At 47.7% G+C, this 233,878-nt stretch overlaps 2 protein-coding genes across 5 annotated transcripts; both read left to right on the top strand.

The window, feature by feature from the left end:
* Positions 1-37,758: 37,758 nt before the first annotated feature.
* Positions 37,759-57,269, top strand: LOC127571035 (protein rapunzel-like). Its single transcript, XM_052017030.1, has 2 exons — positions 37,759-37,878; positions 53,004-57,269. Exon 2 carries the CDS (start codon positions 53,045-53,047, stop codon positions 54,209-54,211), a length of 1,167 nt encoding a protein of 388 aa, XP_051872990.1. The 5' UTR covers positions 37,759-37,878; positions 53,004-53,044; the 3' UTR covers positions 54,212-57,269.
* LOC127571031 (plectin-like) lies at positions 38,259-171,943 on the top strand. 4 transcript variants are annotated; one of them, XM_052017022.1, is made up of 3 exons: positions 138,300-138,508; positions 165,489-169,337; positions 170,568-171,943. In XM_052017022.1, exons 2-3 carry the CDS (start codon positions 165,561-165,563, stop codon positions 171,933-171,935), a joined length of 5,145 nt encoding a protein of 1,714 aa, XP_051872982.1. In that variant the 5' UTR covers positions 138,300-138,508; positions 165,489-165,560; the 3' UTR covers positions 171,936-171,943. The 4 variants fall into 4 exon arrangements, with proteins under 4 accessions (XP_051872981.1, XP_051872982.1, XP_051872977.1 ...); XM_052017021.1 differs by lacking the exon at positions 138,300-138,508 and adding an exon at positions 38,259-38,341 and having other exon boundaries at positions 165,489-171,943; XM_052017017.1 differs by having other exon boundaries at positions 165,489-171,943.
* Positions 171,944-233,878: the final 61,935 nt, after the last annotated feature.

Below are 233,878 nucleotides of genomic sequence, written 5' to 3'. Positions count from 1 at the left end.
GGGTAGCCTCTACTGCTCCCCTGGGCAGAGAATTCCACAGATTCACTACTGTCTGGGAAAAGCAGTTTCTCCATCCCAAATCTGTTGCCTCAAATCTTTACGCTATGTCCCCTAGTTCTAATCTCACCTTCCAGTGGAAACAACCTTCCTGCCTCTATTTTATCTATCCCTTTCATAATTTTATGTTTCTGTAAGATCCCCTTTCATTCTTCTGAATTCCAGTGAGTCTAATCCCAGGCGACTCGATCTCTCCTCATGGGCTAACCCCCTCATCTCCGGAATCAACCTGGTAAACCTCCTCTGCACCACCTCCAAAGCCAATATATCTTTTCTCAAGTGAGGAGACCAGAACTGCACACAGTACTCCAGGTGCGGCCTCACCAGTACCCTGTACAATTGCAACATAACCTCCCTGGTCTTAAATTCAATCCCTCTAGCAATGGAGGCCAACATTCCATTTGTCTTCTTGATATCAGAACCAGGTTTATTATCACTGACATATGTCGTGAAATTTGTTGCTTTGTGGCAGCAGCACAGTGCAAGATGTAATAACATAAAAATTATTACAAATCACAAAAATAAATAAATGATGCCAAAGAGGAATCCAAGGTAATGTTCATAGACCATTCAGAAATCTGATGGTGACGGAGAAGAAGCTATTCCTGAAACATTAAGTGTTGCTTTTCAGGCTCCTGTACCTCCTCCCTAATGATAACCTGTTGCACCTGCAAACCAACCTTTTGCGATTCATGCACAAGCACCCCTAAATCCCTCTGCACAACTGCATGCTTCAGTCTTTCACCATTTAAATAATCTGAATAATATCACCAACAATTTGTCCTGGTTCAATCATGTAGATGTTCTGGCCAAGAAAAAGCACACCAGCACCTCTTATTTCCTCCGAAGGCTAAGGAAATTTGACGTGTCTCCAATGTCCCTCACCAATTTATATAGATGCACCTTAGAAACATCCAGATGCATCACATCTTGGTATGGTAACTGCTCTGCCTAAGACTGCAAGAAATTGCAGGGAGTTGTGAACACAGCCCAGTGTGTTGCGCAAACTAGCCTCTCCTCCATCTGCACCCCGCTGCTTTGGGAAAGCAGCCAGCATAGTCAAAGACCCCTCCTACCCCAATCATTCTGTCTTCTGCCTTCCATTGGGCAGAAAATACAAAAGCTTGAGAACACGAAACACAAGGTTCAAGGACAACTTATCTCCCACTGTTATAAGGCTCCTGAACAGACCTCTTATCTGATAAAGATGAACCCTTGATCTCAATCTAGTTCATCATTGACCCCGCACCTTACTCGTCTATCTACACTGCTCTTTAACTGTAACACTATATTCTGCATTCCGTTCCCGTTTTCCTTTTGTACAACAATGTACTTATGGATGGAATGATCTGTCTCGATGGCATGCAAACACCCTTCAGCCCAACTCGTCCATGCTAACCAAGGTGCCTTCCTAAGCTAGTCCCATTTGCCTACCTTTGGCCCATCTTTCTAAACTTCCCTATCCATGTACCCATCCAAATATCTTTAAAAAGTTGTAATTGTAACCTCCACCACTTCCTCTGGCAGCTCATTCCATATACCTACCAACCTCTGTGTAAAGAATGCCCCTTGGGTCCCCGTTAAATTGCTCCCATCTCACCTTAAACCTATATCCTCTAATTTTAAACAACCCAACCCCAGGAAAAAGACTGACCATTCACCTTACCTATGCCTCTCATGATTTTACTTATTTCAATAAATTCATCCATCAGCCTTCTGCACTCCAGGGAAAAATCCCAAGCCGATGCAGTCTCTCAAGCCCTCCAATCCCAGTCATTCGGGAGGGATGTGCTGTTACATAAGCTCATCGGGGAGGAATGTGCTATTGGGGCCATTAGGGCCCATTTCTGTGATGTAGGATTCTATGATTCTTTGATCAAACTTTCAATATCCTTCGTTGAGCAAGGTTTCCTAAGTGTACCTCATTTGCCTCTTACTGACTCTGAACTCTTGCTATTTTGCTTTTAAACCCCTTCCTGCAGCTGCTTCCAATCAACCATTCCCAAGTACTGTCACAGAGTCACAGAACAATGCAACCAGGATACAGGCCCTACAGCCCAACCAGTCCATGCTGACCACTGCACCTACCAAACTGGTCCCAATTTCATGCTTTGGGCTCACATTCCTCCAAGCCCTACCCCTCCATGTACCTATCCAAATGCTTCTTAAATGAGACTATTGTCCCTGCCTTAACCACTTCTTCTGGCAGACCATTCCATATACTCACCGTCCTCTGCATGAAAGCGTTGCCCCTCAGGGCTCTTCTAAATCTTTCCCCCCCTCACCCTAAACCTACGCCCCCTAGTTTTGGACTCCCCTACCCTGGGGCAAAGACTGTTACCATCCACCTTATTCATGCCTCATAACACAGTAGTGTCACGGCAGGCACGGTAGCGTAGCGGTTAGCATAACGCTTTACAGCGCCAGCGACCCGGATTCAAATCCGGCCACTGTCGGTAAGGAGTTTGTATGTTCTCCCTGTGTCTGAGTGGGTTTCCTCTGGGTGCTCCGGTTTCCTCCCACATTCCAAAGGCGTATGGGTTAGGAAGTTGTGGGCATGCTGTGTTGGCGCCGGAAGCATGGCGACACTTGCAGGCTGCCCCCAGAACACTACGCAAAAAGATGTATTTCACTGTGTGTTTCAATGTACATGTGACTAATAAAGATATCTTATTTTAGACACCTCTATGAGGCCACCCCTCGTTCTTCTAGGTTCCAAGGAATAAAGACCTAGCCTGGCCAACCTCTCTATAACTCAGGCCTTCTAGTCATGGCATCCTTGTAAATCTTCTCTGCATTCTTTCCAGTTTAACCATATCTTTCTTATAACAGGGTGACCAAAACTGTACACGGTACTCCAAGTGCAGCCTCACCAATGACTTATACAACTGCAATATAATATCCCAACTCCAATACTCAACCCCCTCACTGATGAATGCCAGCAGGCTAAATGCCTTTTTCACCACCCTGTCTATCTGTGACACTGCTTTCAACAAACTATGCACTTCTACTCCTAGGTCTCTCTGTTCCATTACACTCCCTAATGCCCTTCCATTTATAGTACATGCTTTACTAGAATATGCATATCCTGTAAAGTTTATTATGGAGTATAAGTGATCATATATTCTTGCTATCCATGACATAGGAGCAGAATAAGGCCATTTTGCCCACTGAGTCTGCTCCGCCATTCGATCATGGTTGATTTATTTTTCCCTCTCAACCCCATTCTCTTCCCTTCTCCCCATAACCTTTGATGCCCTTACTAATCAAGAACCAATCAATCTCTGCTTTAAATATACCCAATGACTTGGCTCCACAGCCATCTGTGGCAATGAATTCCACAGATTCACCACCCTCTGGCTAAAGAAATTCCTCCTCATATCAGTTCTAAAGGGACGTCCTTTTATTCTGTGGCTGTGCCCTCTGGTCCTAGACTCTCCCACTAATGGAAACATCCTCTCCACATCCACTCTATCCAGGCCTTTAAATATTCAGTAGGTTTCAATGAGGTCCCCCCCCTTATCCTTCTAAACTCAGGCAAGTAAAATTGTAGAGACATCAAACCCTCCTCATACAGTAACCCTTTGATCCCCAGGATCATTCTCATAAACCTCCTCTGGGCCCTTTCCAATGCTAGCACATCGTTAGGGGCAGGCACGGTAGTGTAGCGGTTAGCCTAACGCTTCACAGTACCAGTGACCCGGGTTCAATTCCGGCTACTGTCCATAAGGAATTTGTACGTTCTCCCCGTGTCTGTGTGGGTTTCCTCCGGGTGCTCCGGTTTCCTCCCGCATTCCAAAGACGTACAGGTTAAGAAGTTGTGGGCGTCCTATGTTGGCACTGGAAGCGTGGCGACACTTGCAGGCTGCCCCCAGAACACTACGCAAAAGATGCATTTCACTGTGTGTTTCAACGTACATGTGACTAATAAGGAAATCTTATCCTTCCTTAGATATGGGGCCCAAAACTGCTCACAATACTGCAAGTATGGTCTGACCAACGCCTTATAAAGCCTCAGCATTACATCCTTGCTTTTATATTCTTGTCTTCTCAAAATGAATGCTAACATTGCATTTGCCTTCCTTACTACCAACTCAACCTGCAAGTTAACCTTTAGGGAATCCTGCGCTAGGACTCCCAAGTCCCTTTGCATCTCCGATTTCTGAATTTTCTCCCTGTTTAGAAAATAGTCTACACCTTTATTCCTTCTACCAAAGTGCATGACCATACACATCTCGACGGGCCAGATGCTCCTATTTCTTATGTTTTTATGTAATAGGGTTGTATTAGTGGGAGATTTTAATTTCCCCGGCATTGACTGGGCCACCCAGAGTGTTTAGTGCCTGGACAGGGTGGAATTTTTGAAATATGTCACAGAGTCATAGAGTACTACAGCACAGAAACAGGCCTTCACCCATGTAGTCCATGCCGATCTGATGTTCTGCGTAGTCCCATCTACCTGCACCCAGACCATATCCCTCCAAACCCCTCCCATCCATGTACCTATCCAAACTTGTCTTATATGTTACTATTGAACCCGCATCTACCACTTCTGCTGGCAGCTCGTTCCACACTTGCACCACCCTCTGAGTGATATATTTCATCTTTCACCCTGACCATACACACCTCTACGCTGTAAGATCCCCTCTCATCCTTCTGAATTCCAGTGAGTATAGTCCCAGGGTGACTCAATCTCTCCTCAGGCTAACCCCCTCATCTCTGGAATCAACCTGGTGAACCTCCTCTGCACCACCTCCAAAGCCAGTTCATCTTTTCTCAAGTAAGGAGACCAGAACTGCATGCAGTACTCCAGGTGCAGCCTCACCAGTACCCTGTACAGTTGCAGCATAACCTCCCTGCTCTTAAATTCAATCCCTCTAGCAATGAAGGCCAACATTCCATTTGCCTTCTTGATAATCTGCTGCACTTACAAACCAACCTTTTGCGATTCATGCACAAGCACTCCCCCAAGTCCCTCTGCACAACAGCATGCTACAATCTTTCACCATTTAAATAATAATCTGATCTTCTATTTTTCCTTCCAAAGTGAATGACCTCGCATTTACCAACATTGTGCTCATCTGCCAGACCCTTGCCCACTCACTTAACCTATCTATATCTCTCTACTGAATCTCTGCATCCTCTGCACAATTTGCTTTTCCACTTAATTTAGTGTCATCAGCAAACTTAGATACGCTACACTCAGTCCCCTCTTCCAAATCATTAATGTATATCGTGAACAGTTGCAGACCCAGCACCGACCCCTGCAGCACCCCACTCACCACTGATTGCCAACCAGAGAAACACCCATTTATCCCAACTCTCTGCCTTGTATTGGTTAACCAATCCTCTATCCATGCTAATGCATTACCACCAACTCCATACATCCTTATCTTACGGATGTCTTTTGTGCAACACCTTATAGAATGCCTTCTGGAAATCGAAGTATACAACATCCACCCGTTCCCCTCTATCCACTCTGCTCACTATATCCTCAAAAAACTCCAGTAAGCTTGTCAAACAGGACTTGCTCTTCCTGAACCCATGCTGTGTCTGCCTGATGGAACCACTTCTATTCAGATGTCTTGCTATTTCTTCCTTAATGGTAGCTTCAAGCATTTTCCCAACTACAGACGTTAAGCTAACTGGCCTATAGTTACCTGCCTTTTGCCTACATCCTTTAAACAGTGGCGTGACATTCGCTGTCTTCCAATCTGCCAGAACCCACCCAGAGTCCAGAGAATTTTGGTAAATTATCACAAACGCCTCTACTCTAACTTCCACCATTTCTTTCAGTACCCTGGGATGCATCCCATCTGTTTCAGGGGACTTGTCTACCTTTAGGCCCACTAGGTTGCTCATCACTACTTCTTCAGAGACAGTGATTGTATCGAGGTCCTCACCTCCCATCGCATCCATGTTACATGTGTCCTCCACCATGAAGACCGACACAAAATAGTCCTTCAAGGCCTCAGCCATTTCCACATTACCCAATATTAATTTCCTCTTCTCATCTTCCAAGGGACCTACATTCACTTTAGCCACTCTTTTCCACTTTATATAGTTATGAAAACTTTTATTATGTTTTTATATTTTGTGCTAGTTTACTTTCATAATCTATCTTTCCTTGTTGCTTGCTTAGTCGTTCTTTGTTGTTTTTTAAAGTTTTCCCAATCTTCCAGTTTCCCACCACTCTTGGCGACTTTGTATGCATGAGCTTTCAGCTTGATGCCTTCTCTTATTTCCTTAAGTTATTCAAGGCTGGCTCTCCCCACCCTTACCGTTCTTGCTTTTAACTGGAACATACTTTGTTGAGCACTGTGAAAAATCTTTGATAGTCTTCCACTGTTCCTCAACTGTCCTACCATGTAGCCTGTGTTTCCAGTCTGCGCTAGACAACTCCTCCTTCATCCCGTGTAACCTTCCTTGTTTAAGGCATAATACACTAGTTTTAGATAAAACTAATGCACCATCTATTTTGTATGAGGAATTCAATCATGCTATTTTCACTCTTTCCAAGAGGATCCCTAACTACAAGATCATTAATTTTACCTATGTCATTGTACAGGACCAGATCTAAAGATAGATTTTCCCTTGTAGGTTCATTAACATGCTGTTCAAGAAAGCTATCATGGATGCATTCTATGAAGTCCTCAACATTGGTATTGGTTTATTATTGTCACTTGTACTGAGATACAGTGAAAAGCTTGTCTTACAAACCAATCATACAGGTCAATTCATTACACAGTGCAGTTACATTGAGTTAGTACCGAGTGCATTGATGTAATACAGGTAAAAACAATAGTACAGAGTAAAGTGTCACAGCTACAGAGAAAGTGCAGTTCAATAAGGTGCAAGGTCACAACAAGGTAGATTGTGTGGTCATAGTCCATTTCATTGTATAAAGGAACCATTCAATAGTCTTATCACAGTGGGGTAGAAGCTGTCCTCAGGTGGTCTGTGTCCTCAGGCTCCTGTGTCTTCTACCCAATGGAAGAGGAGAGAAGTGAGAATGTCCCGTGTGGGTGGGGTCTTTGATTATGCTGGCTGCTACACCAAGACAACGAGAGGTAAAGACAGAGTCCAAGGAGGGGAGGCTGGTGTTCATGATGCGATGGGTTGTGTCCACAACTCTCTGCAGTTTCTTGCGGTCCTGAGCAGAGCTGTTGCCGTACCAAGCCATGATACATCCAGATAGGATGCTTTCTATGGTGCATCAGTAAAAGTTGGTGAGAGTCAAAGGGGACAAACCAAATTTCTTTATCCTGGTGAGGCTAAGAAGACCTTAAAGGCGCTGGTGAGCTTTCTTGGCCATGGCATCTACGTGACTTGACCAAGACAGGCTGTTGGTGATGTTCATTCCCAGGAACTTGAAGCTGCCATTCCTCTTGACCTCAGCACCATTGATGTAGACAGGTGCATGTACACCGCCCCCTTTCCTGAAGTCAATGACCAGTTCTTTTGTTTTGTTGACATTGAGGGAAAGGTTTTTGTCATGACACCATTCCACTAAGCTCTCTATCTCCTTCCTGTACTCCAACTCATCGTTGTTTGAGATACGGCCTACAACGGTGGTATGATCTGCAAACTTGTAGATGGAGTAGGAGCAGAATCTGGCCATGCAGTCATGAGTGTATAGGGAGTAGAGTAGAGGACTGAGGATGCAGCCTTGTGGGGCACCAGTGTTGAGAATAATCGTGCCAGAGGTATTGCTGCCTATCCTCACTGATTGCGGTCTGTTTGTTAGAAAGTCAAGGATCCAGTTACAGAGGGAGGAGTTGAGTCCTAGGTCTCGGAGTTTGGTGACAAGCCTGCTTGGAATTATTGCATTGAAGGCAGAGCTGTAGTCAATAAACAATAGTCTAACGTATGTGTCTTTACTGTCCAGATGCTCCAGAGCTGAGTGTAGGGCCAGGGAGATGGCATCCGCTGTAGACCTGTTTCACCAATAGGCAAATTGCAATGGGTCCAGGTTGTCTGGGAGGCTGGAGTTGATACGTGCCATGACCAACTTCTCAAAGCACTTCATGATGGTGGATGTCAGAGCCACTGGTCGGTAGTCATTGAGGCTTGTTACCTTGCTTTTCTTTGGTACTGGGATGATAGTGGTCTTCTTAAAACAGGAGGGAACCTGAGATTGAAGCAGGGAGAGGTTGAATATCTCTGCCAGCTGATCAGCACAAGATCTGAGCATGCGGCCGGGGACACCTGAGCCAGATGCTTTCCTCGTGTTCACTCTCCGGAAGACTGATCTTACATCCTCCACTGTGATCACAGGTTCAGCTGCATTGGAGGCTGTCAGGGTGGATGGTGACAATCCACTTCCCTTCTGTTCAAAACGTGCATAGAATGCGTTAAGTCCATCAGGAAGGGATGTGCTGTTGTTAGCTATGCAGCCCAACTTCATCTTGTAGCCTGTTATGGCACGTAAGCCCTGCCATAGCTGACAGCTGGTCAGAGACTCTATTTTGAGTTGGTATTGCCTCTTGGCATCCCTGATAGCTTTCTGAAGGTCATACCTCGATTTCATGTACAGATCAGGATCACCAGATTTGTGTGCAGCAGTCCTCTCCTTCAGTAGGGGGTGGATCTCCCAGTTCATCCATGGTTTCCTGTTTGGGAACACCCATATTGTCTTCTTTGGTACACAGCCCTTCACACACTTGCTGATAAAGTCTGTGTTGGTAGTGGCATTCTCATCAAAGCTGGCAGCTGAGTGTTTGAACGTGGACCAGACCACTGTCTCAAAGCAATCACGTAGGAGCTCATCTGCTTCCTCAGACTAGCGCTGCACGAATCTACATACCGGATCTTCCCGTTTCAGTTTCTGTTTGTATGCAGGGAGAAGGAGCACAGCCTGGTGGTCTGATTTCCCAAAGTGAGGACAAGGGGTGGCTCAGAAGGCATCTTTATTGGTTGTATAGCAGTGGTCAAGGGTGTTGGCGCCTCTGGTGGAGCAGGAGATGTGCTGATAGTAACACACTCGAGGTTGGCCTGATTGAAATCCCCTGCGATGATGAAGAGGGCCGCAGGGTATCCTGTTTCAAGGTTGTTGATCACGGAGCATAAATCATTGAGTGCAGGCTTCATGTCCTTCTGTGGTGGGATGTAGACTGCCAGCAGGATAGCTGAAGCGAACTCCCTTGGCAGATAGAATGGTTGACACTTCACCGTTAGATATTCCAGGCTGGGTGAGCAGGACTGCCTCGACCAACTTGATTCGCCCAATCCACGTGGAAGTTGCCCATGACAACTGCCGTTCCATTCTCACGTGCATCAAATATTTCTTGGTTTATTGCCTGTGCCACTTTTATTATTTGGTGGCCTATAGACAACTCCCACCAGTAATTGTTTTTCCCTTTACTGTTCCTAATCTCTACCCAGATTGACTCGACATTCTGTTCCTTAGATCTTATATTGTCTTTCACTATTGCCTTGATCTCATCCTTACTTAAGAGCACTACCCCATTTCCCTTACCTTCCTGCCTATTCATAGAACCATACAGCACAAAACAGGCCCTTCGGGCCACCATGTTGTGCCATCCATCAAACCACCCTCACACTATCTAACCCTTTCCTCCCGCGTATCCCTCTATCTCACATTCCTCCATGTGCCTATTCAACAAACACTTGAACCTGTCCAATGTATCTGCCTCCACCACCACCCCAGGCAGTGCATTCCATCCACCAACCACACTCTGGGTGAAAAACCTCCCCCTGACATGTCCCCTGAACCTCCTACCCATAACCTTAAAGCCATGCCCTCTCGTCTTGAGCATTGGTGCCTTGGAAAGGAGGCGCTGGCTGTCTACTCTATCTATTCCTCTCAATATTTTATATACCTCTATCATGTCTCCTCCCATCCTCCTCCTTTCCAGTGAATAAAGCCCTAGCACCTTAAGCCTGTGCTCATATTCCATACTCTCTAATCCAGGCAGCATCCTGGTAAATCTCCTCTGCACCCTCTTCAACACCTCCACATCCTTCCTATAATGCGGCGACCAAAACTGAACACGGTACTCTAAGTGTGGTCTAACTAGAGTTTTGTAAAGCTGCATCATCACTTCGTGGCTCTTAAACTCAATCCCACGATTTATGAAAGCTGACATCCCATAGGCCTTCTTAACTGCTCTATCCACCTATGAGGCAACTTTCAGTGAACTGTGAATTTGAACCGCTATATCCCTCTGCTCCTCTACACTGCCAAGTACCTTGCCATTTACCTTGTACTCTGCCCTGGAGTTTGTCCTTCCAAAGTATAGCACCTCACACTTCTCCGGATTGAACTCCATCTGCCACTTGCCAGCCCAGCTCTGCATCCTATCAATATCCCTCTGTAAATTCCAACAGCCCTCCACACTATCCACAACACCGCTGATCTTAGTGTCGTCCGCAAACTTACTAACCCAGCCTTCCATCCCCTCATCTAAGTTGTCTATAAATATCACAAGAAGTAGAGGTCCCAGAACCGATCCCTGCGGGACACCACTAGTCACTGCCCTCCAATCTGAGGGCACTGCCTCCACCACAACCCTCTGTCTTCTACAGGCAAGCCAATTCCTAATCCACACAGCCAAGCTTCCCTGGATCCCTTGGCCTCTGACCTTCTGAAGAAGCCTACCATGAGGAACCTTATCAAACACCTTACTAAAATCCATATAGACCACATCCACTGCACAACCCTCATCAATCTTCCTCGTCACCTCCTCAAAGAACTCTATCAGGCTTGTGAGGCAAGATCTTCCCTTCACAAAGCCGTGCTGGCTGTCCCTAATCAGTCCATGATTTTCCAGGTGTTCATAGATCCTATCCCTTAGAATCCTTTCTAACAGCTTACCCACCACAGATGTAAGGCTCACCAGTCTGTAATTCCCTGGACTATCCCTACTACCTTTTTTGAACAAAGGGACAACATTCACCACCCTCCAATCCTCTGGCACCATCCCTGTGGACAACGAGGACTCAAAGATCCTTACCAGCGGTTCAACAATCTCCTCCCTCGCCTCTCGAAGCAGGCTGGGGAAAATCCCGTCAGGACCCAGAGATTTATCTGTCTTGGTATTATTTAACAACCTCAACACATACTCTCTCTTGATACCTACAATCTCGAGAACATTACCCTTACCAGCATTCCCTTCCATATCATCAAGACCCCTCTCCTCGGTGAATACCAAAGAGAAGTATTCATTGAGAACTTCTCCCACTTCTGCCACCTCCAGGCACATTCTCCCACCTTTGTCTTTAATCGGACCTACCTTTACCCCAGCCATCCTCCTACCCTTCACGTACATGAAAAAAGCCTTGGGATTTTCCTTAACCCTACTAGCCAACGCCTTTTCATGTCCCCTTCTAGCTCTCCTCAGCCCTTTCTTAAGTTCCTTACTCGCTACTCTATATTCCTCACGGGCCCTGTCTGAACCTTGCTGCTTATACCTTATGTATGCTACCACCTTCTCCCTAACTAGTCGTTCTACCTCTCTCGTCACCCATGGTTCCTTCACCCTGCCATTCCTTCTCTGCCTCACTGGGACATATTTCTCCCTAACATACTGCATGAGATCCCTGAACATCGACCACATCTCCATGGTACATTTTCCTTCAAAAAGGACATCCCACTTTACACTCCCAAGTTCTCTCCTTATAGCCTCATAGTTCACCCTTCCCCAATTAAATATCTTCTTGTCCTCTCTGCACCTGTCCCTGTCCATGACAATTTTAAAGGTTATGGAGCAATGGTCACTGTCCCCCAAATGCTCACCCACCAATAGATCCTTCACCTGTCCCAGTTCATTTCCTAAAACTAGATCTAGCATGGCATTCCCTCTAGTCGGCCTGTCGACATACTGCGTCAGGAATCCCTCCTGGACACATTTAACAAATTCCGTCCCATCTAAACCTTTGGCACGAAGCAGGTTCCAGTCTATATTTGGGAAGTTGAAGTCTCCCATTATAACAACCCTGTTATTTTAGCTTCTCTCTAAACACGGCCTGCCAATCTGCTCCTCTATATCTCTACTGCTACCAGGGGGCCTATAGAATACTCCTAGTAGAGTAACTGCTCCTTTCTTGTTCCTTACTTCCACCCATACGGACTCTAGAGATGATCCTTCTACAACATCCATCCTTTCCACAGCCGTAACAGTGTCCCTGACCAGCATCGCCACCCCCCCTCCTCTTCTCCCCCCTTCCCTATCCCTCTTAAAACACCAAAAACCAGGAATATTCAATATCCACTCCTGCCCTGACGTCAGCCACATCTCAGTAATAGCCACAATATCATAGTCCCCCATACTTATCCAAGCCCTCAGTTCATCTCCCTTATTCCTGACATTTCTTTCATTTAAGTAAACACACTTCAGTCCATCTACCTTACTACTTTTATAGCCTGTATTCTGCTTCTCCTTCCCCAAAGCCTCTCTACCTGTTTGATCTAACTTTTCCCCATCCCTTTCTTCCTCTGACCTACTCCTCCAGTTCTCTTCCCCCTCACAAACTAGTTTAAACCCTCCTGAACCACCCTAGCAAACTTAGCTGCAAGGATATTGGCCCCCTTCTGGTTCGGGTGTAACCCATCCTCTCTCTACAGGTCCCACCTTCCCAAGAAGAGATCCCAATGATCCAGAAATCTAAAACCCTCCCTCCAGCACCAACTTCTCAGCCACGCATTTATCTGCCACTTCCTCCTGTTCCTGCCTTCACTATCGCATGGCACCAGCAGCAATCCCGAGATTGCTACCCTTGAGATCCTGTTCCTCAGTCTTCTGCCTAGCTCCCTGAACTCGCTCTTCAGGACCTCATCCCCCTTCCTACCTATGTCGTTGGTGCCAACATGGACCACAACTTCTGGCTGCTCTCCCTCCCGCTCAAGAATCCTGTGGACCCGATCAGTGACATCCCGGACCCTGGCACCTGGGAGGCAACATACCATCCGGGATTCATGCTCACTGCCACAGAACCTCCTATCTGTTTCCCTGACTATCGAGTCTCCTATCACTACCACATGTCTCTTTCCCACCCTTCCTTTCTGAGCAGCAGTACCAGTCCCAGTGCCAGAGGCCTGGTCACTGCAGCTAGGCCCCTGCAGGTCATCCCCCTCAACAGCCTCCAAGGCGGAACACCTGTTACTGAGGAGAACAGCCTCCGGGGTTCCCTGCTCTGTCTGCCTGCCTGACTTCTTCTTCCTCTTCCCTCCCCTGACAGTCACCATTCTATGTGCATCCTGAACCTCAGATGTACCTGCTCTAAGGGGGGTGACTGCCTCCTGATGGACCGTGTCTACATAACTCTCTCATCCTTATGCTGCGCAGTGTTTGTAGCTGCGACTCCAGCTCATCAACTCTGAGCCAAAGTTCCTCCAGCCTCAAGCACTTACTGCAGATGTGGCCATCATGGACCGCAGCAAGGTCCATGAGTTCCCACATCAAACAGCTGCAGCATATGACCATGTCCTCCATGTGACGACCTTGTTTTTTACCGCCTAGTTAATCCCACCTACAAATCTATAATAGACAACAGGTGAACCTTAACTTTACCTACTTACCAACTACTTATCCTCCTTGCCCCTTCATGCCGAAGCCCCTTGAGCCAAAGCCCGACCACTCTGCTGCCTCTCACTCAGCTGCCTGCTCCGACGCTGCCCGCTCGATAGGCTGTTTGCTGTGCAGTCCAGCTCCCACTCAACTAGTTGGAAAAAACTTTTAAAACACTTACTAAAGAAAGTTATAAAAATCTAACCCTTACACTTAAAACCCTAACAAAAACTAACCTTTACACTTGAAACCCTAAATAAAAGTGACAAACAGAAAAAATTTAGCTGCTCCGAAGTCCTCCGAACCGAAGCCCTCGAGTCCTCCGAAGAATTTTTCTCTCTGCTTTTTTAAGCTGCCTGTGCCGCGCCTGTGCAGTCCAGCCCCCACTTGACTAGTTAGAAAAAACTTTTAAAACACTTACTAAAGAAAGTTATAAAAATCTAACCCTTACACTTAAAACCCTAACAAAAACTAACCCTTACACTTAAAACCCTAATAAAAGTGATAAACAGAAAAAACTTAGCTGCTCCGAAGTCCTCCGAACCGAAGCCCTCGAGTCCTCCGAAGATTTTTTTCTCTCTCCTCTTTTAAGCTGCCCGCCCCACGCCTGCGCAGTCCAGCCCCCACTCGACTAGTTAGAAAAAACTTTTAAAACACTTACTAAAGAAAGTTACTATCCTCCTGTATTACCTGATATCCTTGGATATTTAATTCCCACTCATCTCCGCCCTGCAACCACGTTTCTGTAATGGCCACTAAATTATACCCCTTTGTACTGATTTGTGCCACAAGTTCACTAACCTTGTTTCGAATACTATGGGCATTCTTAACTATGAGCAATTTCCCTACATCTGCTCCTCAAGTTCCCACTGACTACTGGGGGGTCTACAACACAGTCCCACTAGTCCCTCCCTTCTTGTTTCTAAGTTCTATCCATATGGTCTCACTGGATAATCCCCCAAGAATACCATCTCTAAGCACTGCTGTTACATCCTTCCTTATTAAAAAGGCAACATCCCCTCCTCACTTACCTGTACCTGTAACATCTGTAACCTGGAACAGTGAGCTGCCAGTCCTGCCCTTCTCAGCCATGGTGATAACATCCCAGTCCCCAGAGCCAATCCACAATCCAGAGTTCGTCCACCTTACCTGTTAAAGCTTGTGCACTGAAATAAATGCAGTTTAACTGAGTATTCTTTTCCCTCCCTATCTTAATTACTAAATTTGCTTTCCCATGACTTGCTCCTGCTCAGAGTCCCAACCCCTTGCCAATCTAGTTTCAAACCTCTCGTGTAGCACCAACAAATATCCCTGCAAGGATATTGGTCCCTCTCCGGTTCAAGTGCAACCTGTTTTACACAAGTGGAATCTTCCTGCCCACAGTTTAGGGCCATATCTCAAGGACCATGTCTACCTCGAAATCTACCGAAGTATGGTCACTGTTCCCAAAGGGTTCCTCCAGACACCAATCACATGCCTATTGTCATTCCCTCTGATAAGGTCAAGTACAGCCCCTTTCCTTCTGGGTCTCTCTACATAATGCTTCAGAAAACCCTCTTGAATGCATTTTATGAATTCTTCTGGATCTAAGGTTCTGTGTTCTAAGCCCTTTGCACTAAAGCAATCCCATACAGTATTGGAAAAGTTAAAAACATCTGCTGCAGCACAAATAAACATATGAATTTGGAGCAGGAGTAGGCAACACTGTCCCTCGAGCCTGTGCTGCCATTTAATAAGATCACAGGTGATCTGAATGTCTCCTCAACTCAACGTTCCCATCAACTTGCGGTCAGCTTCACCCCATGTATTAATCTGCTTCTGCCTTAGAACTATTCACAGACTCAGTTTAGGGGCAATGAGAGAAGGACAATAGATGCAGATACTGCCAATGGTGTTTATATCTGTAACTGGATTGCAGAAGAGAACTGGTACTGGTGTGATAGGATGATCTTCTCTGCTGAAAGACTCAGTTATTTCCAAAACATGGATAATCTTATTCAATGGCAGCAAATGACTTGAGGAGCTAAATTATCCTCTGCTGCTTCTGTCTTCCTCTGATACAAGAGCTAGGAGTTGACTGTGGACTTGAGGAAGGGGAAGTCAGGAGAACACACACCAGTCTTCATTGAGCAGTCAGCAGTGGAAGGGATGAGCAGCTTCAAGTTCCTGAGTGTCAACATCTCAGAGGATCGATCTTGGGCCCAACACATTGATGCAATCATGAAGAAGGCACGCCAGCGGCTCTACTTCATTAGGAGTTTGAGGAGATTTGGTCCATCACCAAAGACTTGCAAATCTCTACAGACGTAAGGTGGAGAGCATTCTGACCAGTTGCATCACTGCCTGGTATGGTGGCTTCAATGTGCAGGATCAAAAGAGGCTGCAGAGGGTTGTAGACTCAGCCAGCACCATCATGGGCACAGCCCTCCCCGTCATCGAGGACATCTTCAAGAGGCAGTACCTTAAGAAGGCAGCATCCATCATTAAGGACCTTCACCACCTGGGACATGCCCTCTTCACTTTACTACCATCAGGGAGGAGGTACAGGAGCCTGAAGACCTACACTCAACTTTTCAGGAACAGCGTCTTCCCTTCTGACATCAGATTTCTGAACGGTCCATGAACCCATGAACACTACCTCATTATTCCCTTTTTGCACTAATTCATTTTTGTAACATAGTCATTTCTTGCACTGTACTGCTGCCACAAAACAACAAATTTCACAACATATGTCGGTGATAATAAACCTGATTCTGAATTCTGATTCTATATCTGTTCGATGTGCAATGCCCTTATCCTTCCAACAGATGGTGATACTGCCTCAGCCTGCTGTAGTATTCAGTGTTGGTCCCATGAGGTTTTGAGGCCGTGCATTGGGAGGACACAGAGTGGCAGAAGGAGTAGTTCCCCTCACAAACTACCAACCCACCTGCTGTCCCATTAGTACCATTTGCCCTATCAATGCAGGTCTGTGGTTCTCATATTGGCCTCATTAACCACATCAGAACCAGAGCGGAAGTAAGTCTTCCTTGATGTCAAGAGACTGGCCAAGAAGGTGTGGAGACTAACTGATTGGCCTAAAACAAGTGCATCCAAACCATGGCCTAAGGAGACCATTGGTTTGGTATGCCGACAGCCTTGTGCAGGATAGAATAAGCCCCTCTATCTGCATTCTCTTGCATTGTGGAGATTTAAGTGTAGTGAGCTCAGGAGAGGGCCAAGCCTAGTTGGAGTGAGTAAATAAGGGGCCCCTATACCCTTAGTTTAATCTGAACCTGTCCAGGTGGGGTAAAACTGGTCAAGGCTCTCAATGTCCTTTTTATTGTACCTACAAATAGTATCCTCCCTATACGCTTACAAAACATGGACCATTTCAAAGCACTGGAGGGATGTCACCAATACTGTCCACACAAAATCATCCAAATCCACTGGCAAGATAAGCAAACCAGCTCTCCAGGCTAACACCACTTGTATTGATTAATTATATTCAGCCAGCTCTGATGGACAAGTCACATGGTATCATAAAGGGGAGGCACGGCAGTGTAACAGTTAGCGTAACGCTGTTACAGCGCCAGCGACCCAGGTTCAATACCGGCCACTATAAGGAGTTTGTACGTTCTCCCTGTGTCTGCGTGGGTTTCCTCCAGGTGCTCCAGTTTCCTACTGTATTCCAAAGACGTACAGGTTAGGAAGTTGTGGGCATGTTATGTTGGCGGCAGAAGCGTGGCGACACTTTCCGGCTGCCCCCAGAACACTATGCAAAAGATGTATTTCACTCTGTTTCGATGTACATGTGACTAATAAAAATATCTTATACCTTAAAGTCAAACAACATGGAAACAGACCACTCGGCCCACCAAGTCCACGTAGATTGGGAGGCACCAATCCTTATTAACAATATCTCCCAGCACTTAGCCCATCACCTTCTGTACATAGGCGATTCAAGTGCTTGTCTAGACACCTCTTAACTGCTGTCAGTGACTCTGCTTCTACCACTCTCTCCAGCAGTGTGTTCCAGGTTTCCTGGGTGGAAAAGGTGCCCTTCCATTCCTCTCTGAATTCCTTCTGCCTTACCCTAAATCTACGCCCTCTAGTTTTATAGAATTCAAAAAGCACACAAACACCTCTATTTCCTTAGAAGCCTCAGAGGGTCCCCAATGACCCTCACCAATTTTTACAGATGCACTACAGAAAGCATCCTGTCTGGATGCATCACATCTTGGTATGGCAACTACTTTACCCAAGATCACAAGAAACTGCAGAGTTGTGAATGCAGCCATTCTATTACAAGAATGCCAGGGCATTTTTGAGATAAAGAAGAAGGCAGAACATAGAGCACTACAGCACAATACAGGCCCTTTGGCCCACAATGTTGTGCTGACTTTTAAACCTCGCCTAAGACTATCTAACACCTTCCTTCCACATATCCCTCTATTTTAAATTCCTCCATATGCCTATCTAGTAATCTCTTGAATTCGACCAATGTACCTGCCTCCACCACCGCCCCAGGCAGCGCATTCCATGCCCCAACCACTCTCTGGGTAAAAAACCTTCCTCTGATATCTCCATTGATCTTCCCACCAATTATTTTAAGCCATGCTCTCTTGTATTGAGCATTGGTGCCCTGGGAAAGAGGCACTGGCTGTCTATCTATTCTTCTTAATATTTTGTACAACTCTATCATGTCTCCTCTCATCCTCCTTCTCTCCAAAGAGTAAAGACCTGGCTCCCTTAGTCTCTCCTCATAATGCATATTCTCTAAACCAGGCAGCATCCTGGTAAATCTCCTCTGCACCCTTTCCAATGCTTCCACATCCTTCCTATAATGAGGTGACCAGAACTGGACACAGTACTCTAGGTGTGGTCTAATCAGGGTTTTATAGATCTGCATCATTACCTCGCAGCTCTTGAACTCAATCCCTCGATTTATGAAAGCTAACACCCCATAAGCTTTCTTAACTACCCTATCCACCTGTGAGGCAACTTTCAGTAATCTGTGGATATGAACCCCCAGATCCCTCTGCTCCTCCACATGACCCAGAATCCTGCCATTAACTTTGTACTCTGCCTTGGAGTTTGTCCTTCCAAAGTGTACCACCTCACACTTCTCCAGATTGAACTCCATCTGCCACTTCTCAGCCCAGCTCTGCATCCTATCAATATCCCTCTGCAATTTTCGACAATCCTCTAGACTATCCACAATACCACCAACCTTTGTGTCATCTGCAAACTTGCCAACCCACCCTTCTACCCCCTCAACCAAGTCATTAATAAAAATCACGAAAAGCAGAGGTCCCAGAACTGATCCTTGTGGGACACTGCCAGTCACAGCCCTCCAATCTGAATGCACTCCCTCCACCACAACCCTCTGCTTTCTGCAGGCAAGCCAATTCTGAATCGACACGGCCAAGCTTTCCTGGATCCCATGCCCTCTGACCTTCTGAAGAAGCCTTCAATGCAGAACCTTGTCAAATGCCTTACTAAAATCCATGTAGACCACATCTACTGCACTACCCTCATCAATCTGCCTGATCACCTCCTCAAAGAATCCAATCAGGCTTGTGAGACATGATCTGCCCTTCATAAAGCCATGCTGGCTGTCCCTGTTCAGACCATGATTCTCTAAATGCCCATAGATCCTATCTCTAAGAATCCTTTCCAACAGCTTTCCCACCACAGACGTAAGGCTCACCGGTCTGTAATTCCTGGACTATCCCTACTACCTTTTTTGAATAAGGGGACAACATTTGCCACCCTCCAATCCTCCGGTACCATTCCTGTGTATAACAAGGACTCAGAGATCCTAGCCAAAGGCTCAGCAATCTCCTCCCTTGCCTTGAGCAGCAGCCTGGGGAATATTCCATCAAGCCCCATGAACTTACTGGATCTGTCCTAATATTTTCTAACAGCTCCAACACATCCTCTCTCTTGATAGCAACATGCTCTAGAACATTAACCTTACCAACACTGTCCTCAGAGTCATGAAGGCCCCTCTCTTTAGTAAATATTGAAGAGAAGTATTCATTGAGAACCTCACCCACTTCCACAGCTTCCAGGCACATCTTCCCACCTTTGTCTTTAATCGGTCCTACTTTTACTCCCGTCATCCTTCTGTTCTTCACATAAGTGAAAAATGCCTTGAGATTTTCCTCATGTCCTCTTCTTGCTCTCCTCAGCCCCTTCTTAAGTTCCTTCCTTGCTATGCTATAGTCCTCAAGAGACCTATCTGATCCTTGCTGCCTAAACCTTATGTATGCTGCCTTGTTCTTCCTAACTAGATGTTCCACCTCTCTCGTCAACCGTGGTTCCTTCACCCTGCCATTCTTTTCCTACCTCACCGGGACAAATTGATCCCTAACATCCTGCAAGAGATCCGTGCACAACAATCACATCTCCATAGTACATTTCCCTTCAAAAATTTCATCCCAATTCACACTTGCAAGTTCTAGACTTATAGCCTCATAATTTGTCCTTCCCCAATTAAATATTTTCCTGTCCTCTTTGCTCCTATCCTTGTCCATGACAATGCTAAAGTTTAGGGAACGGTGGTCACTGTCCCCTAAATGCTCACCCACTCAAAGATCTGTCACCTGACCCAGTTCATTACTTAATACTAGATCTAATATGGCATTCCCTCTAGTTGGCCTGTCAACATACTGTGACAGGAATCCGTCCTGGACACATTTAAAAAACTCTGCCCCGTCTAAACCTTGTGGCTATCTAAGAGTCTCTTAAATGTCCCGAATGTATCTGCCTTCACAACCTCTGTCAGCAGTGTGTTCCATGCACCCATGACTTATACCTTAAAATTATGCCCTTTTGTGTTAGCCATTTTCACCCTGGGAAAAGGTTTCTGACTGTCCGCTTGATCTATGCCTCTTATCATCTTGTACAACTCTATCAAGTCACCTCTAATCCTCCTTCTTTCCAAAGAGAAAAACCCTATCTCACACATGCTATCCTAATAAGACATGCTCTCCAATTCAGGTAGCATCCTGGTAAATCTCCTCTGCACCCTCTCTAAAGCTTCCACATCCTTCCTATAATGAGGTGACCAGAAATGAACACAATACTCCCAAGTGTGGTCTAACCAGAGTTCTATAGAGCTGCAACATTACCTCGTGGCTCTTGAGCTCAATACCTGAACTAATGAAGGCCAACACACCATACACCTTCTTAACAACCCTATCGACCTGTGCGGCAACATTGAGGGATCTATGGACGTGGACTCCAAGATCTCTCTGTTCCTCCACACTGCTCAGAGTCCTGCCATTAACCTTGTATTCTGCCTTCAAATTCGATCTTCCAAAGTGTATCACTTCACACTCCATCTGCCACTTCTCAGCCCAGGTCTGCATCCTATCAATGTCCTGTTGTAATCTACAGCAACCTTCTACACTATCCACAACGCCACCAACCTTCGTGTCATTAGCAAACTTACTAACCCACCCTTCCACATCCTTATTTATAAAAATCACAAAGAGCAGGGGTCCCAGAACAGATCACTGTGGAACATCATTGGTTACTGACCTCTGGGCACCACCCTCTGTCTTCTATGGGCAGGCCAATTCCGAATCTACACAGCCAAGTTTCCATGGATCCCATGCCCCCTGACATTCTGAATGAACCTTCCATGAGGAACCTTATCAAATGCCTCACTAAATTCTATGTACACCACACCCACTGCTCTACCTTCATCAATGTGCTTTGTCACATCCTCAAAGAATTCAATCAGGCTCGTGAAGTACGACCTGCCCCTCACAAAGCCATGCTGACTGTCCCTCATCAGTCTATTCTCTAAATGCCCATAAAGCCTGTCTCTAAGAATCTTCTCCAGTAATTTGCCCATCACTTAAGTAAGACTCAGTGGTCTGTAATCGCCATGGTTATCCCTACTCCCTTTCTTGAACAAAGGAACATTTGCCACTCTCCAATCACCTGGCACTGCTCCTGTCGCCAGTGAGGATGCAAAGATCATTGCCAAGGATGTAGCAATCTAGAAACATAGAAAAACTGTTTCTAGATTGCTGAGAATTTCTAGATTGCTCTTCCCTCGCTTCCCGTAATAACCTTGGATATATCCCGTACTGCCCTGGTGACTTATCTATCTGAATGTTTTCCAATAGTTCCAGCACTTCTTCCTTCCTCATGTCAACATGCCCTAGCATATCAGCCTGTTGTACGCCATCCTCACAAACATCAAGTTCTCTCTCTGGTCAATACCGAAGCAAGGTATTCATTAAGGACCTCCCCTACCTCTTCCAGCTCCAGGCACATGTTTCTTATTTTATCCCTGATTGGTCCTACCCTCATTCCAGTCATCCTCCTATTCTTGTAGAATGCCTTCATCCTACTTGCCAAGACCTTCTCATGCCCCCTTCTAGCTCTCCTAAGTCCATTCTTAAGCTCCCTCCTGGCTACCTTGTAACTCTCCAGAGCCCTGTCTGATCCATGCTTTCTAAACCTTAGGTAACCTTCTTTCTTCCTCTTGACAAGATATCCTACATCTCTTGTCAACCACGGTTCTTTCACTTTACCATCCTTACCCTGCCTCAATGGGACAAACCTATCCAGAACCCCATGCAAGTACTCCCTAAAGAACCTCCACATTTCCGCTGTGCACTTCCCCAAGAACATCTGTTCCCAATTTACACTCCCAAGTTCCTACCTAATAGCATCATAATTCCCCCTCCCCCAGTTAAATACTTTCCCATATCGTCTGCTCCTATCCCTCCCCAAGGCTATGGTAGAAGTCAAGGAGTTATGGTCACTATCTCCAAAATGCTCTCCCACCAAGGGATCTGAAACCTGATGAGGCTCATTGCTCAGTACCAGGTCCAGAATGGCCTCTCCTCTGGTCGCCCTGTCCACATAATGTGTCAGGAATCCTTCCTGGACACACCTAACAAACTCTGCCCCATCTATCCCCTTTACACTAAGGAGGTGCCAATCAATATTAGGGAAATTGAAATCACCCATGTCAACAAACCTGTTATTTTTGAACCTCTCCAAAATCTGCCTTCCAATCTGCTCCTCATTTTCTCTGCTGCTACTGGGGGGGGTCTGTAGAATACGCCCAGTAGAGTGATCGCTCCCTTCCTGTTTCTGACTTCCACCCACACTGAATCAGTAGACGATCACTCCAGGACGTCCACCCTTTCTACAGCTGCGACACTGTCCCTGATCAGCAAAGCCACTCCCCACCTCTTTTACATCCGTCCCTGTCCCTTTTGAAACACCTAAACCCCGGAATATCCAGCAGCCATTCCTGCCCTTGTGACAACCAAGTCTCAGTAATGGCCACCCCGTTGTAGTTCCATGTACTTATCCATGCTCTAAGTTCATCACCCTTGTTCCTGATACTTCTCGCATTAAAGCAGACACACTTCACCCCATCCAACTGACTGCAATTTTGCCCTTTCAACTGCCTATCCTTCTTCACAGTCTTTCTACACTCTGCATCTACTTGTACACTAAATGCTCCAACCTCTGACCTATCACTCTGGTCCCATCCCCCTGCCAAACTAGTTTAAACCCTCCCCAATAGTTCTAGCAAACCTGCCCGCAAGAATATTGGTCCTCCTCCAGTTCAGGTGTAACCCGTCCCTTTTGTACAGGTCGTAGAAGACAAAGGGTGGTGTTTGAACGGACTTATTCGGGCTGGAAGCCTGTGAGTAGTTGTGTACCACAGTACTGGGACCCTGGTCTTGCATACCGATCATACAGGTCAATTCATTACACAGTGCAGTTACCTTGAGTTAGTACAGAATGCATTGATGTAGTACAGGTAAAAACAATAACAGTACAGAGTAAAGTGTCACAGCTACAGAGAAATTGCAGTGCAATAAGGTGCAAGGTCACAACAAGGCAGATCGTGAGGTCATAGTCCATTTCATTGTACAAGGGAGCCGTTCAATAGTCTTATCACAGTGGGGCCGTCCTTAAGTCTGGTGGTACGTGCCCTCAGGCTCCTGTATCTTTTCCCTGATGGAAGAGGAGAGAAGAGAGATTGTCCTGGGTGGGTAGGGGTCTTTGATTTTGCTGGCTGCTTCACCAAGAGGTAAAGACAGAGTCCAAGGAAGGGAAGCTAGTGTCCGTGATGTGCTGGGCTGTGTCCACAACTCTCTGCAGTTTCTTACGGTCCTGGGCAGAGCAGTTGCCGTACCAAGCCGTGATACATCAAGATAGGATGCTTTCTATGGTGCATCGGTAAAAGTTGGTGAGAGTCAAAGGGGACAAACCAAATGTCTTTAGCCTCCTGAGGAACTGGTGAGCTTTCTTGGCCATGGCATCTACGTGATTTGACCAGGACAGGCTGTTGGTGATGTTCACTCCCAGGAACTTGAAGCTCTCATTCCTCTCGACCTCAGCACTATTGATGTAGACAGGTGCATGTACACCGCCCCCTTTCTGAAGTCAATGACCGGTTCTTTGGTTTTGTTGACATTGAGGGAAAGGTTGTTGTCATGACACCATTCCACTAAGCTCTCTATCTCCTTCTTGTACTCCGACTCATCATTGTTTGAGATATGACCTGCAACAGTGGTGTCATCTGCAAACGTAGGTGGAGTTAGAGCAGAATCTGGCCACACAGTCATGAGTGTATAGGGGAGTAGAGTAGAGGACTGAGGACGCAGCCTTGTGGGGCACCAGTGTTGAGAATAATCGTGTCGGAGGTAGTGCTGCCTATCCTCACTGATTGCGGTCTGTTGGTTAGAAAGTCAAGGATCCAGTTACAGAGGGAGGTGTTGAGTCCTAGGTCTCGGAGTTTGGTGACAAGCTTGCTTGGAATTATTGTATTGAAGGCAGAGCTGTAGTCAATAAACAATAGTCTAACGTATGTGTCTTTACTGTCCAGATGCTCCAGAGCTGAGTGTAGGGCCAGGGAGATGGCATCCGCTGTAGACCTGTTTCGGTGATAGGCGAATTGCAATAGGTCCAGGTTGTCTGGGAGGCTGGAGTTGATGCATGCCATGACCAACCTCTCAAAGCACTTCATGATGGTGGATGTCAGAGCCACTGGTCAGTAGTCATTGAGGCATGTTACCTTGCTATTCTTCGGTACCGGGATGATAGTGGCCTGCTTGAAACAGGTGGGAACCTGAGATTAAAGCAGGGAGAGGTTAAATATGTCAGTAAATACTTCTGCCAGCTGATCAGCACAAGATCTGAGCACACGGCCAGGGACACCATCTGGGCCAGATGCTTTCTTCGTGTTCACTCTCCGGAAGACTGATCTTATATCCTCCACTGTGATCACAGGTTCAGCTGCATTGGAGGCTGTCAGGGTGGATGGTGACAATCCACTTCCCTTCTGTTCAAAACGTGCATAGAATGCGTTAAGTTCATCAGGAAGGGATGTGCTGTTGTTAGCCATGCAGCCCAACTTCATCTTGTAGCCTGTTATGGCACGTAAGCCCTGCCATAACTGACGGCTGGTCAGGGACTCTATTTTGAGTCGGTATTGCCTCTTGGCATCTCTGATAGCTTTCTGAAGGTCATACCTCGATTTCATGTACAGATCAGGATCACCAGATTTGTGTGCAGCAGTCCTCTCCTTCAGTAGGGAGTGGATCTCCCAGTTCATCCATGGTTTCCTGTTTTTGAACACCCGTATTGCCTTCTTTGGTACACAGTCAGCCACACACTTGCTGGTAAAGTCTGTGATGGTGGTGGCATACTCATCAAGGCTGGCAGCTGAGTGTTTGAACATGGACCAGACCACTGTCTCAAGGCAATCACGAAGGAGCTCTTCTGCTTCCACAGACGAGCACTGCACAACTCTCCGTACCGGATCTTCCCGTTTCAGTTTCTGTTTGTACGCACGGAGATGGAGCACAGCCTGGTGGTCTGACTTCCCAAAGTGAGGACGAGGGGTGGCTCAGAAGGCATCTTGATTGGTTGTATAGCAGTGGTCAAGGGTGTTGGCGCCCCTGGTGGAGCAGGAGATGTGCTGATAGTATTTTGGTAATACACTCTGAAGGTTGGCCTGATTGAAGTCCCTTGCGATGATGAAGAGAGCATCAGGGTATCCTGTCTCAAGGTTGTTGACCACAGAGTATAGCTCATTGAGTGCAGGCTTCATGTCTGTCTGTGGTGGGATGTAGACTGCCATCAGGATAGCTGGTGAACTCCCTTGGCAGATAGAATGGTCGACACTTCACTGTTAGATATTCCAGGCTGAGTGAGCAGGAGCCCACCAGGACCGTCATGTCCGAGCACCACAAGTTGTTGATTAAGAAGCAGACCCCTCCACCTTTAACTTTGCCTGAGGATGCTGTATGGTCCATTCGATGAATTGAGAAGCCCTCAGGTTGAATAGCACAGTCAGGTGAGGCAGGTGTGAGCCCCGTTTCAGTGAGACATAGTACACAACAGTCCCTCAGTTCTCTTAGGTCGGTCAGCCTTGCCCTTAGTTCGTCAACTTTGTTCTCAATGGACTGGACATTAGCTAGTAGTATGCTAGGGAGGGGAGTCTTGTAACCATGTTGTTTCAGCCTCGCCTGCAGCCCAGCCCTCTTGCCATGTTTCTGAGATACGCAACGGCGACTCTTCATTCTTGAAGTGGAGCCACCAGGTAAGTTATTGTTTAGGGTCAGCCCTGTAAGACCTGGAGTGGATTCCCCTGGATTGGATGGTAAGTATCTTCTCCTTGCTAGGCCTTTAAAGACTTTTGGACATGCGTTCAAAGTGAGAGCGGAAAAGTTTAAAAGAGGTGTGTGGGGCACATTTCGTTTTGCACAGTGGTAGGTATCTGGAATGGGCTGTTGGGAGAGCAGTGAAATCAGATACGATAGTGGCATTTAAGAGGCTGTTAGATGGACACACGAATATGCAGCGATGGTGGGATGTGGGTCATGTGTAGACAGAAGAGAATTAGTTTAATTCAGCATCGTGTTTGGCGCAGACATTGTGGGCCGAAGGGCCTGTTCCTGTGCTGTCCTGTGTTCTGTGGAGTGTTACAACACAGAAACAGGTCCTTCAGCCCAACTCATCCATGTCGACCAGGGTGTCCACCTAAGCCAGTCCCATTTGCCCGCATTTGGCCCATATCCCTTTAAACCTTTCTTATCCACGTACCTGTCTCAGTGTCTTTTAAATGTTGTTATTGTAAATTTGTAAATGTTGTTACTGTAAATGTTGTATTTCTCCCAGTTTTCCCTCCTTTTGCCCACTGCCATTCAGACTTTTGCTTCAGATGCTCATTCAATGGTGAATCTCAATCCTTCCTGGAAGTGGAAGAGGCCGCTCACCTGCTCCGAGTGCGGGAAAGGGTTCACTCAGTTAACTAACCTGGTGATACACCAGCGTCTTCACACCGGGGAGAGGCCATTCACCTGCTCCGCCTGTGGAAAAGCATTCACTTATCCTTCCCAACTGTTGAGACACCAGCAGGTCCACACGGGGGAAGAGGCCGTTCACCTACCCCCAGTGCGGGAAGGGCTTCACTCAGTTATCGTCTGATGCACTGGTCAACCCACAGCTGGGAGAGGCCGTTCACCTGTTCCGAGCGTGGAAAAGGCTTCAGCCACTCCTCCTCCCTGCTGAGACACCAGTCCACTCACATTGGGGAGAGCCATTCATCTGCTCCAAGTGCGGGAAAAAGTTTGGTGATTCTTCTCAACTGCTGAGGCACCAGTGGACTCACACTGGATAGAGACTCGTTGCCCCCGTTGGGCATTGGAAGGGATTCGTGAATCGTCCAGACTGCCAGTGAAGGGGGAGAAAGGTTAAATGTGCCGTCTGTGGAATATTGAAAGGTCACCGCTGCTGAGACACCAGCTCTACATTTGATTCCGTGGGCATGGTGGTGTAGCGGTTAGTGTAACGCTATTACAGCGCCAGAGACCTGGGTTCAATTCTGGCTGCTGCCTGTAAGGAGTTTGTACGTTCTCCCCCTGTCTGCGTGGGTTTCCTCCCGCATTCCGAAGACGTATGCATTAGGAGGTTGTAGGCATGCTATGTTTTAAGAGATATCTTTAAAAGTCACATGTACATCGAAACACACAGTGAAATGCATCTTTTGCGTAGAGTGTTCTGGGGGCAGCCCGCAAGTGTCGCCACGCTTCCGGCGCCAACATAGGACGCCCATAACTTCCTAACCCGTACGTCTTTGGAATGTGGGAGGAAACCCGAGCACCCAGAGGAAACCCACGCAGACACGGGGAGAACGCAGGTGCCGGAAGTGTGTTGACACTTGCGGGCTGCCCCCAGAACACTCTACAAAAGATGCATTTCACTGTGTGTTTCGATGTACATGTGACTAATAAAGAAACCTTGCCTGACCTTACCACACCCATAAATTTCCCCTCGAGTTGCTATTGTCTCCATTCATATTGCTACTCATTAACTAGTTTTATTAATTCACGTTAAGTCTCTCCCATAGATTCCAATATCTGCACCACCATCTTTATTAAATACAGAGAGCAGCGCAGGAACAGGCGTTCTGGCCCATGATGTTGTACTAAACTAATGACCTCACGATCTACCTTGTTGTGACCTTGCACCTTATTGCACTGCACTTTCTCTGTAGCTGTGACACTTCACTCTGTACTGTTATTGTTTTTACCTGTACTACCTCAATGCACTCTGTACTGACCCAATATAACTGCACTATGTAATGAATTAACCTGTATGATCGGTATGCCAGACAAGTGTTTCACTGTACCTCGGTACAAGTGACATTAATAAACCAATGCCAATAAACTAATCCCTTCTGCCAGCATACCCTCCATTACCCCTCCATTGACTGCACATTCATGTGCCTGTTTAAGAGTCTCTTAAACGCCTCTATGGTATCTGCCTCCACCCCACCCCGGCAGTGTTCCAGGCACCCACCGCTCTCTGCAATATTCCAGTTGAACCTTAACCAGAGTTTTATAAAGCTATAACATAACTTCTTGACTCTTGAACTCAGTGCCTCAACTAATAAAGGCAAGTATACCATGAGCCTTCTTTACCATCCTATCAACTTGTGTGGCCACTATCAGGGAGCTATAGACTTGGAGCCTCTGTAAGATCCCTCTGTACATCCACGTTGTTAAGATTCTGCCATTAAGAGTGTACTGTCCCTTTGGGTGTGATCTCCCAAAGTGCAACGCTTCACATTTGGCCGGATTAAACTCCACGTGCCATTTCTCCGCCCATCTCCGCAACTGATCTATATCCCGCTGCATCCTTTGGCAAATGTCTACACCATCCACAACGCCACCAATCTGTGTGTCATCAGCAAACTGACCCTCCCATCCATGCTTTCATCCAAATCAGTTATTGATATCCCCCCCCCCCCAGCAGTAAACCTGTTCCTAGGAGGATCGGCACAGGGGAACCAGTTGTGACCACCTCAGTAAAACTCTCATGTACGATGGTCTCAGTACCCCAGATGATCCCAAGTACATCCAGCACCAGCTCTTTAATGTGGCAGGTCAGGAGCTGCAGCTGGACACACTTCCCACACGTGAAGTCATCAAGGATTCTGGAAGTTTCCCCAATCTCCTACATCCTGCAGGAGGAGCACACCGCTGCCCTAACTTCCTTTCCAGCTGCACTAATCAGAAGAATAATTTTAAGAAATCATTCCTCTGCTCAGCTTCCTCGCCCAAGCCTCTCGAGCCAAAACCTGGGCACTCTGACGTCAGACACAACACTTACAGCTCAGACTCGGCTGCCCTCAGACGCAACACTTACAGCTCAGACTCGGCCGCCCTCAGACACAACACTTACAGCTCAGACACGGCCGCTCTCACACACAGCCACCCTCAAACGCAGCTGCTCCAAAATAATATTTCCTATATTAGGCCTGTATTCTGCAATGCCTTTCCTATCCAAGGACCTGTACAAACACCTCTAAATATTGCAGTTATACCTGCCTCTACCACCTCCTCTGGCAGCTTGTCCACACACCCACCACCCTGTGTGAAAAGATTGCTCCTCAGATCCCCTTTAAATTTCTCCCTTCTCATCTTAAACCTATACCCTCTACTTTCTATCTTACTTATGACCCTCATGATCTTATAAACCTCCATAATGTTAACCTCAGCCTATGTCCCAGTGAGAACAAACACAGACGATCCAATCGCTCCTTGTAACTATGGTGGACAGAACTGTAAACATTACTCCATCTGGCTGAACCAATGTTTAATACAGCTGCTCTGATAGTCAATGGATCAGCCTATGAAGGTAAGCATACTGAATGTTTTCTTCACAACCCTAGCCACCGGTGTTGATATTTCCAGGGAACTATGAATTTGGACCACTCGGCCTCTATGGACCCTGCCATTTACTGTATGTGCCCTGATAATATTTAACATCCCATAATACATTACCTCACATCTGACAAGATTAGTCTGCATCTGTCACTACTCTGCCCAACTTTCCAGCTGATCCAAGTCCCTCTGTATCCTCAGACAACCTTCTACCCTCTCTATGACTCTACCAATTTTCATGTTATCAGCAAACTTACTAACTGTACCCTCTACATTCTCATCCAACTCTTTCATGTGTACTAAACGAGAGGTCCCAGCACCTATCCCTGTGGTACACCACTAGTCACAGACTTCCAATCAGAAGATCAGCCCTCCACCTTCCACCCTCTGAATCCTATCACCAAACCAATTTTGGATTCAGTTTGCCAACACACCTCAGATCTGCTTTAACTTTCTGGACGTTGTCCGAAGCCTTGCTATGTATACCACGTCTATTGCCCTGCTTTAATCAATGTTTAGTGTCCTCAATCAGAAATACGAGATAAGATCTCCCCTACACAAAGCTGTGCTGACTCCCCCTAACCTGTCCAAGTGAAGATAAACCCTGCCCCCCAGAGTCTTCTCCAACAACCACGGATGGAAGGCCTACCAGCCTGTGGTTCAATACTTCTTCCGACTGCCCTTCTTGGATAAGAGAAGAAGATGAGCTCCAGTCTTCTGGTATGACTCATCACATACCCGAGACCAGGGAGACCACACTTGGACAGTGTCTCATCGCACCCTCCCAGGACAGGGACTGCATAGGTTCAACCTGGGGACGTGGAGTGGCATCTGAGGATTGCAACATGATGGATGTGTCTTATCTGATGCTTTACATTACCATCTTATTCGGTGAGTACCTCTCCTTTTCACGCCTAACATTGTTATGAGGCTACATGTGCAGTGAAGTATTCCTAAACCAGGAATGCAGAGGTAAGGTGTAACAAGTCAAAGACCTGAAGTCTAGTTCCACCCTGGCAATGTGGAACTTTGACTCAGTTAAGAATTGGGACTTTTTATAAACAGCCCTCAGTTATGATAACCACAAAACTACTGGAGCAGACAAAACTAACTGCTGGACAGACTCAGCAAGTCGGGCAGCATCTGTGGAGGCGTTTCAGGTCGAGACCCTGCATCAGGACTGGGACTGCAGAGGGGAGATAACTAGCAGAAAGGGAGGGGGGGAAGGGGAGGGGTGAGGCAGGTGCTGGCAAGCGATAGGGGGATCCAGGTGAGGAGGGGTTGATGGGCAGGGGGAGCCAGGTGGGGGTGGGGTGAAAGAAACTGGGTCCCGGGGACTAGGCCCTGGGGATGAATTTGGAAAGAAGTGGGTGCATGAGACCTCCTGGGTAGACCAGGAGGGGAGAGAAAAAGGGACAGTGAAGGGATGTGGGTTACCTGTAACTGAAGAATTCAGTGTTCATGCTGTCAGGGGGTAGACTGCCCAGGGGGAATATGAGGGGCTGTTCCTCTGCATTGCATTGGACCTCACCCTGGCAGTGGAGGAGGCCGACGACAGACAGGCTGGTGTGGGAATGGGGAGGGGAGTTAAAGTGGCTGCAACCGGGAGCTCCAGATGGTCACAGCGGACAGAGCGAAGGTGCTCGGCAATGCAGTCACCCAGTCTGTGGCCGGTCTCACCGATGCAGAGGAAGCGACATGGGGAGCAGTGGACAAGGTCAGAGGAGATGCAGGTGTATGCCTGCCTCACCTGGGAGGGCTGTCTGGGTCCTGGGATAATGGTGAGGGAGGAGGTGTAGGGACAGGGGTTACACCTCCTACGGTTCCAGGGGAAAGTGCCTGGGAAGTGGTGGGTGGTGCGGAGTAGGGGGGAGGGAATGAGCGAACCAGGGAATCAGAGAGAGTGTGGTCTCTGCAGAAAGCAGGAAGGGGTGGGGAGGGGACGATGTGACCGGAGATGGGATCACATTACAGCTGGCACAGATGACGGAGGATGAGGGGTTGGACGGGGAGGCTGGTGGGGTGCGAGGTGAGGACCAAGGGAACTCCTCCTGTTCTGGGGGAGGCGAGGTGAGAGCAGAAGTGCAGGAAATGGAGGAGATGCCGGTGAGGGTTCCATCAACCACAGTAGAGGGGAAGCACTGTCTTCTGAAAAAAGAGATCACAGATGTCCTGGAGCAGAAGGCCTCATCTCAAGCACAGACGCAGAGGAGGCAGAGAGACTCAGCAAAAAGGACGGCGTCTTTACGAGGTGCAGTCAAGGTAGTTGTTGGGAGTCGGTGGATAATCTCTGGAGATGGAGACAGAGAGATCAGGAAAGGGGAGAGAGGTGTCGGAGATGGACCAAGTGAATTTGAGGGTGGGGTGGAAAAAGCAAATGTTGACAAAGCTGACAAGCTCCACACAGGTGTAGTCATCAGTGTGGTGGAGAAAGAGTTGGGGAGCGGGGCAGGAGTGGGATTGGAACATGGACTCTTCGGTGCAGCTGACAAAAAGACTGGCACAACTGGGGCCTGTGCAATTTGTAGGAAGTGAGGGGAACCAAAAGAGAAGTTGTTCAGGGTGAGCAGAGGTTCTGGCAGGTGGAGGAGGGTGTTAGCAGAGGGGAACTGGTTGGGTCTGTGTTCTAGAAAGAACCGGAAGGATGCAGGGCCATCCTGATGTGCAGGGAATGGACATGCGTGGTGAAGATGAGGGCGAGGCCTGCCTGTTCTCCCACCCACCTCACAGCTCAAGCCCCAACACCACTTAGGAGCCTCGCTCTTCCTCTGCAAACCCACCGGGTCCCCTCCCCCTACTGTTCCCACCTGCCCACCATCCCTCCCTCATCTGCCTCCAGCCATCACCTTGTCAGATCTACACCTGCAGCCCTCTGTTGTCTCCACAGTCACCTCCCAGCCACCCCTCCCTCCCTGGCTCCATCAGGCCATCCACACTCCTCACCTGGGTCCCCCTATCGCTTGCCAGCACCTGCCTCACCCCTCCCCCTCTCCTTTATACTGGCCATGTCCCCTCCACTCAACCATCCCTCTGCCTCCACAGATGCTGCCTGACCCTCTGAGTTCTTTCAGCACTTTGGTTTTTGCTCCAAAGTCCAGCACTTGCAGCCTCTTGTGTCACCACAACATTACGGGGTTGACAGAAATACTCATCTGGTTCAATGATCTCCTTCAGGGGAGAAAGTACACACAACTCCCAACCCAGCGAGAAACGGGGCAGGAGGCCATTCAGCTCCCCGAGCCTGCTATGCCATTCATCTGGACTGGGGGAGAGGGGGACCATCTACCCCAGCCCCATTTCCCATCGCCCTTGGTTCCCACCATACCCAGAAATCTGTCCATCCCTGTTTTGAATGAATCGGTGAACGAGTCTCTACAGCTCTCCAGGGTAGAGAGTTCCACAGGTTACCACACTCGGCAGGAGGGAAATTCTCCTCATCTCAATCCGAAATGGCTCAACACTTCTTGGGAGACTGTCACCTCTGGTTCTAGGCCCCTTGGCCAGGGGAACACTCTCCCGGTATCCATACGTTTAGGCCCTGTAACAATTTGGTAGGTTTCAATGAGATCTGTTATTTGGGAAGCGAGGGAAGAGATTGCTGTGCCTTTGGTGATGATCTTTGCTTCCTCACTGGTAACAGAAGTAGTGCCAGATGATTGGATGGTGGCAAATGTTGTTCCTTTGTTTAAGAACGGGAGTAGGGATAACCCTGGGAATTACAGACCAATGAGTCTTACTTCAGTGGTGGGCAAATTACTGGAGAAGATTCTTAGAGACAAGATTTATGGGCATTTAGGGAAGCATAGGCTGGTTAGGGACAGTCAGCATGGCTTTGTGAGGGGCAGGTCGTGTCTCACGAACTGATTGAATTCTTTGAGGATGTGACAAAGCACATTGATGAAGGTCAAGCAGTGGATGTGATTTACATGGATTTTGGTATGACGTTTGATAAGGTTCTTCGTGGAAGGCTCATTCAGAGAGTCCGGAGGCATGGCATCCAGGGAAACTTGGCTGTGTGGTTTCAGAATTGGCTCGCCCATAGAAGACAGAGGGTGGTGGTAGATGGAGTGTATTCTGCATGGAGGTCGGTGACCAGTGGTGTTTCCCAGGGACCCCTGCTCTTTGTGATTTTTATAAATGACTTGGATGAGGATGTGAAAGGGTGGGTTAGTACGTTTAGAGATGACACAAAGTTGGTGGTGTTGTGGATAGTGTAGAAGGTTGCTGTAGATTACAACAGGACATTGATAGAATGCAGACCTGGGCTGAGAAGTGGCAGATGGAGTTCAACCTGGAAAAGTGTGATGTGATACACTTTGGAAGATCGAATTTGAAGGCAGAGTACAAGGTTAATGGCAGGACTCTGAGCAGTGTAGAGGAACAGAGAGAACATGGCGTCCACGTCCATAGATCTCTGAAGGTTGCCGTGCAGGTCGATAGGGTTGTTAAGAAGGCGTATGGTGTGTTGGCCTTCATTAGTTGGGGTATTGAGTTCAAGAGCCGCGAGGTGATGTTGAAGCTCTACAAAACTCTGGTTAGACCACACTTGGAGTATTGTGTTCAGTTCTGGTTGCCTCATCATAGGAAAGATGTGGAAGCTTTAGAGAGGGTATAGAGGAGATTTACCAGGAAGCTGCCCGGATTCATCAGGTTATCGGTTGGGCCTTCAATATGTTCACTTTCGATGACTTTAATCCAGCAAGAGTGAGTTCCGAGAACCAGTTCACAAACAAGTGGTCACAGGAACAGTCTTGCAGAACAGCAGCCTCCACTTCTTCCACCACCTGGTGAGGACAAAGACATTTGTTTTGTCGTCTAGTCCGCTGTCCCTGACCTGTTCCAGCTCGCTGTTCTGCAGAGTTTTAACTTCTTCAGGCCAACAGGGAACATCAACAATGTTTTTGGGGCATTTAGACACATCAACAGGCAGGGAATGGAGGGATACAGACCGTGAGCAGGCAAGCTCTCGCTGCTTCAATCTCAGGTTCCCATCTGTTTCAAGAAGACCACTATCATCCCAGTACCAAAGAAAAGCAAGGTAACATGCCTTAATGACTACCAACCAGTGGCTCTGACATCCACACCATGAAGTGCTTTGAGAGGCTGGTCATGGCACACATCAAGTCCAGCCTCCCAGACAATCTCGACCCACTGCAATTCACCTATCGCTGAAACAAGTTTACAGTGGACGTCATCTCCCTGTCCCTACACTCAGCTCTGGAGCATCTGGACAGTAAAGACACCTACGCTAGACTATTGTTTATTGACTACAGCTCTGCCTTCAATACTATAATTCCAAAAAAACTCATCACCAAACTCCGGGACTTGGGACTCAACACCTCCCTCTGTAACTGGATCCTTGACTTCCTGATCAACAGACCGCAATCAGTGACGATAGGCAGCAACACCTCCAGCACGATTATTCTCAACACAGGTGTCCCACAAGGCTGCGTCCTCAGGCCCCTACTCTACTCCCTACATACTCATGACTGTGTGGTCAGATTCTCTAACTCCATCTACAAGTTTACAGATGATACCACCGTAGTAGTCCTTATCTCATATGGTATTGGTATTGATTTATTATTGACACGTACTGAGGTACAGTGAAAAGCTTGTCTTACAAACTGATCGTACAGGTCAATTCATTACACGGTGCAGTTACATTGAGTTAGTACAGAGTGCATTGAGGTAGTACAGGTAAGAAACAATAACAGTACAGAGTAAAGTGTCACAGCTACAGAGAAAGTGCAGTGCAATAAGGTGCAAGGTCACAACAAGGTAGATCGTGAGGTCATAGTCCATCTCACTGTATAAGGGAACCATTCAATAATCTTATCACATATATAATAATGAGTCATATAACAATGAGTCAGGGTGCAGGAAGGAGATAGAGAGCTCAGTGACATGTTGTCATGACAACAACCTTTCCCTCAATGTCAGCAAAACAAAAGAGCTGGTCATTGACTTCAGGAAAGGGAGCGGTGTACATGCACCTGTCTACATCAACAGTGCCAAGGTCGAGAGGGTTGAGAGCTTCAAGTTCCCAGGAGTGAACATCACCAGTAGCAGGTCCTGGTCCAACTACGTAGACCCCATGACCAAGAAAGCTCACCAGCGCCTCTACTTCCTCAGGAGGCTAAAGAAATTTGGCATGTCCCCTTTGACTCTCACCAATTTTTATTGATGCACCATAGAAACCATCCTATCTGGATGCATCACGGATTGGTGTGGCAACTGCTGTGCCCAGGACTGCAAGAAACTGCAGAGAGTTGTGTGCACAGCCCAGCACATCACGGAAACCAGCCTCCCCTCCATGGACTGTCTATACCTCTCGCTGCCTTGGTGAAGCAGGCAGCACAATCAAAGACCCCACCCACCCAGGTCTTTCTCTCTTCTCCCCTCCCCCATCAGGCAGAAGATACAGGAGCTTGAGGACACGTACCACCAGGCTCAAGGACAGCTCCTATCCCACAGTGATAAGACTATTGAACGTTTCCCTCATACGATGACATGAACTGTTGACCTCACAATCTACCTTGTTCTGACCTTGCACCTTATTGTCTACCTTCACTGCACATCCCTGTAGCTGCGACACTTTACTCTATACTCTGTTATTGTTTTTACCTGTACTACATCAATGCACTCTGTACTAACTCAATGTAAATGCACTGTGTAATGAATTGACCTGTACGATCGGTATGCAAGACAAGTTTTTCACTGTACCACGGTACAACTGACAATAATAAACCAATGACAATATCAATACCAAAAAGGGATTGGTTTCGATTGGCATCATGGTCAACACAGACATGATGGGCTCAAGGGCCGTTCCTGTGCTGTTCTATGTTCTGTTTTGCAGGACCGTATCATAAATTTTACCTGTGTCGGTCAGACCAACGTGAACTCTGGCTGTTTAAACCCCACCCACTCCTCCTTCAGAAACTTCGCCAACTGTTCTGTGCCAAACACGACCTTGGATCCACGTCCAGGGCCCTTAGTCCTGGATTCCCCCGTGAGATGAAGCATCCATTCTTGGAGTCAAGTCATGGAAGCAGGGAGTTCAGGGAAGAGAACAGTGATGTCCTGACATGCATTGACAGTACGAAGGAGGAGGCCTTGAGGTGCATTAAGGTGGAAAATCCCTGAAGACTGAACAGGTGGATCCTCGAATGACATGGGAAGCCGAGGAAGAAATTACTGGGGCCCTGGCACAGATTTTAACCATGGGGCAGGTCCCAGAAGACTGGAGGGGTATAATGTTGTGTCTTTATATAAGAGGGGCTGCAAGAACAAGCCAGGAACTACGGGACAGCGAGCTGAACATCAGTGGTGGGAATGTTACTGGAGGAAATTCTGATGGACAGGGTTTATTTGCATTTGGAAAAGAAAGGACTGACGAGGGATAGTCAGCATGGCTTTGTGTATGGGAAATCACATCCCACGTTCTGTGAAGAGGTGACCAAGAGAAATGACAATGGCAGAGCAGTAGATGTTGTCCATGTGGACTGGTCTGGTCTGGAAGCTTGGAACACATGAGGTCCAGGGTGAGCTCGGCAGTTAGATGTAAAATTGGCTTAGGTGTAGGAGGCAAAGGGCAGTCGCGAGGGAAGTAGTGGAGGCCTGTGACCAGTCATGCTCCCCAGGATGGGTGCTGTGTGACCAGTGGTGTTCCCCAGGGTCAGTACTGGGCCCACTGTGGTGACCAGTCGTGCTCCTCAGGGTGGGTGCTGTGTGACCAGTGGTGTGCTGCAGGATGGGTTGGGGTGGGATTGTTGGGGATAGGCTGGGTTGGGATTGGTGGGGATGGGCTGGGGTGGGATTGGTGGGGATGGGCTGGGGTGGGATTGGTGCAAGGCTTTGGTGAGGCCCGGCTGGCTGAGTGTTGAGGCCAACGATGTGTTGGTGAGGGTTAAATTTCTGCATTCCTTGGCAGGGTTGGACCGGTGGCTGCGGCACCGCCTCCTCACCAAAGTTCACTGGAACACAAGCTGCTGATAGCAGTTGTTCCATCGTCAGGGCGTGGATTGTCCCCAGAAAAGGCACCTGTTTCATGGGGAGGGAGAGAGTGGCACTCGGAACGCAGTCAGGTACAGTCCCAGCTCACCCTCAGCACAGCCCGTCCAACACTCGGCTGGCGCTCAGCTCCTCCCTCGGTCTCTGATCCAAGCACTGCTTGCCTCTGGCTGCTGTAAATGTGTCTCGAGAATACAATGCCCAAGTGTTTCAGTCTGCTGGGGAGTTGCTGGGAATGGGAGAACTCTGGTTGGGAAAGTGAGGGTCTGGGGAGGGAGGGAGGGGGGAGTGGTATTAATCCGGGATAAAGTCTGTGGGGAGGGAGGGATGGAGGGAGGGAGAAGGGGGATTTGAAACAAAAACAGGAAATGCTGGAACCACTCAGCTGGTTGAACAGGATCTGCGTAGAGGGAGGGAGTTTACGTCTCAGGTCTCCAAATCTCAGAACAGAGAGTGAGATTTGAAGACAGCAGACGCTGGAACCTGGAGCAACAAACGAACTGCTGGAGGAACTCAGCGGGTCGAGCAGCATCTGTGGTAGGAGAGGAGTTGTTGTTTCACAGGAGGGTGTGATTTGACTGGTGGTCAGCAGTGAAGGGGAGATGGGACCAGATTGTGTGGGATGGTGCAGGGAGTGTGGGACCCCAGGATGGAGATGAGACAGTGGCTAATCTTTCACCGCACCACTGCTTGGCTGCACAAACCCAATTTCCCGAGGTCCCCTTAATATGTAAAAATCTCTAACAGTAAGGTGGAGCATCCGAGTGGCTTCTTCTGATTCTTGTTGGCTTGGTGTAGAATTGGAATTGGTTTATTGTCACATGTACCATGGCACAGTGAAGAGCTTTGTGTTGCATGCCATCCCGACAGATCATTCCAAACATCAGTACATCAAGGTAATACAAAGGGAAAAGCAACAATAGAATGTATAATTATATATTGTGTTACAGTGCGGAGAAGGTGCAGTGCAGGTAGACAAATACTGTTCAAGGGGTTTGATGAGATAGATCGACAGACCAAGAGTCCATGTTATTGTACAAGAGGACTGTTCATGTGTCTTATAACAGCGGGATAGAAGCTGTCCTTGACCCTGGTGATATGTGCTTTCAGGCTTTTGTATCTCCTGCCGGACAGGAGGGGGGAGAATAGAGAATGTCCGAGGTGGGTGGCATCCTTGATTATGCTGGCTGCTTTACCGAGGCAGCGATAAGTATAGACAGAGTCCATGGAGGGGAAGCTGGTTTCCGTGATGTGCTGAGCTGTGTCCACAACTCTCTGCAGTTTCTTGCGGTCCCGGGCAAAGCAGTTGCCATCCCAAGTCATGGTGCATCCAGATAGGATGCTTTCTATGGTGCATCGATAAAAGTTGGTGAGTGTCAACAAGGAAATGCCGAATTTTTTTAGCCTCCTGAGTAAGTAGAGGCACTGATGCCCTTCCGCACCATTGATGTAAACAGGAGTGTGTGTACCACCCACTTCCTGAAGTCAATGACCAGATCTTTTATTTTGCTGACATTGAGGGAAAGGTTGTTGTCATGACACCATGTCACTGAGCTCACTATCTCCTTTTTGCCTCCAACACATTGTTATTTGAAATCCGGCCCACTACATAGAAACAGAGAAACATAGAAAAACTACAGCACAATTTGGGCCCTTTGGCCCACAAAGCTGTGCTGAACATGTCCCTACCCTAGAAATTACTAGGCTTACCCATAGCCCTCTATTTTACTCAGCTCCATGTACCTATCTAACAGTCTCTTGAAAGACCCTCTTGTATCAGTCTCCACCACCACTTCCGGCAGCCCATTCCATGCATTCACCACTCTCTGAGTAAAAAACTTACCCCTGACATCTCCTGTGTACCTGCTCCCCAGCACCTTAAACCTATGTCCTCTTGTGGCCACCATTTCAGCCCTGGGGAAAAGCCTCTGACTATCTACCTGATCAATACCTCTCATCTTATACACCTCTATCAGGTTCCCCCTTATCCTTTGTCTCTCCAAGGAGAAAAAGACGAGTTCCTTCAGCCTGCTTTCATAAGGCATGGTCCACATTCCAGGCAACATCCTTGTAAATCTCCTCTGCACCCTTTCTATGGCTTCAATATCCTTCCTGTAGTGAGGTGACCAGAACTGAGCACAGTACTCCAAGCGGGGTCTGACCAGGGTCCTATATAGCTGCAACAATACCTCTCAGCTCCTAAATTCAATTCCACGACTGATGAAGGACAATACACCATATGCCTTCTTAACCACAGAGTCAACCTGCGCAGCCGCTTTGAGCGTCCTATGGACTTGAACCCCAAGATTCCTCTAATCCTCCACACTGCCAAGAGTCCTACCATTAATACTATATTCTGCCATCATATTTGACCTACCAAAATGAACCATTTCACACGAATCTGGGTTGAACTGCATCTGCCACTTCTGAGCCCAACTTTTCATCCTATCTATGTCCCTCTGTAACCTCTGACAGCCCTCTGTACTATCCACAACACATCCAACCTTTGTGTCATCGCAAACTTACTAACTCATCCCTTCACTTCCTCATCCAGGTCATTTATAAAAATCACAAAGAATAAGGGTCCCAGAACAGATCCGTATCAGATGTAGGACGTATCTCAAACAGTGATGAATCGGAGTACAGGAGATAGAGAGCTTAGTGGAATGGTGTCATGACAACAACCTTTCCCTCAATGTCAACAAAACAAGAGCTGGTCATTGACTTCAGAAAAGGGGGCGGTGTACATATACCTGTCTACATCAATGGTGCTGAGGTCGATGGGTTGACAGCTTCAAGTTCCTGGGAGTGAACATCACCAACAACCTGTCCTGGACAAACCACGTGGATGCCATGGCCAAGAAAGCTCACCAGCGCCTCTACTTCCTCAGGAGGCTAAAGCAATTTGGTTTGTCCCCTTTGACTCTCACCAACTTTTACCAATGCACCATAGAAAGCATCCTATCAGGATGTATCACGGCTTGATATAGTAACTGCTCTGCTCAAGATTGCAAGAAGTTGCAGAGAGTTGTGGACACAGCCCAGCGCATTACGGACACCAGTTTCCCCTCCTTGGACTCTGTCTTTACTTCTTGTCTTGGTGTAGCAGCCAGCATAATCAAAGACCCCACCCACCTGGGACATCCTCTCTTCTCTCTTCTTCCATCGGGTAGGAGATACAGGAGCCTGAGGGCACGTACCACCAGACTTAAGGACAGCTTCTACCCCACAGTGATAAGACTATTGAACAGTTCCCTTATACAATGAGATAGACTATGACCTATGACCTCACAGTCTACCTTGTTGTGACCTTGCACCTTATTGCACTGCACTTTCTCTGTAACTGTGACACTTTACTCTGTACTGTTATTGTTTTTACCTGTATTACATCAATGCACTCTGTACTAACTTGATGTAACTGCACTGTGTAATGAATTGACCTGTAAGATCGGTTTGCAAGACAAGTTTTTCACTGTACCTCGGTACAAGTCATAATAATAAACCAATACCAATACCAATCCCTGAGGCAGACCACTGGTCACCGACCTCCATGCAGAATATGACCCTTCAACAACCATTCTTTGCCTTCTGTGGTGTCCCCTTGGATCCCATGCCTCCTTACGTTCTCAATAAGCCTTGCATGGGGTACCTTATCAAATGCCTTGCTGAAATCCATATACACTACATCTACTGCTCTTCCTTCATCGATATGTTTAGTCACAGCCTCAAAAAATTCAATCAGGCTCGTAAGGCAGGACGTGCCCTTCACAAAGCCATGCTGACTATTCCTAATCATAGTATACCTCTCCAAATGTTAATTAATTCTGTCCCTCAGGATCTTCTCCATCAACTTACCAACCACTGAGGTAAGACTCACTGGTCTATGATTTCCTGGGCTCTCTCTACTCCCTTTCTTGAAAAAGGGAACAACATCCGCAACCCTCCAATCTTCTGGAACCTCTCCCGTCTCCATCAACGACGCAAAGATCATCGTCAGAGGCAATATTGAGCATTGCTGCCCTGGGAAAGAGGCGCTGTGTCTACTCTATCTATTCCTCTTAATATTTTGTATACCTCTATCATGTCTCCCCTCATCCTCCTTCTCTCCAACGAGAAGAGCCCCAGCTCTCTTAGTCTCTCCTCATAATCCATACTCTCCAAACCAGACAGCATCCTGGTAAATCTCCTCTGCACCCTTTCCAACGCTTCCACATCCTTCCTATAACAAGGCGACCAGAACTGGACTCAGTACTCCAAGAGTGGTCTAACCAGAGTTTTCTAGAGCTGTATCATTACCTCACAGCTCTTAAACTCGATCCCCTGATTTATGAAAGCTAGCATCCTATAAGCTTTCTTAACTACCCTGTCCACCTGTGAGGCAACTTTTAGTGATCAGATGATTACAGCTGCAGAAAGGTGGATAATGTAGAAGGATCCTCTCTAGTGTCAGTATAGGCGGAAGTTAGGAACAAGAAAGGAGCAGTTAATCCACTGGGAGTATTCTATAGGCTGCCCGGTAGCAGCCAGGATGCTGAGGAGTGGATCAGGAGACACATTTTGGAAAGGTGCAAAAATAACAAGGTTGTTACCATGGGAGACTTCAATTTCCCAAATATTGATTGGCACTTGCTTAATACCAATGGTCTGGACAGGGCAGAGTTTGTTAAGTGTGTCCAGGATTGATTCCTCTCACAGTATGTTGACAGGTTGACTACAGGGAATGCCATATTAGATCTAGTATTAGGTAATGAACCGGGTCAGGTGATAGACCTCTCACTTAGGGGACAGTGACCACTCTCCCTAATCTTTAGTATTATCATGGACAAAGAAAAGAGGACAGGAAACTATTTAATTGGGGAAGGGTAAATTATGAGGCCATAAGGCTAGAACTTGCGACTGTGAATTAGGATGACATTTTTGAAGGTAAATGTACTATAGAGATGTGGACAATGTTCAGGGATCTCTTGCAGATTGTTAGGGATAAATTTATCCCAGTGAGGCAGAGAAAGAATGGCAGGGTGAAGGAACCATGGTTGACAAGAGAGGTGGAACATCTAGTTAGGAGGAAGAAGGCAGCATACATGGTTCAGCAAGGATCAGATAGGTCTCTTCAGTAATATAGAGTGGCAAGGAAGGAACAAGAAGGGGCTGAGGAGAGCAAGAAGGGGACATGAAAAGGCCTTGGCGAGCAGGGTTAAGGAAAACCCCAAGGCATTTTTCACTTATGTGACGAGCAGAAGGATGATGGGAGTATAGGAAGGACCAATTAGGGACAAAGGTGGGAGGATGTGCCTGGAAGCTGTGGAAGTGGGTGAGGTTCTCAATGAATACTTCTCTTCAGTATTCACCAAGGAGAGGGGCCTTGATGATGCTGAGGACAGTGTTGGTAAGGTTAATGTTCTAGAGCATGTTGCTGTAAAGAGAGAGGATGTGTTGGAGCTGTTAGAAAATATTAGGACAGATAAGTCCCCGGGGCCTGATGGAATATTCCCCAGGCTGCTCTGCGATGCGAGGGAGGAGATTGCTGAGGTTTTGGCTAGGATCTTCGAGTCCACGTTGTCAATGGGGATGGTACGGAAGATTGGAGGGTGGCAAATGTTGTCCCCTTATTCAAAAAAGGTAGTAGGGATAGTCCAAGGAATTACAGACTAGTGAGCCTTACGTCTGTGGTGGATAAGCTGTTGGAAAGGATTCTTAGAGATAGGATCTATGGGCATTTAAACAATCATGGTCTGATCAGGGAGAGCCAGCATGGCTTTGTGGAGGGCAGATCAAGTCTCACAAGCCTGATAGTGTTCTTTGAGGACATGACCAGACAGATTGATGAGGGTAGTGCAGTAGATGTGGTCTACATGGATTTTAGTAAGGCATTTGACAAGGTTCCACATGGTAGGCTTCTTCAGAAGATCAGAGGGCATGGAATCCAGGCAAGCTTGGCCATGTGGATTCAGAATTGGCTTGCCTGTAGAAAGCAGAGGGTTGTGGTGGAGGGAGTGCATTCAGATTGGAGGGCTGTGACTAGCAGTGTCCCACAAGGATCGGTACTGGGACCTCTGCTTTTCGTGATTTTTATCAATGATTTGGATGAGGGGGTAGGTTGGCAAGTTTGCAGGTGACACAAAGGTTGGTGGTGTTGTGGATAGTGTAGAGGATTGTTGAAGAATGCAGAGGGACATTGATAGGATGCAGAGCTAGGCTGAGAAGTGGCAGATTGAGTTCAATCCAGAGAAGTGTGAGGTGGTACACTTTGGAAGGACAAACTCCAAGGCAGAGTACAAAGTTAATGGAAGGATTCTTAGTAGTGTGGAGGAGCAGAGGGATCTGGGGGTCCATATCCACAGATCCCTGAAAGTTGCCTCGCAGGTGGATAGGGTAGTTAAGAAAGCTTATGGGATGTTAGCATTCATAAGTTGTGGGATCAAGTTTAAGAGCCGCGAGGTAATGATGCACCTCGACAAAACTCTGGTTAAACCACACTTAGAGTACTGTCTCCAGTTCTGGTCACCTCATTATAGGAAGGATGTGGAAGCATTGGAAAGGGTGCAGAGGAGATTTATCAGGATGCTGTTTGGTTTAGAGAGTATGCATTATGAGGAGAGACTAAGGGAGCTAGGGCTTTGGAGAGAAGGAGGATGAGAAGAGACATGATAGAGGTGTACAAAATATTAAGAGGAATAGATAGACAGCCAGCGCCTCTTTCCCAGGGCACCAATGCTCAATACAAGAGGGCATGGCTTTAATGTAATGGGTGGGAAGTTCAAGGGAGATATCAGAGGAGGGTTTTTTACCCAGAGAGTGGTTGTGTCATGGAATGCGCTGCCTGGGGTGGTGGTGGAGGCAGGTACATTGGTCAAATTCGAGATTGCTAGATAAGCGTATGAAGGAATTTATAATAGAGGGATATGTGGGAGAAAGGGGTTAGATAGTCTTAAGCGAGGTTTAAAGGTCAGCACAAGATTGTGGGCCAAAGGGCCTGTACTGTGCTGTACTGTTCTATGATTCTATGAACTTGGAAAGTACCTTACTCCACTTGGGTTCTTTTCAGGGATCCTGCTAAATAGTGGCCATCCAGTAGTTCCTCCCCAACTTGGAAGGGGTTAGGACACTAAGAGGCTCCCATCCTCGTCACCAGTTGTTGTGGAAAAGTATTAAATTACACGGACTCGGAAGGCATCTGCTTCATAAATCTTTATTGCAGCATGATATCATGGAGAGCTCAGACTCCTAAAAGTGGAGTTCTGCAGCTCTGCCCCACCAAGAGATTACAACCTTCATTTATCTTACAAGCGTACGTGACTAAGAGCATCCAAGCACAAATAGCAGAAGTGAATAGCAGAAGTGAGCAATCATGGCTTCAGTCTAGCACTTTTAAGGAACGAAGTACAATTATATCGCCACATCTTGCTGGGATGTGACAGACAGGACACAAAAGCCTGAGGCAAATTTCATCACCTAAAACCTTAGTTATCAGCAGAACAAAAGGTCACCCTCTAGCTCCCCTCCTGCAGAAATTCGAGAACATTCTCAATTTTCTTTCACGTGTCTCCCACAATAGGTTAGGACTTTATTCCCTGGAGTGCAGGAGAAATCTTCTGACCTCTCTCTGGGGAAAAAGTTGTCCCTTAGGTTCCTGTTAAATCTCTCCCCTCGCACCTTAAACTATGCCCTCTAGTTCTTGATTCCCAACTCTGGGAAAAAACTATGTGCTGTGTGTATCTATGCCCCTCATGATTTTAGTCATGGGATTGAATTTAAGAGCTGCAAGGTAATGTTGCAGCTCTATAGAACTCTGGTTAGACCACACTTGGAGTATTGTGTTCAGTTCTGGCCACCTCATTATAGGAAGGATGTGGAAGCTTTAGAGAGGGTGCATAGGAGATTTACCAGGATGCTGCCTGGATTGGAGAGCATGTCTTATGAGGATAGGTTGAGCGAGCTGGGGCTTTTCTCTTTGGAGAGGAGGATGAGTGGAGACATGACTGAGGTGTATAAAATATTAAGAGCAATAGATAGAGTGGACAGCCAGCGCCTCTTTCCCAGGGCACCAATGCTCAATACAAGAGGGCATGGCTTTAAAGTAGTGAGTGTGAAGTTCAAGGGAGATATCAGAGGGAGGTTTTTTACTCAGAGAGTAGTTGGGGCATGGAATGTGCTGTCTGTGGTAGTGGTGGAGGCAGGTACATTGGTCAAATTCAAGACATTACTAGATAAGCATATGGAATTTAAAATAGAGGGATATGTGAGAGGAAGGAGTTAGGTAGACGGGTGAGGTTTAAAGGTTGGCACAACATTGTGGGCTGAAGGGCCTGTATTGTGCTGTATTGTTCTATGTTCTAAGAAGAAAAAGGCCAAGTAGGTAAAGCTTCAGAAGTTAGGTTCAGACAGAGCACGTGAGGACTATAGAAGTGCTAGAAATGAACTCTAGAAAGGGATTAGGAAAGACAGGAGGGGCCATGAAAAGTCATTTGCAAGTAGGATTAAGGAGAATCCAAGGGCATTGTATACCTACGTCAGGAATAAGAGGATGACGAGGGAGAGGGTAGGACCATTTAACCATAGAACCATAGAAAACTACAGCACAGAAAACAGGCCATTTGGCCCTTCTAGTCTGTGCCAAAACATTATTGGGCTAGTCCCATTTACCTGCCCCAGCCCATACCCCTCCAGACCTCTCTCGTCCATGTATCTATCCAATTTAGTCTTAAAAGTTAAGAGCGAGCCCACATTTACCACATCAGATGGCAGCCCGTTCCACACTCCCACCACTCTTTGAGTGAAGAAGTTCCCTCTAATGTTCCCCCTAAACCTTTCCCCTTTCACCCTAAAGCCATGTCCTCTTGTACATATCTCTCCGAATCTAGGTGGAAAGAGCCTACTTGCATTAAGTCTGTCTATGCCCCTCATCATTTTATAAACCTCTATCATATCTCCCCTCATTCTTCTCTGCTCCAAGGAATAAAGTCCTAACATGCTCAGTCTTTCCCTGTAACTCAACTCCTGAAGACCCGGCAACATTCTTGTAAATCTCCTCTGCACTCTTTCAATCTTTACTGACATCCTTCCTGTAGTTCGGCGACCAGAATTGCACACAATATTCTAAATTTGGTCTCACCAATGACTTATACAACCTCACCAAAACATTCCATCTCCTATACTCAATACTTTGATTTATAAATGCCAGGATGCCAAAAGCAACCCTGTCTACCTGTGACATCACTTTCAAGGAATTATGTATCTGAACTCCCAGATCCCTTTGTTCCTCCGCACTCCTCAGTGCCCTACCATTTCCTGTGTGTGTCCTCCCTTGATTTGTCCTTCCAAAATGCAACACCTCACACTTGTCTGCATTAAATTCCATCTGCCATTTTCTGGACCATTTTTCCATTTGGTCCAGATCCCCCTGCAAGCTTTGAAAGCCCTCCTCACTGTCCACTACACCTCCAATCTTAGTGTCATCCGCAAATTTACTAATCCAATTTACCACATTATCTTCTAGATCATTGATATATACAACAAACAACGATGGCCCCAACACAGATCCCTGAGGCACACCACTAGTCACAGGCCTCCAATCTGAGAAACAACCATCCACAACCACTCTCTGTCTTCTCCCACTCAGCCAATTTTGGATCCAGTTTACAACCTTTCCATGGATACCTATACCTATTGACTGAACCTTCTGAACTAATCTTCCATGTGGGACCTTGTCAAAGGCCTTACTAAAGTCTATGTAGGACTTAAGGATAAAGAAGGGAAACTGCTTGGATGCAGAGGACGTGGGTGAGGTTCTGAATGAGTATTTCTCTTCAATATTTACCCAGGAAAGGGACATGCAGAAAGCAGAAATTGGAACTGAGGGTGGAAACATGTTAGGGCATTTAGAGGTCAAGGAGGAGGTAGTGTTCGATCTCCTGAACAGTATTAAGATGGATAATTCCCCGGATCCTGGTGGGATATACCCCAGGTTTTGAGGGAGGCGAGAGAGGAAATTGTTGGGGCCTTGACCAGTATCTTTGTGTCCTCTTTGACCACGGGCGAGGTCCCAGAGGACTGGCGAGTGGCTAATGTAGTTCCTTTATTTCACATAGAACATAGAACATGACAGCACAGTACAGGCCCTTCGGCCCACAATGTTGTGCTGACATTTTATCCTGCTCTAAGATCTATCTAACCCTTTCCTCCCACATAGCCCCCTATTTTTCTATCATTCATTTGTCTATCTAAGAGTCTCTTAAATGTCCCTAATGTATCTGCTCCCACAACCTCTGCCAGCAGTGCATTCCATACACGCACCGCTCTCTGTGTAAAAAAACTTACCCCTGACATCCCCCTTATACCTTCCTCCAATCACCTTAAAATTAAGTCCCCTCGTGTTAGACATTGTCATGCTGGGAAAAAGTCTCTGACTGTCCACTCGATCTATGCCTCTTATCATCTTGTACACTTCTATCAAGTCACCTCTCATCTTGCTTCTCTCCAAAGAGAAAAACACTAGCTCGTTCAACCTATCCTCATAAGACATGCTCTCCAATCCAGACAACATCCTGGTAAATCTCCTCTGCACCCTCTCTAAAGCTTCCACATCCTTCCTATGATGAGGCGACCAGAACTGAACACAGTACTCAGAGTGTGGTCTACCAGAGTTCTATAGAATTGCAACATCATCTCGCAGCTCTTGAACTCAATACCCCGACTAATGAACTCAATACCACTCCATAAGCCTTCTTAACAACCCTATCGACCTGCATGGCAACCTTGAGGGATCTATGGACGTGGACCTCAAGATCCCTCTGTTCCTCCACACTGCTAAGAGTCCTGCCATTAACCTTGTATTCTGCCTTTGAATTAGATCTCCTGAAGTGTATTACTTCACACTTTTCCAGGTTAAACTCCAGCTGCCACTTTTCAGCCCAGCTCTGCTTTCTATCAATATCCTGTTGTAATCTACAGCAACCTTCTACACTATCCACAGCACCACCAACCTTTGTATCATCAGCAAACTTACTAACCCACCCTTCTACATCCTCATCCAAGTCCTTTATAAAAATCACAAAGAGCAGGGGTCCCAGAACAGATCTCTGCGGAACACCACTGGTCACCGACCTCCAGGCAGAATACTCTCCATCTACCACCACCCTCTGTCTTCTATGGGCAAGGCAATTCTGAATCCACACAGCCAAGTTTCCCTGGATCCCATGCCTCCTGACTTTCTGAATAAGCCTTCCATGAGGAACCTTACTAAAATCCATGTACACCACATCCACTGCTCAACCTTCATCAATGTGCTTTGTCACATCCTCAAAGAATTCAATCAGGCTTGTGAGGCATGACCTGCCCCTCACAAAGCCATGTTCACTGTCCCTAAATCAGCCTAGGCTTCTCTAAATGTCCATAAATCCTGTCTCTAAGAATCTTCTCCAGTAATTTGCCCACCACTGAAGTAAGACTCACTGGTCTGTAATTCCCAGGGTTATCCCTACTCCCTTCCTTAAACAAAGGAACAACATTTGCCACCCTCCAATCATCTGGCACTACTCCTGTGGCCAATGAGGACTCAAAGATCATTGCCAAAGGTGCAGCAATCTCTTCCCTTGCTTCCCGTAATAACCTTGGATATATCTCGTCCGGCCGCGGAGATATATCTATCCAAATGTTTTTCAATGGTTCCAGCACTTCCTCCTTCCTCACATTGATACGCCCTGGCATATCAGCCTGTCATACGCCATCCTCACAAACGTCAAGGTCTCTCTCTCTCTCTCTCTCTCTCTCTCTCTCTCTCTCTCTCTCTCTCTCTCTCGAAAATACTGAAGTGAAGTATTCATTAAGGACCTCCCCTACCTCTTCCGACTCCAGGCACGTTTCCTTTTTTATCCCTGATCGGTCCTACCCTCACTCTAGTCATCCTCCTATTCTTCACATACACATAGAACACCTTGGGGTTTTCCTTGTTCCTACTCACCAAGGCCTTCTTATGCCCCCTTCTAGCTCTTCTAAGTCCATTCTTAAGCTCCCTCCTGGCTACCTTGTAACTCTCCAGAGCCCTGTCTGATCCATGCTTTCTTAACCTTAGGTAAGCTTCTTCCTGCCTCTTGACAAGCTATCCTACATCTCTTGTCAATCACAGTTCCTTCACTCTACCATCCTTACCCTGCCTCAATGGGACAAACTTATCCAGAGCTCCATGCAAGTACTCCCTAAAGAACCTCCACATTTCCGCTGTGCACTTCCCCAAGAACATCTGTTCCCAATTTACATTTCAAGTTCCTGGCTAATAGCATCATAATTCCCTCTCCCCCAGTTAAATACTTCCCCATATCGTCTGCTCCTATCCCTCTCCAAGGTTATGGTAAACGTCAAGGAGACCTTGAAAAAGGAACAAGGGAAAATCCAGGGAACTATAGACCAGTGAGTCTCACGTCAGCTGCAGGGAAATTGCTGGAGAAAATTCTTAAAGATAAGATATATGAGCATCTGGGATCCAATGGCTTGATTAGAGAAAGCTGGCATGGCTTTGTGCGGGGCAAGTCGCGTCTTACTAACCTGGTTGAGTTTTATAACAGGGTGACGAGAGAGACTGATGAAGGTAGAGCTGTGGATGTTATCTATATGGACTTCAGTAAGGCATTTGACAAAGTCCCACATCATCGGTTAATCAAGAAAGTTCAGATGCATGGGGTCAGTGGAGAATTGGCTGTGTGGATCCAGAACTGGCTTGCCTGTAGAAGACAAATGGTGGTGGTTGAAAGGACTTATTCAGGCTGGAGGCCTGTGAATAGTGGTGTTCTGCAGTACTGGGACCTCTGCTTTTGTGATGTACACAGATGACCTGGATGAGTATGTTGATGGGTGGGTTAGTAAGTTTGCAGACGATACCAAGATTGGTGTAGTTGTGAATAGTGTAGAAGACTGGTGACGGATACAGTGTGATATAGATCAGTTGCAGATATGGGCAGGGAAATGGCAGATGGAGTTTAACCCGGATAAATGTGAGGTGCTGCACCTTAGTAGGACTAATGTCAAGAGGCAGTACACTCTTAAGGGCAAGACCCTTAACAGTGTTGAAGAGCAGAGAGACCTTGGGGTGCAAATCCATGACTCATTGAAAGTGGCTACACAGATAGACAGGGTGGTTAAGAAGGCTTATGAAATGCTTGCATTTACTAATTGAGGTATTGAGTATAGGAGTCAAGAAGTTCTGATACATCTCTATAGAACTCTGGTTAGGCCACATTTAGAGTATTGCGTGCAATTCTGGTCACCTCACTATAGGAAGGATGTTGAGGCTTTAGAGAGGGTGCAGAGGAGGTTTACCAGGATGCTGCCTGGATTAGAGGGCATGTGCTATCTTGGACAAACTTGGGCTCTTTTCTCTGGAGTGGCAGAGGCTGAGGGGTGATCTGTTGGAAGTGTATAAAATTATGAAGGGCATAGATAGGGTGGGCAAGCAATATCTTTTTCCCACTAGTGGGGTGCCACAGGGCTCGGTGCTGGGACCGCAGCTGTTTACGATCTATGTTGATGATTTAGATGAAGGCATTGTGAATAACATTAGCAAGTTTGCTGATGATACAAAGTTGGGTGGCAGTGCGACATGTGTAGAGGAAGTTAGGAGAATTCAAGGTGATTTGGATAGGTTGGGTAAGTGGGCAGATACTTGGCAGATGAAGTTTAATGTGGATAAGTGTGAGGTTATCCACTTTGGGAGCAGGAACAGGAAGGCAGATTATTATCTGAATGGTGTGGAGTTAGGTAAGGGGGAAATACAAAGGGATCTTGGAGTCCTTGTTCATCAGTCACTGAAAGTGAATGAGCAAGTGCAGCAGGCAGTGATGAAGGCTAATGGAATGTTGGCCTGTATTACAAGGGGAATTGAGTACAAAAGCAAAGAGATTCTTTTGCATTTGTGCAGGGCCCTGGTGAGACCACTCCTGGAGTATTGTGTACAGTTTTGGTCTCCAGGGTTAAGGAAGGATATCCTGGCTATAGAGGGCGTGCAGCGTAGGTTTACAAGGTTAATTCCGGGGATGTCGGGACTGTCTTATGCTGAGAGGTTGGAGAGACTGGGATTGTACACGCTGGAATTGAGAAGATTGAGAGGGGATCTGATTGAAACATACAGGATTATTAAGGGATTGGACAAGATAGAGACAGGAAATATGTTCCAGATGTTGGGGAAGTCCAGGACCAGGGGGCATGATTTAAGAATAAGGGCTAGGCCATTTAGGACAGAGGTGAGGAAAAACTTCTTCTCCCAGAGGGTTGTGAATTTGCGGAATGCACTGCCTCAGAGGGCAGTGGAGGCCAATTCTCTGGGCACTTTCAAGAAGGAGCTAGATAGGTTTCTTATCGATAGGGGAATCAACAGATATGGGGACAAGGCAGGAACAGGATATTGATTGTTGAGGATCAGCCATGATCTCAAAATGGCGGTGCAGACTTGAAGGGCCAAATGGTCTACTTCTGCTCCTATTGTCTATTGTCTATTATTGAACGATCCAATACCAGAGGGCATGCATTTAAGGTGAGAGGGGGTAGGTGCAGAACAGATGTGAGGGGTATGTTTTTTACTGAGAGAGTGGTGGATGCCTGGAATGCGTTGCCTGATAGGGTGGTGGAGGCAAGTTCATTGGGGGCTTTTAAGAGAGTCTTGGATGGGCACATGAATGAGAGGAAAATAGAGGGATATGGACATTCTGTGGGTAGGAGGGAATAGCTATGTCAGCACAACATTGTGGGCCGAAGGGCCCGTTCTGTGCTGTACTGTTCTATGGATGGAGTCTGCACCTTTGTTACCCAACAGTTTGTTAAAAGCAGCAAAAAAAACAACAGCTGGAGAAAGTCAGCGGGTCGAGCAGCATCTGTGGAGGCAGAGGGGTGGTGGAGGTTTCGAGAGGAGACACTTCATCAGGACGGAGAGTGTCGAGGGGGTGGAGGGGAGATGGCCGGTAGAAAGGGTGTGGTGGTGAGGCAAGGGCTGGGAGGTTGTGGATGGAACCAGGTGATGGGGGAGATGATGGACAGCTGGAGCCAGGTGGGTAGAGACAGGTAAGGCTGCTTGACCTGCTGACTTCCTCCAGCTGTTCGTGTTCTGCAGATGTTTGGAACTTCCTTCACTGAAAAACTGGAAATATCCGCAGTCAGCACCAACCGTCCCAGGCAACTTGTGGGCATTTCAATAAAAGCCTGCCTTTCTGTTTAGATTCCCGAGAAGTGACCACAGTGCCCGAGAGGTGACCGACCATGTCGCAAACTGCCGAAGATGCCCTGGAGCTGTCCAAATCCGCTGTGGAGGCCGCACAGGCAGCGGTGGACATCATTGAATCAGCGGAGAAGTTTGCCTCCGCACTCGGGGTGTTGGGCCCCATCATTGGGGTGGCCGCAGCCATTGTTAAACTCGCCCTGGGCAATGTGGACAGCCCGGAGCTGGCCTTCATGAAGGAGCAGTTCCAGATCGTCAGGAACCAGCTGGATGTCATCTCGGGGCAGATTTCGGAAGTCCTGCGGGAGATCGAGAGAAGCACGATGGACAACCAGTACTTCCCCATTGAGGAAAACATCAAGAACCAGTTCAGAAAGTACATCAACATCCTTGACGCAGCGCCGGAGTTCCGACAGAAGGAGAAGGAAGAGTTCCTCAAACACTTCAACGCGACCAAGGGAGACCAGAACCTCCATACTCTCTATGATGGGGTGATGGGGAACACCGGCGCCTTTGGCAAATCCATCCTGGACACCGCCATGAACTGTGACCAGAGGAACCGGCGCCTGATGGAGGGGATCTGCGCCCGACTGAAGAACCTCTTCTGTATCGGTCTGATCGCCCTTCTGGGACACGCTGGCATCACTGGGAACGATGTAAAGGCGCTGGAGGCGGAATGGAACCAGAAACTGGCTGAAATCGAGGGCAAAATGAAATCCATGGTCGATCGGTGCATCCATGAGTTTGCGGAGCAGGCGGAGATAGATGTGAAGAAATGGATAGAGCAGAAGGGCGGGAGAGATAACAGGGAATGCTCGTCGTACGTCCGGGATAAATTGGGAAAGAAATATGATTGGGTCAGTTGGTCGGTGCGGGTCTATGATCCCGTCCACAGGTATGAAAATCACTGCGTCTGTGGCCCTAACCGCTTTCACTTCTTCAGGCTCAATAATGTTAATATTGTTGTCTCCTACACCACCGACCCAAAGCCAGTTGACGAGAGCCGCCTCAACCATTTAATGAACGGGAAGGACGGCTGGAAAGATCCACTAAAGGTGGCGGAACATATCTCCCAGAACCTCTCCGGTGGGCATGTTGTCCACACAGTGAGACGGTACAAAGGTCTGTGGGGCGCCTGGAACTTCCCCGATGGATGTCATTACTGGAAGAACTACAGTGGTGTCACCCTGTGCGTCCACCCAGTATAAACTCCCACTGTCCCGGGACACTCCTTGTAACCCCCCCCCCCCCCCACCACTGACCCCACGGAGCCCCCAGTATCACCAACACCCTCCGGTACCTCCCCACCCCTCTTCCCCCTTCACCATTCGGCCCTGGGGCCCGATCCCCGGAGCCAGGACACCCCTGACTCTGGTCCCGGAGACGCTTCCTTTCTGCGCTGCCGCCAACGCTGTGAAACCCCGGGTTAGTCGGCCTGACGCTGCCGCCTCCCCGCGCCCACCCTGGACCGAATGTACCCCCCGTGTCACTCTATAAGGCTCGGGCTGTGCAGTCCTCAGCTCCCCCACCCCACCCTCTCTGTGCCCTCAGCATCAGACCCACCCCGCCTGGGTCCGGGGGTCTCCGCTCACGGTGAGGCGAACGCTCCCACCTTCACTGTCAGTGAGGAGGGGAGAGCGGATACAGCTCCCAAATCCGGCCCGAGGACAGGGCTCCCCCGGAAACCCGCACACCTCTCCCCTACATGTTGTCACAGGGGAGGTCAGAGCACAGTCCGAGCCCACGGCGACGGGGCTGATGAAGGCGGGCTGGCCCGTGTCTGCCACAGCCGGCTACTGACGGACAGATCAAGGTCCTGTCCACAGCTTCTCTCCCCAGATATTCACCCTGTTCCCACCAACGCATCTCCAAAGCCCCACATCCCGAGGGGGTGCGGGGTTTAACGCTGTGGTGCGGGAGGAGGGAGGAACACTCCGCAGACCCACACTGGAGAAGCGGGGACAGGCTGTAAGTCTGTCAGGCCGGGGACCACCTTCCCCGCCAGAGGGGGATTCACTTGTTGTTTGTTTCCGCCGGAATCTGATCTCTGCCGCTTGCTCAGTCTGTAACCACGGAACAGCCACAATCGGATATCCTGCAAGCTTTGCGAGTAATTGGTGTGGTTGCTGGGTTTTGATTAAAATGCTTGCTTGGGACTGTGGGAACGAAGCTGGTTGTTCGTGTGCTCGGGAATGTGCTGAATAAACGTATGAAAGGCTCAACGTCTGGTAACTGTTCCTCACACGCTGATGCCGGTCATGAACACCATGGGGACGACCAGGCATCGAGGCTGCATCGTTGTTATCCACAGTCATCGAGGCAGAGAACATGGAACAGTACAGCAGAGGCCCTTCGACCCGCCATAATTAAACTAAGAACACCCAACTGAACGAATCCTTTCTGCCTGCACATGGCCCCGACCCTTCCATTCTCTGAATGTTCATGTGCCTAACATCCTCAAACCCCTCCATAGTATCTGCCTCCACCCCCACCCCAGGTACCCACCGCTCTCTGTGTAAAAACCTGCCCCACACATCTTCTTTGAACTTTCCCCCCTCACCTTAAATACATGTCACCGAAAACAGTTATCAGGATTTACAGAGGGTCCTTGATCAGCTGGGTCAGTGGGCTGAGAAATGGTAAATGGAGTTTAATTCAAATAAGTGTGAGGTGTTGCATTTTAGGAAGGCAAATGAGGGTAGGACATTCACAGTGAACGGTAGGGCCCCTGGGAGTGTTATAGAACAGAGGGACCTAGGAGTACAGGTACATGGTTCCATGAGGGTGGTGTCACAGGTAGACAGGGTGGTGAAGAAGGTATTTGGCTCGCTGGCCTTCACCAGTCAGGCACTGAGTACAGGAGTTGGGATGTTATGTTGCAGATGTACAAGAGGTTGGTGAGGCTGCAGTTGGAATATTGTGTTTAGTTTTGGTCACCCTGCAATAGCAAAGATGCCATTAAGCAGGAGAGCGTGCAGAGGAGATTGATGAGGATGTTACAGGGACTCAGTGGACTGGGTTATGGAGAGAGGGTGAGCAGGTTGGGACTTTATTCATTGGAGCGTAGGAGAACGAGGGGTGGTCTTATAGAGGTACATAGAAGAGTACAGCACAGTACGGGCCCTTCGGCCCACTATGTTGTGCCGACCTATGTAAACCAACTCCACAATCAACCTAACCCACCTACACAGCCCATAACCTTCCATTTGTCTGACATCCATGTGCCTATATAAGAGTCTTTTAAATGTCCCTGTTGTATTAGCCTCTACCACCACCCTTGGCAGTGTGTTCCAGGAACCCATCACTCTTTGTGTGTATATTAAGAAGAACCTACCTCTGACATTGCCCCTAAACTTTCCTCCACTCACCTTAAATTGATATCCTCTGGTATTGGCCATTGCTGCCCTGGGGAAAAGGTGCTGGCTGTTCACTATCTATGCTCCTCATAATCTTACACACGTCTGTCAAGTCACCTCTCATCCTCCTCTCCAAAGAGAAAAGCCCCAGTTCACTCAACCTATCCTCATAAGACATGCTCTCCAATCCAGGCAGCATCCTGGTAAATCTCCTCTGCACCCTCTCTAAAGCTTCTACATCCTTCCTATAATGAGGTGACCAGAACTGAACACAATACCCCAAGTGTGGTCTAACCAGAGTTCTATAGAGCTGCAACATTACCTTGAAGCTCTTAAATTCGATCCCATGACTAAAATCATGCAGGGCATAGATACACACAGCACATAGTTTTTTCCCAAAGTTGGGAATCAAGAACTAGAGGGCATAGTTTAAGCTGCGAGGGGAGAGATTTAATAGGAACCTAAGGGACAACTTTTTCCCCAGAGAGAGGTCAGAAGATCTCCCCTCAGTCTCCTGCACTCCAGGAAATAAAGTCCTAACCTATTGTGGGAGAAACGTGAAAGAAAATTGAGAATGTTCTCGAATTTCTGCAGGAGGGGAGCTAGAGGGTAACCTTTTGTTCTGCTGATAACTAAGGATTTAGGTGATGAAATTTGCCTCAGGCTTCTGTGTCCTGTCTGTCACATCCCAGCAGGATGTGGCGATATAATTGTACTCTGTTCCTTAAAAGTGCTAGACTGAAGCCATGATTGCTCACTTCTGCTATTTGTGCTTGGATGCTCTTAGTCACGTACGCTTGTAAGATAAATGAAGGTTGTAATCTCTTGGTGGGGCAGAGCTGCAGAACTCCACTTTTAGGAGTCTGAGCTCTCCATGATATCATGCTACAATAAAGATTTATGAAGCAGATGCCTTCCGAGTCCGTGTAATTTAATACTTTTCCACAACAATTGGCGACGAGGATGGGATCCTCTTGTGTCCTAACACCTTCCAAGTTGGTGAGGAACTACTGGACGGCCACTATTTAGCAGGATCCCTGAAAAGAACCCAAGCGAAGAAAGGTACTTTCCAAGTTCATAGAATCAAAGAACATAGAACAGTACAGCACAGTACAGGCCCTTCGGCCCACAATCTTGTGCTGACCTTTAAACCTCGCTTAAGACTATCTAACCCCTTTCTCCCACATATCCCTCTATTATAAATTCCTCCATATGCTTATCTAGCAATCTCGAATTTGACCAATGTACCTGCCTCCACCACCACCCCAGGCAGCGCATTCCATGACACAACCACTCTCTGGGTAAAAAACCCTCCTCTGATATCTCCCTTGAACTTCCCACCCATTACTTTAAAGCCATGCCCTCTTGTATTGAGCATTGGTGCCCTGGGAAAGAGGTGCTGGCTGTCTATCTATTCCTCTTAATATTTTGTACACCTCTATCATGTCTCTTCTCATCCTCCTTCTCTCCAAAGCCCTAGCTCCCTTAGTCTCTCCTCATAATGCATACTCTCTAAACCAGACAGCATCCTGGTAAATCTCCTCTGCACCCTTTCCAATGCTTCCACATCCTTCCTATAATGAGGTGACCAGAACTCTGTGGTTTAACCAGAGTTTTGTCAAGCTGCATCATTACCTCGCGGCTCTTAAACTTGATCCCACAACTTATCGAAGCTAACATCCCATAAGCTTTCTTAACTACCCTATCCACCTGCGAGGCAACTTTCAGGGATCTGTGGATATGGACCCCCAGATCCCTCTGCTCCTCCACACTACCAAGAATCCTTCCATTAACTTTGTACTCAGCCTTGGAGTTTGTCCTTTCAAAGTGTACCACCTCACACTTCTCTGGATTGAACTCAATCTCCCACTTCTCAGCCCAGCTCTGCATCCTGTCAATGTCCCTCTGCAATCTTCAACAATCCTCTACACTATCCACAACACCAGCAACCTTTGTGTCATCTGCAAACTTGCCAACCCACCCTTCTACCCCCTCATCCAAGTCATTGATAAAAATCACGAAAAGCAGAGGTCCCAGTACCGATCCTTGTGGGACACTGCTAGTCACAGCCCTCCAATCTGAATGCACTCCCTCCACCACAACCCTCTGCTTTCTACAGGCAAGCCAATTCTGAATCCACATGGCCAAGCTTGCCTGGATCCCATGCCCTCTGATCTTCTGAAGAAGCCTACCATGTGGAACCTTGTCAAATGCCTTACTAAAATCCATGTAGACCACATCTACTACACTACCCTCATCAATCTGTCTGGTCATGTCCTCAAAGAACACTATCAGGCTTGTGAGACATGTTCTTCCCTTCACAAAGCCATGCTGGCTCTCCCTGATCAGACCATGATTCTCTAAATGCCCATAGATCCTATCTCTAAGAATCCTTTCCAACAGCTTGCCCAGCACAGACATAACGCTCAGTGGTCTATAATTCCCTGGACTATCTGTACTACCTTTTTTGAATAAGGGGACAACATTTGCCACCCTCCAATCCTCCGGTACCATTTCAGTGGACAACAAGGACTCAAAGATCCAAGCCAAAGGCTCAGTAATTTCCTCCCTTGCCTCGCAGAGCAGCCTGGGGAATATTCCATCAGGCCCCGGGGACTTACTGTATCTGTCCTAATATTTTCTAACAGCTCCAACACATCCTCTCTCTTGATATCTACATACTCTAAAACATTAACTTTAACAACACTGTCCTCAGCATCATCAAGGCCCCTCTCCTTGGTGAATACTGAAGAGAAGTATTCATTGAGGACCTCACCCACTTCCACAGCTTCCAGGCACATCTTTCCACCTTTATCCCTAATTGGTCCTACCTTTACTCCCGTCGTCATCCTGCTCTTCACATAATTGAAAAATGCCTTCGGCTTTTCCTTAACCCTACTCGCCAGGGCATTTTCATGTCCCCTTCTTGCTCTCCTCAGCCCTTCTTAAGTTCCTTCCTTGCCACCCTATATTCCTCATGAGCCCTATCTGATCCTTGCTGCTTACACCTTATATATGCTGCCTTCTTCCTCCTAACTAGATGTTCCACCTCCCTTGTCACCCACGGTTCCTTCACCCTGCCATTCCTTCTCTGCCTCACCGGGACAAATTTATCCCTAACATCTGTTACGTACCAGCAACAATAGAAACACAACAAGCCAGGTTTCCACGTTAAAATCTATTTATTAATAACCACTTGTAATAGTAAGAGAAAATAAAATGTTAGATGTTAGATATTGATCATACTAAACCAAAGTGTGTGTGTGGCTAGTTACCAAACCACCCAGTTTAGGAATAGTTCTCAAAGTTTTATGATGGCAAACCAGTTCAGTTCAGAAAGTCATGAAGTAGAATGATGAGCAAAGGCTTCTGAAAACCACAGTAGAATGTAGAGAAAATAGAGAGAAGGAGTTTACGAAATCCACAAGTTCCACGATGGAACAATACGAAACCTCAGTCACCGAACATCTCCATTGCTTTGATCCGAAGTATCTGCCACACTGAGGGCACTCAATACGTGGCTGCCCACTGATATACCTGCTTTCCAGTACAGGTTAACGACAAAGTGGGCTCCACAGATTGCTCCAAATATCCATACATGGATTTTAAAGTGACAGTCGCAATGATTGTTCTTCACCCATAGATACAGCGACCGGCAGTCAGTGCTACCAACTCTCACGTCTTTCCTTCTCTCTCTCTCTCTCTCTCTAACATCTTGTCTCTGTCTCTGTCTCTGTCTCTCTCTCTCTCTCTCTTGCTCTCTGACTGTCTGTGCAATTGCCAGGGCATTCCAGTTATAGTCATTTTTTTTCACTCTCAGTAGTCAGATACAGCACGCACATTACCATTCAGGCATCTTAAAGGGACACTCATCAAGTAGCAACCTGGGCTCAGAATACACCCTGCAAGAGATCCCTGAACAACGACCACATCCCCATAGTACATTTCCCTTCAAAAATGTCATCCCAATTCACACTCTCAAGTTCTAGCCTTATAGCCTCATAATTTGCCCTTCCCCAATTAAATATCTTCCTGTCCTCTTGGCTCCTATCCCTGTCCATGACAATGCTAAAGGTTAGGGAGCAGTGGTCACTGTCCCCCAAATGCTCACCCACTGTGGGATCTGTCACCTGACCCAGTTCATTACCTAATACTAGATCAAATATGGCTTTCCCTCTAGTCAGCCTGTCAACATACTGTGACAGGAATCCGTCCTGGACACACTTAACAAACTTTGCCCCATCTAAACCTTTAGTACTAAGCAGGTGCCAATCAATCCTTGGGAAGTTGAAGTCTCCCGTGATAACAACCCTGTTATTTTTACACCTTTCCAAAACCTGCCTCCCGATCTGCTCCTCAGTATCCCTGCTGCTACCGGGCGGCCTATAGAATACTCCCAGTAGAGTAACTGCTCCTTTCTTGTTCCTAACTTCCACCCCTACTGACTCTAGAGAGGATCCTACTACATTATCCACCTGTTCTGCAGCTGTAATAGTGTCCCTGACCAGTAACGCCACCCCTCCTCCTCTCCTCCCCCCCTCCCCATCCCTTTTAAAACACTGAAAACCAGGAATATTCAGTATCCATTCCTGACCTGGTGACAGCCAAGTCTCTGCAAGAGCCACAATATCATAGTTCCATGTATTTATCCAAGCTCTCAGTTCATCACCCTTATTCCTGATACTTCTTGCATTTAAGTAAATGCACTTTAGCCCATCCACATTACTACTTTTATAGCCTGTCCTCTGCTTCTCCTTCCTCAAAGCCTCTCTATATGTTAGATCTGACTTTACTCCATGCACTTCTTCCACTGACCTACCCCTCCAGTTCCCATCCCCTTGCAAACTAGGTAAGCCCTCCTGAACCACACTAGCAAACCTGCCTGCAAGGATATTGGTCCCCCTCGAGTTCTGGTGTAACCCATCCAATCTGTACAGGTCCCACCTTCCCCAGAAGAGATCCCAATGATCCAAAAATCTAAAACCCTCCCTCCTGCACCAACTCCTCAGCAACTCATTCATCTGCCACCTCCTCCTATTCCTACCTTCACTATCACATGGCACTAGCAGCAATCCTGAGGTTGCTACCCTTGATGTCCTGTTCTTCAGCCTTCTGCCTAGCTCCCTAAACTCACTTTTCAGGACTTCATCCCTCTTTCTACCTACGTCATTGGTACCAACATGTACCACGACTTCTGGCTGCTTTCCCTCCCGCACAAGAATGCTGTGGACCTGATCAGAGACATCCCAGACCCTGGCACCTGGGAGGCAACATATCATCTGGGATTCTCGCTCATGGCCACAGAACCTCCTATCTGTTCCCCTGACTATTGAGTCCTCTATCACTATTGCCCTCCTCTTCTCCCTTCCCTTCTGAGCAGCAGGACCAGTCCCAGTGCAGAGACCTGGCTACTGCTGCTTGATCCCTGTAGGTCATCCCCCTCAACAGCATCCAAAGCGGAATTCCTGATTTTGAGGGGAACAGCCTCCAGGGTCTTCTGCACTGTCTGCCTGTTCCCTTTCTCTCTCTCTCCCCTGACAGTCACCCATCTATCTGCCTCCTGGACCATAGAAGTACCTGCTCTAAGGAGGGGGCAGTGGCTGCCTCCCGATGCACAGCATCTACATAACTCTCTCCCTCCCTGATGCTTCACAGTGTTCGAAGCTGCGACTCCAGCTCATCAATTCTGAGCTGAAGTTCCTCCAGCCTCAAGCACTTACTGCAGATGTGGTCACAGTGCACCACAGCAAGGTCCATTAGCTTCCACATCAAGCAGCTGCAGCACATCGCCTTGTCCTCCATCTGAATGATCTGAACCCTGGTTTGTCCTCCCAAAGTGCATCACCTCACACTTGTCAGCATTAATCTGCCATTTTTCAGCCCATTTTCCCAGCTGGTCCAGATCACCTTGCAAGCTTTGATAGCCTTCCTCACTGTCCACTACACCCCCAATCTTGGTGTCATCCACAAATTTGCTGATCCAGTTTACCACATTATCATCTAAATCATTAATATAGATGATAAACAACAATGGGCCCAGCACTGATCCCTGTGGCACACTACTAGTCACAGGCCTCCAGTCAGAGAGACAACCATCTCCAGCTTCTCCCGCTAAGCCAATGTTGAATCCAATAGACTACTTCATCCTGAACGCCGAGCGACTTAACCTTCTGGAGCAGCCTCCCATGTGGGACTTTGTCAAAGGCCTTGCTACAGTCCGTGTGGACAACGTCCACCACCTTCCCTTCATCAACCCTCATCCCCTCTGTCATCAGATTTCTGAATGGTCCATAAACTTGTGAACACTATCTCGTTATTCATTTTTTGTTGGAACTTTATTGATTTTGTAATTTATAGTAATTTTATGTCTTTGCACTGTCCTGCTGCCGCAAAACAACAAATTTTACGTCATACAAGACACTGATAATAAAACCTAAACCTGAACCCGAACCCGAACCCGGCTGAGGCAGGAACATTAACAACATTTAAAAGGCACTAGGACAGGTCCATGGATGGGAAAGGTTCCGAGGGATACAGGCCAAATGCAGGCAAATGGGACTGGCTTAGATGGGAGTCTTGGTTGGCACAGACCAGTTGGGCTGAAGAGTCTGTGTCTGTATGGCATCAGTATGACTCCAAAGGGTGTGTGGAATAGAATATAGAACAGTACAGCACAGGAACTGGCCCCTTCGCCCACCATGTCTGTGCTGAACAGGATGCCAAATTAAACTAAATTTCTTCTGCCTCTACATAATCCATATCCATCCATTCCCTGCATATTCATGTGTCTATCTAATAGCCTCTTGAACGCCTCTATCATATCTGCCTCCAACACCAGCTCTGTAAGCTTGATCCAGGCACCCACCACTCTCTGTGTATAAACGTTGCCCCGCACATCTCCTTTAAACTTTCTCTCTCTCACCTTAAATGCCTTGTGCTCTCGTACTTGACACTTCTACCCTGGGGAAACAGATCCTACAGTCTAACTGTCTAAGATTATGCCTCCCATAATCTTATAAACCAAGTATAGGTAAATAGATAGGTGTATACACGATGGTCAGCATGGCCACAGTGGGCCAAAGGGCCTGTTTTTCTGTTGTATGACTCTGTGACGAAACTTATCCTCTTTAGTTTGAGTTACCTCTGCAATGTGGAAACACTTCTACTGACTACCCCGCTTGTCATTTTGAATACCTCTATCAGGTCCCTCCTCAGCATCCTCTGCCTCAAGGTAAACAACACCAGCCTCTCCAGTGTCTGCTCATCATTTGGACGCTCCGTCCTGGGCACGATCCTCCGCACCCTCTCCAGTGCAATCACTCGGTGCTCCACTTCCGGCTGAACCAATGGATTATATGTGTTCTTCATCACCTTATTCACCAGTGCTGCCACCTTCTGGGATCCGACGACACGACCAGGTCCCTCTGTTTCTCAGTTCATTGTGTTTGTCCGAGCCTCATCACTCCTCCCAAAGGGCAGCACCTCACACCTGACGGATTAAATTCCATCTGCCATTGCTCTGCCCACCCTCTCAACCTGTAACCTGCGGCTCTCCTCCTCGCTGCCAACACCACCCATTTTCATATCTTCTGCTAACCTGCATCCACTGCAATGAAGTGTTTGGAGAGGTTGGTGATGGTGCCAATTAACTCCAGCCTCAGAGGTGACCTGGTTCCCCTTCAATTTGCCCACCTCCACAACAGGTCAGCAGCAGATGCGACTTCAGTGCCTCCACTCAGTTCTAGATCATCGGACAACAGGAACACGTCGGGCAGGGAAGCAGTAGAGGCTACCTCATTAAGTATATTTAAGACACAGTTAGATCGATTTTTGCATAGTTGGGGAATTAAGGGTAATGGGGAAAAGGCAGGTCGGTGGATCTGAGTCCACGGGCAGATCAGCCATGATCTTATTGAATGGTGGAGCAGGCTCGACGGGCCAGATGGCCGCCTCCTGTTCCTGTTTCTTATGTTCTGATGTCAGGCTGCTGTTCATCAACTGCAGCTCGGAGTTCAGCACTATCATCTTATCCAAACTTATCACCAAGCTCCAAGACCAGGGCCTCTGTACCTCCTTCCGCAGCTGGGCCCTTGACTTCCTCAGTCAGTGAGGATTGGGAACAACATCTCCTCTTCACTGATCATCAACACAGTGGATCTTAAGGGGGTGTGCCTAGACGCCTGCTCAACTCATTTACACCCATGACTGTGTGGCTAAGCACTGTTCCAATAACGTTTATAAGTTCATAGAAGACACCAGTGCTGTTGGCCGAGTCTGCCCCATTGACTCCCCAGAGCCCTGTGTCAGTCCCACACTAATCCCACTGCCCCGCGCTCTCCCCACAGCCCTGTCAGTCCCTAAACTAATCCCACTGCCCCATTGTCTCCCCACAGTCCTGTCAGAGCCACACTAATCCCACCACCCCGCTCCCTCCCCACAGCCCTGCATGTCCCCACACTGATCCCACCACCCCGCTCTCTCCCCACAGCCCTGCGCCAATTTCTGCTTCCCCCAGGCACCCTCACCAACCCTCCCCAGATTTCCCTGATGGAAATAATTATTCCAATTTTCCCTTGAAATGCACAATGAATGTGACGCACTCGACATGAAACATACAAAACAGATTAGTTGGGAGCAGGAGTCATACATGACGCCCCTCCAGCTGCCCCACCATTCAATCTGTCCCTGGTGACCTGCCCATCACCTCAACCCCACGTCCCTGTGACCCCCAGTAACCTTTCACCCCCTTGCCTAAGGAGAGTTTCTTCAAGGATATAAACAGAGGGGTCTGAATGAACAGTGGCTTCCCCGAGAGTGAGGCTGGTCAATTGGTGATGAACATAGAACAGTCCAGCACCCGATAGGCCCTTTGGCCCAAGTGCCAATTTAAACTGCACATCTGCCTGCACTTGCACCGTAACCCACAGACAAGGCAGTGCCAGTGTGGTCTGGCAGACTGACCTCCACCTGAGAGAAGCCAGATGGCAGCTCTCAGACACCTCCACTTACCTACCCCTCGACCAGGACCCCAGTGACGATCATCTGGCCACTGTCTCCAGTACCACCATGGATCTCTTCACCTCTGGAGATCTCCCCTCCACAGCCCCAACCTGATAATTCCCCAACCCCACACTGCCTGTTTCTGTCTCCTCCCCAAGATTCACAAACAAGCGTGTCTTGGTAGGCCCAATGTTTCTGTCTGCACCTGCCCTACTGAACTCATCTCCTCACACCTCGACTCCATCTTGTCCCCCCGGTCCAGTCCCTTCCCAGCATATCCTGGACACCTCACATCGAAGGTGAAGGAAAATCCAAAAGGATGGTATAAGTATATTAAGGGAAAAACATTAACTAGGGAGGGAATAGGGCCCCTCAGAGACCAAAGGGGACACCTTTGTGTGGAGCTGCAGGAGATGGGTGAATGAATATTTGGGTAAATTAGTTTATTATTGTCATATGTACCGCGGTACAGTGAAAAACTTGTCTTGCATACTGATTGTACAGATCAATTCATTACACAGTGCATTGAGGTTGTACAAGGGAAAACAATAACAGAATGCAGAGTAAAGTGTCACAGCTACAGGGAAAGTGCAGTGCAGGCAGACAATAAGGTGCAAGGTCATAACGAGGTAGATTGTGAGGTCAAGAGTCCACTTTATCATACTAGGGAACCGTTCAATAGTCTTACAACAGCGGGATAGAAGCCGTCCTTGAGCCTGGTGAGGGTCGACAGGGACATGCCAAATTTCGTTAGCCTCCTGAGGAAGTAGAGGTGCTGGTGAACTTTCTTGACTATGGTGTCAACATGATTGGACCAGGACAGGCTATTGGTGATGTTCACTCCAAGGAACTTGAAGCTCTCAACCCAGCTTCCTCATAACTCAAGCCCTCCAGTCCTGGTCATATCCTCCTGAAGCCTCCGCTCCAGCTTAATGACATCATTTCTACTGCACACAGCACTCCAAGTGCTTGCTAATGAATCTTTGTGTAGTGGTAAAATGACATCTGAACTACTGCACTCAGTGCCCTGACTAATGAGGGCCAGCGTGCCAAACGCCTTCTTCACCACCCTGTCTACCTGTGTTGCCACTTTCAGGGAACCATGTACCTGTACCCCAAGGTCTCTCAGTACTACAACAGCCTCCAGGGTCCGACCATGTACTGTGCAAGTCCTGCCCTGGTTTAACATCCCACAATACAACACCTCACAGTCATTTTACATCAACCATTCCTTAGCCCACTTTTCCAGCTGATCTCGATCCCTCTGTAATCTAGATAACTTGCTCCGCTGGACAAGGTTCAAGGCCACAACGAGGCAGATTGTGAGGTCAAGAGTCTATCTTATCGTACTAGGGAACCGTTCAATAGTCTTACAACAGCAGGATAGAAGCTGTGCTTGAGCCTGGTGGTACATGCTTTCAGGCTTTTGAATCTTCTGCCCGATGGGAGGGAGAAGAAGAGAGAATGAGACCATAAGATCAGAAAACATAGGAGCAGAATTAGGCCATTCAGTCCATCAAGTCTGCTCCGCCATTCAATCACGGCTGATTTGTTTCTCCTTCTCAACCCCATTCTCCTGCCTTCTCCCCGTAACCTTGATGGCCTTACTAATCAAGAACCTATCAACCTCTGCTTTAAATACACCCAATGACTTGGCCTCCACAGCCGTCTGTGGCAACGAATTCCACAGATTCACCGCCCTCTGGCTAAAGAAATTCCTCCTCATCTCTGTTCTAAAGGGATGCCCTTCTATTCTGAGGCTGTCCCCTCTGGTCCTAGACTCTCCCACTACTGGAAACATCCTCTCCATGTCCACTCTATCCAGGCCTTTCAATATTCGGGAGGTTTCAATGATCTCCCCCTTATCCTTCTAAACTCCAGTGAGAACAGGCCCAGAGCCATCAAACGCTCCTCATATATTAACCCTTTCATTCATTCTTGTAAACCTCCTCTGGACCCTCTCCAATGCCAGCATATCCTTCCTTAGATATGGGGCCCAAAACTGCTCACAATACTCCAAATGTGTCTGACCAACACCTTATAAATCCTCAGCATTACACCCTTGCTTTTATATTCCAGTTCTCTCGAAATGAATACTAACATTGCATTTGCCTTCCTTACTACCGACTCAACCTGCAAGTTAACCTTTAGGGAATCCTGCGCTAGGACCCCCAAGTCCCTTTGCATCTCCGATTTCTGAATTCTCTCCCCGTTAAGAAAATAGTCTACGCCTTTACTCCTTCTACCAAAGTGCATGACCGTACACTTCCCTACACTGTATCCATCTGCCACTTCTTTACCCATTCTCCCAACCTAACCAAGTCCTTCTGCAGACTCCCTGCTTCCTCAGCACTACCTGCCCCTCCACCTGTCTTTGAATCATCTGCAAACCTGGCCACAAAGCCATCAATTCTGTCATCCAGATCATTATCATATAACGTGAAAAGTAGTGGACCCAACACTGACCCCTGCGGAACACCACTAGTCACCGGCAGCCAACCAGGAAAGGTTCCCTTTATTCCCACTCTTTCCCTTCTGCCAGTCAGCCAACCTTCTATCCATGTTAGTACCTCTCCTGTAATACCATGGGCTCCTATCTTGTTTAGCAGCATCATGAGCGGAGGCCATCTGCAACAACACTGGTGAGTAGCTGGTAAGTAAAGGTAAGGTTTACTGTCATTGTTGTAACTTTTAAGTAGACTACAGTTAGGTAAGAAAAAATAGTTCAGATGGAGGGCAAGGCGATGTGCTGCAGCTGCTTGATGTGGGAGCTAGTGGACCCTGTTGTGGTGCATGGTGACCACATCTGCAGTAAGTGCTTGAGGCTGGAGGAACTTCGTCTCAGAATTGATGAGCTGGAGTTGCAGCTTCAAACACTGTGAAGCATCACGGAGGGAGAGAGTTATGTAGATCCTGTGCATCGGGAGACAGTCACCCCCCCCCCCCCTTAGAGCAGGTAGTTCTAGGGTCCAGGATGCAGATAGATGGGTGACTGTCAGGGGAGAGAGAGAAAGGGAACAGGCAGACATTGCAGAGGACCCTGGGGGCTGTTCCCCTCAAAATCAGGTATTCTGCTTTGGATGCTGTTGAGGGGGATGACCTACAGGGCAGTAGCCAGGTCTCTGGCACTGGGACTGGTCCTGCTGCTCAGAAGGGAAGGGAGGAGAAGAGGAGGGCAATAGTGATAGGGGACTCGATAGTCAGGGGAACAGACAGGATGTTCTGTGGACATGAGCGAGAATCCAGGATGGTATGTTGCCTCCCGGGTGCCAGGGTCCAGGATGTCTCTGATCGGGTCCACCCAGGTCAGTCTCTCTTCTCTCCTCTTCCATCGGGTAGAAGATGCAGGAGCCTGAGGGCACGTACCACCAGACTTAAGGACAGCTTCTACCCCACTGTGATAAGACTATTGAACGGTTCCCTTATATGATAAGATGGACGCAGACCTCACGATCTACCTTGTTGTGACCTTGCACCTTATTGCACTGCACTTTCTCTGTAGCTGTGACACTTCACTCTGTACTGTTACTGTTTTTACTTGTACTACATCAATGCACTCTGTACTGACTCAATGTAACTGCAGTGTAATGAATTGATCTGTACGATCAGTGTGCAGGACAAGTTTTTCACTGTACCTCGGTACAAGTGACAATAATAAACCAATACCAATACCACAGCATTCTTTTATGGGAGGGAAAGCAGCCAGAAGCCGTGGTACATGTTGGTACCAATGACATAGCTAGGAAGAGGTATGAGGTCCTGAAAAGTAAGTTTAGGGAGCTAGGCAGAAGGCTGAAGAACAGAACTTCAAGGGTAGCAATCTCAGGATTGCTGCCAGTGCCACACGATAGTGAAGGTAGGAATAGAAGGAGATGGCAGATGAATGAGTTGCTGAGGAGTTGGTGCAGGAGGGAGGGTTTTAGATTTCTGGATCATTGGGATCTCTTCTGGGGAAGGTGGGACCTGTACAGATTGGATGGGTTACACCTGAACACAAGGGGGACCAATATCCTTGCAGGCACATTTGCTTGCGTGGTTCAGGAGGGTTTCAACAAGTTTGCAAGGGGGATGGGAACCGGAGGGGTAGGTCAGTGGAAGAAGTGCATGGAGTAAAGTCAGATCTAACATATAGAGAGGCTTTGAGGAAGGGGAAGCAGAGTACAGGGTATGAAAGTAGTAATGTGGATGGGCTAAAGTGCATTTACTTAAATGCAAGAAGTATCAGGAACAAGGGAGATGAACTGAGAGCTTGGATAAATACATGGAACTATGATGTTGTGGCTCTTGCAGAGACTTGGCTGTCACCAGGGCAAGAATGGATACTGAATATTCCCAGATTTCAGTGTTTTAAAAGGGATGGGGGGTGGGGGGGATAGAAGAGAAGGAGGGGTGGCGATACTGGTCAGGGACACTATTACAGCTGCAGAAAGGGTGGATAATGTAGCAGGATCCTCTCTAGAGTCAATATGGGTGGAAGTTAGGAACAAGAAAGGAGCGGTTACTCTACTGGGAGTATTCTATAGGCCCCCCAGTAGCAGCAGGGATACTGAGGAGCAGATTGGGAGGCAGATTTTGGAAAGGTGCAAAAATAACAGGGTTGTTATCATGGGAGACTTCAACTTTCCACATATTGATTGGCACCTGATTAGTGCCAAAGGTTTTGATGGGGCGGAGTTTGTTAAGGGTGTCTAGGACAGATTCCTGTCACAGTATGTTGACAGGCCGACTAGAGGGAATGCCATATTAGATCTAGTATTAGTTAATGAACCGGGTCAGGTGACAGATCCCACAGTGGGTGAGCATTTGGGGGACAGTGACCACTGCTCCCTAACCTTTAGCATTGTCATGGATAAGGATAGGAGCAAAGAGGTCAGGAAAATATTTAATTGGGGAAGGGCAAATTATGAGGCTATAAGTCTAGAACTTGTGAGTATGAATTGGGATAACATTTTTGAAGGGAAATGTACTATGGGGATGTGGTTGTTGTTCAGGGATCTCTTGCAGGATGTTATGAATAAACTTGTCTCAGTGAGGCAGAGAAAGAATGGCAGGGTGAAGGAAACATGGTTGACAAGAGAGGCGGAACATTTAGTTAGGAGGAAGAAGGCAGCATACATAAGGTTTAGGCAGCAAGGATCAGATAGGTCTCTTGAAGAATATAGGGGAGCAAGAAAAGAACTTAAGAAGGGGCTGAGGAGAGCAAAAGGGGGACATGAAAAGGCCTTGGCGAGTAGGGTTAAGGAAAAGCCCAAGGCATTTTTCAATTATGTGAAGAGCAGGATGACGATGGGAGTAAAGGTAGGACCAATTAGGGATAAAGGTGGAAAGATGTGCCTGGAAGCTGTGGAAGTGGGTGAGGTCCTCAATGAATACTTCTCTTCAGTATTCACCAAGGAGAGGGGCCTTGATGACGCTGAGGACAGTGTTGGTAAGGTTAATGTTCTAGAGCGTGTTGATACCAAGAGAGAGGATGTGTTGGAGCTGTTAGATAATTCTAGAACAGATAAGTCCCCGTGGCCTGACGGAATATTCCCCAGGCTGCTCCACAAGGCGAGGGAGGAGATTGTTGAACATTTGGCTGAGATCTTTGAGTCCTCATTGTCCAAGGGAATGTTACCAGAGGATTGGAGGGTGACAAATGTTGTTCCCTTATTCAAAAAAGGTAGTAGGGATAATGCAGGGAATTATAGACCAGTGAGCCTTACATCTGTGGTGGGCAAGCTGTTGGAAAGGATTCTTGGAGGTAGGATCTATGAGCATTTGGAGAAACATGCACTGATTAGGGACAACCAGCATGGCTTTGTGAAGGGAAGATCACGTCTCACAAGCCTGATAGTGTTCTTTGAGGAGGTGACCAGGAAGATTGATGAGGGTAGTGCAATGGAAGTGGTCTACATGGATTTTAGTAAGGCATTTGACAAGGTTCCACATGGTAGGCTTCTTCAGAAGGTCAGAGGGCATGGGATCCAGGGAAGTTTGGCCATGTGGTTTCAGAATTGATTTGCCTGTAGAAAGCAGAGGGTTGTGGTGGAGTGAGTGCATTCGGATTGGAGGGCTATGACTACTAGTGTCCCCAAGGATTGGTTCTGGGACCTCTGATTTTCGTGATTATTATTAATGACTTGGATGAGGGGGTAGAAGGGTGGGTTGGCAAGTTTGCAGACGACACAAAGGTTAGTGGTGTTGTGGATAGTGTAGAGGATTGTCGAAGATTGCAGAGGGACATTAATAGGATGCAGAGCTGGGTTGAGAAGTGGCAGATGGAGTTCAATCTGGAGAAGTGTGAGGTGGTACACTTTGGAAGGACAAACTCCAAGGCAGAGTACAAAGTTAATGTCCAGTTCTGGTCACCTCATTATAGGAAGGATGTGGAGGCGTTGGAAAGGGTGCAGAGGAGATTTACCAGGATGCTGCCTGGTTTAGGGAGTATGCATTATGAGTAGAGACTAAGGGAGCGAGGGCTTTACTCTTTGGAGAGAAGAAGGATGAGAGGAAACATGATAGAGGTATACAAAATATTAAGAGGAATAGCTAGAGTGGACAGCCAGCGCCACTTTCCCAGGGCACCAATGCTCAATACAAGAGGGCATGGCTTTAAAGTCATGGGTGGGAAGTTCAAAGGACATATCAGAGGAAGGTTTTTTACCCAGAGAGTGGTTGGCGCTGCCTGGGGCGGTGGTGGAGGCAGGTACATTGGTCAAATTCAAGAGATTACTAGATAGGCATATGGAGGAATTTGAAATAGAGGGATATGTGGGAGGAAGGTGATAGATATTCTTAGGTGAGGTTTAAAGTTCAGCACAACATTGTGGGCCAAAGGGCCTGTATTGTGCTGTGCTATTCTATGTTCTATGTTCTATGTATGGCACCTTGTCAAAGGCCTTCTGAAAATCGAAGTAAGCAACATCCACTGACTCTCCTTTGTCTATCCTGCCTGTTATTTCCTCAAAGAATTTCAACAGATTTGTCAGGCAAGACTTCCCCTTAAGGAAACCATGCTGACTGGCCTATTTTATCACGTGCTTCCAAGTACCCAAAACCTCATCCTTAATAATGGACTCCAACATCTTATCAACCACTGAAGTCAGGCAAACGGGCCTATAATTTCCTATCTTTTGCCTCCCTCCATTCTTAAAAAGTGGAGTGACATTTGTGATTTGCCAGTCCTCCTGAACCATTCCTGACTCTAGTGATTCTTGAAATATTTCACTCCAAGTCCTGACTCCTGCAAGGTGAAGCTCACAAGCACAAGCTCAGATCCTCACCTCCTTTCAAATCTCCCACTTCAAATCTCGCTCCAAGAGGTGAGTCTCTGTGCGTGTGCTTGTAGTTGATTGGCTCATTGGCTAGTTAACAGCAGCTTAGGGTGAAAGGTGAAATATTTAAGGGGAACCTGAGGGGAAACTTCTTCACTCATAGAAGCATTTTGAATGTTAAAAGCCCTGGGCAGAGTAAATGTGGCAAAGTTGTTTCCCATGGTAGGGGAGTCCAATACAAGAGGACACGTTTGGATAGGTACATGGATGGGAGGGGTTTGGAGGGATATGGTCTGGGTGCAGGTAGATGGGACTAGGCAGAAAACTAGGCTGGCATGGACTAGATGGGCTGAAGGGCCTGTTTCTGTGTTGTAGTGCTCTATGACTCTGACTCTGTAAGTACTAATGCCTCAACAATCTCATTCAGTGACATCTTTCAGGGCAGGCATGGTAGTGCAGCAGTTAGCATAACTCAATTACAGTGCCAGCGACCCAGGTTCAATTCCCAACGCTGTCTGTGAGGAGTTTGTATGTTCTCCCCATGTCTGTGTGGGTTTCCTCCAGGTGCTCCGGTTTCCCCCCACATTCCAATTAGATGACAATTGCAGACTGCCCCAGCACATTCTCAGGCGGTGTTGGTTGTTAACGCAAAAGGATGTGTTTCAATGCACATGTGACCATATTATTAGAACCCCGGGACGTAGTTCATCTGGTCCAGGTGATTTATCCACCTTCAGACCTTTCTGCTTCCCAAGCACCTTCCTTGTAATACCAACCACACTCACTTCTACCCCCTTACTTGAATTTCTGGCATGTTGCTGGTGTCTTCCACAGTGAAAATTGATGCAAAATAATTCTCCAGTTTGTCCGCCATTTCTTTGTTCCCCATTACTACCTCTCCAGCATCATTTTCCAGCGGTCCGATGTCCACTCTTGCCTCTCTCCTCTTTTATAGTATTGGCTAGCTCATATTTCGTCTTTTCTCCACTTATTGCTTTTTCAGTTGCCTTCTGCTGGTTTTTAAAAGCTTTCCACTAATTTTTGCAATATTGTATACCCTCTCTTTTGCTTTTGTGCTGTCTTTGACTTCCCTTGTCAGCCTCGGTTGCCTCCTCCTCCCTTTAGAATGCTTCTTCTTCTTTGAACCGTAGAGCCATAGAACAATACAGCACAACACAGGCCTTTCGGCCCACCATGTTGTGCTGACTTTCAAACCACACCTAAGACTATCTAACCCCTTCCTCCCACATATCCCTCTATCTTAAATTCCTCCATATGCTTATCTAACAATCTCTTGAACTTGACCAACGTATCAGCCTCCACCACCACCCCAGGCAGCGCATTCCATGCACCAACCACTCTCTGGGTGAAAAACCTCCCTCTAACGTCTCCCTTGAACTTCTCACCTTAAAGCCATGCCCTCTTGTATTGAGCATTGGTGCCCTGGGAAAGAGGCGCTGGTTGTCCACTCTATCTATTCCTCTTAATATTTTGTACACCTCTATCATGTCTCCCCTCATCCTCCTTCTCTCCAATGAGTAAAGACCTAGCTCCTTTAGTATCCCTTTATAATCCATACTCTCTAATCCAGGCAACATCCTGGTAAATCTCCTCTGCACCCTTTCCAATGCCTCCACATCCTTCCTATAATGAGGCGACCAGAACTGGACACAGTACTCCAAGTGTGGTCTAACCAGAGTTTTGTAAAGCTGCATCATTACTTCGCGGCTCTTAAACTCGATCCCATGACTTATGAAAGCTAACATCCCATAAGCTTTCTTAACTACCCTATCCACCTGTGAGGCAACTTTCAGTGATCTGTGGATATGAATCCCCAGATCCCTCTGCTCCTCTACACTGCCCAGAGTCCTGCCATTTACCTTGTACTCTGCCCTGGAGTTTGTCCTTCCAAAGTGTACCACCTCACACTTCTCCGGATTGAACTCCATCTGCCACTTCTCAGCCCAGCTCTGCATCCTATCAATATCCCTCTGTAAGCTTCGACTGCCCTCCACACTATCCACAACACCACCGATCTTTGTGTCATCTGCAAACTTGCTAACCCAGCCTTCCACCCCCTCATCTAAGTCATTAATAAATATCACAAAAAGTAGAGGTCCCAGAACCGATCCTTGTGGGAAACCACTAGTCACAGCCCTCCAATTCAAATGCAGTCCCTCCACCACAGCCCTCTGCTTTCTACAGGCAAGCCAATTCTGAATCCACACGGCCAGGCCTCCCCGGATCCCTTGGCCTCTGACCTTCTGAAGAAGCCTACCATGTCTAACCTTGTCAAACGCCTTACTAAAATCCATGTAGACCACATCCACTGCACTACCCTCATCAATCTTCCTGGTCACCTCCTCAAAGAACCCTATCAGGCTTGTGAGGCAAGATCATCCCTTCACAAAGCCACGCTGGCTGGCCCTAATCAGTCTCTAAATGCTCATAGATCCTATCTCTTAGAATCCTTTCTAACAGCTTACCCACCACAGACGTAAGGCTCACTGGTCTGTAATCCCCTGGACTATCCCTACTATCTTCTTTGTATAAGGGGACAACATTCGCCACCCTCCAATCCTCCGGTACCATTCCCATGGACAACGAGAACTCAAAGATCTTAACCAACAGTTCAGCAATCTCCTCCCTCGTCTCACGAAACAGCCTGGGGAATATTCCGTCAGGCCACAGGGACTTATCTGTCCTAATATTTTCTAACAGCTCCGTCACATCCTCTCTCTTAATATCTACATACTCTAGAACATTACCCTCACCTACTCTGTTCTCAGCATCATCAAGACCCCTCTCCTTGGTGAATACTGAAGAGAAGTATTCATTGAGAACCTCACCCACTTCCACAGCTTCCAGGCACATCCTCCCACCTTTGTCTTTAATCGGATCTACCTTTACTCTAGCCATCCTTCTGCTCTTTACGTACGAGAAACAAGCCTTGGGATTCTCCCTAACCCTACTCGCCAAAGCCTTTTCACGTCCCCTTCTCACTCTCCTCAGCCCTTTCTTAAGTTCCCTCCTTGCTACTCTATATTCCTCACGAGCCCTGTCCGATCCTTGCTGCTTACACCTTATGTATGCTGCCTTCTTCCTAACTGGTTGTTCCACCTCTCTTGTCACCCACGGTTCCTTCACCCTACCAATCCTTCTCTGCCTCACCGGGACAAATTTATCCATAACATCCTGCAAAAGATCCCTGAACATCGACCACATCTCCATAGTACATTTCCCTTCAAAAATGTCACCCCAATTTACACTCCCAAGTTCTCGCCTTATAGCCTCAATATTCGCCTTTCCCCAATTAAGTATTTTCCCGTCCTCTTTGCTCCTATCCCTGTCCATGACAATTCTAAAGGTTATGGAGCAATGGTCGCTGTCCCCCAAATGCTCACCCACCAATAGATCTGTCACCTGCCCTGGTTCATTACCTGAAAATAGATCTAATATGGCATTCCCTCTAGTCGGCCTGTCAACATACTGTGTCAGGAATCCGTCCTGGACACACTTAACAAACTCCGCCCCGTCTAAACCTTTGGCACTAAGCAGGTGCCAATCAATATTTGGGAAATTGAAGTCTCCCATTATAATAACCCTGTTATTTTTGCATCTCTCCAAAAACTGCCTCCCAATCTGCTCCTCAGTATCCCTACTGCTACCGGGGGGCCTATAGATTACTCCCAGGAGGGTAACTGCTCATTTCTTGTTCCTGACTTCCACCCATATTGACTCTAGATCAGTTGAGATGAACTGATCCAACATCTTCCAAATTTGTCCCAGAACTCCTGCCATTGCTGCTCTACCATAATTCCTGCCAGAGTCCCCTTCCAATCAACTTTGGCCAGCTCCTCTCTCATGCCTCTGTAGTTACCTTTACTCAGCTGTAATACCGATACATCCGATTTCAGCTTCTCCCTCTCAAACTGCAGGGTGAATTCTATCATATTATGATCACTGCCTCCTAAGGGTTCCTTTACCTTAATCTCCCTAATCAGATCTGGTTCATTACACAACACCAAATCCAGAATTGCCCTTTCCCTAGTGGGATCAACCACAAGCTGCTCTAAAAAGCCATCTTGTAGGCATTCTACAAATTCCTTCACTTGGAATCCAGTACCAACCTGATTTTCCCCAATCTACCTACATATTGAAACCCCCCCATGACCACCGTCACATTGCCCTCTTTACGTGCCTTTTCTATCTCCTGTTGTAATTTGTACCCCACTTCCTGGCTACTGTTTGGAGGCCTGTTTACAATTCCCATCAGGGTCTTTTTACGCCTGATGTTTCTTAACTCGACCCATAAGTTTTCTACATCTTCTGACCCTACATCACTTCTTGCTAAGGATTTGATTTCATTTTTTACCAACAAGAGCCACCCCACCCCCTCTGCCCACCTGCCTGTCTTTTCGATAGGATGTGTGTCCTCGGATGTTTAGCTCCCAGCTCTGATCTTCTTTCAGCCACGACTCTGTGATGCCCACAACGTCGTACCTGCCCATTTCTAAATGCGCTACAAGCTCGTCTACCTTGTTTCATATACTGTGTGCATTCAAACATAACATCTTCAGTCCTGTATTCACCACCCCTCTTCTCAAATTTGTCTCCATGTTGCCTGAAGTTGAATTCTTATCCCTTTCTAAACTTAGTCTTGTTTTTCATTCTGGAGACTTCAGTAACATCTCCTGCACTCTCCTTCCCTTTTACTTCATCCAAACTTTTCCAATTTGTTGAACCCACCCCCCCTACTGTTTAGTTTAAAGCCCTATCTACAGCCCTAGTTATGTGATTCGCCAGGACCCTGGTCCCACTGTGGTTCAGGTGGAGCCCGTCCCAGGGAAGGAACAGCTCCCTCCTTCCCCATTACTGGTGCCAATGTCCCACAAATTCAAACCCACTTCTCCCACACCAATCTTTGAGCTGCACATTTAACTCTCTGATCTCATTGACTCTGTACCAATTTGCAAGTGGCTCAGGTAGCAATCCAGAGATTATTGCCTTTTTGGTTCTGCTTTTTTAATTTAGTCCTGGCTGCTCAAACTCCCTCAGCAGAACCTCTTTCCTTGTTCTACCCACATCGTTGGTAGCCACATGGACCATGACAACTGGATCTTTCCCCTCCCACTCCAAATTCCTCTGCTGGTCAGGTGAGATGTCCTGAATCCAGACACCAGGCAGGCAACACATCCTTCGGGACTCTTGATCCTTGCGACAGAGAACTATGTCATTCCCCTGACTATACTGTCCCCAATCACAGCTACATTTCTCTTCTCTCCCCCCTCTTGAATGGCTCCCTGAACCACGGTGCCATAGTTCGGTTGCTCATCCTCCCTACAGCCCCCACTCTCATCCATACAGGGAGCAAGAATCTCAGACCTGTTGGACAAGCTCAAAGGCTGAGGCTCCTCCAGCACTACCTCTTGGATCCCCCCCTACCTGCCTCACTCATAGTCACACCCTCTTGTCCCTGACCACAGACCAAATTTGAAGTAGTTAATCTAATGTGTGTGACTGCCTCCTGACACACAGCGTCCAGGTAACTCTCCCCCTCCCTGACATGTCGCAGTGTTTGAAGCTCAGATTCCAGGTCATCAACTTTGAGCCTGAGTTCCTCAAGCAACCAACACTTGCTGCAGATGTGGTCACCAGGAACCACAGTGGGGTCCACCAGCTCCCACATCATGCAGCTACGAGAATATTGGAATTGGTTTATTATTGTCACTTATACCGAGGTACAGTGAAAAACTTGTCTTACATACTGTTCATACAGATCAATTCTTTACATAGTGCATTGAGGTCATACAAGGTAAAACAATACAGAATTCAGAATAAAGTATCACAGCTACAGAGGAAGTGCAGTGCAGGCAGGCAATAAGATGCAAGATCGTAACGAGGTAGATTGTGAGGTCAAGAGTCCATCTTATCATACTGGGGACCATTCAATAGTCTTATAACAGCGGGATAGAAGCTGTCCTTGAGCCTGGTGGTACGTGCTTTCAGGCTTTTGTATCTTTAGATTGATGGGAGGGGGGAGAAGAGAGAATGTCTGGGGTGGGGTCTTTGATTATGCTGGCTTCTTCACCAAGGCAGTGAGAGGTATAGACAGAGTCCATGGAGGGGAGGCTGGTTCCTGTGACGCACTGGGCTGTGTCCACAACTCTCTGCAGTTTCTTGCGGTCCTGGGCAGGTAGTTGCCATACCCAGCCGTGATACATCCAGATAGGATGTTTTCTATGGTGCATCAGTGAAAATTGGCGAGGGTCAAAGGGGACATGCAAATTTCTTTAGCCTCCTGAGGAAGTAGAGGCGCTGGTGAGCTTCCTTGACCGTGGCATCTACCTGGTTGGACCAGGACAGGCTGTTGGTGATGATCACTCGTGGGAACTTGAGACCTCAGCACCATTGATGTAGACAGGAGCATGTGCACCGCCCTTCTTCCTGAAGTCAATGACCAGTTCTTTTGTTTTGCTGACATTGAGGGAAAGGTTGTTGTCATGACACCATGTCACTGGGCTCTCCTTCCTGTACTCCTGAATATTTTTCCTCTGTTTATACTGTGGAGAAAGACATGAAGACGTCTGACCTTGAGATAGTTAATGGGGATGTCTTGCAGATAGTCTGCATCACAGCAGAGGAAGTACTGGATGTCTTAAAGCGTATGAAGGTAGATAAATCTCCAGGGTCTGATCAGGTATATCCAAGAACACTGTGGGAAGCTAGAGAAGAAATTGCAGGAGCCCTGGCTAAGATATTTGCATCATCGTTAGCCACAGATGAGGTGCCAGTAGACTGGAGGGTGGTGAATGTTGTGCCTTTATCTAAGAAGGGCTGCAAAGACAAACCTGGGAACTGCAGACCAGGAAGCCTGACATCTGTGGTAGGCAAGTTACTGGAGAGGATTCTGAGGGATAAGATATACAAGCATTTGGAAAGACAGGGATTGATTTGGGATAGTCAGTACTGCTTTGTGCGTGGGAGATCATGTCTTACAGATTTGACTGAATTTTTAGAAGTAACCAAGAAGGTCAATGAGGGCAGGGTGTTAGAAATGGTCCATATGGACTTCAGTAAGGCCTTTAATAAGGTTCCACATGGTAGGCTGCTATGAAAAGATCATATGGGATGCAGGGAGCGCTGGCTAATTGGATACACAACTGGGTTGATGGTAGAAAGCAGAGAGTGATGGTGGAAGGTTGTTTCTCAGACTGGAGGCCCGTGACTAGTGGTGTTCCCCAGGGGTTGGTGCTGGGCCACTTGCTATTTGTGATCTATATCAATGATTTGGATGAGAATGTACAAGACAGGGACAGTAAGTTTGCAGATGACACTAAAATAGGTGGTCTGATTGACAGCAAAGATGGTTATCAGGATTTACAGAGGGTCCTTGATCAGCTGGGTCAGTGGGCCGAGGAACGGCAAATGGAGTTTAATTCAGATAAGGTGAGGTGTTGCATTTTGGGAAGTCAAACCAGCGTAGGACTTTCACAGTGAACAGCAGGGCCCTGGGGAGTGTTGGAGAACAGGGGGACCTAGGAGTATAAGTGCATGGTTCCCTGAAAGTGGAGTCACAGGTAGACAGGGTGGTGAAGAAGGCACTTAGCACGCTGGCCTTCATCAGTCAGGGCACTGAGTATAGAAGTTGGGAGGTTATGTTGTAGTTGTACAGGATGTTGGTGATCAGTATTTGGAGTATTGTGCTCAGTTTTGGTCACCGTGCTATAGGGAAGATGCCATTAAGCTGGAAGGAATGCAGAGTAGATTTATGAGGATGTTGCCTGTTCTTGAGGAACTGAATTATGGAGAGAGGTTGAGCAGGTTGGGACTGTTTTCATGGGAGCATATGCACAGTCTGTTTCCCACGGTTGGGGAATCAAGAACTAGAGGGCACGGGTTTAAGGTGAACATAGAACATTCGGCCCACCATGTTGTGCCAATCTTGATGCTGATTTATACTAAATGTATCATCCGTATCCCTCCATTCCCCTCATATTCATGGGTCTATCTAAAAGCCTCTTAAACTCCACCAAACTGCCTGCTTCCACCACTACCCCTGGGAACCCATTCCAGGCACCTACCACCCTCTGCATGGGGGGAAAAAACTTGCCCTTCATGTCGACTTTAAACTCCCCCCCCCAACCTTAAAAGCATGTCCTCTGGTGTTTGACATTTCTACCCTGGGGAACAGATTCTGTCTACCATATCTAGGCCACTCATAACTTTATGAGAGGGGAGAGATTTAATAGGAATCTGAGGGGCAACTTTTTCACCCAGAGGGTGGTCAGTGTGTGGAATGAGCTGCCAGAGGATGTGGTGAGGCAGGTATATTAACAATTTTTAAATGTACTAGGACAGGAAAGCTTATGGGGATATGGACCAAACGATGGCAAATGGGACTGGCCTAGATGGGAATCTTGGTTGGCATGGACCAGTTGGACCAAAGGGCCCGTTTCCATGCTGTGTGACCCCACGACTCTTTTCTCTCCACCATTTTCAATTCCCTGGCCCTGACCACCTCATTTTCACTGGACTGCCAGCTCCTGTACACTTCCATCCCCCCTCAGGGCTCTGTTTTTATCCAGAACACTTCCAACCAGTTCCCCTCCACCACCACCCTCCTCCATCTGGCAGAACAGGGACTCGCCCTCAACAACTTCTCTTTTGGCTCCTCCCACTTTCTCCAGGCCAAAGGTGTAGCCATGGGCACTTGCGGGGGCCCCAGCTATGCCATCCTTTTCATTGGCTATGTGGAACAATCCATGTTCCAAGCCGTCACCGGTAACTCTCCCCAACTCCACTACATTGAGGACTGCATTGGTGCTGCTTCCTGCACCCGTACAAAGCAGAATCAGAATCAGGTTTATTATCACTGACAGATGTCATGAAATGTGTTGTTCTGCAGCAGCACAGTGCAAGACATAAAATTACTATAAGTTACAAAAGATAAATAATGCAAAAGAGGAATAACAAGGTAGTGCTCATGGACCATTCAGAAATCTGATGGCGGAGGGGAAGAAGCTGTTCCTGAAACATTGAGTGTGGGTCTTCAGGCTCCTGTACCTCCTCCCCGATGGTAATAATGAGAAGAGGGCATGTGCTGGGTGGTGAGGGTCCTTAATGATGGATGCTGCCTTCTTGAGGCACTGCCTCTGGAAGGTGTCCTCGATGGTGGGGAGGGTTGTGCCCGTGATGGAGCTGGCTGAGTCTACAACCCTCTGCAGCCTCTGTCGATCCTGCACATTGGAGGCTCCATTACCAGGCAGTGATGCAACCAGTCAGAACGCTCTCCACTGTACATCTGTGGAAATTTGCAAGAGTCCGAATCTCCTCAAACTCCTAATGAAGTAGAGCCACTGGCGTGCCTTCTTCATGATTGCATCAATGTGTTGGGCCCGGGATAGATCCTCTGAGATGTTGATACCCAGGAACTTGAAGCTGCTCACCCTTTCCACCACTGACCCCTCAATGAAGACTGGTGTGTGTTCTCCTGACTCCCCCTTCCTGAAATCCACAATCAACTCCTCGGTCTCGCTGACGTTGAGTGTGAGGTTGTTGTTGTGACACCACTCAACCAGCTGATCTGTCTCACTCCTGCGCGCCTCCTCATTGACAATTTCACTAACTTCCACCCTGTCCTCAAATTCACTTGGTGCATCTCTGGCACCTTTCTCCCCTTTCTGGATCTCTCTGCCTCCCTCAGGAGATAGCTACCCTGACTACATCTCCTCTCACCCCGTCCTTTCTCTCTCTGTTCCTATGTCCACTGCATCTGTTCGTAAAGTGAGACCTTCCACTCCAGGACATCCCAGATGTCCTCCTTTTTCCCCATGCTTCTGCTCTTGCTCCATTCAGCCCCCCCAAGTGATAGAGTTCCCCTGCTCCTCACTACCACCCACCAGCCTACACACCATTCTTTGCAACTTCAGTCAGCTGCAACGCGATCCCACCACAAATCACATCTTCCTGTCCCCAACCCTTATTGCTTTCCGCGGGGATCACTCTCTCCATGATCCATTCCTCCCTCCCTCCCACCCACCCACCCCAGGCAATTTCCCCTGTAACTGTAGGAGGTGCAATCCCTGTCCCCACACCTAAAAAATTAGTGGAGCTGGAGTGGGCAGCTCCCAAGGGAATCATCAAATACTCTTGCAGATGAACTCAGCAGCCACGGGCATTGCAGCCACTGCATTTCAACCCACTTGTGAACTAGTGATCTTAGACCTGGCAGACTCGGGACCCCAGACCACCTCGAGAGTGGGTTCAGTGGCTGGAAGCTCAGGGGACGTCGCCATTGTCTCAGCAAAGGTGGCTGCAGGGCAGGGCTGCAGGTAAAACTGAAACGCAGGGTCCTAAGGCCCACCCTTCCCACTCTTCATTCTCCTGGCTAATGTACAGTCTCTGGAAAATAAAACCGAAGACCTCAGAGCAAGACTGCAGTACCAGAGGGACATCAGGGACTGCTGTGTACTCTGCTTCACAGAGACATGGCTCACCCACAGTGAGTTTCACCTTGCAGAGTCAGGAGTTGGAGCCGGATTTGGAGCGGGACCTTTGAAAAGAGATGAGTCTTTGTGCCTGAGCTTGTGAGTTTCACCTTGCAAGAGTCTAAAGGAGGCACATTTGCAAATTGTTATCTGCTGATTGGCTTATTAACAACAGCAAATAAAGTGAAGGCAGGTATAAGCAGAGTGGTTATTGTGTGAGTGGGCTAGTCTTGGGCTGGGGGCTTTGGTGTGAAGTGGTGAAGGTAAGTTCCTTTCTTTGCTTTGGTGTTCCCTTTAGTGTCAGGACAGAGTGTGAAGTGATACACTTTGGGAGGTTGCATTTGAAGGCAGAATACAAGGTTAATGGCAGGACTCAGCAGTGTGGAGGAACGGAGGGATCGGGGTCCACATCTATAGATCCCTCAAGGTTGCCGCACAGGTTGATGGGGTTGTTAAGAAGGTGTATGGTGTGTTGGCCTTTGTTAGTTGGGGGATTGAGTTCAAGAGCTGTGAGGTGATGTTGCAGCTCTATAGAACTCTGGTTAGATGACACCAGTCTTTGCCTGATCCCAGCTGCCTGTACCTGACCCATGCCTCCTTCTTCTGGCCTGGGGTCTCAATATCCCTTATCATCCAGGGTTCCCTGCTCCTGCCAGCCTTGCCCTTCATTCTAACAGGAACATGCAGACCATGAGCTCTCTCTCTCACCTTTAGATGCCTCCCACTTGCCTGTGGTCTGTTTGCCCACAAACAACCTGCTTCAATCAATCTGTGTAAGCTCCTGTCTACTCCTATCAAAATTCATCTTGCCCCAAACTAGAATTTGTACCTGTGAACCAGATCTGTCCCTTTCCATAACTAGTTTAAAATTAATAGAATTATGGTCACTGGTCCCAAAGTGCTCCCCCACTGACACCTCAGTCACTCACCCTATCCTGTTACCCAAGAGCAGATTGAGCTTTGCCCTCTCCCTTGTATGGCCCTCTATTATTGCTGAAAGAAAGTTTCCTGAATGCACTTAACACATTCCACCCCATCTAAGGCCTTAATAGTTCCTGACCCATGTCTCCTTTTTCCAGGCCAGGGCCTCAACATCCCTCATCATCTGGGGTTTCCCTCCTACTGCCAGCCTTGTCCTTCACTCTAACTGGAACATGTGGACCTTGAGCTCTTGCTATCTCATCCCTTCTTATTTCTCAGCTCCACCCATAAAGCCCCACTGGATGGTCCTTCAGTAATTTCATCTCTGACTGCTGCTGTGACATTCCCCTTCATCAGCAATGCAACTCCCCCTCCCCTCTTTCTCCACCTCTCTCCCACCTAAAGCACCTGTACCCCGGAACATTCAGCTGCCAGTCCTGTCCCTCCCTTAGCCCTGTTTCTGTAATGGCTGTAATATCCCAGTCCCACAGAGCTATCCATGCTGAGTTTGTCTGCCTTGCCTGTCAGAGCTCTTACATTGAAATAAATGCAATGTAATCCGATGGGCTTTCCTTGCCCCTGGCCATTCTCCTGCCTGTCAGGCCCATTCAACTTGCTGTCACTGAGTTCTGCATCACTTTCCAGCTTCTCATTTTCCTCCTTGATGCTTGGGTTCCCCCCCCCCCCCCCCCCCCCCCCAAAACAATCTAGTTTTAAACCCACCCTAGTAGCACTGCCTACCAGGATGTTGGTTGTCCTCCAGTTCAGGTGTAACCTGTCCCTCTTGTACAGGTCACCTCTGCCCCAGAAGAGATTCCAATGGTCTAAAAAATCTGAATCCCTGCCTCCTACACCAATTTTTCAGTCACACGTTAATATGCCATAACCTATTCTAACCCTCACCAGCACATGGCACTCAGAGTAATCCAGACATTACTACCCCCGAGGTCCTGCTTTTTCACTACTTCCCTAGCTCCCTATCTTCACTCCACAGGACCTCATCCCTTTCTCTACCCATATCATGTGCCAATGTGCACAATGACTTCTGGCTGCTCCCCCTCCCCCTTAAGAATGTTCTGTAGCTGCTCTGAGACATCCTGGACCCTGGCACCCAGGAGGCAACACCACCATGGAGTCCCTTCTGTGGTCACAGAATCTTCTGTCTGCCCCCTCAAACTATTGCGTCTTCTATCACTGTAGTCCTGTCAGCCTTCACCCTTCCCTGCTGAGCCTCAGAGCCAGTCCTGGTGCCACAGACCCTGCTACTGCTGCCTTCTCCTGAACTGTCACCTCCCAACAGTATCAAAAAACAGTAGACCTGTTTGAGGGAAACAGCCACAGGGAAAACCTGCACTCCCTGCCTACTCACCTTTTCTGATGCCACTCAACTACTTTCTGCCTGTGCCTTGGGTGTGTGACCACCTCACTCAAACTCTGATCTCTGAAGCTCTCAGCATCTCTGATCTAAGGAGTAGGGAGGATTAGGGAACTTGCTGACAGAATACATCATGTTGTTTTGGTAGCGTGAGTTAGAAATGGTACAGCTAAGCATCATAGAATAAGAATAGTATTGGGGGGGGGGAGGGAAAGTGGCCCAAGACTGATTAAGGAAATCACAAGTGTGGTGGAATCTGCCAGATCGAGGGGGAAGAAAATCAACTTTCACTGAAATTTATTCAATAACCTTGGTTCAGTTTAAGGTTGTGACTGTTCAGTTTCACATCTGTGTACCAAAGTGTTCACACATTGTTCTGCCATTCCTGTAGCCAAAGGTGAAGATTCAGTGTTAAATGGGATGCATTTTCCATATCTGGTGCAGCTGAGTCTGACCACATTGCAAACCATTGGTGCTTTCTGCAGTACAGATCTTGTGCTTTGGGCACTGAAGTCTGTCAACCATCAGCAGCAGCTTGGTAGCTCCATTAAAGTTTAAATGTCAATGTTTGTGGCTTCCATTTCATATTGATTGCTTTAAACAGCTTGCAATATTAAATGAATTGAGATCCAACTATATGAAACTTCCCTTGATGTTCAGTGGGTAAATGTACTGCACAGTTTCAAACTGAGCCTTGCAGACCAGGAGGTTCCTGGGTCTGAGTGTGTGCTGAGTTAGCTGACATCAGCTGAAACGAGGTAGAGAAATCCAAAATCTCACTCCCAGGTTGGGGGGGAGGGGGGAAATCAGCTCGGGCTTCCACTGCTGATTGATTTCCAATAACTTCTGCTAGATATTGTGTAAATCTGTGGGTGTTAGGTGAGGATAGGATCACGCATAGGTCTGACTTCCAACCCACCGCCTCCCCTACCTCCAACATGGTCAGCACTTGGGTGAGGTGAGGGCAGCCATTGCATCTGGATCTGTGACCCAGCAGGAGTCAGGCACTTTCAGGACCAAACTGGAGAGGCAAAGGAACAACAGCCCATCTTGTACTTGCTAACACTCAGCAAGATTGAATCCAGTAAGTTATCTTGCAATTTCACCTGGATAATAGACATGACTGTAATATAATCAACAGTGATTGTGTCTAAGTGCACAGTAAATCAGTTTTAAATCTCCCCTACTGCTTGTTCATGTTATATTGAATGGACACTTTTAATTTTTGCAAATCTGCAAACACTAGAACCTGGAGGACCTAAACATCGCTGATATTCCACTAATTTTATAAATATCAGCAAATAGTAGAACTGAAAATGGAATAAGCAGGACACAGAATTATGAGGAGCTCGATAGCCCTATGTAATCCACATTCCAAGCCTGTGCTGAGATTGCATTTGTGGCTTTTAACTCATTGTTACTGATGTGGGAAAAACTACCCAGCTTTCTTCCTCCTGGTTACAATCCAATGACCTTCAGGAGTGTCTGAGTGGCTGACTTTGAGGGCAGAAGCAGACTTGCTTGTGATGCCTACAGAGTTGAAAAGCTTGGTGAAGTTCACCATCTGGGTTCTCATAATGGTCATTTGGCTGAGATAACCAGAGTGGTGCTTGTGAAACAAAATTCAATACTAAACAATGGAGAGGAGAGTAATTAGGAGAGAGGAAAAAGTATCAAATTTCAGAAACGGGTGTCTGTGACATTTCCAAATAAGCACTCAAAGCATTAGCGGAATATTGCTTAATTGGTTATTTTAATTTGTATGTTTTAAATAGGATAAAACCTTTTTTCTTAAAATTGATCTTGAGTGCATCCAGTTCCAACTCTAGCTCCTTCATGTGGTCAGTCAGGAGCTGCAGCAGGGTGCACTTCCCACTGGTGTAGTCACCAGGGACACTGGATGTCTTCCTGATCTCCCACATCCTGCAGGAGCAGCATGCCACCACCCTAGCTGCCATCTGAATGCTCAAAGGCAAAAAGGAAATTCAAGGAACCTTACTCAGGCCTCTGCTCTCCAAAGCCTCAAGTTGCCACTCAAACACTGGCTGCTGCACAATGGCCACTCTGCTGCAGCATACCTTCCTTTTATTGGCTGTCTCTCTCAATTAGCCAATAAGAAATGCTTTTCCAAACAAAGATCTATTAGTCAATCAGAAGAGCTCTCTTAGAATTGGTTTATTATGTAGCTGTACCAAGGTGCAGTGGAAAAACTTGTCTTGCATACCGATTGTACAGATCAATTCATTACACAGAGCATTGAGGTAGTACAAGGTAAAATAATACAGAATGCAGAATAAAGTGTCACAGCTACAGAGGAAATGAGCAGGTAGACAGTGAGGTACAAGGTCATAATGAGGTAGATTGAGGTCCATCTTATTCTCAAACCATTCAAGAGTCTTATAACAGCAGGATAGAAGCTGCCCTCGAGCCTGGTGGTACCTGCTCTCGGAATTTTGTATTTTCTGCCCAATGGGAGGAGGGAGAAGAAAGAATGTCCAGGGTGGGTGTGGTCTTTCCTTACAGAGGAAGTGCAGTACAGGCAGACAATAAGGTGCAAGGTACATGACAAGGTAGATTGAAAGATCAAGAGTTCATCCTTTACTGTGTGAGAGATCTGTTTCATGGTCTTATAACAGTGGGATAGAAGCTGCCCTCGAGCCTGGTGGTACCTGCTCTCAGGCTGTTGCATCTTCTGCCTGATTTTTTTTTGGGGGGGGGGGGTTTAAAGCTTCCTACTGCTCCACCTGCTGCTCAGGAGCTCCATCCATCACCTGCCAGTGTCTTCCTGCTCCCCTCCCTGACCTGGCACCACTTGCCTGTCATCTCTCGCCCTTAGTCTGCCAATCACCCCAGACTCCTGTCTCCGCACCCCCCCCCCCACCCTCTCTCCTCTTTATAGTGGCCATCTCACCTGTCCTGACAAGTGGCAAATGGAGTTCATCCCAGATAAGTGAAGTGAGACACTTTGGGAGATCTAATTTGAAGGCAAAATACAAGGTTAATGGCAGGACTTTTAGTATGGAGGGATCTTGGGGTCCACGTCCATAGATCCCTCAAGGTTGCTGCACAAGTCAATAGGGTTGTTCAGAAGGCATATGAAGTGTTGGCCTTCATTAGTTGGGGTACTGAGTTCAAGAGCCGCGAGGTGATACAGCTCTATAGAACTCTGGTCAGACCACACTTGGAGTATTGTGTTCAGTTCTAGTCACCTTATTGTAGGAAGGATGTGGAAGCTTTAGAGAGGGTGCAGAGGAGATTACCAGGATGTTGCCTGGATTGGAGAGCATGTCTTATGAGGATAGATTGAGCGAACTAGGGCTTCTCTTTGGAGCAAAGGAGGATGAGAGGTGACTTCATAGAGGTGTACAAGATAAGAGGCATCGATCAAGTTGACAGTCAGACTTCCTCCCAGGGTAACAATGGCTAACATGAGGGGATGTAATTTAAGGTGATTGGAGGAAGGTATAAGGGGATGTCAGGGGTAAGTTTTTTTTTTACAGTGGGGGGTGCATGGAACGCACTGCCTGCAGTGGTTGTGGGGGCAGCTACGTTAGGGATATTTAAGAGACTCTCAGATAGCCCTCCATTTTTTCTATCATTCATGTGGATCTGTGGGAGGGAAGGGTTAGATGGATCTTAGAGCAGGATAAAATGTTGGCACAACATTGTGGGCCGAAGGGCCTGTACTGTGCTTCTATGTTCTATTCACCAAGAGTCTATTTGGATTTTGTTGGATGCCATGCTAATAGTTTGTTGCCATGGGAATAATGGACTGTTGGATGAGGAAGGTGAAATGGTACAAATTTATGAAGTTACCTGAAATTTTGCAGTAGTAGTAATCAGGGATGAGTAACAATGAGATGGGGGGGAGGCTGGGTGGTAATGGGGGGTGGGGGGGAGGCTGGGAATGTTGTAACACAAGGATCATCACTCGTTCATTGTGAATGTACCAGTAATGTTGGTGTGAAGGTGAATCAGATAAGATGATTAGTGAGTGAGTAGTCCTGGCGGCCCCATTCCTGTGGCTCTGCTGCCCCAAGAGCCTTCCCCTGACCACACAGTGCAGTAAACAACTACTCGTGCCAGAACCACCAGTCCCAGCTGTTGCTTGTCCTGTGTTGGGTGATGGAACAGGACTTGTGTTGACAGAACCAGAAGAACGAATTCTCTGGTACCAGGTTGTAGACATGTACAAATGGTCAACTTGACATCACTCTATATTCCCAGCTGGTGTGCAGTCAGCTGCTGGGAGCTTTTCCAATGTCTGTGAATTACAGTTCACCCATTCACCATCTGAAACATGGGAGGTGAAGGAGCTGATTGAACGTGGACTGCAGTACACCACTGGAGTTTTGTTGGTAAGTACGTGAGCTATTGCAGAGGTAAACATTCAGTCTAATTCTCTATCTCAAAAGATGAGAGAACTGATTGGAGGTTGATGTGGGAGGAATTAATACTTCAGGCAGGCAATAGGCAAACATAGTTTCAGAAATGCTCCCGGTCTTATGACCATTGGGAGATGTGACAAACCAAACTATTGACAGGGTTATTGATGAAACAAGCCAATGTACCAACAACACAATTTGTGTGCCTGTACCTCCTGGTTACCTTCTGCAATCAGGATCAACATTGTGCAGTCGGAGAACCACAGTTCCTGATCAGATTTCGGGTGAACAATGTAGTATGTCAGCAGAGTGCAGATTTCACTCAGTTTTTTTTAACATGTGTATTTTTACACATGGAAAGTGAGGTCTGGAAGGTTGGGTCCCACAGAATCCAGGGAGGGCCCAGTTAGCTGGATTCAAAATCATCTCGGAGGTAGGGAGCAGAGGGTGGTGGTTGAAGGTCATTTCTCAGAATGGAAGCCAGTGACCAGTGGTGTGCCACAGGGGTTGGTGTTGGGACCCTTGTTATTTATATAAATGATTTGGATGCAAATACACAAGGGTTAGAACATAAAACATAACAGCACAGTACAGGCCCTCTGGCCCACCATATTGTGCAGACATTTTATTCTGCTCTATCTAACCCTTCCTCCAACATAGCTCCCTACTTCTATCATTGATGTGTCTATCTAAGTCTGTTAAATGTCCCTAATGTATACATCTTCACTACCTCTGCCAGCAGTGCATTCCATGCACCCACCACTCTGTTAATAAAAAAAAAACTTGCCTCTGACATCCCCCTTGTAATTATGGCCCCTCATGTGAGCCATTTTTTCCCTGGGAAAGTCTGACTGTCCACATGATCTGTGCCTCTTCTCATCTTGTTCACCTCCATCAGGTCACCTCTCATCCTCCTTCTCTCCAAAGAGAAAAGCCCTAGTTCACTCAACCTATCCTCATAAGACATATTCTCCAATCCAGGCAGTATCCTGGTAAATCTCCTCTGCACCCTCTCTAAAGCTTCCACATCCTTCCTATAATGAGGCAACCAGAACAGAACACAATACTCCAAGTGTGGTCAAACCAGAGTTCTATAGAGATGCAACATTACCTCATGACTATTGAACTCAGTACCCCAACTAATGAAGGCCAACACACCATATGCCTTAACAATGTTATTGACCTGCACTGCAACCTTGAGGGATCTATTGACGTGGACCCCTAGATCCCTCTGTTCCTCCACACTGCTAAGAGTCCTGCCATTAACCTCGTATTCTGCCTTCACATTCAATCTCCCGAAGTGTATCACTTCACACATCTGGGTTGAATGCCATCTGCCACTTCTCAGCCTAGTTCTGCATCCTATCAGTGTCCTGTTGTAACCTACAGTAACCTTCTACACTATCCACAACACCACCAACCTTTGTATCATCAGCAAACTTACCAACCCACCCTTCCACATCCTCATCCAAGCCCTTTATAAAAATCACAGCAGGGGTCCCAGAACAGATCCCTACAGAACACCACTGGTCTCTGACCTCCAGGCAGAATATGCTCCATCTACCACCACCCTCTGTCTTCTATGGGTGAGCCAATTCTGAATCCACACAGTCAAGTTTCCCTGGATCCCATGCCTCCTGACTTTCTGAATAAGCCTTCCATGAGGTGCCTTATCAAATGCCTTACTAAAATCCATGTACACCACATCCACTGTTTGACCTTCATCAATGTTCTTTGTCACATTCTCAAAGAAATCCAGTCAGGCTTGAGGCATGACCTGCCTCTCTCAAAGCCATGCTGACTGTCCCTTGATCAGTAAGTTTGCAGATGCAATGAAATTAGGAGGTGTTGTTGATAGTGAAGAAGGTTATCGTAGATTACAGGGGGATCTTGATCAGTTAGGGAAGTGGGCTGAGGAGTGGCAAATGGATTTCAATACAGAAGTGAGGTGATGCACCTTGGAAAGTCAAACCAGAGTAAGACTTGTACTGTGAATGGTAGGGCACTAGGGAGTGTAATGGAATAGGGGGACCTAGGAGTATAAGCGCATAGTTCATTGAAAGTGGTGTCACAGGTAGACAGGGTTGTGAAAAAGGAGTTTAGCACACTGGCCTTCAGTCAGTGCACTGAGTACAGGAGTTGGTACATTATGTTACAGTTGTATAAGTTGTTGGTGAGGCCACACTTGGAGTACTGTTTACAGTTTTGGTCACGCTGCTATAGGAAAGACGTGGTTAAAGAGTATAGAAGATTTAAGAGGATGTTGCGAGGACGTGAGGGCCTGAGTTACAGGGAGAGGTTGGCTTGGCTAGGTGTGATCTTATAGAAGTTTATAAAATTGAGGCAGAGATAAGGTGGACAGGAACAGTCTTTTCCCCAGGGTAGGGGAGTCCAAAACTAGGGGGCATAGGTTTAAGGTGAAAGGGGAAAGATTTGAAAGGGACCTGAGGGGCAACTTTTTCACGCAGAGGGTGGTGAGTATATGGAACGAGCTGCCAGAGGAAGTGAGTGAGGCAGGTACAACAGTATCATTTAAGAAGCACTTGGATAGGTACATGGAGGGGTGGGGCTTGGAGGGATATGGGGCCAAGTGCAGGAAATTGGGACTAGCTGGGTGGGCGCTGTGGTCAGCATGGACTGGTTGGGCCAAAGGGCCTATATCCCTGCTGTATTGCTCTGACTCAATGACATGTTATCATTGTTCAACTCTTCATTCTAATGATTATCCAAAGTATTTCCTGAGCATTTTTCAGCAGTAACTTGAACTTGGACTGGCAGCATGCAAGCATCTAGGTTTTATTCTAATGATTTTTATCTGACCTCGTACAATAATTTATCTACCTTTTATTGTGTACAATAAAATGAGAAGATATCTTTTAGTCACATGTACATTAAAACACAGTGGAGTGCATCTTTGCTTCTGCTGCCAACATAGCACACCCACAACTTCCTAACCTGTACATCTTTGGAATGTGGGAGGAAACCAGAGCACCCAGAGGAAACCCACGCAGACACGGGGAGAACGTACGAACTCCTTACAGACAGCGGCGGGAATTGAGCCCAGGTCACTGGTGCTGTAATAACATTACACTAACTGCTACACCACTGTGCCTATGTATATCATAACTTTTTTATATATGCTTTTGTACAAATGTTTTTATACACCAGTGTTTTTAATATTCTGTTTTAATCTAGGTTTGCAATCAGTAATATTTTACTCATTTTTATTTTACAAACGTTAGTTGCTGTAATCCTGAATGCCAGTGTTCCTTTTGGCTTGTATTCACCTGGACCAATTTGAATTAGTCTGAGCCCCAGATTCTTCTGTGGAGGAAAAAGTAGAGATGTTGGCCATGAAGGAATTAAATCTGCTGAACAGTTGAGCTGAAGTCAGTGGAAGCAGACGAAACAAATGTCTCAGTGTGGTGGAAGGAATGGGCTGCCATTTTGTGAGACTGTCCTTGCGACAACTATTTTGTGAACTGTTTCCTGAACTGGCTCTTGCTCAGGGATGTTTGGGTCAGAGTAACTGAGAGTGGACCTAACGGAGCCCCTACTGCTCACCTGCGGCAGACTTGTGGAAGAGCAGTCTGTGTCCATGAACTGGAGTGGCCTGAGCCCAGTGTCTGGCTGTAACTGGTTTGAAATGGCCTGACTCGGGGAAAAGCAGGGGAATGACATCAGAGGCAAGTCCTTATTTGGGAGAAGAGCAATGAGGTAATGGTGCCTGTAGTCTTGGCCCAGATCCAATGGAAGATTGACAGTGGAATCAATGGAAACAAAGCATGACAGTGTAGAACTGATAAGAGAATGATAATGAATGATCTTAGGTGTGGATCAGTGAGAACTCCAGAGACTTCCTATCACAAGGAAGACACCCCATTCCTGGAGCAGGGAGGAGGAGGATCAATTGTTTGGCCAACAGGAGATCTCTAATTTGGTGTTATAAATTGGAGCAGGGGTCCAAGTGAGTGCTGGTACAAGAGGAACAATGGCTTTCAGGAACCTACATTGTTGGCCAGGGGCCAACATAATTTGCAAGGATATTTGTGTTGATACAATAAAGTGAGTTTTGAATTAACTAAGATCCATGTGGTCATTTAACTAACCTAAACTAGTTGACCTAGGTAAGGGTCAACAGAAGGACTTGGGCCAAATTCAGGAAAATGGGAGCAGCTCAGGCAGACAACTTGGTCAGCATGGAATAGTTGGGCTGAAGGGCCTGTTTGTATGCTGCAGAACTTTCTGATCTTGCGTATCCAGATGAGACTGTCACAGTGATGCTTTTACCTTGGCCACCTCTAACACCACTCACCAGAGGGAAGAATTTCTGTTTATCAGATAACTGCTGGTAAAATCTTAACCCCTCCCCCCACCATTAGATCAACCCCTCCCCTTCCATGCTGCAGACAGACAGCCCAGTCTCTGCAGCCAGCGGTAAGCTAATGCCCTGAGCACCCAGGTCACTGATAATTCACCACTCTCGCCTGCCAATTCCTCCCACCCCAGAACAAGCCCAGAACTGAGTGGGCAGTGACCATACCTGAAGCAATCGGCCCTTCCTTCCCAGTCATGTGTCTGAGCTGAGAGCCAGCAGGTGTTGCCAGGTTATCAGGGGAGTGGGTGTTGGGAGAAGCAACATTGCTGAGAGCAGCCGTGCTGCTGGTACAGACGTGTGTGACAGGTGTTTGTTTGCCCGAGCCAGCCTCGGGCTGGTAATCTTCCCTAATGCTGATGCTGTGTTCTCACAGGTGGGAACATGCTGAGCTGGGCAGAACAATCAGCGGATGGTGCAGGTAGCTGAGATAATTGCTGTGCACAAATACCCAACTCCATTGTGCCTGACAGAAGTTTGAGATTGAGGATTAGATGGAATAGGTGGCTGGTATCTCTTTCCCAGGGTGGAAATGTGAACATAGAACACTACAGCACGGTACAGGCCCTTCGGCCTACAATGTTGTTCTGACATTTTATCCTGCTCTAAGATCTATCTAACCCTTCCCTCCCACATAGCCCCCTATTTTTCTATCATTCATGTGTCTATCTAAGAGTCTCTTAAATGTCCCTAATGTATCTGCAACCACAACCTCTGCTGGCGGTGTGTTCCACACCCACCACTCTGTTTATATTTTAAAAAAACTTGCCCCTGACATCCCCCTTATACCTTCCTCCAATCACCTTAAAATTATGTCCCCTCGTGTTATCCATTGTCACCCTGGGGAAAAAGTGTGGGGCAAGTTTTTTTTACACAGACAGGAGCGGGTGCCTGGAATGTGCTGCCAGTGATAGTGGTGGAGGCAGATATGATTGAGGGTCTCAGATAGATATGAATGTGCAGGGAATGGATGGATAAGGACATTGTGTAGGCAGAAGGGATTAGTTTAGTTAGACTTTTAATTACTAGTTCAATTATTTCAGCACAACATGGTGGGCTGAAGGGCCTGTTCCTGTGCTGTACTGTTCTATGTGGACCTTTGCTTTCGAGGTGGCTGTCCTCTGGAACACTGGAAGGCAGTGCAGAAGATTAAGGAGCATCCAAAATTATTTTATTTATGTTAAAGGAAAAAGAGTAGCTGGAGAGAGAATAGGGTCCCTCAAAGACCAGCAGGGACACCACAGGAGATGGGTGAGGTCTTAAATGAGGTCTCCTCCTATCTTTACCATGGAGATAGACATGTAGATTTCAGACCTTGATATCGTTAATAGAACATAGAACAGCACATAACAGGCCCTTTGGCCCACAATGTTGTGCCAACATAGCTTTTCTCTCCTACCTACAGAATGCCCATTTCCTTCCAGTTCCCATCCAAGCCCCTCTCAAAAGCCCCCAATGAATTTGCCTCCATCACCCTATCAGGCAATGCAATTCAGGCACACACCACTCTCTCAGTAAAAAAAAAACGTACCCCTCATGTCTGTTCTGAACCTACCCCCTCTCACCTTAAATGTATGCCCTCTGGTATTGGATCACACAATAATGGGAAAAAGATATTGCTTGTCCACCCTATCTATGCCCCTCATAATTTTATACACGTCCAAAAGATCACCCCTCAGCCTCTGCTGCTCCAGAGAAAAGATCCCAAGTTTGTCCAGCCTCTCCTGATAGCACATGCCCTCTAATCCAGGCAGCATCCAAGTAAACCACCTCTGCACCCTATCTAAGGCCTGTACTCAATACCCTGATTAATAAATGCAAGCATTCCATAAGCAGCCTTAACCATAGAACAATTACAGCACAATTCAGGCCCTTTGGCCCACAAAGCTGTGCTGAACATGTCCCTACCCTAGAAATTACTAGGCTTACCCATAGCCCTCTATTTTACTCAGCTCCATATACCTATCAGTCTCTTGAAAGACCCTATCGTATCCGCCTCCACCACCGTTGCCAGCAGCCCATTCCCCACACCCACCACTCTAAGTAAAATACTTACCCCTGACATCTCTATATCTACTCCCCAGCACCTTAAACCTGTGTCCTCTTGTGGCCACCAATTCAGCCCTGGGGAAAAGCCTCTGACTATCTACCCTATCAATACCTCTCATCATCTTATACACCTCAATTAGGTCCCCCGTCTCTCCAAGGAGAAAAGGCCAAGTTCCCTCAACCTGCTTTCATAAGGCATGCTCCGCATTCCAGGCAGCATCCTTGGTAAATCTCCTCTGCACCCTCTATGGCTTCCACATCCTTCCTGTAGTGATGTGACCAGAACTGAGCACAGCACTCCAAGTGGGGTCTGACCAGGGACCTATATAGCTGCAACAATACCTCACGGCTCCTAAATTCAATTCCCCAATTGATGAAGGACAATACACCATATGCCGCCTTAACCACAGAGTCAACCTGCGCAGCCACTTTGAGCATCCTATGGCCTCGGACCTCAAGATCCCTCTGATCCTCCACACTGCCAAGAGTCCTACCATTAATACTATATTCCGCCAACATATTTGACCTACCAAAATAAATTAACTAAAGAGTAAGGGTCCAAGTACAACATGAGATGTACCACAGGTTGCTGTGGGAGGCGAGGGAAGAGATTGCGGAGCCTCTGATGACAATCTTTGCATCATCCATTGAGATGGGAGAGGTTCTGGAAGATTGGAGAGTTGCAGATATTGTTCCCTTATTCGAGAAGGGGAGTAGGGATAGCCCAGGAAATTATAGACCAGTGAGTCTTACCTCTGGTTGGTAAGCTGATGAAGATCCTGAGAGGCAGGATTTATGAACATTTGGAGAAGTATAATATGATAAGGAATAGTCAGTATGGCTTTAAGGGCAGGTCCTGCCTTACGAGCCTGATTGAATTTTTTGAGGATGTGACTAAGCACATCGATGAAGGGAGAGCAGTAGATGTAGTGTATATGGATTTCAGCAAGGCGTTTGATAAGGTACCCCATGCGAGGCTTATGGAGAAGGTGAGGAGACATGGGATCCAAGGGGACATTGCAGTGTGGATCCAGAACTGGCTGGCCCACAGAAGACAGTGGTTGTTGAAGGTTTGTATTCTGAGTGGAGGTCGGTGACCAGTGGTGTACCTCAGGGATCTGTACTGGGACCCTTACTCTCTGTGATTTTTTTATAAACGACCTGGATGAGGAAGTGGAGGGGTGTGTTAGTAAATTTGCGGATGACACGAAGGTTGGGGGTGTTGTGGATAGTTTGGAGGGCTGTCAGAGGTTACAGAGGGACATAGATAGGATTCAGAGTTGGGCTGAGAAGTGGTAGATGCAGTTCAACCCAGATAAGTGTGAAGTAGTTCATTTTGGTAGGTCAAATGTTGGCAGAATATAGTATTAATGGTAGGACTCTTGGCAGTGTGGAGGATTAGAGGGACCTTGGGGTCCGAGGCCATAGGATGCTCAAAGCAGCTACGCAGGTTGACTCTGTGGTTAAGAAGGCATATGGTGTAATGTCCTTCATCAATTGGGGAATTGAATTTAGGAGCTGTGAGGTATTGTTGCAGCTATATAGGTCCCTGGTCAGACCCCACTTGGAGTACTGTGCTCAGTTCTGGTCACATTACTACAGGAAGGATGTGGAAGCCATAGAGAGGGTGCAGAGGAGATTTACAAGGATGCTGCCTGGGATGCGGAGCATGCCTTATGAAAGCAGGTTGAGGGAACTTGGCCTTTTCTCCTTGGAGAGACGGAGGATGACGGGGGACCTGATTGAGGTGTATAAGATGATGAGAGGTATTGATAGGGTAGGTAGTCAGAGGCTTTTCCCCAGGGCTGAATTGGTGGCCACAAGAGGAGGAGATGTCAGGGGTAAGTTTTTTACTCAGAGTGGTGAGTGTGTGGAATGGGCTGCCGGAAACGGTGGTGGAGGTTGATATGATAGGGTCTTTCAAGAGACTGTTAGATAGGTACATGGAGCTGAGTGAAATAGAGGGCTATGGGTAAGCCTAGTAATTTCTAGGGTAGGGACATGTTCGGCACAGCTTTGTGGGCCAAAGGGCCTGAATTGTGCTGTAATTGTTCTATGTTCTATTTGCAACCCTCCAATCTTCTGGAACCTCTCCCATCTCCATCGATGATGCAAAGATCATCATCAGAGGCTCCTCCCTCACCTCTCACAGCAACCTGGGGTACATCTCGTCTGGTCCTGGCGATTTATCCAACTTGATGCTTTCCAAAAGTTTCAGCACCTCCTCTTTCCTAATATCTACATGCTCAAGCTTTTCAGCCTGCTGCAAGTCCCCACTACAATCCCCCAGATCTTTTTCCGTGGTGAATACTGATGTAAAGTATTCATTAAGTACCTCTGCTATTTCTTCCGGATCCATACACACTTTCCCACTGCTGCACTTGATAGGCCCTATCCTTTTGCATCTCATCCTCTTACCTGTCCTGTACTCTGTGTATTTGATCCTTAAACACTTCCCACATGCTCAATGTGTACTTGCCAGCAAGAAGGTTTTCCCAGTTTACTCTACCTAGTTCCTGCCTTATGCCTTCATAATTAGCCCTGCTCCAATTTAAAACCCTCCCGCTAGCCCCATACCTATCCTTATCTACAGCTATCCTGAAAGTTCATGAGCTGTGGTTACTGTTCCCCAATTGCTCACCCACTGATAGGTGAGTCATCTGGCCAGGCTCATTACCCAACACCAGGTCCAGAATCGCCTCTCCCCTTGTTGGACTCTTAACATATTGATTTAGGAACCCCTCCTGGGTACACCTAACAAATTCTGCCCCATCTAACTCCCTTGCACTAAAAAGGTCCCAATTTATATCAGGGAAGTAGAAGTCTCTTAAGTCTTCAAGTTGAATGGGGAGGTCTTGGGGATAGTTTGCATTACAGCATTATACCATAAAACAGAGGAGCATAATGAGGCCATTCAGCCCATCGAGTTTGCTCCACCATTCGATCAGGTCTGATTTATTTCTTCCCCCTCAATCCCATTTTCCTGCCTTCTCTCCAAAACCTTTGACGCCCTGACTAATCCTGCCATGGGTTTCCTCCAGGTGCTCCAATTTACTCCCACGTTCCAGAGATGTACGGGTTAGGAAGTTGTGGGCACGCTATGTTGGTGGCGGAAGCAGGGCTACATTTGCGGGCGGCCACCAGGACACTCTACACACAAGATGCATTTCACTGTGTGTTTCGATGTACATGTGACTAATAAAGAAATTTGATATTGTATTTTATCTCTGGCTAAAAAAATTCCTCCTCATCTCTGTTCTAAAGGGAAGTCCTTTGACTCTGAGGCTTTGCCCTCTATAGATAAATAACCAGGGCCTGACCAGGTTTATCCAAGAACACTGTGGGAAGCCAGGGAATAAAATACGGGAGCCCTAGCTGAGATATTTGCATCATCGTTCATGACAGGTGAGGTACCAGAAGACTGGAGGGTGGCGAATGTTGTGCCTTTATTTAAGAAGGGCTGCAGAGAAAAACCCGGGAACTCTAGACTAGTAAGTCCAACATCTGTGATAGGTCAGTTACTGGAGCGGGTTCTGAGGGATAAGGTATGCAAGCATTTGTAAAGACAGGTGTCGATTAGAGATAGTCAGAACGGCTTTGTGCGTGGGAGACCAAGTCTCTCAAATTTGGCTGAGTTTTTTTGAATAAGGTCGATCAGGGCAGGGTGGTAAACATGGTCTATATGGAGTTCTTGATAAGGTTCCACATAGCAGGCTGCTATGGGAAGTTAGATCACCTGGGATCCAGGGAGAGCTGGCTAATTGGATACAGAATTGGCTTGATGGTGGGAATCAGAGGGTGATGGTGGAAGGTTGTTTCTCAGACTGGAGACCCATAACTAGTGGTGTTCACCAGGACAGTGCTAGGTATATGTGGACTATGGGATCCAGGACAAGTAGACAGATCAGATCCAAAATCCATGGAGGCTTTGTTCTGTGCTGTATAATGCTGTGGATCTCTCTGGATCTAGGAATCTAAAGGTGGCTTGGTGATAGGAGACATAGGAAATATGGAGGGGTTTTTGTGACACCGAAGCCCCCCACCAGTACCATGGGGATTGCTACTGGAATTTGGTTATCAATGTAGTGGGGATGGTTACTTTGTTTGCAGATTGAGACAAAAGCTGGTGCTGTGGTAGATGGTGAGGAGGGGTCTTATAGCACTGGATGACATTGAGTAGGTTTGATCACGATGGGCAGAGCAATGGCAGATGGAGCTTAATTCTGAGAAGTATAAGGTGATGACTTTTGGGAAGGTGAATCAGGCCAGAACATAGACAATGAATGGTAGGACCCAATGGAGGAACTGAGGAACTCTCCTTATAGCTCATTCCCTCCAATCCAGGCAGCAACCTGGTAAACCTCCTCTGCACCCTCTCCAAAGCACCCACAGCCTTCCTATAATGGGGGTGACCAGAACTGAATGCAATACTCCAGATGCTCAGAAGGGAAGGAGGGAGAAGAGGCAAGCAGTAGTGATAGGGAATTCATTGGTCAGTGGAGCAGACAGGAGGTTCTGTGGACGAGAACGAGACTCTCAGATGGTACGTTCCCTCCCAGGTGCCAGGGTCAGAGATGTCTCAGATCAAGTCTACAGCATTCTTAAGGGGGAGGTTGAGCAGTCAGAGGTTGTGGTGCATATTGGTACCAATGACATAGGCAGGAAAAGTGACGAGGTCCTGCAAAGTGAGTTCAGGGAGTTAGGTGCTAAGTTAAAAGACAGGACCTCCAGGGTGGTGATCTCAGGATTGCTACCTGTACCATGTGCTAGTGAGGCAAGAAATAGGAAGATAATGTAGTTCAACATGTGGCTAAGCAGATGGTGCAGGAGGGAGGGCTTCAGAATTTTAGATCATTGGGCTCTCCTCCAGCGCTGGAGGGACCTGTACAAGTGGGACGGTTTACACCTGAACTGGAGGGGACCAATATCCTTGCAGGAAGGTTTGCTCGTGCTGCTCGAGGGGGTTTCAACTAGAGTTGCAGGGGCGTGGGAACCAGAGTGAGTGTCAGGACAGCAAGTGCAGAGGCTGTGGGGAAAGTAGATGTTAAGCCTACAAGCAAAGATGGAAACTGAAAGGTTGAGTGTGGTGGGAATAATGTTCTGAGTTGCGAGAGAGGTTATCAAAGCTTGCAAAGTGATCTGGACCAGCTAGGAAAATGGGCTGAAAAATGGCAGATGGAATTTAATGCAGACAAGTGTGAGGTGATGCACTTTGGGAGGACAAACCAGGGTAGGACTTGCACAGTGAATGGTAGGGCTCTGAGGTGTGCGGTGGAACAGAGGGACCTGGGAATACAGATCCATAATTCCTTGAAACTGGCATCGCAGGTAGATAGGGTCGTAAAGAGCGCTTTTGGCACATTGGCCTCCATAAATCAGGGCACTGAGTACAGGAGTTGGGATGTTATGTTGAAGTTGTATAAGATATTGGTGAGGCCAAATTTAGAATATTGTGTGCAGTTCTGGTCACCTACCTACAGGAAAGATATCAATAAGCTTGTAAAAGTGCAGAGAAAATTTACACAGTTGTTGCTGGGACTTGAGGACCTGAGTTATAGGGAACGGTTGAATAGGTTAGGACTTTATTCCCTGGAGCGCAAGAGAATGAGGGGAGATCTTATGGAAGTATACAAAATTATGAGAGGAATAGATAGGGTGAATGCATGCAGGCTTTTTCCCCTCAGGTTGGGTGAGACTAGAACTAGAGGTCATTGGGCTAGGGTGAAAGGTGAAATATTTAAGGGGAATCTGAGGGGGAACTTCTTCACTCAGAGGGTCGTGCGAGTGTGGAATGAGCTGCCAGAGGAAGTGGTGGATGCGGAGTCAATTGTAACATTTAAGAGAGGTTTGAATAGGTACATGGATGGGAGGGGCTTGGAGGGATATGGTCTGGGTGCAGGTAGATGGGACTAGGTAGAAAACCAGGCTGGCATGGACTAGATGGGCCGAAGGGCCTGTTTCTGTGCTGTAGTGCTCTGTGACTCTATGTGGCCTAACCAGAGTTTTATAAAGCTGCAACATAACTTCCCAACTTTTGGACTTAATGTCTTGATGAATATTGAACTCAACTATCTGAAGTAACATATTTTTGTAATGTTATATTGTGAGACAAGCTGGTCTTGTTTTGATACTCTTACAGCAACTCTGATCTTATCCTTGCCCATGCTATTGGAATTTACAAAGTGGGTGTGTTAATACTGTCCCATTGTAATTAAAGATACCTTAACCACAGTGTAATTATCTGTGTTACAAATGCCAATATTCTCCCAATCTCAAGTAATTATATCTTTGTTCTCCTGTTACAGTAGATTGGCTAAACAGCTTGGCACATTAATTCTGGGCTGAGATTTAATTAGCAGTCGGTCATTGCCTAAGATCTGGCTTGTTTTCAATAACTAAACTAGATTCAGTTAATGCAATGCACACAAAGTGCTGGAGGATCTCAGCAGGTCAGGCAGCATCCAAGGAGGGAAATAAACAGTCGAAGTTTCAGGCTGAGACCCTTCATCAGGGCTGGAAAGGAAGAGGGCAGAAGCCAGAATAAAAGTGTGGGGTTGGGGGTGTATATGCAGGCAGGGGATAGGTGACTTCCGTGATAGTTGAGTTCAGATGAGAGGGGGAAGGGAGTTCCGGATCATTCGTGAGGCAGAAATAGACAGGAGTTTCAGGGGGATAGTCACCACTAAAAGTCAGGAGGCAGGTAGCTGGGTGACTGTCAGGAAAGGGAAGGGGTATAGACCGAAAGAGCAGAGCACCCCTGTGGCAGTTCCCATCAACAATAAGTATACCGTTTTGGATACTGCTGGTGGGGACGACCTACCAGGGACAAGTTGCAGTGATCACGTCTCTGACACTGAGATGGGACCCTCAGCTCAGAAAGGAAGGAGGGAAAAGAAGAGAACGGTAGTGATGGGGGAATCAATAGTTAGGGGGACAGATAGGAGGTTCTGTGGGAGAGATCGAGAATCCCAGATGGTCTGTTGCCTCCCTGAAAATATCACAGCTGTGCATAGACAGGACAGCCTGGAGGGCTCGTCTACTGAGGCCATATGGGTGGAGCTGAGGAACAGGAAAGGTGTTGCCACACTAATAGGGTTGTATTATAGACCACCTAATAGAGAGAATTGAAGGAAGAAATCTGTAGGGAGATAGCAGACAGATGTAAGAAACAGAAAGTTGTGATAGTAGGGGATTTTAACTTTCCAAATATTGACTGGGACTCCCACACTGCGAAAGGGCTGGATGGCTTGGAATTTGTCAAATGTGCTCAGGAAAGTTCTCTAAATCAATACATAGAGGTACCAACGAGAGAGAATGCAATACTTGATCTCCTGTTAGGGAACCAGACAGATCAGGTGACAGAAGTACGTGTAGGGGAGCATTTTGGGTCCAGTGACCATAATGTCATTAGTTTCAAGTTAATTATGGATAAGGACAGGTCTGGTCCTCGAGTTGAGGTTCTAAATTGGAGAAAGGCCAATTTTGTGGAAATGAGAAAGGATCTAGGAAGAGTGGATTGGGATAAGTTGTTCTCTGGCAAGGATGTGCTCAGTAAGTGGAAGGCCTTCAAAGGCGAAATTTTGAGAGTGCAGAGTTTACATGTTCCTGCCTGGATTAAAGGCAAAGTTAACAAGCATAGGGAACCTTGGTTTTCAAGGGATATTGGCGATCTGGTTAAGAAAAAGAGAGAGGTGTATAGCAGGTATAGACAACTAGGAACAAATGAGGTACTTGAAGAGTATAGAAAAAGTAAGAAAATACTAAATCAGGAAGGCAAAAAGACAACGTGAGGTTGCTTTGGCAGATAATGTGAAGCTAAACCCAAAGGGTTTCTACAAGTATATAAAGAGTAAAAGGATAGTAAGGGACAAAATTGGTCCCCTAGAAGATCAGAGTGGTCGTCTATGTGTGGAGCCTCAGGAGATGGGGGAGATCTTAAACAATTTTTTTGCATCAGTATTTACGCAAGAAACTGGCGTAGTGGATATGGAAGGAAGGGAAACAAGCAATAGAGTCATGGAACAGTGTCATGGTGCTTGCTGCCTTACAGTGAACAAAGGTAGATAAATCCCCCGGGCCTGATAAGATATTTCCTCGGACATTGAGAGAGACTAGTGTAGAAATTGCAGGGGCTCTGGCAGATATATTTAAAGTGTCCTTAGCCACAGGTGTGGTGCCGGAGGACTGGAGCGTAGCTCATGTTGTTCCGTTGTTTAAAAAGGATCTAAAAGTAAACTAGGTAATTACAGGCCAGTGAGCCTGACATCAGTAGTGGGTAAATTATTGGAAGGTGTTCTGAGAGATCAGATATACAAGTATTTGTATAGCCAAGGGCTGATTAGGGATAGTCAGCATGGGTTTGTGCATGATAGATTGTGTTTAATGAATCTTGTAGAGTTTTTCGAGGAGGTTACCAAGAAAGTAGATGAAGGAAAGGCTGTGGATGTTGTCTACATGGACTTTAGTAAGGCCTTTGACAAGGTCCCACATGGGAGGTTAGTTCAGAAGGTTCAGACACTAGATATCCTTGGAAAGGTGGTAAACTGGATTTGAAATTGGCTGTGTGGGAGAAGACAGTGGTAGTGGACGATTATTACTCAGACTGGAGGCCTGTGACTAGTGGTGTGCCTCAGGGATCTGTGCTGGGGCCATTGCTATTTGTTGTCTATATCAATGATCTAGATGATAACGTGGTAAATTGGATCAGCAAGTTTGCTGATGACACTAAGATTCGAGGCATAGTGGATAGCGAGGAAGGCTTTCAAAGCTTGCAGAGGGATCTGAACCAACTAGAAGAATGGGCCAGAAAATGGCAGATAGAATTTAATGCTGACAAGTGTGAGGTGTTGCATTTTGTAAGGACAAATCAAGGTAGGACATACACAGTAAATGGTAGGGCACTGAGGAGTGCAGAGGAACAAAGGGATCTGGGAGTTCAGATACATAATTCCCTGAAAGTGGCGTCGCAGGTAGACAGGATTGTAAAGAAGGCTTTTGACATCCTGGCATTCATAAATCAAAGTATTGAGTATAGGAGTTGGGATGTTATGGTGTGGTTGTATAAGACATTGGTGAGGCCAAATTTGGAGTATTGTGTGCAGTTCTGGTCACCTAACTATAGGAAGGATATCAGTAAGATTGAAAGAGTGCAGAGGAGATTTACTAGAATGTTGCTGGGTCTTCAGGAGTTGAGTTACAGGGAAAGATTGAACAGGTTAGGACTTTATTCCTTGGAATGCAGAAGAATGAGGGGAGATTTGATAGAGGTTTACAAAATGATGAGGGGCATAGACAGAGTTAATGCGAGTAGGCGCTTTCCACCTAGATTAGGAGAGATAAGTACGAGAGGACATGGCTTTAGGGTGAAAGGGGAAAAGTTTAGGGGGAACATTAGGGGGAACTTCTTCACAAAGAGTGGTGGGAGTGTGGAACGAGCTGCCATCTGATGTGGTAAATGCGGGCTCACTCTTGAGTTTTAAGAATAAATTGGATAGATACATGGACGGGAGAGGTCTGGGGGGCTATGGACTGGGTGCAGGTAAATGGGACTAGTGGAATACCGTTTCAGAACAGACTAGAAGGGCCGAATGGCCTGTTTTCTGTGCTGTAGTGTTCTATGGAGTGGGTGGGGGAGGGGGAGGGGGGGAAGCTGAAGAAGGAGGAATCCGGTGGGAGAGGGAAGTGGACCATGGAATAAAGGATGGGGGAGGGGAGGAGAGGAGCCACAGGAATAAGGGAAGACAAAGAGCCCTCTCCTGGATTCCTCCTTCTTCAGCCCTTGGCCTCTTCCACCCATCACTTCTCAGCTTATTACATGTTCTCCCCCACCCCACCCACCTACCTTTCCCCTCTCACCTGGACTCGCCTATCCCCCTCCCCACACCTTCTTATTCTGGCTTCTGCCCTCTTTCTTTCCAGCCCTAATGAAGGGTCTCGGCCCGAAACATCGACTGTTTATTTCCCTCCACAGATGCTGCCTGACCCGCTGAGTTCCTCCAGCACTGTGTGTGTGTGTTGCTCCAGACTCCAGCATCTGCAGAATCTCCTGTGTCTCAGTTAATGCCATACCTATTCTATTCAAACTCCCGTGAATTCTGTAAGATTAACTCTTGGTCATGAAACCATTCACCTACCAGGTTTGTGTCCTCCATACCCAGCAGCCACACACACTGAGTAAGAGAGGAATTTCAACAGTTTCCACCTTTGCTACCTTGGAATAATCCTTGGGCATCTCTTGTGACCAGGAGGTCACCGATAACTCTACCTCCTGCACCAATAAATAGAAGACCCTGTATCAGGGCAGTGAGTACAGGAGTTGGGACTGTGCAGGATGTTGGTGAGACTGCACTCGGAGTGTTGTGTGCAGTTCTGGTTGCCCATTTATAGGACGGATGTCATTAAGCTGGAAGCAGTGCAGAAATGAATCACAAGGAATTTGCCGGAACTGGAGGGCTTCAGTTATAAGGAGACACCTGACAGGCTGGGACTATTTCCCCCAGAGCGAAGGAGGCTGAGGGGTGAACTTATGGAGGGTTATAAAATTATGAGGGATGTAGATAAGGTGGATGGTCACAATGCTCTCCCCAGGGTGGGAGAGTCTAAAACTAGAGGACACAGGTTTAAGGTGAGAGGGAAAAGATTTAAAAGGAACATAAAGGACAACTTTTTCACACAAAGGGTGGTGGGTGTGTGGAACGAGCTGCCAGAGGAAGTGGTAGGGGTGGGTACAATTACAATTACAATGTTTGAAAGACATCTGGACAGGTACATGGATGGAAAGGTAAAGTAGACATCTTGGTTGACATGGATGAGTTGGGCTGAAGGGCCAATTTCCATAAGATCATAAGGTATAGGAGAAAAGTTGTCACCTCCATGTAACCCTTAACCCCCTGACCATTCAAGAACCTGTCAATCTCTGCCTTAAATATACCCAATGACTTGGCCTCCACAGCTGTCTGTGGCAATGAATTCCACAGATTCACCACCCTCTGGCTGAAGAAATTCCTCCTCATCTCAGTTCTAAAGGGACGTCCCTTTATCCTGAGGCTGTGCCCTCGGATCCTGGAATCTCCCACTGATGGAAACATCTGCTCCACATCCACTCTATCCAGGCCTTTCAATATTCAGTAAGTTTCAGTGAGATCACCTCTCATCCTTCTGAACTCCATCGAGCACAGGCCCAGAGACATCAAACGCTCCTCACACATTAACACTTCCATTCCCAGGATCATTGTTGTGAACCTCCTCTGGACCCTCTCCAGGGCCAGCACATCTTTCCTTAGATACAGGGACCAAAATTGCTCACAGTATTCCAACGCGGTATGACCAATACGTTATAAACTCTCAGCAGTACATCCTTGCTTTCATGTTCTAGCCCTCAGAATCCGAATCCAAATCCAAATCAGGTTTATTATCACTTATCACGGGCAGTGCAGTCAGCAACAGCATATCTCTTCCTGATGCACTCAACACATTCTATGCACATTTTGAACAGAAGGGGATTGCTTTGTCACTGCCCACACTGACAGCCTCCAATGCAACTCGACCCGTGGTCACTGTAAAGGACGTAAGATTAGTCTTCTGGAGAGTGAACCCATGGAAAGCATCTGGCCTGGACAGTGTCCCTGGTTGTGTGATCAGATCTTGTGCTGATCAGCTGGTGGGGGTATTTGCAGACATACTTAACCTCCCCCTGCTTCAATCTGAGGTTCCCACCTGTTTTAATAAGACCACTATCACCCTGGTACCTAAGGAAAATATCACCAACAGCCTATCCTATCGAACCATAGAACCATACAATACAGCACAATACAGGCCCTTCGGCCCACCATGTTGTGCTGCCTTCAAACCACTCCTAAGACTATCTAACCCCTTCCTCTCAAATATCCCTCTATCTTAAATTCCTCCATATGCTTATCTAACAATCTCTTGAACTTGACCAACGTATCAGCCTCCACCACCACCCCAGGCAGCGCATTCCATGCACCAACCACTCTCTGGGTGAAAAACCTCCCTCTGACATCTCCCTTGAACTTCCCACTCATTACCTTAAAGCCATGTCCTCTTGTATTCAGCATTGGTGCCCTGGGAAAGAGGCGCTGGCTGTCAACTCTATCTATTCCTCTTAATATCTTGTATACCTCTATCATGTCTCCCCTCATCCTCCTCCTTTCCAGTGAATAAAGCCCTAGCACCTTAAGCCTCTCCTCATAATCCATACTCTCTAATCCAGGCAACATCCTGGTAAATCTCCTCTGCACCCTTTCCAATGCCTCCACATCCTTCCTATAATGAGGTGACCAGAACTGGACACAGTACTCTTAAGCGTGGCCTAATCAGAGTTTTGTAAAGCTGCATCATTACTTCGCGGCTCTTAAACTCGATCCCATGACTTATGAAAGCTAACATCCCATAAGCTTTCTTAACTACCCTATCCACCTGTGAGGCAACTTTCAGGGATCTGTGGATATGAACCCCCAGATCCCTCTGCTCCTCTACACTGCCCAGAGTCCTGCCATTTACCTTGTACTCTGCCCTGGAGTTTGTCCTTCCAAAGTGTACCACCTCACACTTCTCTGGATTGAACTCCATCTGCCACTTCTCAGCCCAGCTCTGCATCCTATCAATATCCCTCTGTAAGCTCCGACAGCCCTCCACACTATCCACAACACCACTGATCTTTGTGTCATCTGCAAACTTGCTAACCCACCTTTCCACCCCCTCATCTAAGTCATTAATAAATATCACAAAAAGTAGAGGTCCCAGAACCGATCCCTGTGGGACACCACTAGTCACAGCCCTCCAATCCGAATGCACTCCCTCCACCACAACCCTCTGCTTTCTACAGGCAAGCCAATTCTGAATCCACACAGCCAAGCCTCCCTGGTCCCTTGGCCTCTGACCTTCTGAAGAAGCCTATCATGCGGAACCTTATCAAACGCCTTACTAAAATCCATGTAGACCACATCCACTACACTACCCTCATCAATCTTCCTGGTCACCTCCTCAAAGAATCCTATCAGGCTTGTGAGGCAAGATCTTCCCTTCATAAAGTCCCTAACCAGTCCATGATTCTCTAAGTTATCATAGATCCTAACTCTTAGAATCTTTTCTGACAGCTTACCCACCACAGACGTAAGGCTCACTGGTCTGTAATTCCCTGGACTAGCCCTGATACCTTTTTTGAATAAGGGGACAACATTTGCCACCCTCCAATCCTCTGGTACCATCTCCGTGGACAACGAGGACTCGAGGATCCTAACCAATGGTTCAGCAATCTCCTCCCTCACCTCACGAAGCAACCTGGGGAATATTCCATCAGGCCCCGGGGACTTATCTGTCCTAATATTTTCTAACAACTCCAACACATCCTCTCTCTTGATATCTACGTACTCTAGAACATTACCCTCACCAACACTGTCCTCAGCATCATCAAGACTCCTCTCCTTGGTGAATACTGAAGAGAAGTATTCATTGAGAACCTCACCCACTTCCACAGCTTCCAGGCACAGCTTCCCACCTTTGTCTTTAATCGGACCTACCTTTACCCTAGCCATCCTTATGCTCTTCACGTACGAGTAAAAAGCTTTGGGATTCTCCTTAACCCTACTCGCCAAAGCCTTTTCATGTCCCCTTCTCGCTCTCCTCAGCCCCTTCTTAAGTTCCTTCCTTTGGTATTGGTATTGGTTTATTATTGTCACTTGTCTTACAAATCTTACAGGTCAATTCATTACACAGTGCAGTTACATTGAGTCAGTACAGAGTGCATTGATGTAGTACAGGTAAAAAAACAATAACAGTACAGAGTAAAGTGTCACAGCTACAGAGAAAGTGCAGTGCAATAAGGTGCAAGGTCACAACAAGGTAAATCATGAGGTCATGAGGTCATAGTCCATCTCATTGTGTAAGGGAACTGTTCAATAGTCTTATCACAGTGGGGTAGAAGCTGTCCTTGAGCCTGGTTGTACGTGCCCTCAGGCTCCTGTATCTTCTACCCGATGGAAGAGGAGAGAAGAAAGAATGTCCCGGGTGGGTGGGGTCTTTGATTATGCTGGCTGCTACACCAAGACAGCGAGAGGTAAACACAGAGGCCAAGGAGCGGAGACTGGTGTCCGTGATACGCTGGGCTGTGTCCACAACTCTCTGCAGCTTCTTGCGATCTTGGGCAGAGCAGTTGCCGTACCAAGCCATGATACATCCAGATATGATGCTTTCTATGGTGCATTGGTAAAAGTTGGTGAGAATCAAAGGGGACAAACCAAATTTCTTTAGCCTCCTGAGGAAGTAGAGGCGCTGGTGAACTTTCTTGGCCATGGCATCCATGTGATTTGTCCAGGACAGGTTGTTGGTGATGTTCACTCCCAGGAACTTGAAGCTGTCAACCCTCTTGACCTCAGCACCATTGATGTAGACAGGTGTATGTACACCGCTCCCTTGCTACTCTATATGCTGGTCGAACCACATAGACGCCATGGCCAAGAAAGCTCACCAGCACCTCTACTTCCTCAGGTGTCTAAAGAAATGTGGCATGACCCCTTCAACACTCACCAACTTTTACTGATGCACCATAGAAAGCATCCTATCTGGATGCATCACTGCTTGGTACGGCAACTGCTCTGCCCAGGACCACAAGAAACTGTAGAGAGTTGTGGACACAGCTCAGCACATCACAGAATCCAGCCTCCCCTCCATGCCTATACCTTTTGCTGCCTTGGTGAAGCAGCCAGCATAATCAAAATCCCCACCCACCTGGGTCATTCTCTCTTCAGGCAGAACATACAGGAGTCTGAGCGCGCATACAACCAGGCTTAAGAACAGCTTCTATCCCACTGTGATAAGACTATTGAATGGTCCCCTTATACGATGAGATGGACTCTGACCTCACAATCTACCTCATTATGACCTTGCACCTTATTGTCTGCCTGCACTGCACTTCCCTGTAGCTGTGACACTTTACTCTGCATTCTGTTATTGTTTTTTACCTGTACTACCTCAATGCACTGTGTAGTGAATTGATCTGTACAAATGGTATGCAAGAGAAGTTTTTCACTGTACCTCAGTACAACTGACAATAAAAAAAACAATTCCAATACCAGTATCATATGTCGTGTAATGTGTTGTTTTGCAGCAGCAGTACAGAGCAAGACATAAAAACATAAAAATTACTGTGTTACAAAAATAAATGAAACTGCAAAAAAGGAATAATGAGGTAGTGTTCATGGGTTAATGGACTGTTCAGAAATCTGATGGCGGAGGGGAAGAAGCTGTTCCTGAATCGTTGAGTGTGGGTCTTCAGGCTCCTGTACCTCCTCCCTGATGGTAGTAATGAAAAGAGGGCATGTCCTAGATGGTGAGGGTCCTTAGTGATGGATGACGCCTTCTTGAGGCACCGCCTCTTGAAGATGTCCTCAGTGGTGGGGAGGTTGTACCCGTGATGAAGCTGGCTGAGTCTACAACCCTCTGCAGCCTCTTTCAATCCTGCGCATGGGAGCCTCCACACCAGGCAGTGATGTAACCAGTCAGAATGCTCTCCACCGTACATCTGTAGAAACTTGCAGGAGTCTTTGATGACAGACCAAATCTCCTCAAACTCCTAATGAAGTAGAGCCGCTGGCGTGCCTTCCTCATGATTGCATCAATGTGTTGGGCCCAAGATCGATCCTCTGAGATGTTGATGCCCAGAAACTTGAAGCTGCTCACCCTTTCCACCATGTCCCCTCAATGAGGACAGGTGTGTGTTCTCCCGACTTTCCTTTCAAGTCCACAATCAGTTCCTTGGTCTTGCTGACATTGAGTGCGAGGTTGTTGTTGTGACACCACTCAACCAACCGATCTGTCTCACTCCTGTACGTCTCTCATCACCATCTGAGATTCCACCAACAACAGTGGTGTCATCGGCAAATTTATAGATGGTGTTTGAGCTGTACCTAGCCACACAGTCATGAGTGTAGAGAGAGCAGTGGGCTAAGCATGCATCCCTGAGGTGCGCCTGTGTTGATTGTCAATGAGGAGGAGATGTTCCTACCGATCCGCACTAACTGTGGTCTCCCTGCATCCTGTTGAAATGAATATTAACATTGCATTTTCCTGCTTTACTGCCTACTCAACTTGCAAGTTAACTTTGAGGGAATCCTGAACTAGGATTCCAAAAACCCTTTGCACCTCTGATTTCTGAATTTTCTCATTTAGAAAATAGTCTATGCCTTTATTCTTCCTGCCAAAGCGCATAACTTTCCACTTCCCGACACTGTATTCCATCTGCTACTTCTTTACCCACTCTCCCACCCTGTCCAAGTCCTTCTGCAACCCTACCTGTCCCTCCACCTATCTCAGTATCTTCTGCAAACTTGTGTTACGGACTCAGTGAAAGTCCCTTTAAGATAGAGAGTGTGTGTGTATGTGTGTGTGGGGCGTGCTTACGTCAATAGAAGATAAAGGACGTAATGACGTTGTTGAAGAAGTCAGAAGAAGAAGAAGGAGAGAGAGAGAGAAGGGAGAGAGACACCAGCCTGCTTGTTTTCTCTATCGATGGATGAGAAATAATAACTGTGTTTGCCACTGAAATCCATGTATGGAAGTTGGAAGTAATCCGGTGGAGTTCACTTTGTTGCTGACCTGTAGAAGGAAACAGATATTTGTGTGTGGACGACCACGGTTCGGATGCTTTTCGGGGTGAGGAAGTCACTACCGAGTAAACACTGAAGTGTCGTTTGGGTTCCATCATGGAACATTTGGATTTCGTATGTACTCTCTCTATGTTTTTCTACATCTACATCTTATCTTCAGACAACGGTGGTTGTTGAAGAAGCCCTTGCTCATGTTTCACCTTATGGCTTGCGGAACTGAACTTTAAGAACCATTCAGGAACTGGGAGTTTTGGACTTTGTCACACACACACACGACGAGTTTAGTTTGGGGTTAACGTTCGAGGTTTAACATTCTTGAATTCTAACATACTAACATTTTTTTTTTACTTTTATTTTACGTATTACCATAAGTAGTGATTAATAAAATAGTTTTTAACACTAAATCATGCTCAGTGTGTTTCTTTTGTTGCTGGTTCGTGACAAAATTGGGGGCTCGTCCGGGATAGTTCCCAAGGTTAACGAGTGTCGTCTGGGATTTTACCCCAGATTGACGAGATTTGTTCGAGATCCAATCCAAAGATTTTTGAGGGAGGTCTGATAAATTCTTTTTAATTGGCTTGTGTGTGTGGAAACCAGCAGCAATGGATATTAAGGCATTTTTGGAGTCACCAACCCGAAAGGGATTGGAGGTGGCGAAAAAGGATGATCTGATAAAGATTGCTACCAGGCTAAACCTTACAGAAGTAAAGCAGTCTATGAGAAAGGCAGATATTCAGAGATTGATAGCTGGCCATTATGTGGAAAAGAAGGTGTTTGAGAAGGAAGTGTTAAAACAGTTTCCTGGCAGTGAAATAGCAATTTCTGAGGCACAGGTGCAGCTGGCAAAGATAGAGGCTGAACGAGAGCAAACCCAGTTAAAGATAGAAGCTGAACGAGAGCAAAAGAGATTAGAGGCCGAACGAGAACAAAATAAATTAGAAGCTGAACGAGAACAAAAGAAATTAGAGGCTGAACGAGAGCAAACCCAGTTAAAGATAGAGGCCGAACAAAAGCTAACTCAGATGAAGATAGAGGCTGATCTAGCAATGAAGCAGGCTGGTGTCTCTCTCCCTTCTCTCTCTCTCTCCTTCTTCTTCTTCTGACTTCTTCAACAACGTCATTACGTCCTTTATCTTCTATTGACGTAAGCACGCCCCACACACACATACACACACACTCTCTATCTTAAAGGGACTTTCACTGAGTCCGTAACACTTGGCCCTAATACCATCAGTTCCTTCATCCAGATCATTAATGTACAAAGTGAAAAATTACGGTCCCAACACTGACCCCTGTGGAACTCCACATCACTGGCCACCATTATCCCCATTCTCTGACCTCTGCCAGTCAGCCAATCTTCTATCCATGCTCGTCCCTTGCCTCTGTCACCACGGACGCTTATACCCATCCAAGCATCCTAATGATCCAAACATCACTGATGCTCCTGAGTGATTCCAGCTGAAGATCCAGTTGGTCAATGTGCTCAGTCAGGAGCTGCATGTGGACACACTTCCCCCAGGTATAGTCACCAGGAACACTGGAAATCTCCCTGTCTCCCACAGCCCACAGGAGGGACAAACAACTGCCCTGACTGCCATCTCCAAGTAATGGACAGATCTTACCTTGTCTTACCTTTACCACTGCTCAGACTCCTCGCAGAAGTCTCTAGAGCCGAAGCCTCACACTTACACCTCAAATACACTGATGCAAGCTCAACAACAGACACTCCCACAATGGACACTCTGCTATTGCTCAATCCTTCTAAATCCTCTCTCTGGGATCAGCTCACTACACCTGTCAGATCCAAAACATGGTTAGCATATGGAGCCCTCACACACATCTCTTCTATTTCTGTCGGTGGTGTTGTAGACAATGAATAAGGTTATCAAGAATTACAGGGGGACCTTGATTAGCTGGGTAAGTGGGCAAAGGAATGGCAAATGCAGTTTTATTCAGGTAAGTGCAAAGTGTTGCACTTTATGTCAGATGAGGGTTGGACTTTCACAGTGAACGGAAGGGCCCTGGGGAGTGTTGTAGAACAGAAGGACCTTGGAGTTCAGGTACATGCTCCCTGAAAGTGGTGAAGAAGACATTTGGCATGCTGGCCTTCAGTCAGGGCATTGAGTATAGAAGTTGGGATGTTATGTTGCAGTTGTATAAGATGCTGGTGAGGCCACACTTGGAGTAGTGTGTTCAGTTTTGGTCACCCTGCTATAGGAAAGATGTTATTAAACTGGAAAGAGTGTAGAAAATATTTACAAGGATGTTGCCAGGACTTGAAGGACTGAGTTATAGGGAGAGGTTGGACAGGCTGGGACCTTATTCCTTTGTGGAGGGGTGGGGAAAACCTTACAGAGGTGTATAAATCATGAGGGGCATAGATAGGGTGAATGCGCATTCTTTTTCCCAGGATTGGCGTATCAAGAGGTGGGAGAGGAAAGATTTAATAAGAATTTGAGGGGCAACATTTTACACAGAGAGGATTAGTATGTGGAATGAGCTGCCAGAGGAAATGGTTGAGGCATGTACATGAACAACATCTAAAAGGCACTTGGACAGGTACATGGGTAGGAAAGGTTTAGAAGGTTTTAGGCTAAACACGGACAAGTGGGACGAGCTTGGATGGACATCTTGGTTGGCATGGACCAGTTGGGCTGAAGGGCCTGTGTCCATGCTGTGCGGCTCCTGGTCACTGACCCACATCATTCTTTACAACTTCCTCCAGCGTCAATGTTATCCCACCACCTCCAACTCAGCCTGTTCATGCAGTGCTCCCAATGTGGCCTCCTCTACATCAGTGAGACCGGCCACAGACTGGGCGACTGCATTGCCAAGCACCTTCGCTCCGTCTGGAGCTCCCGGTTGCAGCCACTTTAACTCCACTCCCCATTCCCACACCGGCCTGTCTGTCCTCGGCCTCCTCCACTGCCAGGGTGAGGCCCAGTGTAAACCAGAGGAACAGCCCCTCATATTCCCCCTGGGCAGTTCTACAACCCAACAGCATGAACATTGAATTCTCCAGTTACAGGTAACCTGCTCCCCCTCTGTCCCTTTTCTCTCTCCTCCTGATCCACCCAGTTCCTCTTACACCCACCCACCCCCCATCACCCTGTCTCTTCCCCCTCCTCCACCCCCTCCATCTGCCCATCACTCCCACACCCCTCCCACTGGGCCCCCTCCCACTTGCCGTCCCCACCTCCCTCACTTGGTTCCAGGCTCCACCTTCCTCTCCTATCAGATTCCATCATCTTCAGCCCTTTGACACCTCCACCCATCACCTCCTTGCCCCTTTGAACTTACCACCCCTCACCTTAAATGCATGTTCTCTGGTACTTGTCATTTCTACCCTGGGAAAACGTTTCTGACTGTCTACCCTACCTATACCTCTCATAGTCTTATAAACCACTATCAGGTCTGCCCTCAGCCTCCGCCGCTCCAGAGAGAACAACCCAAGTTTGTCCATCCTCTCGTCATATCGCACCCTCTAACCCAGGCAGCAACCTGGTGACCCTCCTCAAAGCCTCTGCATCCTTCATATAATGGGGTGATCAGAGGCAGCCTGACCCATTCCAGCATTTTGTGTGTTGCTCCAGGTTTCAGCATCTGCAGTCTCCTGTGTCTCCAAGGTCCCTTTAAGCCTAATTGGATTTATGCCAAGTAATTAACTGAGGTATCTGCATCCTCCGCAGATCGTTGAACTGGCATGTTCCCACCTGTGAGAATGCAGCATCAGCAGTAAGGCCGGATCTGGCAAACCAAGCACCTGTCACATTTGTCCGCACCAGCAACACGGCTGCTCTGAGGCTTGGCCATTCTCCCCACACCCACTCCCGAGGGTGGAACATTAAGGGCGGATCTAACTGAGGTGTTTAGGTTCCTTAAGGCAATCAGCAGAATAAATCAAAGCTATTTCTTCTGGTGAGTTGGGTGGGGGGTTACCTAAAATATGGAGAAATAGTTCTAAAGTTAATACCAAGATATTCTTTTTTTCCTGTTTCTTAGGTGGTTGCTCGGGAATGGGCAACCTTCCGGTTTTGTGGGCTCTGAGGTGACTGCTGAGGCTGCAGGAGATGGCTAAAGGAGCAAATCCGTGGCTGGTCAGTGAGGTGATGCACTCCTTCCACTGTTTCAGCAGGGCCTCTGTGTGCTCCCAATGCACACACTCAAGGTCCTTCATACCATCTTAAATGCTGCTCTTCTTTGAGTGACCATGGACCAGCAATTCCCAGGTGTCGGTGCAGACTTGCATTTCCTCAAGCACAGAGTCACACAACACGGAAGCAGGCCCTTCAGCCGAACCAGTCCATGCCAACCAAAATTCCCATCCAAGCCAGTCCCAATTGCCTGCGTTTGACCCATAGCCTTTCCAATCCAGGTATCTGTTAGTGTCTTTTAAATGTTGTTAACATACCTTCCCCATCCACTTCCTCCGGCAGCTTGTTCCATATACTGACCACCCTCTGTGTGAAAACGTTAGAACATAGAACATGTTCCTCTTCAGCACAGGAACAGGCTCTCCAGCCCGTGAGGACTCTCTGTTCCAGTATTAGACATTTCGACCTTAGGAAAAAGCTACCGAATGTCTCCTCTATCTCTGCCTTTGGTAATTTCATAAACTATCAGGTCTCCCCTCAGCCTCCACTGCTCCAGATTCCTGCGTCTGCTGTCTCTTGTGTCTCCAAAACTGGCAGATGGAATTTAACTCAAGCAAGTGCGTGGTGTTCCATTTTGACAGGTTAAATCAGGGCAGGACTTACATAGTAAATGGCAGGGCCCTGGGGAGTGTTGTAGAACAGAGAGACCCGGGGTACAGGTACACGGTTCCCTGAAAGTGGCGGCGTGGGTAGGCAGGGCAGTGAAGGAGGCGTTCGGCACGCTGGCCTTCATAGATCAGGGCAGTGAGTGCAGGAGCTGGGACGTCATGTTGCAGCTGCACAAGTCATTGGTGAGACCGCACGGAGTATTATGTGCAGTTCTGGTCGCCCAGCTACATGAAGGGTGTCATTAAGCTGGAGAGGCTGCAGAAAAGATTCACACGGATGTTACCCAGACTGGAGGGCTTGAGTTACAGGAGAGACTGGACAGGCTGGGACAGTTTTCCCCGGAGCGAAGGAGGCTGAAGGATGACCTTACAGAGGTTTATAAACTCATGAGGGGCATGGATAAAGTAGATGGTCACAGTCTTTTCCCAGGGTAGGAGAGTCTGAAACCAGAGGGCACAGGTTTGGGGTGAGAAGGGAGAGATTTAAAGGGGAGCTGAGGGGCAGCTCTATGGAGTGAGCTGCCAGAGGAAGAGGGGGATACAATTACAATATTTAAAAGCCACTTGGACAGGAACGGTTCAGAGGGATATGGGCCAAATGCAGGCCAGTGGGAGTAGCTCAGATACACATCTTGGTCAGCACGGACATTGGGTTTGAGGAGCTGTTTTCGTGCTGTGTGACTCTGATGGTGTGACTGTATTAGTATAGATGGTGAAGAGCTGGGAGCCCAATCCCCATCCTCCCTACCGGTCACAGTTACCCAACCCAACAATTACCCCTTTGTTCCTACACCCTCTCTTTTCTGCCTGTTTATCTGTCCTCAACTCACACCATTGTCACGAACCAGCAACAAAAGAAACACACTGAGCATGATTCAGTGTTAAAAACTATTTTATTAATCACTACTTATGATAATACGTAAAATAAAAGTAAAAATGTTAGTATGTTAGAATTCAAGAATGTTAAACCTCGAACGTTAACCCCAAAACTAAACTCTTCGTGTGTGTGTGTGTGACAAAGTCCAAAACTCCCAGTTCCGGAATGGTTCTTAAAGTTCAGTTCCGCAAGCCATAAGGTGAAACATGAGCAAGGGCTTCTTCAACAACCACCGTTGTCTGAAGATAAGATGTAGATGTAGAAAAACATAGAGAGAGTACATACGAAATCCAAATGTTCCACGATGGAACCCAAACGACACTTCAGTGTTTACTCGGTAGTGACTTCCTCACCCCGAAAAGCATCCGAACCGTGGTCGTCCACACACAAATATCTGTTTCCTTCTACAGGTCAGCAACAAAGTGAACTCCACCGGATTACTTCCAACTTCCATACATGGATTTCAGTGGCAGACACAGTTATTGTTTCTCATCCATCGATAGAGAAAACTAGCAGGCTGGTGTCTCTCTCCCTTCTCTCTCTCTCTTCTTCTAACTTCTTCAACAACGTCATTATGTCCTTTATCTTCTATTGACGTAAGCACGCCCCACACACACATACACACACACTCTCTATCTTAAAGGGACTTTCACTGAGTCCGTAACACCATTCATTATGCCCAGTACTGCGTGCTTTCATCTGGTTTAATTTCATGTGGCATCCACTTGAAAGCCTTCCAAAAACCTTCAAACACAGTATCACCTTATCTCTGCTGTCAGTACAGCCTCAGTAAATATTGACAGGCTGGTTAAGCATGCTTTCCCAATCATAAACCCACACTGACTTGGCTCAGTCCTTTCACTCAGTGCCCTGTTGCCCCTACAGTCTGTCCCAGTTGCAGCCATACTTCCCGTTGGTTGTTTTCCTGCCTCTGTTACCTTTGTTAACATGAAATCCATTTGAAATACGTTTGTAATGAAATATATTTCTGCCTTGAGCCCGTTCCAGGAGCTGTGAAATGTCCTGGCGAGTAGGATCAAGGAAAATCAGAAGGCACTGAATACATACACCTGAGCAAATCCCATATCCCTCTGAACCTTTCCTATCCATGCACCTGTCCAAGTACCTTGTGAAATGTCATTTATGTACCTGCCTGAATCACTTCCTCTGGCAGCTCGTTCCATACACTGACCACTCTCTGGGTGAAAAAGTTGCCTCTCAAGTTCCTACTCTCCCTGCTCACCTTAAACCTATGCCCTCTAGTTCTTGATTCCCCAACCCTCGGGTAAAGACTGTGTGTGTTCACCCTGTCTCTGCCTCTCATGATTTTATGCACCTCAATAAGATCACCCCTCATTCTCCTACACTCCAATGAAAGTGCCAACCTGTTCAACCTCTTTCCGTAACTTAATCCAGACCATGATGCAACCAGTCAGGATACTTTCAACGGGACATCTGTAGAAGTTTGTTCGAGTGTTCGGTGACAAGCCAAACCTCCTTAACCTTCTAAGAAAGTAAAAATGCTGGCGCGCCTTCCTAGTGACTGCATCTGTGTGCTAGGCCCAGGACAGGTTGTCCGATATGTTAACGTCTGGGGATTTAAACCTGCTGACCTTCTCCATCGTCGATCCCCCAGTGTAGACCGGCACATGTTTGCCCTCCTCCTTCCTGAGGTCAACACTCAGTTCTTTAATTGTACTGATGCTGAGCGAGAGGTCGTTGTTACAGCACTACTCCCCAGGTGTCCTACCTCGCTCTGGTATGCTGACATCAGCACCTGGGCATCAATAGCACCTGTACCTGGAACATACAGCTGCCAGTCCTGGCCCTCCCTTAGCCCTGTTCCTGCAGTGGCTATAGTATCCCAGTCCAGCCAACCCACGCTCTGAGTTCATCTGTCAGGCCTCTTGCATTGAAACAAAGACAATGTAACAAGATTTAAACTAGTTTGCGAGGGGGAAGAGAACCGGAGGAGTAGGCCAGAGGAAGAAGGGGATGGGGAAAAGTCAGATCTGACGGGTAGAGAGGCTTTGAGGAAGGGGAAGCAGAGTACAGGCTATAAAAGTAGTAAGGTGGATGGGCTAAAGTGCATTTACTTAAATGCAAGAAGCATCAGGAATAAGGGAGATGAACTGAGAGCTTGGATAAGTACATGGGACTATGATATTGTGGCTATCACAGAGACATGGCTCATGTTGGGACAGGAATGGATATTGAATATTCCTGGTTTTCAGTGTTTTAAAAGGGATAGGAAGGGAGGAGGAGGGGTGGCGATACTGGTCAGGGACACTATTACAGCTGCAGAGAGGGTAGATAATGTAGAAGGATCCTCTCTAGAGTCAATATGGGTGGAAGTTAGGAACAAGAAAGGAGCAGTTACCCTCCTGGCAGTATTCTCTGGACCCCCCAGTAGCAGTAGGGATACTGAAGAGCAGATTGGGAGGCAGATTTCGAAAAGATGTGAAAATAACAGGGTTATTATCGTGGGAGACTTCAACTTCCCAAATATTGATTGGCACCTGCTTAGTGCCAAAGGTTTAGATGGGGCGCAGTTTGTTAAGTGTGTCCAGGACGGATTCCTGTCACGGTACGTTGACAGGCCGACTAGAGGGGATGCCATATTAGATCTAGTTTTATGTAATGAACCAGGTCAAGTGACAGATCTATTGGTGGGTGAGCATTTGGGGGACAGTGACCACTGCTCCATAACCTTTAGAATTGTCATGGACAGGGATAGGAGCAAAGAGGACGGGAAGATATTTAATTGGGGAAAGGTGAATTATGAGGCTATAAGGCAAGAACTTGAGAGTGTAAATTGGGGTGACATTTTTGAAGGGAAATGTGCTATGGAGATGTGGTCGATGTTCAGGGATCTCTTGCAGGATGTTAGGGATAAATTTCTCCAGGTGATTCAGAGAAGGAATGGCAGGGTGAAGGAACCATGGGTGACAAGGGAGGTGGAACAACTAGTTAGGAAGAAGAAGGCAACATACAGCATACTCTATATTCCTCACGAGCCTTGTCCGATCCTTGCTGCTTAGCAAGGAAGGAAAAGAAGGGGCTGAGGAGAGCGAGAAGGGGACATGAAAAGGCTTTGGCGAGTAGGGTTAAGGAGAATCCCAAGGCTTTTTACTCGTACGTGAAGGATGGCTAGGGTAAAGGTAGATCCGATTAAAGACAAAGGTGGGAGGATGTGCCTGGAAGCTGTGGAAGTGAGTCAGCTTCTCAATGAATACTTCTCTTCAGTATTCACCAAGGAGGGGAGTCTCGATGATGCTGAGGACAGTGTTGGTGAGGGTAATGTTCTAGAGTATGTAGATATTAAGAGAGAGGATGTGTTGGAGCTGTTAGAAAATATTAGGACAGATAAGTCCCCGGGGCCTGACGAAATATTCCCCAGGCTGTTTCGTGAGGCCAGGGAGGAGATTGCTGAACCATTGGCTAGAATCTTTGAGTCCTCGTTGTCCACAGGGATGGTATTGGAGGGTGGCAAATATTGTCCCCTTGTTCAAAAAAAGTAGTAGGGATAGTCCAGGGAATTATAGACCAGTGAGCCTTATGTTTGTGGTGGGCAAGCTGTTGGAAACGATTCTTAGAGATAGGATCTATGGGCATTTAGAGAATCATGGACTGACTAGGGACAGCCAGCATGGCTTTGTGAAGGGAAGATCTTGCCTCACAAGCCTGATAGGGTTCTTTGAGGAGGTGACCAGGAAGATTGATGAGGTTAGTGCAGTGGATGTGGTCTACATGGATTTTAGTAAGGCGTTTGACAAGGTTCCTCATGGTAGGCTTCTTCAGAAGGTCAGAGGCCAAAGGATCCAGGGAGGCCTGGCCGTGTGGATTCAGAATTGGCTTGCCTATAGAAAGCAGAGGGTTGTGGTGGAGTGAGTGCATTCGGATTGGAGGGCTGTGACTAGTGGTGTCCCACAGGGATCGGTTCTGGGACCTCTACTTTTTGTGATATTTATTAATGACATAGATGAAGGGGTGGAGGGGTGGGTTAGCAAGTTTGCAGATGACACAAAGATCGGTGGTGTTGTGGATAGTGTGGAGGGCTGTCGGAGCTTACAGAGGGATATTGATAGGATGCAGAGCTGGGCTGAGAAGTGGCAGATGGAGTTCAATCCAGAGAAGTGTGAGGTGGTACACTTTGGAAGGACAAACTCCAAGGTGGAATACAAGGTAAATGGCAGGATTCTGGGCAGTGTAGAGGAGCAGAGGGATCTGGGGGTTCATATCCACAGATCACTGAAAGTTGCCTCACAGGTGGATAGGGTAGTTAAGAAAGCTTATGGGATGTTAGCTTTCATAAGTCGTTGGATCGAGTTTAGGAGCTGCGATGTAATGATGCAGCTCTACAAAATTCTGGTTAGACCACACTTAGAGTACTGTGTCCAGTTCTGGTCGCCTCATTATAGGAAGGATGTGGAGATGTTGGAGAGGATAAGAGAGTATGGATTATGAGGAGAGACTAAAGGAGCTAGGGCTTTACTCATTGGAGAGAAGGAGGGTGAGGGGAGACATGATAGAGGTTTACAAAATATTAAGAGGAATAGATAGAGTGGACAACCAGCACGTCTTTTCCAGGGCACCTATGCTCAATACAAGAGGGCATGGCTTTAAGGTATTGGGTGGGAAGTTCAAAGGAGATGTCAGAGGGAGGTTTTTCACCCAGAGAGTGGCTGGGGCATGGAATGCGCTGCCTGGGGTGGTGGTGGAGGCTGATACATTGGTCAAGTTCAAGAGATTGTTAGATAAGCATATGGAGGAATTTAAGATAGAGGAATATGTGGGAGGAAGGGGTTAGATAGTCTTAGGTGTGGTTTGAAGGTTGGCACAACATGGTGGGCTGAAGGGCCTGTGTTGTGCTGTATTGTTCTATGTTCTATGGTAACCCAACGGCCTTTCCTCACTCCCTGCCTTGCTGCTGCCTGTCCACTGATCTCACTGGCTCAACACTCAGCCTCCATCTGCCTCACTGCTGCTTTGGATCCCTGCCCCCGACAATCTAGTTTAAACCCTCCATAGCAGTGCTGGCAAATAGGATATTTGTCCCCCTCCAGTTCAGGCGCAGCCCGTCCCTCTTGTACAGGTTGCCTCTGTCCCAGGAGAGATTCCAATGGTCCAAAACACAGAATCCCTGCCCCCTGCACCAACTCTCCAGCCACACATTCATCTGCCACATCCTCCGATTCTTTCCCTCACCGGTGCACGGCACCGGGAGTAACCTGGAGATTACTGCCCTCGGTCCTGCTTGTTAACTCCTTCTACAACTCCGTACATTCACCCTGCAGGACCTCATCCCTTTCTCTGTCCATGTCACTGCTGCCACATGCACAATGACCCCTGGCTGCTCGCCCTCCCGCCTGAGAATGTTCTGCAGCTGCTCCGAGACGTCCTGGACCCTGAAACCCAGGAGGCAACACACCTTCGTGGAGTCCCTTCCATGGCCACAGAACCTCCTCGCTGCCCCCCTGTTGAGTCCCCTATCACTGGAGTCCCACCTGACCTTACCCTTTACCGCTGAGCCTCAGCCAGTCCTGGTGCCACAGCCCCGGGCACTGCTGCCTTCCCCTGAATGGTCATCACCCCAACAGGATCCAAAACACAATGCTTGTTTTGGAGGGGAACGGCCACAGGGGACCCTGCACCATCTGTCTACCCTTCTACCTTTCCTGGTAGTCACCCAATGACCTGCAGCCTGCACCTCAGGTGTGACCACCTCACTGAAACTCTTGTCTACGGTGCTCTCAACATCCCAGATGATCTTAAGTTCGTCCAGCTCCAGCCTCCTCCCCACTACCAGCCCCACCCCCAGCTCCACTCCCACCCGCAGACCTACTGCCAGCCCCAACCCCAGCCCCAGTGCCCCCAGTTCCCCAGCCCCATCCTCCCCAGCCCACTCCAGCCCCAGCTCCAGCCCCACCCCCCACCCACAGCCCTCTGCCCACCCCAGACCCATCCCCACCCCCACCGCCACCCCCGGTCCCTCCCCCACACCCAGCTCCCTTACAGGGTGAGCCAGGAGATGTGGCTGGAGACACTGCCCACAGGTGAAGTCCTCAGGAACACCGGGAGTCTCCCTGATCTCCCACATCCTGCAGGAGGAGCACACCACTGCCCTCACTGTCACCCTGATACACTGAATGTACTTTATAGTGACAAGACCTTAGAGTCACACAGCACAGAAACAGGCCCTTCGGCCCACAATGTTGTACCGACACAGCTAATCCGTCTTACCTACAGAATGCCCACATCCCTCTATTTTCCTCTCATTCATGTGCCCATCCAAGCCCCTCATAAAAGCCCCCAATGAGTGTGCCTCCACCACCCTATCAGGCAATGCATTCCAGACATCCACCACTCTCTCAGTAAAAAACATACCCCTCATGTCTGTTCTGAACCTACCCCCTCTCACCTTAAATGCATGCCCTCTGGTATTGGATCACTCAATAATGGGAAAAAGATATTGCTCGTCCACCCTATCTATGCCCCTCATCATTTTATACACTTCCAACAGATCACCCCTCAGCCTCCGCCGCTCCAGAGAAAAGAGCCCAAGTTTGTCCAACCTCTCCTGATAGCACATGCCCTCTAATCCAGGCAGCATCCTGGTAAACCTCTTCTGCACCCTCTCTAAAGCCTCAACATCCTTCCTATAGTGAGGTGACCAGAATTGCATTCAATACTCTAAATGCAGCCTAACCAGAGTTCTATAGAGATGCATCATAACTTCTTGACTCCTGTACTCAATACCTCGATTAGTAAATGCAAGCATTACATAAGCCTTCTTTACCACCCTGTCTATCTGTGTAGCCACTTTCAATGAGTCATGGACTTGCACCCAAGGTCTCTCTGCTCTTCAACACTGTTAAGGGTCTTGCCCTTCAGAGTGTACTGCCTCTTGACATTAGTCCTACCAAAGTACAACACCTCACATTTATCCGGGTTAAACTCCATCTGCCATTTCTCTGCCCACATCTGCAGCTGATCTATATCACGCTGTATCTGTTGCCAGTCTTCTACACTATTCACAACTCCACCAATCTTGGTATCGTCTGCAAACTTACTAACCCACCCATCAACATACTCATCCAGGTCATTTATGTACATCACAAACAGCAGAGGTCCCAGCACAGATCCCTGCGGAACACCACTACTCACAGGCCTCCAGCCCGAATAAGTCCCTTCAACCACCACCCTCTGCCTTCTGCAGGTAAGCCAATTCTGGATCCACACAGCCAATTCTCCACTGACCCCATGCATCCAAACTTTCTTGATTAACCGATGATGTGGGACCTTGTCAAATGCCTTACTGAAGTCCATATAGATGACATCCACAGCTCTACCTTCATCAATCTCTCTCGTCACCCTGTCAAAAAACTCAACCAGGTTAGTAAGACACGACTTGCCCCACACAAAACTATGCTGGCTTTCCCTATTCAAGCCATTGGATTCCAGATGCTCATATATCCTATCTGAAAGAATTTTCTCCAGCAATTTCCCGACAACTGCCGTGAGACTCACCGGTCTATAGTTCCCCGGATTTTCCCTTGTTCCTTTCTTAAATAGAGGAACAACATCAGCCACTCGCCAGTCATCCGGGACCTCACCCGTGGTCAAAGAGGACACAAAGATACTGGTCAAGGCCCCAGCAATTTCCTCTCTCACCTCCCTCAGTAACCTGGAGTATATTCCATCGGGCCCTGGGACTTATCCACCTTAATACTGTTTAGGAGACCTAACACTACCTCCTCCTTGACCTCTAAATGCCCTAACATGTTTCCGCCCTCAGTTCCAATTTCTGCTTCCTGCATGTCCCTTTCTTGGGTAAATACTGAAGAGAAGGGCCGAAGGGCCTGTTTTGTGCTGTATGGTTCTAAATACTCATTCAGAACCTCACCCACATCCTCTGCATCCAAACAGATTCCCTTCTTTATCCTTAAGTTGTCCTACCCTTTCCCTCATTATCCTCTTATTCCTGACGTAGGTATAGAATGCCTTTGGATTCTCCTTAATCCTACTTGCTAAGGACTCCTCCTGGCTTTCCTAATTCCTTTCTTGAGTTCATTTCTAGCTTCTCTATAGTCCTCACATGCTCTGTCTGATCCTAACTCCCGAAGCTCTACATACTTGTTCTTTTTCTTCTTGACTAAGTTCATCACTTCTCTGGATGCCCAAATGTTCCTGAAACATTTGCCTGCATTTGGTCCATATCCCTCTAAACCTTTCCTATCCATAACAACTTCTGTCAGTTTTCCCCTCAGTCTCTGACACTCCAGAGAAAACAATCCATCACTCCTTCTGTTTCTCAAGCAGGAACACAGGGTCGAGGTTTGGTGGATACTGAAGAGATTGATGTAGGGACCCCACACACTGCCATGGATGGGGTACTGCTCTCTTGGGGTGGTCACACAGTAAAGATGGTGTCCACTGTACCTCTGCATGGACAGACTCCATGCTGCGATTCAGGAGGACCCTGACAATGATGTTGCCAGTGACAGACAGCCGGGAGAGCCCTGTGTAGTTTCCACAGTTCGACATCTCCTTTTTCAGAGACAGCCCTGACCACAGCAGCTCTGAGCTCCCCAGCTGTTTCCTCCTTTGGAGTTATGGAGTTGTGCAGGGAACAGAATCGGAATCAGAATCAGATTTATTATTAATATGTTGTGAAATGTGTTGCTTTGTGGAGGCAGTACAGCGCAAGGCATAAAGACATAACAGTAAATAAATAGTCCAGAAGGGGAATAACCAGGTAGTGTTCATGGTTCATGGACCATTCAGAAATCTGATTGCAGAGGGGAAGAAGCTGTTCCTGAATCGTTGAGTGTGAGTCTTCAGTCTCCTGCACCTCCTCCCCAATGGTAGTGATGAGAAGAGGGCATGTCCTGGATGGTGAGGGTCCTCAGTGACGGATGCCGCCTTCTTGAGGCACCGCCTCTTGAAGATGTCCTCGATGGTGGGGAGGGTTGTGCGCAGCAATTATCTCAGCTACCTGCACCCTCCGCTGATTGTTCTGCCCAGCTCAGCATGTTCCCACCTGTGAGAAGGCAGCATCAGCAGTAGGAAAGGTTACCAGCCCAAGGCTGGCTCTGGCAAACAAACACCTGTCACCATGTCTGCACCAGCAGCATGGCTGCTCTCAGCAATGTTGCTTCTCCCAACACCCACTCCCCTGATGGCAACACCTGCTGGCTCTCAGCTCAGACACGTGACTGGGAAGGAAGGGCTGATTGCTTCAGGTATGGTCACTGCCCACTCAGTTCTGGGCTTGTTCTGGGACAGGAGGAATTGGCAGGCGAGAGTGGTGAATTATCAGTGACCTGGGTGCTCAGGGTGTTAGGTTACCGCTGGCCGCAGAGACTGGGCTGTCTGTCCGCAGCATGGAAGGGTAGGGGTTGATCTAATGGCAGGGGGAGGGGTTAAGATTTTACCAGCAGTTATCCGATAAACAGAAATTCTTCCCTGTGGTGAGTGGTGTTAGAGGTGGCATAAGTAGGCATGTTACGAAATGGAGGGTGGTCCCAAATGGCAGACTGCCTTGGTGTTCTGGGACTTGACCACAGTCCATTCCTGTGGTCTCATGGACACAACTGACCAGTTAGGCCTCCCTTATCAGCACTGAAGCAGTCTGATCTGGATACGTAAGGTCAAAGTCATAGAGTTCTACAGCATGGAAACAGGCCCTTCAACCCAACTCGTCCATGCTGACCAAGTTGTCTGCCTGAGCTGATCCCATTTACCTGCATTTGGCCCAAATCTCACTAAACTTTTCCTCTCCATGTACCTGTCCAAATGTCTTCTAAATGTTGTAATGATACCCGCCTAGACCACTTCCTCTGACAGCTTGTTGCATAAACTCACCACCCTCTGTGTGACAAACCTTCCCCTCAGCTCACCTTTAAATGTCTCCCCTCTCACCTGAAACCAATGCCATCTAGTTTTAGACTCCCCCACCCTGGGGAAAAGACTGACCACCCACCTTATCTACCCCCCTCATTGTTTTATAAACCTCCAGAGGGTCACCCCTCAGCCTCCTTCGCTCCAGGGAAAACAGTCCCGGCCTGTCCAGTCTCTCCTTGCAACTCAAGATAACTCAAGCTCTGAGGTGAAGGAAAGGAGGTTTAGAAGCAGAGGCAGTAGTACCCAGGTGAGGAGATAGTAAGAGAGCCCCTGAGGTGTTGACAAATGACATATGTACATGTCTGGATGTGAATCAGAATCAGGTTTATTATCACTGATTTATGATGTGAGATTTGTTGTTTTGCGGCAGCAGTGCTGTGCAAAGACATAAAGTTATTATAAATTACAAAAATAACGAGGTAGTGTCCATGGACCGTTCAGAAATCTGAGGGCGGAGGGGAACAAGCTGTTCCTGAATCGTTGAGTGTGGGTCTTCAGGCTCCTGTACCTCCTCCCTGATAGTAATAACGAGAAGAGGGCATGTCCCAGGTGGTGAGGGTCCTTAATGACGGATGCCGCCTTCTTGAGGCACCGCCTCTTGAAGGTGTCCTCGATGGTGGGGAGGGTTGTGCCCGTGATGGAGCTGGCTGAGTCTACAACCCTCTGCAGCCTCTTTCGATCCTGCACACTGGAGAACCACCACACCAGGCAGTGATGCAACCAGTCAGAATGCTCTCCACTGTACATCTGTAGAAATTTGCAAAGGTCTTTGGTGACATACCAAATCTCCTCAAACTCCTAATGAAGTAGAGCCACTGGCGTGCTTTCTTTGTGATTGCATTAATGTGTTGGGCCCAGGATAGATCCTCCAAGATGTAGAACTAGGAACTTGAAGCTGCTCACCCTTTCCACCACTGACCCCTCAATGAGGACTGGTGTGTGTTCTCCCGACTTCCCCTTCCTGAAGTCCACAATCAATTCCTTGGTCTTGCTGACATTGAATGAGAGGTTGTTGTTGCAACACCACTCAACCAGCCAATCTGTCTCAACCAACAACAGTGAAAGAAAAGGCAAGGGGATATGGGTTCTCACCAAGATCAGATTAAAGAGTATTGGTTCATCCAGGTCACCAGCTGAAGGAGCCACAACAGGAAGTGAGGCCCAACAGATGATATGAGATCTAGAACTCAGTGAGACAGCAATATAAAATCATAGAGTTATACAGCACAGAAACAGCTCGCTGAGCTTGTTCAATGTTGTATCATCTATATCGAGCTGGGCTAACATCTGGGCTAGATTTTAGTAAGGCGTTTGACAAGGTACCTCATGGGAGGCACATCCAGAAGATCAAGAAGCACGGGATCCACAGTGACTGGGCCATTTGGATTTCAGAATTGGCTTGTCCGTAAAAGACAAAGGGTAGTGGTTTATGGGACTTATTTTGGCTGGAGGTCTGTGACTAGTGGTGTTCCTCAGGGATCCGTACTGGGACCTCTGCTGTTTGTGATGTATTTAAATGACCTGGATGAAAATGTGGATGGGTGGGTTAGTAACTTCAAAGACGATACAAAGATTGGAGAGCTTGTCTTATGAGGATAGGTCGAGCGAGCTGGGGCTTTTCTCTTTGGAGAGAAGGAGGATGAGAGGTGACTTGATAGAGGTGTACAAGATGATAAGAGGCATAGATCGAGTGGACAGTCAGAGACTTTTTCCCCAGGGTGACAATGGTTAACACGAGAGGACATAATTTTAAGGTGATTGGAGGAAGATTTAAGGGGAATGTCAGGGGTAAGTTTTTTACACAGAGAGTGGTGGGTGTGTGGAACGCACTGCCGGCAGAGGTTGTGGGGGCAGATACATTAGGGACGTTTAAGAGACTCTTAGACACATGAATGACAGAGAAATGGAGGGCTATGTAGGAGGGAAGGGTTAGCTAGATCTTAGAGTAGGATAAAATGTTGGCACAACATTGTGGGCTGAAGGGCCTGTACTGTGCTGTAATGTTCTATGTTCTAGCACAGAACAGGCCCTTCAGCCCAACTTGTCCATGCTAACCATGGTGCCCATCAAGCTCGAACCATTTGCCCACATTTGGCCCACATCCCTTTAAACCCCTCCTATCCATGTATGAGTCCAAATGTCTTTTAAATGTTGTTACTTTACCTACCTCAGCCACTTCCTCTGGCAGCTCTTTCCACATACGCACCACCCTCTGGGTGAAGAAGTTGCCCTTCGTGTCAACTGACGAGTGGCTAATGTTGCTACGTTATTTAAGAAGGGCAGCAAGACAAGCCAGGGAACTTGAAGCCAGTGAGTCTGACATCAGCGGTGGGGATTCTGAGGGACAGGATCTATCTGTCTATCTACATTGGATATGCAAGGTCTACTTAGGTATAGTCAGCATGTTTTTGTGCGTGGGAAATTGTGTCTGACAAACCCACAGAAGACGGGGGAAGTGGTGGATGGGTCTTATTCTGGTAGGAGGTCTGTGACCAGTGGTGTTCCGCAGGGATCCGTACTGGGACCTCTGTTGTCACATACATAAATGATGTGGTTGGGTGGGTAAGTTTTCAGACAACACAAAGACTGGTGGCGTTGTGGATTGAATAGAAGATTGCTGAAGGCCACAGCGGGATAGAGATCAGTTGCAGGTATGGGCTGAGAAATGGCAGATAGAGTTTAATCCAGGCGAGTGTGAGGTGTTGCAGTTTGGGAGATCCGACATAAAGGGAGAGCACACAGTTAATGGCAGGATCCTTAACAGTGTTAATGAACAGTGGGAACTTGGGCTCCAGGTACATGCCTCCCTCAAACTGGCCGCACTGGTTGACAGGGCAGTAATGAAGGCATACGGTATGCTTGCCTTCATTAGTTGAGTCACTGAGTTCAAGAGTCAGGGAGTTATGTTACAGCTTCATAAAACTCTGGTTAGGCCACATTAAGAGTATTGTGTTCAATTCTGCTCACCTCATGGGAAGGATGTGGAGGCTTTGGAGAGGATGGCCAGGAGGTTTACGGGGACGCTGCCTGGATTGGAGGACGTGTGTTGTGAGGAGAGGTTGGACAAACTGGGGCTGTTTTCTCCAGAGCAGCGGAGGCCGTGGGGCGACCTGAGAGAAGTTTATAACATTATGTGAGGCATAGATAGACAACTGGTATCTTTTTCCCAGTATCAAAATGTTTAATACCAGAGGGCATGCATTTAAGGTGAGAGGGGCAAGGTTTTTACGCAGTGGTGGGTGCCTGGAATGCACTGCCAGGGGTGGTGGGAGAGGCAAACAGCATTGGAACATTTAAGAGACTCTTTGATAGGCACATGAATATGCAGAGAAGGGAGGGATATGGTCAATGTGTGGGCGGGAGGGATTAGATTAATTCGGTGTCATTGGTTTAATTAGTTCGGCACAACATGGTGGGCCGAAGGGCCTGTCCTGGGCTGTACTGTTCTGTTTTTCGAGGAAGTAACCAAGAGAATAGATGAAGGTAGGGCAGTGGATGTTGTCTATATGGACTTTAGTAACGCCTTTGACAAGGTCCTGCATGGCAACCTAATCTGGAAAATTGGATCACATGGGATCCGGGGGAGATAGTGGATCGGATTCATAATTGGTTGAGTGGCAGATTGCAGAGGGTGATGGTCAAGGGTTGTTTCTTGACCTGTGTCTACTGGTGTAACGCGGGGGTCAGTGCTGGGACCATTGCTGTTCGTTATTTATATAAACGATTTGAATGTGATGTAGAAGGCGTGTTGGTAAGTTTGCAGATGATACTAAAATATGTGGTACAATACCAGTGAAGAAGGTTACCAAAAATTACAGGGGGACCTTGATCAGCTGGGTCAGTGGGCAGCAGAGTGGGAAATGGCTCTCAATTTGGATAAGTGTGAAGAGTTGCATTTTGGGAGATCAAACCAGAGCAGGACTTATACAGTGAACGGTGGGGCCCTGGGGAGTGCTGTAGAACAGAGGGACCTAGGAGTGCAAGTGCATAGATCGCTGACAGCAGTGTCATGGATAAACAGGGTGGTGAAGAAGGCGTTTGGCACGCCGGACTCCGACAGTCAGGGCACTGAGTATAGGAGTTGGGATGTTCTATTCCAGCTGTACAAGGTGTTGGTGAGGCCGCACTTGGAGCACTGTGTATAGGTTTGGTCGCTCTGTTATAGGAAAGACATCATTAAACTGGAAAGAGTGCAGAGAAAACATAAGGATGTTGCCAGGACTCGAGGGCCTGAGTTACAGTGAGAGGTTGGACAGGCTAGGACTTTATTCACTGAGTGTAGGAGACTGAGGGGTGACCTTACAGTGGTGTATAAAATCACGAGGGGCACCAATAAGGTGGATGCGCACAGTCTGTTTCCCACAGAAAGGGAAATAAAAACTGGTGCACATAGGTTTAGGGTGAGAGGTTAAAGATTTAGAAGGGACCTGAGGGGCAACTTTTTCACGCAGAGGGTGGTGGGTGTATGGAACGAGCTGCCAAGGAAGTGGTTGAGGCAGGTACAATAACAACATTTAAAAGTCATTTGGACAGGTCCATGGGTGGGAAAGGTTTAGAGAGATATGGACCAAACATGGGCAAATGGGTGAGTTTGGTGGACACTATGGTTGGCATATGCCAGTTGGGCCGAAGGGCCTGTTTCCGTGCTATATTATTAATCATAGAGTTACAGCATGGAAGAGGGCCCTTCAGCCCAACCAGTCCATGCCAGCCAAGATTCCTATCTAAGCTCATCCCATTTGCCCACATTCAGCCCATATCCCTCTAAATCCCTCCACCCATGGACCTGTACAAGTGTCTTTCAAATGTTGTTAATGTACCTGCCTCAACCACTTCCTCTGGCAGCTCATTCCATATACTCACCACCCTCTGGGTGAAAAAGTTGCCCCTCAGTTGCCCCATATACTGACCACCCTCAGGGTGAAAAAGTTGCTCCTCAGGTTCCTATGGAACCTTTCCCCTCTCACCTTAAACCTGTGCCCTCTATTTCTTGATTCCCCAACCCTGGGAAACAGATTGTGTGCATTCACCCTATCTCTGCCCCTCATGATTTTACACACCTCCATAAGATCGCTCCTTATTCTCCTATGTTCCAATGGAAAAAGTACCAACCTGGTCAACCTCTCTCCATAACTCAGTCCCTTGAGTCCCGGCAACATCCTCATAAATCTCTTCTGCACCCTTTCCAGTTTAATGGCATCTTTCCTATAGCAGGATGATCAAAACTACACACAATACTCCAAATGCAGTCTCACTGACATCTTGTACAACTGCAACATAACATCCCAACTTCTATACTCAATGCCCTGACTGATGAAGGCCAGTGTGCCAAAAGCCTTCTTCACCACCCTGTCTACCTGTGATGCCACTTTCAGAGAACCATGTACATGTACTCCTGGATCCCTCTGTTCTGCAACACTCCCCAGGGCCCTACCCTTCACTGTGAAAGCACTACCCTGGTTTGACTTCCCAACTGCAAATCCTCACATTTACCTGAATTAAACTCCATTTTCCATTCCTCCATCCACTGACCCAGCTGAACAAGAACCCTCTGTAAATCCTGAACCGTCTTCGCTGTCAACAACACCACCTATTTTAGTGTCATCTGCAAACTTACTGTCCACGCCTTGTACATTCACATCCAAATCACTTACATAGATGACAAATAGTAACGGGCCCAGCACCGAGCCCTGCAAGTCACGGGACTCCAGTCTGAGAAACAACCTTCCAACCTTCTAGTGATGGAGGCAGATACGGTGGTGGTTTAACAGGCTTTTGGATAGACAGATGGATATGCAGGGAAAGGCAAGAACTGATAGTCAGCGTGGCTTTGTGCGTGGGAAATTGTGTCCCTCGAGTTTGAGATTTTTGAAGAGGTGACCCTGGTAAAACCTACTTCGGTCAACTAATGTAGGTTAATGTAGATGACCGCATGAATCTTAATTGATTTTTTAAAAACTCGCAGTTTATTGTATCAACACAAATATCCATGTAAATTATGTTGGCCCCTGGCCAACAATGTAGGTTCCCGAAAGTCATTGTACCTCTTGTACCAGCACTCACCCAGGACCTCGCTCCAACTGAAAACACAGAAATCAGGGATCTTCCGTTGGCCAAACAATTGATCGTCCTTCTTCCTGCCCCTGGTGCAGGGATCTCCCTTGTGATTGTGAGTCTCTGGAGTTCTCACTGCACCACACCCGAAATACTTGCTGACTATTCTTTCTCTGTATCAGTTCTGCACCATTATACTTCATCTATGTTGGTTCTGACTTATAGGGCTAGCCTGCATCCACCTTCCATTGGATCTGGGCCAAGACTACAGGCACCATTACCTCATTGCTCTTCTCCCAAATAAGGACTTGCCTCTGATGTCATTCCCCTGCTTTTCCCTGAGTCAGGCCATTTCAAACCAGTTACAGCCAGACACTGGGCTCAGGCTACTTCAGTTCACAGACAGACAGCTCTTCCTAGAAGCCTGTATTGATTCTTCTACCTTATCGAAGAGCATCCCACAAATAACTTTGTATTTGGGAATGATCTCTGATTCATCAGGTTATCGGTTGGGCCTTCAATATGTTCACTTTCGATGACTTTAATCCAGCAAGAGTGAGTTCCGAGAACCAGTTCACAAACAAGTGGTCACAAGAACAGTCTTGCAGAACGGCAGCCTCCACTTCTTCCACCACCTGGCGAGGACAAAGACATTTGTTTTGTCAACTCATCCACTGTCACTGACCTGTTCCAGCTCGCTGTTCTGCACAGTTTTAATTTCTTCAGGCCAACAGGGAACATCAGCAACATTTCAGGGGCATTTAGACACATCAACAGGCAGGGAATGGAGGGATACAGACCGTGAGCAGGCAAGCTCTCGTTGCTTCAGTCTCAGCTTCCCACCTGTTTTAAGAAGACCACTATCATCCCAGTACCAAAGAAAAGCAAGGTAACATGCCTCAATGACTACCGACCAGTGGCTCTGACATCCACATCATGAAGTGCTTTGAGAGGCTGGTCATGGCACGTATCCACTCCAGCCTCCCAGACAATCTCGACCCACTGCAATTTGCCTACCGCCATAAGAGGTCTACAGTGGATGCCATCTCCCTGGCCCTACACTCAGCTCTGGAGCATCTGGACAGTAAAGACCCCCACGTTAGACTATTGTTTATTGCCTACAGTCCCACCTTCAATACTATAATTCCAAGCAAACTTGTCACCAGACTCTGAGACCTGGGACTCAACACCTCCCTCTGCAACTGGATCCTTGACTTTCTGACCAACAGACCACAATCAGTGAGGATAGGCAGCAACACCTCCAGCACGATTATTCTCAACATGGCTGTATCCTCAGCCCTCTGCTCACTCCCTATATACTCATGACTGTGTGGGCCAGATTCTGCTCTAACTCCGTCTGCAAGTTTGCAGATGATACCACCGTTGCAGGCTGTATCCCATATAACAATGAGTCAGGGTACAGGAAGGAGATAGAGAGCTTAATGGAATGGTGTCATGACAACAACCTTTCTCTCAATGTCAGCAAAACAAAAGAGCTGGTCATTGACTTCAGGAAAGGGGGTGGTGCACATGCTTCTGTCTACATCAATGGTGCTGAGGTAGAGAGGGTTGAGAGCTTCCTTAGAGTGAACATCACCAATAGCTGGTCCTAGTCCAACTACGTAGACGTCACGGACAAGAAAGCTCATTGGCGCCTCTACTTCCTCAGGAGGCTAAAGAAATTTGGCATGTACCGTTTGACACTCACCAATTTTTATCCATGCACCATAGAAAACATCTTATCTGGATGCATCATGGCTTGGTACGGCAACTGCTCTGCCCAGGACCGCAAGAAACTGCAGAGAATTGTCTACACAGCCTAGCACATCACGGAAACCAGCCTCCCTTCCAATGGACTGTCTATACCTCTCACTGTCTTGGTAAAACAGCCAGCATAATCAAAGACCCCACCCACCCGGATTATTCTCTCTGTTCTCCTCTTCCATTAGGCAGAAAATACAGGAGCCTGAGGGCACGTACCACCCTTAGCTTCTATCCCACGGTGATAAGACTATTGAACGGTTCCCTCATATGATGAGATGGACTCTTGACCTCACAATCTACCCTGTTATGACCTTGCACCTGATTGTCTACCTGCAATGCACATCCCTGTAGCTGCGACACTTTACTCTGTACTGTTATTGTTTTTACCTGTACTACATCAATGCACTCTGTACTAACTCAATGTAACTGCACTGTGCAATGAATTGATCTGTATGATCGGTATGCAAGACAAGTTTTTCACTGTACCGCGGTACAACTGACAATAATAAACCAATACCAATACCAAAAAGGATTAGTTTAGATTGGCATCATGGTCAGAACAGACATGATGGGCTGAAGGGCCGTTCCTGTGCTGTTCTATGTTCTGTTTTGCAGGACCGTATCATACATTTTACCTGTGTCGGGGTGGACCAATGTAAACCACAAACTCTGGCTGTTTAAACCCCCACCCACTCCTCCTTCAGAAACTTCGCCAACTGTTCTCTGCCAAACACGACCTTGGATCCACATCCAGGGCCCTTAGTCCTGGATTCCCCCGTGAGATGAAGCATCCATTCTTGGAGTCAAGTCACGGAAGCAGGGAGTTCAGGGAAGAGAACAGTGATGTCCTGACATGCATTGACAGTACGAAGGAGGAGGCCTTGAGGTGCATTAAGGTGGAAAATCCCCAGAGACTGAACAGGTGGATCCTCGGATGACATGGGAAGCTGGAGAAGAAATTACTGGGGCCCTGGCACAGATTTTAACCATGGGGCAGGTCCCAGAAGACTGGAGGGGTATAATGTTGTGTCTTTATATAAGAGGGGCTGCAAGAACAAGCCAGGAACTACGGGACAGCGAGCTGAACATCAGTGGTGGGAACGTTACTGGAGGAAATTCTGATGGACAGGGTTTATTTGCATTTGGAAAAGAAAGGACTGACGAGGGATAGTCAGCATGGCTTTGTGTATGGGAAATCACATCCCACGTTCTATGAAGAGGTGACCAAGAGAAATGACAATGGCAGAGCAGTAGATGTTGTCCATGTGGACTGGTCTGGTCTGGAAGCTTGGAACACATGAGATCCAGGTTGAGCTCAGCAGTTAGATGTAAAATTGGCTTAGGTGTAGGAGGCAAAGGGCAGTCGCGAGGGAAGTAGTGGAGTCCTGTGACCAGTCATGCTCCCCAGGATGGGTGCTGTGTGACCAGTGGTGTTCCCCAGGGTCAGTACTGGGCCCACTGTGGTGACCAGTCGTGCTCCTCAGGGTGGGTGCTGTGTGACCAGTGGTGTTCCCCAGGGTCAGCACTAGGCCCACTGTGGTGACCAGTCGTGCTCCCCAGGATGGGTGCTGTGTGACCAGTGGTGTTCCCCAGGGTCAGCACTGGGCCCACTGTAGTGACCAGTCGTGCTCCCCAGAGTGGGTGCTGTGTGACCAGTCGTGCTCCCCAGAGTGGGTGCTGTGTGACCAGTGGTGTTCCCCAGGGTGGGTGCTGTGTGAGCAGTGGTGTTCCCCAGGGGTCAGTGCTGTGTAACTAGTGGTGTTCCCCAGGGCGGGTGCTGTGTGACCAGTGGTGTTCCCCAGGGTCGGTGCTCTGTGATCAGTGGTGTTACCCAGGGTGGGTGCCGTGTGACCAGTGGTGTTCCCCCATGGTCAGTTGTGGGCCCACTGTGGTGACCAGTGGTGTTTCCCAGGGTCAGTGCTCTGTGACCAGTGGTGTGCTGCAGGATGGGCTGGGGTGGGGCTGTTGCAAGGCTCTTGGTGAGGCCCGGCCGGCTGAGTGTTAAGGCCAACAATATATTGGTGAGGGTCATATTTCTGCATTCCTTGGTGGGGTTGGACCGGTGGCTGCGGCACCGCCTTCCCCGCCACAGTTCACTGGAACACAAGCTGCTGATAGCAGTTGTTCTGCCGTCAGGGCGTGGACTCTCCCTAGAAAAGGCGCCTGTTTCACGGGGAGGGAGAGAGCGGTACTCAGAACGCAGCCTGGGCACAGCTCCCGGCTCTCTCTCAGCACAGCCCGTCCGGCGCTTGGCTAGTGCCTGGCTCCTCCCTCGGTCTCTAATCCGAGCAACGTTTGCCTCTGGCCGCGGTGAGTCTGTCTCGGGAACACAATGCCCGAGTGTTTCAGTCTGCTGGGGAGGTGCTGGGAATGGGAGAACTCTGGTTGGGAAAGTGAGGGTCTGGGGAGGGTGGGAGTGGGATTAATCCGGGTTAGAGGCTGCGGGGAGGGAGGAGGGAATGGGATTAATCCGGGTTAGAAACTGCAGTGGGCGGGGGGAGTGGGATTAATCCGGGTAGAGGCTGCAGGGAGGGAGGGAGGGGGGAGTGGGATTTGAAACAAGAACAGAAAATGCTGCAACCACTCAGCTGGTTGAACAGGATCTGCGTAGAGGGAGGGAGTTTACGTCTCAGGTCTCCAAATCTCAGAACAGAGAGTGAGATTTGAAGACAACAGACGCTGGAACCTGGAGCAACAAACGAACTGCTGGAGGAACTCAGCGGGTCGAGCAGCATCTGTGGTAGGAGAGGAGTTGTTGTTTCACGGGAGGGTGTGATTTGACTGGTGGTCAGCAGTGAAGGGGAGATGGGACCAGATTGTGTGGGATGGTGCAGGGAGTGTGGGACCCCAGGATGGAGATGAGACAGTGGCTAATCTTTCACCGCACCACTGCTTGGCTGCACAAACCCAATTTCCCGAGGTCCCCTTAATATGTAAAAATCTCTAACAGTAAGGTGGAGCATCCGAGTGGCTTCTTCTGATTCTTGTTGGCTTGGTGTAGAATTGGAATTGGTTTATTGTCACATGTACCATGGCACAGTGAAGAGCTTTGTGTTGCATGCCATCCCGACAGATCATTCCAAACATCAGTATATCAAGGTAATACAAAGGGAAAAGCAACAATAGAATGTATAATTATATATTGTGGTTAGAGGTGCGGAGAAGGTGCAGTGCAGGTAGACAAATACTGTTCAAGGGGTTTGATGAGATAGATCGACAGACCAAGAGTCCATGTTATTGTACAAGAGGACTGTTCATGTGTCTTACAACAGTGGGATAGAAGCTGTCCTTGAGCCTGGTGGTACATGCTTTCAGGCTTTTGTATCTTCTGCCCGACAGGAGGGGGGAGAAGAGAGAATGTCCAGGATGGGTGGGATCTTTGATTATGTTGGCTGCTTTACCGAGGCAGCAAGAAGTGTAGACAGAGTCCATGGAGGGGAGGCTGGTTTCCGTGACGTGCTGAGCTGTGTCCACAACTCTCTGCAGTTTCCTGCGGTCCTGGGCAGAGCAGTTGCCGTCCCAAGTCATGATGCATCCAGGTGCTTTCTGTGGTTCATCAATAAAAGTTGGTGAGTGTCAACAAGGACATGCCGAATTTCTTTAGCCTCCTGAGGAAATAGAGGTGCTGATGCCCTTCCGCACCGTTGATGTAAACAGGAGTGTGTGTACCACCCGCTTCCTGAAGTCAATGACCAGCTCTTTTGTTTTGCTGACATTGAGGGAAATGTTGTTGTCATGACACCACGTCACTGAGCTCACTATCTCCTTCCTGAACTCTGACACATCGTTTTTTGAAATCTTGCCCACTATGGTGGTATCATCCGCAAACTTGTAGATGGAGATAGAGCAGAATCTGGCCATGCAGATATGAGTGTATAGGGAGTAGAGTAGAGGGCTGAGGACGCAGCCTTGTGGGGCACCAGTGTTGAGAATAATCGTGCCGGAGGTGTCGCTGCCTATCCTCACTGATTGCGGTCTGTTGGTCAGAAAGTCAAGACCCAGTTGCAGAGGGAGGTCTAGGAGTCTGCTGATGAGTTTGCTTGGAATTATAGTATTGAAGGCAGAGCTGTAGTCATAAACAATAGTCTAATGTAGGTGTCTTTACTGTCCAGATGCTCCAGAGCTGAGTGCAGAGCCAGGGAGATGGCATCCACTGTAGACCTGTTTCAGCGATAGGTGAATTGCAGTGGGTCGAGATTGTCTGGCAGGCTGGAGTTGATGCGTGCCATGACCAGCCTGTCAAAGCCACTGGTTGGTAGTCATTAAGGCACATTACCTTGTTTTCCTTAGGTACTGGGGTGATAGTGGTCTTCTTAAAACAGGTGGGAACCTCAGATTGAAGCAGGGAGAGGTTAAATATGCCTGCAAATACCCTTGCCAGCTTGATCAGCACAATATCTGAGGACCACGGCCAGGACACCATCCAGGCCAGATGCTTTCCTCAGGTTCACTCCCCAGAAGACTGATCTTACGTCCTCAACGATGACCACGGGTTCAGTTGCATTGGAGGCTGTCAGGGTGGGTGGAGACAATCTTCTCCCCTTCTGTTCAAAACATGCTTAGAATGCATTAAGCTCATCAGGAAGGGCTGTGCTGTTGTTGACTATGCTGTCCGACTTTGTTTTATAGCCTGTTACAGCCTGTAAGCCCTGCTACAACTGACGGCTGGTCTGAGACTCTAGTTTGAACCGGTGTTGTCTCTTGGCATTCCTGGTAGCTTTCCAGAGGGTGTATCCCAATTTCTTGTAGAGATCAGGGTCACCTGATTGGAATGCAGCAGTCCTTGACTTCAGTAGGGAGTGGATCTCCTGGTTCATCCATGGTTTCTGGTTTGGGAACACCCATATTGTCCTCTTCGGTACACAGTCCTCAACACACTTGCTGATAAAGTGGTGACATACTCATCTAGGCTGGCCGCTGAGTCCACTGACTCAAAGCAGTCATGTAGAAGCTCATCTGTTTCTTCAGACCAGCACTGCACTGCATTGGTGATGAGTTTGCTTGGAAAACTGGTATTGAAGCAGTAGTCAATAAATGGGAGTCTGACGTAGGTGTCTTTGTTACAGATGCAGCTTGACCACAAGATATTTTGAGAAGAGATGCCTTGGTCTGGTTGGACAAGGAGGGACAGTGAGGAGCATTCAGGAAGGAGTGATGGGAGAGTAGGATTTGTGTGGGAAAGAAGTTAGTAGTTGGAGATAATGTGGGAAAATGTGAGGTTATCCACCTTGGAAGGAAGAATGCAAAGAACGAATTATCAGCTAAATGGTGAGACTACAAAATGTTGCCAAAGAAAAGGATCTGAAGGTGATAATACAAGGAATGCAGAAATGTGCAAGTAATTCGCTAGTGGAGGGTTAGCATTTATTGGAAGGGTTATGGAGCAGAAGGCTGGGAGACCTTGATGCAACTTTATACTGGGTGTTGTACATTACAAGAGGATGGGTGCAGGAGAAAAGATGACTTGCTGTGGTTGAAAACTGCCTCGGTGGGACTGCAGCTTGAGTATTATGGAGTCATAACAGCATGGACACAGGCCCTTCAGCCAACTGGTCATGCTGACCAAGATTCCCATCCAAGCTAGTCCTGTTTGCCCACATTTGGCCCATATCCCTCCAAACCTTTCCTATCCAGATACCTCTGTCCAAGTACGTTTTAAATGTTATGAATGTACCTGCCTCACCCCTGGCAGCTCATTCCACATACTGACCACTGGGTGAAAGAGTTGCCCCTCGGATTGGTATTAAATCTTTCCTTAAACCTATGCCATTGAGTTCTTGATCTCCCACAACCATGGGTTTAAAGACTGTATGCACGTTCCCCCAATCTATCCCTCATGATTTTATACACCTCGATAAGGTTACCCCTCATTCTCCTACCCTCCAATGCAAAAATTCCCAACCTACTCAACCTCTCTCCGTAACTCAGTCCCCTGAGTCCCAGCAACATTCTCGTATATTTCCTCTGCACCCTTTCCAGCTTAGTGGCATCATTTCCTACAGCAGGGTGACCAAAACTGAGCACAATACTCCAAATGCTGATCACTGACGTCTTGTGCAATGCAACATAACATCTCAGTGTTTATATTCAATGCCCTGACTGATGAAGACCAGCGAGAAGGCCTGAAGAGCAGCACAGCAGGCTCAGAGCTGAATGGCCTCCTGCTCTGTGTACAGTTTTGGTCTCCCTGCCAAGAAGTGAACATGCATGCCACAGAGGAAGTGCAGTGAAGAGTCACTAATCTGGTTCCAGGGATGCCAGATGAGGTGAGGTTGAATTGATGTGTATTCTCTAAAGTTTCGAAGAACATAGAACACTACAGCACAATACAAACCCTTCGGCCCACAATGTTGTGCTGACATTTTATCCTGCTCTAAGATCTATCTAACCCTTCCCTCCCACATAGCCCTCCATCATTCATGTGGCTATCTCAGAGTCTCTTAAATGTCCCGAATGTATCTGCCCCCACAACCTCTGCTAGCAGTGTGTTCCACGCACCCACCACTCTGTGTAAAAAAAAAACTTACCCCTGACATCCCCCTATACCTTCCTCCAATCACCTTAAAATTATGCCCCCTTGTGTGAGCCATTTTCACCCTGGGGAAAAGTCTCTGACTGTCCACTCGATCTATGCCTCTTATCATCTTGTACACCGCTATCAAGTCACCTCTCATCCTCCTTTGCTCCAAAGAGAAAAGCCCTAGCTCGCTCAACCTATGCTCATAAGACATGCTCTCCAATCCAGGCAGCATCCTGGTAAATCTCCTCTACACCCTCTCTAAAGCTTCCACATCCTTCCTATAATGAGGCGAACAGAACTGAACACAATACTCCAAGTGTGGTCTAACCAGAGTTCTATAGAGCTGCAACATTACCTCGCGGCTCTTGAACTCAATATCCAGACTAGTGAAGGCCAACATACCATACGCCTTCTTAACAACCCTATCGACCTGCATGGCAACCTTGAGGGATCTATGGACATGAACCCCAAGATCCCTCTGTTCCTCCACTCTGCTCAGAGTCCTGCCGTTGACCTTGTATTCTGCCTTTGAATTCAATCTTCCAAAGTGTATCACTACACTTTTCCAGTCTGAACTCCATCTGCCACTTCTCAGCCCAGGTCTGCATTCTATCAATATCCTGTTATGATCTACAGCAACCTTCTACACTATCCACAACACCACCAACCATTGTATTATCAGCAAACATACTAACCCACCCTTCCACATCCTCATCCAAGTCATTTATAAAAATCACAAAGAGTAGGGGTCCCAGAACAGATCCCTGCAGAACACCACTGGTCACCGACCTCCAGGCAGAATACGCTCCATCTACCACCACCCTCTGTCTTCTATGGGCGAACCAATACTGAATCCACACAGCCAAGTTTCCCTGGATCCCATGCCTCCTGACTTTCTGAGTGAGCCTTCCATGAGAAACCTTTTCAAATGCCTTACTGAAATCCATGTACACCACATCCACTGCTCTACCTTCATCAATGTGCTTTGTCACATCCTCAAAAAATTCAATCAGGCTCGTGAGGCACGACCTGCCCCTCACAAAGCCATGCTGACTGTCCCTGATGAGCTTCTGCTTCTCTAAATGCCCATAAATCCTGTCTCTAAGAATCTTCTCCAGTAATTTGCTCACCACTGACGTCAGACTCACTGGTCTGTAATTCCCAGGGTTATCCATACTCCATTTCTTAAACAAAAAAACAACATTTTCCACCCTCCAATCATCTGGCACTACTCCTGTTACCAGAGAGGATGCAAAGATCATCGCCAAAGGTGCAGCAATCTCTTCCCTCGCTTCCCAAATTACAGATCTCATTGAAACCTACTAAATTGTTACAGGGCCTAAAGTATGAATACCAGGAGAGTGTTCCCCTGGCCAAGGGGTCTCGAACCAGAGGTGTTGAGCCATTTCAGATTCAGATGAGGAGAATTTCCCTCCTGCTGAGTGTGGTAACCTTTGGAATTCTCTACCCTGGAGAGCTGTAGAGACTCGTTCACCGATTCATTCAAAACAGGGATGGACAGATTTCTGGGTATGGTGAGAACCAAGGGCGATGGGAAATGGGGCTGGGGTAGATGGTCCCCCCTCTCCCCCAGTCCAGATGAATGGCATAGCAGGCTCGGGGAGCTGAATGGCCTCCTGCCCCGTTTCTCGCTGGGTTGGGAGTTGTGTGTACTTTCTCCCCTGAAGGAGATCATTGAACCAGATGAGTATTTCTGTCAACCCCGTAATGTTGTGGTGACACAAGAGGCTGCAGGTGCTGGACTTTGGAGCAAAAACCAAAGTGCTGAAAGAACTCAGAGGGTAGGCAGCATCTGTGGAGGCAGAGGGATGGTTGAGTGGAGGGGACATGGCCAGTATAAAGGAGGGGGGAGGGTGAGGCAGGTGCTGGCAAGCGATAGGGGGACTCAGGTGAGGAGTGTGGATGGCCTGATGGAGCCAGGTGTGGGAGGGAGGGAGGGGTGGCTGGGAGGTGACCGTGGAGACAAGAGAGGGCTGCAGGTGTAGATCTGACAAGGTGATGGCTGGAGGCAGATGAGGGAGGGATGGTGGGCAGGTGGGAACAGTAGGGGGAGGGGACCCGGTGGGTTTGCAGGGGAAGAGCGAGGCTCTTAAGTGGTGTTGGGGCTTGAGCTGTGAGGTGGGTGGGAGAACAGGCAGGCCTCGCCCTCATCTTCACCACGCACGTCCATTCCCTGTACATCAGGATGGCCCTGCATCCTTCCGTTTCTTTCTAGAACACAGACCCAACCAGTTCCCCTCTGCTAACACCCTCCTCCACCTGCCAGAACCTCTGCTCACCCTGAACAACTTCTCTTTCGGTTCCCCTCACTTCCTACAAATTGCACAGGCCCCAGTTGTGCCAGTCTTTTTGTCAGCTGCACGGAAGAGTCCATGTTCCAATCCCACTCCTGCCCCGCTCCCCAACTCTTTCTCCACCACACTGATGACTACACCTGTGTGGAGCTTGTCAGCTTTGTCAACATTTGCTTCTTCCACCCCACCCTCAAATTCACTTGGTCCATCTCCGACACCTCTCTCCCCTTTCCTGATCTCTCTGTCTCCATCTCCAGAGACAGATTATCCACCGACTCCCAACAACTACCTTGACTGCACCTCGTAAAGACGCCGTCCTTTTTGCTGAGTCTCTCTGCCTCCTCTGCGTCTGTGCTCGAGATGAGGCCTTCTGCTCCAGGACATCTGTGATCTCTTTTTTCAGAAGACAGTGCTTCCCCTCTACTGTGGTTGATGGAACCCTCACCGGCATCTCCTCCATTTCCTGCACTTCTGCTCTCACCTCGCCTCCCCCAGAACAGGAGGAGTTCCCTTGGTCCTCACCTCGCACCCCACCAGCCTCCCCATCCAACCCCTCATCCTCTGTCATCTGTGCCAGCTGTAATGTGATCCCATCTCCGGTCACATTGTCCCCTCCCCACCCCTTCCTGCTTTCTGCAGAGACCACACTCTCTCTGATTCCCTGGTTCGCTCATTCCCTCCCCCCTACTCCGCACCACCCACCACTTCTCAGGCACTTTCCCCTGGAACCGGAGGAGGTTGTAACCCCTGTCCCCTACACCTCCTCCCTCACCATTATCCCAGGACCAGACAGCCCTCCAGGTGAGGCAGGCATACACCTGCATCTCCTCTGACCTTGTCCACTGCTCCCCATGTCGCTTCCTCTGCATCGGTGAGACCGGCCACAGACTGGGTGCCTGCATTGCCGAGCACCTTCGCTCTGTCCGCTGTGACCGTCTGGAGCTCCCGGTTGCAGCCACTTTAACTCCCCTCCCCATTTCCACACCAGCCTGTCTGTCGTCGGCCTCCTCCACTGCCAGGGTGAGGTCCAATGCAATGCAGAGGAACAGCCCCTCATATTCCCCCTGGGCAGTCTACCCCCTGACAGCATGAACACTGAATTCTTCAGTTACAGGTAACCCACATCCCTTCACTGTCCCTTTTTCTCTCCCCTCCTGGTCCACCCAGGAGGTCTCATGCACCCGCTTCTTTCCAAATTTATCCCCACCCCCAGTCCCCAGGACCCAGTTTCTTTCCCCTCCTCACCTGGATCCCCCTATCGCTTGCCAGCACCTGCCTCACCCCTCCCCTTCCCCCCCTCCCCCTTTCTGCTAGTTATCTCCCCTCTGCAGTCCCAGTCCTGATGCAGGGTCTCGACCTGAAACGCTTCCACAGATGCTGCCCGACTTGCTGAGTCTGTCCAGCAGTTAGTTTTGTCTGCTCCAGTAGTTTTGTGGTTATCATAACTGAGGGCTGTTTATAAAAAGTCCCAATTCTTAACTGAGTCAAAGTTCCACATTGCCAGGGTGGAACTAGACTTCAGGTCTTTGACTTGCTACACCTTACCTCTGCATTCCTGGTTTAGGAATACTACACTGCACATATAGCCTCATAACAACGTTAGGCGTGAAAAGGAGAGGTACTCACTGAATAAGATCGTAATGTAAAGCATCAGATAAGACACACCCATCATGTTGCAATCCTCAGATGCCACTCCACGTCCCCAGGTTGAACCTATGCAGTCCCTGCCCTGGGAGGGTGCGATGAGACACTGTCCAAGTAGCTGTACTTTGCTTCTGATGTGGTCTCCCTGGTCTCGGGTATGTGATGAGTCATACCAGAAGACTGGAGCTCATCTTCTTCTCTTATCCAAGAAGGGCAGTCAGAAGAAGTATTGAACCACAGGCTGGTAGGCCTTCCATCCGTGGTTGTTGGAGAAGACTCTGGGGGGCAGGGTTTATCTTCACTTGGACAGGTTAGGGGGAGTCAGCACAGCTTTGTGTAGGGAAGATCTTATCTCATACTGATGATTGAGGACACCAAACATTGATTAAAGCAGGATGGTAGACATGGTATACATAGCAAGGCTTTGGACAAGGTCCAGAAAGTTAAAGCAGATCTGAGGTGTGTTGGCAAACTGAATCCAAAATTGGTTTGGTGATAGGACTCAGAGGGTGGAAGGTGGAAGGCCGATCTTCTGATTGGAAGTCTGTGACCAGTGGTGTACCACAGGGATCGGTGCTGGGACCTCTCGTTTAGTACACATGAAAGAGTTGGATGAGAATGTAGAGGGTACAGTTAATAGGTTTGCTGACGACATGAAAATTGGTAGAGTCATAGAGAGGGTAGAAGGTTGTCTGAGGATACAGAGGGACTTGGATCAGCTGGAAAGTTGGGCAGAACAGTGACAGATGCAGACTAATCTTGTCAGATGTGAGGTAATGTATTATGGGATGTCAAATATGACCAGGACGCATACAGTAAATGGCAGGGTCCATAGAGGCCGAGTGGTCCAAATTCATAGTTCCCTGGAAATATCAACACCGGTGGCTAGGGTTGTGAAGAAAACATTCAGTATGCTTACCTTCATAGGCTGATCCATTGACTATCAGAGCAGCTGTATTAAACATTGGTTCAGCCAGATGGAGTAATGTTTACAGTTCTGTCCACCAGAGTTACAAGGAGCGATTGGATCGTCTGTGTTTGTTCTCACTGGGAGATAGGCTGAGGTTAACATTATGGAGGTTTATAAGATCATGAGGGTCATAAATGAGATAGAAAGTAGAGGGTATAGGTTTAAGATGAGAAGGGAGAATTTAAAGGGGACCTGAGGTGGTGGGTGTGTGTGGAACAAGCTGCCAGAGGAGGTGGTAGAGGCGGGTATAATAACAACATTTAGAGGTGTTTGTACAGGTCCTTGGGTAGGAAAGGCATTGCAGTATACAGGCCTCGAGAGCGGCCATATCTGAGCCATAAGTGTTGTGTCTGAGGGCGGCCGTGTATGAGCTGTAAGTGTTGTGTCTGAGGTCAGAGCAGCCGTGTCTGAGCTGTAAGTGTTGTGTCTGAGGTCAGAGCAGCCGTGTCTGAGCTGTAAGTGTTGTATCTGACGTCAGAGTGCCCAGGTTTTGGCTCGAGAGGCTTGGGCGAGGAAGCTGAGCAGAGGAATGATTTCTTTAAATTATTCTTCTGATTAGTGCAGCTGGAAAGGAAGTTAGGGCAGTGGTGTGCTCCTCCTGCAGGATGTAGGAGATCGGGGAAACTTCCAGAATCCTTGATGACTTCACGTGTGGGAAGTGTGTCCAGCTGCAGCTCCTGACCTGCCACATTAAGGAGCTGGTGCTGGATGTACTTGGGATCATCTGGGGTACTGAGACCATCGTACATGAGAGTTTTACTGAGGTGGTCACAACTGGTTCCCCTGTGCCGATCCTCCTAGGAACAGGTTTACTGCTGGGGGGGATATCAATAACTGATTTGGATGAAAGCATGGATGGGAGGGTCAGTTTGCTGATGACACACAGATTGGTGGCGTTGTGGATGGTGTAGACATTTGCCAAAGGATGCAGCGGGATATAGATCAGTTGCGGAGATGGGCGGAGAAATGGCACGTGGAGTTTAATCCGGCCAAATGTGAAGCGTTGCACTTTGGGAGATCACACCCAAAGGGACAGTACACTCTTAATGGCAGAATCTTAACAACGTGGATGTACAGAGGGATCTTACAGAGGCTCCAAGTCTATAGCTCCCTGATAGTGGCCACACAAGTTGATAGGATGGTAAAGAAGGCTCATGGTATACTTGCCTTTATTAGTTGAGGCACTGAGTTCAAGAGTCAAGAAGTTATGTTATAGCTTTATAAAACTCTGGTTAAGGTTCAACTGGAATATTGCAGAGAGCGGTGGGTGCCTGGAACACTGCCGGGGTGGGGTGGAGGCAGATACCATAGAGGCGTTTAAGAGACTCTTAAACAGGCACATGAATGTGCAGTCAATGGAGGGGTAATGGAGGGTATGCTGGCAGAAGGGATTAGTTTATTGGCATTGGTTTATTAATGTCACTTGTACCGAGGTACAGTGAAACACTTGTCTGGCATACCGATCATACAGGTTAATTCATTACATAGTGCAGTTATATTGGGTCAGTACAGAGTGCATTGAGGTAGTACAGGTAAAAACAATAACAGTACAGAGTGAAGTGTCACAGCTACAGAGAAAGTGCAGTGCAATAAGGTGCAAGGTCACAACAAGGTAGATCGTGAGGTCATTAGTTTAGTACAACATCATGGGCCAGAACGCCTGTTCCTGCACTGCTCTCTGTATCAAATAACGATGGTGGTGCAGATATTGGAATCTATGGGAGAGACTTAACGTGAATTAATAAAACTAGTTAATGAGTAGCAATATGAATGGAGACAATAGCGACTCGAGGGGAAATTTATGGGTGTGGTAAGGTCAGGCAAGGTTTCTTTATTAGTCACGTACATCGAAACACACAGTGAAATGCATCTTTTGTAGAGTGTTCTGGGGGCAGCCCGCAAGTGTCGCCACACTTCCGGCACCTGTGTTCTCCCCGTGTCTGGGTGGGTTTCCTCCGGGTGCTCGGGTTTCCTCCCACATTCCAAAGACGTACGGGTTAGGAAGTTGTGGGCGTCCTATGTTGGCGCCGGAAGCGTGGTGACACTTGCGGGCTGCCCCCAGAACACTCTACGCAAAAGATGCATTTCACTGTGTGTTTCGATGTACATGTGACTTTTAAAGATATCTCTTAAAACATAGCATGCCTACAACCTCCTAATGCATACGTCTTCGGAATGCGGGAGGAAACCCACGCAGACAGGGGGAGAACGTACAAACTCCTTACAGGCAGCAGCCAGAATTGAACCCAGGTCTCTGGCGCTGTAATAGCGTTACACTAACCGCTACACCACCATGCCCACGGAATCAAATGTAGAGCTGGTGTCTCAGCAGCGGTGACCTTTCAATATTCCACAGACGGCACATTTAACCTTTCTCCCCCTTCACTGGCAGTCTGGACGATTCACGAATCCCTTCCAATGCCCAACGGGGGCAACGAGTCTCTATCCAGTGTGAGTCCACTGGTGCCTCAGCAGTTGAGAAGAATCACCAAACTTTTTCCCGCACTTGGAGCAGATGAATGGCTCTCCCCAATGTGAGTGGACTGGTGTCTCAGCAGGGAGGAGGAGTGGCTGAAGCCCTTTCCGCGCTCGGAACAGGTGAACGGCCTCTCCCAGCTGTGGGTTGACCAGTGCATCAGACGATAACTGAGTGAAGCCCTTCCCGCACTGGGGGTAGGTGAACGGCCTCTTCCCCCGTGTGGACCTGCTGGTGTCTCAACAGTTGGGAAGGATAAGTGAATGCTTTTCCACAGGCGGAGCAGGTGAACGGCCTCTCCCCGGTGTGAAGACGCTGGTGTATCACCAGGTTAGTTGACTGAGTGAACCCTTTCCCGCACTCGGAGCAGGTGAACGGCCTCTTCCACTTCCAGGAAGGATTGAGATTCACCATTGAATGAGCATCTGAAGCAAAAGTCTGAATGGCAGTGGGCAAAAGGAGGGAAAACTGGGAGAAATACAACATTTACAGTAACAACATTTACAAATTTACAATAACAACATTTAAAAGACACTGAGACAGGTACGTGGATAAGAAAGGTTTAAAGGGATATGGGCCAAATGCGGGCAAATGGGACTGGCTTAGGTGGACACCCTGGTCGACATGGATGAGTTGGGCTGAAGGACCTGTTTCTGTGTTGTAACACTCCACAGAACACAGGACAGCACAGGAACAGGCCCTTCGGCCCACAATGTCTGCGCCAAACACGATGCTGAATTAAACTAATTCTCTTCTGTCTACACATGACCCACATCCCACCATCGCTGCATATTCGTGTGTCCATCTAACAGCCCCTTAAATGCCACTATCGTATCTGATTTCACTGCTCTCCCAACAGCCCATTCCAGATACCTACCACTGTGCAAAACAAAACATGCCCCCCACACCTCTTTTAAACTTTTCCCCTCTCACTCAACGCGTGTCCTCTAGTACTTCCACCTTGGTGAACAGACTCTGAATGACTATCCTATCTGTGCCTCTCATTTTATAAACTGCTATCAGGTCTCTGATGCTCCAGAGAAAACAATCCAAGTTTAAGACCATAAAACATAGGAGCAGAATGAGGCCATTTGGCCCTTTGAGTCTCCTCCGCCATTCAATCATGGCTGATTTATTTTTCCCTCTCAACCCCATTCTCCTGCCTTCTCCCCGTTACCTTTGATGCCCTTACTAATCAAGAACCTATCAACCTCTGCTTTAAATATACCCAATGACTTGGCCACCACAGCTGTCTGTGGCAATGAATTCCACAGATTCACCACCCTCTGGCTAAAGAAATTCCTCCTCATCTCTGTTCTAAAGGGATGTCCTTCTATTCTGTGGCTGTGCCCTCTGGTCCTAGACTCTCCCACTACTGGAAACATCCTCTCCACGTCCACTCTATCCAGGCCTTTCAATATTCAGTAAGTTTCATTGAGATCCTCCCTCATCTTTCTAAACTCCAGTGAGTACAGGCCCAGAGACATCAAATGCACCTCGTACGTCAACCGTTTCATCCCCGGGATCATTCTCGTAAACCTCCTCTGGACCCTCTCCAATGCCAGCACATCCTTCCTTAGATATGGGGCCCAAAACTGCTCACAATACTCCAAATGTGGTCTGGCCAATGCCTTATAAAGCTCAACATACATCCTTGCTTTATATTCTAGTCCTGTCGAAATGAATGCTAACATTGCATTTGCCTTCCTTACTGCCGACTCAACCTACAAGTTAACCTTTTGGGAATCCTGCACTAGGACTCCCAAGTCCCTTTACCCCTCTGATTTCTGAATTCCCTCCCAATTTAGAAAATAGTCTACGTCTTTATTCCTTCTGCCAAAGTGCATGACCGTACACTTCCCTACGCTGTGTTCCACCTGCCACTTCTTTGCCCATTCTCCCAACCTGTCCAAGTCCTTCTGCAGACTCCCTGCTTCCTCAACACTACCTGCCCCTCCACCTATCTTTGTATCATCCACAAACTTGGCCTCAAAGCCATCAATTCCGTCATCCAGATCATTAACATAACGTGAAAAGTAGCAGACCCAACACCAACCCCTGGGGAACACCACTAGTCACTGGCAGCCAACCAGAAAAGGCCCCCTTTATTCCCATCTTTGTCCTCTGCCAGTCAGCCAACCTCCTATCCACGCTGGTACCTTTCCTGTAATACCATGGGCTCCTGTCTTGTTTGGCAGCCTCATGTGCGGCACCTTGTCAAAGGCCTTCTGAAAATCCAAGTAAACAACATCCACTGACTCTCCTTTGTCTATCCTGCCTGTTACTTCCTCACAGAATTCCAACAGATTTGTCAGACAAGATTTCCCCTTAAGGAGACCATGCTGATTTCTGCCTATTTTATCACGTGCTTCCAAGTGCCCCAAAGCCTCATCCTTAATAATGGACTCTAACACCTCACCAACCACTGAAGTCAGGCGAACTGGCCTATAATTTCCTGTCTTTTGCCTCCCTCCCTCCGTTAAAGAGTGGAGTGACACTTGTGATTTTCCAGTCCTGCAGAACCATTCCTGAATCTGGTGATTCTTAAAGATCAGTACCAATGCTTCCACAATCTCTTCAGCTACCTCTTTCAGACCCTGGGGTATAGTCCATCTGGTCTAGGTGACTTGTCCACCTTCAGACCTTCCAGTTTCCTTAGTAATAGTGACCGCACTCACTTCTGCCCCCTGACTCTCTCAAATTTCTGGTATGTTGCTGGTGTCTTCCACAGTGAAGACTGGCACAAAATACTTATTCAGTTCATCCACCATTTCTTTGTTCCCCAGCCTTTGTCCAACCTCTCCTTATAGCTCATGCCGTCTAAACCAGGCAGCATTCACGTACATTTCACCTGCACCCTCTCCGAAGCTTCCATATCCTTCCTGTAAGGGGGTGACTGGAACTACACACAACACTCCAAGTGCGGCCTGACTTTATGCAGCTACAACATGACTTCCTGTCTCCTGTACTCAATGCCCTGAGCAATAAAGGAAGAATACCATACGCCTTCTTTACCACCCTGGTACCTACCTCACCTTCGGTGAGTTATGGACTTGGAATCTATGACTCCAAGCGGAAATGAGACTAAAGTGACAATGGGTGTGGTGAGCATCTGCAATTATAGCACAATGAGCCATATGTCAAAGTTAACACAAAGGGAGAGTCGATGGAAGTACTGATAAACGTGTGAAGTCATTCATTCGGAAGCAAAGATATGCGATGTGCATAGTTTTACAGCACAGAACCAGGCCCTTCAGCCCATCATGCCCATGCACCTATTGAACCTACCTACACCAACTTACCAGCACTGGGTACATAGTCTTAGGCACTTTGGTGGTTCAAGTACAAGGCTATCACAAATGTAGTGAAAGGGAACTCAAAGGGAGGGGAGGAACAAAGACCATGTACACAGATCAGCAACCTGCACAAGAAAGTAATGGAATGGGAGCCTAGCTACCTGCCTTGCAACTTGTAGCATTACTTTGGTGTACTCCTTCCATGTCCAACATAGTGATTCTCATCTGTGATGCCCATAGCAGGTCCCAGCTTGCAGCTTTAGCCAGGACTTTGTGTCATGGTATCGACGATGGTTAGTATTGACACAGTAGGCTGAAGGGCCTCGATAACTGATCTGGGCTGATTCATGAGCCAACGAGTTGTAAATCACACAGTTAGCTGGATACAGAAGGTTGATATAATTGCAGATTTTTTTGAATGTTGAAAGGAATTCACGCCGTACATTGAAAGAATCTTTCCACATGAAGGGGAGAAGGATTCTCGGATGCAGACTTACAGTCAGGACTCAGCTCTCAGGAAGGAGGCTGGGAAATAATTCTTGGTGCAGTGGCTGGTAAAGTATAGAATTTCTTCCTACCAAATGTGAAAGATGCAAGCTCACCAAGAAATTTTAAACTGGAATGATGGGAACATTTCAGGTTGGTGTCTTTTCACTGGGGTGTGGATTCCAAGCCAAAGCAAGTAAAACATTGCAGATTACCACAGGTGCAAAGTCTGAATGTCCACCTCATCTTCTGAAAGATATCGACCAGAGTGTAAATAGTCATGGAGACATCGATTGACACAGTGCCTGATCAAACCCTGTAGACTACCAAGTTCACATTCACCATCACATACCTATTTTTACTATAATCCAACCCTAAGCCTTTATTCATTTTTCCCACATTCCCATCAACTCCCCCGGATTCTTCTCCTCACTTAGATAAGCAGCAATTTACTGTGGCCAATTCACCTATCTACCTGGGATCTTGTTGGGATTATGGAAGGAAATCCATTGGTACAAATCTAGAAATCCAAGGCAGTCAAATAGGTTTGGTTAGTGTACTTTAAATGGTTAAGAATTCCTAGCTCAAGGGATACTAGGACCACTGTGCACTCAACTGACGTTGCCATCTTGTGACCACTGACGTCCCTTTATTTGCATGGTATTGTTGTCTTCAGGCAGTCAGGTGGGGGCAAAACCATCTGTGAGTGAACACATACCAAGGGGTAGTACACAATGCTCAGGTTCGGTTTGGTTCCTCAGAGAAGCTTGAATTTCACCACTATAGGATGACCCAGAATGAATCCATTGTCGACGGTGTTTGGGATTGGTCACTGTTGTGGAAATGGAGCAGGCAAATGTCTGCAGAGCAAGCTGTCCACATCACCTACCCTGTCATGTTCCTTGAAGGATAAGTATTTGGCAGGCATTATAGAAAAGTACATCAGGACACCATTCTGCCCATCAATTCCATGCTGGCTCTCTGTAGAGCAATTCAGTCATAGAGTTGTACAGCACAGAAACAGGCCGACCATGGTGCCAGCCTGAGCCAGTCCCATCTGGCCCTCTAACCCTTTCCTAACCATGTACTAAATGTCTTTAAAATATTGTAATTAAACCTGCCTCTGGCAGCTCGTTCCACACACCCACCACCCTCTGTGTGAAAAACCTGCCCCTCAGGTCCCTTCTAAACCTTTCCCCTCTCACCTCAAACCTGTGTCCTCTCGGTTTAGACTCCCCCACCCTGGGAAAAGACTGTGACCATCTACTTTATCCATGCCCCTCATGGTTTTATAAACCTCTGTAAGGTTACCCCTCAGCCTCCTTCACTCCGGGGAAATCAGCTCCAGCCTGTCCAGTCTCTCCTTGTAACTCAAGCCCTCCAGTCCTAACAACATCCCTGTGAATGTTCTCTACACACACTTCAGCTTAATGACATCCTTCCTGTAGTGTGGCAACCAGAACTGCACACAATACTCCTAGTGTGCTCTCCACAACAACTTGTACATTTGAATCAATATGTCCCAACTCCTAGTACCCAATAACCCTGACCAATGAAGGCCCGCGTGCCAAACAACTTCACCACCCTGTCTGCCTGTGCCTCACTTTCAGGGAACTATGTACCTGTACCCCTAGGGCTCTCAGTTCTACAACACTCTCCAGGGCCCTACTGTTTACTGTGTAAGTTCTGCTCTGGTTTAACTTACCAAAGTGCAACACCTCACACTTGTCTGAGTGACCCTCACCAATTTTTACTGATGCACCATAGAAAGCATCCTATTCAGATGGATCATGGCTTGGTGTGGAAACTGCTCCGCCCGAGACCACAGGTAATTGCAGAGAGTTGTGGACACAGCTCAGCACATCACAAAAATCAGACTCTGTCTACACCTTCTGCTGCCTTGGAAGAGCAGCCAACATAATCAAAGACGCCTCCTACCCCGGAAATTCTCTCTTCTCCCCCCTCCCATCGATCAGAAGATACAAAAGCTTGAGAACATGCACAACTAAGCTCAAGGACGACTTCAATCCCGCTGTTATAAGACCCTTGAATGCACCTCTTGTATGATAAAGATGAACTCCTGACTCACCAATCTACCTCATCATGGCCCTTGCACATTATTGTCCAGCTGCTCTGCACTTTCTCTGTAACTGTAACACTTTATTCTGCATTCTATTATTACTCTTCCCTTGTACTGCCTCGATGTACTGATGTGATGGATTGATCTGTATTGAACAGCGTGCAAGACAAAGGCTTTCACTGTATCTTGGGACGTGTGACAATAATAAACCAATTACCAAATAAATTCCATTTGTCCCACTTCCCAAGTTGGTCTCGACCCCCCTGTAAACAGGCAGCCCTTTTCACTGTCCACCACACCACCAATTTTGGTGTCGTCTGCGGATTTACTGACCATGTTGGTAACATTGTCATTCAAACCGTTGATATAAATGAGAAACAACAGGGACCCAGCACCGATCCCTGCGGCACACCACTGTCACACGTCTCCAGTCTGAGAAACACCCTCCGATCCCACCCTCCACTCCCACACTCCAAAAACACCCCTCCACTCCCACCCTTTCGATTCCTTCCACCAAGCCAATGCTGTACCTAACTGGCCCACTCAGCCTGGATCCCATGTGCTCCAACCTCCCGGACCAGCCTACCATGCAGCACCTTGTTAGGAGGCCTTGCTAAAGTCCACGCAGAACATGCTGTCACCAATCCTCTTGCTCACCTCGAGCAAGAACTGAATCAAATTCGTGAGACAGGATTTTCCACCCACAAAGCCATGCTGAATATCCCATGGTATGAGGTGATGTCATTAACCACAAAATTGCCATAAAAATGACTTCACTACAGATAAAATCCAGGTAAATATTGAGTCAGTAAAAAAACTTCCACAGAGACTGGCAGGTGCCTGGAGCACATTGCCAGTGAGATGAGGGAACTGACACAAACAGCGGCATGTCAGGTATACAGAGAGGCAGGTGAAGACGCAGGGAATGGGGGATATGGACCCATGTGCAAACAGATGGGTTTAGTTTAATCTGCATCATGGTCAGCACAGATGTTGTGGGCTGAAGGGCCTGTTCCTGCGCTGTTCTGTTCTACATTTTGTGAGCCATTGGGTGTTGACACTGGTGCCTGACACACCCTGGGCCATAGTCCTTCAGTGTTGGGGAAATGAAGAAGCCGGGTGTTTGCCTGGATTAGGCCGAGTACGCTCTTCCACAAGGGGTGCCTGCTGATAACCTCCACCTGCCAGCAGCCCCTCCCTGCTCAGTGACGTCAGGAACAGGAGGGAACGTGCTGTATTCCTGCAGGAAATCCAGGATAAATGTACACACAACAAACTCCCCAACAGTAACGTGAGGAAGATCAGATCAGGTGTTTGTGATTTTCATACCCACAAAGTGAGCCCTCCTTCAGGTGTAACATCGTAGTGTAGTGGTTAGCGTAACGCTATTACAGCGCCAGCAACCTGGGTTCAATTCCGGCCACTGTCTGTGAGGAGTTTGTACGTTCTCCCCGTGGCTGCGTGGGTTTCCTCCGGGTGCTCCGGTTTCCTCCCACATTCCAAAGACGTACGGGTTAGGAAGTTGTGGGCATGCTATGTTCGCACCAGAAGTGTGGCGACACTTGCGGGCTGCCCCCAGAGCACTCTATGCAAGGATGCATCTCACTGTGTGTTTCGATGTACGTGTGACTAATAAAGATACCTTATCTTTAGAATCACCAGTGACATTTGTTCAAGGTGTCATCAGTGGCACAGACAGGCCCCCCCCCCCACGGTGAGGCACCGACACCCCACGGCCCCCCCTCCCACAGACCCCCACGCCCCCCTCCATGGTGAGGCACCGACACCCCACGGACCCCCACCACACCCTCCCTCACGGTGAGGCACCGACCCCACATGGCCACCCCCCCCAACAGTGAGGCACCGACAACCACGGGCCCCCCCATGGTGAGGCACTGACACCCCATGGCCCCCCCACGGTGAGGCACCGACAACCACGGCCCCCCCCATGGTGAGGCATGACACCCCATGGCCCCCCCACAACCTCCCCATGATGAGGCACTGACAACCACGGCCCCCCCACGATGAGGCACTGACACCATATGACCCCCACGACCCCCCCCCCCACGGTGAAGCACCGACACACCACGGACCCTCCTACAGCTTCTCACATCACTCCCCTTCATCACCCCTCCCCCATCTACCTGCCTTCCCCCCCCTCACCTGGACTCACCTGTCACCACCAGCTTGTGCTCCCTCTCTCCCCCTCTGCCCCTCCCCTCCCCCCTCCCTCACCCTCTCTCTCCCCCCCCTCCCCCTCTCCCCTTCCTCTACCATGTCCTCTTCCTTTCCAGTCCTGATGAATGGTCTCGACCCGAAACGTCGACTGTTTATTTCCCTCCACAGATGCTGCCCGACCTGCTGAGTTCCTCCAGCATTGTGTGTGTTGCTCCAGGTTCCAACATCTGCCGTCTCTTCTGTGTCTCAGTTCCATGGATGCAGTGGAAAATCTGGGGGTATTCTCAAAGCAGAGAAGTGTCAGGGAAGATTTGATAGAAGGGTTGAAAACCACAGAAAAATGTTAAATAAAGTGGATATTGCGAAACATTTGTAGTACAGCAGGTGGAGAAGACTCAGATCTGCGGTGCTGTTGACTCCAGCCACTGACTACCTGCTGTGTGCTGGAATCCAAACCTGAAGTCACTGGTCTCTGAGTCTGGCTCCATGCAGAGTGAAGAATAAGACAGAAAGTTTAGAAAGCGATAGATTTGAGAAGAAGGGTGGTGAACCCAGAACTGAAGATGTTATATTTGAATGCACGCAGTATATGAAATAAGGTAGATGAACTCATAGTGCAGTTAGAAATGGGCAGGTACGACGTTGTGGGCATCACAGAGTCGTGGTTGAAAGAAGATCAGAGCTGGGAGCTAAACATCCGAGGACACACATCCTATCGAAAAGACAGGCAGGTGAACAGAGAGGGTCAGGTGGCTCTGTTGGTAAACAATGAAATCAAATCCTTAGCAAGAGGATTTTATAAATGACTTAGATGAGGATGAGGAAGGGTGGTTTAGTAAGTTTGCTAATGATACAAAGGTTGGTGGTGTTGTGGATAGTGTAGAAGGTTGCTGTAGATTACAACAGGACTTTGATAGAATGCAGACGTGGGCTGAGAAGTGGCAGACGGAGTTCAACCCGGATAAGTGCAAAGTGATACACTTCGGGAGATCGAATAGGAAGGCAGAATACAAGGTTAATGACAGGACTCTTAGCAGTGTGGAGGAACAGAGGGATCTTGAGGTCCACGCCCATAGATCTCTCAAGGTTGCTGCGCAGGTCAATAGGGTTGTTAAGAAGGCGTATGGTGTGTTGGCCTTCATTAGTCGGGGTATTGAGTTCAAGAGCTGCGAGATGATGTTGCAGCTCTATAGAGCTCTGGTCAGACCACACTTGGAGTATTGTGTTCAGTTCTGGTCACCTCATTATAGGAAGGATGTGGAAGCTTTAGAGAGGGTGCAGAGGAGATTTACCAGGATGTTGCCTGTATTGGAGAGCATGTCTTATGAGGATAGGTTGAGTGAGCTGGGGCTTTTCTCTTTGGAGAGAAGGAGGATGAGAGGTGACTTGATAGAGGTGCACAAGATGATAAGAGGTATCGATCGAGTGGACAGTCAGAGACTTTTTCCTAGTGCGACAATGGCTAACACGAGGGGATATAATTTTAAGGTGATTGGAGGAAGGTATAAGGGGGATGTCAGGGGTAAGTTTTCTACACAGAGAGTGATGAGTGCATGGAATGCACTGCCTGCAGAGGTTGTGGGGGCAGATACGTTAGGGACATTTAAGAGACTCTTAGATAGACACATGAATGATAGAGAAATGGAGGGGTATGTGGGAGGGAAGGGTTAGATAGATCTTAGAGCAGGATAAAATGTTGGCACAACATTGTGGGCCGAAGGGCCTGTACTGTGCCGTAACGTTCTATGTTCCAAGTGACACCGGATCATTAGATGTAGAAAACTAGTGGGTAGAGTTAAGAAACTGCAAGGGTAAAAAGACCCTGTTGGGAGTTGTAAACAGGCCTCTGAATAGTAGCCAGGAGGTGGAGCACAAATTACAACAGGAGATAGAAAAGGCATGTAAAAAGGGCAATGTGACAGTGGTCATGGGGGATTTCAGGTAGACTGGGAAAATCAGGTTGGTACTGGATCCTAAGAGAAGGAATTTGATCATAATATGATAGAATTCACCCTGCAGTTTGAGAGGGAGAAGCTGAAATCGGATGTATCGGTATTACAGTTGAGTAAAGGTAATTACAGACGCATGAGAGAGGAGCTGGCCAAAGTTGATTGGAAGAGGACCCTAGCAGAGATGATGGTAGAGCAGCAATGGCAGGAGTTCTGGGAGAAATTCGGAAGATGCAGGATCAGTTCACCCCAAAGAAGCAGCAGCATTCTAAAGGGAGGATGAGACAACCGTGGCTGACAAAGGAAGTCAAAAACAGCATAAAAGCAAAAGAGAGGGTATACAATATTGCAAAAATTAGTGGGAAACTAGAGGATTGGGAAGCTTTTAAAAAGCAGCAGAAGGCAACTAAAAAAGCAATAAGGGGAGAAAAGGTGAAATATGAAGGTAAGCTGGCCAATAGTATAAAAGAGGATACCAAAAGATATATAAAGAGGAAAAGAGAGGCAAAAGTGGACATCGGACCACTGGAAAATGACGCTGAAGAGGTACTAATGGAGAAGGTGCTTGGGAAACTGAAAGGTCTGAAGGTGGATAAATCACCTGGACCAGATGGACTACACTCCAGGGATCTGAAAGAGGTAGCTGAAGAGATTGTGGAGGCATTTGTAGTGATCTTCCAAGAATCACCAGAGTCAGGAATGGTTCTGGAGGACTGGAAAATTGCAAATGTCACTCCGCTCTTTAAGAATGGAGGGAGGCAAAAGACATGAAATTATAGGCCAGTTAGCCTGACTTCAGTGGTTGGTAAGATGTTAGAGTCCATTATTAAGGATGAGGTTTCAGGGTACTTGGAAGCACGTGATAAAATAGGCCAAAGTCAGCATGGTTTCCTTAAGGGGAAATCTTGCCTGACAAATCTGTTGGAATTCTTTGAGGAAGTAACAGGCAGGGTAGACAAAGGAGAGTCAGTGGATGTTGTTTACTTGGATTTTCAGAAGACCTTTGACAAGGTGCCGCACGAGGCTGCTAAACAAGACAGGAGCCCATGGTATTACAGGAAAGGTACCAGCACAGTTAGAAGATTGGCTGATTGGCAGAAGGGAAAGAGTGGGAATAAAGGGGGTCTTTCCTGGTTGGCTGCCGGTGACTCGTGGTGTTCCACAGGGGTCAGTGTTGGGTCCGCTACTTTTCACCTTATATGATAATGATGACAGAATTGAAGGCTTTGTGTCCAGGTTTGCAGATGATACAAAGATAGGTGGAGGGGCAGGTAGTGCTGAGGAAGCAGGGAGTCTGCAGAAGGACGGTCAGGTTGGGAGAATGGGTAAAGAAGTGGCAGATGGATACAGTGTAGGGAAGTGTACAGTCATGCACTTTGGTAGAAGGAGTAAAGGCGAAGACTATTTCCTAAACAGGGAGCGAATTCAGAAATCAGAGGTGCAAAGGGACTTGGGAATCCTAGTGCTGGATTCCCTAAAGGTTAACTTGCAGGTTGAGTCGGTAGTAAGGAAGGCAAATGAATTGTTAGCATTAATTTTGAGACAGCTAGAATATAAAAGCAAGGATGTAATGCTGAGGCCTTTGTCAGACCACATTTGGAGTATTGTGAGCAGTTTTGGGCCCCATATCTAAGGAAGGATGTGCTGGCATTGGAGAGGGTCCAGAGGATGTTTATGAGAATGATCCTGGGGATGAAAGGGTTAATGTACAAGGTGCATTTGATGTCTCTGGGCCTGTACTCACTGGAGTTTAGAAGGATGAGGGAGGATCTCATTGAAACCTGCTGAATATTGAAAGGACTGGATAGAGTGGACATGGAGAGGATGTTTCCAGTAGTGGGAGAGTCCAGGACCAGAGGGGACAGCCTCAGTATAGAAGGATGTCCTTTTAGAACAGAGATGAGGAGGAATTTCTTTAGCCAGAGGGTGGTGAATCTGTGGAATTCATTGCCACAGACGGCTGTGGAGGCCAAGTCATTGGGTGTATTTAAAGCGGAGGTTGATAGGTTTTTGATTAGTAAGGGCGTCAAAGGTTACCATCGAACAGTACAGCACAATGCAGGCCATTCGGCCCACCATGTTGTGCTGACCTTTAAACCATGCCTAAGATTATCTAACCCCTTCCTCCCACATATCCCCCTATTTTAAATTCCTCCATATGCTTATCTAACAATCTCTTGAATTTGACCAACGTACCTGCCTCCACCACTGCCCCAGGCAGCGCATTCCGTGCACCAACCACTCTCTGCGTAAAAAACCTCCCTCTGATATTTCCCTTGAACTTCCCATCCATTACTTTAAAGCCATGCCCTCTTGTATTGAGCATTGGTGCCCTGGGAAAGAGGCGCTGGCTGTCCACTCTATCTATTCCTCTTAATATTTTGTGTACCTCTATCATGTCTCCTCTCACCCTCCTTCTCTCCGAAGAGTAAAGACCTAGCTCCCTTAGTCTCTCCTCATAATCCATACTCTCCAAACCAGGCAGCATCCTGGTAAATCCCCTCTGCACCCTTTCCAATGCTTCCACATCCTTCCTAGAATGAGGCTACCAGAACTGGACACAGTGCTCCAAGTGTGGTCGAACCAGTGTTTTATAGAGCTGCATCATTAACTCACGGCTCTTAAACTCGATCCCCTGACTTATGAAAGCTAACATCCCATAAGCTTTCTTAACTACCCTATCCACCTGTGAGGCAACTTCAGTGATCTGTGGATATGAACCCCCAGATCCCTCTGCTCCTCTACACTGCCCAGAATCCTGCCATTAACCTTGTACTCTGCCTTGGAGTTTGTCCTTCCAAAGTGTACTACCTCACACTTCTCCGGATTGAACTCCATCTTCCACTTCTCAGCCCAGCTCTGCATCCTATCAATGTCCTCCTGCAATCTTCGACAGCCCTCCACTCTATCCACAACATCACCAACCTTTGTGTCATCTGCAAACTTGCCAACCCACCCTTCCACCCCCTCATCCAAGTCATTAATAAATATTACGAAAAGTAGAGGTCCCAGAACTGATCCTTGTGGGACACCACTAGTCACAGCCCTCCAATCCGAATGCACTCCCTCCACCACAACCCTCTGCTTTCTACAGGCAAGCCAATTTTGAATCCACACGGCCAAGCCTCCCTGGATCCCTTGCCCTCGACCTTCTGAAGAAGCTTACCATGTGGAACTTTGTTAAACGCCTTACTAAAATCCATGTAAACCACATCTACTGCACTACCCTCATCAATCTTCCTGGTCACCTCCTCAAAGAACCCTATCAGGCTTGTGAGACATGATCTTCCCTTCACAAAGCCATGATGGCTGTCCCTAATCAGTCCCTGATTCTCTAAATGCTCATAGATCCTATCTCTTAGAATCCCTTCCAACAGCTTGCCCACCACAGACGTAAGGCTCACTGGTCTGTAATTCCTTGGACTATCCCTACTACCTTTTTTGAATAAGGGGACAACATTCGCCATCCTCCAATCCTCTGGTACCATCCCCGCGGACAACGAGGACTCAAAGATCCTAGCCAATGGTTCAGCAATCTCCTCCCTCACCTCACAAAGCAGCCTGGGGAATATTCTGTCAGGCCCTAGGGACTTATCTGTCTTAATATTTTCTAACAGCTCCAACACATCCTCTCTCTTGATATCAAGATGCTCTAGAACATTAACCTTACCAACACTGTCCTCAGCATCATCAAGGTCCCTCTCCTCGGTGAATACTGAAGAGAACCTCACCCACTTCCACAGCTTCCAGGCACATCCTCCCACCTTTGTCTCTAATAGGTCCAACCTTTACTCTCGTCGTCCTTCTGCTCTTCACATACGGGGAGAAGGGAAGAGAATGGGGTTGAGAGGGAAAAATAAATCAGCCATGATCGAATGGTGGAGCAGACTCAATCGGCTAAATGGCCAAATTCTGCTCCTTTGTCTTATGGTCAAATGAGGCAGGGTTCAGAGCAGAACTCGGGTAACAGACAACTCCAGTTACACAAGCTGCCTGTCGTTTTACAGTCTCCTCCTTCTCACTTACTGTACCTTTGCAGAACTTCCTCAGGCGGGAGGGCGAGCAGCCAGGGGTCAGCAGTGACAGCAGTGACATGGGCGGAGAAAGGGATGAGGTCCTGCAGGGTGAATGTACGGAGTTGTAGAAGGAGTTAACAAGCAGGACCAAGGGCAGTAATCTCCAGGTTACTGCCGGTGCCGCGTGCCGGTGAGGGAACGAATCGGAGGATGTGGCAGATGAATGTGTGGCTGGAGAGTTGGTGCAGGGGGCAGGGATTCCATGTTTTGGACCTTTGGGATCTGTCCTGGGACAGAGGCGATCTGTACAAGAGGGACCGGCTGCACCTGAACTGGAGGAGGACCAATATCTTGGCAGCAGATTTGCTGGCACTACCAGGGTGGGTTTAAACGTGTTTGGCTAGGGGGTGGGATCCCAAGCAGAAGCTGCATTCCCACAAGGAATATTCCCAATTCCTAGGGGATTTGAGGCATATCATTCAGGCCCAGGCAATGGACACAAAGATGGCCACACCCTTCCTGGATCTCGTTGTTCTGGAGTGTTCTCCCGTTCTAGAAACATCCCATAATATTACACTATGCCTCACCAGATCTGGAGGTCCTGGCATACTGTACCAATGTGGAGGTGACCAACACCACGACTGCCACATGACCATGTGTGGCATCACATCACGACTCGATGCCCTTCATCCTAGGTGGGCTTCCCATCACATAACACCCTGTTGCTCTCCCCTCCGCTGAAACACAGAAAGGCCATCACAACACTGTGTTTTGTGTTGTATAGTCACCCTGCTGTAGGAAAGATGCTATTAAACTGGAAAGAGTGCAGAAAAGATTTACAAGGAAGTTGCCAGGACTTGAGGGACTGAGCTATGGGGAGAGGTCGGACAGGCTAGGACTGTATTCCTTGCAGTGTAGAAGACTGATGGGTGATCTTATAGAGGTGTATAAAATCATGAGGGGCATAGATAAGGTCAATGCACTCAGTCTTTTTCCCAAGATTGGGGTATCAAGAACTGGGGGGCACAGGTTTAAGGTGAGAAGGGAAAGATTTAAAAGGAACATGAGGGGCAAAGTTTTTACACAAAGAGTGGTGTGTGTGTGTGGACTGAGCTGTCAGAGGAAGTGGTTGAGGCAGGTACAACAGACAGTTGGACAGGTACATGGGTTAGAAAGATTTAAGAGGGGTATGGGCCAAATGAAACTAGCTTGGATGGGGTACCTTGGTCAGCATGGACCAGTTGGGTCAAAGGGCCTGTTTCCATGCTGTGTGGCTCTATGACTCTCTCTATGACCCTCTAAGAGTTGACCAACAGCCAAGCTGTGAGCAATAATATTTTCTTCTGTCTTTGACTGACAGCCTCTGCTAACACTGCTGAACTGGCACCCACACAACCAGAGGCAGCCCCAGAGCTAGATTCACTTGCCGCTGATGGAGAATGCAAATCACATGGAGAATGGAAGGTCCACCTGCAACATCACAGAGCCTTGTTCCTCCACGACCAAGACTGATGGTGTCATCGAGGGATCCCCAGAGAACCCGACAACGGGCACTGTTACCGCAGGATCTCCCTCCCTGAACTTGGGAAGCAGCATTGCTGGACTCCTGATTCATTCAACCAATGAGAAGATGAGCATCTACCAGGCCTTCAGGAAGAATTTACTGCCACCAGGTGCAGCTCTGCTTCTGCTGGAGGCCCAAGCTGCCACCGGCTTTCTCATCGACCCAGTGACAGAGCAGAAACTGCCTGTTGATGAGGCTCTGCAGGCCGGGGTCATCGGTCCTGATGTGTACAATAAACTGCTGTCTGCTGAAAAGGCAGTGTCAGGTTACAGGGATCCCACCACAGGGAACACCATCTCCCTCTTCCAAGCCATGAAGGAGGAGCTGGTTGTGAGTTCCCATGGCATCCGTCTACTGGAAGCTCAGCTGGCAACAGGTGGAATCATCGATCCGACCTCTGGCCAGCGGATTTCTGTGGAAGTTGCCTACCAGAGAGGAATGTTTGATCAGGAGATGAACAAGATTCTCTCTGACCCCAGTGACGACACCAGGGGGTTTTTTGACCCTAACACCCAGGAGAACCTGAGCTATCTGGAGCTGAAGCAACGATGTGTGACAGAGTCCAGCTCTGGACTCTGCCTTCTGATCATCACAGATAAGGTGGTGAAAGGAATCCAAATTTCCACCGATGAACAAACCAAGAGCATCTTTCGAAAGACTTTAATGTCAGTGAAAGCCGGCAGGTTCAGAGGGCGAAAGGTGACATTATGGGAAGTCATCAATTCAGAATATTTCACTGCTGATCAAATCAGTGAGTTTATCAAAGATTTCAAATCAGGCAAAACCACAGTCGAGAAAATCATCACAGTTGTCACAACAACCATTGAACAAACAGAGAGGGAGAAGAAGGTAGCCACCTTTCATGGCCTGAGACGAAAGGTGACTGCCCAGGAACTGCTGGAATCCAAGGTCATTGATCAGAATCTCTACAACAAACTGGAGCAAGGGATCACCACGGTAAAAGACGTTACTGAACTCCAGTCTGTAGGTCAGTATCTAACAGGGACATGTAGCATCGCTGGGGTCCTTGTGGAGTCAACCAATGAGAAGCTGAGCATCTACCAGGCCATGAGAAAGCGTCTGCTGATGCCTGGAACAGCCTTGGTCCTGTTGGAAGCTCAGGCCGCAACTGGCTTTGTCATTGACCCAGTCAAGAATGTGAAGCTCACGGTTGACGAGGCAGTTCAGAGCGGACTTGTTGGCAAAGAGTTCCACGAGAAGCTGCTGTCTGCAGAAAGGGCAGTCACTGGTTACAAGGACCCCTACACGGGCAATGTGATCTCCTTGTTCCAGGCTCTGAAGAAGGAGCTGATTGTCCACGACCATGGGATTCGCCTCCTGGAGGCACAGATTGCCACAGGAGGCATCATTGACCCAGTGCACAGCCATCGCCTGCCTGTCGACGTGGCGTACAAGAGAGGGATGTTTGATGAGCAGATGAACAAGATTCTCTCTGATGCTGGTGATGACACCAAGGGATTCTTCGACCCCAACACTAAAGAGAACCTGACCTACCTTCAGCTGAAACAGAGATGTGTGAACGAGCAAGAGACTGGGCTCTGCCTGTTGTGTTTGAGAGACCTGCACTACATAGATAAGCAGACAGAAATGGTTTTCAAACAGACCAGCTTCTCCATTACTCTGGGCAAATTTCAGGGTCGGTCCCTGACAGTCTGGGAATTTCTCAACTCTGAATATGTCACAGATAGAAAGAGAAGAGAGATTATGCAACAGTACAGTTCCCACTCGCTAACAATCCAACAGATCATTACCATCTTTACCGGCATCATTGAGGAGAAGGAAAGGACATCTAGCTGCACTATTACTGTTGATGGCTTGCGAAAGAAAGTTCCCATTCAGGAACTTGTGAACTCCCAGGTTATTGGGAGTGATACATTCAAAGAATTACAGGAAGGCAAGACCACAGTGCAAGAGCTTCTTCAGACGGACTCAGTGATGAGGTACCTGCAAGGTTCCAGCAGCATTGCAGGCATACTTCTGGAAAATTCCAGTGAGAAGCTGAGCATCTACCAGGCCATGAAGAAGCGTCTGCTGAAGCCTGGAACAGCCTTGGTCCTGTTGGAAGCTCAGGCCGCGACTGGCTTTGTCATTGACCCAGTCAAGAATGTGAAGTTCACGGTTGACGAGGCAGTTCAGAGCGGACTTGTTGGCAAAGAGTTCCACGAGAAGCTGCTGTCTGCAGAAAGGGCAGTCACTGGTTACAAAGACCCCTACACGGGCAATGTGATCTCCTTGTTCCAGGCTCTGAAGAAGGACCTGATTGTCCACAACCATGGGATTCGCCTCCTGGAGGCACAGATTGCCACAGGAGGCATCATTGACCCAGTGCACAGCCATCGCCTGCCTGTCGACATGGCGTACAAGAGAGGGATGTTTGATGAGCAGATGAACAAGATTCTCTCTGATGCTGGTGATGACACCAAGGGATTCTTTGACCCCAACACTAAGGAGAACCTGACCTACCTTCAGCTGAAACAGAGATGTGTGAACGAGCAAGAGACTGGGCTGTGCTTGCTGAGGATATCAGATGGAAGTGTGAAGAATCGCCAGGGATACAGCATTGCAGAAGCACAGAGCACATTTCAGCAGGAGACCATACATGTCTCATGTGGCAGGTTCAAGGGTAGGTCTGTCTCAATCTGGGAAATCATCCACTCTGAGTATTTCACTGAGGAGAAGAGGAAGGAGCTGATCGAGAAGTACAGGTTGAAGGAGGTCGACATGAAGACCATCATCACAAGGATCACCACCACCATTGAGCAAACTGAAAGCCAGACCCACCCTTCAAGTCCCTCCATCGCTCTTTCATGTCAGGCTCCCCTGGCTTACACTGCAGAAGAGACTGAAGCCGCCTTTCGAAAGACAACCATCAGCTTCACAATCTGGAGTCTGCTTCATTCCAAGCTCTTCACTGAAGAGGAACGAAGATCATTGATAGAGAAATACAGCCGGAAGGAGATTGACATGGAAACCGTGATCAGAACCATTACCAGAATGATCGAGCAGACTCAATGCCTGGTGGACACCTCAATCACCTTCTCCGGCCTCCGAGCAGACATCTCTCTGGAGGAACTGGTGGAGTCAGAAATCATCGATCAAAAGACATTGCTGGATCTGCAGCAGGGGAAGAAGACTGTGCAAGATGTGAGTGAGCTGGACTCAGTGAAGGTCTATCTCAGGGGATCAGATAGCATCGCTGGGGTCCTTGTGGAGTCAACCAATGAGAAGCTGAGCATCTACCAGGCCATGAAGAAGCGTCTGCTGAAGCCTGGAACAGCCTTGGTCCTGTTGGAAGCTCAGGCCGCGACTGGCTTTGTCATTGACCCAGTCAAGAATGTGAAGCTCACGGTTGACGAGGCAGTTCAGAGCGGACTTGTCGGCAAAGAGTTCCACGAGAAGCTGCTGTCTGCAGAAAGGGCAGTCACTGGTTACAAAGACCCCTACACGGGCAATGTGATCTCCTTGTTCCAGGCTCTGAAGAAGGAGCTGATTGTCCACGACCATGGGATTCGCCTCCTGGAGGCACAGATTGCCACAGGAGGCATCATTGACCCAGTGCACAGCCATCGCCTGCCTGTCGACGTGGCGTACAAGAGAGGGATGTTTGATGAGCAGATGAACAAGGTCCTCTCTGATGCTGGTGATGACACCAAGGGATTCTTTGACCCCAACACTAAGGAGAACCTGACCTACCTTCAGCTGAAACAGAGATGTGTGAACGAGCAAGAGACTGGGCTGTGCTTGCTGAAGATATCAGATGGAAGTGTGAAGAATCGCCAGGGATACAGCATTGCAGAAGCACAGAGCACATTTCAGCAGGAGACCATACATGTCTCATGTGGCAGGTTCAAGGGTAAGTCTGTCTCAATCTGGGAAATCATCCACTCTGAGTATTTCACCAAGGAGAAGAGGAAGGAGCTGATCGAGAAGTACAGGTTGAAGGAGGTCGACATGAAGACCATCATCACAAGGATCACCACCACCATTGAGCAAACTGAAAGCCAGACCCACCCTTCAAGTCCCTCCATCGCTCTTCCATGTCAGGCTCCCCTGGATTACACTGCAGAAGAGACTGAAGCCGCCTTTCGAAAGACCACCATCAGCTTCACAATCTGGAGTCTGCTTCATTCCAAGCTCCTCACTGAAGAGGAACGAAGATCATTGATAGAGAAGTACAGCCGGAAGGAGATTGACGTGGAAACCATGATCAGAACCATCACCAGAATGATCGAGCAGACTCAGTGCCTGGTGGACACCTCAATCACCTTCTCCGGCCTCCGAGCAGACATCTCTCTGGAGGAACTGGTGGAGTCAGAAATCATCGATCAAAAGACATTGCTGGATCTGCAGCAGGGGAAGAAGACTGTGCAAGATGTGAGTGAGCTGGACTCAGTGAAGGTCTATCTCAGGGGATCAGATAGCATCGCTGGGGTCCTTGTGGAGTCAACCAATGAGAAGCTGAGCATCTACCAGGCCATGAAGAAGCATCTGCTGAAGCCTGGAACAGCCTTGGTCCTGTTGGAAGCTCAGGCCGCGACTGGCTTTGTCATTGACCCAGTCAAGAATGTGAAGCTCACGGTTGACGAGGCAGTTCAGAGTGGACTTGTCGGCAAAGAGTTCCACGAGAAGCTGCTGTCTGCAGAAAGGGCAGTCACTGGTTACAAAGACCCCTACACGGGCAATGTGATCTCCTTGTTCCAGGCTCTGAAGAAGGAGCTGATTGTCCACGACCATGGGATTCGCCTACTGGAGGCACAGATTGCCACAGGAGGCATCATTGACCCAGTGCACAGCCATCGCCTGCCTGTCGACGTGGCGTACAAGAGAGGGATGTTTGATGAGCAGATGAACAAGATTCTCTCTGATGCTGGTGATGACACCAAGGGATTCTTCGACCCCAACACTAAAGAGAACCTGACCTACCTTCAGCTGAAACAGAGATGTGTGAACGAGCAAGAGACTGGGCTGTGCTTGCTGAAGATATCAGATGGAAGTGTGAAGAATCGCCAGGGATACAGCATTGCAGAAACACAGAGCACATTTCAGCAGGAGACCATACACGTCTCATGTGGCAGGTTCAAGGGTAGGTCTGTCTCAATCTGGGAAATCATCCACTCTGAGTATTTCACCGAGGAGAAGAGGAAGGAGCTGATCGAGAAGTACAGGTTGAAGGAGGTCGACATGAAGACCATCATCACAAGGATCACCACCACCATTGAGCAAACTGAAAGCCAGACCCACCCTTCAAGTCCCTCCATCGCTCTTCCATGTCAGGCTCCCCTGGATTACACTGCAGAAGAGACTGAAGCCGCCTTTCGAAAGACCACCATCAGCTTCACAATCTGGAGTCTGCTTCATTCCAAGCTCTTCACTGAAGAGGAACGAAGATCATTGATAGAGAAATACAGCCGGAAGGAGATTGACATGGAAACCGTGATCAGAACCATTACCAGAATGATCGAGCAGACTCAATGCCTGGTGGACACCTCAATCACCTTCTCCGGCCTCCGAGCAGACATCTCTCTGGAGGAACTGGTGGAGTCAGAAATCATCGATCAAAAGACATTGCTGGATCTGCAGCAGGGGAAGAAGACTGTGCAAGATGTGAGTGAGCTGGACTCAGTGAAGGTCTATCTCAGGGGATCAGATAGCATCGCTGGGGTCCTTGTGGAGTCAACCAATGAGAAGCTGAGCATCTACCAGGCCATGAAGAAGCATCTGCTGATGCCTGGAACAGCCTTGGTCCTGTTGGAAGCTCAGGCCGCGACTGGCTTTGTCATTGACCCAGTCAAGAATGTGAAGCTCACGGTTGACGAGGCAGTTCAGAGCGGACTTGTCGGCAAAGAGTTCCACGAGAAGCTGCTGTCTGCAGAAAGGGCAGTCACTGGTTACAAAGACCCCTACACGGGCAATGTGATCTCCTTGTTCCAGGCTCTGAAGAAGGAGCTGATTGTCCATGACCATGGGATTCGCCTCCTGGAGGCACAGATTGCCACAGGAGGCATCATTGACCCAGTGCACAGCCATCGCCTGCCTGTCGACGTGGCGTACAGGAGAGGGATGTTTGATGAGCAGATGAACAAGGTTCTCTCTGATGCTGGTGATGACACCAAGGGATTCTTCGACCCCAACACTAAGGAGAACCTGACCTACCTTCAGCTGAAACAGAGATGTGCCAAAGATCCTGTGACTGATCTGTATTTCTTGTTGCTGAGAAAATAAATGGGTTGAATAAATTTGGACTGAGTCATTATTTCCATGACTATTTACTGCTCCATGAAGGAATCATAGAACTGTACAGCACAGAACAGGCCCTTCGGCCCACAATGTTGTCCGACATAGCTATTCCCTCCTACACACAGAATGCCCATATCCCTGTGTTTTCCTGTCATTAATGTGCCCATCCAAGTCCCTCTTAAAAGCCCCCAATGAATGTGCCTCCACCACCCTATCAGGCAATGCATTCCAGACATCCAGCACTCTCTCAGTAGAAAACGTACCCCTCACATCTGTTCTGAACCTACCCCCCTCACCTTAAGGCATGCCCTCTGGTATTGGATCGCTCAATAATGGGAAAAAGATATTGTTTGTCCACCCTATCTATGCCCCTCATCATTTTATACACTTCCGACAGATCACCCCTCAGCCTCCACCGCTCCAGAGAAAAGAGCCCAAGTTTGTCCAGCCTCTCCTGATAGCACATGCCCTCTAATCCAGGCAGCATCCGAGTAATCCTCCACTGAACCCTCTCTAAAGCCTCGACATCCTTCCTATAGTGAGGTGACCAGAATTGTATGCAATACTATAAATGCAGCCTTACCAGAGTTCTATAGAGATTCATCATAACTTCTTGACTCCTATACTCAATACCCCAATTAATAAGTGCAATCATTACATAAGCCTTCTTAACCAACCTGTCTACCTGTGTAGCCACTTTCAATGAGTCATGGGCTTGCACCCCAAGGTTTCTCTGCTCTTCAACACCGTTGAGGGTCTTGCCCTTCAGAGTGAACTGCCTCTTGACATTAGTCCCACCAAGGTGCAGCACCTCACATTTATCCGGGTTAAACTCCCATGTTACTTGATTTCCCGTCTTGTTGCCTCCACACCATTTCTCTCTACTCTGAGTTCTCTGATGTTGGAATGGGAACGGTTGATGCTTCATCTCCCTTTGTCCATGTTGTCCCAGTGTCTGAATTCATTGTACTTCCTTTTTCATTAACATAGAACAGAGAACATATTCTCCTTTCTCCCCCTTGATATCGAAATACTCCCATCCATCACACTCTGGAATTTGAGCAAGGCTCTTAGAATCCTCATGTGATTTGAAATCTCCTGACAAATTAGACCTTGCAACACCCTCCTCAGAAATGGGAAGGAGGCAAAAGAAGCTGGTTCTGCTGCAGGGAGGGTGGAGAGAGGTGATGTCACTCCCATTTCTCTCCCCACAGATGCCACCTGACCTGCTGAGTGTCTCCAGGATTTTACATTTTTATTTGAGATTTCAGCATCAGCGGTTTTTTAGGATTTTCACTTCCAGTGCCCTTCTTCGACCTGACAATGCCTTCCCAATAGTCAGTGGGAATGATAGGAACAGATGTGTTGAGAGATTGCAGATAGGAGCTAAAAACTAGAGGGCATAAGTTTAAGGTGAGAGGTGAAAGATTGAAAGGGGTCCTGAGGAGCAACTTCTTCACCCAGAGGGTGGTGGGAATGTGGAGCGAGATGCCAGAGGAAGTGGGTGAGGCGGGTCCAATAACAATATTTCAAAGACATTTGGATAAGTCCGTGGATAGAAGGGTTTGGAGGGATAGGGGCTGAATGTGGGCAAATGGGAGCAGCTTGGTGGGCACCAGGCCCTGCGTCCATGCTGTATTACTGTGTGATCTATGTGACTCCTGACCTCCAGTGCAGCTGATTCTGAACCAGCTTCAAAAACAGTCCAGGAATCCACTCAGTTATAGCATAAAAACTATGTTAACGTTGAACAAAGAATAAAACTGGACACTGCAAAACTGCTCCCTGCCTTGTCAACCTCAGAAACTCCTGGGACCTGGTGTCCAGCTGTAAAACAAGGGCCTGACATGGTCAGACTCACAGAATCATATCTGTCTACAGAGGATAAGAACGGAGAGCAGGAGTTGCCCACCGGCCCCTCCATCCTGCTGCACCAGTCATTAAGATCACGGCTGATCTGCAACCCAGCACCATTTTCCAGCACTGTCCCCACACTCCCTGATTCCCTTACTGCTGTGAACTCTGTGTCTGAACCTCCGTGCTCTCCAGGGTAGAGAATTCTAAAAATTCGCTGCCCTCAGAACAGCCTGATTTTCTATCAAATGGGACTAGCTTAGGTTGGCACCTTGGTCAGCATGGACCAGTTGAGCCAAAGGGCTTGTTTCCATGCTGTATGACTCATTGACCCAATGACTCAGTGAAGCAATTTCTCCTCTGCTCAAACCTTGCCCCCTGATCCCAGACTCCTCAATCAAGGGAAACATCCCTGCTGGAGTCACCATACAGGATACTGGGGGATAGGATTTATGCACATTGGGAAAGACATGGCTTGGTTAGGGACAGTCAGCACGGTGTTGTGCGGGGCAGGTCATGCCTTACAAACTTGAGCGAACATTTTGAGGAGGTGACAAAGGAGCTTGGTGAGGGTACGATAGTGGCCGTTAACTACGGGGACTTCGGTAAGGCATTTGATAGGGTCCCTCATGGTAGGTTGATTCAGGAGATAAAACTAGAGGGCATGGCTTTAAGGCGAAAAGGAGAAAGTTTAAAGGAGGTGTGCGAGGCAGCAGCTAGAGTGGCAGAGGGGAGGAGCTAGCAGTTTTCTTTAAAGTTGTGTGATTGGCTAAGTGTGTGGCAACTCAACCAATGAAAGGAAGGTAGGGGAAAGCGGAGTGGCCTCTGTGTAGGAGTGGGAATCCGAGGCTTTGGCGAGGAGGCACAAGTGAGTAGCAGGTAAGAAAAAGTAAAGTTTTTTAAATAAAAAGACATCAAATTGCTACTAATTAAATAAAGTAGGGATGCAGGATCAGGTGATGTGTTGTAGCTGCAGGATGTGGGAACCGGTGGACCCCACTGTGGTTCCTGGTGACCACATCCGCAGCAAGTGTGCAGATTGGCATCTTGGTCAGCATGGGTGAGTTGGGCCGAAGGGCCTGTTTCCGTGCTGTATGACTCATTGACCCTATGACTCAGTGAAGCAATTTCTTCTCTGCAGTCACACCCGTTAGATTAACTACTTCATATTTGGACTGTGGTCAGAGACAAGAGGGTGTGACTGCGAGTGAGGCAGGTAGGGGGGGAATCCAAGAGATAGTGTTGGAAGAGCCTCAGCCCTTGAGCTTGTCCAACAGGTCTGAGATTCTTGCTCCCTGTGTGGATGAGAGTGGGGGCTGTAGGGAGGATGAGCAACCGAACTGTGGATCCGTGGTTCAGGGAGCCATTCAAGAGGGGACAGAGAAGAGAAATGTAGTTGTGATTGGGGACAGTATAGTCAAGGGAATGGACACAATTCTCTGTCGCAAGGATCGAGAGTCCCAAAGGCTGTGTTGTTTGCCTGGTGCCCGGGTTCAGGACATCTCATCTGACCTGCAGAGGAATTTGGAGTGGGAGGGGAAAGATCCAGTTGTCACGGTCCATGTGGCTACCAACGATGTGGGTAGAACAAGGAAGGAGGTTCTGCTGAAGGAATCTGAGCAGCCAGGGACTAAAATAAAAAGCAGAACCAAAAAGGCAATAATCTCTGGATTGCTGCCTGATCCACTTGCAAATTGGCACAGAGTCAATGAGATCAGAGAGTTAACTGTGCAGCTCAAAGATTGGTGTGGGAGAAGTGGGTTTGAACTCGTGGGACATTGGCACCAGTATTGGGGAAGGAGGGAGCTGTTCCAATGGGACGGGCTCCACCTGAACCATGCTGGGACCAGGGTCCTGGCGAATTGCACAACTAGGGCTATAGATAGGGCTTTAAACTAAATAGCAGGGGGGTGGGTACAGGACTGAAGGTGTTATATTTGAATGCACACAGTATATGAAACAAGGTAGACGAGCTTGTAGCGCATTTAGAAATGGGCAGGTACGACGTTGTGGGCATCACAGAGTCGTGGCTGAAAGAAGATCAGAGCTGGGAGCTAAACATCCGAGGACACACATCCTATCGAAAAGACAGGCAGGTGGGCAGAGGGGGTGTTGTTGGTAAAAAATGAAATCAAATCCTTAGCAAGAAGTGATGTAGGGTCAGAAGATGTAGAAAACTTATGGGTCGAGTTAAGAAACATCAGGCGTAAAAAGACCCTGATGGGAATTGTAAACAGGCCTCCAAACAGTAGCCAGGATGTGGGGTACAAATTACAACAGGAGATAGAAAAGGCACGTAAAGAGGGCAATGTGACGGTGGTCATGGGGGGTTTCAATATGTAGGTAGATTGGGGAAAATCAGGTTGGTACTGGATTCCAAGAGAAGGAATTTGTAGAATGCCTACAAGATGGCTTTTTAGAGCAGCTTGTGGTTGAGCCCACCTGGGGAAAGGGCAATTCTGGATTTGGTGTTGTGTAATGAACCAGATTTGATTAGGGAGATTAAGGTAAAGGAACCCTTAGGAGGCAGTGATCATAATATGATAGAATTCACCCTGCAGTTTGAGAGGGAGAAGCTAAAATCAGATGTATCGGTATTACAGCTGAGTAAAGGCAACTAACAGAGGCATGAGAGAGGAGCTGGCTGAAGTTGATTGGAAGGGGACCCCAGCAGGGATGACGGTAGAGCAGCAATGGCAGGGGTTTCTGGGAGTAATGAGGAAGACACAGGATCAGTTCATCCCAAAGAAGAAGCAGCATTCTAAAGGGAGGATGAGGCAACCGTGGCTGACAAGGGAAGTCAAAGACAGCATCAAAACATAGAAGAGGGCATTCAATATTGCAAAAATTAGTGGGAAGCTAGAGGATTGGGAAGCTTTTAAAACCAACAGAAGGCAACTAAAAAAGCAATACGGGAAGAAAAGATGAAATGTGAACATAAGCTGGCTAATAACATAACAGAGGATACCAGAAGTTTTTTAGATATATAAAGAGCAAAAGAGTGGACATCAGACTGCTGGGAAATGTGGATGGAAAGGTAGTAATGGGGAAACAAAGAAATGGCGGATGAACTGAATAAGTATTTTGCATCAGTCTTCACTGTGGGAGACACCAGCAACATGCCAGATATTTGAGAGAGTCAGGGGGCAGAAGTGAGTGTGGTCGCTATTACTGAGGAGAAGGTGCTTGGGAAACTGAAAAGTCTGAAGGTAGATAAGTCACTGGATGGACTACACCCCAGGGTTCTGAAGGAGGTAGCTGAAGAGATTGTGGAGACATCAGTAGTGATCTTTCAAGAATTAGAGTCAGGAATGATTCCAGAGGACTGGAAAATCGCAATGTCACTCCACTCTTTAAGGGAAGGAGGCAAAAGACAGGAAATTATAGGCCAGTTCGCCTGACTTCAGTGGTTGGCAAGATGTTAGAGTCCATTATTAAGGATGAGGTTTCGGATTACTTGGAAGCACATGATAAAATGGGCCGAAGTCAGCATGGTTTCTTTAACAGGAAATCTTGTTAGACAAATCTGTTGGAACTCTTTGAGGAAGTAACAGGCAGGAGAGACAAAGGAGAGTCAGTGGATGTTGTTTACTTGGATTTTCAGAAGGCCTTTGACAAGGTGCCGCACATGAGGCTGCTAAACAAGATATTACATAGAGCCCATGGTATTACAGGAGAGGTACCAGCATGGATAGAAGATTGGCTGACTGGCAGAAGGGGAAGAGTGGGAATAAAGGGGGCCTTTTCTGGTTGTCTGCTGATGACTGGTGGTGCTCCACAGGGGTCGGTGTTGGGTCCGCTACCTTTCACGTTATATATTAATGATCTGATTGACGGAATTGATGACTTTGTGGCCAAGTTTGTGGATGATACAAAGACAGGCGGAGGAGCAGGTAGTGCTGAGGAAGCAGGGAGTCTGCAGAAGGACTTGGACAGGTTGGGAGAATGGGCAAAGTGGCAGATGGATACAGTGTAGGGAAATGTACAGTCATGCACTTTGGTAGAAGGAATAAAGGTGTAGACTATTTTCTAAATGGGGAAAGAATTCAGAAATTGTAGGTGCAAAGGGACTTGGGAGTCCTAGTGCAGGATTCCCTAAAGGTTAACTTGCAGGTTGAGTCGGCAGTAAGGAAGGCAAATGCAATGTTAGCATTCATTTCGAGAAGACTAAAATATAGAAGCAAGAATGTAATGCTGAGGCTTTATAAGGCATTGGTCAGACCACATTTGGAGTATTGTGAGCAGTTTTGGGCCCCAAGGATGTGCTGGCATTAGAGAGGGTCCAGAGGAGGTTTACAAGAATGATCCAGGGGATGAAAGGGTTAATGTATGAAGAGAGTTTGATGTCTCTGGGCCTGTACTCACTGGAGTTTAGAAGGATGAGGGGGGATCTCATTGAAACCTACCAAATTTTGAAAGGACTGGATAGAATAGATGTGGAGAGGATGTTTCCATCAGTGGGAGAGTCTAGGACCAGAGGGCACAGCCTCAGAATAAAAGGACGTCCCTTTGGAACAGAGATGAGGAGGAATTTCTTTAGCCAGGGGGTGCTGAATCTGTGGAATTCATTGCCACAGAGGGCTGTGGAGGCCAAGTCATTGGGTGTATTTAAAACAGAGGTTGATAAGTTCTTGATTAGTAAGGGCATCAAAGGTTACGGGGAGAAGGCAGGAGAATGGGGTTGAGAGGGAGAAATAAATCAGCCATGATTGAATGGCGGAGCAGATTCAATGGGCCGAATGGCCTAATTCTGCTCCTATGTCTTATGGTCTAAGGGTTTTCCAGAGTTATTGGTGCCTGGATTGTTGCAGATATGAGAGCAATGTTTAGGAGGCAACTAGACAAATGCATGAACAGGCAGGCAATGTAAGGATACAGACTATATACAGGCAGACGGGATTGGTTTAGATTGGCACCATGGTCAGCACAGACATAGTGGGCTGAAGGGCCTGTTCCTAAGCTGTACTCTGTGTTCTATGTTACGTTTCTTCACAAAGGTGGTTGATATTGGAAGCCACTGCCAGAGGAGGTGTTGGAATAAGATTGTTTAAGAGATATTTAAACTATCTTTAAATAGGCAAAGCATAGAAGGATACAGATGTTACCTATTTTGTGCTTGTGTCTAATGCAGGCAAATGGGATTAGTGGAGATGAGCTGAAAATTCGGAATGGACATGGTGGGCCGAATGGCCTGTTTCTTTGCTGTATGACTCAATGACTCTTGGGGACCAGGTGGCTATTGGTATGTTTTCATGTTCACACTGATTATAAAGGCAATGTGAGTTTCTTATTGAAACAGGAGAAATTATACTGGGGAGTAAGGACACAGTCACGAGGAAGGCACGCCAGCAGCTCTACTTCGTTAGGAGTTTGAGGAGATTTGGTCCATCACCAAAGACTCTTAAAGATTTCTACAGATGTACGGTGGAGAGCATTCTGACTGGTTGCATCACTGCCTGGTACGGAGCCTCCAATGCACAGGATTGCAAGAGGCTGCAGAGGGTTGTAGACTCAGCCAGCTCCATCATGGGCACAACCCTCCCCACCATCGAGGACATCTTCAAGAGGTGATGCCTCAAGAAGGCAGCATCCATCACTGAGGACCCTCACCACCCGGGACATTCCCTCTTCTCATTACTACAATTAGGGAGGATGTACAGAAACCTGAAGACCCACACTCAACAATTCAGAAACAGCTTCTTCACCTCTGAAGGATCAACAAACACTACCTTGTTATTCCTCTGTTTTGCACTATTTATTTATTTTTGTAATTCCTGATAATTTTATGTCTTTGCACTGTTGCCACAAAACAACAATTCCATGTCATAAATCAGTGATAATAAACAGGGTACTGATCCTGAAATGGCTGAGAAAGATTTTGCATCTGATGAAGGGTCTACAACCTGAAACTTTAACTGGTTTCTCTCTCCACAGTTAGAACCATAGAACCATAGAAAAACTACAGCACAGAAAACAGGCCATTCGGCCCTTCTAGTCTGTGCTGAAACATTATTCAGCTAGTCCCACTTACCTGCCCCCAGCCCATACCCCTCCAGACCTCTCTCGTCCATGTATCTATCTAATTTACTCTTAGAAGTTAAGAGCGAGCCTGCATTTACTACATCAGATGGCAGCCCGTTCCACACTCCCACCACTCTTTGAGTGAAGAAGTTCCCTTTAGTGTTCCACCTAAACCTTTCCCCTTTCACCCTAAAGCCATGTCCTCTCATACTTATCTCTCCTAATCTAGGTGGAAAGAGCCTACATGCATTAACTCTGTCTATGCCCCTCATCATTTATAAACCTCTATCATATCTCCCCTCATTCTTCTCCGCTCCAAGGAATGAAGTCCTAACATGCTCAATCTTTCCTTATAACTCAAATCCTGAAGACCCGGCAACATTCTTGTAAATCTCCTCTGCACTCTTTCAATCTTACTGACATCCTTCCTGTAGTTTGGTGACCAGAACTGCACACAATATTCTAAATTTGGTCTCACCAATGACTTATACAACCTCACCAAAACATTCCAACTCCTCTACTCAATACTTTGATTTATAAATGCCAGGATTCCAAAAGCCTTTTTTACAACCCTGTCTACCTGTGACTCTACTTTCAGGGAATTATGTACCTGAACTCCCAGATCCCTTTGTTCCTCTGCACTCCTCAGTGCCCTACCATTTACTGTGTATGTCCTCCCTTGATTCGTCCTTCCAAAATGCAACAAAATGCCGGACTGGCTGAGTTCTTCCAGCATTTCTGCTTTTGTTTCCCATTCTATCATCTGTAGTTTTATTTGTGTTCCAAGATTGTGAGTGTATCTTTTCAGAAGACACAGAAAACATTCCAGAAATAGTGGAGAACTATTGTGTCTAATATCAACAAGTAATTCAAATAAATTAGCACAGAGGAAAAAGTGAAACTTCAAGGCAATCAGGACCTGATGACCTGCATCCCAGGGTTCGGAAGGGGATGACTTTTAAGATAGTGGATACTCTGGATGTCATCTTCCAAAATTCCAAATATTATACAGTACTTCCCAAAGATTGCAAGGCAGCAAATGTATGCACACTATTTTGGAAAGGAGGGCGAGAAATCAGGGGCCTATGGCTCAGTTAGCCTGGAATCAGTGGCTTGGAAAATGTTGAAATCTATTGTAAGGAAGTGGTAACAGCTCCCTCAGAACATAATAATGGGACTGGGTGGTCACTGTAGATCTAGCAAGAGGAAATCACGTTTGGCAAATCGTAGAATCACAGAACGTGGAAACATACCGCACCAGATTCCAAATCCATTGGAATCTTCAGAGGTTTTAACTCACAAAATCACCATGGGAAATGAGCTGTGATGTTTGGACTTTTACAAAATGTTGACAGGAAGATAAACTCTAGACTATGTAACAAAATTAGAAAACACAGAGTAGGGATGAATACAGGGTTAACATTTCAGGCTGAGATTCCTTCATCAGAACTGGAAAAGTGAGAAAACAAGCAGGTTTGAAGTTGCAGTGATGGCGGGCGTAGGGTGCATAGGGCAAAGGGAACTCTCTGATAGGTTGAGGCCACAGTTACTGTGGCGACGTGCAATTTGTGAAGCTATCTGGTTGATGGGTTAATGAGAGCTGTTACCCAGAAAACAAACAAAGTATGTTTCAGATAATGAAAGGCAGCTCAAAGTTGCAGTGGAGAAGTGAAATGAAAAGAATGTTGGAAATACCAGAGAGATTAGGCAATGCCTCTGGAGAGAGAAGAACTGAGTTAACTTTACAGATGAAAGGTCTTCCAGCAGGTGAAAATTAGGGAAAAAAAATTGCAGATGATGGAAATCTGAAATAAAAACAAAGAATGCTGGAAACTCTCAGCAGGTCAGGCAGCATCTGTGGAGAGAGACAGTTAATGTTTCAGGTCTGGGACCCTTCATCAGAACTGGGAAGGAGAAAGAAATGTCAGTTTTAGGTAGCAGAAAAGGTGATGTTGTGCCTCTCCCACATCCCTTCCACATCCCTCTGAGGATTCTGAAGCTGTGGTCCCCATTACTCACTGGTCCACAATTTCAGAGAACTGGCTTTACCTGTTTGCTGAAGTACTAGTCAGTTCTGCTGAGAAGCATGTGAACATTGAGTCAACAACAAACAACCTGCTGCAGGACAGCAACGTCGGTGGGAGGAAAGGAACTGTTGACCATTTGGGTCGAAACCCTGCATCAGGGCAGAAATAGGACCTTCTCCCCAAATGGTCCACGCCAACCAAGTTGCCCACCTATAGAACCATAGAACAGTACAGCACAATACAGGTCATTCGGCCCACAACGTTGTGCTGACCTTTAAATCTCATTTAAGACTATCTAACCCCTTTCCCCCACATATCCCTCTATTATAAATTCCTCCATATGCTTACCTAACAATCTCTTGAATTTGACCAACGTATCAGCCTCCACCACCACCTCAGGCAGCACATTCCATGCACCAACCACTCCCTGGGTAAAAAATCCCCCCTCTGACATCTCCCTTGAACTTCCCACCCATTACCTTAAAGCCATGCCCTCTTGTATTGAGCATAGATGCCCTGGGAAAGAGGTGATGGCTGTCCACTCTATCTATTCCTCTGAATATTTTGTACACCTCTATCATGTCTCCTCTCATCCTCCTTCTCTTCAATGAGTAAAGCCCTAGCTCCCTTAGTTTCTCCGCATAATTCATACTCTCCAAACCAGGCAGCATCCTGGTAAATCTCCTCTGCATCCTTTTCAACACTTCCACATCCTTCCTATACTGAGGTGACCAGAACTGGACACAGTACTCTTAAGTGTGGTCTAACCAGAGTTTTGTAGAGCTGCATCATTACCTCACGGCTCTTAAACTTGATCCCACGACTTATGAAAGCTAACATCCCATAAGCTTTCTTAACTACCCTATCTACCTGTGAGGCAACTTTCAGTGATCTGTGGATATGAACCCCCAGATCCCTCTGCTCCTCCACACTACCCAGAATCCTGCCATTAACTTTGTACTCCGCCTTGGAGTTTGTCCTTCCAAAGTGTACCACCTCACACTTCTCTGGATTGAACTCCATCTGCCACTTCTCAGCTCAGCTCTGCATCGTATCAATGTCCTCCTGCAATCTTCGACAGCCCTCCACACTATCCACAACACCACCGATCTTTGCATCATCTGCAAACTTGCCAACCCAGCCTTCCACCCCCTCATCTCAGTCATTAATAAATATCACAAAAAGTAGAGGTCCCAGAATTGATCCCTGTGGGACATCACTAGTCACAGCCCTCCAATCTGAATGCACTCCCTCCACCACAACCCTCTGCTTTCTACAGGCAAACCAATTCTGAATCCACACAGCCAAGCTACCCTGGATCCCATGCCCTCTGACCTTCTGAAGAAGCCTACCATGTGGAACCTTGTCAAACGCCTTACTAAAATCTATGTAGACCACATCTACTGCACTACCTCATCAATCTTCCTGGTCACCTCCTCAAAGAATCCAAACAGTCTTGTGACACATGATCTTCCCTTCACAAAGCCATGCTGGCTGTCCCTGATCAGACCAGGATTCTCTAAATGCCCTTAGATCCTATCTCTAAGAATCCTTTCCAACAGCTTGCCCACCACAGACATAAGGCTCACTGGTCTATAATTCCCTGGACTATCCCTACTACCTTTTTTGAATAAGGGAACACTTGCCACCCTCCAGTCCTCCAGTACCATTCCCGTGGACAACAAGGACTCAAAGATCCTAGCCAAAGGTTCAGCAATCTCCTCCCTCACCTCGCGGAGCAGCCTGGGGAATATTCCGTCAGGCCCCGGGGACTTATCTGTCCTAATATTTTCTAAGGGATAGGGAGGGGAAGAGAAGAGGAGGAGGGGTGGCGATACTGGTCAGGGACACTGTTACAATTGCAGAAAGGGTGGATAATGTAGAAGGATCCTCTCTAGACTCAATATGGGTGGAAGTTAGGAACAAGAAAGGAGCAGTTACTCTACTGGGAGTATTCTATAGGCCCCCTGGTAGCAGCAGGGATACTGAGGAGAAGATTGGGAGGCAGATTTTGGAAAGATGCAAAAATAACAGGGTTATTATAGTGGGAAACTTCAACTTCCCAAATATTGATTTTCACCTACTTTGTGCCAAAGGTTTAGACGGGGCGCAGTTTGTTAAGTGTGTCCAGGACAGATTCCTGATGCAGTATGTTGACAGACTGATTAGAGGAAATGCCATATTAGATCTAGTTTTAGGTAACGAACTGGGTCAGGTGACAGATCTATCGGTGGGTGAGCATTTAGGGGACAGTGACCATTGCTCCATAGCCTTTAGAATTGTTATGGACAGGGATAGGAGCAAAGAGGACGGGAAGATATTTAATTGGGGAAAGGCGAATTATGAGGCTATAAGGCGAGAACTTGAGAGTGTAAATTGGGATGACACTTTTGAAGGGAAATATACTATGGAGATGTGGTCGATGTTCAGGGATCTTTTGCAGAATGTTTGGGATAAATTTGTCCTGGTGAGGCAGAGAAGGAATGGCAGGGTGAAGGAACCGTGGGTGATGAAGAGAGGTGGAACGACTAGTTAGGAAGAAGAGGTTAGCATACATAAGGTGTAAGCAGCAAGGATCAGACAGGGCTCATGAGGAATATAGAGTAGCAAGGAAGGAACTTAAGAAGGGGCTGAGGAGAGCGAGAAGGGGACATGAAAAGGCTTTGGCAAGTAAGGCTAAAGAGAATCCCAAGGCCTTTTACTCATACGTGAAGAGCAGAAGGATGGCTAGAGTAAAGGTAGGTCCTATTAAAGACAAAGGTGGGAGGATGTGCCTGGAAGCTGTGGAAGTGGGTGAGGTTCTCAATGAATACTTCTCTTCAGTATTCACCAAGGAGAGGGGTCTTGATGATGCTGAGGACAGTGTTGGTGAGGGTAATGTTCTAGAGTATGTAGATATCAAAAGAGAGGATGTGTTGGAGCTGTTAGAAAATATTAGGACAGATAAGTCCCCGGGGCCTGACGGAATATTCCCCAGGCTGCTTCGTGAGGCAAGGGAGGAGATTGCTGAACCATTGGTTAGGATCTTTGAGTCCTTGTTGTCAACGGGGATGGTACCGGAGGATTGGAGGGTGGCGAATGTTGTCCCCTTATTCAAAAAAGGTAGTAGGGATAGTCCAGGGAATTACAGACCAGTGAGCCTAACATCTGTGGTGGGTAAGCTGCTAGAAAGGATTCTACGAGATAGGATCTATGATCATTTAGAGAATCATGGACTGATTAGGGACAGCCAGCATAAATTTGTGAAGGGAAGATCTTGCCTCACTAGCCTGATAGGGTTCTTTGAGGAGGTGACCAGGAAGATTGATGAGGGTAGTGCAGTGGACGTGGTCTACATGACAAGGTTCCACATGGTAGGCTTCTTCAGAAGGTCAGAGGCCAAGGGATCCAGGGAGGTTTGGCCGTGTGGATACAGAATTGGCTTGCCTGTAGAAAGCAGAGGGTTGTGGTGGAGGGAGTGCATTCAGATTGGAGGGCTGTAACTAGTGGTGTCCCACAGGGATCGGTTCTGGGACCTCTACTTTTTGTGATATTTATTAATGACTTAGATGAGGGGGTGGAAGGGTGGGTTAACGAGTTTGCAGATGACACAAAGATCAGCGGTGTTGTGCATAGTGTGGAGGGCTGTCGAAACTTACAGAGGGATATTGACAGGATGCAGAGCTGGGCTGACAAGTGGCAGAAGGAGTTCAATCCGGAAAAGTGTGAGGTGGTACACTTTGGAAGGACAAACTCCAAGGTGGAATACAAGGTAAATGGCAGGATTCTGGGCAGTGTAGAGGAGCAGTGGGATCTGGGGGTTCATATCCACAGATCACTGAAAGTTGCCTCACAGGTAGATAGGGTAGTTAAGAAAGCTTATGGGATGTTAGCTTTCATAAGTCATGGGATCAAGTTTAAGAGCCGTGAAGTAATGACGCAGCTTTACAAAACTCTGGTTAGGCCACACTTAGAGTACTGTGTCCAGTTCTGGTCGCCTCATTATAGGAAGGATGTGGAGGCGTTGGAAAGGGTGCAGAGGAGATTTACCAGGATGCTGCCTGGATTGGAGAGTATGGATTTTGAAGGGATACTAAAGGAGCTAGGGCTTTACTCATTGGAGAGAAGGAGGATGAGGGGAGACATGATAGAGGTGTACAAGATATTAAGAGGAATAGATAGAGTGGACAGCCAGCGCCTCTTTCCCAGGACACCAATGCTCAATACAAGAGGGCATGGCTTTAAGGTCATGGGGGGGAAGTTCAAGGGAGAAGTCAGAGGGAGGTTTTTTACCCAGAGAGTGGTTGGTGCATGGAATGCGCTCCCTGGGGTGGTGGTGGAGGCTGATACGTTGGTCAAGTTCAAGAGATTGTTAGATAAGCATATGGAGGAATTTAAGATAGAGGGATATGTGGTTTGAAGTTCAGCACAACATGGTGGGCCAAAGGCCCTGTATTGTGCTGTATTATTCTATGGTTCTATGGTTCTAACAGCTCCAACGCATGCTCACTCTTGATATCTACATGCTCTAGAACATTAATCTTACCAACACTGTCCTCAGTAACATCAAGGCCCCCCTCCTTGGTGAATACCTGAGCTGGTTCCATTTGCCACGTGCTGCCCATATCCCGCTAAAACTTTCTCATCCATGTAACTGTCCAAGTGTCCTTTCAGTGTCAATGTGCCTGCTTCAAATATTTCCTCTGGCAGCTTGTTCCATATATGGATCATCCTCTGGGTGGAAAAAGTTGTCCCTCAGGTCCCTATTAAATCTTTCCCCTCTCACCATAAACCTGTGCCCTCTAGTTCTTGATTCCCCAGCCATGGGAAAAAGACTGTGCACATTCACCCTGTCTGTGCCCCTCATGATTTTATACACCCCTATAAGATCACCCCTCATTCTCCTATGTCTAATGAATAAAAGTCCTAGCCTGCTCAACCTTTTTCCGTAACTCAGTCCCTTGAGTCCCAGCAACTTCCTCATAAATCTCCATTGCATTCATTCCAGCTTAATGACTTCTTTCCTGTAGCAGGGTAATCAAAACTGAACACAATATTCCAAATGTGGCCTCAACAACATATTGTACAACTGCAACGTAACCTCCCAACTTCTATACTCAATGTCCTGAGTGAGGGAGGCCACTTTGAAGGCCCGATGAATGCTGTCTACCTGTGACGCCACTTTCAGAAACTATTACTTGCACTCCATGGTCCATGGTCCCTCTGTTCTACAACCCTCCCCAGGGCCCTACCATCTCTCATTTGTCCTCCCAAAGTGCAACACCTTGCACTTATCCAAATGAGGCTTCATTCACCATTGCCCGGCCCACTAACCAGCTGATCAGGATCCTTCTGTAAATCCCGATAACCATCTTCAGTGTCAACACCACCATCTATTTTAGTGTTGTCTGCAAACTTACTGTCCACGCCTTGTACATCCTCATCCAAATCATTGATATCGTTGACAAGCAACAATGGGCCCATCACCAGCCCCTGGGGAACACCACTGGTCACGGGCCTCCAGTCCGAGAAACAACCTTCAACCATCACCCTCTGCTTCCTACCAACAAGCCAGTTGTGCATCCAATCAGCCAGCCCTCCCTGCATCCCGTGTGATCCAACTTTCCAGAGCAGCCTACCATGTGGAACCTTATCAAAGGCCTTACTGAAGTCCATATGGACCACATCATCGACCTTCTTGGTTACTTCAAAAGACTTTCTTGTCTACAATTCCCAGGTTTTTCTTTGCAGCCCTTCTTAAATAAAGGCACAACATTCGCCACCCTCCAGTCTACTGGTACCTCACCGATGGCTAATGATGATGCAAGTATCTCCTGCAATTTCTCCTCTAGCTTCCCACAGCATTCTTGGATATACCTACTCAGACCCCACAAAGTCATCTACCTTCATACACTTTAAGACATCCAGCATTTCCTCTGCTGCAATGTAGATTATCCTCAAGACCTCCCCATTAACTATCTCAAGTTCCAAAGTCTTCATGTCCTTCTCCATAGTAAAAACAGAGGAGAAATACTCATTGAGGCCCTCACCCATCTGACTCCACACAAAGGTGTCCACTTTGGTGTTTGAAGGGTCCTATTCCCTACCTAGTTACGCTTTTTCCCTTAATATACTCATACCATCCCTTTGGATTTTCCTTCACCTTCGATGTGAGGTGTCCAGGATATGCTGGGAAGGGACTGGACTGGGGGGACAAGATGAAGCTGAGGTGTGAGGAGATGTTGAGTTCGGTCGGAGAGGAGACTCAAAAGACCACTGTTCTCATTCAATCTCTTTATTACTGGATCCGAGGAGAGGGCACCAAGCCAGGCACCTACGTTCCGGACCGGGTGGTCTCTGAGATACATTGATCTACATACATTCTTATACTTTTTCAGAGGTGCAAAAAATTACCATGCAAGGAATGATCATGCATTAGTCAAGCAGCATGGCACTTATTTTCTACATCGTGATTGGTTACAGACAAAGGAAGTTACTTAAAAAAAAATTTCTACTAATGCTATAGTTCCTTAATCTTTTCAGACCATCTTGTTTCACCGGTTATCTTTGTATACATAAGGTTTCTCATGGTGGGCTCAGGGTCAGTTTAGTGAAGCAAGACTCAATTGTGCAGACTTGCTGAGACAGGAACTGATTGTACTGGTACTATCATACCTCAAGGCTGCAGAAAACTAGCTGAAGCAAGCAAAATCTCTGGAGCAAGGCACTGCAAAGCGAAGCACAGCTATTTCAAGCAGTCTATTACAGCCATAGAGATGTACCCTTTAATTCACGTCTCAGGGCTCACAATCTTTTACTCTCCTAACCTTTCCTTAAACCTTATACACATTCTCAGAGATGGGTTAGTGTTGAGTGCGTCACACGCATTGTGCATTTCAAGGGAAAATTGGAATAATTGTTTGCATTGGGGATATCCAGGGAGGGTTGGTGAGGGTGCCTGAGAGAAGTGGAAATTGACACAGGACTGTGGGGAGAGAACTGGGCAGTGGGATGGTGGCTGGGGTGGTGGTGGAGGCAGATACATTGGACAGGTTCAAGAGTTTGTTGGATAGGCACATGGAGGAATGTGAGATAGAGGGATATGCGGGAGGAAAGGGTTAGATAGTGTGAGGGTGGTTTGATGGACGGCACAACATGGTGGGCCGAAGGGCCTGTTTTGTGCTATATGGTTCTTTGGTTCTATGGTTCTATGGATTAATGTGTGACTGATACAGGACTGTGGGGAGAGCGCGGGGCAGTGGGATTAGTTTGGGGCTGACACAGGGCTCTGGAGAGACAATGGGGCAGACTCGGCCAACAGCACTGGTGTTTTCTGTGAACTTATAGATGTTATTGGAACAGTGCTTAGCCACACAGTCATGTGTGTAAATGAGTTGAGCAGACGTCTAGGCACACCCCCTTGAGATCCACTGTGATGATGATCAGTGAAGAGGAGATGTTGTTCCCAATCCTCACTGACTGAGGAAGTCAAGGGCCCAGCTGCGGAAGGAGGTACAGAGGCCCAGGTCTTGGAGCTTGGTGATAAGTTTGGATAAGATGATAGTGTTGAACTCCGAGCTGCAGTTGATGAACAGCAGCCTGACATCAGAACATAAGAAACAGGAACAGGAGGCGGCCATCTGGCCCGTCGAGCCGGCTCCACCATTCAATAAGATCATGGCTGATCTGCCCGTGGACTCAGATCCACCTGCCTGCCTTTTCCCCATTACCCTTAATTCCCCAACTATGCAAAAATCAATCTGTGTCTTAAATATACTTAATGAGGTAGCCTCTACTGCTTCCCTGCCCGACGTGTTCCTGTTGTCCGATGATCTAGAACTGAGTGGAGGCACTGAAGTCGCATCTGCTGCTGACCTGTTGTGGAGGTGGGCAAATTGAAGGGGAACCAGGTCACCTCTGAGGCTGGAGTTAATTGGCACCATCACCAACCTCTCCAAACACTTCATTACAGTGGATGCAGGTTAGCAGAAGATATGAAAATGGGTGGTGTTGGCAGCGAGGAGGAGAGCCGCAGGTTACAGGTTGAGAGGGTGGGCAGAGCAATGGCAGATGGAATTTAATCCGTCAGGTGTGAGGTGCTGCCCTTTGGGAGGAGTGATGAGGCTCAGACAAAACACAATGAACTGAGAAACAGAGGGACCTGGTCGTGTCGTCGGATCCCAGAAGGTGGCAGCACTGGTGAATAAGGTGATGAAGAACACATATAATCCATTGGTTCAGCTGGAAGTGGAGCACCGAGTGATTGCACTGGAGAGGGTGCGGAGGATCGTGCCCAGGACGGAGCGTCCAAATGATGAGCAGACACTGGAGAGGCTGGTGTTGTTTACCTTGAGGCAGAGGATGCTGAGGAGGGACCTGATAGAGGTATTCAAAATGACAAGCGGGGTAGTCAGTAGAAGTGTTTCCACATTGCAGAGGTAACTCAAACTAAAGAGGATAAGTTTCGTCACAGAGTCATACAACAGAGAAACAGGCCCTTTGGCCCACTGTGGCCATGCTGACCATCGTGTATACACCTATCTATTTACCTATACTTGGTCTGGTGCCCCCAGACCCTTTGACTCACAGACACCAGCCTCCCCTCCTTGGACTCTGTCTTTACCTCTCATTGCCTTGGTGAAGCAACCAGCATAATCAAAGACCCCACCCACCCTGAACATTCTCTCTTCTCTCCTCTTCCATTGGGTAGAAGATGCAGGAGCCTGAGGGCACGTACCACCAGACTTAAGGACAGCTTCTACCCCACTGTGATAAGACTATTGAATGGTTCCCTTATACGATGAGATGGACTCTGACCTCACGATCTACCTTGTTGTGACCTTGCACCTTATCGCACTGCACTTTCTCTGTAGCTGTGACACTTTACTCTGTACTGTTATTATTTTTACCTGTACTACATCAATGCACTCTGTACTAACCCAATGTAACTGCACTGTGTAATGAATTGATCTATACGATTGGTTTGTAAGACAAGCTTCTCACTGTACCTCAGTACAAGTGACAATAATAAACCAATACCATTACCAATACCATGGTGATTCAAGTCTTCATCCAGATAGTCGTTAAATGTGTTGAGAGTATCTACCCCCACCACCTCCTCAGGAAGACCACTCCTGATCATTCGGGTCACCCATCACAGGAAGGGTGTGGAGGATTTGGAGAGGGTGCAGGAGAGGTTTACCAGGATGCTGCCTGGATTAGAGGGCATGAGCTATAAGGAGATGTTGGACAAACTGGGGTTGTTTTCTCCGGAGCGGCAGAGGCTGAGGGGAGACTTGATAGAAGTTTATAAGATTATGGGAGGCATAATCTTAGACAGTTAGACTGTAGGATCTGTTTCCCCGGGGTAGAAGTGTCAAGTACGAGAGCACAAGGCATTTAAGGTGAGAGAGAGAAAGTTTAAAGGAGATGTGCGGGGCAACGTTTATACTCAGAGAGTGGCGGGTGCCTGGAACAAGCTTACAGAGGTGGTGTTGGAGGCAGATATGATAGAGGCGTTCAAGAGGCTATTAGATAGACACATGAATATGCAGGGAATGGATGGATATGGATTACTTAGAGGCAGAAGAAATTTAGTTTAATTTGGCATCCTGTTCAGCACAGACATGGTGGGCGAAGGGGCCAGTTCCTGTGCTGTACTGTTCTATATTCTATTCCACACACCCTTTAGAGTCATACTGATGCCATACAGACACAGACTCTTCGGCCCAACTGGTCTGTGCCAACCAAGACTCCCATCTAAGCCAGTCCCATTTGCCTGCATTTGGCCTGTATCCCTCGGAACCTTTCCCATCCATGGACCTGTCCTAGTGCCTTTTAAATGTTGTTAATGTTCCTGCCTCAGCCGGGTTCGGGTTCCGGTTCAGGTTTAGGTTTTATTATCAGTGTCTTGTATGACGTAAAATTTGTTGTTTTGCGGCAGCAGGACAGTGCAAAGACATAAAATTACTATAAATTACAAAATCAATAAAGTTCCAACAAAAAATGAATAACGAGATAGTGTTCACAAGTTTATGGACCATTCAGAAATCTGATGACAGAGGGGATGAGGGTTGATGAAGGGAAGGTGGTGGACGTTGTCCACACGGACTGTAGCAAGGCCTTTGACAAAGTCCCACATGGGAGGCTGCTCCAGAAGGTTAAGTCGCTCGGCGTTCAGGATGAAGTAGTCTATTGGATTCAACATTGGCTTAGCGGGAGAAGCTGGAGATGGTTGTCTCTCTGACTGGAGGCCTGTGACTAGTAGTGTGCCACAGGGATCAGTGCTGGGCCCATTGTTGTTTATCATCTATATTAATGATTTAGATGATAATGTGGTAAACTGGATCAGCAAATTTGTGGATGACACCAAGATTGGGGGTGTAGTGGACAGTGAGGAAGGCTATCAAAGCTTGCAAGGTGATCTGGACCAGCTGGGAAAATGGGCTGAAAAATGGCAGATTAATGCTGACAAGTGTGAGGTGATGCACTTTGGGAGGACAAACCAGGGTTCAGATCATTCAGATGGAGGACAAGGCGATGTGCTGCAGCTGCTTGATGTGGAAGCTAATGGACCTTGCTGTGGTGCACTGTGACCACATCTGCAGTAAGTGCTTGAGGCTGGAGGAACTTCAGCTCAGAATTGATGAGCTGGAGTCGCAGCTTCGAACACTGTGAAGCATCAGGGAGGGAGAGAGTTATGTAGATGCTGTGCATCGGGAGGCAGTCACTGCCCCCTCCTTAGAGCAGGTACTTCTATGGTCCAGGAGGCAGATAGATGGGTGACTGTCAGGGGAGAGAGAGAGAAAGGGAACAGGCAGACAGTGCAGAAGACCCTGGAGGCTGTTCCCCTCAAAATCAGGAATTCCGCTTTGGATGCTGTTGAGGGGGATGACCTACAGGGATCAAGCAGCAGTAGCCAGGTGTCTGCACTGGGACTGGTCCTGCTGCTCAGAAGGGAAGGGAGAAGAGGAGGGCAATAGTGATAGGGAACTCAATAGTCAGGGGAACTGATAGGAGGTTCTGTGGCCATGAGCGAGAATCCCGGATGATATATTGACTCCCAGGTGCCGGGGTCTGGGATGTCTCTGATCAGGTCCACAGCATTCTTGTGCGGGAGGGAAAGCAGCCAGAAGTCGTGGTACATGTTGGTACCAATGACATAGGTAGAAAGACGGATGAGGTCCTGAAAAGTGAGTTTAGGGAGCTAGGCAGAAGGCTGAAGAACAGGACATCAAGGGTAGCAATCTCAGGATTGCTGCCAGTGCCACGCGATAGTGAAGGTAGGAATAGGAGGAGATGACAGATGAATGAGTGGCTGAGGAGTTGGTGCAGGAGGGAAAGTTTTAGATTTTTGGATCATTGGGATCTCTTCTGGGGAAGGTGGGACCTGTACAGATTGGATGGGTTACACCAGAACTCGAGGGGGACCAATATCCTTGCAGGCAGGTTTGCTAGTGTGGTTCAGGAGGGCTTACCTAGTTTGCGAGGGGGATGGGAACTGGAGGGATAGGTCAATGGAAGAAGTGCATGGAGTAAAGTCAGATCTAACATATAGAGAGGCTTTGAGGAAGGAGAAGCAGGGTATGAAAGTAGTAAGGTGGATGGGCTAAAGTGCATTTACTTAAATGCAAGAAGTATCAGGAATAAGGGTGATGAACTGAGAGCTTGGATAAATACATGGAACTATGATGTTGTGGCTCTTTCAGACTTGGCTGTCACCAGGGCAGGAATGGATACTGAATATTCCTGGTTTTCAGTGTTTTAAAACGGATGGGGGGGGGGGGGGGGGGGGGAGGAGAGGAGGAGGGGTGGCGTTACTGGTCAGGGACACTATTACAGCTGCAGAAAAGGTGGATAATGTAGTAGGATCCTCTCTAGAGTCAGTATGGGTGGAAGTTAGGAACAAGAAAGGAGCGGTTACTCTACTGGGAGTATTCTATAGGCCGCCCGGTAGCAGCAGGAATACTGAGGAGCAGATCGGGAGGCAGGTTTTGGAAAGGTGCAAAAATAACAAGGTTGTTATCACGGGAGACTTCAACTTCCCAAGGATTGATTGGCACCTGCTTAGTACTAAAGGTTTAGATGGGACAAAGTTTGTTAAGTGTGTCCAGGACGGATTCCTGTCACAGTATGTTGACAGGCTGACTAGAGGGAAAGCCATATTTGATCTAGTATTAGGTAATGAACTGGGTCAGGTGACAGATCCCACAGTGGGTGAGCATTTGGGGTACAGTGACCACTGCTCCCTAACCTTTAGCATTGTCATGGACAGGGATAGGAGCAAAGAGGACAGGAAGATATTTAATTGGGGAAGGGCAATAAGGCTAGAAGGCTAGAACTTGCGTGTGTGAATTGGGATGACATTTTTGAAGGGAAATGTACTATGGGGATGTGGTCGTTGTTCAGGGATCTCTTGCAGGACGTATTCTGAGCCCAGGCTGCTACTTGATGAGCATCCCTTTAAGATGCCTGAATGGTAATGTGCGGGCTGTATCTGACTACTGAGAGTGAAAAAAAATGACCATAACTGGAATGCTCTGGCAATTGCACAGACAGACAGAGAGCAAGAGAGAGAGAGAGACAAAGACAGAGACAGAGAGAAAGACAGAGACAAGACGTTAGAGAGAGAGAGAGAGAGAAGGAAAGACGTGAGAGTTGGTAGCACTGACTGCCGGTCGCTGTATCTATGGGTGAAGAACAATCATTGCGACTGTCACTTTAAAATCCATGTGTGGACTTTTGGAGCAATCTGTGGAGTCCACTTTGTCGTTAACCTGTACTGGAAAGCAGGTATATCAGTGGGCAGCCACGTATTGAGTGCCCTCGGTGTGGCAGATACTTCGGATCAAAGCGATGGAGATCTTCGGTGACTGAGGTTTCGTATTGTTCCATCGTGGAACTTGTGGATTTCGTAAACTCCTTCTCTCTATTTTCTCTATATTCTACTGTGGTTTTCAGAAGCCTTTGCTCATCGTTCTACTTCATGACTTTCTGAACTGAACTGGTTTGCCATCATAAAACTTTGAGAACTATTCCTAAACTGGGTGGTTTGGTAACTAGCCACACACACACTTTGGTTTAGTATGAGCAATATCTAACATCTAACATTTTATTTTCTCTTAATATTACAAGTGGTTATTAATAAATAGATTTTAACGTGGAAACCTGGCTTGTTGTGTTTCTATTGTTGCTGGTACATAACAGATGTTAGGGATAAATTTGTCCCGGTGAGGCAGAGAAGGAATGGCAGGGTGAAGGAACTGTGGGTGACAAGGGAGGTGGAACATCTAGTTAGGAAGAAGAAGGCAGCATATATAAGGTGTAAGCAGCAAGGATCAGATAGGGCTCATGAGGAATATAGGGTAGCAAGGAAGGATCTTAAGAGGGGCTGAGGAGAGCAAGAAGGGGACATGAAAAGGCCTTGGCGAGTAGGGTTAAGGAAAAGCCCAAGGCATTTTTCACTTATGTGAAGAGCAGAAAGATGACGGGAGTAAAGGTAGGACCGATTAGAGACAAAGGTGGGAGGATGTGCCTGGAAGCTGTGGAAGTGGGTGAGGTCCTCAATGAATACTTCTCTTCAGTATTCACCAAGGAGAGGGGCCTTGATGACGCTGAGGACAGTGTTGTTAAGGTTAATGTTTTAGAGTATGTAGATATCAAGAGAGAGGATGTGTTGGAGCTGTTAGAAAATATTAGGACAGATACAGTAAGTCCCCGGGGCCTGATGGAATATTCCCCAGGCTGCTCTGCGAGGCAAGGGAGGAAATTGCTGAGCCTTTGGCTTGGATCTTTGAGTCCTTGTTGTCCACAGGAATGGTACCGGAGGATTGGAGGGTGGCAAATGTTGTCCCCTTATTCAAAAAAGGTAGTAGAGATAGTCCAGGGAATTATAGACCACTGAGCCTTACGCCTGTGCTGGGCAAGCTGTTGGAAAGGATTCTTAGAGATAGGATCTATGGGCATTTAGAGAATCATGGTCTGATCAGGGACAGACAGCATGGCTTTGTGAAGGGAAGATCATGTCTCGGAAGCCTGATAGTGTTCTTTGAGGACATGACCAGACAGATTGGTAAGGGTAGTGCAGTAGATGTGGTCTGCATGGATTTTAGTAAGGCATTTGACAAGGTTCCACATGGTAGGCCTCTTCAGAAGATCAGAGGGCATGGGATCCAGGGAAGCTTGGCCATGTGGATTCAGAATTGGCTTGCCTGTAGAAAGCAGAGGGTTGTGGTGGAGGGAGTGCATTCAGATTGGAGGGCTGTGACTAGCAGTGTCCCACAAGGATCGGTACTGGGACCTCTGCTTTTCGTGATTTTTATCAATGACTTGGATGAGGGGGTAGAAGGGTGGGTTGGCAAGTTTGCAGATGACACAAAGGTTGGTGGTGTTGTGGATAGTGTGGAGGATTGTTGAAGATTGCAGAGGGATATTGATAGGATGCAGAGCTGGGCTGAGAAGTGGGAGATTGAGTTCAATCCAGAGAAATGTGAGGTGGTAAGCTTTGGAAGGACAAACTCCAAGGCAGAGTACAAAGTTAATGGAAGGATTCTTGGTAGTGTGGAGGAGCAGAGGGATCTGGGGGTCCATATCCACAGATCCCTGAAAGTTGCCTCGCAGGTGGATAGGGTAGTTAATAAAGCTTATGAGATGTTAGCATTCATAAGTTGTGGGATCAAGTTTAAGAGCCGCGAGGTAATGATGCAGCTCGACAAAACTCTGGTTAAACCACACTTAGAGTACTGTCTCCAGTTCTGGTCACCTCATTCTAGGAAGGATGTGGAAGCATTGGAAAGGGTGCAGAGGAGATTTACCAGGATGCTGTCTGGTTTAGAGAGTATGCATTATGAGGAGAGACTAAGGGAGCTAGGGCTTTGGAGAGAAGGAGGATGAGAAGAGACATGATAGGGGTGTACAAAATATTAAGAGGAATAGATAGACAGCCAGCACCTCTTTCCCAGGGCACCAATGCTCAATACAAGAGGGCATGGCTTTAAAGTAATGGGTGGGAAGTTCAAGGGAGATATCAGAGGAGGGTTTTTTACCCAGAGAGTAGTTGTGTCATGGAATGCGCTGCCTGGGGTGGTGGTGGAGGCAGGTACATTGGTCAAATTCAAGATTGCTAGATAAGCATATGGAGGAATTTATAATAGAGGGATATGTGGGAGAAAGGGGTTAGATAGTCTTAAGCGAGGTTTAAAGGTCAGCACAAGATTGTGGGCCAAAGGGCCTGTACTGTGCTGTACTGTTCTATGTTCTATGATTCTATGAACTTGGAAAGTACCTTTCTCCGCTTGGGTTCTTTTCAGGGATCCTGCTAAATAGTGTCCGTCCAGTAGTTCCTCCCCGAACTTGGAAGGTGTTAGGACACTAAGAGGATCCCATCCTCGTCGCCAATTGTTGTGGAAAAGTATTAAATTACACGGACTCGGAAGGCATCTGCTTCATAAATCTTTATTGTAGCATGATATCATGGAGAGCTCAGACTCCTAAAAGTGGAGTTCTGCAGCTCTGCCCCACCAAGAGATTACCTTCATTTATCTTACAAGCGTACGTGACTAAGAGCATCCAAGCACAAATAGCAGAAGTGAGCAATCATGGCTTCAGTCTAGCACTTTTAAGGAACAGAGTACAATTATATCGCCACATCCTGCTGGGATGTGACAGACAGGACACAGAAGCCTGAGGCAAATTTCATCACCTAAATCCTTAGTTATCAGCAGAACAAAAGGTCACCCTCTTGCTCCCCTCCTGCAGAAATTCGAGAACATTCTCAATTTTCTTTCACGTTTCTCCCACAATAGGTTAGGACTTTATTCCCTGGAGTGCAGGAGACTGAGGGGAGATCTTCTGACCTCTCTCTGGGGAAAAAGTTGTCCCTTAGGTTCCTATTAAGTCTTTCCCCTCGCAGCTTAAACTATGCCCTCTAGTTCTTGATTCCCAACTTTGGGAAAAAACTATGTGCTGTGTGTATCTATGCCCCGCATGATTTTAGTCATGGGATCGAATTTAACAGCTGCAAGGTAATGTTGCAGCTCTATAGAACTCTGGTTAGACCACACTTGAAGTATTGTGTTCAGTTCTGGTCACCTCATTATAGGAAGGATGTGGAAGCTTTAGAGAGGAGATTTACCAGGATGCTGCCTGGATTGGAGAGCATGTCTTATGAGGATAGGTTGAGTGAGCTGGGGCTTTTCTCTTTGGAGAGGAGGATGAGAAGTGACTTGACAGACATGTGTAAGATTATGAGGAGCATAGATAGTGAACAGCCAGCACCTTTTCCCCAGGGCAGCAATGGCCAATACCAGAGGGCATCAATTTGAGGTGAGCGGAGGAAAGTTTAGGGGCAATGTCAGAGGTAGGTTCTTCTTAATATACACACAGAGAGTGGTGGGTTCCTGGAACACACTGCCAAGGGTGGTGGTAGAGGCTAATACAACAGGGACATTTAAAAGACTCTTATATAGGCACATGGATGTCAGACAAATGGAAGGTTATGGGCTGTGTAGGTGGGTTAGGTTGATCGTGGAGTTGGTTTACATAGGTCGGCACAACATAGTGGGCCGAAGGGCCCGTACTGTGCTGTACTCTTCTATGTACCTCTATAAGACCACCCCTCGTTCTCCTACGCTCCAATGAATAAAGTCCCAACCTGCTCACCCTCTCTCCATAACCCAGTCCACTGAGTCCCTGTAACATCCTCATCAATCTCCTCTGCACGCTTTCCTGCTTAATGGCATCTTTGCTATTGCAGGGTGACCAAAACTAAACACAATATTCCAACTGCAGCCTCACCAACCTCTTGTACATCTGCAACATAACATCCCAACTCCTGTACTCAGTGCCTGACTGGTGAAGGCCAGCGAGCCAAATACCTTCTTCACCACCCTGTCTACCTGTGACACCACCCTCATGGAACCATGTACCTGTACTCCTAGGTCCCTCTGTTCTATAACACTCCCAGGGGCCCTACCGTTCACTGTGAATGTCCTACCCTCATTTGCCTTCCTAAAATGCAACACCTCACACTTATTTGAATTAAACTCCATTTACCATTTCTCAGCCCACTGACCCAGCTGATCAAGGACCCTCTGTAAATCCTGATAACTGTTTTCGGTGACATGTATTTAAGGTGAGGGGGGAAAGTTCAAAGAAGATGTGTGGGGCAGGTTTTTACACAGAGAGCGGTGGGTACCTGGGGTGGGGGTGGAGGCAGATACTATGGAGGGGTTTGAGGATGTTAGGCACATGAACATTCAGAGAATGGAAGGGTCGGGGCCATGTGCAGGCAGAAAGGATTCGTTCAGTTGGGTGTTCTTAGTTTAATTATGGCGGGTCGAAGGGCCTCTGCTGTACTGTTCCATGTTCTCTGCCTCGATGACTGTGGATAACAACGATGCAGCCTCGATGCCTGGTCGTCCCCATGGTGTTCATGACCGGCATCAGCGTGTGAGGAACAGTTACCAGACGTTGAGCCTTTCATACGTTTATTCAGCACATTCCCGAGCACACGAACAACCAGCTTCGTTCCCACAGTCCCAAGCAAGCATTTTAATCAAAACCCAGCAACCACACCAATTACTCGCAAAGCTTGCAGGATATCCGATTGTGGCTGTTCCGTGGTTACAGACTGAGCAAGCGGCAGAGATCAGATTCCGGCGGAAACAAACAACAAGTGAATCCCCCTCTGGCGGGGAAGGTGGTCCCCGGCCTGACAGACTTACAGCCTGTCCCCGCTTCTCCAGTGTGGGTCTGCGGAGTGTTCCTCCCTCCTCCCGCACCACAGCGTTAAACCCCGCACCCCCTCGGGATGTGGGGCTTTGGAGATGCGTTGGTGGGAACAGGGTGAATATCTGGGGAGAGAAGCTGTGGACAGGACCTTGATCTGTCCGTCAGTAGCCGGCTGTGGCAGACACGGGCCAGCCCGCCTTCATCAGCCCCGTCGCCGTGGGCTCGGACTGTGCTCTGACCTCCCCTGTGACAACATGTAGGGGAGAGGTGTGCGGGTTTCCGGGGGAGCCCTGTCCTCGGGCCGGATTTGGGAGCTGTATCCGCTCTCCCCTCCTCACTGACAGTGAAGGTGGGAGCGTTCGCCTCACCGTGAGCGGAGACCCCCGGACCCAGGCGGGGTGGGTCTGATGCTGAGGGCACAGAGAGGGTGGGGTGGGGGAGCTGAGGACTGCACAGCCCGAGCCTTATAGAGTGACACGGGGGGTACATTCGGTCCAGGGTGGGCGCGGGGAGGCGGCAGCGTCAGGCCGACTAACCCGGGGTTTCACAGCGTTGGCGGCAGCGCAGAAAGGAAGCGTCTCCGGGACCAGAGTCAGGGGTGTCCTGGCTCCGGGGGTCGGGTCCCAGGGCCGAATGGGGAGGGGGGAGAGGGGTGGGTAGGTACTGGAGGGTGTTGGTGATACTGGGGGCTCCGTGGGGACAGTGGGGGGGTTATATAGTGTCCCGGGACAGTGTGGGGGGTTACACGGAGTGTTCCACAAGATCACAAGACAAAGGAACAGAAGTAGGCCATTCGGCCATCAAGTCCGCTTCATGAGCTAAACTAAAACTATTCCTATCTAGCCCCAATTTCCAGCCTTGTCCCCATATCCCTTGATACTTTGACTAATTTGATACCTATCAATCTCCTCCTTAAATGCCCCCAGTGATCGGGCCACCACAGCTGTATGTGGCAAAGAACTCCATAAATTCACTACCCTCTGGCTAAAGAAATTTCTCCTCATTTCTGTTTTAAACTGAGACCCTCTAATTCTAAGATTGTGCCCTCTGGTCCTGGACTCACCCACCAAGGGGAACAGCTCGGCCACATCTGCTCTGTCCAGTCCTTTCAACATTCAAAATGTTTCTATGAGGTCCCCTCTTATTCTTCTGTACTCCAGTCAGTACAGGCCAAGAGCCGACAAACTCTCATCAATGTAAGCCATTTCGTTCCGGGAATCATCCTTGTAAATCTTTTCTGAACCCTCTCCAGCATCAGTACATCCTTCCTAAGGGGCCCAAAACTGCACACAGTATCCCAAATGAGGTCTCACCAGTGCCCCATAGACCCTCATCAACACTTCCTTACTTTTATATGTTATACCTCTCGAAATGAATGCCAACATAGCATTCACTTTTTTCTTACCCCTGATCCGACCTGGTGGTTAACCTATAGGGTATCCTGCATGAGGACCCCCAAGTCCCTTTGCACTTCTGTACTTTGAATTTTCACCCCATCTAGATAATAATCTGCCCGTTTACTTCTTCTTCCAAAGTGCACAACTGCACATTTCTCAACACTGAATCTCATCTGTCATTTCTTTGCCCATACTCCTAAACTATCGAAGTCTCTCTGCAACCTTCCTGTTTCTTCAATACTCCCTACTCCTCCACCTATCTTGGTGTCATCTGCAAACTTAGCCACAAAACCATTTACTCCATAATCCAAATCACTGATGTACAATGTAAAAAGAAGCAGCCCCAACACCAACCCCTGCAGAACACCACTGGTCACCGGCAGCCAACCAGAACAGGATCCCTTTATTCCCACCCTTTGCTTTCTGCCAACCAGCCAATGCCCCACCCATTCTAATATCCTACCTGTAATTCCATGACCTCTCATCTTATTAATCAGTCTCTTGTGCACCACCTTGTCAAAGGCCTTTTGAAAGTCTAAATACACAATATCCACAGCCTCTCCCTTATCCACCCTACCTGAGATTTCCTCGAAAAACTCCAATAGGTTGGTCAGACAGGATCTTCCCTTCATGAAACCATGCTGGCTTGGACCTATCTTGCTTCGCACCTCTAGGTATTCCATAACCTCATCCTTGAGGATCGATTCCAATAACTTACCAACCACCGATGTCAGACTAATAGGTCTGTAATTTCCTTTATGCTGCCTCCCACCTTTCTTATACAGCGGAACTACATTTGCGACCCTCCAGTCCTCCGGAACCATGCCGGAGTCTATTGATACCTGGAAAATTATCACCAACACCTCCGCAATCTCTAAAGCCACCTCCTTCAGAACCCGAGGGTGCACTTCATCTGGTCCAGGAGACTTATCTGTCTTTATTCCATTTAGTTCCCGTGCACCTTCTCTCTAGTAATCTTGACTGAACTCAGTTCTATCCCGAGACCCCTGACTATCAGGTATATTGCTGATGTCCTGCACAGTGAAGACCGATGCAAAATACACATTTAGTTCCTCTGCCATCTCTATATCATCCATTATAATCTCTCCTGCACCGTTTTCAATTGATTCTATATCAACCCGTGTCTCTTTTTTACTCTTCATATATTTTTAAAAAACTTAGTATCCTTTTATATATTACTGTATTTGCCAACTTCCTTTCATAATTCATCTTTTCTTTCCTAATGACCTTCTTAGTTTCTTTCTGTAAGTTTTTAAAAGTTCCCCAGTCTTCTGTTTTCCCCACTAACTTTTGCTTCCTTGTATGCCCTCCCTTTTGCTTTTATTTTAGTATTAACCTCTTTCATTATCCACATTTGTACCATTTTTCCATTCAAAACCTTCTTTTTTCTTGGAATATATCTGTCCCACACTTTTCTTATTTCTTGTAGAAATTCCATCCATTTCTGCTCTGCCGTCCCTCCAACTAGCTTACTTTTCCAATCAATTTGGGCCAGTTCCTCTCTCATGCCACTGCAATTTCCTTTGTTCTGCTGAAATATTGATACACTAATTATCAGCTTCTCCTTTTCAAATTTAAAACTGAACTCAATCATATTGTGATCGCTAGTTCCTAATGGTTCATTTACCTTTAGTTCCCTGATCACCTCCAGTTCGTTACACAGCACCCAATCCAAAACAGCCAATCCCCTGGTGGGCTCATCAACAAGTTGCTCCAAAAAACCATCCCGTAGACATTCCACAAACTCGCTCTCCTTAGATCCACTGCCTTTTTGGCTTTCCCAACCCACCTTCATGTTAAAATCCCCCATAATTATCTTGATGTTGTCTCTCTGACACGCTTTTTCTATTTCTAACTGTAACTTATAGTCCACATCCCGGCTGCTGTTAGGGGGCCTATATATCACTGCTATTATTGTCCTTTTACCCTTGCCATTTCTTAGCTCCACCCATACAGATTCCACTTCTTCCGACCCTATGTCCCTTCATTCTATTGATTTTATGTCATTGCTAACCACCAGGGCCACACCACCCCCTCTGCCTACCCGCCTATCTTTCCTATACACTGTGTACCCCTGGACATTCAGTTCCCAATCACATCCGTCATTAGGCCATGACTCGGTGATTGCCAATGTCATATTTTTTCATCGGTAGCTGTGCCACTAGGTCATCCACTTTATTTCTAGTGCTACGTGCATTTAAATACAGTACATTTAGACCAGTATCTGCTACTGATTTCGCTGTATTTCTATTGTTCAGCAAATTATCCTGACTTTTCACCTGCCTGTCCCTCTTACCATCTTTGCTGCACACTGTCTCGGACCTGTTTCTATATACCTCTTCCTCTATCCTAACATCCTGGTTTCCTTCCCCCTGCCAAATTAGTTTAAACCCTTCCCAACAGCTATATTAAACATTCCCGCCAGGATATTGTACCCCTTGGAGCTCAGGTGTAACCCATCCTTTGTGAATGGGTCATACCTCTCCCAAAAAAGGTCCCAATGATCCAAGAATTTGAAGCCCTGCCCCCTGCACCAGTTACTCAGCCACGCATTCATCTACCTGATCTTGCTATTCTTACTTTCATTAGCATGTGGCACAGGTATTAATCCTGAGATTACTGCCCTGGAGGTCCTGCTTCTCAACCTTCTTCCTAGCTCCCTATAATCTTCCTTCTGGATCTCCTCTCTTTTTCTACCTATATCATTGGTACCTACATGTACTAAGACTTCTGGCTGATCACCCTCTCCCCTCAGAATATTCTGGACCCAGTCCAAGACATCCCATACCCTGGCACCAGGGAGGCAACACACCATCTGGGTTTCGTTGTTGGGTTCGCAGAATCTCTTATCTGTTCCTCTCACTATAGAATCCCCAATAACCATTGCATTACTCCTTCCCCGCTGGACCACAGCACCAGGCACGGTGCCAAAGTCCCGTTTGCCGTGGTCTTCCTCTATCAGGTCATCCTCTCCAACAGAATCTAAAATGAGATACTGATTTTTGAGGGGGACTGCCACAGAGGTACTCTCTACAAATTCTTTATAGCTTCTGTCTATCTCCTCCTCACTCTCCCTAATCAACCGAAGGTCATCGAGCTGCAGCTCCAGATCCCTGACATGGTCCCTGAGCAGCCACATCTCAATGCACTTTGCGCAGATGTAGTCCTCGGAGAGGCTGGTAGTCTCCCAGGGTCTCCACGTCTGGCACTCCAAACATAATACTAATCCCAGATGCATACTGCTATGGCACTGTCTAATGTTACTAAAATAAATAAATAAACTAGTAACTTACCCTTCTCTATAACTCCCACCTCCTACCTGGTCTCACTGAAGTCCGTTGAGCCAAAGCCCAACCACTCTGCTCCCTCTCACTCCACTGCCCATTCCGAGTGCTGCCCGCTGGATATGGCAGTCTTCTTTTTAAACTGGACAGTGGGGGACAGTGGGGAATTATATGGAATGTCCTGGGACAGTGGGGGGGGGGGGGGGGTTTACACAGAGTGTTCCGGGACAGTTGGGGGTTATATAGTGTCCCAGGACGGTGGGAGGGGGGGTGTTATACGGAGTGTCCCGGGACAGTGGGGATCATCTAGAACATAGAACAGTGCAGCACAGTACGGGCCCTTCAACCCACAATGTTGTGCCGACCGATATAAACCTACACCACAATCAGTCTAATCCTTCCCTCCCACACAGCCCAGAAACCTCCATTTTTCTTACATCCATGTGCCTATCCAAGAGTCTTTTAACTGCTCCTATTGTATCAGCCTCTCCCACCAACCTGGCAGTGCATTCCAGGCACCCACCACTCTCTGTGTAAAGAACCCACCTTTGACATCTCCCCTGAACTTTCCTCCTCTCACCTTGTCCTCTGGTCTTGGTCATTGCTGCCCTGGAAAAGTGGAGTGTCCCGGGACAGTGGGGATTATACTGAGTGTCCCGGGACAGTGGGGATTATACTGAGTGAAAAATAGAGTGACACTAAAATAGGTGGTGTTGTTGACACTGAAGATGGTTATCAGGGTTTACAGAGCTTGGTCAGTGGGCCAAGGAATGGCAAATAGAGTTTAATTTGGATAAGTGCCAAGTGTTTCATTTTGGGAAGACAAATGAGGGTAGGACTTTCACAGTGAATGCTCCCCGGGGAGTGTTGTAGAACAGAGAGACCTGGGAGTACAAGTACATGGTTCCTTGAAAGAGGCATCACAGGTAGACAGGGTGGTGAAGGTGGTTTTTGGCACACTGGACTTCATCAGTCAGGGCATTGAGTGCAGAAGTTGGGAGGTCATGATGCAGTTGTTTAAGACATTGGTGAAGCTGCATTTGGAATATTGTGTTCGGTGTTTGGTCACCCTGCTACAGGAAAGATGTCATTCTGCTGGCAAGAATACAGAGGAGATTTACAGGGATGTTGAGGGTCTGAGTTATGGAGAGAGGTTGAGCAGATTTGAACTGTTTTTACTGGAATGTAGGAAAATGAGGAGTGATTTATAGAGGTATATAAAATCATAATGGGCATCGATAGAGTGAATGCACACTGTCTGTTTCCCAGGGTTGGGGAATCAAGAACGAGAGGGCACAGGTTTAAGGTGAGAGGGGAGAGACTTAATAGGACCCAGAGAGTGGTCAGTGAGCTGCCAGAGGAAGTGGGTGAGGCAGGTACATTGAGAACATATAAAAGACATTTGGACAGGAAAGGTTTAGAGGGATATGGGCCAAACATGGGAAAGTGGGACTAGCTTAGATGGGAATCTTAGTCAGCATGGACTAGTTGGGCCGAAGGGCCTGTTTCCGTGTTGCGTGATTCTATGACTATGATCCTGAGTGCATCCAGCCCCAGCTCCACTCCCTTTACGGGGGCAGCAAGGAGCTGGAGCTGGAGCTGGGCACTCTTCCCACAGGTGTAGTCACCAGGGACACTGGACGTCTCCCTGATCTCCCACATCCTGCAGGAGGAGCACACCACTGCCTAACTGACATCCGACAACACTAAGAGTGAATAACAGAGTTAAGCGACCGTACCCGTTCTTCCCTCTACCTCTGCTCAGCCTCAGAACCAAAGCCTCGGCACTGCTTTCCTCCAACACAGCCGCTCCCAAAACGGCCACTGCGCTAGACCCTGACTTCCTTTTATTCACGACCAGCGGCTGAGAGTTAAAGGTCCCCTTTTCAATCTCCTGCGCCCCTCTTCCTTGTTACAACTCACCAGTCGCTTCTGAAGCAGCACTGTTAATTCAGAGGGCGATGAGTTAGAGCGAAGGAGGGGAGTCAATGTCCGGCTGGCAGAGAGCAACCAGGAGATGGAGAGACGATAAGAGGCCAGAGATCCAGGTGGACACAGAATGCTGGAGAGGGAGAGGGTCCACCGACAGAGGTGGTGTGATCAGGGACACCCCACCTGATGGGCAGCACAAGAGGCTTCAACAGCAGAAGGGCCCGGGGTGGGGAGTGAATCTGGGTGGAGAGTCCACTCTCTCTCCCTCTCAACCATCGCCCCACTGCCTCCCTCCAACAGAATCCCCTACCCACCTTACCCAGGTCTGACCAGGGTCACACACCACATGGAAACAGATTGGGAGACAACACAACATACAACCTGTGGCAGGGGGTGATCACCTCCGGCTAACTCTTGCCCGAACCTTGAGCTGGATCTTCGAGTTCCCACCGACTGTGGCTCGAGAAGCAGTGCAAGGGCTCCTATATATACAGGGGCAGAGGCAGGCGGAACTGGATTGACAAGCACCACCCCCTTTCGAAATCCTGATGCCTTGGGCACACCAGCGATGACTCTGTCTCCAGTAGATTCCAGGAAAAATATCACAAGTTCATGAATTAAATTGAAATGTGTGAAAATGAAGTCAGCTCTTTGAAGGGCTTCTCCAATTCCCTCATGCAACCAAACCACACAAGGAGAAATTGCAGAATCCATGCGTCCTAATTTTCTGGATGAGCCTACCATGTGGGACCTTGTCCAATGCCTCACTAAATGCCATGTAGACAATATTCTCTGCTGTCGCTTCATCAATCACTTTGGTGACATGCTCAAAATCTCAACCAGATTAGTCGTGCGTGAACTGCCTATGAGGGGAACCCTGGATGATGAGGGATATTGAGGCTTGGGTCAGGAAAAAGGAGGAGGCATGGGTCAGGTATCAGTGGCTGGAATTAAGCAGATCTCTTGAGGATGCAGGAAAATCCTCATGGACGAAATCAGAAGGGCCAAAGGGGGCAGGGGGCAGCGTTGGCAGAGAAGATTAAGGAGAATCCGGATAGATTTTATATGTATATAATGGAAAAAAGTAACTCGGGAGAGAACAGGAGCAAAGTGGACATCTCTGTGTGGAGCCACAGGAGGTGGGTGAGGTCCTCAATGAATATTTCCCCTCTGTTTTTACCTTGGAGAAGGACATGAAGACATTGGAACTTGAGACAGTTAATGGACAGGTGTTGGGCACAGTCTGCATTACAGCACAGGAGATACTGGATTCGTTAAGATGTATGAAGATAGATAAATCTCCAGGGACTAACCAGGTATGGCCAAGAACACTGTGGGAAGCTAGAGAAGAAATTGTGGGAACTCTGGCAGAGATATTTGCACCGTTGTTAGTGACAGGTGATGTGCCGTAAGACTGGAGGTCGTGAATGTTGGCCTTTATTTCAGGATAACTACAAAGAAAAACCTGGGAACTGCAGACCTGTAAACCTAAAATCTGCAGTGGGTAAGTTCATGAAGGAGTTTCTGAGCGAAAAGGTATACGTGCATTTGGAAAGACAGGGATGGTCAGCACGGCTTTGGTGAGGTTCCACACGGTAGGCTGCTCTGGAAGGTTCAGTTGCATGGAATCCAGGAGAGCTGGCTAACTGGATACACAATTGGCTTGCTGGTAGGAAGCAGAGGGTGTTAGTGGAAGGTTGATTTTCAGACTGGAGTCCCGTGACTCAGGGGTCGGTACTGGGTCCATTGCTATTTGTGATCTATATCAATGATTTGGATGAGAATGTACAAGGCAGGGACAGTAAGTTTGCAGATGACACTAAAATAGGTGGTGCCATTGACAGCAAAGATGGTTATCAGGATTTACAGGGGGATGTTGATCAGCTGGGTCAGTGGGTCGAGGAGTGGCAAATGGAGTTTAATTCAGATAAGTGCGAGGTGTTTTATTTTGGGAAGACAAATGAGGGAAAGACTTTGACAGCGAATGCTCCCTGGGGAGTGTTGTAGAACAGAGGGACCTAGGAGTACAAGTACATGGTTCCCTGAAAGGGGTATCACAGGTAGACAGGGTGGTGAAGGCGGCTTTTGGCACAATGACCTTGAACAGTCAGGGCATTGAACTTAGAAGAAGTATGTATGTCTTAAGACTTACAGGGAGGTTAACATGTGTTTAAAATGGGTGGTGTGAACGCGGGCCGGAAGGGCCTGTTACGGTGCTGGATAAATAAAGTTTATCTTAAAAGTTTGGATGTTATGTTGCAGTTGTATGTCGGTGAGGCCACATTTGAAATATCATGTTCTGTTTTGGTCACCCTGCTATACGAATGACTTTTAAAGATGGAAAGAGTACAGAGGAGGTTTACAAGGATGTTGCCAGGACTCAAGGGACCCAAGTATGAGAGAGTTTGAGCAGGTTGGAACATGTTCCATTGTAGCACAGATGAATGACAGGTGATCTGACAGAGGTGTGTGACATGAAGTGGGGCAAAGATTTAATGGGAACCTGAGGGGCAACGTTTGAGAGAGGGTGGTCAGTATATGGAATGATCTGCCAGAAGAAATGGTTGAGGCAGGTACATTAACAGCATTTAGAAGGCACTTGGACAGGCACAAAGGTTCAGAGGGATACGGGCCAAACGCGGGAAAATGAGACTAGCTTAGATGAGAATCATGGCTGGCATGGAACAGTTGGGCCGAGGGGCCAGTTTCCATGCTGTATGACACTGTGACACGATGTCAACAAGTACTCTTACTAACTCCTACAGATGCACTGTCGAAAGTATCCTGGTTGAATCATGGCCTGGTATGGCAATTCCAATGCATAGGAGCACAAGAGGCTGCAGAGAGTAGTGGACACAGCCCGGTCCATCACGGGTACAGCTCTCCCCACCACTGACAACATCTATAGGAGGTGGCATCTATCATCAGGGATCCCCACCATCTGAATCCTGCCCTCTTCTCGCTGCTACCGGACAGAAGCTTGAAGTCCCGTTCCACCAGCTTCAGGAATGGCTACGTTCTGACAAAATTCAATGCATCAGATTCCACTCCAGATGTGCACTGTGCTGGCATGGATTCACCCTCCAGCAGCTGCTCACTGCCCATGGGGAGGGGCGCCCACAGCAGTTGTGCCAGTAGGTTTACCATTGCTTTTGAGAGCGTGGAAGCCTGGGGAAATCAGAGTACGGCGGAACTATGGGCACGCTATGTCGGCGCCAGAAGCGTGGCGACACTTGCGGGCTGCCCCCAGAACACTCCATGCAAAAAGATGCATTTCACTGTGTGTTTCAATGTACATACATGTGACTAATAAAGATATCTTATAACTGTTACAGGGCAGGAGAGGCCATTCAGCCCATCCAGTCAGTGCTGGCTTCCAGCAGAACCATCCTCTCAGTCTGATCTCCCTTTTGTATACTAATTCTGAGAAATATTAGGGAACTGGAGCTGCAGCTGGATGACCTTCAGTTCCTATGGGAACTGAAGTTCATATACAAGAGCTACAGGGAGGCAGTCACTCCTAAGCTGCAGAAGGCAGGTAGCTGGATCTTGGACTCCAGGTACATAGCTCCCTCAAAGTGGCCACACTGGTTGACAGGGCAGTAACAAAGGCATATGACATGCTTGCCTTCATTAGTCGAGGCATTGAGTTTAAGAGTCAGGAAGTTATGTTACAGCTTCATAAAACTCTGGTCAGGTCACATTGAGAGTATTGTGTTTAATTCTACTCACCTCATGGGAAGGATGTGGAGGCTTTGGAGAGGGTGCAGAGGAGGTTTACCAGGATGCTGCCTGGTTTGGAGGACATGTGCTGTGAGGAGAGGTTGGACAAACTGGGGCTGTTTTCTCCAGAGCGGTGGAGGCTGAGGAGCGATTCAATAGAAGGTCAAGCTTTCCCTCTCCCTAGTCGGGCCTTCCATGTTTTACCATCTAACATTCTTCTGCCGACTTTCCCAGTTGACCTTAGTCATGTTCTAACCTCAGACAACCTCCTTCATTGTTCATTATACCACCAGTTTTGGTGTCATCTGCAAATGTATTAAGCGTGCTACCCAAATTCTGATCCAAGTCATTAATATACATGAGAAACAACAGAGAGGCTGGGACCAATCCCTCAGCACACCACTGGTCATGTGCCTCCAATCTGAAAACCAACTCTCCGCACCACAGTAACAGTTCTCCAATCCACACAACATCTTGGTGACAAGTCAATCGACTGCAGGACCTGCGAGACTCAGGCACCATCAGTGGAGGCAGATGGATAGTTGACGTTCTGAACCAAGACCTTGCATCAGGACTGAGTGTGTGGAGGAGAGATTGCCAGTATAAAGAGGTGAGGGGAGGGGTGAGACAGTGGCTGGTAGGCGGTGAGTGGAATTAGGTGGAGGAGCGCGATGGGTAGATGGTGCCAGGAGGAGGGAGGGGAGGCGGAAGTAGAGATAGAGGCTGGAAGGCGATGAGGAGACACAAGGGGCCGCAGGTGCTGGAATCTGATAAGTAAGGAAGGTGATAGGTGAAAGCGGAGAAGAGAGAGATGATGGGTAGATGGCACCAGTATGGAAGGGGATAGGAGACCAGGAGGCTTGATTGTGTGGGTGTGAGGCAGATGAAGGACAGGTGGGTGAGGTGGAGGTCAGGGGGCTGGGAGATTGGAAAGAAGGGGCTTTGGAGAGACCTTGTTGAATCAGCCAGCGAGAGGGAGGAGGTCACTGGTGAGCATCTGAACCCTGAACCCAGGTGGCAACTCTGCACCTTGGGACCCTGCAGATATACCTGTACTTTGAGCATCCTCATACACCAGGGGCACTGCCTTCAGGACAACACGCAGCTCCCAGTCAGAATCCCCCCACACCCCTCACCCTCTCGATGCCCACTGTGATGGGGATTGCCAGAGGCTTCAGCATTAACACCCAGCGTCCTGCAGCTCCTTCCTTCACCCCCCAGTCTGTCCCTACGTCCAGCCGCTGGGAAGACAAAGTGCCTCCCACCACTGGCAGGCGAATGCTCTGATGGAGGTGATCATGTCCCAGTTCCATCTTTTACAGGGACCTTTCCAGAGGCTGGAAGGTGCTTGACTGAGCACAATTGTTGGGACATCATGTTATAGCTGTACAAGATGTTGGGGAGCCTGCACTTAGACTACTGCAGTAGATTCTTCCTTTCATGTTCTAAACATGTATATCAGAGCCATAGAGCACAGATACAGGCCCTTCAGCCCAACCAGCTAGTCCCAATTTCCTGCGTTCGGCCCATATCCCTCCAATCCACGCCCATCCATGTACCTGTCCAAGTGCTTCTCAAATGACTCTGTTGTACCTGCCTCACCCACTTCCTCTGGCAGCTCGTTCCACATACTCACCACCCTCTGTGTGAAAAAGTTGCCCCTCAGTTCCCTTTTAAATCTTTCCCCTCTCACCCTAAATCTATGCCCCCTCATTCTAGACTCCCCTACCCTGGGAAAAAGACTGTTATCATCCATCATATCTATGCCTGTCATAACTTTAAACACTTCTATAAGGTCGCCCCTCATTCTCCTATCTTCCAGGGACGTAGGCAGATGGGTTAACAGATAAGGTGGATGAACACAGGGCACGGATCGGCTCTGGGAACTAGGATATTGTGGCCATAACAGAACCATGGCTGAGAAAAGGGCAGGACTGGCAGCTCAGGATATGTTCCAGGATACAGATGCCAAAGGCATGACAGAGGTACATGTAAGCGAGGAGGGGGTGTTGCCTCCCGCACAGCCCATAACCCTCTACTTTTCTTGCATCCACGTACCTATCTAAGAGCCTTTTAAATGTCTCCATTGTATCAACCTCTACCACCACCCCCAGCAGTGTGTTCCAGGCACCCACCACTCTCTGTGTAAAGAACTACCTCTGACATCTCCCCTGAACTTTCCTCCAGTTTAAGGTCAGAATGTCCTCTGGTATTGGCCATTGGTGCCCTGGGGAAAAGGTGCTGGCTGTCCGCTCTATCTATGCCCCTCAATCTTATACACCTCTATAAATTCACCTCTCATCCTGTGTCGCTCCAAAGAGAAAAGCCCTAGCTCGCTCAACATTTCCTCATAAGACACGTTCTCCAATCTAGGCAGTGTCCTGGAAAATCTTCATTGCACCCACTCTAAAGCTTCCACTTCCTTCCTATAATGAGGCGACCAGAACTGAACACAGTGCTTCAAGTGTGGTCTAACCAGAGTTTTATAGAGCTGCAACATCACCTCCCAGCTCTTGAACTCAATACCCCAACTACTGAAGGCCAGCACACCATGTGCCTCCTTAACCTCCGGCAATCTTGAGGGATCTATGGACGTCAACCACAAGATCCCTCTGTTCCTCCACACTGCTAATTATCCTGCCATTAAACTTGTATTCTGCCTTCAAATTCGATCTCCCACTTCACGGCTTAAAGGTCGGCACGACATGGTGGCCGAAGGGCTTGTATTGCGCTGTATTGTTCTATGGTTCTGTGGTGAAGAAGGTTATCGTAGATTACAGGGGGATCTTGATCAGTTAGGGAAGTGGGCCGGGGAGTGGCAAATGGATTTCAATACAGAGAAGTGAGAGCTGATGCATTTTGGAAACTCAAACCAGTGTAGGACGTGTACTATGAATGGTAGGGCTCTAGGGAGTGTAATGGAACAAGGGACCAAGGAGCACAAGTGCATAGTTCATTGAAAGCAGCGTCACAGGTAGACGGGGTGGTGAAAAAGCCATTTAGCACGCTGGCCTTCATCAGTCTGGGCGCTGAGCATAGGAGTTGGGACATTATGTTGCAGTTGTACAAGTCATTGGTGAGGCTGCACTTGGAGTACTGTGTACAGTTCTGGTCACCCTGTTATAGGAAAGACATTGTTAAACTGGAAAGAGTGCGGAGAAGATTTACAAGGATGTTGCCAGGACTCGAGGGCCTGAGTTATAGGGAGAGGTTGGCCAGGCTGGGTCTTTATTCCTTGGAACGCAAGAGATTGGGGGGTGACCTTATAGAAATGTTTAAGATTATGAGAGGCATAGACAAGCTGGATGGAACAGTCTTTTCTCCAGGGTAGGGGTGTCCAGAACGAGGGGGCATAAGTTTAGGGTGAGAGGGGAAATATTTAAAAGGGACCTGAGGGGCAACTTTTTCACGCAGAGGGTGGTGAGTGTGTGGAACGAGCTGCCAGAGGGAGTGGGTGAGGCAGGTACAACAGTATCATTTAAGAAGCACTTGGATAGGTACATGGAGGGGCGGGGCTTGGGGGATATGGGCCGAATACAGGAAATTGGGACGAGCTGGGTGGGGACTGTGGTCAGCGTGGACTTGTTGGGCCGGAGGGCCTGTATCCGTGCTGTATTGCTCTGTGACTCAAGGTTTTTATTGTACCTGCCTCAGCCACTTGCTCTGGCAGCTCGTTTGGGCAGGCACATTAGTGTAGCGGTTAGCGTAATGCTTTACAGCGCCAGTGACCCGGGTTCAATTCCGGCCACTGACTGTAAGGAGTTTGTACGTTCTCCCCGTGTCTGCGTGGGTTTCCTCCGGGTGCTCCGGTTTCCTCCCACATTCCAAAAGGCGTCCAGATTAGGAAGTTGTGGGCAAACCACGTTAGTGCCGGAAACGTGTGACACCTGCGGGCTGCCCCCAGATCTCTCTGCACAAAAGATGTATTTCACTGTGTGTTTCGATGTACATGTGACTAATAAAGATATCTTATCTTATACTGACCACCCTCTGTGTAAATAAGTTGCCCCTCAAGTTTCTCATGACACCTCGATAAGATCAGCCCTCAGTCCCTTTTGCTTCCAGGGAAACAGTCATAAAGCACTGTCAATTCTCCTGCCAACTTCTCCTTTCCTAGAACCAGCCCAACACAAAGCGAGTGATGAATGATCTCCTGAAACAATTGGCCCTTGCTTCACATCTGAGCTGAGAACCAGCAGGCATTGCCAGATTGTCATGGGAATGGGTGTGGGGAGAACAGACAAACCTCAGAGCAGCCGTGCTGCTGGTGCAGAGGCGTGTGACAGGTGTTTGTTTGCCAGAGCCAACCTCGGGCTGGTAACCTTCCCTACTGCTGATGCTGCCTTCTCACAGCTGGGACCTTGCTAAATGGGGCAGACTGATCAGCGGAGGGTGCAGGTAGAACACAGAACAGTACAGCACAGGAACAGGCCCTTCAGCCCACAATTGTCTGCACCCAACACGGTGCCGAAAGAAACTAAATCCCTTCTGCCTGCACATGATCCACGGCCCTCCATTCCCTGCACAGTCACGTATCTGTCTGACTGCCTCTTAAACACCTGTCGTATCTGCTTCCACCATCCCTGGCATCCTGTTCCAGGCACCCACCATTCTCTCTGTAAAAATTCTTGCCCACACAGCTCCTTTAAACTTTTCTCCTCTCACCTTAAGTGCATGTCCTTCAGTGTTTGACATTTCTACCCTGGGAGTAAGATTCTGACCGTCTACCCTAACTATACCTCTCATAATTTCATACTTTTCTGAAAGGTCCCGTCAGCCTCCAGAGAAAACAACCCAAGCTTGTCCAACCGCTCTTATAGCTCATCCAGGCAGCATCCTGGTGAACCTCTTCTGCACCCTCTCCAAAGTCTCCACATCCTTCCTGTAATAGGGCGACCTGAACTGCACACAGTGCTCATGGTGCAACCTAACCAAAGTTTTACACAGCTGCAACATAACTTCCTTACTCTTATACTCAATGCCCCAACCAGTGAAGGCCAAGCATGCCGTATGCCTTCTTTACAACTCTGTCTGCTTGTGTGGCCACTTTCAGGTATCTATGGAGTTGGAGGCCAAGATACCTCTGCACATCAACACTGTGAAGGGTCCTGCCATTAACTGCATACTTTCCCCTTGCATTTTACCTCCCAAAATGCAACACCTCACACTGACTCAGATTAAACTCCATCTGCCATTTCTCTGCCCAGATCTGTCACTGATACATATCCATCTGACAGCCCTCTACACTGTCCACAACTACACCAATCTTTGTGTCGTTCCAAACTTCCTAACCCACCATCTACATTTTAATCCAAATCATTCATATGCTTCACAGACAACAGGGGTCCCAGCACCGATCCCTGCAGAACACCACTAGTCACAGACCTCCAGCCAGATCAACACCCCTCTATCACTACCCTTCTGTGGCCAAGGCAATTCTGAATCCAAACTACCGAATGCCGTGGATCTTGTGAACCTTCGCTTTCTGCACATTGATGTGCGTATGTAACAGCCTCATAAACGCTACCATCGTACAGCTGCGCAAGTGGACTCTGTGGTTACGAAGGCATACTGTGTATTGTCCTTCATCATTTGGGGAATTGAACTTAGGAGCCAAGAGGTATTGTTGCAGCTATATAGGTTCCTGGTCAGACCCCACTTGGAGTATTGTGCTCAGTTCTGGTCGCCTCACTACAGGAAAGATGTGGAAGCCATAGAGAGGGTGCAGAGGAGATTTACAAGGATGCTGCCTGGAATGCGGAGCATGCCTTATGAAAGCAGGTTGAGGGAACTTGGCCTTTTATCCTTGGAGAGACGGAGGATGAGGGGGGACCTGATAGAGGTGTATAAGATGATGAGAGGTATTGAGCGGGTAGATAGTCAGAGGCTTTTCCCCAGGGCTGAAATGGACATAGGTTTAAGGTGCTAGGGAGTAGGTACAGAGGAGATGTCGGGGTAAGTTTTTTTACTCAGAGAGTGGCGAGTGCGGGGAATGGGCTGCCGGAAACGGTGGTGGAGGCTGATACGATAGGGTCTTTCAACAGACTGTTAGATAGGTACATGGAGCTGAGTAAAATAGAGGGCTATGGGTAAGCCTAGTAATTTCTAGGGTAGGGACATGTTCGGCACAGCTTTGTGGGCCGAAGGGCCTGAATTGTGCTGTAGTTTTTCTATGTTTCTATGTAACAGCCTCAAACGCCACCATCGTATCAGGTATAGGGCGTATCGGCCAAGGTATGAGGTGGCCAGAGGAGCTGAGATAAGCTGCACATGTATCCACAACTCAATCAGGATTAAGGGGACCTTTAACAGTGTTGCAGCTGCTGTCGTCAGACTGTAGGAGCAGAATTAGGACATTTGGCCCATCGTGTCTGCTCTGCCATTCAGTCATGGCTGATCTTTTCCTGAACCCCATTCTCCTGACTTCTCTGCATAACTCTTAACCCCCTCACCCATCAAGAACCCATCAAGCTCTGCCTTAAATACACCCAATGACTTGGCCTCCACAGCACCCTGTGGCAACGAATTCCACAGATCCACCGCCCTCTGGTGGAAGAAATTCCTTTTCATCTCTGTTCCAAAGGGACATCCCTTTATTCTGAGGCCGTGCCCTCGGATCCTGGACTCTCCCACTGATGGAAACATCCACTCCGCATTCAGTAGGTTTCAATGAGATCCCCGCTCATCCTTCTGAACTCCATCAAGTACAGGCCCAGAGATATCAAAAGCTCATCGTATGTTAAGCTATTTATTCCTGGGATCATTCTTGTCAACCTCCTCTGGGACCTCTCCAGGGCTAGCATACATTTCCTTAGATATGGGGCCCAAAATTGCTCACAATATTTCAAATGCGGCCTGAACAACTCCTTATAAAACCTCAGCAGTACATCCTTGCTTCTATATTGTTGTCCTCTGTGGCCATCCCCCTCACTAACATGTACCTTCTTTTGGACAGTGTTGGCAGAACGGCCTTTCAGAGGAGAGCAGAAGCAGCAAGGTGTGTGCACAACAACTGGCTCCAATGGACGAAAGGGGGGGTGTGGAGACAAGGAGAGCTGTGCTGACAGGAGCCTCGATGGTTCAGGAGAGAGAGGAGATTTTTGGTTGTGCATGAGGCTCCAGGATGGTGTGTTGCCTCCCTGGTACCAGGGTTAAGGACAACTCTGAATGTTGTAGAACATTCTCAAGGATGCGGGCGAGCAGCCAGAGGTTGTTTTGCACATTTGTAGCAACAACATTGGTAGAAAAGGGGTGGATGGCCTGCAGAGTGAATGCAGGGAGTTAGGCAGAAGGCCAAAAAGCAGGTTCTCAAGAGCTATAATCTCTGGGTTACTGCCAGTTCCATGTGCCAGCGAGAGCAGGAGTAGGAGATGAATGCGTGACTGAGGAGTTGGTGCAGAAGGGAGGGTCTCAGGTTCCTGGATGGTTGGTATCTCCTCTGCGGCAGAGGGGACCTGCATGGTGGGGGGGGGGGGGAATGTGTTGCACCTGAAATGGAGGGGGGGGACAAACAATCTGGCAGGGACATTTGCTCTTGCTACTTGGGAGGGTGTGGACTCGTCTGGTGGTGTCAGGGAGGGTGGGATTGGTGGGAACCAAAGCAGTAATGTGGCAGATGGGGAAGCTGAGGCAAATATAGAAACTAAAATGAGCTGGAGGTGGAGGCACAGGTAGAGAAGGCGGTGAAGGTGCTTGACTGAGTACAATTTTGGGACATCATGTTATAGCTGTACAAGATGTTGGGGAGCCTGCACTTAGAATACTGCAGTAAATTCTTCCTTTCATGTTCTAAACATGTATATTGGAGCCATAGAGCAATACAGGGTTGTATCAGTGGGAGGTATTAATTTTCCCCGGTATTGACTGGGCCACCCAGAGTTTAAAGGGCCTGGATGGGGTGGAATTTGTGAAATGTGTCCAGGAAAGTTTCCTGAGTCAATATCTAGAGGGCCCTACTCGGGAGGATGCTATACTGGAACTCCTCTTAGGGAACAAGGCCGGGCAGGTAACTGCAGTGGCAGTGGAGCAGAACCTTGGCTCTAGTGATCATGGTGACACACACAAAGCACTGGAGGAACTCAGCAGGTCAGGCGGCATCTATGGAGGGAGATGGACAGTCGACGTTTCAGGTCGAGACCCTTCATCAGGACTGGAAAGAACATAAAACATAGAACAGCACAACACAGTACAGGCTCTTCAGACCACGGTGCTGTGCTGATCTATATAAACCTACGCTATGATCAGTCTAACCCTTCCCTCCTGCACAGCCCATAACACTCCATTTTTTATTTTAAAACATCCATGTGCTTGTCTAAGAGCCCTTTTAAATGTCCCTATTGTATCAGCCTCTCCCACCACCCCTGGCAGCGTGCTCCAGTCACTCACCACTCTGTGTACAGAACCTACCTCTGACAGCTCCCCTGAACATTCCTCCTCTGACCTTAAATATATTCTGATATTGGCCATTGCTGCCCTGGGGAAAAGGTGCTGGCTGTCCACACGATCTATGCCTCTTATCATCTTGTACACCTCTATCAATTCGCCTCTCATCCTGCGTCACTCCAAGGAGAAAAGCCCTAGCTTGCTAAACCTATCCTGATAAGACATGCTCTCCAATCCAGGCAGCATCCTGGTAAATCTTCACTGTACCCCCTCTAAAGCTTCTACATCCTTCCTATAATGAGGCGACCAGAACTGAACACAATACTCCAAGTGTGGTCTAACCAGAGTTCTGTAGAGCTGCAACATTACCTCACAGCTCTTGAACTCAATACTCCGACTAAGGTAGGCCAGCACACCATAGGCCTCCTTAACTATTGGCAACATTGAGGGACGTGGATCCCAAGATCCCTGTTTCTCCACACTGCTAAGAATCCTGCCATTAACCTTGTATTCTGCCTTCAAACTCGATCTCCCACTTCACACTTATCCAGATTGAACTCCATCTGCCACTTCTCCACCTAACTCTGCATCCTGTCTATATCTTGTTGTAACCTACCACAACCTTGTGCACTATCCACAATACCTCCAACCTTCATGTCATCTGCAAAATTACTAACCCATCCCTCTACTTCCTCATCCAAGGCATTTATAAAAATCACAAAGAGCTGGGGTCCCAGAACAGATCCCTGCGGAACACCACTGGTCACCGACCTCCAGGCAGAATACGTTCCATCTACCACCACCCTCTGCCTTCTGTGGGAAAGTCAATTCTAAATCCATGCAGCCAGGTCTCCATGGATCCCATGCCTCATGACTTTCTGGATGAGCCAACATGGGGAACCTTGTCAAATGCCTTACTGAAGTCCATATACACCACATCCACTGCTCTACCTTCATCTATTTGTTTAGTCATCTCCTCGAGAAACTCAGTTAGTCTCGTGAGGCACGACCTGCCCCTCACAAAGCCATGCTGACTATCCCTAATAAGACTATGCTTCTCCAAATGCTCACAAGTCCTGTCACAAAGAATCCTTTCCAATAGTTTGCCCACCACTGACGTAAGAGTCACTGGTCTATAATTCCTAGGATTATCCCTATTACCTTTCTTGATCAAGGGAACAACATTTGTCATCTTCCAATCCTCATCATTCCCACTTCCACCCCTTCCCCCACCTACTCATCCTCCCCCTCTCACCTGGATTCACCTATCACCTGTCAGCTCGTGCTCCTCCCCCTCCCTCCACCCTTTTATTCTGGCTTCTGCCCTCTTTCTTTCCAGTCCTGATGCAGGGTCTCAGCTCAAAATGTCAACTATGATGGGATTGTACTACAGGACCCCCAATAGTCAGCAGGAATTAGGGGAACAAATATGCAGGTAGATGGCAGGGAGATGCAGGGATAACAGAGTTTGAGAGTCACAGAGCCTTTCAGTATTGAGTCAGGCCCTTTGGCCCCACTCATGCATGCCGACCAAGTGCTATCTCTCCATGTTTAGCCTATTGCCCTCCAAATCTTTCCTCTCTATGTAACTGTCGGAATGAGTTTTAAATGTTGTAGTTGTACCCATCTCTATAGCTTCCTCTGGCAGCTCGTTCCACACACTTACCACCTGTGTGAAACTGTTGCCCCTCAAGTCCCTTTTAAATCTTTCCCCTCTCACCCTAAACCTTTGCCTCCTCACTTTGGACTCCCCTACCCTGAGGAAAAGACTGTTACCGTCCACCTTATCTATGCTTCTCATAATTTGAAACAATTCTATAGGGGGCCAATATCCTTGCGGCTAAGTTTGCTAGGGTGGTTCGGGAGGGTTTAAACTAGATTGCGAGGGGGAAGGGAACCAGAGGAGTAGGTCAGAGGAAGAAGGGGATGGGGAAAAGTTAGATCAAACAGGTAGAGAGGCTTTGGGGAAGGAGAAGCAGAATACAGGCTATAAAAGTAGTAAGGTAGATGGACTGAAGTGTGTTTACTTAAATGCAAGAAGTGTCAGGAATAAGGGGGATGAACCGAGGGCTTGGATAAGTATGGGGGACTATGATATCGTGGCTATTACTGAGACGTGGCTGACATCAGGAGAGGAGTGGATATTGAATATTCCTGGTTTTCGGTGTTTTAGGAGGGATAGGGAAGGGGGGAGAAGAGGAGGGGGGGTGGCGATACTGGTCAGGGACACTGTTACGGCTGTGGAAAAGATGGATGTTGTAGAAGGATCATCTCTAGAGTCCGTATGGGTGGAATTAAGGAACAAGAAAGGAGCAGTTACTCTACTAGGAGTATTCTATAGGCCCCCCGGTAGCAGTAGAGATATAGAGGAGCAGATTGGCAGGCAGTGTTTGGAGAGAAGCAGAAATAACAGGGTTGTTATAATGGGAGACTTCAACTTCCCAAATATAGACTGGAACCTGCTTAGTGCCAAAGGTTTAGATGGGACGGAATTTGTTAAGTGTGTCCAGGAGGGATTCCTGACGCAGTATGTTGACAGGCCGACTAGAGGGAATGCCATGCTAGATCTAGTTTTAGGAAATGAACCGGGACAGGTGAAGGATCTATTGGTGGGTGAGCATTTGGGGGACAGTGACCATTGCTCCATAACCTTTAAAATTGTCATGGACAGGGACAGGTGCAGAGAGGACAAGAGGTTTTTCAATTGGGGAAGGGCGAACTACGAGGCTATAAGGAGAGAACTTGGGAGTGTAAATTGGGATGTCCTTTTTGAAGGAAAATGTACCATGGAGATGTGGTCGATGTTCAGGGATCTTATGCAGGATGTTAGGGATAAATATGTCCCGGTGAGGCAGAGAAGGAATGGCAGGGTGAAGGAACCGTGGGTGACGAGAGAGGTGGAACGACTTGTTAGGGAGAAGAAGGTAACATACGTGAGGTCTAAGCAGCAAGGTTCAGACAGGGCCCGTGAGGAATATAGGGTAGCAAGGAAGGAACTTAAGAAAGGGCTGAGGAGAGCTAGAAGGGGACATGAAAAGGCTTTGGCTAGTAGGGTTAAGGAAAATCCCAAGGCCTTTTTCAAGTACGTGAAGGGTAGGATGGCTAGGGTAAAGGTAGGTCTGATTAAAGACAAAGGTGGGAGAATTTTCCTGGAGGCGGCGGAAGTGGGAGAAGTTCTGAATGAGTACTTCTCTTCGGTATTCACCAGGGAGAGGGGTCTTGATGACGCGGAAGGGAGTGCCGGTAGGGGTAATGTTCTCGAGGTTGTTGATATCAAGAGGGAGGATGTGTTGAAGTTGTTAAATAATATTAAGACAGATAAATCTACGGGGCCTGACGGGATTTTCCCCAGGCTGCTTTGAGAGGCTAGGGAGATTGCTGAACCTCTGGTAAGGATCTTTGAGTCTTCGTTGTCCACGGGGATGGTGCCGGAGGATTGGAGGGTTGCGAATGTTGTCCCCTTGTTCAAAAAAGGTAATAGGGATAGGCCAGGGAATTATAGACCGGTGAGTCTCACATCTGTGGTGGGTAAGCTGTTAGAAAGGATTCTAAGGGATAGGATTTATGAACACCTTGAGAATCATGGACTGATTAGGGACAGCCAGCATGGCTTTGTGAAGGGAAGATCTTGCCTCACAAGTCTGATAGAGTTCTTTGAGGAGGTGACCAGGAAGATTGATGAGGGCAGTGTGGTGGATGTGGTTTACATGGATTTTAGTAAGGCATTTGATAAGGTTCCTCATGGTAGGCTTCTTCAGAAGGCCAGAGGCCAAGGGATCCAGGGAAGCTTGGCTGTGTGGATTAGGAATTGGCTTGCCTGTAAAAAGCAGAGGGTTGTGGTGGAAGGAGTGCCCTCGGATTGGAAGGCAGTGACTAGTGGTGTCCCGCAGGGATCGGTTCTGGGACCTCTACTTTTTGTGATATTTATAGATGACTTAGATGAGGGGGTGGAGGGCAGGGTTAGTAAGTTTGCAGACGACACTAAGATCGGTGGTGTTGTGGATAGTGTGGAGGGCTGTCGGAGCTTACAGAGGGATATTGATAGGATGCAGAGCTGGGCTGACAAGTGGCAGATGGAGTTCAATCGGGAGAAGTGTGAGGTGGTACACTTTGGAAGGACAAACTCCAGGGCAGAGTACAGGGTAAACAGCAAGGTACTTGGCAGTGTGGAGGAGCAGAGGGATCTGGGGGTTCATATTCACAGTTCATTGAAAGTTGCCTCACAGGTGGAAAGAGCAGTTAAGAAGGCCAATGGGATGTTGGCTTTCATAAGTCGCGGGATTGAGTTTAAGAACCGCGAGGTGATGATGCAGCTTTACAAAACTCTAGTTAGGCCACACTTAGAGTACTGTGTCCAGTTCTGGTCGCCTCATTATAGGAAGGATGTGGAGGCATTGGAGAGGGTGCAGAGGAGATTTACCAGGATGCTGCCTGGATTGGAGAGTATTGAATATGAGGAGAGGCTTAAGGTGCTAGGGCTTTATTCACTGGAAAGGAGGAGGATGAGAGGAGACATGATAGAGGCATATAAAATATTGAGAGGAATAGATAGAGTAGACAGTCAGCGCCTCCTTCCCAGGGCACCAATGCTCAAGACGAGAGGTCATGGCTTTAAGGTTATGGGTGGAAGGTTCAGGGGAGATGTCAGAGGGAGGTTTTTCACCCAGAGAGTGGTTGGTGCATGGAATGCACTGCCTGGGGTGGTGGTGGAGGCAGATACATTGAACAGGTTCAAGAGCTTGTTGGATAGGCGTATGGAGGAATGTGGGATAGAGGGATATGTGGGAGGAAAGGGTTAGATAGTGTGAGGGTGGTCTGATGGACGGCACAACATGGTGGGCCGAAGGGCCTGTTTTGTGCTGTATGGTTCTATGGTTGCTCCTCATTCTCCTATGTTCCAAGGAATAAAGACCCAGCCTGCCTAACCTCCCCCTATAACTCAGGCCCTCGAGTCCTGGCAACATCCTCGTAAATCTTCTCTGTGCTCTTTCCAGTTTAACCATGTCTTTTCTATAGCAGGGTGACCAAATCTGTACCCAGTGCTCCAAGTGTGGCCTCACCAATGACTTGGTGTCCCAACATAATGTCCCAACTCCTATACTCAGTGCCCTGACTGATGAAGGCCAGCGTGCTGAATGCCTTTTTCACCACCCTGTCTACCTGTGCATCACTCGTGTCCCACCATTCACAGTAAAGTCCTATCTTTGTTTACTTTCCAAGATGCATCACCTCACACTTATCTGTATTGAAATCCATTTGCCACTCCAGAAGAGGAAGAGGACACAGAGAGGAAGCTTCCAGCAGTGGGAGAGTCCAGGACCAGAGGGCACAGCCTCAGAATAGAAGGATGTCCCTTTAGAACAGAGATGGAGGAATTTCTTCAGCCAGAGGGTGGTGAATCTGTGGAATTCATTGCCGCAGGCAGCTGTGGAGGCCAAGTCATTGGGTATATTTAAAGCAGAGGCTGATAGGTTCTTGATTAGTGAGGGCATCAAAGGTTACAGGGAGAGGGCAGGAGAATGGGGTTGAGGGGGAAAAAAATGAATCAGCCATGATTTAATGGCAGAACAGTCTCAATGGGCTGAATGGCCTAATTCTACTCCTATGTCTTATGTTCCCCAGAGGTCAGTACCAGGCCCATTACTAATGGTGATCTATAGCAATGACTTGTATGAAAATGTACAAGGCGTGGTTAGTAAGTTTGCAGATGACACTAAACTAGGTGGTGTTGTTGACACTGAAGATGGTTCAGGATTTACAGGGGGATCTTGATCAGCTGCGTAAGTGGGCTGAGGAATGGCAAACGGAGTTTAATTCAGGAAGACAAATGAGGCTAGGACTTTCACAGTGAACAGTAGGGCCCCAGGGACTGTTGTAGAACAGAGGGACCTAGGAGTACAGGTACATGGTTCCCTGAAAGTGGAGTCACAGGTAGACAGGCTGGTGAAGAAGGGTTTTGGCATGGTCACTTTCATCAGTCAGGGCATTGAGTATAGAAGTTGGGATGTTATGTTGCAGTTGTACAGGATGCTGGTGAGGCTGCATTTGGAATATTGTGTTCAGTTTTGGTCACCCTGCTATAGGAACGACGCCATAAAGCTGGATGGACTGGAGAAGAGGATGTTGTCTGGACTCCAGGGATGATGATATGGAGACAGCTGAGCAGATTGGGACTTTTTTCATTGGAGCACAGGAGAATGAGGGGGTGATCTTATAGAGGTGCATAAAGTCATGAGGGGCAATGCGCAGAGGGTTGGGAAATCAAGAAATAGATTTAAGGTAAGAGGTGAAAGATTTAAAAGGGAACTGGGGAGCAATTTCTGCAGACAGAGGGTGGTGCGTATATGGAACAAGGCTTAAGGTGAGGGGGAGACATTTGACACAAACATCAGGAGCAACTTTTTCACCCAGAGGGTGGTCTGTATCTGGAACAAGCTGCCAGAGGGAGTGGGTGAGGCAGGTACATTAACAATATTTAAAAGTCACTTGAACAGGTGCATGGATGGGAAAGGTTTTGAGGGATGTGGGCCAAATGCAGGAAATAGGATTGGCTTTGACAGGAATCTTGGTCGGCATGGACCAGTTGTGTCCAAAGGCTTGTTTCCGTGCTGTGGGACTCCATGTATCTATAACTCTACTGCTTTGAATCCCACCCTGCTGCCAGACTATTGTGTGCTGACCTGGTCACCCCATTACAGGAAGGATGTGGAGGATTTGGAGAGGGTGCAGAGGAGGTTCACCAGGATTAGAAGGTATGAGAATTAACGGAGGTTGGAAAAATTTGGATTATTTTCTCTGGAGAATCGAAGGCTGAGGGGAGATTTGATAGAAGTTTATTAAATGGTGAGATGCATAGACAGGGTAGATAGTCTTTTTCCCCAGGGCAATCATGTCAAATACTACAGGTGAGAGTGGGAAAGTTTACAGAGATTTAAGTGTTTCGTTTTACACAGAGGCTGGTTTGTGCCTGGAACGAGCTGCCAGGGGAAGTGGTAGAAGCAGAGGCAAAAGCAATGTAAAGGAGATAATTAAACAAACACATGAACAGGCAGGGGATAGAAGGGTTATGGTCAACACAGACATGGTGGGCTGAAGGGCCTGTCCCTGTGCTCCATTGTTCTGTATTCTGTGTCCAACTATCTACACGATACAAGATGTAGGAAGTTCAGAGGAAATTCCCTGGAAACTTGTTTTCTCCTGAGGGTGGTTGGAATCTGGAACACTGGCTGAGGGAGTGGAGGAGGCAGAGACTCTCACAACAATTCACTTGAGGTACCTTGAGCCCTCGAATCACAAACCAGTGCCCAGGACAAGGTGGCAGACGTTGTCCATGTGGATTTCAGCAAGGCCTTTGACAAGGTCCCACATGGTAGGCTGGTCCAGAAGGAATATTCACTTGGTGACAGGAATCAAAGGGTTGTTTCTCAGATTGGAGGCCTGTGACCAAAGGTGTGTTGTACAGACCGGTGCTGGGTCCCCTGTTTGTTTGTCAAGTATATATCTGGATGGGAATGTTGCTGGAATGATTTGTTAAGTTTGTGGATGGCACAAAAATTGGTGGTATAGTGAACAATGAAGATTATCTAAGGTTAAAACAGGATCAACAGAACTTACAGTAAGTGGTAGGGTCCTGGGGAGCATTGTAGAATAAAGAGACCTAGAGGTGCAGGTACATAGTTCATAACTACACAGGGTAACAAGGAAGAGAATAGATCTCCTTCAGGGTCAATGTATCTTTCGTATGTGGAGTCACAGAAGATAGGCGAGGTGTTAAATCTCTGGATTACTCCCAGTGCCATATGCTAGTGAGGACAGAAGTAGAGAGATCAGCTAGATGGATGAGTGTTTGAGGAGCAGAGGGAGGGATTCAGGCTCTTGGATCATTGGGAACCCTTCTGAGGCAGCAGTGACCTGTAGAAAAGTGAGGCTGTAGCAGAACTGGAGGGGAACCAACATCCTGGGAGTGAAGTCTGAGAGTGCTACTCAGCAGGGTTTAAACTAGATTGGAATTGGGGTGGGTCCCTGAGCAGAAATGAGGCAGTTGAGATGTTGGGGACAAATGGGGTGGCACGGTAGTGTAGTGGTTAGCGTAACGCTATTACAGCACCAGTGATCGGGGTTCAATTCCAGCCACTGTCTGTAAGGAGTTTGTACATTCTCCCCGTGTCTGCACGGGTTTCCTCCGGGTGCTCCGGTTTCCTCCCACATTCCAAAGACATACAGGGAGGTTAACGTGGGTTTAAATGGGCAGCGTAGACTCGTTGGGCCGGAAGGGCCTGTTACCGTGCTGTGTAAATAAAAGTTTTAAAAGAATGCTGCAGTCAATGAGAGCAAGATTGGCGAACAGGACTCAGGAGCACAGCAAAGAGAGAAAATGCAATTTAAACTAATCGGTATTTATTTAAAGGTCACCCCCACTGATACTTCAGACACTTGCCCTATGGGAAGGAGGCAGAGCAAGTGATGAAGCATCAGTGGGGAGCACTTTGCAACCAGTGACCATAGTTCTATCAGCATTAAAATAGTTACGGAGAAAGAAACGACTGTTCAGCAACAGTGACTGGGATTTCCTTCATGCAAAAGGCACAGATAGGGCAGAATTTGTTCAGTGCGTTCCTGAAACAGACCTTGTTCTGGGAAATGAGCCTGGCCAGGTAAGAGAGCATTTTGGGAACAGTGATCACAACTCTAAGTTTTAAGATACTTATGAATATGGAGAAGTCTGGGCCTTGTGGGAAAGTTCTAAACTGGGGAAGGACAAATTACAGCATTATTAAACAGCAGCTGGGGCAGTTAATTGGGAGCAGCTGTTTTTGGGCAAGTCCACATCTGACATGTGGGAGTTGTTTAAAGACCAGCTGATCAGAGCTCAGGACCAGCATGTTCCAGTTAGGAGCAAGGACAAGGATGGAAAGGCAATGGAACCTTGGATGATGAGAGGTTAGGAACGTAATCAGGAAAGGAAACATGGGAGCCAATACCTTCGCCAGGAGGTTCACTAGTGCTACTCGGGAGGGTTTAAACCAGAGCACCGGGTCAGAAAGTGGAGGGATTGAGAGGAAGGTCGATGTCATGATCAGTAAGTCTGTAAGGAAGGAGAGGCAGGAACAAGGTAATAGACACGATGGGACGATGGTTTGCAGTTTGTTTATTTTAATAGGAGTATTAAGGGTAAGGGAGATGAACTTAGAGCACGGATCAGCACCTGGAACTGTGTTGTGGCCATTACAGAGACTTGGTTGAGAGAGGGACGGGAATGGGTGCTTAATGTTCCAGGGTTTTGATGCTTTAGAAAAGATAGAGAGGGATGCAAAAGAGTGGGAGGAGTTGCACTATTAATCAGGGACAATATCACAGCCGCACTCAGAGAGGACGTAATGGAGGCTCATCCACTGAGTCTACATGGGTAGAACTCAAAAATAAGAAAGATGCAATTACTCTGATGGGATTATACTACAGACCTCCCCAATAGGCACTGGGACATTGAGGAACAGATATGCAGGCAGATTAGGGAAAGGTGTAAAAACAACAGGGTTGTCATAGTGGGTGACTTCAACTTCCCCAATATCGACTGGGACCTCCATAGTGCAAGAGTTTTAGATGGAGCAGAGTTTGTTAGCTGCATCCAGGAGGGTTTTTTTTAAATCAGTGTGTAGATAGTCCAATTAGAGGAGTGGCCATACTGGACCTGGTGTTGGGAAATAAGCCTGGCCAGGTGACCAACCTTTCAGTGGGAGAACATTTAGGAAACAGCGACCACAACTTCTTACATTTTAAGGTGGTAAATTGGTTTATTATTGCCACATGTACCGAGGTACAGTGAGAAACAGATCATTTCATTACTCAGTGCATTAAGGTAAGACAAGGGAAAACAATAACAGAATGCAGAATAAAGTGTTAGATAAGGATAAATATGGACCTTGCGGGAGAGTACTAGATTGGAGCAGGGAAAATTACAAGAGCATTCCGCAGGAATTGGAGAGAGTTAATTGGGAACAGCTGCTTCTGGGCAAGTCCACATCTGACATGTGGAGGGTGTTTAAAGACCAACTGCACGGAATACAGGACAGGGATGTTCCAGTAAGAAGGAAGGACAAGGATGGCAAGGGAAGGGAACCTTGGATGTCGAGAGAGGTAGTGAATTTAGTCAAGAAGAGAAAGGAAGTGCATGTATGGTTTAGGAAGCTAAAAATCAAACTGAACCCTCGATTATAAAGAAGCCAGGAAAGAATTCAAGAAGGGAATTAGGAGAGCCAGGAGGGTCCATGAAAAGTCCTTGACAAATAGGATTAAAGAGAATCCAAGGCATTCTATACATACATCAGGAGCAAGAGGATAACTAGGGAGGGTAGGACCACACAAGGATAAATGAGGGAGCATGTACTTGGAGGCAGAGGATGTGGGCAAGTTTCTAAATGAGTACTTTGTGTCAGTGTTTACCAAGGAGAAGGATGTGGAGGGGAGTGAGATCTATGTGGAGCATGCTAATATGCTAGGGCACTTTGAGACAAAGATGGAGATAGTGTTGGGTCTCTTAAAGATCATTAAGGTGGACAAGTCCCCAGGTCCTAATGGGATATACCCCAGGTTATTGAGAGAGACCAGAGATGACAATGCTAGGGCCTTGATCAAGATCTTAGTGTCCTCTCTAGCCACAGGTGAGGTCCCGGAGGACTGGCAAGTAGCTAATGTTGTTCCATTATTCAGAAGGGAAACAGGGATAATCCTGGAAACTATAGACCGGTGAGTCTCACGTCAGTGGTAGGGAAGTTACTGGAGAGGACTCTTAGGGAAAGGATTTATGAGCATTTGGAAAACAATGGTCTAATTATGCCTCTCATAATTTTATAAACTTCTGTCAGGTCTCCCTTCAGCCTCTGACACTCCAGAGAAAACAACCAATGTTGTCTAATCATTCCTTATAGCTCATACCCTCTATTCCAAGCAGCATTCTGGTGAACCTCTCCTGCACCCTCTCCAAAGCCTCACATCCTTCCTGTAATGGGGCGACCAGAACTGCACTCAATACTCCAAGAGTGGCCAAACCAAAGTTTTATACAGCTGCAACTTGACTTCCTTTGACATCTCTCTACTCTGTCCACAACACCACCAATCTTTGTGTCATCCACAAACTTCCTAACCCACCATCTACATCTTAATCCAAGTCATTTATACGTCACAAACAGAGGTCCCAGCACCGATCTCTGCAGAACACCACAGGTCACAGACAGTCAGAAATGTCAAACACTGAAGGACATGCACTTAAGGTGAGAGGGGGAAAGTTTAAAGGAGCTGTGTGGGCAAGAATTTTTACAGAGAGAATGGTGGTTGCCTGGAACGGGATGCCAGGGATGGTGGAAGCAGATACGACAGAGGTGTTTAAGAGGCGGTCAGACATACGTGACTGTGCAGGGAATGGAGGGATGTGGATCATGTGCAGGCAGAAGGGATTGTTTCTTCTGGCACCGTGTTGGGTGAAGGGCCTGTTCCTGTGCTGTACTGTTCTGTGTTCTACCTGCACCCTCTGCTGATCAGTCTGCCCCATTTAGCAAGGTCCCACTTGTAAGAACGCAGCATCAGCAGTAGGGAAGGTTACCAGCCCGAGGCTGGCTCTGGCAAAAACCTGTCACACGCATCTGCACCAGCAGCACAGCTGCTCTGGGCTTTGGCCATTCTCCCCACTTCCATTCCCATGATAACCTGGCAACGTCTGCCAGCTCTCGGCTCAGACATGAAGAAAGGGCCGATTGCTTCAGGATATCATTCACCACTTGCTCAGTGCTGGGCTGGTTCTGGGAAAGGAGAAGGCAGGAGAATTGACAGTGCTTCACAACTGTTTTCCTGGGACCAAAGGAGACTGAGGGCTGACCTTATCGAGGTGTCATGAAGGGCACACATGGACTGAATTTCTGTTAGAACATAGAACATTACAGCACAGTTCAGGCCTGTTGGCCCACAATGTTGTGCCAACATTTTATCCTGCTCTAAGATCTATCTAACCCTTCCCCCCCCAACATAGCCCTCCATTTCTCTATCATTCATGTGGCTAAGAGTCCCTTAAATTTCCCTAATGTATCTGCCCCCACAACCTCTGCAGGCAGTGCATTCCACACACCCACCACTCTCTGCATAAAAAAAAACTTACCTCTGACATCCCCCTTATACCTTCCTCCAATCACAAAATTATGCCCCCTCATGTTAACCATTTCTGGCCCTGAGAAAAAAGTCTGACTGTCCACTCGATCGATGCCTCTCATCATCTTGTACACCTCTATCAAGTCACCTCTCATCCTCCTTCTCTCCAAAGAGAAAGGCCCTAGCTCACTCAACCTATCCTCATAAGACATGCTCTCCAATCCAGGCAGCAACCTGGTAGATCTCTTCTGCACCCTCTCTAAAGCTTCCACATCCTTCCTATAATGAGGCGACCAGAACTGTATACACAATACTCCAAATGTAGTCTGACCAGAGTTCTATAGAGCTGCAACATCACCACGTGGCTCTTGAACTCAATACCCCGACTAATGAAGGCCAACATGCCATACGCCTTCTTAACAACCCTATCGACGTGTGACAACCTTGAGGGATCTATGGACATGGACCCTAAGATCCCTCTGTTCCTCCACACTGCTCAGAGTCCTGCCATTAACCTTGTATTCTGCCTTCAAATTTGATCTCCCAAAGTGTATCACTTCACACTTATCTGGATTGAACCCCAGCTGCCACTTCTCAGCCCAGCTCTGCATTCTATCAATATCCCATTGTGATCTACAGCAACCTTCTACATTATCCACAACACCACTAACCTTTGTGTCATCAGCAAACTTACTAACCCACCCTTCCACATCCTCATCCAAGTCATTTATAAAAAGCACAAAGAGCAGGGGTCCCAGAACAGATCCGTGGACCACTGGTCACCGACCTCCAGGCAGAATACACTCCTTCTACCACCACCCCGTCTTCTATGGGCGGGCCAATTCTGAATCCACACAGCCAAGTTTCCCTGGATCCCATGCCTCCTGACTTTCTGAATAAGCCTTCAATGATACAGATGCCTGAGGGCACATACCACCAGACTTAAGGACAGCTTCTACCCCACTGTGATAAGACTATTGAACGGTTCGTTATACAATGAGATGAACTATGACCTCATGATCTACCTTGTTGTGACCTTGCACCTTATTACACTGCACTTTCTCTGTAGCTGTGACACTTTACTCTGTACTGTTATTATTTTTACCTGTACTACCTCAATGCACTAACTCAATGTAACTGCACTGTGTAATGAATTGACCTGTATGATCAGTTTGTAAGACAAGCTTTTCACTGTACAAGTGACAGTAATAAACCAATACCAAGGAACCTTATCAAACGCCTTACTAAAATCCATGTACACCACATCCACTGCTCTACCTTCATCAATGTGCTTTGTCACATCCTCAAAGAATTCAATCAGGCTCATGAGGCACAACCTGCCCCTCACAAAGCCATGCTGACTGTCCCTAATCAGCCTATGCTTCTCCAAATGCCCATAAATCCTGTCTCTAAGAATCTTCTCCAGTAATTTGCCCACCACTGAAGTCAGACTCACTGGTCTATAATTCCCAGGGTTATCCCTACTCCCTTCTTAAACAAAGGAACAACATTTGCCACCCTCCAATCATCTGGCACTACTCCTGTGGCCAGTGAGGACGCAAAGATCGTCGCCAAAGGTGCAGCAATCTCTTCCCTCACTTCCCATAATACCCTTGGATTTATCCCGTCCGGCCCCGGTGACTTATCTATCCTAATGTTTTTCAATAGTTCCAGCACATCCTCTTTCCTCACATCGACATGTCCGAGCGTATCAGCCTGTCGTACACCATCCTCACAAACGTCAAGGTCTCTCTCTGGTGAATACTGAAGCAAAGTATTCACTAAGGAGCTCCCCTACCTCTTACAACTCCAGGCACATTTCCTCTTTTATCCCTGATCGGTCCTACCCTCACTCTAGTCATCCTCTTATTCTTTACATAAGTGTAGGACACCGTGGGGTTTTCTTTGATCCTACTCGCCAAGACCTTCTCATTTCCCCTTCTAACTCTCCTAAGTCCATTCTTAATCTCCCTCCTGGCTACCTTGTAACTCTCCAGAATCCCATCTGATCCATGCTTTCCAAACCTTAGGTAAGCTTCTTTCTTCCCCTTGACAAGATATTCTACAACTCGTGTCAACCACTGTTCCTTCACTCTACCATCCTTACCCTGCCTCAATGGGACAAATTTATCCAGAGCCCCATGCAAGTATTCCTTAAACAACCTCCACATTTCTGCTGTGCACTTCCCCTAAGACCATCTGTTCCCAATTTACACTCCCAAGTTCCTGCCTAATAGCATCATAATTCCCCCTCCCCCAGTTAAATACTTCCCTATATCATCTGTTCCTATCCCTCTCCAAGGCTATGGTAAAGGTCAAGGAGTTACAGTCACTGCCTCCAGAATGCCCTCCCACCGAGAGATCAGAAACCTGATCAGGCTCGTTGCCTAGTACCAGGTCCAGAATGGCCTCTCCTCTAGTCAGCCTGTCCACATACTGTCTCAGGAATCCTTCCTGGACACACCTAACAAACTCCATCCCATCTATCCCCTTTACACTAAGGAGGTGCCAATCAATATTAGGGAAGTTGAAATCACCCATGACAACAAACCTGTTATTTTTGCACCTCTCCAAAATCTGCCTCCCGATCTGCTCCTCAGTGTCTCTGCTGCTATTGGGGTGTCTGTAGAATATTCCCAATAGAGTGATCACTCCCTTCCTGTTTCTGACTTCCACCCACACTGACTCAGTGGACGATTCCTCCAGGACATCCTCCCTTTCTACAGCTGTGACACTATCCTTGATCAGCAAAGTCACTCCCCCACCTCTTTTACCTCCATCCCTGTCCCTTTTGAAACATCTAAACCCCAGAATATCCAGTAGCCATTCCTGCCCTTGCGACAGCCAAGTCTCTGTAAAGCTAGGGCTTTACTCATTGGAGACGAGCAGGATGAGGGGAGACATGATAGAGGTGTACAAGATATTAAGAGGAATAGATAGAGTGGACAGCCAGTGTCTCTTTCCCAGGGCACCAATGCTCGATACAAGAGGGCATGGTTTTAAGGTAATGGGTGGGAAGTTCAAGGGAGATATCAGAGGGAGGTTTTTCACCCAGAGAGTGGTTCGTGCATGGAATGCGCTGCCGGGGGTGGTGGTGGAGGCTGATACGCTGGGCAAGTTCAAGAGGTTGTTAAGCTATGGAGGAATTTAAGATATCCCTCTGATATGTGGGAGGAAGGGGTTAGATAGTCTTAGGTGTGGTTTGAAGGGCAGCACAACATGGTGGGCTGAAGGGCCCATATTGTGCTGTATGGTTCTATGGTAACTCCTCGTTATCTCATAGGAGCCAAAGGTCACCCAGCTGCAACTCCAGTTTCCTAACAGTCTGTAAGGAGCTGCAGCTGGATGCACCTCATGCAGATGTAGTTATCAGGGAGACTGGATGTCTCCCAGAACTCCCACATCTCACAAGCTGAACACACCACTTACCCTGGAGCCATTCT

The sequence above is a fragment of the Pristis pectinata genome, chromosome 5 (genome assembly GCF_009764475.1).
Source record: "Pristis pectinata isolate sPriPec2 chromosome 5, sPriPec2.1.pri, whole genome shotgun sequence".
NCBI classification, from domain to species: Eukaryota; Metazoa; Chordata; class Chondrichthyes; order Rhinopristiformes; family Pristidae; genus Pristis; species Pristis pectinata.
The sequence above is the reverse complement of the archived record's forward strand: the minus strand, read 5'-3'. Positions and strand labels throughout refer to the sequence as shown.

Coding starts and splice junctions, on each gene's coding strand:
- LOC127571035 (XM_052017030.1), top strand. CDS start 53,045: ATGTCGCAAACTGCCGAAGATGCCCTGGAGCTGTCCAAATCCGCTGTG.
- LOC127571031 (XM_052017021.1), top strand. CDS start 165,561: ATGGAGAATGCAAATCACATGGAGAATGGAAGGTCCACCTGCAACATC.